Source organism: Pagrus pagrus (genome assembly GCF_965226575.1).
Source record: "Pagrus pagrus genome assembly, chromosome: 19".
Lineage (NCBI taxonomy): Eukaryota > Metazoa > Chordata > Actinopteri > Spariformes > Sparidae > Pagrus > Pagrus pagrus.
The window spans coordinates 1594401-1819400 of record NC_140203.1 but is presented as its reverse complement, the minus strand read 5'-3'; the positions used below and the strand labels follow the sequence as shown (position 1 = coordinate 1819400).

The following is a 225000-nucleotide window of genomic DNA, read 5'->3' as shown; positions in this document are numbered from 1 at the left end:
CCTGCAGGACGCATCATGTTTGTTTGTTTCATTCCAGTTTTGTGTGTTTTCATGCTGCATCACGTCATCTCTGACGTCACGTGTCTCTCTGCGACCGCTTCTTCTGCAGGCTGGAGCTTCAGCATGGGTTCAGCCTACCAGTTCCACAGCTGGAGGGTGTTCGTGGTGGTGTGCGCGCTGCCGTGCGTCTCTGCGGTGGTCGCTCTCACCTTTATGCCGGAGAGCCCTCGCTTCTTCCTGGAGGTAAGAGACGGACACGGTGCGCTGGGATACTGGAGGCATCGTTAACGATAACGACTCTTAGGGATATCAGAGAATATCAAAAACCTTTTGTGGAATAATGTTGAGTTGTTGCTGTGGCAGAAAAATTAATGTTCATGTGTCACAGAGGGCGTTTGTGTTAATGCAGAGGGAGGTGAGTGACAGTTGAAGGGGACAGGTGCACCAACAAAACAAGAGGAAGTCAATAAATGTAGCTCGGCTGCTGGTTTTGGCCTCAAATCAACAGCAGCTGGAGCTACAGCGGTGACCAGGACGCAGCTCATGGAGGCAATTAAGCTACTTAATGAGTTACCTGATGAAGATCAGCGCCTGGTTGCCACAATTTTGCATCAAAATTTTACATTTCTTCTTAGAGTCAAATTTGGACACACGTTGTTGGATTCAGTGTGATTTAAAGGAACAGTTCACATCATCATCTCCTCCCTCCATGCTGATGGAAAGTCAGGGGAAGTTTAGTAGTCCACAAAACATTTCTGGAGCTGAAGCAGCTGGGGACTCGTTTTAAAACGTAAAAAAAAATATCAAGTGGCTCCATACTGCTGTAATCCAAGTCTCCAGAAGCCCCGAGATCACAAACTGACAACTTTTGAGTACTTTTTATGACACTGAGGAGCAAAGAAACCAGAAAATATTCAAATTTCAGAAGCTGGAATCAAATAATTTTTACTTGTTTCTTAAAAAAACGATCGACAGATGATCAAACTATTCATTAATCAAATCTGTGAATGCTGTGAAACATAAAAGCAAACCAGAGTAACGAGTATAAAGAGAAGTTAAACCCAGGATGAAGCCGGTGTGGTTGCTGAGCTCCAGCTGTTTGAGGATGAATACTGAGATCCTGATCATGTGTATAATCCCCCTCGCTGCTCCGTCAGATGGGTAAACACGACGAGGCCTGGATGGTGCTCAAACACATCCACGACACCAACATGCGTGCCCGCGGAGAGCCCGAGAGAGTCTTCACTGTGAGTACACACCGACCTCTGCACCTGCATCCTTCCCGCTGCTGCAGTGCCGTCAGCAGGTGACAGATCAGTGTCTCCCCCTGCAGGTGAACAGGATCAAGATCCCCAAACAGCTGGACGAGCTGGTGGAGATGCAGAATGAGTCAGCCAACCCGGTGCTCAAGGTCCTCTTCAAGATCAAGGCCGAGCTCAGAGGAGTATGACTCTGGTTTTACTCTTTGTTTTGTTCGTTTTAAAGGTTGTTAAGATTCAAATGAAGTGAAATAAATCTTTTCTGTTTGTTTTAGATCTGGTTGACTTTTATGAAATGCTTCAACTACCCAGTGAGAGACAACACGATCAAGCTGGCTGCAGTCTGGTTCACGCTGTCTTTTGGGTAAGAGATTTCCTCACACCTCCTCCGGCTCCACGTCTGCGCTCCGCTGTGTTATTATTCTGCGCTTCTGTCACGTTAAATGATGCCGTCGGCGATACTTAACTGAGTCACCACTACTTTCCAGCTTAATAACAGTTTCAATGAAGCGCTCAGCACCGAGGCAGATGCTCCCTCACTTACGTCCTCTTGATGAATGCTGACAGGTAGGATTGGAAAGAGAGAACCTAATTTTAGACAAGGGGTGAGCTGGAGTTTTTCAGCGTCGGCAGCTTTAATGAATTACAGTACGTACGTGTTGGAAAGTTGCAGCCGTGAGGACAGTCTTTTCAAACAGAGACAGTTTGTCTTTTATTGGTTTCATATTTTGCCTGTTTGTGTTCGACTCTGTCAGGTCTGTTGGTCGCTCTCACTGCTACAGAGACAAGCCGTGAGTTTGTAGCGCTGCGAGAAAACCTACAACCTTTTCAAATTCAGTGAATGATTAAATTTGTATGAATGTGTTGCTCAAATCCAGCTCAGGCACAGAGATGCTGCAGCCAGCGAGGCAAATTCAGAGGAGGAAAAAAAAGCAGCAAACATCGCCGACTTCTGGACTTTTTCTAGACTTCGTGCACGACTGTATGTTGTGCCGATCTGGATACAAAAGCATATTTGGGAACATGCACCACTTCCATGAGTGTATGTTGAATATGAAGTGTCAAGGCGTAAAGTCGTCTCAATAAAACATCTGCTTCTTAAAGAGCTACAGTAGATGCTGGTGTTCATGTTCGTCCACCAGGCTGTGAAAAGACTTTGCTGATTGGTCCAACACATTTACTTCCCTCCTCAGAGGAGATGTGACGGGCTGCTCTCAAACTGAATCTGCCCCTGAGCAGTGAGGAGGTGTTTGATTTTGGTCCTTGATGACATTTACACGTATTACATTTGCTTTACAGTTTATTATTACTATATTTCTCATGCATGTAGATGTTTGTGTCAGGTGTTTATAAACACATGTAGTCACGGTAAGCCTCATATATTAGAATTTAAGGGATAAGGCGAATAGATGTTGACAAAATACAGACAGAAAACTGAGAAATCATCAAATGTACGTCCGGCACCAGACTCAGCCGACCGAGAGCAGCTTATAAATCAGAAGCTGTTGCTGTGTCCAGGTTCTACGGGCTCTCGGTGTGGTTCCCGGATGTCATCAAGCACCTTCAGGCCGACGAGTACGCCTCCAGAGTGAAGATCCACAACAGCGAACGCATCGAAGACTTCACCTTCAACTTCACCCTGGAGAACCAGATCCACAGAAACGGAGTCTTCCTCAACGACAGGTGAGAGAAAACCGTCTTCTGCTTGGATTTGAATATTTTCCGGTGAACCCAGCTCCCTCAGACAAAAGGGATTATTGATTAAGAGAGGATTAAACTCACCTGCAGTGTTACACAGTGTGATCCGAACCCGTGACGCCTCCTCAGCTCAGCGTTGTGGTTAACAGAGGAAGCCTCTCGTCCCGTGGCGGGACAGCAGCGCTGTTTGTCATTCCCACAAACAACACACGGCTGCCGCTAATATTAATCCTGCCGCCTTTATCTCCCACACCACCAGGAAATTAAAAGGCTTATCTCTCTCTCTTTCCCTCTCCCTCTGTGTCTCACACACACACACACACACACACACACACACACACACACACACACACACACACACACACACACACACACACACACACACTTCTTCTCTTGCTGGTTATGATTCTCAGTTACACAAAGGCGGCCGGAGAGAAGACGCATCGATACGCTGTTTTTGTTCTTTTCCATCCTCAGCGGAGACCAGATGTGTGATTACAGAGAGATTAAATCAAGACCAGTACTGTGATACTGTGATACTGTGATACTGTGTACAGCAGCTTATAGATCAATAACAGACCGCTGAGGCCTGTCATATCATTGTAGACATGCTAAAGGACGGATGGACGGACTGGTCTTTAGAGAGGCAGAAGAAATACTCTGCTTCTATTTGAGTAAAAGTAATGATCTCATCCTGTAAAGAAGCCTCAGACTATGTGGTTTTTTTTGTTTTTCTGTCATTTAAACTGGGGACGACAGGGACATGACGACACTCTTCAACACAAGTGACCTCATTGCACCGAATAAACACTTTTTACATGTGACTCACGCCACACGTCCATTTTCTCACGGCCAAAAACAAACTTATAACTGACAACGGCATGAAGAGAGGACACGGACAGACAGCAGCGTCTCTCTGTCTCCTCTGCAACACAGTGCAATGGCAGGAGCGACTTTGGTCGTCCATCGTTTTGAAACTTCCTCATGATTCCCAGTTAGAGGTTTTTAAGACAGTAAGACATAAAATCCACAGATATCCTGGTCAGGTTTGTTCTCCTGATTCAGGCTGTGATGTCTGGAGGTCGGCAGGTTACTGATCAACCAAACTTACTAATCATTGACCAGGATTATTATCTTCACGTGATTATTATGACTGTGACCTCTGCTGTGGGTGATGTCACAGAATAACTGCTCATAAAATGCACCGACTTCACTGAGTTTGATAACTCGCTGCTGTCAGTCAGCTGTTTTTAACCAGGAAAAGAAAAGTGACCAGAATCAGAGGAAGAGTTAGAGAAATATCAGCAAAGCCTGAGGAGCCAAGAAACATTTTACAACTAAAAACTTTGATGTTTTCAAATGTGGAGCAGGTTTTAACTGAGGCTTCGTTGTAAAAGAGGAAACACAGTTCAGATTCACAGAGCGGCTCCTCGTCCTGGAGCGAGTCAAAGGTTGATGACCACTCCCTCTTCTCTCTGATCGCTTATCTCGTGTCCTCAAATAAACTTCAGTCATCAGGAAGTGAAGCTCAGACAGTCGTCACTGAGAGGTGAAATGGCGCAGAGAGCAGTTCAGCTGGATCAAGAAATAATTTCTTGTCCGATCTGTTTGGATCTACTGAAGGATCCGGTGACTACTCCCTGTGGACACAGCTACTGCATGAACTGTATTAACGATCACTGGGACACAGAGGATGAGAGGAGGATCCACAGCTGCCCTCAGTGCAGGAAGAGCTTCACACCGAGGCCTGAGCTGCTGAAAAACACCATGTTAGCAGTTTTAGTGGAGGAGCTGAAGAAGACTGGACTCCAAGCTGCTCCTGCTGATCACTGCTATGCTGGACCTGAAGATGTGGCCTGTGATTTCTGCACTGGGAGGAAACTGAAAGCCCTCCAGTCCTGTTTGTTCTGTCTGATCTCTTTCTGTGAGAAACACCTCCAGCCTCATTATGAATCCTCTGCCTATGAAAAACACAAGCTGGTGGAGCCGTCCAAGAAGCTCCAGGAGAACATCTGCTCTCGTCATGATGAGGTGATGAAGATGTTCTGCCGTACTGATCAGCAGTGTATCTGTTATCTCTGCCCTGTGGAGGAACATAAAGGCCACGACACAGTGTCAGCTGCAGCAGAGAGGACTGAGAGGCAGAGAGAGCTGGAGGGGAGTCGACAAAACATCCAGCAGAGAATCCAGGACAGAGAGGAAGATGTGAAGGTGCTTCAACAGGAGGTGGAGGCCATCAATGGCTCTGCTGATGAAGCAGTGGAGCACAGTGAGAAGATCTTCACCCAGCTGATCCGTCTCATGGAGAAAAGACGCTCTGATGTGAAGCAGCAGGTCAGATCCCAGCAGGAAACTGAAGTGAGTCGAGTCAAAGAGCTTCAGGAGAAGCTGGAGCAGGAGATCACTGAGCTGAAGAGGAAAGACGCTGAGCTGAAGAAGCTCTCACACACAGAGGATCACAACCAGTTTCTACACAACTACCCCTCACTGTCAGCACTCAGTGAGTCTACACACTCATCCAGCATCAATATCCGTCCTCTGAAGTACTTTGAGGATGTGACAGCAGCTGTGTCAGAGGTCAGAGACAAACTACAGGACGTCCTGAGAGAGACATGGACAAACATCTCACTGACAGTGACTCAAGTGGATGTTTTACTGTCACAACCAGAGAACAAGACCAGAGCTGACTTCTTAAGATATTCATGTGACATCACACTGGATCCAAACACAGCATATAGACATCTGTTGTTATCTGAGGGGAACAGAAAAGCAAAAGACATGGATCAACAACAGTCTTATCCTGATCACCCAGACAGATTCACTGGGTGGTGTCAGGTCCTGAGTAGAGAGAGTCTGACTGGACGTTGTTACTGGGAGGTGGAGAGGAGAGGAGAAGGAGTAGTTGGTGTAGCAGTCGCATACAAGAACATCAGCAGAGCAGGGAGGTCACATGACTGTGGATTTGGATCCAGTGACAAATCTTGGATGTTAGATTGTTTCACAGGCAACTTTTATCACAACAAAGTCCAATCTCCCGTCTCAGGTCCTGTGTCCTCCAGAGTTGGAGTGTACCTGGATCACAGTGCAGGTATTCTGTCCTTCTACAGCGTCTCTGAAACCATCACTCTCCTCCACAGAGTCCAGACCACATTCACTCAGCCTCTCTATGCTGGACTTCGGTTTGGCTGTTTGTTTTCTGGACTTAAGTTTTTCTTGCCCTCTGGAGTCTCTGCTGAGTTTTGTGAACTGAAATAGACAGAAGTCATTTCAGGGTCAGTGGGTTAAATTCTGTGTTTCATTTCTTCACACTTGTTGTGTTTCCATCATTGTTGCTGAGAGCTGATTGTTGTGGCGTTTCTTCACTGCACACAGATCACCTGTCAATCAAACATGATGGGCGGTACTTTGACGTCTTCTTGTTGTTCTGTAAATGTTGGACTTTCTTCAGGCGGCGCTCCTTCCTGTGTCTGTTCAGCCACGGAGGCTCTCGCTGCTCATGATGACTTCAGTTTACATGATCATAATCAATAAGGAGATGCTTCATTATTTGCTTGTACATAGCTGAGATTCTGCTCCAACACACTGATTGTGTGGATCAAGTCAATCTGTTCATGAAATCATTGAACAAGAGTGGTTTAACAGACTTTACTGATGGACGTGTGAACAAACTGAAGCTTTAAATCATCAATAAACAAACATGAACAAAGTCTTTTCTTCTCGTCTTCATTCAGGGTTTCATACAGAGCTGACGGAGAACATGTCAAACTAATATGAGAGAATAACTGAAACACCACATAGAGGACATGTCTCCACCACTTTGCACCCAATCAACACGTTTCTCATGGTCTCTCGCTACACATCGATTTTCTCGAGGCCAAAAATAAACTTATAACTGAAAACGGCATGAAAACAGGACACAGACAGACAGCAGCGTCTCTCATCGGTCTCCTGATTCAGGCTGTGATGTCTGGAGGTCGGCAGGTTACTGATCAACCAAACTTACTAATCATTGACCAGGATTATTATCTTCACGTGATCATCTCGACTCTGAGCTCTGCTGTGGGTGATGTCACAGAATATCTGCTCGACTTCACTGATACTGAATCTCACTGCAAACTAAACAGAAAGATTAGCAGCTCTGATCTTAAAATACATTTTGACATAAAGAACAATATACTACCAGGCTCATGTGCACAACACAACACTTGACCAGTGTCACAACACCACTCTGGTCTCGTACCAACACAGCTGATCTTAACTCTGACAGTTCATCATCACGGCCTCTGGAGACGTTTCACCATTATTTATCTTCACGGCAGAAAAAAGTCCAAATATCACAACACACATCAAGTTACTTATTTTCTCTCGTCTTTATTCCAATATTTGGTATTAAAGTAATCCAAAAGTAAAGTTACATTACTTTATTACTGTGATTCTTGGATTAGGCTGCTGACTACATGATGTAACAGGTGATTAGTAACTGTATCAGATTACATTATTAAAGTTACCCTCCCGACCCTGTCTGTCACATGATTAGAAGACTGTTTCACTCGTAGTATAAAATGATCATGACGACATGTTATAAAAGATGAAAGTAAAAACATTCAGAGATCAATAATCTGGTCGGACTCGAGCTCCACCATCTTGGATGTTGACGACACCTCTGCTGCAAAGCTTCAGTCACTTTAAGCTGATGATGAAAATATAAAGTCTGAGTCGTGAAAAAACATCGACTGTGTAAAATATGGACGGAGCTTCAACCTGCATTCTGTCCAACAGCCAGCAGGGGGCGACTCCACACAAGAAGTCTGATTGCATGTAAGCTTATGAGAAAATGACACCACTTCTGTCTTGATTCATGAGCTCAGTAAACAGTTTCCTGATGAGTTCATGGTCTCGATCGTCTTCATCACAGCGTGATGTTCATTTAGTACATTTTGCTCCCATTTACAGTGAAACACACGATAAAGCAGAGCATGTTTAAGGGCGTGGCTACCTTGTGATTGACAAGTCGCTGCCACGGCAACTTGTCCTTGGGTTCGCAGTCAGAGCCAATCAGGAGATCCTCCCCAGCTCCACCCTCTCGTCCAAATATGGTCACTTCTGGTTCCAACAGAACAAGATGGCGACAACCGTGATGCCAAAAGGCTTCAAAGCGGTCGTCCAAAACCAACAGGTGATGTCACGGTCTGAAAAAACTGAAACTAATGATCAAATACAACAAACAAACCAAAGTGTGTCGATCCTGCAGATTCATTGATTCATATGGATCCACAGATGATCAGCAGAAGCAGCTGATCTGGTTCATTCTCGTCCGTCTGGATTCACAGTTCACTAATAACTTGTCTGATGAGTTTTGTTTCAACACGTCTGAAGCTTGAAATGCTGCTTTGACTCAGGATGAGATTCTGAAGCTCGACTGTTTTGTCACGAATGCTTCAAAGTAGATCATTAACTGTGTGAGACAACTATTATACAGCAGCTTGAATCTTTATGAGAGGTCAGTTTGATAACTCGCTGCTGTCAGTCAGCTGTTTTTAACCAGGAAAAGAAAAGTGACCAGAATCAGAGGAAGAGTTAGACAAATATCAGCAAAGCCTGAGGAGCCAAGAAACATTTTACAACTAAAAACTTTGATGTTTTCAAATGTGGAGCAGGTTTTAACTGAGGCTTCGTTGTAAAAGAGGAAACACAGTTCAGATTCACAGAGCGGCTCCTCGTCCTGGAGCGAGTCGCAGCTCCATCAGCCCTCCCTCTTCTTCCTCCTCTCACACAGCAGCTCCACTCTGTCAGGATGTTTCCTTGTTCCCTCCCCTTCAGATCTACAGGTTGTGGTTGGGTGTAACTGAGCTGACGGCCTCATTCACTGCACAAACACACCCTGTTCAGATCAGAGCTCAGACTAGTTTCAGTTATCAGGAAGTGAAGCTCAGACAGTCGTTGTCACTGAGAGGTGAAATGGCGCAGAGAGCAGTTCAGCTGGACCGAGAGACTTTCTCTTGTCCGATCTGTTTGGATCTACTGAAGGATCCGGTGGCTATTCCCTGTGGACACAGCTACTGCACCAACTGTGTTAAAGACCACTGGGATGAAGAGGAGAAGAAGAAAACCTACAGCTGCCCTGAGTGTAGGCAGAGCTTCACACAGAGGCCTGTCCTACTGAAAAACACCATGTTAGCAGCTGTAGTGGAGCAGCTGAAGAAGACTGGACTCCAAGCTGCTCCTGCTGATCGCTGCTATGCTGGACCTGAAGATGTGGCCTGTGATGTCTGCACTGGGAGGAAACTGAAAGCCCTCAAGTCCTGTTTGTTCTGTCTGATCTCTTTCTGTGAGAAACACCTCCAGCCTCACTTTGAATCTCCTGCCTATGAAAAACACAAGCTGGTGGAGCCGTCCAAGAAGCTCCAGGAGAACATCTGCTCTCGTCATGATGAGGTGATGAAGATGTTCTGCCGTACTGATCAGCAGTGTATCTGTTATCTCTGCTCCATGGAGGAACATAAAGGCCACGACACAGTGTCAGCTGCAGCAGAGAGGACGGAGAGGCAGAGAGAGCTGGAGGGGAGTCGACAAAACATCCAGCAGAGAATCCAGGACAGAGAGGAAGATGTGAAGGTGCTTCAACAGGAGGTGGAGGCCATCAATGGCTCTGCTGATGAAGCAGTGGAGCACAGTGAGAAGATCTTCACCGAGCTGATCCGTCTCATGGAGAAAAGACGCTCTGATGTGAAGCAGCAGGTCAGATCCCAGCAGGAAACTGAAGTGAGTCGAGTCAAAGAGCTTCAGGAGAAGCTGGAGCAGGAGATCACTGAGCTGAAGAGGAAAGACGCTGAGCTGAAGAAGCTCTCACACACAGAGGATCACAACCAGTTTCTACACAACTACCCCTCACTGTCAGCACTCAGTGAGTCTACACACTCATCCAGCATCGATATCCGTCCTCTGAAGTACTTTGAGGATGTGACAGCAGCTGTGTCAGAGGTCAGAGACAAACTACAGGACGTCCTGAGAGAGACATGGACAAACATCTCACTGACAGTGACTCAAGTGGATGTTTTACTGTCACAACCAGAGAACATGACCAGAGCTGACTTCTTAAGATATTCATGTGACATCACACTGGATCCAAACACAGCAAACACACATCTGTTATTATTTGAGGGGAATAGAAAAGCAACATTGAGTCAACAACAGTCTTATTCTGATCACCCAGACAGATTCACTAACTGGCATCAGGTCCTGAGTAGAGAGAGTCTGACTGGACGTTGTTACTGGGAGGTGGAGAGGAGAGGAGGAGTTTTGGGAAGAGTTGGTGTAGCAGTCGCATACAAGAACATCAGCAGAGCAGGGAGCTCAAATCAATGTGGATTTGGACACAATGACAAATCTTGGATGTTAGATTGTTTCACAGGCAACTTTTATCACAACAAAGTCCAAACTCCCGTCTCAGGTCCTGTGTCCTCCAGAGTTGGAGTGTACCTGGATCACAGTGCAGGTATTCTGTCCTTCTACAGCGTCTCTGAAACCATCACTCTCCTCCACAGAGTCCAGACCACATTCACTCAGCCTCTCTGTGCTGGACTTTGGTTTTACGGTTTGTTTTCTGGAGAATCTGCTGAGTTTTGTGAACTCAAATAGACAGAAGTCATTTCAGGGTCAGTGGGTTAAATTCTGTGTTTCATTTCTTCACACTTGTTGTGTTTCCATCATTGTTGCTGAGAGCTGATTGTTGTGGCGTTTCTTCACTGCACACAGATCACCTGTCAATCAAACATGATGGGCGGTACTTTGACGTCTTCTTGTTGTTCTGTAAATGTTGGACTTTCTTCAGGCGGCGCTCCTTCCTGTGTCTGTTCAGCCACGGAGGCTCTCGCTGCTCATGATGACTTCAGTTTACATGATCATGATCAATAAGGAGATGCTTCATTATTTGCTTGTACATAGCTGAGATTCTGCTCCGACACACTGATTGTGTGGATGAAGTCAATCTGTTCATGAAATCATTGAACAAGAGTGGTTTAACAGACTTCACTGATGGACGTGTGAACAAACTGAAGCTTTAAATCATCAATAAACAAACATGAACAAAGTCTTTTCTTCTCGTCTTCATTCAGGGTTTCATACAGAGCTGACGGAGAACATGTCAAACTAATATGAGAGAATAACTGAAACACCACATAGAGGACATGCCTCCACCACTTTGCACCCAATTCACACGTTTCTCATGGTCTCACGCTACACATCGATTTTCTCGAGGCCAAAAATAAACTTATGACTGAAAACGGCATGAAAACAGGACACAGACAGACAGCAGCGTCTCTCATCGGTCTCCTGATTCAGGCTGTGATGTCTGGAGGTCGGCAGGTTTCTGATCAACCAAACTTACTAATCATTGACCAGGATTATCATCTTCACGTGATCATCTCGACTCTGAGCTCTGCTGTGGGTGATGTCACAGAATATCTGCTCGACTTCACTGATACTGAATCTCGCTGTAAACTAAACAGAAAGATTAGCAGCTCTGATCTTAAAGTACATTTTGACATAAAGAACAATATACTACCAGGCTCATGTGCACAACACAACACTTGACCAGTGTCACAACACCACTCTGGTCTCGTACCAACACAGCTGATCTTAACTCTGACAGTTCATCATCACGGCCTCTGGAGACGTTTCACCATTATTTATCTTCACGGCAGAAAAAAGTCCAAATATCACAACACACATCAAGTTACTTCTTTTCTCTCGTCTTTATTCGAATATTTGGTATTAAAGTAATCCAAAAGTAAAGTTACATTACTTTATTACTGTGATACTTGGATTAGGCTGCTGACGACATCATGTAACAGGTGATTAGTAACTGTATCAGATTACATTATTAAAGTTACCCTCCCGACCCCGTCTGTCACATGATTAGAAGACTGTTTCACTCGTAGTATAAAATGATCATGACGACATGTTATAGAAGATGAAAGTAAAAACATTCAGAGATCAATAATCTGGTCGGACTCGAGCTCCACCATCTTGGATGTTGACGACACCTCTGCTGCGAAGCTTCAGTCACTTTAAGCTGATGATGAAAATATAAAGTCTGAGTCGTGAAAAAACATCGACTGTGTAAAATATGGACGGAGCTTCAACCTGCATTCTGTCAAACAGCCAGCAGGGGGCGACTCCACACAAGAAGTCTGATTGCATGTAAGCTTATGAGAAAATGACACCACGTCTGTCTTGATTCATGAGCTCAGTAAACAGTTTCCTGATGAGTTCATGGTCTCGATCGTCTTCGTCACAGCGTGATGTTCATTTAGTACATTTTGCTCCCATTTACAGTGAAACACACGATAAAGCAGGGCATGTTTAAGGGCGTGGCTACCTTGTGATTGACAAGTCGCTGCCACGGCAACTTGTCCTAGGGTTCGCAGTCAGAGCCAATCAGGAGATCCTCCCCAGCTCCACCCTCTCGTCCAAATATGGTCACTTCTGGTTCCAACAAAACAAGATGGCGACAACCGTGATGCCAAAAGGCTTCAAAACGGTCGTCCAAAACCAACAGGTGATGTCACGGTCTGAAAAAACTGAAACTAATAATCAAATACAACAAACAAACCAAAGTGTGTCGATCCTGCAGATTCATTGATTCATATGGATCCACAGATGATCAGCAGAAGCAGCTGATCTGGTTCATCGTCGTCCGTCTGGATTCACAGTTCACTAATAACTTGTCTGATGAGTTTTGTTTCAACACGTCTGAAGCTTGAAATGCTGCTTTGACTCAGGATGAGATTCTGAAGCTCGACTGTTTTGTCACGAATGCTTCAAAGTCGATCATTAACTGTGTGAGACAACTATTATACAGCAGCTTGAATCTTTATGAGAGTTCAGTTTGATAACTCGCTGCTGTCAGTCAGCTGTTTTTAACCAGGAAAAGAAAAGTGACCAGAATCAGAGGAAGAGTTAGAGAAATATCAGCAAAGCCTGAGGAGCCAAGAAACATTTTACAACTAAAAACGTTGATGTTTTCAAATGTGGAGCAGGTTTTAACTGAGGCTTCGTTGTAAAAGAGGAAACACAGTTCAGATCCACAGAGCGGCTCCTCGTCCTGGAGCGAGTCGCAGCTCGATCAGCCCTCCCTCTTCTTCCTCCTCTCACACAGCAGCTCCACTCTGTCAGGATGTTTCCTTGTTCCCTCCCCTTCAGATCTACAGTTTGTGGTTGGGTGTAACTGAGCTGACGGCCTCATTCACTGCACAAACACACCCTGTTCAGATCAGAGCTCAGACTAGTTTCAGTTATCAGGAAGTGAAACTCAGACAGTCGTTGTCACTGAGAGGTGAAATGGCGCAGAGAGCAGTTCAGCTGGACCAAGAAATGATTTCTTGTCCGATCTGTTTGGATCTACTGAAGGATCCGGTGACTACTCCCTGTGGACACAGCTACTGCAAGAACTGTATTAACGATCACTGGGACACAGAGGATGAGAGGAGGATCCACAGCTGCCCTCAGTGCAGGAAGAGCTTCACACCGAGGCCTGAGCTGCTGAAAAACACCATGTTAGCAGCTTTAGTGGAGGAGCTGAAGAAGACTGGACTCCAAGCTGCTCCTGCTGATCACTGCTATGCTGGACCTGAAGATGTGGCCTGTGATTTCTGCACTGGGAGGAAACTGAAAGCCCTCAAGTCCTGTCTGCAGTGTGTGGCCTCTTACTGTGAGAAACACCTCCAGCCTCATTATCAATCACCTACATTTAAAAAACACAAGCTGGTGGAGCCGTCCAAGAAGCTCCAGGAGAACGTCTGCTCTCGTCATGATGAGGTGATGAAGATGTTCTGCCGTACTGATCAGCAGTGTATCTGTTATCTCTGCTCTGTGGAGGAACATAAAGGCCACGACACAGTGTCAGCTGCAGCAGAGAGGACTGAGAGGCAGAGAGAGCTGGAGGGGAGTCGACAAAACATCCAGCAGAGAATCCAGGACAGAGAGGAAGATGTGAAGGTGCTTCAACAGGAGGTGGAGGCCATCAATGGCTCTGCTGATGAAGCAGTGGAGCACAGTGAGAAGATCTTCACCCAGCTGATCCGTCTCATGGAGAAAAGACGCTGTGATGTGAAGCAGCAGGTCAGATCCCAGCAGGAAACTGAAGTGAGTCGAGTCAAAGAGCTTCAGGAGAAGCTGGAGCAGGAGATCACTGAGCTGAAGAGGAAAGACGCTGAGCTGAAGAAGCTCTCACACACAGAGGATCACAACCAGTTTCTACACAACTACCCCTCACTGTCAGCACTCAGTGAGTCTACACACTCATCCAGCATCAATATCCGTCCTCTCAAGTACTTTGAGGATGTGACAGCAGCTGTGTCAGAGGTCAGAGACAAACTACAGGACGTCCTGAGAGAGACATGGACAAACATCTCACTGACAGTGACTCAAGTGGATGTTTTACTGTCAAACCCACAACCGGAGCCCAAGACCAGAGCTGACTTCTTAAGATATTCATGTGACATCACACTGGATCCAAACACAGCATACACATGGCTGTTATTATCTGAGGGGAACAGAAAAGCAACATTCATGAGTCAACAACAGTCTTATCCTGATCACCCAGACAGATTCACTGACTGGCAGCAGGTCCTGAGTAGAGAGAGTCTGACTGGACGTTGTTACTGGGAGGTGGAGTGGAGAGGAAGAGTTGGTGTAGCAGTCGCATACAAGAACATCAGCAGAGCAGGGAACTCACAAAAATGTGCATTTGGATTCAATGACAAATCTCGGATGTTTTATTGTTCCAAAGACAGTTCTGAGTTTTATTACAACAAAGTCCAAACTCCCGTCTCAGGTCCTGTGTCCTCCAGAGTTGGAGTGTACCTGGATCACAGTGCAGGTATTCTGTCCTTCTACAGCGTCTCTGAAACCATGACTCTCCTCCACAGAGTCCAGACCACATTCACTCAGCCTCTCTATGCTGGACTTCGGTTTTACTTGCCTTATGGAGACTCTGCTGAGTTTTGTGAACTCAAATAGACAGAAGTCATTTCAGGGTCAGTGGGTTAAATTCTCTGTTTCATTTCTTCACACTTGTTGTGTTTCCATCATTGTTGCTGAGAGCTGATTGTTGTGGCGTTTCTTCACTGCACACAGATCACCTGTCAATCAAACATGATGGGCGGTACTTTGACGTCTTCTTGTTGTTCTGTAAATGTTGGACTTTCTTCAGGCGGCGCTCCTTCCTGTGTCTGTTCAGCCACGGAGGCTCTCGCTGCTCATGATGACTTCAGCTTACATGATCATAATCAATAAGGAGATGCTTCATTATTTGCTTGTACATAGCTGAGATTCTGCTCCAACACACTGATTGTGTGGATGAAGTCAATCTGTTCATGAAATCATTGAACAAGAGCGGTTTAACAGACTTTACTGATGGACGTGTGAACAAACTGAAGCTTTAAATCATCAATAAACAAACACGAACAAAGTCTTTTCTTCTCGTCTTCATTCAGGGTTTCATACAGAGCTGACGGAGAACATGTCAAACTAATATGAGAGAATAACTGAAACACCACATAGAGGACATGTCTCCACCACTTTGCACCCAATCAACACGTTTCTCATGGTCTCTCGCTACACATCGATTTTCTCGAGGCCAAAAATAAACTTATGACTGAAAACGGCATGAAAACAGGACACAGACAGACAGCAGCGTCTCTCATCGGTCTCCTGATTCAGGCTGTGATGTCTGGAGGTCGGCAGGTTACTGATCAACCAAACTTACTAATCATTGACCAGGATTATTATCTTCACGTGATCATCTCGACTCTGAGCTCTGCTGTGGGTGATGTCACAGAATATCTGCTCGACTTCACTGATACTGAATCTCGCTGTAAACTAAACAGAAAGATTAGCAGCTCTGATCTTAAAGTACATTTTGACATAAAGAACAATATACTACCAGGCTCATGTGCACAACACAACACTTCACCAGTGTCACAACACCACTCTGGTCTCGTACCAACACAGCTGATCTTAACTCTGACAGTTCATCATCACGGCCTCTGGAGACGTTTCACCATTATTTATCTTCACGGCAGAAAAAAGTCCAAATATCACAACACACATCAAGTTACTTCTTTTCTCTCGTCTTTATTCCAATATTTGGTATTAAAGTAATCCAAAAGTAAAGTTACTTTATTACTGTGATACTTGGATTAGGCTGCTGACGACATCATGTAACAGGTGATTAGTAACTGTATCAGATTACATTATTAAAGTTACCCTCCCGACCCCGTCTGTCACATGATTAGAAGACTGTTTCACTCGTAGTATAAAATGATCATGACGACATGTTATAAAAGATGAAAGTAAAAACATTCAGAGATCAATAATCTGGTCGGACTCGAGCTCCACCATCTTGACTGTTGACGACACCTCTGCTGCAAAGCTTCAGTCACTTTAAGCTGATGATGAAAATATAAAGTCTGAGTCGTGAAAAAACAGCGACTGTGTAAAATATGGACGGAGCTTCAACCTGCATTCTGTCCAACAGCCAGCAGGGGGCGACTCCACACAAGAAGTCTGATTGTATGTAAGCTTATGAGAAAATGACACCACGTCTGTCTTGATTCATGAGCTCAGTAAACAGTTTCCTGATGAGTTCATGGTCTCGATCGTCTTCATCACAGCGTGATGTTCATTTAGTACATTTTGCTCCCATTTACAGTGAAACAGACGATAAAGCAGGGTATGTTTAAGGGCGTGGCTACCTTGTGATTGACAAGTCGCTGCCACGGCAACTTGTCCTTGGGTTCGCAGTCAGAGCCAATCAGGATATCCTCCCCAGCTCCACCCTCTCGTCCAAATATGGTCACTTCTGGTTCCAACAAAACAAGATGGCGACAACCGTGATGCCAAAAGGCTTCAAAACAGTCGTCCAAAACCAACAGGTGATGTCACGGTCTGAAAAAACTGAAACTAATAATCAAATACAACAAACAAACCAAAGTGTGTCGATCCTGCAGATTCGTTGATTCATATGAATCCACAGATGATCAGCAGAAGCAGCTGATCTGGTTCATTCTCGTCCGTCTGGATTCACAGTTCACTAATAACTTGTCTGATGAGTTTTGTTTCAACACGTCTGAAGCTTGAAATGCTGCTTTGACTCAGGATGAGATTCTGAAGCTCGACTGTTTTGTTACAAGTGCTTCAAAGTCGATCATTAACTGTGTGAGACAACTATTATACAGCAGCTTGAATCTTTATGAGAGTTCAGTTTGATAACTCGCTGCTGTCAGTCAGCTGTTTTTAACCAGGAAAAGAAAAGTGACCAGAATCAGAGGAAGAGTTAGAGAAATATCAGCAAAGCCTGAGGAGCCAAGAAACATTTTACAACTAAAAACTTTGATGTTTTCAAATGTGGAGCAGGTTTTAACTGAGGCTTCGTTGTAAAACAGGAAACACAGTTCAGATCCACAGAGCGGCTCCTCGTCCTGGAGGGAGTCGCAGCTCCATCAGCCCTCCCTCTTCTTCCTCCTCTCACACAGCAGCTCCACTCTGTCAGGATGTTTCCTTGTTCCCTCCCCTTCAGATCTACAGTTTGTGGTTGGGTGTAACTGAGCTGACGGCCTCATTCACTGCACAAACACACCCTGTTCAGATCAGAGCTCAGGCTAGTTTCAGTTATCAGAAAGTGAAACTCAGACAGTCGTTGTCACTGAGAGGTGAAATGGCGCAGAGAGCAGTTCAGCTGGACCGAGAGACTTTCTCTTGTCCGATCTGTTTGGATCTACTGAAGGATCCGGTGACTACTCCCTGTGGACACAGCTACTGCAAGAACTGTATTGAAGATCACTGGGACACAGAGGATGAGAGGAGGATCCACAGCTGCCCTCAGTGCAGGAAGAGCTTCACACCGAGGCCTGAGCTGCTGAAAAACACCATGTTAGCAGCTTTAGTGGAGGAGCTGAAGAAGACTGGACTCCAAGCTGCTCCTGCTGATCACTGCTATGCTGGACCTGAAGATGTGGCCTGTGATGTCTGCACTGGGAGGAAACTGAAAGCCCTCAAGTCCTGTCTGCAGTGTGTGGCCTCTTACTGTGAGAAACACCTCCAGCCTCATTATCAATCACCTACATTTAAAAAACACAAGCTGGTGGAGCCGTCCAAGAAGCTCCAGGAGAACATCTGCTCTCGTCATGATGAGGTGATGAAGATGTTCTGCCGTACTGATCAGCAGTGTATCTGTTATCTCTGCCCTGTGGACGAACATAAAGGCCACGACACAGTGTCAGCTGCAGCAGAGAGGACTGAGAGGCAGAGAGAGCTGGAGGGGAGTCGACAAAACATCCAGCAGAGAATCCAGGACAGAGAGGAAGATGTGAAGGTGCTTCAACAGGAGGTGGAGGCCATCAATGGCTCTGCTGATGAAGCAGTGGAGCACAGTGAGAAGATCTTCACCCAGCTGATCCGTCTCATGGAGAAAAGACGCTCTGATGTGAAGCAGCAGGTCAGATCCCAGCAGGAAACTGAAGTGAGTCGAGTCAAAGAGCTTCAGGAGAAGCTGGAGCAGGAGATCACTGAGCTGAAGAGGAAAGACGCTGAGCTGAAGAAGCTCTCACACACAGAGGATCACAACCAGTTTCTACACAACTACCCCTCACTGTCAGCACTCAGTGAGTCCACACACTCATCCAGCATCAATATCCGTCCTCTGAAGTACTTTGAGGATGTGACAGCAGCTGTGTCAGAGGTCAGAGACAAACTACAGGACGTCCTGAGAGAGACATGGACAAACATCTCACTGACAGTGACTCAAGTGGATGTTTTACTGTCAAACCCACAACCGGAGCCCAAGACCAGAGCTGACTTCTTAAGATATTCATGTGACATCACACTGGATCCAAACACAGCATATAGACATCTGTTGTTATCTGAGGGGAACAGAAAAGCAAAAGACATGGATCAACAACAGTCTTATTCTGATCACCCAGACAGATTCACTGGGTGGCATCAGGTCCTGAGTAGAGAGAGTCTGACTGGACGTTGTTACTGGGAGGTGGAGTGGAGAGGAAGAGTAGTTGGTGTAGCAGTCGCATACAAGAATATCAGCAGAGCAGGGAGCTCACAGGAATGTGGATTTGGATCCAATGACAAATCTTGGATGTTAGATTGTTCCACAAACAGTTATAACTTTTATCACAACAAAGTCCAAACTCCCGTCTCAGGTCCTGTGTCCTCCAGAGTTGGGGTGTACCTGGATCACAGTGCAGGTATTCTGTCCTTCTACAGCGTCTCTGAAACCATGACTCTCCTCCACAGAGTCCAGACCACATTCACTCAGCCTCTCTGTGCTGGACTTTGGTTTGACTTTTGGTCTTCTGGAGACTCTGCTGAGTTTTGTGAACTCAAATAGACAGAAGTCATTTCAGGGTCAGTGGGTTAAATTCTGTGTTTCATTTCTTCACACTTGTTGTGTTTCCATCATTGTTGCTGAGAGCTGATTGTTGTGGCGTTTCTTCACTGCACACAGATCAGCTGTCAATCAAACATGATGGGCGGTACTTTGACGTCTTCTTGTTGTTCTGTAAATGTTGGACTTTCTTCAGGCGGCGCTCCTTCCTGTGTCTGTTCAGCCACGGAGGCTCTCGCTGCTCATGATGACTTCAGTTTACATGATCATAATCAATAAGGAGATGCTTCATTATTTGCTTGTACATAGCTGAGATTCTGCTCCAACACACTGATTGTGTGGATGAAGTCAATCTGTTCATGAAATCATTGAACAAGAGTGGTTTAACAGACTTTACTGATGGACGTGTGAACAAACTGAAGCTTTAAATCATCAATAAACAAACATGAACAAAGTCTTTTCTTCTCGTCTTCATTCAGGGTTGAATTGCTTTGTGGGTAATGTAGGCACTAATTTTTCAGAAAATGTTAATCCCTGTCCGTTTCGATCCTTCTCATGTACATTCATTTCCTCCACCGTTTCTCTTCTCAGGTTCATCAGCATGAAGTTCAAGGCCGTCACGTTCATCGACTCGTCTTTCCTCAACTGCTATTTTGAAGACGTCTCCTCCGTCGGCTCCTTCTTCAAAAACTGCACCTTTGTCGACTCTTTCTTTTACAACACCGGTGAGTCTACACTGTTCCCCGCACTGAGGTATTTCCTTCCACCCCAAGAAAATCCCATTATACTGTCGCTGCCTTACACATAAGTCTCACTCAGTCTCCTTCTGACAGATCATTTTGGGTCTAACGTCCAAGCTCCTGGGGAAGAAGGAATGGGTTTAAGCATTTATGGCTTTTGCTTTATGCCACTAAATTACTGCTTAACCTCCGTGCCCCTGCACAGATTGCCTTTCTGAACTCAGACGACTTTAGTTAACAAAGAAACTGAGCCCGGCTGAGCTGCAGTGGACTGAAAATGATGATTTCTCACCTCAGACACAGTCCTGGAGGGATGAGTGAGGAACACAAACATGAAATATCTGAGCAGCTGAATTTTTAACTTTTAAAAGTGAGTTTTTTGTTTCTCTGGAGCCGAGGCGTCAACATCCACTCCTACCTTTCAGTAACTGCAGTCTGTTTTCTAAAAAATGCAATCCAATCATTCTGTGGCCGACAAAAACACGAGCAGGAAGAAAAGGAGAGGAAGGACAGGCATTTTAAAATGTGCAGGAGGAAGTGGAGCTGAATCAGACCTTGTGGGAGCGCAGGGTTGGAAAAGTAGCTCCCTGCAGCGCTCAGGAAAGCGCTGAACATGGAAACGGTAAGGGCACGTCAGGTCGCTGGTAATGCCCCGTGGGAAATGCGGTCTCTTTGCCCCCGGCAACGCGTCTCCAGGGAGCGGAGGATAAAGACGAACGAGGAGAGACAGAAGGAGGGAGGGAGGGAGGAGAGCAGAGGTGAGAGAGGGAGGGTTTCTCTCTGCTGCAGCTGCTGGAGTTTATTAATACACCGTTTATATTTAGAGAGCGAGCCGACGACGTTAAACTGTACACTAGTGTACATTTAGTATCAAGTGCACGTATTTCAGAAGGGTTATTTGTGTGAATCAAATAAAAAATGCAAATGTTTAATAACCTTTAATGAACCATTAATAAACTGAACTCTTGTGTCAAACATTTCCAGATATTGACGACGCCAAGCTGACGAATTCGAGGGTGATCAACAGCTCCTTCCACCACAACAAGACGGGCTGTCAGATGACGTTCGACGATGACTACAGCGCCTACTGGGTCTACTTTGTCAACTTCCTGGGGACGCTGGCCGTGCTGCCCGGAAACATCGTCTCTGCGCTCCTCATGGACAAAATAGGACGCCTGAGCATGTTGGGTACGACGTGACGATCTGACTTTCTCCTGCTGTTGGCCTGTGTCTCTGCAGAGGCTGAGTTGTGTCTGAGATGTGAAAGCTGTCTGATGTTGTGTCCTGCAGGAGGCTCCATGGTGCTGTCAGGCATCAGCTGCTTCTTCCTTTGGTTCGGCACCAGTGAGTCCATGATGATCTTCATGCTCTGCCTCTACAACGGCCTCAGCATCTCTGCCTGGAACTCCCTGGATGTGGTCACCACTGAGCTGTACCCGACAGACAGGAGGTGAGCGTCACCTCGTCACATCTGCATGAGTCTTTATTTTCTGTCGAGTCAAGTTGCAGAAGAAGAAAATGTTCGACATTTATAGACGTTAATCGAGCATCAAAACATGAGCAGTTCACCACATTTCTTCAGAAACACTTAATATCTCAGTAAGACGTTATCCAGAAATGACACACAGTACAAACATATGAGACTGTGTCCTCTGTGTCTTCCTCGTCCTCTTGTTTTCAGGGGCACAGGCTTCGGCTTCTGTAACGCCATGTGTAAGCTGGCAGCGGTGCTGGGCAACCTGATCTTTGGCTCTCTGGTTGGCATCACCAAGGCCATCCCCATCCTGCTGGCGTCGTCTGTGTTGGTTGGCGGCGGTCTGGTCGGGCTCCGACTGCCAGACACGCGCGCCAATGTCCTCATGTAAACCTCAACACAGAGCAGTATGTTGTTTACCAGGTATTTACTCAGCTCGCTGAATAACCATCGTTTACTGATTTGTTTAACACCGCTGGAACAAGTTGTTTGCCGTCATCCTTCTCCTTGTTTTATTTGATGGATAGTGTCGACTACATTCACAGGACCAGTGATTGTTATTCGAGTTGTTTCTGAGTTAAATACCTGGTGGATAAGACGGATAGTGAAATGCAGTTTTAACTTAGCGCTGAGCTGTGGATATAAAGAGTTTGAAAACTGCAATCAAATGTCAGAATTTAGTTCCTGCGGGAATTCAAGATAAAAAAAACAAAAGAAACAAGTGAGAATCATCAGTGGTGATAAAAACTCTGTATATCAGCAGCTCATCATCACACATGCAGCACACATGTGTCAACGCTGCAAAAGGCTTGGACTTCTGACAACCTTCCCCCCAAACCGTCCCAGTCCTGCTCAGTCCTGCTCAGTCCTGCTCAGTTATGCTCAGTTCTGCTCAGTCCTGCTCAGTTTAAAGGAACACTTTGACATCCTGGGAGATGAAGCTATCAGCAGCAGCCGGTTAGCTTAAAGACTGGAAGGAGAAGGAAACAGCAGCTTGGTGCCGTCGAAAAGTTGTCCCGTCTCATCCCAAATAGCCGTTTCAAAAGTGTCTCTCGTAAAAATGTTGATATGATACATATGAAACGTACGAATATGAACGTGTCCGTCGTTTGAAGAAATGTGAACTGCAAACATCTTATTCTTGCGTCCGCTCCGAAGCTCACTAATTAACACGTTACATGTTATTTGTCTAATCCTAAATAAAAAAAAGATGTATGAATGAAACAAAAACAACATAAAATCTGTTAATTATTGAACTTTAGAGGTGAGTGTAGGTGGATCTGGTTCCCTTTGGACTGAGCCAGGCTAGTTGTTTCCCTCTGCTTCCAGTCTTTATGCTAAGCTAAGCTAACCAGCTGCTGGAAGAGAAAGAACGACAGTCGAACTGTTCCTTTAAATACAAATAGTTAACAGTTGTGTGTGTGACTGTGCTTGTTTTCTGTAGATTTATCTGTTCATGTTATTTATAATTCACCTCTGTGCTTTTAACGTTTTCACATGATCAGTTTTCCTCGACTGGTCGATGACGTTCAAGCCTTTTGCCGCAAACTTGCAAGAATGACAAGGCCATAGAAAAAAATAAGAAATCAATAACGATGTAGTAGTTTAGTCAAAAACCGGCAACTTCAGCAGCTACATTTCTAAAGTGAAAAGAAGTTTACATTTTCTGCTTTTTACAGTCCGAGACTTTTGAGATTGGAAACCTTTTGTCTGAACGCTTCCTCTCTCCCTCTCTTGTGTCCGTGTCGTGTTCGTCTCGTGGCGTCGAGCTCACCATGACGGGCTTTTGCTCTCCGTTGCAATCTGATCCGTCAAGAAGAATTCACACTCGGCTCTCATGATCTGCTCCTCTCCTGGTTTTTTTCCTTCCCCTCTCTCTCTGACTCACCGTCTCGGTTCCCTCATGGTGTCTCGTCCTCTCGCTCTGTTCATCGTCCTCCTGCCTTGCTGCTGCTGCTCCCTCCAAAACTCAAAGGCCTTTCTCAGATGTCGTGCCTCTCTCTCCGTCGAGCCCGTCTCTCCTTCCAAACCTCGCTGGAAGCTTCGCTGCTCCGTCCTGCTTTTTTTTTTTTGGGTCTCTCATCTCTTGATACTGCAGTGTGCATGTGTGTGTATGTGTGTGTGTGAGTGTGTGCGTCCAGACAAACATGTGTAGAAAGTTAAGTTTGGGTTTTTTTTGCCTCTAACCAAGGAAATCTGAACCACAAGTGAAATTAAAAGCCATGCTTAAAGGATCAGTTCACCCAAATTTAAAAAAACAAACATATTAACGAGCCATGCAGATCGATTTAGAGACGAACAGACATGAGTTTGTTCTGCTTCAAAGTCACTAAGGCACAGCAGAGAGCTAAATGCTAATGAAAGGTATGCTAACATGCTGATGTTTCGCAGCTATGATATGTACCAAGTTCACCATCTTACTTCTTCTGTTTTAGCGTGCTAACATTTGCTATTTAGCACTAAATTATCACAAGTCGCTGCCAAACAAAAAACATAAATATCTTCGTAGTAAGCTGCAGCACGGTCGACCTGTGTGGTCGTTTTTCTGATGAGGAATCAGCTGTGAGTGACGTGATCCACGTGACTTGACGTCAACAGCGGAGATCTTTAGACGGGGCAAATAAATCTAAAACTATCTGCATGGACACCACATGAGCTAAATAAGAAGAGTGTGTTTTCTGTCATTTGGGTGAACAGACCCTTTAAAACCTCTAACGAACAAAACTCTTGCTGCTACAACGTCAGTGCTCTGAGGTCCAAATGCATCCGATAATTAGTCCGATAAAAAGCACGGACGTGTTTGTTCAGTCATACTAAAGAATAAGTCAACTGACAGAGAAGTGCAGCTGCAGAAGAGTATCAGAAAAAAACATGAGAGGAGGAAGTTTTTATTTTTCATGACGCGCTTCAAGAAAAAAGTGGAAATGTGGAGAATAAAGTCGACATTTCAAGATTAAAGTCAAGCAGCTCATACGACCGCCTCAACAAAATGCCTCGTGTGGATGAACTGGTGAAACTACTTCAGAATCGTCTTTAGTAACAAAGACATTATTCCTCTTTTAGCTCATAAACACAGTGTAGTTGTCAGCATGAGGACTCTGAAGAGATTGTTACACTCCAAGGATGAAGTAATGGCAGAGACCGGCGGCTCGGCAGCTCACAGAGCCGTCAGTCGCTCCTCTGAAAGGATTCGACGGACCAGAAGTCGACTTTATTCTCCACATTTGGACTTTTTCCTTGAAGTGCATAATGAAAAGAAAGAAAACGTCCTTCTCACCCCTGGGACCTGATACTCTTCCGTATCCAGCACTGTTTCATTCTGTTATCAGTTTTTCGATGATATTTAGTGTCAAAAATACGTATTTCTTACTCTGGAGAGCACATTTTGTGCCGTTCACGACCTCCAACATGCAGCCGTTTCCTCTAAAGATCCCATCCTTCTGTCTGAGGATCTGAATCTGGTCTCCTGATGAGTGTTTGATGCTTTTCTGTCCGTCCACCTGCTCGTCCTCCACCTGTGCTGAACAAGCTCTCTCTCTCCATCACTGTTTCCAAGAAGAAAGTCCTGCATGTTTGTTACTGAAGTCCTTCTGTTGTGTGTGCTCTCTCCATCTCGGTGTCTTCGCTGTTCCTCTTGCGGGGGGGGAAACAGTCACGTGATTCCCCGGGGTCAAAGGTGAATGTATCATTCTCGTGTGTCGTCGGATTCGTTGTGGACAGGTGTTCGTTATAATGGGTTGATTTCATTGTGAAAGGGCATGCCAGTGGTGAGATGACTGTATGTACTACAAGATGTACCAGCAGGGGGCGTCAAATCTGAATTACGGGAAGGTTTTCCAGCCGGATTCATCATCACGGTGGAGACGCTGAAGCAGGAGTAGAGTCGTTGGTGTCGTGCCGTTCAGATTTGAAATCCTCTGCTGTCAAACAAAACCTGGAGGTGTGTGTAAAAACAATTACCTGTCCTTGATATGATTTATTTTGATAAGAAAAGGCTCAAGTGGATGCAGAGTAAAGGTGTCGACATGGAATAAAGAGTTTCATTTGAACAGCTTTGTTTTTATTGTTATTGTGTCCAGACATGTCAGCGTCCACCTTCACCAGCAGATGGCAGCATTTAGACAAAATTAACCAAGACAGGTTTGATGAGTTATTACAGGATAATGGTAAATTATAAAGCACGGTGTGGAGAGGAGCACAAGCGGACCGGAACCAGCTCCAGCAACATGTTGAGCCGCAGGTGACACAATCCTTGAGCGGACCAACTGAAGGATCCACACTCACATGAAATCAGCACCAGAAGACGAATGAAGAATCACTCACCTCTTTTACTGACACATCGGTCAGTATGATCAGCTGATATTGGCCGATATTTATAATTCTTACATTTCCAGTAAAGATTTCTGTTTCACTTCACTGAAGTTATTTTAGTCAGAGTTTATTGTTAGGCTGTAGAACATCCTGCCTTTGTTACACGTCTTTGTTTCTTTTTATCTCTAATACACTCAGTTTAACACCAATAATCTCAGACCAGAAATAATATCAATGTATTTTTATTTAAATAAACTATAAACATACGCTGTAAGAAATCCTATCTTCGGAGGCGCTTAGAGTTTATAGAACCGCTCCAACAAAGATAAAGAAGAAACACATTTTAAACATTTCTGTCAAAGACGTTTAAGCTCTGAACCTGTTAAACACGCTTTATATTTGTTTCAAAGTCAGTGACTAGGTGTGATCACAGCTGTAAAAACTGCCCCTGCTGTCACCGTCCATCTTGTTTTAAAGTCAAACTGGAAGTTTTCACAGACTGAAATGTGCATGTTGTTGTTTTTTATGCAACTCTACAAAGTAAGTTCACTTTCTCGCAATATGCACGTTAGAGATGCATGTTGTTTTATTGTTTATAGGACAAACACTAACTCATATTTCGAAGAGATTGAGCAGAATCTCTGTGGGAGAGAACTGAGCTTTTTATTGCTTCTGAACAAAACTTTTAATTGGTAAGAAAGATTGTTTTATTTCATATAATCTCACTTCAAGTGTGAAACAAGGGCTCATTTTAGCAGAGAAGTGAAGTCAGACACATCATCTAAAGAATAAAGTATCAAAATAACAAAAGCATCGTCTGATTCTGAAATATAGCAAACACCACATCAGTATAACCAGCCACTGTAGATACACGACTCACACACCTTTCATTTCATTATAATCTTTATATTTTCTTAGCATACAAAATATATTCAGTACACAGAGCGCTTGTTCTCTGACACGACACACAGGACAAGTAAATGTACAGCCCAGTCTGCAGGAGACAATGTGAGCAGTTAATCTTGAAGGCACCACACTGGATATTTTTAAGGACACCTCAGTGACCAAAGCAGGTATTTTAAGCTAAACAATCATGTTTTTCTGACCCTCACCAAGTGATTTTTGTGCCTAAACCTAACCAGAGCATAAACACAGAGCTGTTGCAACATTAAGGTGACAGTTATTCTGGCAAATGTGTTGAAATGTGTTGACTGCATGACTTCAGGGTACAGCAGGGTCAGAAGAGATGTTCATATACAACTACAGTCCAGTGACAGACCAACACATTTAATACGTCAACATCAGCAATAAAATCACTCCAAGAAAATAAATCACATAGAAACAGAATGATGAGCTTCCACTTCCACTTATAAGCCCTAGTTTGATGTGCAAAAATGTGTAGAAACTTAAACGTAAATGTAAAATCAACACAAAGCGGGTCGACGAGATACTCAGTGGCTCTGTTGTTTTATATATTATTAATATTATTTTGTATTTGAGCAGCAACGACAAGCACGGCTAACTAGCTGCAGCCAGAAGTCCTGCACACGCTGCATCAGTTGCATTTTAATCAGCAGTAACGGTTCCTACATGAATCATCCTCGCTGATTAAACCAATAAAACAAAATGATGATGTCATCGCTCTGAGCTGCTCTGACCTGCCGCTCGCTCTCAGGTTCGGCCCGACACAGTCCGGACCGACTCGTGCCAGGAGACCTGCAGTTTGTCTTCAAGTCCAGACACAGTTAAAGTTACAGAAAGTGAAAACAGAAGTTCAATGCTAACATGCTAACAGAATATTAGCCTGAAGAGGATTCGGTGTCAACAACCGGCACATTTAGATTTTGAGTCACAGGCCGTTATTCGTTTCCAGACAGATAAAATCACACACAGATCATTTCTGGAAGCTATTACATCTTATTTTCCTGTTGTATATATAACTGTGGTGGTGTGACGATGTGTCATCCCACGCCGTGTCACAGGCTGGGCAGGAAATGCCAAAACACTGAGGAGGAGCAACTGCGGGGAGGTTAATGGTTAAATCACTTCCTAATGAGATCAAGCGATAAGATCAGCACAGCTCGAGATGTAACAGCTGAATGAAGACCTAAATATTCAGACAGCGAACATTTAGCTCGGCTGTAGGAAGACGGAAATCTGAGAGAACCCGCCGATCTGACACAACACAAAACATCACAGAAACACAAGGAGTTACGACTTCTCTGTTTGATTTACATCAATATGTGTCAGCTGTAATCGACAAGCTCTCCTCCAAACTCTAACGTGAAAATATTCATATCAGTGTGTAATCTGCTCCATACACAAAAATATATACATAGACTTAGTGACCACATCTGTCACACAGTCACACACAACGAAACTGTATCACTATATACAAATATTTACTCTTCATGCAGAGAAAACTTAAAGGTGCAGTGTGTGGGGTTTAAGGGGATCTGTTGGCCGAAATATAAAACTCATATTATGTTTTAATCACCTGAAACCAGGAGGGGCGACGCTCAGGGCAGGATCAGGGCCTAGTTCCCGCTATGGGAAGATGAGAAAGATCCCCCTAATTTGTAAAATGACCAAAATACATCCCCCTCTGTTAACCTGACGAGTCCCAGACGCTGTCCTTATCTGAACCTGTAACCGAGAATCTTTTTGATATTTTGGCCGAGGGTTTCTATTTGAACTCACTCGGAGACCAGCTGCTCTGTGAGTCACTTACATGATGCTCCTCCAATCAAATCCAGATCGTGATTTGAATCAGATACGCAGACAGATGAGAGTCAGTAGTCCGAGAAAATACCCAGCAACTTGGTATAATTCATATATCTGCACCTGCTGCTCAGGATCAGTGTGGCTCTAAACAGGGCCATCACTAGATGCTGCTAAATCCTACACACTGGACCTTTAATGCAACAAAATGTCCGTCCATTGCTTATTCATCATTAATACATTCAAGGTCCTTTCTCTTTGGATTCCAGCCACAGAGAAAATGTCCGTCTTCCTCAGCTGCAAAACCCGAAGCAGTTTTTGGAGACATGTCTTTTAAAAGGATATGCTGAGGGTTTTGCCTTTAAAGGGCCTGAAGTAAATCCTGGAGCCTGCAGACTTGGACATGAGGAGGAAGAGGAAGGGGTCCAGACAGGCATGGACGCAGCACAGACACACCGCCACTTTAAAGTGCACGTACAAGGTGTCCGTCCCGTCCACAAACAGCTGCACGTGATGGAGGAAGTGCAGGACTCCGGCCGGAGTAAAACACACCAGGAAGATGACAAACACCAGGGAGCTGGCCTTGATGTACATCGCCCAGTCCAGGTGCGATCGGTTGAGCTCGCAGACGATGCGGGCGTAGCACACGACCGTGAGCACCAGCGGCACCACCAGGCCGAAGACGGTTAGGAGCAGGTAGTAGTAGAGCAGGAAGATGTGGGAGTCGTTTTTCAGAGGCAGCACGTCATGGCAGGTGATGAGGTCCACCTGATGGAGCCGAAAGCTCTGCTGCACGAGGAGCTCGGGGACGACGGCGGCGCCAAACACCCCCCACACGGCCACGCTGACCCACGCCGTGCACGTCCTCTTGGGGAGAGTTTTGTACATGAACGGGTGCACCACGGCCAGGTAGCGCTTGATGCTGATGCAGGCCAGCGTCTGGGCCGAGCAGTACAGGTTGCCATAGAAACAGGCCGTGACCACTCGACAGGCAGTCTCCCCGAGCACCCAGTGGTTTCCATGGAGATGGTAGTGAGCCTTGAACAAGAGGGAGAGGAGGAGGACGAGGTCGGAGACAGCCAGGCTGCAGTAGAGGATGGCGGAGGACACCTTCCTGATTTTAGTGGCCAGCAGGCACAAGATGGCGACGTTGGCGGGGATCCCAACAACCACGGCCAACATATAAATGATGGGGATGACCCGAGTGCTCAGAGGGCCGCGGAGGAACCCCACTGTGCTGTTGCTTAGTGACTCCAGCGCTGGAGGGGACTGAGGTGAAACGGGAGCTTGTGTCCCATTAAGAACGGGAGATAAGTTGGTCTTAACGACCGGCTCCCCATTAAATGTTCTGGGCACAGGAACGTAGATCTCTGAGTGGTTCCTGGGAGGTTTTGTTTTCTTTTTTCCTGCAGCGAAAAACAAGAAAAATGTCAAAGTTAATGATCATTTTATTTATGAGATTCATTGTACTCAATATAATTATCTTTGTAGTTATCAACAGCTCGCAGAACTGATTTTGTTGGTGTCGTTCCTGAGTTTAGTCAACAAAAGTACTTTGTTAGGTTTAGTCAACAAAAGTACTTTGAGAGGTTTAATTATGTTCTTCTGGGAACAACACCAACACAGCTATGTCAGAATTTGCATACTAATGAGACATTAGTATGCAAATTGTATAATTCTGTTGATTATTAGAATAAGAAGCAGATTAATTGCCAAGTGCATCTTCACATACGAGGAAGTGTTTGGTGCATAACGATAAACCAGGTAGAACTAAAAACATTTAATATAATATTATAATTGCACTTTTTGTGTTGTACGTTGTTGGTCATTGTGGCTTTTTCTATGTGTTCCCCTTTGTTAGCTGCAGGTTTATATCTGTCTCTATTTCTTTCTCTTTGTTTAACAGCGCAACATGTCGAGGAACTTAAAACGAAATGTTGCTAATGAAGCTGGATCAAGTTATCAATTTGTGTCTAAAATGTCAGTAAATAGCAAAACAACTTCCTTAATTTCAAGCTGACGCCTTCAGATCACTTGTTTTGGTAACGCTTTACAATCACCACCGTTTAAAAAATGGTAATTTAAACTTAATAGTTAATTCAGAAACAGTGGCTCCCTTTTTAAATCAGTTATTAAGCAACATGAAAGTTACAAAGATATAACGGTCATCCAGTTAATGTTTAAATAAAGTTTAATGAACCACAGATTTACCACTTATCCATTCAGCGTATTGTAAAGTGTCACCACAACCCAAAGATGTTCGGTCACATGAGACGAAAGAGCTGCCGGTAATTTTTCTGCTGATTCATTAATAGATGAATGTTTCAGTCCTGATAACGAGCGTCGAACGTCTCATGTTGCAATAAATGTGTCACAGTGAATCAGTGATGGTCGTCCCCGTGCAGGTTGCTGCTTGTTTTTTCTGATCAATCTGATTTCACATTAACAGAATCGACTCAGCCGCAGATCACATGTTCACTGAGAGCTATCCAACACATGAAGGTGACGATAAGAAGATAATAATACAGAGAGAGTGTGAAGTGATCAAGACAGATAGATGCTTTAAGTTAATTATATCAAAAGACAAATAGTTTAATAAATATAAGTAAACTTTAAAGGCTTCTCTTACCTTTCTTCTGAAGCGTTCCACTCAGACAGAGAACAAAAATGAGGAAAAAGAAGAAAAGTTTCCCCATGTTGTTTTTCTTGTGGTTGAACAGCGCTCAGCTCTCACTTCTGTCTGTTTCTGTGTTCGTCTTCACATCTCAGCGTCGCTCGGCGTCGCCTCTGAGTGCTGCTGCTCCTCTGTGGGTGTTGCTCCAGTCACAGAAAAACCTCCCACCCAAAAAAAAACCCCCTGACATCGTCTCTGGTTCAGCAGGAATGCAGGCGGCCTTCTGTTTTTGTTTTAACATGCACAGTGAGAACAGTGTGAGGTAACTCCTTCACACATGATCGTTGTCGCCGTGTTGCACCATCCTGTGATGCTTTTTATCAGATCCAAAGGTGACATTTTATTTATGTTTGTGTCTCTGCCAGAGCCTGCTGGGTGCCTCCTTTTCATTTTCTCTAAAAGAAACATGTGAATCTACATGTTTTTCACTTCACTAAAAGTCTGCCCAACAGATGTTAACACATGTGGAAACTGTGGGATCTACGTGTCCCAGAGGTTTGACGCCAGCAGGGATGTGGAGTGAGGTAATAGTCGGAAAGGGGCCACTGGGCACGCAAGGAAATGTCTGTCTGAGGATGATAAGCCTGTCCGAACATGAGCGGTTTTGTTTAGTCTTCACTTCCCCTCTTTTTTTTAATGTTTGATTTAAGATGCCACGTTTTGGTTCATAAACAGTTTAGAAAGCTGCGTCACAATGCTCCAGTTATCAAAAACATCACATTTATAAACACTGACGGAGACAAAGTCATGTTAGGAACCAGTGGAAGAAGTATTGAGATCCTTGGACTGATGTCACGCTGTGAAAGTCCTGCGTTCAAAACGTTATCGGCAAAAACGTAAATTCTGACGACACAAACACAACAAAGCAAAAAGCTGATTTTATCTGTATGAATACTCGTCCCATTTCACAGCAGACGCCATTATCCCTCTACACTGGACATCCTGAGATGGCAGTCGTTTGATTGACAGCTCATTTGAGCAGATGTGAGATGATATGCCCGCCCTAGAGCCCACAACAGCCAATGAGTGATTGTGTAGGCAAGTGATCTTCTTCCTCCTCTCTCCTGAGCCACTTACACGCCAGCCTCTGGGTGATTGATGCATCATGTAGCCAATGAGATTTCAAACCCAGTAATATATAGTTTATATCAGTTTTTAAAAAGCCCTAAACTTGAAAATGATGCATGTTTGTTTAGTTTTATGCGTTTTGCTCTTTGAATAGGCTGTTTTCCCGCCTCAGCACTTGTTTCTGACTGTTGAATATGCACAAAGTTGCCCCGTTGTTCTCAGGCAGAAACGTTCATTCAACATTCAACAGCAGCACATCTGGATACAGGGTTTTCACCAGTGTTGTAGAAAGTGGCCAAAAGTATCTGATATTAAATGTACTTGAGTATCAGAAGTACAAATACTAGTAAATTATACATAATAACATGTTGTCTGTTCACATGATGAGTTGAACGATCATCAGATCCGGCGTTCAACATTTCATTATCGTAATCTTTTTATTGCTTATAAAAATATATTAATGCTCCACTCTGGCTCTGATGAAGCAAGTAATCTGCAAAGTATCTTGTAACTTATCAGTAAGTTATCAGATAAACGTAGTAAAGTAAAAAGTACAGTATTTGCCTCCAAAGTGGAGTGGAGTGGAAGTAGCAGAAAATGGACTAATTAAGTACTTGAGTACTTAATTACTTTCCACCACTGGTTTTCACTGGACAGGAAGGGCAGGAAGTGTTGAAGTAACTACTGTAGTAACTCAACACAAATGTAATGGAGTAAAAAGTACAATACTTGCTTCTGGGATGTAGTGGAGTGGAAGTATAAAGCCACAAAAAATAGAAATACCCAAGTGAAGTACGAGTATTGTATCGAATTTGAGTAAATATCCTTAGTTACATTCCATCGCTGCTGCTTCTGCAATACATCTCAGAGGGAAATACTGTACTTTTCACAGCTACAGTTACTAGTTACTTTACAAATGAAGGTTTTACAAGTGGCATCATGTTTTTTTTTTTTTACTCTATACTTCCCCGATAATATTTGCCTCTGAGATGTAATGGAATATACAGTTGAAAGTGAAGTACTTAAAATTTGTACTTAAGTACTTGAATAAAATCCTAACCTTCAGATCAGGACACAAACACACAAGTGTTTTTGTTTTCACATTCGAGCGAGCGTCGTATTGTCAGAGCTTCCTCTGAGCACCAGCATCCAGCTGATCACAGCTGTGACCTTTGTCCTGCTTTCATCTGTTTATCAGAAGAGCTGTTTTCAGTGCGAGCATCCGTTGGACGACAGACGGACCCCTCGCAGGGATGTGATGCTGACTTCCCTCCGCTGACGTCACGCGTGACTCAGACCGAGAAACAGATGAAAGCCTCGGCGCCGCGCTGCAGTCGAGTTCACCATCATCTCGAACCGAACATGAGCGTTTGGTTTCCAAGCAGCATCATGTCAGGGAGGCTGAGATCACTGAAAGATAGAAGTCAGTCTCGGTCACATGTTCGACAATGAGTTACCAGTTAAAAACTGTGATTTTGCCAATAAATAGATACATTTTTTAAGTTCAGGAACAAAAACACAGACAAAAGCGGTTTTCATTAACTGTGAAATACAGATCGCACGTTTATTTCAGGCCTTCCAGAGAGAGGAAGCGTGATGCTTCTCCTTCCTCTCCCATCTTCAAAGGGCTCTCGACACATCTGTTTCCGTCAGTGTTATACATAAATAATACAGGCCTGCAGTCACGTTACAGCCCACAGTACTGCTCTCTGTCTCTTGTTTTTCAAGGAAGCAATAAATCAAGTTGATTTGTTTCCAAACATATTTTCTGGGGGAGAAAAACTTGTAATCTGTAATGTAAGGAGGATTATATATGAGACGTATGAAAGATGTCCGACCAGCCTGATTCACACTCACACTGTGAAGCTGTGACACATCAGATCATCGAACAATCAGGAGGTCACACTGAAAGTGAGATCTGACCAGAATATTGACAATGAAATGTGTTAATGTATGAAAGGAAACTATTTAATTATACAGTCGTGTAGATAACAGCATGATAACATGAGAGAGAGAGAGAGAGAGAGAGAGAGAGAGAGAGAGCAAACTAACTTCTGACCAAAAGGTAAAAAGGCATAAATGTCCAAAAAATGTAAAAGGCCTTTAAAACTACACCAGCGTGTGTCGACGTGAGCCTCCTTCAGGGTGCAGTGATCCACTTCTTCTTCTATTTTCATAGAAATACAAGATATTCTGTAAAAATGTGTGTAAATATGTAGAAAAAACACATCTCCAGTGTAAAGACAACAGTGTAGATAAATAAATGCATTAAAAATGTTGCTGGCGAAGGTATGAAACAGAATAAAAATCCACTGTCAGTCTCAGACAAAGAGGATATTACTGTTATATAATAATGTTTGATACCTTCTGTACTAAATGACGGTTTCTATGAGACAAGACAAGAGTCACCAAGAAAAACCTGATGATGTGTCTGGCTGATGGTAAAACATGGAGAAGGAGCGTGAAGTTAATTTTAGCTCCTCAGGGTTTGTTTGTGTTTGTTGCTCATAGAAAACAAAGTAACATTTCCAAACACAAATATATGAGAACTCAACCAATACGGGATTTTTCGGGCCGATACCAATATTAGATACTGATATATCAGCTGATACACACACATTGTTGTAATGATCCCTCAAACACTTGTGACAGACGTGTAACAGAGGCTGCAGGATGTTTCAAATCAGCGAGCTTCTTCTTCTGCATCGTGTTCTTTAAAACCAGAAGGTTTCAAATCAGAAGACATAAAACACAGACACCGATATATCAGTGATCAGCTGATATCAGCTGATGATACTGACCATCAGTCGGGCTCTGGTGTATATGGAAATAAATATCTTTCAGGTTAGTACATGATTTTTTTTTTATGCTACAGGGAACTGTCAGTTTCTCCCACAAGAGGGCGACACTTCCCTCCACTTCAGGACTTCAGCAGCCACTTCATGTCTTTATCACTTCATGTCTTTATCACTTCATGTCTTTATCACTTCATGTCTTTATCAGTTTCCTCTTCTTCTGTCGGGCAAAGCTTCCAAGAACTGCCCACCATTTGTCACGGTGAGATTGCTAGATTTCCTCAGGAAAACCAAATATCTCCCCACGCCCTCAAACACGGAGCTCAGGCTCATTGCTGGCAGTTAACGAAGGCTCACATAATTGGACAATTTGGATGTTTCCTGTCCGTCCTCTGCTTTCTGCCACTGTTACATAAAGACCATTAAACCTGCTGTGAGCCTAAAAATACATTTCTTCTTTCCTGACATCAGAATCATCGATAAAGACTCTTAATCATGTTTTTAAACTCTTCTGTAGAGGAATAAAATAAAACCTTTCTACAATCCCACATAAAATAAGCTAGAAAGTAGCTTTAAAGCAGCTGTAATGTCTATTTCTTACATATTTTTACAGCAGTATATTAAATGACGATATGAAAACAATGTGAAATTATTTTTCTGATGAACCTCCAGAGAGTTATCAGCTCAGACTGCAGCTCCCTTTGGCTTCACAGAGCTTTGTGATGAGTTTCTGCCCGTTGTTAATCCGTCCGACCACAACTTTACTGTTTCAGTCCATTCTCAGCACACTGACAGCTTTGTTTTCAGATAAAACTCTGTAAAAACACAACTGTGGTGAACATAGTGGAGCGTTTAGCTGCTAGAGAGAGATGTTTCTCCTCAGGAGTCGGTGGAAACCAAAAAAAGGAGAGTAAGCTTGACGAGACACAAACACGACTGCACAGGAATGATCATCTGTCTCTGTAATAGGTCAGGTTTACAGATTATTTCCTTCGCCCCGATCTGTCTTGACTGTCTCCTCACTCACTAACCTTGGTTGTGTTTCCTCACTTTCTTTCTGCTCATTTCACGGCGCTTAATCTTTACCAAGTCAAGGAATAGTGGCAAACAGGTGCCGTGTAAATGTACCAACCCTCATGCTTTATTACTGCCTGGGAAGCTGAGTTCAGTGTGTAATTGTTTGGTCGCTCGTGAGAGGGAGAGAGGGGAAGGAAAGGGATCCATGTTGCAAACCACTCTGCGTTCACCGTGTTGTGTCACCTTCTGTGACTCGTTGTCTTGAGAGTGAGGAGTGACCCGGGAGTTTGAGCTCGAGAGTGAAAGGAAAGAAGAGGGTCACGTCCCAAAGTTCAAAATAATGAAGGGAAGTTTACGCTGAAGTCAGGAAGCTTTTGCTTTCACTCAGAATTCAGACTGTCCTGACGCAGCGCCACACTCACCAGGGATATTAATCATCTTCAGCACGACGTTAAAGCAGAACAGATGGCATGACTTTACAATGACTCGACAACACTCACACCCTGCCCCGATGCAAAGATTAGGTTCAGCGGTGAAGGTTTGGTCCGTGCGTGCTGTTGGAGGGGTTGTCTTCTCGCTGAGCTGCACAGTTAGTGTTGAGGAGACAGATGCTTCTTTATGTTTACTGATGAAGTTGCACTTAATTTTTGCAAACTATCTAACACCAGAGAACATCCTTCCTCTGTCTGCTGCACCACAATACACAAAGTTCCTCTTTCAGACACACATAATCACACACTGATGCACACACACATATAAATATGTATGTATATATATAAATATAGATATCTGACTGCTGCTTCTCGTCTTCACAGCTGTAGATCTGAAACATTCACCAGATTGTAAAATCTGAGACATTGTGTGGGAGGAAAGTCAGACGACGTCTCGTTCTCTCTGTTTATTTTCAAACACTAATTGAATTAAAAGAAAGAAGACATTTTGTGTTTGGCCTTTTTAAACCGTCTCCTCTGCGCCCGTCTCTTGTTCCTGTCCACAGTTTGACACCCTGTTGTTGAATTGTCGGCCCGTCCTGACTGGACGAAGCCCAGAGAGCGATAAAATGTGTAAAAAGTGGCCTCCGAGAACACAACAGGAATGAAACTTGTGAAACGCCGGCCTGGATCTGTGCCACTGCCTTCGCTCCGGACCCTAATCTCCCACAGTCTGTATCCTGCCTCCTCCCACACGAAGGAATGAGCTCCTATTAGTCTAAGTTACGCCCAGTCCAGCAGCTAAAGAGCAACATGACCTCTGAGGTGGACACCATGTTCAGCTGCAGCTTCCATAAATATTTATACATAATATTATGAGTGTTTCGGTTCAGTCTTCATGTTTTTAATCATGTCAGGCAGCAGAGAACCTCTGATAAACCCACAGCACCAAAACACCAGACAGGAAGAGCTGATGAGCATTTAGCTGCTGAAGAGCCAGAAGTTTCCCCCCGAGGAGTCAGTGGATCCCGAAACACAGCAGAAACAGTGAAGACTGGAATAACAAAGATTGATATCACTCTCATCTCTGGACACTGACTGTGTTGTTGCAGTGAGTAGCTGGTTAGCTTAGCATGAAAACAAGAAAGGTAACAAACTATGAATGCCAGGTTTTCTGCTGCTGTTGATTGATGGATGCTGCCCTCCTGATGTCCGGGACTGTCTTGGTCACTTACAGAGAAAAACATCAAGACAATGAATCTGAATTTTCATGTGTTTTACAATCAAAGTCTGTTGTTTTTCACAGGACATAACTCAGTTTTCCTGAGAGTTTGACGTTGAACTGGAACAATCATTAACATCCCATGAGGCTCTATTGTACGGAGCAGGACGAGGGCCGTCGTAACAGGAGATTTGAGTTCTGACTTCTCATAATTCTGACTTTAACCTTAATATCCATAATAACTCCTCTCTAGTTTCATATTAAACAGACATGAGAGTGGTATCAGTCTTCTCTGTCTGTAAGTGTATTCACCAAAATATCAAACTATTCCTCGCAGAAACAGCAGAAAATGTAGAACTTGAAGTCCTAACAGAGGGAGAAGGAGTGGGCGTCATTTTAAGGATTTTATTGTGGTAATTCAACTTTTTCTGTCTGAGAATTTAGAGAATTTACACATGTGGGAGGGTCTTTATAAACGTGAGAGGACCTTACATCTCAGATGAGGTTCAGTTGGCCACGTTACTGCCTTAAAAATAAGAAACAGATGATTGTGACGGATATTTTTGTGAGGAAACGAGTTCAGACTGTCTGTCTGTGAGCTCAGAGTCCCAGTGGATAGAGAGCTCAGGATGAATGAGTCAGACGGCTTCCACCCCGTCCTGCCCTCGTCCTCTCCCTCCGTCAGACTCTCTCTCTTCATCTCACAGAGGAAGTGACCAGCCTCACATTCTCCTTCTTCTAGCACTTCCCCTTGTTTTTATTTTCAGGTATTTTCCTCTCTCCTTGTTTCGGTGCTGCACCGTTAACAAACCTCCAGGTTTTCTCTGTGAATTCTGGCACCAAACTACTGTAATTAAGCTTTTGCAATGCATGATGGGTAATTATCTGGATTATTACAGTCAGCTGCTGTGAATTTTCAATTTAAGCGACCATAAAAACAACAGTGAAAATGGTGCATTACAAGGAAATACTGTAATTAGGGTTAAGCATCGTACAGTAGTTGAGCGATGAAATGTTGTAGTTTGACAACAAGGCAAACATGCTAACATGCTAAAAGGCTAACATGCTAACATACTAACAACACATTAACAGACCTACAGGCAGCATGGTTGGGTTAACATAAAAACGCAGTACATTTCTGTAATATTACCCTAAATATACTGTAAAATTGTAAATGTACAATAACTACAGGTGCTTATTACAGCACCATAATGTTATTTACATCAAAATAATGTATTTTCACTGTAGAATTGTAGGAACACAATATTTTACTGTGTTTTTCGTCTTTAACACTGTACACATTTACAGTACACTGATGTAAATTCACTGCTCTTATTAGCCAGAAGTGTTTGTTTGTACAGACTTCAGCCTGTTTATTTCTTATCTTCCAGAAGCAGTGGGAATTTTGTGGTCATGTGCAAAGACGTAAATAAATCTGGCGTGCTCTCCTGGGAGCTGTGGCCCGATTGCAGTCCGTACAGCTCGTTTACGTGAGAATGTAAATACAGCATTTAGCACAGAGGCTAAAAAAGGAAAAAGGCAGGACAGCTGGATGATGTCGAGTGCTGAGGACATCACGATTCACCTTCTAAGAAAAATGTAAATGAGAATATCTAATAATCTGACTGCCTCTCTGTAATTTACTGTCTATCTGTATGTGGCTGCTGTAAACACAGGAAGCTCCTCAGCTCTTCGGGGGATCTGCTGCTTCACGCAAAACAAATAATCGTTGTGTTTGTTTACAGGCTGCGGCCCCGAAGCTGCACTGAGGAGGTTTTTATCAAAGTCCAGAAAATAAGATCAGATTAGATCATCGGCCGTGTGCTCGTCACCAACAGCTGCACTTAGGACGTGAAGACCAGCATGGCTGTGTTCAGACTACAGAGATGAAGCACTGAGTGGATTACAGGGGTGCAAAGTAACTAAGTACATTTACTTTAAAGTGCTCTACTTAGGTACAACTTTTTTAATTAAATATTTCCATTTTCTGCTCATTCATACTTCCACTCAACTAAATATTGAACATTTTACTCCACTACATTTATTTAATGACTTTAGTAACTAGTTACTTTGCATCTGAGCCAATGTAACGCATTATTTACTCAAGCACTGTATGTAATTACATTTCAAAGTACTCATACTTCCATTTTTTGCTTCTTTGCATTGTTACTCCATCTTTTTCAGAGAGGAATATTGCTTTGTTTTGTTTTTTGCACTTTTAAAAGTTTACCAGTGATGGATTGTCACTAAATACATTTACTCAAGTACTGTACTGAAGTACAATTTTGAGGTACTTTACTTGAACATATTTACTTGATACAGTGTACTTAATTACAACTTTGAGGCACTTGTACTTCCACTTCATGCTACTTTGCACTTGTACTCCAACTTTTTTCAGAGGGGAATATTTCTGTTTTTTTTATATAACGAAGTACATTTAGTCAAGTACTGTACTTAAGTACAATTTTGATGTAGTTGTACTTTTGCCTCGGTATACTTCCACTCCACTACATTCTGGAGGCAAATGTTGTACTTTTTACTCCACTACATTTGTTTGATAACTCTAGTTACTCGTCACTTTGCAGATTACTGCTGCACCAGAGAGAGTGGAGTGTTTCTGAATCACTTTATTTCCAGAAATCAAATCAAAAAACACAAAACACTGATTGAGATTATCAGAAAAATGTTGAATATCAGATGTGATAATGGGTCAACACATCGTAAACAGTACATACAGTACATACAGTATGTACAGTATGTACAGTATATACAGCATATACATGTAAATATGTGTATAGTTTACTTGTATTTGTAAACTGTAAACATTCTTCATCACAATAAACAAATGAGCTCATGGTTGTCAGGAACTGGCCTGTTTTGGCTGTGGCTCATTGGGCGCCGTGTCTGATTGGATGAGGCCGCTGCTGTGTGACGGGAAGATGACATCACAGCTGAGGAATGCGTCTGAGCCTGCAGGCTGCAGCTGATTGGTGGACGGGGTGGTTTGGGACCCTCTGGACTGTGGGAGGAACCACAGCTCAGTTAAACTGTGAGTGAGTGAAGAAGAGCAGCAGAGAGGACAGAGCAGAGAGTCGAGTCTAACAGGAAAAGATATTCACGGATATTAAAACTGTTTATTTTCAGTCAGCAGGATGTTTTCTTCAGTTTGTCCCAAAACTCTGCTGCTGGTCCTGATGTGTGTGTGTGCTGCCTCTGTTGCTGCTGCAGCCAGAAACGGTAAGAAGACTTCAAATTACTTTCTGCATCACAGTGTGGATGCATCACACACACACACACACACACACACACACACACACACACACACAGATGCATCGTAATTATTATTAAATGATGTCAGAAGATGTTTGATATGATGTAATTCACTTCAGCCTGTGTGACATGATGATGACGATGAATCGAATCGATTCTATCAACAGAAACTTCAGCAGCTGTTTTAAGTATTTTATGTTTTAGTGAATAAATAGTTTCAGACATTTTTCAACTATAGTGAAACAATGTCAAACATTGTGTCGCTCCAGCGTCTTAAATGTGAGGATTTGTTGCTTTCATTCATGTTTTGAGTTTTTCTCAGACTAAGTAAGTTTAATCAATGATTTTAATAATAATACAGTATAATATGAATGTAACATAAGGCTCCAAATAATGATGATTTTCACTAACGACTCTGTTGTGGATTTCGATTTCGTTTAACTGTATAGTCTTCAAATGATTTTAGTTTGTTTGTCCAAAAACCTGAAAGTATTCAATGTTCACGACTCAAAACTAGTCAGAGATATTAGGATATATTATTGTTTCACTTGATTGACATATCTGACATACGAGACTTCACCTGACTTTATATCATCATGGAGAGAGGAGATGACGACTGAACTTTGATTTTTGGGTGGACTGTTCCTTTAATATAAATCACTAACGCCTGTTAATGCCTTGATTAAATGTGTCTTTGCTCTAACACGTGTCTTTTCTCCTTCAGACAGTAGAAGAGCATTTGGGAGGACCTATGTAGTTCGTTACGAAACAGTCACAGATGAACCCTTCGGCGATGAGGATGTTTATGGAGAGGAGGATCTCTTCAAACCGAATCGTTCTGCAGCTGGTCGGCAGCGTAACACAACCAGGCAACGTAACGTAACGCAGATCATCTCAGACGATGTGCTGCTGTCACTGATGGGCCCCTTGTCCTCCGTCCTCATCCCGTCCTTCTACACGCTGGTCTGCCTCATCAGCGTGCCGATCAACATCTGCGCCACGGTGGCCTTCGCCCGGAGGATCCGGCCCAAGAAGCCGGCAGCGATCTACATGCTGAACCTGGCCTGTGCTGACCTGATCTTTGGCATCCTGCTCCCCTTCAAGATCTCCTACCACTTCAGAGGCAACGACTGGGTATTTGGCCCGTTCATGTGCCGCGTGGTCACCGCAGCCTTCTACTGGAACATGTACTGCTCTGTCCTCCTCATAGCTTGCATCAGCGTGGACCGGCTCCTCGCCGTGGTCTACCCCATCGACTCCCTGGCCTGGAGGAGGCCACGCAACTCCATCATTGCCTGTGTGACCATGTGGATTCTGTCCTTCGCTGGTTCGGTGCCCCTGTTCCTCTCCGAACAGACTCATCACATCACTGCACTGAACATCACCACCTGCCACGATGTCCAGCTCCCAGACGAGCTGATCTGGAAGTACAGGATCTACTTCATCACCCTCTGCTGCGCCCTCTTCTTCCTGCCTCTGCTCGTCACGCTGGTGTCCTACGCTCGGGTGATCTGGTCCCTGAGCAGGGTCCCCATGGGGCTCCCAGGACGCTCCCGCAGGAGAACGAGAGCGGTGGTGATGGCTGCAACGGTTCTGGTGATATTTGTGCTGTGTTTCGCACCAACAAACTGTCTGCTGCTCGCCCACTACCTGCAGTTCAACGAGGGAATGGAGGAGCAGCAGGATCCCAACGGCTCCTACACAGCCTACCTGGTGTTCATGTGCCTGGGAAGTCTGAACTGCCTCCTGGATCCTCTGGTCTACTACTTTGGATCGTCCCAGTGTCAGAGACAACTGTCCAGCGTGCTGAGGTGTGAGAAGATCAGGGAGGGCAGGACCATCAGTCATTCAGCCACTGACTCATGCAGGTCCAGCGGCAGACCGATCCTGAAGTCCAGCCGCACAGAGAGCTCCAAAATGAGCACGTCGGACTCTTTTGAAAAGAGCCTCAACAGCCAGTACAAGAAACTGCTGGTCTGATGGATCAGCCGGTGGTCAGAGGGACTGAACTGACTCTTACAGCTGAGACTTTAAAGGAACACTTCACCCAAAAAGGAAAAAATCAGTCACTATGTACTCAAGTCACAAGTATTCACAAGCTAAAGTCTTAAAGTATGTTATTAAATATACTCAAAGGAGCAGCTCACCCAAAAATGATAATTCAGTCATCCTCTCCTCCCTCCATGCTGATGGTGAAGTTTAGGAGTCCACAAAACATTTCTGGAGCTTCACAGTGAAACAGAAATGGCTCCAGAACCAGTTTGTTTCATCCTCCACGCAACTTCATATCCCACCGGGGATATTTCTTCATTTCTATCGTTGATATTTGTGCTTCTACTCGCTGAGGAGGCTACGTAGTTAACTCGTTTCATCATTTGTCTGTTTTAAGTTGCAGCTGGTGGAAACACGAGCTTTGTCTAGAACGGCTGCGATCAGCTTCACCGAATGTATCGCAGCCATAAGGTGCCGCTTGGGTTGGGCCGATGCCCACTAACATCACGTCTCCATGTCCCGTTTATTATATTCTTGTTAGGAGAACCCGAGACACTCTCGGTTGTGACATTTTTATGCAGTTTTCTTAGCTTAGCTTCCTCAACAAGTCAATCAACATTGTTTTATACATACGAGGCTGAACAAAGCTCAGTGACGGACGTGGTGCAGAGACGAGGACGCTTCTTAACCTGGCACAGGGATGTGTGTCGGTGGTAACAGGATATATTTTCCTCTGCAGGGTGAGACAACTGTCTTACGAGGGGACACACTGCCTCAAACTCATAAACAACGATGTCGTCGTCCATCACGATGTTTCACTGTAGACGTCGTCATCGCCCACCCTCGTGTGGAGCTTTTTATTTTTCCTGGAAGGCCGCAGCCATCCCTTCAACCGTCACAGCTTTAAGTCCCTGATATTTGGGATCTTGGATTACGCTGCACAAACTGTGTGAAGCCATTTTGTTTTTTTAATGTTGGTGTTTCATGTTTTAAAAACAAGTCTCCAGCTACTTCAGTCGTTCAGGAGCTCCAGAAATGTTTTGTGGACCAGGAAACTTCGCCATCAGACTTTCCATCAGCAGATAATGACTGGATTTACATTTGTGTCTGAACCGTTCCTTTAATGTACAAACTTATGAAGTGCATGTAACAGAAACTAAAGAGCACAGCATGAAGGGTTCAGCTCAGAATAAAGGGAGTGACGCGTCTCTCTGAGCGATGAATGAAGTAAGAAACAATGAACGGAAGGAAGTGGCGATTAGACGAGGACGTGCCCTCGAGAGAAACTCAGCTGAACATTCGATACTATGAAGAGCTTTTGTTTTTGCACTGTGTTGTGTAAGTTTATACGTTTATAAGCTGCATTTCTTACATTTAACGGAAGGAAACATTTTTCTTTGTGTATAAATTTGCTGAAAGTCTTTTAAAGCACTTATGTTTCTCTTTTATAAGCTGCCAGTGAAGTCTTACTTTGTACTTTATATGAAAATATTCAACACTTTCTGGCACCGTTGCTCTGTGGATAAATATATCATGAGTGTTATAAATACAGAGTCCCACCTGCTCACAGTTGCTGGTTTCTTGCTGCTCTCTGCTGGTGGGAAATGTGAAGTACTTTATCTGCATCATGTCATTTTACTCCACTGTTCAAGTTGTTTTCCTCCAGCAGGTGGCGCTACTGTACTGTTAATAAAAGATTACCTGAGGGATAAACTACTGATGTGTATGGAGTTGTGTGTGGGTGTAAAGGAACTATTGACTGAATAAATACTTTTTAAAACTAAGATAACTGACTGACCTGTACTTTATTTGTGGTACATGTTCTACTACTTGAGTATTTCCTTTTTATGCATCTTTACACTAATCTACTCGACTACGTCTCAGATAATGAGACTCATATTGCTGATGTTGAATATTTGTGATAAACTGAAGGTTTTAAAGTATTCAAAGTTAAACTGAGCTCAACCTTCAACGTCTACAGCTGAGAAATGATACAAACACATTAACGCAGCAGTGAAGTTAATCCACATCAGATATAAAAACACCGACAGGGATCAGTTTACTGCAACATGAGTATTTAAGTAAGTAATGAATGCAGTTCTTTCACTGATAGTGGAGTATTTTCATAGTGTGGTCTTAGATACTTCTTGAACAGATGTCCTGTAGATATATTCAGTATCATCAGAGGTGGGAAGTAACAGAGTACAAATACTTTGTTACTGTATTTAAGAAGATTTTTCAGGTATCTGTACTTGTACAGAGTATTTATTCACCTGACAGCTTTTGACTTTCCCTCCCTACATTTCAACACAAATATCTGAACTTTCCACTCCTTATATTTTAAAAAAACAAAACATTTTTCATTAAAATTAATCATATTTGTATTATTTTAATAAAAATGTGAAATATTTCTTATGAATGTTTTTAATAAAAAATATCTCATATTAAAAACGTTTTGAATAAAAATTGACATATTTTTAAAAATAAAGTAAAAAAAAAATCATATATTCAATATATATATATAATATATATAATATAATAATAATATAATATATTCAATGAAAAATTGTCATTTTCTTTCAGTAGCTTCTGGGTCATGTGACCCACTGACTCAAGATCAACGCTTAATTGTCGTCCTGTGCTGGTTGAACTTCGTTTTATTGGATTTGTGTGCTTTTTTTTGGCAACTATATTTTATTCAAAACACGTTATATTATATTTATATACTTATTATTACAGATTCTTCCGTATGATATTTCGGCGCATAACTTTTCCCGCAGCTCTTCCGGCCCATACACTAAAAATACATCAAAGCAGAATCATCGGGACGGGAAAAAAAATTGCAAAAAAGGGAAAAATAATTTCCCATAAGAAATAATGGGACGTCATCGTGGTATGAGCTCAAACCCTTCCCCCTCTTTGGGGCCTTGTTGCTGCGCCATACCTGAACATAGAAAAGTGATTCAAAGTTTAAATGAGACAGCAGCGTTTGGACTTTACTGGCCTAAAGGCACATTTGGATAGCTTGAACGGTTTATCGCGGTTTATGTTTCGGGAAAGTTTCAGATTTTATCATGAGCATGTATCACAGAAGCTACAGTACTTTTCTCTACATGTTGATTAAGTAACTTAGTAACTTCTTCTCTCACTGAGGATGATTTATTATTATTATAATCATATTAGTCATTCGTCAATCAAATATTAATATTCCCAAACTGTAAATGAGTGTAATATCCATGGCTGCAACTCATTGAGCGAGCTTCTTGTCGGCCATGTTGTCCCTCTCTCTCCACAGATATCTCTGTTTACACTTCCTAAGCATGAAGCACACAGGAGACGCTAACATCAACACAGAAGCTCCTCAGAGCCTCTTTAAGTAACCGGCTGAGCTCCACTGCTGTGTGTTTCTGATGAAAACATTCAGCCATGAAGTTTCATCAACGAGGCCGACGTTCCTCTGGAGTCGATCACGATCATCATGAGAGCAGAACCACCACAGGTTGTTTACTGGCAGAACAATAAAGCAGATGATAAAATGAGGATTATAGTTTGACTACACTTCATTTCCCCTCACATCAACTTATGACTTTATGGAGAATGCAGAAGAGAAACTATGTCTCTCCTACATGTGGAAATATGTGGTGTGCTCTGCTTTACATCAGGTTGCAGAGGTTTACTCTGCTGCCGTGGTTCCACTAACAGACCCGGACCTCCATCACTGCTCCTGTTTATCTCAGCTGACGGAGGTCCAAACAGTCCAAGAGATCGTTTCACTCCGCTGTCGTGCTGGTGCTGCTTTAAAACCACAGTCGTCTTTTATATTTGGATCTATAAGAAGCTGCTTCCTCGTTGTTTCAGCCCACAGACCCAACAGCTGTGTGTGAAAATAATACAGAATAAAGTATCTGATGTTAAATGTACTTGAGTATCAGAACAAAAACACGCTGAACATTATTAGATCCGATATTCAGCATGTTTCAGATTATGTAAATGTATTTTTTTTATCAGAATGCTGATAAAATAAATACATTTTAAAATCCACTACTTCCTTTCTGATGCAGCAGTAATCTACAAAGTAACTAGTAACTAAAGTTATGAAATAAATGAAGAGGAACATGAAGTGCAATATTTACCTCCAAAATGTACTTAGTTACACTCCATCACTGGTAAAAATAAATAAATATATATATTTTGTCCCCTCTGACATGTAATGGAGTACAAGTGCAAAGTAGCATGAAATGGAACTAAGTAATTAACAGGTACCTCAAAATTGTAATCAAGTAAATTACTAATAAAAAGTAATATTTCTCTCTGCAGTAACGTTGAGTTAAATGGAAATACTCAAGTTTAGTACTACTGTAAATGTACTTAGTTACATCCCACTACTTTACCGGACATTATTGATCCTGCAGGTGTACTGATTACTGATTGACTCGTCTGTTCCGGGTTGTCCGTGACGTCAGGAGCCACCTGAGGTGTGTCGCTCCACGCGGTCACCTGACCGGGTGACATCACGCAGGTGTGAAAGCAGTCGCGAGCAGAGAGCAGATGGCAGTTAGACAGAGAGAAGAGAAGAGGAGGAGCAGCAGCCACACCCGCGGACATTACTGCAGCCTGTCGGTACCGAGCGAGTCCAGTCATGACTCCGAGCTGGACCCATGTGTTCCTCCTGCTGTGCTGCGCGCTCAGCTGCAGGGCGCAGCAGGACGGTAAGACCCCTCCTCCATATTCATGTATTAATTAATTAGTTTATTTATTAATTATTTATTATTTATTATTATTTATTTATTTATTTATCTGTGTTGTTTGTTTCGTCTCACGGACAAACCGTTCAGACGGAACCAGGACCCACACAGTGCTTTTTTACTGGACTACAAAGATCGTATATGAACGCTGCCTGTCTGTTTGCTGTGCTGGTTGTCAGAGGCGCTTTGATAATGCAGTTAGTGTGTGAAGTGAGTACATGTTGGTGCAGGTGTGTCGTGCTGACGGGCCTGGTTACGTGTAGGAACAGGTCACAGTGCTCACAGCTGACAGGAAGTCAGTCTGATGTTGGAGTTTCAGGTGAAGGCCACCTGTGTTCCTGCATGTAAATCTGCTTCACTTCTGCTTTCCATAAATATCATGAGCTGACGGCAGGGCTGAGGTTATCTTCAGTGTCCATCAGGGACGGGACGGTCAAAGATTTTATATCTGATCCTGATAAAACAGTCACTGTTTCCAAAATCATGATCAGAACGCCTTCAATGTCTTTGTAAGCTCAGCACACAAAGACAGTAAGAAGCAGCTCTGTTTGGTGCGACAACAAAATCACAGAATAAAGAATTAAAACGATAAATAACGTGAAAATATAAATATAAAACCTAAGTATAATAAGTGAGGAATCAGTGTTGCACATGGAGGTTGTATCAAATAATCAGGACTAACTTGTAAAAGCTGTCCAGCTGCTGATGTTTAGTCCTACAGGAGAGGTGAGGGCCTGAGATCTGAACACAAAACCAGGCTCAGTGGCTCCGACCCTCGTCCGTACAGTCCTTCATTCACGACCTTACAAGCAGCCTGCGGAGGCCCGGAGGTCCCAAATTGATACAAACATACATTATTTTCGACGAAAACCTTTATAAATCACTGCAGCTGCTAAACTAAGTGTTAACGTCTGAAGTGGGTGCACGAGGTCGACAGCGTGTTGAGGTTGTAAATAAAGTTTTTTCAAACTTTGCTCTCGGGGCGTCTGGAGACTTTCAGCAGACGAGCTGTGTGGAGACATTTATCTTCTTTTGGTTGTTTAGCTTTTTTACAGCAAGACATATTTTAGCCACCTTCAAACATATATATCTGTTCAAGTGTACGCTATATTCAAATGTTTCCAACCCAGAAAGCTGATGTAATGTGGGTTATTACAGTGCGCCGTAAAGTTACGCCTGTGTGCAGGAATATGGACTTTGTGCTGTTGGGGGAGTGTAGTCGTAAAAGGAAACGGCAATGTGAAGCGCCAAAAATGTTCAGTAGTGTTGTGTTCACAAGAGATGTGTTTTCCAAATCACTGTGGGGCTTCAGGAGACTCGGATCACAGCAGACGAGCTGTATGGAGACTCTGTTTTACTGTGAAGCTCCAGGAATGTTCTGTGGACTACGAGACTTCACCTGACTTTGTATCATCATGTGGGGGAGGAGATGATGACTGGGTTTATATGTTTTTTTAGTGAACCGCTCCTTTAAATGTGAGGATTTGCTGCTTGTCTTCATCATGTGTGACAGTAAATGAAGAGTCTTTGTGTTTTATACGTGAACGCATCGATTTACAGGCCAAACACTGATAACGGTCGACGTTAACCTTGTTGACTGCCGTCAACAAATATTTAAACATGGCAGTTTAAAGTCTGTTCGATCCAACAGACTCAGATTCTTCTTTTGTCCAACAAAGAGTCCAAAAGACAGAAACTCTTCATTTACTGTCAGAAATGCAAAAGAGCAGCAAATCTTCACATTCAAGAAGCTAGAATCAGTCCATGTTTGACATTTTTGCTTGAAAAATTAAAAAACAATTAGTTGGCAGTTCTTTTGATTGACTAATTGATGAATTGATCTATAGTTTCAGGTCTACCTGTCAAAGACACGAAAGGCTTCACTGGTACAGAGACCGATGAAGGGGTGTTGGTCAGCTCCGAGGGCACCAGAGTCCTGAAAAGTCGTCTCACCACCGTCTTCCTCCCGATCATCTACATCATCGTGTTTGTCGTGGGGCTCCCCACCAACGGCATGGCCATCTGGGTGTTCCTCTTCAGGACCAAGAAGAAGCACCCGTCGTCCATCTACATGGCCAACCTGGCGCTGGCCGACCTGCTCTTCGTCATCTGGGTGCCCTTAAAAATAGCGTACCACATCAACGGCAACGACTGGACCTACGGTGCGGGGCTGTGCAAGGTGCTGGTGGCGTTCTTCTACGGGAACATGTACTGCTCCATCGCCTTCATCGCCTGCATCAGTGTTCAGCGTTACTGGGCCGTGGTGAACCCGCTGGGCCATCGGCAGAGAAACAACTGTACGGCCGTCGGCGTCTCCGTGGCGGTCTGGGTGGTGGTCTGGCTCATCACGATCCCTCTCTACCTGTACGATCAGGAGGTCTACGCGAGGAACCTCGAAATCCACACCTGCCATGACGTCACCAATCCCAGTCAGAAGGAAATCGCAGCGGGTTACTTCCTCACGATGGGAATTCTGGGATTTGTTGTTCCCGCCGTCGTGTGCATCATATCCTACGTCCTCATGCTCAAGGCTCTCAGGAACAGCATGGCGGACCCAGACATCGCCAAGAAGCGTCGGAAGGCCGTGGTGCTGATCATCACCGTGCTGGTGATGTTCATAGTGTGCTTCACCCCCAGTAACATCATGCTGCTGGTGCACTACACCCACCTGCTGGGCGAGGCTGAAAACAGCCTGTATGGCTTCTACATCACCACCCTGTGCCTGGCCAGCCTCAACAGCTGCTTCGACCCCTTTATTTACTACTTCATCTCCGAGGACTTCAGGCAGCACGTGAAGAACACGTTCCTCTGCAGGAGCGAGAGGACGGTGGAGAGGATGCGGGTCTCCTTCAGCGCTCTCAAGTTCTCCAAGAAGAGCAACACGTACACGTCCGAGTCCGGGAACACCGGGAGCACCGAGTGCTAGCGCACCGCCGGGTTTTAAGCTAATACCTGAATCTCAGATTGATTTCTTTTTTAATTCTAGTGTGTGGAAATGTGGGAGAGTCTGTGTTGTCTGAGTTACTGCGTTTTTTATTTTTGTACAAGAATTATTATTTTTTATATGATAAAACAACTTTTATTTAAAGCACTTTGTTTGATTTCACCGGGATATGAATATTTAAAGGAACAGTTCACCCAAACATGAACATCCAGTCATCATCTCCTCCTGATGATACAAAGTCAGGTGAAGTCTCGTAGTCCACAAAACATCTCTGGAGCGTCACAGTGAAACAGAGTTGCAGGATTCTGCTAAACGGCTCCATACAGCTCGTCAGGTGTGATACAAGTCTCTTAAACTCCCACTTGAAATGTCGTCATTTACAACCTTATCTTCTTGTAGCTGCTGAGCTAATAGCGTTAGCGTGCACGAGCTCGACTGTTGAGGGTGTAAATAACGTCTCTTCGAATCAGTTTGTGATCTCGGGGCTTCTGGATTTCAGCGGACGAGAAGATATTCAATGTTTTTTGGTTATTTTTCCGTTTTAAATCAAGTCTCCAGCTGCTTCAGGTGTTCAGCAGAACGCTGCAACTCTGTTTTACTGTGAAGCTCCAGAAATGTTTTGAGGACTACGACGCTTCACCTGACTTTACATTAGTGTTAGGTTGAGTGAATTATCTTTTCTGGATGAACTTTTTTCTTTTACTGTGTCTGATCTTTTAGTCTACGCTGTGATTTTAATCGAGATGAATTCTTCGTCATGTGCCAAAAAGCTTTGAGACCAAAAAATGTGTGAAATGTAGCGTGTTGTACGATGCGTGATGCGCTCCACATATGTAAATATCTTGTGTTTTTACAGTCATGATTTTTATCTGTATAACTACATTTTAAAGTCTGTCAATAAAAGCAAAAGTCCAGCTGACTGTATCTTTCTCCCTTTAAAAGTCTTAGAAAGTGTGACAACGGAGCCTCAGGGCCATTTTCATTCCTTTCTTTTCAGTTACTTTTGTGCTCTGGCCTTTATGATTGTGAAATTTGCTCTATGTAGTTTAAGTGTAACCTGGTGAGCTGTGCAGAAACCTTTTTATTTGTTCACTGACATTTTCTCTGACTTTATGGTCGAGCAGGGAGTTCCTTATTTTCAAAATGCTTTTTGTTTCTACCTCTGAAGGACGTTTGTGGTCAAAGCTAACTGAAGCTCACGTCATATTAACATAATTCAAAGACTATTAAAGTTAAAGGTAGAGTCAGTAGGATTTGTCCCAGCTGTTCCTGAACGCACCACAAAGATAGTTGATTGTTGAGTCTCATTCCCAGGACGTCAAATAGCCACATGTTGGGTTGGTAAAGCGTCCCGAGCAGCAACAAAGAGAGAAAATAAGAAACTCTCTGCAGATACGAGACACTAACACGCCTTTTCTCCCCATTCAGCCTCCCTCTCTGTCTGTTCACGCCTTTTACGTCTTTGTTTCGTCTGTTTCATGATGTCCTGCTGCCAAACTCTCGGCTCCTCTGCAGGCGGTGGTATGCAGTTTTTAAAAACCACTTGCTGTGTGTGATATAAATCCTGCTGCAGGTGTTGAAGGGTTCCAGTTAAACAGCTGATTTCTGTGGTTTGGAGGAGGAAACATACGAACAGTCACGTTGAATGACGGTGCACTTTTAGCCTCCCTGTTACGGGCTCAAACTCAAATCTCTTCTATAATTCAGTCAGTTATTTTGTGTAAGTTTCACCGACACACTGCAAACAATGATTTATTTTAAATATCAGTAAATCTAAAGATTATTTTCTCAAGTAAAAAAGTGAAAATGTCCAGTTCCTCATCTTTAAATGTCTTTTTTTTTGTCGGTAACATAATTTTTTAAAAGTTTACTTTCATATAAGACAAAGATTGTGTTAATAAAGGAGTAAAGATCTGTATTCAGTTCATGTTTCTGTTGGAAGCTCAAAATTGTCTTTTTTTGCCTCGGAAAGAAAAAGTGTAAAATATTGATTTTCTGATATTGTTATGAACTTTCAAACTGGACCGTGTCGGGCTTTATATTCTGGTTCTGTTGTGTTTTAAGGCAGCTGTCGGACGTCTGCGGGTCTAATTATACACATAAGAATGAAGATGATTTTCAGTGTCGTCAAACTCAAGGTCCAAAATCTCTGTTACAAACAGACGGCCGCGTAAAAAAGTGTCGCATAAAAGAAACGAGTGACAAACTTTAAAGGAGCATTCTGTAGTTTTAGTGAAGAAATGTTAATGAGCAGAGAAAGATCTTCACTGACTTAAATAAACTGAAATACTGTTTAACTTTGTTTCTATGTGGCGGACCCTGCCACCTTTCTAGCTTCAAACAGTGTTCTGGGACCTTATTTTCCTCTGAGAGCAGTTTGTTTATTCACTGATGGAAAAAAAACAACATATTTCTGAGTTTGTGTTATACTTTGGGCGGCACAATATGGATTTTTATCAGCCAATACGATAACCGATAATCACCTGACTCTCGTGGCCGATACGATAAATAACCAATAATAGAAACTGACATTTTCGTGCTTTTTGAGTGTAAGACAGGCTCAGACGTAGAGACAATATGGATTATTAGATATTTCCCCTCGTGTTGCGTCCTTCCCGTAAAAAAACCCTCCACACCAGTGACGACACGTGTGGCTCTGGTCTCTACACAGCTGCAGCAGTTCGACGTCAGCGTGTTCGTCGTTCTTCTTCTCTGTTTTTACTGACTGCTTACAAAACAGCTGTAAAGGTGCAAACCACCACCTGCTGTGTGGAGACGCTGCGCTCGTCAAGTCAACAAAAGCAGTTTGGATTTGTTTTATCTGCCGATAACTGGTGATGTAAATCTTCCATGGTCAGTCTGATATATATCGTGCATCTCAAATTATAACCTTGTGAATATACTAAATATTAAGATTCTGATTTTGAATTTCTTCTCCAAAACTACATAATGCTCCTTTAAAATGAGCAGAAAACCACATGAAATCCCGCCTGTGAGGTATTTATACATTCAAACACTAAAACAATAAAATAAAAAACCTGAAGAACAGGTGATGTTGTATTTATTTACGTATGCAGTGTATTTTTCCTCCTCTGGTGGAAACCTCTGGTGGGGAAACTTCCACCCACCAGGTGGGCGGGTCTGAGATGACGTCAGGAGCGCACAACAAAAGGTAGCGTCGGGGTGTGTCCTCCGACTGTCGCGTCTGCTCTCGGACGGTGAAGAAGCGACTCTGAAGGAGTTTACAAGAGAAGTGAAGCAGAAGGTCAAAGACAGACAGACGGACAGAGATGGGCTGGTGTCGGGTGGTGTCGGTCCTGGTGCTTTTGTGCTGCTCCCCTGCCTCAGCCGCTGCAGGTAAGACCGGAAGTGAATGTGTTAATGGTGTCGAGGTAGACAGGGGGCTAATCTTTAATCTTGGGCTGTGGCCAGCTTCACCGCACACACAGACAAGGGCAGGACGATAAATCAACTGTTTAACGTGCTCATGTGGCGACAGGACGTGTGTGTGTTGTCTTCTCCTGGCTACAGTAAAGTGATGTCATCTTATGACTGGTCTACTTGTTCTAGTTCTTGTTTTCACACAATTACTCATTATATCACATTCATGATGATTATGGATTTAAAAAAAATATTATTGTGTTCATATTTTGTGCCAAAAGTCATCCTGACAGTATCGACTAAATATCGATATCGAGGAATTTTTAGTCAATTTTTGATTTTGTCACCCAGTGCTCTAAAATACAGAGATGCATATCATGTATTTTTGAAATGTAGGTGTAGAAGTACAGGCTCTGACATGTACTCAGAGTATCAGAGTAAAAAGTCTCCCTCTGAAGGACATTTGTGGTCAAAGCTAACTGAAGCTCACGTCATATTAATATAATTCAAAGACTATTAAAGTTAAAGGTAGAGTCAGTAGGATTTGTCCCAGCTGTTCCTGAACGCACCACAGAGACAGTTGATTGTTGAGTCTCATTCCCAGGACGTCAAATAGCCACATGTTGGGTTGGTAAAGCGTCCCGAGCAGTCCACGGGCATCTCCGGGGTTGGGAGGGGTTACTTTAAAAATGTATTCTGATACAGTTACAAATTACCTGTTAAAAAATGTAGTCAGCAACGTAACCCAAGTATCACAGTGTTAAAAGTAACTTGATTACTTTCTGTTACTTTTGGATAACCTCAACACCAAACACATGATTTACTCTTAATAACCAAAAGTTTACTTGAGTAAAATGTAAAGATATTGTGTTAAAATAGTACTTGGGTCAAAGTGTTAAAGTATCTGATAATTAATGTACTTGAGTATCAAAAGTACAAATAAAAGTACATTATATTCTGTATACGGCCGGTCAACTGATTATCAGAATCAGTGTTTTTTTATTATCCAATTTCTGATAAGATGAATTAATTTGGAAATGTGCCCCTCTGCTCTGATGCAGCATGTAATCTGTAAAGTAACTAGTAACTAAAGTAATTAAATAAATGCAGTGGAGTAAAAAAGTACAAAGTTTGCCTCCAAAATGTCGCAGGAAATGGAAATAATCAAGTGAAGTACAAGTACTTCAAATTCTACTTGAGTAAATGTACTCAGTTACTTTCAGTGTTATTAAAAGTACCCAGAAGTCGAACTTTCAGCTGGATTTGTGATACATTTTGTGATGATCTTCAGGTAAAGGACGAACGTTTATCGGCTGGGTGGATCCTGAAAACTCGGATCAAGCTGTCGTGGACCCGTCCACCGCGGACACGCTGAAGAGTCGTCTCACCACCGTCTTCATCCCGATCGTCTACATCATCGTGTTCCTGGTGGGACTTCCTGCCAACGGCATGGCCATCTGGGTGTTCCTCTTCAGGACCAAGAAGAAGAGCCCGTCCTCCATCTACATGGCCAACCTGGCGCTGGCCGACCTGCTCTTCGTCATCTGGACGCCCCTAAAGATTTCCTACCACTTCAACGGCAACGACTGGATCTACGGCGAGGGGCTGTGCAAAGTGCTGATGGGCTTCTTCTACGGGAACATGTACTGCTCCATCCTCTTCATCGCCTGCCTCAGCGTGCAGAGGTACTGGGTGGTGGCTCACCCTCTGTCCCAGCAGAGGAAGAACAACAAAGTGGCCATTGCCGTCTGCGTGGCCATCTGGGCGTTCATCTGGCTCACCACCACGCCGCTGTACCTCTACAACCACACCGTCAAGGTCAAAGACCCCAACATCACCACCTGCCACGACGTCATCGTCATCAAAGACCCGCTCAACCCGTTCCCTTCAGTCCAGCTACCGTACTACTACTTCATCTTCATGGGGATGGTGGTGTTCCTCGTCCCCTGCGTGGTGATCGTCGTGGCCTACGTCCTGCTGCTCAGAGCTCTGGGGAACAGCATGGAGGACAACAGCACGGCCTCAAAGAACCGCCAGAGAGCCGTGGTGCTGATCGTGACGGTCCTGGTGACGTTCCTCGTGTGCTTCATCCCCAGTAACATCATGCTGGTGGTGCATTACTCTCTCCTGAAGGACGGAGTGGTCAATAACGGTTACAGCTTCTACATCTCCACGCTGTGCCTGGCCAGCCTCAACAGCTGCCTCGACCCGTTCATCTACTACTTTGTGTCGGAGGACTTCAGGAACCACGTGAAGAACACTCTGCTGTGCCGGAGCAGCCGGACTGTGGAGAGGATGAGGGTCTCCTTCAGCTCCATGAAATACTCCAAGAAGAGCAAGTCGTTCGTGTCGGATAGCGGGAACACGCAGAGCAGCAGCTGTTAGTCGGATATAGGAGAGCAAAGACTGATGGGATTTCCCGCATCGTGCCTGTCGGTGCTTTTTCCTCCGGTGAAGTGAAAACACGGCAGCGTGCAGGCCTGCCGGCACTCGGACTGAACAAACACGTCTGCGACGACGTGGTGACCTCAACGCATCAGATAAGCAAAGATGAACTGTAAATGTGAAGATGACTGCGCTGAGTACATTTTAAGACGCCTATATTATGAACTGCTTTTTACTGTTAAAATGTGAATACGTGTTTTAGTTGTTTTATATAAAGTCCTGTAAAGACTGAGCTTTAGTCCTGTCGCTGCACAACATGTCTGTTTTACCCCAACATTTCGACTCAGGCTGCAGCTAACGATTACTGTCATCATCACACGAGCCTTGTTGTATTTATCTTTTATTAAAAATCTAAATTTTATAATCTCAATGTTGTGTCAATGTTTCCCTGTGGTATCGAACATGGTATGAAATATCCATATTGTTCAAGGTATAGCATCAAAGTCAGAACATCCAGTACGGTCAGAAAATGGTTAAAGATGTTTGTGTTGTTCGTTGTTTTGTCCACAACCCAAAGATCTTCAGTTTACTGTCACAGAGGAGGAGAGAAACCAGAAAATAATCACGTTTAACAAGCTGGAATCAGAGAATTTAGACTTTTTTCGATCGGTTGTCGCAGCTCTGACTCGCTCGCTGCACTGAAGTACATTTAAAGCGAATGAGATCTGTCGTAAAAGAACCAAATCAGCCTGATGTGTTCAGAGGGGTGGAACAAGAGAGTATTAATAAAGTTATGACTTGTATGTAGCTTTAGTCAAATCACTGACAGCAGAGGTGTATTTAATATTCAGTCCTGGCTCCTGCAGCCTGCAACAGGCTTCATCTGTTATTAACCATCTGTGCTGAAGTTTATGGGTACAAAGGTGATGTCGTCACACCGTCTCTCTAATAAATGATAAACAGGATGCAGTATCTGTGAAACTCCTGTCGTGTTGTGTAACCCGCTGGATTCCTGCGTGGACTGAGTCACCGGCCTGGACGCGACTCATCGTCACGGCTCGTTCTCTTGAGGAATTCATGGAATGTGATGAGCTGTTTGTTTGTATAAAGTATTCAGACAAGTTTTTTTTTTGAGATAAAGTCTTTCGGTGTTCACTAAGTCGTTGAGGCAGAGAGAAAGTGGGTCAGAGTGCAGGGAATGTTTCAGAGCATGAAGAGACACGTCAACCGGTCGACCCGAGCGGGTCTTCCTCCCACGAGTTTCACCTGTTTACCAAACACTCAGCCTGAAGCCACGGCGCCATCTTTGTTGTGGTTTTCCGTCATGAAAGCTCATTTTGCTCTACGTTGATTTTTGGCATTAAAATCTGCTTTAAACAACAGATTGTCCTCGAAAAGACACTCGACAAAGGGTTCCTGTGAACCAAACTGAATGCTCTGCTCATCTGTAGATAAGATGTAGTAAAGTGATAACCCCACCCAGAGAGTCACCCCCTCCCCCAGGTAAACACAGCCTGTGAGTGCTGATGACTTCCTGTTTTAAAGGCCAGTGGAGGCAGAGCTGCAGGCTGTCTGGGCCGATTGTTGCAGAGTGTCGTCTTACCTTTTGTCAGCACTCTTGAGTAAAATACCTCCTTTTCACATGTAGAGGACAGAGCCACTCCCTGTCACATTCACACAGCTGCTTTCAAACACGAGTCAGTTACACTGTGTGACCGCGGCGACAATAAATCACCTGTGTGACCGTTCATGAGCAGATTTAAAACAGGATCACTGTTGTTAAATTGCATTAACAGACAGTGAGGAGATCATTGATCAATACTAGCTGTTAAAGACCCTTTAAATACTTTTCGTCAGAGTCAGTGCTGCACACTGTTACACACACACACACACGTATGCAAGGTGGGTTTTGTTTCCACATATTTCCACATTGCAACACGTATGGTATGCTTCGAGCTTCTCGTAAGTTGCAACAGTCCTGTAACCACGAGAGAGCTGAGGTCACAGGACTTCAGGTGAAACTCGTGGGACCACATTTCCGAAAAACTTTGTATGTTTGCAGAACAAAGAGAGACAAATACATGTGTCGTGAATAACACATATGTTCGTCAGTTTAAAAGATCTTTTTCAAAGTCAATAAAGTCTCAGTTTGTTGTAATTAAAGTAAAATATCAGGTAGTTTTGTGTTAAACTGCTCAGTGACCTAATCGTCTCACTCAACACCAACATGGATCCAACTGGGCTCAGAAAAGGTCGTAAAAAAGATGAAAACCACAATAAATCTGCTCATATTGACAACTGCAGTTCTGTGAAAGGAGAGTTGGTTCTGGTTCAGTTCTGTGAGCTGCTGATATACAGGAGCAGCTCTACAATGTTTAAGTTAGGAGACGACGTCACTAACGACACTGTTTGCTGTGTCGTCTTCATAATGACGTATTTTCACAGTCTTGTAGTTTGGAAAATTATCTTTTAAATTGACAAACATGTGTGATTCATGACACCATCAAACAGGATCAATAAATGATTTGTCTCTCTCTGTTCACTACCATACTAAGGTTTCATGAAATAACGTCCCAGGGTGGTCCAAAAAAAAAAAAAAGCTTCTTGATGGCGGTTTAACAGACAACCTAATGAGGCTTTGCACCGATATCACATTGAGTTTAAAGAGTAAAGCTTGTTTACCAAATCACAGGAGATCAAACTTCAACAGACACGATCTTTATAAAATGAGTCTTTCAACAATAAATAGTCTGAGATCACTGTTTTAACCACCAGAGGTGATAAAGTCTGTTTATTTACTTCACACTTCAGATCCCAGCTCTGGAATAATTAGTATAATAAGCACACACAGTCAGAAACGCTCGAGGCGAAAACATGCAGTGTTTCTAAAATACACATGACCTGTTTCAACAGTCAGTTCCCATGTAAACCAGAAACACGTCAAACCGGTTCTGACTGCCAGTTGAATGACAACAAAGAGAGGAGAGTCTGAAGTGTGGTCGGGTCCCAGCCACAGCACCACAACACTGCACTTCCTGTGCTGTATCTTAAGACCTGCTGCTGCACAAAGTGAAGAGTGTGTATGTTTTGTTCTGCTGGATATTAATCACGGTAGAAGCTGCTGCCTTTGTTTGATTTGTGGTGTTTGTAGCTTTCTTACTGTGATTTGTGCCGGGAGGAAAAGTACGGAAGCGTATTGCTGCCACACCAGAAAACATAAAAACTGATCAGTATCACATTATAACGTGATGCTGATCATGAAATAACGTGAAACTTATCATGTCATAACATAATAAATAATGGTCTCGGATGGAGGTATAGTCCCCGCATGATCTACTCCGGTTGTGAACTGCCAGTCGGCCTTTCTCAATGAACTGGGATCACCATGGCCCAAAACACGGGTAATGTTACCCCACTTCTGAGATTTCTACGAAACCATCGTGTACCATCGTGCTCAATAACAGCAGAATCTCGCCGTGTCTCAGCCCAAGCATGAAGTAGAAATTTATCAAATTGTGTACCTGAGCCATATTCCTCAAGCCGTTCTCTGCGCTCTGTTTCATAGATGAGTTTCATGTTATTTCATGATCAGTATCACGTTATTTCATGATCAGTATCATGTTATTTCATGATCAGTATCACGTTATAACATGATACTGATCAGTTTTTATTTATTCTGGTGTGGCAGCAATACGCTTCCGTAGAAAAGTGACCTCTGCTGGCATGAAATGTAACTAAACCCTCAGCAGTACCTCATCAGAATTGGATTTTATTTACACATTATATGCAGAAATTATGAGAAATTCTAGTACTTTTTTACTTGTATACTCATGTTCTAACATTATATTAAAGCCTATAATAATATTCTAATACCTCACTTACTGTTACATTGTTTGGGAAAGCTTGTTTCCTGCTTATCTTCTTAAACGTTTTCACAGATTAATTTTCTCCAGGTTTTGTCGACCTCTCCACTTTTCCTGAAATGTAATAAACTGGTTATTTTTTACTTTAACATTCTTCAAATATCTACCTTTATTCATAAAGTGAGGCATGTGAGCACAGACAGAAGTTTTTAAGAAGTTCTTTGTTTGTAATTCTCAAGTTCATTTTCATTAAACTAGACAAATAAATAACCTTCACGTACCGACGTACCTCAATCTTCAGGACAGCACTCATTACAATACTCCAGTTAATGTGGAGTCTAGTTATAGGACATGAACTTGACTGATTCTTTGTCTTTGTCTACATGTAAAATGAGACTTGATAAGCTTTGATGTGAGAAGATTTTGAATTGAACAATATTGATTTTGTCTCTATTTAAAAAAAATAAAAAATAAATTACAGCTACATAACTTGTACAAATATATATAGTACATGTGATTATACACCGATCAGGTGTAACATTGTGACCACCTGCCTAATATTGTGAAGGTTCCTCTTGTGCAGCCAAAACAGCTCTGATCTGTAAAGACGTGGACTTCTGAGGGAGTCCTGTGGTGTCTGGCACCAGGGCGTTTTATAGTGGATCCTCTGGGTCCTGTATGTTGGGCGGTGGGCCCTCCATGGATCAGACCCGCTCCAGCACGTCTTACAGATGCTCGATCAGATTGGGATCTGGGGAATTTGGAGGCCCGGTAAACATACAGGTTTCCCAGCAGAACATCACATTGTGATGAGATGATCAACGTTATTCACGTCACTTGTCAGTGGTTTTAATGTTGTGGCTGATCGGTGTACATGTCCATAGCCATGGTATATCCAGAATCTAGAAACTAGAAACACATTTTCAACATGGCAGCAAATCATATATTGATGTCATTATGTCATTTAAATTTACAATCAAACAGACAACAATGCATTCTTAAATATCCTTGGTGCAGGTATAACATGGAATAAGAATATAACAACATTTAATTTAAAAAATAGTTTTGAAAAAGCATTCAATAGACAACAGCATCACTGTATAAATAGATGTTTTATAAAAATAAAAAAAATACAACCAGTTAAACCTAAAATCAGAAAAACGTGAATTCATATATAGATGCATTATGAAGAAAATAGTCCGTTCTTAAATGTCTTTGGCTGGTATAAAAAATACATAAATAAATAAAATACAACCATTTATACTGTGCATACTGGACTATATCTTCATCGAGGCAGCAGATGTTGCCCACCATTTTTGAGAGACAAGAGGAGACCAACATCTAAAAAAGAGAGTAAATGCTAACAATTAAACATTACTAAATCTCTGAATCATTTGCAAAATAGATTAATCTGTCTTCTTTTAAAAAATTAATTATTTAAAAATCTGATTAAAACAAAAGTGCTTCAACGGCGACACCTGCAGGCCAGAACAGGCAGCACAGGCAGGAGCGGGGAGGGCAGAGGAGGACGGGTACCTCTGAGGGCCAAAACACGTAAAGTGATGCTCCAGCAGAGGACGTTGTCCCTGACCAATCAGCAACCAGAACACAATACTGACATCGCCTTTATCCAATGATACTTTCCGAATGTCATCCTCGGTGGTGACGTAGAATATTACAAGCTCAATTATAAAATGGAGCCTAAATTAGGAGATAAAAACTCTTTTAACAGTTCAGGTTCACTTGTTTCAGACTCGGGTTTCCTTTTTTCACGGAGCAGCTAGCCAACACGACAGTTAGCTCAGTGAGCAGCCCCGCTAAGCTAACAGCGCAGCAGCAGGGCGCCGCCGGGGAGCGGACGGAGAGCTGGGCGCTCGGCACGGCGGGATTACGGAGGTGTACAGCGGCTTGTTCACCCGCGACTGGATCCAGATATGGGCTACAGGAGCTGCAAGTCATGGAGGATGTAAACTGTATGCGGTGGACATTTAAAAGTAACCCTGGAGGAAGCCGTCACCTTTTTGGAACATTATTTATTAGCTGTGATGATTTTGACATTTTCCCGGGTTTTAATTAGCCGTAATTGTTAGGAAGCAGTTGTTTGGGGACGATTAGCTAACGTTAGCAGTGGCTCATGATACAGACAGGACACAGACTGCTACAACAGATTTGTTTTCAAGCCTTAGTGAAGAGGCTGAATTATTATTTTTTTATCCAATTTCCTGGACTTTGACGTTGACATGAAAGACTGGGTGAATGATGCCTTCAAGGTGCGGAAGGATGCGGCGGGGAGCGAACAGACAGCCACACTGGACACGAAGCTGCACCTGTGACATTGAGGGTGAGTGACAATGAATGACAGTTTAAACAGCAGCAGAGGTGTCAAAGTCCACACATCGTTTCCTCAGGTGGAGGTTCAGATACTTGAACTTGTGTAACGTCTAAAAAAAAGGCTGGTAAAAGTAGAAGTACTAATTCAACTTCTTTACACCAGTAAAAGCAATAAAGTACAGAGTCTGAAGTGTACTCAGAGTATCAGAGTAAAAAGTCTCCTTCTGAAGGACATTTGTGGTCAAAGCTAACTGAAGCTCACGTCATATTAATATAAGACTATTAAAGTTAACGGTAGCGTCAGTAGGATTTGTCCCAGCTGTTCATAAACGCACCACAATGACAGTTTGATGCTGCATTCAGGCGCTCCTCGGATATGGTCCCACTTCCCGAGCTCGGAGCTCATATTTCCGATGTTCAAGTTTTTATGTGGGAGCAACATGGAGGATGTTTTGCATTTTCTCCCTCAGAGCGTTTAAACAACACGTTGACAACTGATTCCGTTTTTTGAGTGGCAAGGAAGAGCAAAGAAAACTGATCACTGAAATACCGTTAAGCCAATGTTAACTTTTTTCTGCCATGTTTCACTGTCATATGACGTCAGCTCGGCAACTGGCGTGCAAAAATGTTTTCCATCTTTCCGAGTTGTTGCTCCAATTTAAGGGTTCACGTGAATTTTCCCAATAGCAAAAATGTTGTTTGAATTATTCCGACACCACTCGAACGCACCATGAGTCTCATTCCCAGGACGTCAAATAGTCACATTTTGGATAAAGCGTCGTAAGAAAATAAGAAAATCCATAATAAATCAGATTATTTACCTCAAAATATGCCTGGTTTGAAAATGTAAGGAATAGAACGTGCAGATGTTTGTGCGAAGATGTAGGGAGTAAATGCAGAAAAGTTAACCTCAAGTGAATATACTATAGTATACTTAAGTACACTTACATGGTAAACTATACTTAAGTAAACTAACAAAGTACTAGTAATATCTACTTAAGGACAGTCACAAAGTGTGTGTATATCTAACGTGTATATATATATATTAAAAAAAAGCTGACTCTCACAGTAACCTCTGTTGGTCCTAACATAGTGAGATATTCAAAACAATAACCCTGCTGCTATAACCCAAAGACCTCCACAAAATATTAATTTTATTATTGTTACATTAAAAAAATTTCACAACAATATTATTGTCTTTCTTTTATGATTGTGTTTTAATCAATAACAGTAAACAGTAAGAGCGTTTTGTCTCTCAGAGAGGATGATAGATTAGTATTGCGGCCACGCATCATACTGGGATGCAGCTAAAAGGCACCTATTCATGCTGGAGAGTGAGGGTCAGAGCTGAGGAGGGAGAGAGAGTGAATGTACGTGCTAACGTGTGTGATCAGTCTGACAGATCACACCACCTACAATCAAAAATAATACTCAATGAGACCTAATCAGTGACACACAAGAAACAATTGGCAAGTGAGTGGTTTTATACTTTGCTTTTATTTGTCAAGGTAGCTCAAACATGTCGCACATGTATGGAAACTGACCTGAGAATGCCGCTGAGACAACATGACAGTACACTCACATTAAAAAAACATAGACAGCAGTTTAAGAAATGTTAGAGTGATAATCAAAACTCCTAGACTGTTAGCGAGCAGTGGAAGGTGATCAATATAATAATACCAAACAGACGGGAAGGAGAGAAAATGCAGAGAGGAGACAAAAAACAAGTGTGCTGGAATGAGAGCGAGTACAAAAGAGGCAGTTTGAGTAAAAGAGAGACGGAGTCAGTGAGAGATTAACTCAAGCTCTTCAGTCTTTTCTACATTTCGTCTTGTCTGGCTCTCCGGCTGCGGCGTGGCTGGAGGGAGTTGGCACAGTGTGCGTGCCCCCCAGCCAGTCCCAGTGAGAGAAGAATGGGGCAAAGTTAGTGCTGGGTCGCTGGTGGTGAGTGTCGTGCTTGGGCGCCCCACACCAGAGGCCAAAGGGCACCAGGTTATGGAGTGCCCACGGGAAGTCGTACCCGCAGTGCTGCTCGATGGAGACGTAGATGTTGAAGACCATGAAGCCCCACGCTGTGAGGCAGTGGCACTGCAGCAGTATCGGGTCTATCGTAGCCCAGAGTCCCAAGTTGAATAACTCCCAGCCGGACAGGTACTGGGTGACGAGGCTGAAAGTCTGGTTGTACTGGTGGTGCACAGCGTGGAAGGTGCGGTACAGCCAGGGCACCTGGTGGTGCAGGAGGTGCCACACATAGTACTGGAAGTCAAAGACCACCATGCAGCCCAGGATGCCCAGGATGAAGCTCCAGAAAGTGGGCGCCTCACGGGGCAGCGGGGTGGGCGGCCTCCACAGCCACTGGGCAACCGTAGAAGGAAAGATGTAGAGCAGGTGGTTGTAGATGGTGACACCCAGGGTGGTCCAGATGTTCTGCCAGGTGACGGGTCTGTCCGGATGGAGCCTGTAGCGGTTAATGCAGGGCCAGGTGGGCGCCAGCAGGTCCAGCACGGTGTAGATGCCAACCAAGAGGAAGTAGGTGGTCACGGAGAGGACCACGGGGAAGGGAGGGCTCCTTAGGAGGTCATGGTGGTTCTGGTGGAGGTAGTCCCAGAAAGGCTGCAGGACCGAGCCCTGGGGCTGGCCCCCAGTCACGTTGTCCTCACTCGACATCCAGGATAAAGCCTCAGTACTGAGTAACCAGCCTGTGCCCATCACTAACGCAGTGTTTCTCTTCCAATTGAAGGCCGATCCAAGAGGATTACTTTCTAACAAGCCCCAGGAGAGAATAAAGAGGCTCTAAATGAATGGAAAGGTCCAATCAGCTTCCTCGTATAGGTTAAGCAACAGCAAATTGGACTGGCGGGCCGTCTTAGCCTCTTATGTATGTTCAAGCCCCACCTCCACCCCCCCACCCCCTGTGTTTTTAAAAGAAGCCACTCTGTAAAGGCTCTTTTTCATGGGCACAAGGACGGCAGCCAGGACTCAGGAGCCGGGCCACAACAGCTCCAATCTTTGAACCAAATCCTGGAGAGAGAGCTTCCGCCTGCTGCTGAATTTGACTTTATCTTCCAAAACCAGGGGACGTGTCTTTAAACCTGTAACTTCAAATGAATCTAATGAAAATAAAAAAAGTTAAACACAGCGAGTCATATTCACACTGCATGCAAATAATCAGCCTATTAATGCTTCTGTTTCCCTCACTCCCAGATTATGAAACACACACACATACACACACAACATGAGCCCACTGAAGAGTAATTAATCATCGAAAAAGCTGTCAAATGGGACGTGAACTCAAAAGCACTTCCTCTCAGATGTCAGACTGTCGTTGGCTTTTTGCTCAGTTTGAGTTTGTTCTCAGAAATAAGATTTCATTGTTGGAAGCTGAGCTGCAGCAGCGACCTCCGCTCTCGTCTCTATGGTGTGACTCAGTCATTTTGATTTAATAAACATCATGTGATTCGGTGCACGTTACAGTCAGACATTCAATAATATAAACTGATATTTTCCTACTATTATCAGTTATTTTTCATAAGCTTCCATCAGAATCAGCAGCAGTGTGCAGGCTGTCAACTGACGAGTTGGTAGTGAGACTCAAATATCAGTATTTATTACAAATAGGTCCTTTTAAGGTCCGAGTTGTTTTTAAACTGTTTGAAAGAATAGGCTACATTACCTTATCTCTAGTTATGGTAATTGCTTGATTAGCATTTCAGATGTGTTTAGTTCCCTACCTATTTTCGTGTTCATGATCTACTTTCATCTCTCAGGGTTAGGGTTAGTGCAACAGCAACAGATGGAAACGTCCCCAAAATGAATTCACATGTCCGTGGTCTCCGTTACCTTAAATAAATGAATGTATTGGAAACCCTGCTGCTGTCGGTATGCACCTTTTTGCGACATGAGAACAGTTAATTTTGCAGTACATTTAGCAAAACAACAAAACACAAAAAAACGAATATCCAAATCCCAAAATTAAAAACTGAATACCTATCAAATACACGCATATCTGAATAGTCCAATATTCAGGTCCAGTCCTAAATAGTCCAACAGGTGAGAGAAAAAAATGTGTTTTTGCTTTTGGGGTTAAGTAGGAAATGTTCATCAGTAAACTGTATTATAGAAACAGGATATGAGACTATTGTGTGCAGTGTAAACAGTGTGGACCCACTGTGGGCAACACAAAATGCATGTATAAAGTATAAACAAACACTTACATCCTGTCTGCGGTGCACAAGATACTCACTGAGCAGACGACAGAACAGGTTAGATATCAACATCTGATGAGCAACAGGTTGATACCACTGAACAGCCAACAGAGGGCAGTAACAATCAAGAAAACACTGGACACAGAGGACAACAAAACAATGAATGAAGACAACTTAGGATAATCATTGCTGCTTTTTATTTACACTGACCCCTTAGAGTTATAGTGCAGTGTATATTTTACCTTTTTTATTGTTTTTAGCTTTTCCATAGTAATGATATTTCTCTGATTAATTCACAGCCACTACGTTATGAGTGTAGCCCATTCATTAAAAATGTGAAGAGACGTTGAATCAAAATGCAAAAGGCCTGTGAAATTCCAGACGTCAGTGGTTCATGACGACATTCAGTGAGACCGAGCGCTGCACGCTCTCTCTGCAGACTCTTATTGCATCGGCCTGAGGCTGGATGTTTCCTGTGGGGTTTTCATTTCAAGTCAAACCCAGAGGAAAAACTGTGAAGTCAAAAATAACTGTCAGCTCGAGGTAGACGACCTGGCCTCCGACTGACTCGTCACATCCAAAAGTATCGACCCCCTCCAAGAAATAGAGGGTGGCTGTCGGCACATTGTCAGATACGATAAGGACGAGTTGCTTCAGTGCCACAATGATCAACTGCTGCAGTGGATACGGACCATCACAAACCATTTTGGCTTTTGTGCCGCCACTTGCCAGACAAGTGTTGGTAAAAATAATGACAATCTCACTCACTGTTCACCACATCACTAACATGCAGCACTACATATAGGTGTCTGAGGAGACGATGACAAGGTGTGAGACTACTCTCCTCACTCCCGAGGGAGAGGACACGTCCACTGAGCTCTGCAGCCACTGCAGGTCTGAGACACAGTCCAGCTCCAGAGAGCTCTTTTTAATGCTCTCTGTTCTTCATTGATGAGGTTTAATGTGGTTTTTGTTACTCAACACAATAAGGGTGGATTTTTACTGCAGAACAGATCTGGCGTATCGCATATATGACCCAGCAATGAACTCCCGTCGACACACACAGTACAATGCTTTGTCTTGTGCACATCGAACACCTGACTATGAAGTGAGGAATCTCTGTCCATCTGTCCATCTGAACTTTTCATCCGATCAACTTCACACTTGGCAGGTTTGTTGTTGAGGACCTGAGGAAGTGCAGTGTTGAATTTGGTGCAATATAAATACATACACTGCTCACTTGTAACTTAAAATCATCGCTGTTCCTGTCCAGATGATGAGAAATCCTCCAGCAGCAGTTTACACTGATCCTGACAGGGTGACATCCACAGCTATGCTAACACGTTGGACCAGGCTCGTCCCCGAGCAAACGCTTCTCTTTAACTTACATTCATAACCACTAAAACCACCTGATAAACGGTTTATTTAACACTATGATGTCACTGTAAGCAGATATAAGGACATTCAAAGAATGTTTCATTTTATTTGTGTGTATAAAAAGTTAGTAAACAGTTGAATTATGAATGACTGATAGCTGAATATGATCAATCATAGGATATATGATGAAACATCAACAAATGTTAACTCTTTAAACTCACAAACATGTTGAGGTTGAAGGTTTATTCTTCAGACATGGTCTTAAAATAATATTTGGTATTTTCAGACTCTATTGTGATACACAATATCTAGATATTTTTAAATCTCTTCCAAAACATTTCATAAAAGCGAGGACTGGGCGCCAAAATCCAATATTAAACTTTTTTTGGCCAAATACCTCGATATTGAAATATGTTACTGTGATTAGCACAAGTAGGACAGACTGCTCAGTTCAGAAAATAACATCACTTTACTGTAATGCAACATGTAAAACCAGGTGAAGACAATACTTTGCACGATGGCTCGCTGTTGTTGCTGTGTAAGTTCGGATAAAAGTGCTTTATAAATGCATCCATTTATTACAGCCCAGTCATCAGAATAAACAGTTGGTATTGTACCTTTCTGCAAACCACGGATAGGCTTGGGTTTGATTTGATTTAATTTTGTAACATTTATTTAACATTTATTTATTTTAACATTTGTAAGGATGAAATCACTGGATATTTTTGGTGAGACATCAGGACATTTCCAGCTGTGTTTGTGGTGACAGAACCGGGTATTTCAAGCCAAAACATGATCTTTTCCAGACAATTATGAAGTGGTTTTTGTGCCTCAACCTAACCAGATCACTAGCACAACGTTGTGACAACATAAAATACAACATTTAACCTGAAGAAATGTAAAACTTCAACATATGACAAACTTTGAGATGTGAGCAGAGATGCAGAGTGAAAATAGACTCATCATGGTTTCATTTCCTCCTCTGTGTAAAAGCTACTTCAGGCTGCGTGACATCACAGCTGAAGGCATGAAAAAAATAGGAAGAGATTCATGTCAGGGCTCATCAACAGGTGCAATACATCCACCCAAACAAAGCCTCAAGTCAGCCTGGTGCAGAACAGAGAAGAGGACAAACCTGAGAATACAGAGTCAGAGTGAAACATCAGCAGGTTTGATTTCACACCTCAGTGAGACAAAAGGAAACAAGACTACGACAGTGATAGCAGCTCTGTGAGGCTCGCTACGACCCCTCGCTTTGTGCCTGCAGAGACTTGCCTCTCTTAAAGGAGACTGCAGTCAGACGGGTTTGAAAAGTCAAAGAATCACTCAATAATGTTTAGATGGGCTTTAGGTGAGTGTCCTGTGTCCTCAGCAGTAAAAGCTGTTGCACCTTGGTGTGTTGAATGCAAGGACGTGTGCAGAGAGCGAACAGTTGATAATGATGTCATAATTAATAATATGATCAACTCATAGTCCAGTAGTTGATTCATACTTTCATATTATAACTGTCTTTACATGTCATTGCAGCAAGACGTTTCAAAGCTTAGATTGAAGCCTCGTCTCCTCTTGTCTTTGTAGTGACCTTCAAGAGGCGGCAGAGGACCTGAGGGTACACGAGGAGACATTAAACCATACATCATCCGTCGTAAAGGTAGGAGGAAGGCTTTTCATTCCCTTAAAGAGCGTGAGCAGGGCTTTAAAATACACAATCTTTATTTTACTTCGAAAGACCGCTGAGGAAGTTTCCTCCTTTACAGTGATGTCGAGATGAAGAAGAATGATGGCAAACACAACAGCCAAGGATCAAAACAACAATGTATGATAGCTTAAAATAAAAAAAAATAGAATAAATGAATACAATGAAGTTTAATGTAGAATGAAACAAACAAATACAAGAGTGACACCTGCAGCCCCGTGTGAAACAGCTGTTGTGATTTTTTTGTTTTGTCTCAGAATATTTGAATTTATCTCTCAAACATGAATGTGAGGAGGGAAGTTTATTAAGTAGTTTTTAGTATTTGGCTTATTTAAACACTGCTTGGTATCTGTTCAGTGTTTCTGTGAACATCTGGACTCATCCGACAAGTCAAACTGACCTATGATCATATTTTTTTGATAAAAGAAACAAAGTAAAATCTGTTCTTAATATCACAATCATTTCCTATCGTTCTTATTGATGCATTTCCCGCAACTTCATACGATATGAGGGGTTCATCTAAAATCACTCAGCATGTTGTGGATGCAGCCGTATTATAATGACTTGAAATCATTCAGTGACATGATGTCACTTTGTGTTAAGGCTTTCACGGGTCACCGGCCTACACATCATTTACTATGAGCAGCCGTGAGGGGAAACAGTTTCATCACCTTAACAAATGGAAACTTCTCTTATCTTCTCCGTGGCCGAGGCTGCGAGTGGAAGAAAAGTTGCAGGCGCACCTGACAACTGACATCCCTCAGGTGTTGTCTTTGGGGGCTGAGGGCTGAATGGACTGTTATTCTCCGCTGTCAGTTATGACACAGTGACAGAGGAGGGACGATCATGTCCGGACACAGAAAGACAAAAGGTGAAAGCTGCCGTCGCTAAAAATAAACCCCGCAAAGAGAAAATGACGATTTGAAATCACAAGGTGAAAGTGAGAGACCGGTGAGCCGCCGGCAAAGAGGCACGTCTCTGCAAGTGTGACGTGTTTTTTATTGATACGAAGTCATGAGGCAGGAAGACATGTTCAGAAATACAATGTCACTTGATATTTCAAATATAAATAAGAAAGTAATAGAATAGAAAAGAAATAACTTTATTGTACAGCTGGAGCAGGAATATTGTCTTTGGTCTCACCTAGAAAAACATGTCCACAAGATCAAAAACACAAAACATCACAGTCATGAAACATAGATCAGTGCACTCATACTCATAAGTACCTTAAAATGGTTCATAAGTACAATATTTAGCACCATACAGCGGATTAGGAAAACATCAGTTAATATTTTCAATCTACCGACTACACAAAAATAAAAAAGCTGTAGTGTCCCCTGAGCAAAATACATGAAATATGTTTCAGTTAATCTGGACATTGCGGTGGTTGTCATTAACCAGCAGGATGTGGCTGCTGTAAATGTGTGAATCAGAATCGTCCAGATGGCTCTGATGAAGGCCACAAGCCGAAACATGTCTGTGTCACCCTCACGGGCTTCAGTCGTATGTTCAGAGACGCGTTCACTGTCATCACGCCAAGTCTGTGAGTGTGTGAGACTGCGTGGCAAATATAAGCCACTGACAGGCCTGAAGACTACAGTAACAAAATGCATTTTGATTACTTCTACAGTCAATACTTCTACATATTTCTGTATCGTGCTGTGGTCGAATATTATTTCTGGCCTTCACATTTCAAGTAACGTTATAATAAAGTAATCGTTTTACACATTCATGATAAGTTCTATGATGTCATGTACGTATTGCAATGAATTGTGGGTAATTGAATCAGTGAAGTCTGGTGTAGTCTAAAGCCCAAGCGGACTCCCAAGCGAAACCCCTACTGTGAATCAAAAGTCATAAAGGCAAGGACACATCACATTGCATATATATTAAAAACAATACTCCAATGTTTTAATGGGTCTTACATAAATAAATGCATTTAGAAATGTTTTTGAATCATTGAATCATTAAAACAACTGATAATTAAATAAAATATGCCTGTAACAACAGACTAAACCATCAGATTATCCACACTGATCTCCTGTTACGAGGTAAGAGCAGATTTCTCTGACAGGTCTGAACTCATCCTCCTCTGATGAAGCGTTACAGACTGCTGGATCACCTGTAAGTGATGCAGACACATGTGTGGAGGCCAGAGCATGGCTCAGGCTTTGATGAATACCCAGGGGGGCTCCAGGGTTACACTGGCACATGTTTTGTTTTTCACTTAACTGCCTTGATTAAAACCTGGAAAGAAATACAGTTACCATGGGAGTCTCACCTGTGGAACTAATTATCGGCACAAAGATAGCGGATCGCCCACTTGGCTCTTCCTCATTCCCTAATAAACAAGCTGAGCCGCAGCATCTCTTCTCACATCAGTACCGGACTCTAACCAGGTAACAACACCTCTCACGACGCCCGTTTCTCACTCTCATGTCAATAATTTTAGCTTTATTGTTTTTAAAATGTGTTAAATCTTTAAACACTTTCATTCTCAGGAAGCTGCAAGACGTCCTCATCCTCCCAGCAGAATGCCGAGCCAGCTCGAGGGTGCCATGGATGCACTGATAACAGTTTTCTACAACTACTCTGGAAACGATGGAGACAAATTCAAACTCAACAAGGGCGAGTTAAAGCAGCTGCTGAACAGCGAGCTCACCGACTTCCTCACGGTAAAGACGATATTTAGCACTACGATTATGTTGTTGTTCTTCTAGTTTATTCTGTATTTTAATTGAAATTGTCAAACATTCAGATGAACTGTTTGCTAAGACTTCTTTTACACTGAATAGAGAATGGTCTTCCCAAAAGTAAACGGGAACGCATTATATTAAGATCCTTGTGATAAGTGTTAGTTAATAGGTTACAAGCCCCTTACAGGTCATTATAAAATGCTTATTGTTAAAAAAATCTGTCTTAATAATAACAAAAAAAAAACAAATGCTGAGTAAAGGTATCACAATGACATTATAGGTAAGTTAGTTAAACTCAAATGTGTTTATAATGCTATTATAAACTCACAAGGACTCATTAACACTCTTAAAGGGTAAATCCACAAATTTTCAACATTGAAGTGTGTTCACAGGTCTTGGGGAGTACTGCTGCAATATGTACGAAAATGAAGTATTAGTATAAATTAGTATAAAGCCTTTTGTGGCTCCAGAGGAAGCTGCATGTAATCAGATAAACAACCTCCAGTGATGTCACTCGGTGACTAAGTTGCATTGTGGGTAATGTAGGCTCCTCATTTTATAAAGGAAGAAGTGGTGTGTCTGGTTCTGCTGGGTTGATTTTGATCATTTGTTTTTAAACTGTCCATAAAGAGTCCAACAGTGTTATAGGAGTGTAATGCTAGACCAGCGGACTGCTTTTCAAACCCTGCCGCTTACATTACCCACAATGCAACAGTCACCAAGTGACATCACTGGAGGTATTTTCCCAGATTACATGCAGCTTCCTCTGGAGCCACTAAAGACTTTATACTACTTTTTTTTTTTTTTTTTTACATAATGCAGCAGTACTCCCCAAGACCTGTAAACACACTTTCATGTGGAAAATTGGTGGAGTTACCCTTTAAGCATCTATAAACTGCTAGCAGGTTTCTAAGAAGTATAAATGTATTATAATCTAACACTAAACATGTTTGTTACACTATGATTCACACTTTTCTTAAACCTTTACAAAGCTTTTTGTTTCTCTATAATGATGCACTTATTAACAGTTAACTGTGCTTTTGCAGCTATAAAAAAATCTTGAAAAAAAATTGTTTCTAAGTGCATAATTTAAAATGTATGAACCTGAATAAGGCATCCTTCTCGCTTTAGATGCATAATAAATTTTGTTTAATGATAATAAACAAACAAAAATAGCTTTGTAGAGGTTTAACAAAGGTTTGTCTACATTATAAATAAACTAAAAAGACATTAATGTTCTAAACGTCTATCAACTGTAAACAAGTGCTTATAAATGTTTTATAATCTTTTTCTTTTTCTTCTTTTTTAGCATTTTGATAAAGCAACAAAAAAGCACAGTAAAAAATTAATAATAACATAATATGTAAGTCAACCTACCTATTATGTTATTATAAATAATTATTAGAAACTCACAAGGCTTTTATTAATGTTATTTAGTCTATAAACGGTTAACAAGTTTCATGTAAGAACAAAAAAAATGTCTTAACAGGTAATTAAGATTTTTCGAAGCTATAACAAGTTAAATTTAAAAAAAAGTTTCTAAGAGCATAATAAAGAATTTACTAACCTTAATAAGGCGTTGTTCTCACTTAGCATCCTGTAGCTGGTAAGTACATAGTTATCTGCCTATAAATGCACAATAAAATATGTATTAATCTCAATAAAGCAACAATTGTTATATTATAAATGAACAAACTTTTATTAATGTTATTAAGCAGTCTATAAACAGAACTTAAAAACACTTGTATAGACTTATTTATGTTAATATGTATCTTATAAGTACGTATTTAGGGCTGTATTACCTATTAACTAACACCTATTACAAGGATTTTTATGTAAAGTGTTACCAAGAGGAAACATATGACCGTCCTCCATATGAACAACCATTTTACAGTAGTTGATGAGATCACAGACACCGAGCTCCACTAGAACACATTTACTTTTAACAGAACGAAGCAAAGTGCTGACGGGACTCAGAACGTCTGAATATGTTTGTGCACCAAAGTGTGACCTTTACATCTGTGTTTCCTCAGTGGATCTATAACGACCAATAGCAATCAGGGAAACACGCTCATTAAGGATTTTAACCCTGTGGACGGCGCTTCGCTGTTGCCTCACTCGCCTAAAAGTTAAATTCGATAACCAGTTTTTCAGATGATTTAAGAGAGAGCTTCCTGACCTTGTTTGAGGGAATTGTTTTCTCATTGATTGCTTCCCTGCTGTCAGAGTGTAACCGCTGGTGGCTCTACTGTGGGAAATAAAGGCTGTGGAGGAGATAGATAAGGTCATTTCAGATAAGCCTGGGTCTGTGTGATAGCAGTTTGTACAAATGATTGAGACCGTCCACAAAACGGCCGAAGACTCGGAGTAAAACCTCTGATGCCTTCAGATATATTTTTTTATCTTCACTTCTTGTCCTCCCTCATGCGGACGGGAAGCCTCAGGTGCTCACGCATCATCATCAGTGGCCCATATCGCCTCCAAATATAGACTCTCCCATGATGTCATCACATCCCCCCGGGCTGTAGTCACCTCTGAGAATAGATGCAGCCGCAGCATAACATTCACCCTCAGTTTCCTCTGACAGGAAACTTTGACGCTCGAACACAGAGGCTTGATAGATTACTGTATATATATATATTGTTGAGTTATGGAGGGGAATATTAAAAAGATGCTTTCAGGACTGAGGAGGAGAAGGAAGCTGTAGAGGACAGTCACGTCTGGAGCACGTTGGTGTTTAGTCTTTCAGGTTAGCTTTTAATTGGCGCTCGGTTCAGGATGTGTAGGTTTACTTTAGATCGCCTTTTAGTTTATTTAAGAACTACTTGTTTATTTTATTGATTTAACTGTATTTAAGTCTAAAAAAAGGAAATGAAATTACTTTATTTTTCAAGGCATTGTGAAGTTTTACTGTCTATGAAAACTTAAGGTCTTCAAATTCAAGGTTCCTTTATGGTTTGAGAAAAGGCAAAATTCTCCGACTGTTAAAATTAAATAAGCTAGATTTAAAAAATATATATATATATATATAGCCCAGAGCCCAGAGACACTGCAGTTGCCGAAGTTTAGGTGTCGATGTGTTTACTGGTGGGGCAATGGTCCACAATCAACCTCAAGCACAACTCATTAACACCAGGCAGCCATGGAACATACTTTTAGGAAATATCACTCTTATTCTTGTCTCTTCTGTGGTGTTAAACAGTAAATTCAATGTGGCCCACGACGCCCTCCCACTCTCTGGGAGAAGGGAGGACAGCCTAGATCAGACCGATCTACCTCCCTCTTGTCCTGTGGACCACCAGGACCACGAAGATCTCTGTCAGCTTATCTGATGCGTTATTATTATTATTACTATTGTTAGCCTGTCAGCTTTACCTAACAAGCCCAGAGACACACCTCTTCAGGGGAGAGGCCGGAGGGAGAAAAGTATTGCGAGGGAACATGAAAGTAGTCCCAAAAAAAAAAACTCACCATGACCCTGAGGGGGCTCACTATATAGCAAGCAAATTAAAAGTAAATTAAAAATGTGTGTAGCTTTTGTTAGGAATTCCTGATACGATTTGTCTACTGGTAAAAAACCCAGCTTTGAGTCTCTTTGTCCATTAAAAACTGAAAATCAAATAAAACAACACGCAGTATGGTGGTAATAAGTAATGAGGTGAATGGATTTTAATTTCAACCTTATAAAATGTTGTCTTTAACGAATGCAGCAACGTAAAGATCAACGTCGCCTCGGAGGTCAGAGGGTGGAAAAGGAAAACCGTGTCTTGTTTCTCAAATGAGTAAAGCAATAAATGCCGTGAGTGTGATCAGCTGCAGCTCACGGGTCATTTAGCAGCAGCATCACTCGCTCTCCAGCCGACACGGATGGCTGCTTTTACCTCAAGTCGATATTAAGCTCCAATATCAATCAAGCAACCGCATGTTACTCATCCTGCATGCACGGACTGATATCACCACATTAACCTGGCGTGTGTTGAAGCTACTTTTTAATTGCTCAAACAAGGATCTGAAGCGTCGATACTATAAGCCCAAGTAACACAGGAGCTCATTAAGAGGCGAAAAGACTAAACGTTCTCTTCCTCTGTGTTTTGTTTTCAGTCTCAGAAGGATCCGATGCTGGTGGAGAAAATCATGAACGACCTGGACTCTAACAAAGACAACGAGGTGGATTTCAATGAGTTTGTTGTGTTGGTGGCCGCGCTCACCGTCGCCTGTAATGACTTCTTCCAAGAGCAGAAGAAGAAAAACATGTAGGAATCCAAATGTGAGCCAACTGTAAATCTTTAACGACAGTTTGAAAATGTTAAAAACAACACAGTTAATGTCCCTTCAGTTGAACTATTGTATTAGCATTTCCTGCTAAATAGGATTAGACGCTCTGTTCTGTTGTTGCACATCAAAAAAATCTAAGTTGTCTTTCAAATGTTCAGCCTGGAGCTGTTAAACAATAACTTGTTTGATCCAAATTAATGTCTTTTTTATATTAGAGTGATGTTTGTAACTAGAAAATACAAAGTGCCCTTTTCCTAAATCGTCTCAATTGTCCTAATTGTCCTTTTTATTGTGTTTGAAGTTGTTTTTTATTCCAAACTTGTTAGCATTAGAGAAAAAACTCTGATACCGAAAAATTAATTCAGTGGCATTAACCTTTAAAATTGCACCTTTGTCATGTAAGAATTTACATTTTTTGTGTCCTTTGTTGTCATTTCTTTGTTGTCCCAGTGACAGTCCCAGCTGAGGCCGTCCCTGCTGCATTTTAAATGTCAAAAGTTAAATATCTCCCAATTGTCTTTCGAGGCGTTGTCACATCCTGATGGTCCGTTTAGTAGGAAACATGTTGGTCCCTCGTCAGTCCTGCTGTCAGTCCGTGTTCCCCGAGGAGGACGACTTTTTCCCTTGTGTCGGCACAAAGCTGGAGTCATGGAAACATGCACAGGATCACAGTTATGATCTGTAGGGTTGTTCTGTCCTGTCTGTCACATTTAATCTGTCTGAATCTATTGTGAGTTGTACGAGAAAACATTTTAAAATTCTGACCATCAATCTGAAAATCTCAAAATAAAGTGTGACCTCATGTACAAACTAAATGAACCTGCAGTGAATAAACAGCTCTGTGTCATGTGGAAACTGGAGCACGTGACTTTTTTGTGTCGGATTATTTATTGTGTGCACGTACTGATGTTTGAGCACAAAATGTGTATTGATGTGTTTGCTTGGGCATGTGTGCATGTGCAGTGGTGGGAGTAGATCCTTTACTTGTGTACTAATAAAACGGTTCTGAAAAATAAGTATTATCAGCATACTATACTTGTAAATATCACAAGTAAAAGTACTCACTCAGCTGAAGTCGCATAAGTGTCATACGCACCATGTTGACGATCACGGCAAGCCAATGACCACAGTTCTAGACTATGTTTCAACATTTCTAACTATGGAACCGCTGGATATTTTTTCTATCACTCTCCCTCTTCACCTTCTTCACCTCCTCCATCAACGGGCGTCTTTCTCTTGTGCAGTGTAGAGTTTCCACAGTTATTCCAGTTGTTACCTGCGGATAGTGACCGGGGGAAACATTTGCTCTTTTCGTTGCACAGTGATAGATGAGCTTCTCTTTGACAGTGGTGGACTGACTGGCCAGTGGTCTCTTAATCAAAACAAATTAAAAGACATAAGCAGTGTGGGATCATGGGAGCATTTGTTGTTAAAGAACCGACATTGTTGATGAAAATCTACGAGGTAATGTTTTAAAGTTATATTCACATTTCAACCTAACCCTAACCAAAATTAAACGTCCCATTTCCGTGAGTAAATGTTTGAACATTGCTGGAAATATTTGGGATAATGTAAGTGCACAACTGAACAAAACTTATAACAAAGGTTTAGTCGTTTTTACACATTTTAATGCAGAAAAGTTACATACTGTATCTTTCAGTTCTGCTCACATGTACTTAATTACCTTCCAGCACGGTGCATGTGTGAGTGTGTGTGAGTGTGTGTGAGAGCTGTCACTCAGCCTTCACTTACTGGACATCCAACGAGGCGAGAGAGGCTGGGCTTTTGGGAAGTGACTGCGTACCGTGTCTCGATGACGCATGGCGATCCCAATACGCACAGACCACCTGGGTCCAGCAGCATCAGCCAATCACACGGACACGTCTTCCCCTCCAGCAGAATTGCTGATACTCTCACCTTGGGGAGGACAAAAGTGTCAACTCGAGCTGCATTTTGTCCTTTCTCAGGGTTTTCCTCTGTGCGTCCCTTTTCCCAGAATACCAAAACCAGACAGTTAATTTGCGATGACATTCTGAGCTGTGTCGAGGAGGAAAATTACTGAAACAAAATACAAGTGCGATGCTTTTATGCGCGCAGATGGTGCTCGCACAAACCCTCAGCATTACAATGCAATTTTTTGTGATTGGCTGTAATCGAGCAGGATAATCAGCCTCTCTCCTGGGAAGATGCCATGCAGTAATTATGTTCTTTGTTCAATTTCTCAAAGGTTGCAATCAATCGTAAGTGCCATTAGACAATCTTTAAATGTGGATATTTATATTCTCACTGTTATAAATACCCTCCACTTCGACACACACTCTTCAAAATGTTCAAATAATCGTCTCTTAAGTTCCTCTGACGAAATGAAGGGGCTTCCAGCAGCGTAACGTTTGAGTCATCTCTGATAGTTTCCTGTATCAGAACGATCGTGACGTCCTGTTAGTGTGGAGGAAAATTACTGGCAATTAAACAAACAGTTTGCCCAGAAATAAAAGTTCAGGACTTATTATTTGAGTAGGTTTAGGTAAGATTATATTTTGGGTTAGAATAACTACGATCAGTCTGGTAACTAAGTGACGTAAGTAAGACATTAGCTTACTTATGTGACATAACATAAAAACAAATCAAACTTTGTTTATAACGCTGTTATTTACACCCTTTTTAAATACAAAAACTGTAGCTCCTAAGCTAACAGCATTAGCAAAGCTAAAGTGGTGCCTTCTCCTAAACAACCGAAGCAGCTGGGGTTTGTTTTAAATTGTTAAAAAAAAACAGCAACTGAAAAAAGCATGAAATGGCTCCATACAGCTCCTCCGGCGAAATCAAAGTCTTGAATGATTTGATGTTATTTTCGTGGCTTCTGGAGACTTGGATGAGCTGTATGGAGCCATTTCATGCTTTTTTGGTTTTTGGCTGTTTTTCCGTTTTAAATCAAGTCTCCAGCTGCTTCAGGTGTTTAGCAGAATGCTGCAACTCTGTTTTGCTGTGAAGCTCCAGAAATGTTCTGTGGACTACGAGACTTCACCTGACTTTATATCAGCATGGGGTGAGAAGACTGAATGATTGGATTTTCATTTTTTGAGTGAACTGTTCCAAAATGTTTAAGAAAGAAATGCTTGCACGTGCAACTCTTCAGTTTCCAGCCAGCTGAAATGAAGGGACAGACAGTGTTGTAATATCTGTAAGTTTCAGTCCAGATTGAGAACAATTTGAAGGTAAATACAATAATTGGTTTGTTATTTTATTGACACGAGCCTCCTTTATGACTCTGGAATCACAAGGAGACCAGAAACTGAAAAAGAAACGTGACAAATAAGAAAAACGAGGTTCTGGTGTTTTTAACCCTGCAGAGAGAACGAGGACAGGATACTGAGAGGGATGATGGAGGTCTGGAGAGCAGAAAGCAGGGGACAGGACTGATGGAGGTCAGAGAAAGTATTATAAATGTGTGTCTGAAAGCACAAAGACAAAACACATTGCCTTAATGAACACATGCTGTTGTCGATGATAGAAAGAAATGTCCAATATGAAGAAGGACAGAAAAGAGTGATGGAAGAAAGGTGAAGAAAGCAGCTTCTGGAGATTTCCTTGTGTAATTAGCAAACATACACGTTGTGGACGTATATTATTATTCTGTCTGCTGGTTTTTTTTCATGTGTAGGACAGTTTCTCCTCAGTGTCACTCGTCCAAACGTGGCTGCTACCTGCGACGAATGTCTTTAATATACGCCTCCAGCTCTTATCTCCCACATGCTGTCCGTCCTCCTGTTACGTCACTTTGTGCGTCACAGTTTGTGTCATTACTCCTCGTTAGGAGTGACCTGCCTGTGTGTGTGTGTGTGTGTGTGTGTGTGTGCATGTGTGCGTGTGTGCGTGCGTGCGTGTAACGGTTTAATTATCTTAGCTTCAGCTGATGAAGAGGAAAGTGAAAATTTGTGAATCAAGCAAATGGCCCATGTGGACTAAAACATCTTACAGTGAATAGTTACACAGCTGCAAGTGTTAACGAGGCTCAGTATTTATAGTGTGTGTGTGTGTGTGTGTGTGTGTGTGTGTGTGTGCGTGTGTGTGTGTGTGTGTGTGTGTGCGTGCGTGCATCCAGCTGCACTGTGTGTGTGCTTTGTGTGTATGATGTGGTCGACATACTGCAGATCTTTATACTGTTTCATCTTTGGGAGGCGACACAAACAATATAACAATAATGAAGACAGACGAGTTAATCACACACAGCATATAAAATAAAAATGGATGAAAGTAGGAAAAAATCTGTAATAAAAAAGGCTGAACTTTAAGTAATTCAGTAAAATGTTTTTGATTATTCAACATTTTATCTTCAGTTTGAGTAAAATTAAAATCATTTTCATACAAAGTCTTCTGTTAAAAAAGACATTGAAATAACAATCGTCTGTTATTAAAACAGGAATACGAGGCTGTGATGTTTTGAGTATCGACTGTCTGAATCCTCTTTAAGCTCCCGCTGAGTGATTGACAAAGTATTGATAATTCTGCCTCTCAGAAAGGCCACGTTCAAATGTCACGCTTGATTTTCTCAGTCTGCAGAGTAACTGAGGAGTTCAGTCACGCTGTCGGTCCAAAACGCTCTTTATTTATGCAACATTTCTGTTGTGTGGTAACAGTGACAGGATGGCACTGGTGGACATGCTCATTTTCGTGTTTGCAATGCTATGATAGCATTGCATGAAAATGAATGCATTGAATTTCTGGTTTAAAGAGAGACTGAACTAAAATATATAAAAAGGTCTTTAGAGGATGAATCTGTCTGACTTTACCTCTTGTTCCAACAGCAGCTTTAATTTGTTCCGGTACTTTTGTTTACCATCAAATACCTGCAAAACAAATGTGACACACCAACACACTGACGCTAAACATGGACAACATTGTACCTGCTATACAGACACATGTTGTCATTTAGCTCAAAGCACCACAACACCAGAGTTATGTTTTTATGGGCTTCTCAGGCTTTTTAGATTCTAGTTGACATTGTCCCCGTCTGTTACACAGCAGGTGAAGCCATCAGTAAACTGGAATAATAGACGAATAAACATTCATATACCATTAAATGTTATTAGTAAATCTCAGCTGTTTCGTGTTGTTTATAAGTTATAATTGAGAACTTCCTTCACCTCTATCCAGGTTAATAAGCGTGAGGCCTTTCAGGTTCCCACCGGAGCATTTGCCACTTCATTATCTCTCCAGATGTGGGATGACATCAGTGTCTTTGATCGCTGTCTTGGCAATATAACGGCCCCTCGCTGTCACTACAGAGAGAGCAGCGACCATATCTCTGAGAATAATGGCTCGACTGGTAGGAAGCAATGGGGCGACCGCTGATTAAAGGCCTGCAGGTGTTTTTATCAATGACAGACACCTGCAGCCACAGCTGGTGATGAACGAGTGTGTGGTCGCAATCCACGTCAGAAATCAGTGTGAGAGTGTGTGTGTGTGTGTGTGTGTGTGTGTGTGTGTGTGTGTGTGTGTGTGTACATATTGTAGTAATAAGCACCTCTAGTGGTCTTTCACTAATTTGAATTTGAATATCAGAGAGAAGGAGGGGTGGGAGTGAAGCAGCTGTGCAGCCGTGTCCTGTCATGTCACGTGCTGCAGCATGATGGTGGTTTCCTATATGTTTTGAATTAAGTCTCATGAAAGGACCAAAACCAATAATGTGTTAGTCCTAAAATGACGAGAGGAACTTTGTCATCATGGTTACAATAATACCTTTATACGGTAAAATAAGCGTGTATGTGCAGGTTTGTTTAAGTGCGGGTAAATCTGGTATCAGTCCTTCCACATTGCCAGGAGACGATAATGCCTCTCCTGTCCTTGTTCTAGTGTGTCACGTTTTTACGTCACGAACACACAAGAAAATAGGGAACAGTAAAGAAACATAGACATCAGTGACGATGTTATGGTGTTTTAACAGCAGTTCATCCAAAAGTTGATGAGATATTTCAGTCTGGACGAGTCTGGTGATCCCACACTGATTTTGAGTCAATTGATCACATGACCTGGAAGCTATTGAGCTAACATGCTAATATTTACATATAAAAATAAAAAAATTATAATAAAAATTAATAAAAAATATTTAGAGACGTAAAACATAAAAACAAGAGGCGTATCTCATGCAGCCAGTGTAGTTACATGATCCCACACTGATTTTGAGTCAACTGATCACATGACCTGGAAGCTATTGAGCTAAAATGCTAATATTTGCTAAAAATGCTAATATTTGCTAATAAAAATTAATAAAAAATATATAGAGATGTAAAATGTAAAAACAAGAGGCGTATCTCATGCAGCCAGTGTAGTTACATGATCCCAACATGATATGGGGTCAGTTGATCACATGACCTGGAAGCTATTGAGCTAACATGCTAATATTTACATATAAAAATTAATAAAAATTAATAAAAAATATGAAAAGATGTAAAATGTAAAAACAAGAGGTGTATCTCATGCAGCCAGTGTAGTTACATGATCCCGGCATGATTTTGAGTGAATTGATTACATGACCTCGAAGCTATTGAGCTAACATGCTAATATTTACATATAAAAAATAATATATATAATATATTTCATCAAGATATGCAAGACTGTCTGTTTGACCACAATGTGAAGGAAATTGTTGTTTTATTTTTGGGGCATTGGGACATCTTTTAAGTTTTTGTCAGGAGGGTCCACAGATGCTGTGTGCAAAGTTTGGTGCAAATCGATGAAATTGCCTGGGAGGAGTTTGAAAAATGAGGTTTGCGACATTTGGCGAATTTGAAAAAAAAAAAACGGTAGGTGGAAATGGGCCTAAATCAGGAGATTCAGCACAATTCACTGAATGCTTGGATATGAGGTTTTTGAATGTGCGGCAAAGTATATGAGTTATTAGCCAAAATGCACTTTCCTTGATTCTGGCGCCACCTACTGGTGGAAATTCACAACGATGAGAGATTATAAAATTTTTCGCCAGGTGTGACGTATGTTCCAGGTTGGGTAACTTTTGGGGTATGTTGCGGCCACCAAAAATGCGATCTTGGGGATGGAACAATAATAATAATAATCCGAGCAAATCCAATAGGGCCTCGCACGAGATTCGTGCTCGGGCCCTAAAAATCGCTACAAAAACAATAGGGTCCTTGCAGGTTCCCTGCTCGGGCCCTAATAAATATAAATATACACACGTCAGACAAAGAATATCCACCTTCTGTTGGACTTCTGAAGGTTAGGTAAAGCATCAGTTTTCAAATCTTTCCCCAATAACCTCAGACAAGGTAATAAACCAAAGACAGTGACTGTTATAAAGATGGACAGAATGTGCCTTTAAAGTCTGTGTGAATGCTGCACAAACAGACCCAGTGCTGTCTGGAGAGGTGGAGCAGTAAACACCTCCCATATGTGTCCCTCCACTGAAACTAATGAATTGAAAGTAATTTAATGGAGCAGTGCACAGAACTGACGTAAGAAGAGTGAATATTCTCTATTTCAATATAAAACGTCTTCTGTCTTTTGGAATAATAACACTCGATCTTTACGTCTTTATTAAATAAACTTCAAGCTTTCCATTGAAGAGCGACACCTCCGCTTTACAGGTTGTTTAATTAGCGCTATTACATCAACAGGCATTAGCCCTTCTATCTCAACTTAAATTATTAACAAACTTTGCCCAACATAAATGTATATTTATCCACATATATATAACACGATCCTCCTTTTCTTCCTGTCTCATAATATATCAGACTGTGATCCTCTGCCTGCTCATCCCTGAGTCCAAGACCATTCATTTATTTAAAAACATCTCGGCTGTTTCATTGTTCTGTAGAGGTTATTTGGACATTTTGTTGAAAGTAATAAGTAATACATTACTTTAAAATGAAGGTAACCAGTAATATGTAATATATTGCATTTTGAAAGTAACTCGCTCAACACTGCTACTGGATACTTCAGCACAAACCTCCAGTTGTGCTCCTTTGACGTCAGCCAACCTCGACAAATGAAAGAAGAGCATCAATGAGGCAAACAAAATAAACCTTTAGTCCGTTGAGGAGTCTGAACTGAAGACGATCTTGAGGCAGTTTAAACCGTTAAATCAACCAACCTCCATTTAACTGTTCGTGGAATTGAATGCAGGAATCAGAATAAAACTAAATAAAACCTTCTGCGACGCTGAATCCAGACAAGCCGAAACGTTTACTGAACAAAGTCTGGAACATTTCACGGTACACTTCTTTGGACCCAGAGGCAAAGAGGGGAATCGGTTTTCAAACCTGATTCATTCGTCCTGAAAACGTGACGAGACGAGGAAATCTCAGCAGTCTCATGCCTACGACTGAATCTCGAGCGTGCTAATACTCGATACATCACTCCCTCGGGTCGGATGTTGCTTTAACATGGATTCTGTTTGTTCGTACAACACATTGTTTCATGTAGAAGGTCTTGAATGTGTTCGTAATTGTTAAGTGTTGCAGTATTAAAACACAACTGAAATAAAAAGCGAAACCACCGCCGGCTGCTTTGTCATGCGATGTAGTTTTATTACAAAAAGGTTTTATACAAATTTAACTGCATAATGGCAATGAACACTTTATTTATTATATCGAACACTTCACCTATCGCCCTCACCTGCGTCACCTGGTGCAGGAAATGAACTCGTTCAGCAACATAAACAGAAGGTAACATTCATTTTAGCACCGTCCCTTTGCAAGAATGTTGACCACGAACTCATACAGCGTAACAGAATAACAATATCGTCAATAAGTCTCGTCTTAATAAATACACAAAAATAAAAAGAATAGCAGTTCCACCAAACACAAAACTTCATTGAGTTTTATTCAGCGACAACCAGAACGAGTGAAAAAAGATGGAACGAAAGAACAAAAACAAAAAGCGTGTGATCATATTTCATCTTATTTTCTTTTTTTTTCTGTCTTCGGATTTAAGACATTGGATCTAATCAGAGGGAGCGACCAGGTGGATCTGTTGTTCTTCAGAAGATAATTTAAAAAATGTTTGCAGTCAAATGAAACATTTGTCACGTGAGGATCCTGTCGGGCTCAGTTATTGAAACAGAAATCCTCCACGTTGTTGAGTTTGATGGCCTGCAGCTCCTGGCTGTCCAGTAGCCTGTAGCTGAACGACACTCGGCTGACGAACTTCCCGCTGGACACCATCCTCACCACCGTGTTGTCACAGCCGATCTTCATGTGGGCTGCAGGAGGGAAACGAGAAGACATGTTAGGTTTTAGTTCGACCAGCAGGGTTTGATGACGTGGGAAGAAGCAGGTCAGCGTGTACTCACTGGGTCCAGTGAAGGAGATGCAGAGGTCCGTGATGGGCAGCAGCTTCGACGTGTCGATGCCGTTTCCTCCCAACAGCTGCACGAAATCTCCTGATTCTGCACAACCAGGCATGGACCTCTGTGGACGTCGACACACGGCTCGTGATTAGTCAATAAATTGATAAGCTGATCAGAAGAACATGGGTTGTGAACTATTTTGATAATCAGTTTATCGTTTCCGTCATTTTTAAAGTGAGGTCACTTGAAACTGTAGTGAGCACTTTTCACAACAACTTTATAGACTAAATAATTAATCGATTAATTGTGAAAATAAGACCTAGTCAGCAGGATTTAGTGGAGTGACATTTGCCAGCATCTATAATAACACTGGAAATAAAACATTATTGAAACAATGAAAGTCCAGTCAATAAAATGTCCTAGAGGCCACTGATTCTTGAAATGGCTTCAAGAATGGCTTCATATATGAGACTGTGGTGATGTGACAGCATGAGGCCACTGTTGGAGGCGGCATCTTAGCCTTTTGAAACGTTTTCAAACATTTGTGAAACCACTGGACATTTTTTAGGGAGATGTCGGGTCATTTTCCAGCCGTGTTTGTGGAGACAGAACCAGGTATTCTGATCCAAAACATGATCTATTTCTAACACAACCTAAGTGGTTTCTGTGACTAAACCTAACCAGAGCATAAGCACAGCGCTGTCACAACATAAAATTGAATATTGAACTTAAAGAAATGTAAAGTTTCAACATATTTTTGCACGTTTGCAGAAATGTGAATGGCCTACATTTATTCTGGCGACTGGGTCTGTCTCTTGTTTGGGCCGGTGGTGCACAGCTGGGTTTTAGAGCACTGATAAAACATCTGCCTGCATAACCACATCAGCTGAAAGACGCCAAAATCTGTCCTGGAGCTGAGTTGCCTGACTGCGACACGCTGCTGTCACATTACATGTAGCCACATTATAGATTGTGAATATAAATGCAGACATGCCAACATTTCTGTTTTCCTGCCACATGTTTCAAACACCCTCCTGTTTTGTTGTTTCTTCTGGGTGACTCATGTAATATGCACGGCCTCAAACACGTTGTTATTAATAATTCTCGTACACACATGTTTTTTATGTTTGTCTTCAGGCCTGATGTTGGCAGGTGTGTAAATATCACACAGATAAAGGTACTGGTTGCTGTTCACTTGCAAAGCATCAAAAAAGGAACTTGTGACTTAAACTAAATAAAAATCAGCAGGCAGGTGTAAGATTAAGGTGAATCGTATGATCTAAAAATATCCTGTTGAACAAAAATGGACCTTAAGACACACTTGAAGGAAAAGTTTAGTCATTATCTAATCAGTTGAATTTGTGATCTTGGGGCTTCTGGAGACTTGGCCTACAGCAGACGAGCTGCATGGAGACATCTGATGTTTAAATCATCTCCAGCTGCTTCAGGTGTTTAGCAGAACGCTGTAACTCTGTTTAACTGTGAAGCTCCACGGAGGGAGGAGCTGATGAGTGAATCCTGTTCCTTTAATATTAAGGTTTTAAAGGGTCATTTCACTCAAATCACCACAACTTTTTTAATGCAAAACTCAATTTTTACGACAAGTAGGTGATAGTGTGTAAGTGATATTTCTGATTTGTTCTCCTCATGTGATTTTTTAGCTGCTTTAAGCATCCTGAACAAATTTGTACTGATGTGGTGGATATTGTGCAGAAATCAGTATTTCATGCGCTTGTTCACCTTGGGGAAGTTGTTGAAGTGTCCGAGGCTGAACTCAGAGATGTCGATCTCCACCGGGTAAATGATGGAGAAGCTGCAGTTCCTGTGCTGCTGCGGGATCACCATCGTGTAACTGCCCTCTGGTGACTGGGAGATGACATTGCAGGCTGCAGGGAGACCAGAGATGGTGAGAGGAGGGAGGGATGTTACACCAGATTTCAAGGATGGATTGTCAAGGTGAAGCACGTCGAGCACGCTCACCAACAGCTTGTTAAAACGAGTCTCTAAGTTTGCTACAGAACGTAAAGGTGATTCAATAATGACAAAACTCATTCATTTTATTTCTGATTATTTGTCAGATGATGTGGCTGCAGAGGTGTAAAACTGACTGAAACAAGTGCTGCTGTTGACAAATTCAAATAAATGAAGTGATTTTAAAAACAGGAGGAAATTAAGAGGAATGAATCACAGGTTTAAAGGAGAAATCAACTAAATATGGGTTAAATTTAACCCTTAAATTAACCTTTTTTTCTCTTGTCCTCACATGTGATTGACATTAATGACTAAAACACCCTGCCAGGCTCGTATTATCACCACAGACGCACACATTAGAGTCAGATATTCATGAATGTGAGAATCGTACTTACGGAAAGGATTGATGTGTTTCCTGACGGTCAGCGTGAAGCTGCTGCCGGCGTTGTGAATCCGAAAGAAGACCATGGCGACGTTCTGAGAGGAGCGCACGCTTCTCCTCAGCGCTCCCGAGTCGCAGTAATCCACGTAACGCTCGTACAGAGGCAGCGGGTGATCCTGGGAGCTGGGGAACTTCTCTCCTTTCATCACCCAGCCGTCAAACACCTTCACAGGACACAGAAAATGATTTTCACGTTCTCGACACGTGGCTTTTTCACTTTGGGATCTTGAGGTTTCTGGAGACGTTGATTGCGCCGGACAAGTCTCCAGCTACTTCAGTCGTTCAGAAGAATAACACAACGCTGTTTTGTTTTCTGGACGAGGAAACTTCACCTGACTTTCCATCAGCATGCAGGTGAGTACATATTGACTGATTTAGCTTTTTTTGGTTGGACTGTTCCTTTAAGAGGGAGACGCTAAAAGTAGGATTTCAGATTCAGTCGAAGATGATTTGTTTAACGCTTAAATACTTTGGTTGATCTTGCTCTGTGGGACACACACTGAACTAAAGGTCTGGACCATCGTGGTGCTGAGCGTGTCGAGAGCATTAACGTGCGACCATGAAGGGGGAGATTTAAGGTCACCTGAAGTAAGCAGGTTATATACAGTTGCCTTGTGTTAAAGGAGCTTTTTGTCTAATCAGGAAGTGTTTCTAAGCTGAGTACAGCAAGTGACTGACCCCAGGTTGATGGCACGAAAACAAGCTCATGACTGTACGACAGATTCAAAACTACACCAGATTTCATGCGTACAGAAATATTTAAGTCACGTTTAAAGTCTTTAAATGAAGCAATCATTTTTAAGATGTTGGATATTTTAGCTCCACTCCACCATGGAGGAGAAAACAGTTTGTGTGAGAGGTTGTGAGTTCACCGTGATGAAGTCTCCTCCCCTGCAGTCGATGTCGACGTCGTCGTAGTCCACAGTGATCACCTCGTTGGGCTCGGCCATGAAGAAAGCGGCGCAGCTGAGCTGAGGACGTTCGGCCGTGAAGGTGAACTGACCCTCCACTGCAACCATGTCCAGACAGCCTGAAGACGGAGTACGAGTACAGTTACAACAGCAACAGTCACTGCCCATTATTTTTATCAACAGTACTTCAGATTATTTTACATGTATTATCTGTACTTTATTTTTTTTATCATCTATTCTGTATTTTATGTTTTTGTTATAATTTCTCTACACTGTGTGATTGTACTGTAACCTGACTCCCTCCTCAGGGATCAATACAGTATTTCTGATTCTGATCATCTTATCCACCATTTTGACGTCTCTGTTAATTAAAGGAGCATTATGTAGTTCTGGTCAAACTCTCCTTGTTTCCATGACTGAATAAACAAACTGACCTTAAAGGACAACACAATTTATCCTGTTTTACTTTGTTTATGTGGCGGACCCGGACCCTTTTATTTTTACTTACACTTATTTATTTTGTATTATTATCTATTCTGTATTTTATATGTTTCTGATCAGCTGATCCACTATTTTGCGTCTCCTACACGTTACGCCAATAAAACAGCCTAAAATCTAAAAAAACGAAACAAAGAGAAGTGTAAGAAATATCTAATATGTGTTGCTCAAAATGGACATTTTATAATTTTGTTCTAAAAGCATGTGAGAGATAAATAAATGCAAATTTCTCTTATTTTTCTTGCTCTCTCACACACGCAAGCTGTAAAACCTCCAAATTATGTATCTTTGACTTAAAACTTAAAATTCAGTAAAAAACAATGATAACAAAATGTTTCTTGCTCGTTATAAGAAAGAAAAATGCAAATGGCACAAGTTAAAATTGGTGTAATAAGATAGTTTTGATTAAATTAGACTAATATAGGTTTTGCATAATGCATCTATAGATATATATAATAATAAAACAGTTTACAAAGTGCTTTGAGGATCAAGCAAAAAGCAGGAACATGTAAAAACGCAAAAAGTCAACTTGAGTTTTTACAAGTAAAATGGGGGAAAAATGATTTAACAGGCAAAATCACAGAAAAGGAAGAGAAGAAGAAAAATACATGCAAAAATAATAATAAAGGATAATAAAACGACATCACATCAGAGAAATTAAGAATATAAGATAAAAAGATTCTGAGCAGTAAAATGAGTAAAATGACGATAAATGGATTAAACATAAGAAATAAAAGCAGTGAAGGAGAAAAAGAGGAAAAGGACTTCAGAAGAGAGGAATTAAAGCATCTGATGAAGGAGTAATGAGACTCACGTAAAGGTCGACGGTACATTAACTCCTCTGGTGTTTCTCTCTTCAGCTCCGAGTTGAAAAATGAATATAATTCATCTTTTGAGATCTCGTTGTTCTGCAGAGAAACAAAGTTTAACAGGAAGTTATCTGTGGATCCTGACAGAACAAAGTGGAGGTGTGCGCTGACGCTCACTCACCTCGATGTACCTGCAGTCTCCCTTCAGCACGGACAGACACAACAGCAGGAAGAACAGCTGCTCTCGGAACGTGCGCTCCATAACGCGCATCTCTGTCCGCACGGCGCACCTGAGCGGAGGAAGTGAGCGGCTCCGCGACCCGCGCTGCTTTTTATACAGTAACAGCAAGTTCTGGAGAGACCGACCAGCAGCCTCCCTCCTCCTCCTCCTCCTCCTCCTCCTTCATCCCACCGACTACGTGTTCGTGACGAGGGCAAGCGGAGAGGGGGGGGGAAGAGGTGAGGGGGGGTAGAAGAGCTGGTGCCAAAAGATGCTCATGAATCGTGACGTCATCATCTCAGGTGGCTGCAGTCCTTCATCCACGGAGCTGATCAATAAACAGCTGATCCATGATGGAAGAGGAGTTTAATGTTACTACACTCTCCTCTCAAGTCCATGAGGACACTGAGGTCATCTCCTCTGATATCTTAATATATAAATTTAATAACACTTTAAAAAAATATATATATGTAATAAAAAATGCAAATTTATAGTCAATTACACGTTAGTTAATAGTTATTTCACTGTTAAGAAGCAATGAAATGCTTTATAAACTATTTATTAGCAGCTGTTTATTGGAAAGTTGATGTTCATGATAATTTATAAATGGTTAATAATACTGTGTAGTTTAGTTATAAACAATATATTTGGTAACACTTTATAATCATGAAAATAAACAATTATATATGATACAAAAATGCACATTTATTGTTAATTACACATTAGTTAATAGTTATTTCACTGTTAACAAGCAATGAAATGCTTTATAACATTTTCAGGACAGACAACCCAGAATAAATGTTGCCATTCTACATTTCTGCCACTAATGTGTTAAAAATTGTACATTTCTGTACGTGTCAATCTTACATTTTAAAAAACAGTCCATCATCGTTTGGAAAAGATCACGTCTTGGATCAGAATACCCGGTTCTGTCACCACTGACACGCCTGGAAAATGTCCCGACATCTCATTTAAATTCCCTAAAAGACAGCTTGAACAGTGGTCGCTCATGTGGCAGCCATCTCACCAGGCGTCATAGCACCACCATCCACCATCTACCATCACCATCACCATCCACATCCACCATCCACATCCACCATTACCATCCACATCCACCATCCACCTCCACCATCCACCATCCACCATCCACCATCACCATCCACCACCCATCACCATCCACCATCCACCATCCACCATCACCATCCACCATCACCATCCATCACCACCATCCACATCCACCATCCACATCCACCATCCACCATCACCATCACCATCACCATCCACCATCCACCATCACCATCCACATCCACCATCCACCATCACCATCACCATCCACATCCACCATCCACCATCACCATCCACCACCCACCATCACCATCCACCATCCACCATCCACCATCCACCATCCACATCCACCATCCACCATCACCATCACCATCACCATCCACATCCACCATCCACCATCCACCATCACCATCACCATCCACATCCACCATCCACCATCACCATCACCATCCACATCCACCACCACCATCCACCATCCACATCCACCACCACCATCCACCATCCACCATCCACCATCTACCATCACCATCACCATCCACATCCACCATCCACATCCACCATTACCATCCACATCCACCATCCACCTCCACCATCCACCATCCACCATCACCATCCACCACCCACCATCACCATCCACCATCCACCATCCACCATCACCATCCACCACCCACCATCACCATCCACCATCCACCATCCACCATCACCATCCACCATCACCATCCATCACCACCATCCACATCCACCATCCACATCCACCATCCACCATCACCATCACCATCACCATCCACATCCACCATCCACCATCCACCATCACCATCCACATCCACCATCCACCATCACCATCACCATCACCATCACCATCCACATCCACCATCCACCATCCACCATCCACATCCACCACTACCACTCACCATACCCTCCATGTCCTGATGAGAAGTGTACTTTTTTTGTGATTGACTGATATCATTTGATATAAATAAAACAAGTAAAAGAATAACAAAATGAAAATGGAAAGAACAAAACCCTTCAGATTAAGAGATTCTCAAACTTAACACAGCGAACATGTTCAGAAAGGAGTAGGAAGAAGTGTACACGTCTCCGCTACCTTGTTAATTATGTCTTAATCTGTACAAAAATAAAAACTGGAATCCATCTGTTGTTCGCAGAAATGTAAAAAGCCAACATTTTACTCTGGCGACTGGGCTGGGACGGAACAAAACATGGAAATGTGATCAAAACATAAAATACACAGCATGGACAGGAATGCTTAAGAGAAGATGAGGATTTTCTGATTATTAGAAAAACAGTATTTCTACTACTCTGTGACAATCTCCATTAAAAGAATGAGCTGGAAAACAGGGGTCAAAGGTCAAGGTGGACTATTGTCATTCCCTTCATACATATACATGATAATCAGCATGCAGTGGAATGAATTAGCATTCCCTCGGGGCAACAGTGCGCACAAACAGTAAACATACAGGTTCAGCGTCCTAAACAAGGTAAAACACTGGATGTAAAGAAGTTCAGAAGGAGAAGCAGGAGGATTAAATCATGTGGAGAACATTACAGAAGGTTTTGATGGAGGAGTCAGAGTCCCTGGGGAGATTCCCTTCCACCTGTTCTACTGTCTGATAGTAAAACTGGATGATGGGACATTTATATTCACACAACAGCGACGTCTAACGCGCGTAACGACCTGCTGTGATTTATACAGCGTTCACTTCACACCCAGAGTACATTCACTAAGCTGCCTTCACGCCTGCCTGGTGTGACGTCGTCACAAACAAACCCCGGAGTCCTCCAGCGCTGCAGTCTGGCTCGTTTCAGGGAGGGTGAGAAGACTGCAGGGGAAACACAAAAACCACTGTCCTGTTCATAAAAATGTGTATCCAGGAACCCGTTACTGGACATTTGAAAAGAAGAGGAGACTGTTTTTGTCAGAGTTTGATGCTCTACTGAAAGGCCAAGAGGCTTTGTCAACACTTGTTTGTTCGTTGATTGGACCTCCCTGATGTTGTTTTATCTTGAAATGGTTTGCATGAATAGAATCAAAGGAACCAATTTTTTTGTTTATGGTATATATCGCACACAAACTGTTCCATAATACTAAACGAACCACAGGCCAAATTGCTCTTGAACAGCGCAGAGTGATTTCTTTAATCATGTAATATAATTATTGTGGTTATGTTTTCTGCAGCATCTGTGAAGCACACGCAGGTTTAAACAGGGAACTAGACTTTTTTAACTCTTTTTATAGCTCTTTTATTCTGCTGAGGCCTTAAAAGTCGAAAAAGTAATTTTAGGCATTTGAGAAATGACTAGTCGATGCTTTTTCTGAGTGTGTTGACATATTTAGAAATTTAAAGATTTTTGTGTATGTATATTTTTCTATTATGTTTCTTACTGTTTGTGATTTTTTTGACTAAACGTGCTTAATGTTTTGATTTTAGCCGCCTAATTACGTGACTACCAACCTGCTCTTACTGATCACCTGTCTTCATCGACCATGTGACTGTCTGCTAACCTGCTATAAATGTAAGAGCCCATAGGTAGCCATTTTGAATTGCCCTGATGAAGGCCTTAATGGCTGAAACACGTAGGCATGTTTTTACTGTCGTTGTGATTCAACAGACACGATTAATTAAAGGCTTTTTAACTCATTAACCTCTTGAGCACCTGCGACTTCCTCTCTGATTCTGAAAAAGAACGGGATCCCTAAACTGATGAGCAGCAGAGGGACACCATTTTCCACAACCGAGCAGCTCTCCTTGCATAATCTGCTTGTTTTAAAGTAGCTAACAATGAAATATGTGGTTGTGAAAAAGTTTTGAGGTACATTCAGAGACTTTGCTGAGACTCAAGGACACACAGTGCTCATCCTCCACCTGTCTGAGCTCAGTCCCTGAGGTCTGCAGGTGCCGCAGGCTGTTGGAAAAGGTCAACCCATTCAGATGCAGAAGAATCAGGCCTCGGTGTAATCCACACTGTCGGTGGTGAGTGGGACAAAAACACTGTGTTTGTGTCTCCAAGATAAGCAGATCTATATATAGAACTTGGAAAATCCATTAAGATATTTTTATACACCTGGAAGGGAGACGGACCTTCACACACAGGACTGGAACAAGATAAGTTTTGAGCTTGTGCAAAAAAGGTATAAACTTATCAGTCTCACAAAGTTTCACTGTTAAAATTGTCAGTGTCTTCCTGATATTCATGCTGAATAGATCAACGTTTTCTCCAGGTCTGATGTTTTGGTTCTCCATGTATCATACAAGCTTTGCTTTCATTGGCCTGATACACTGAGACATAGTTAAATAGATATCTGCTACTGTATGGAAATATTTGTGTTAGACATCATTTTAACCACGAGTGAAATTTTACACGTTGTGGTCGATGCATGAGTCATCAGCCGCGTTTGAAATTGTAATCCTGATAATAATCCACCAAGTCTTTTAATATATTTGTCAAACTGAAGAAAATTGTGTCATTATTTAAAAAACAAAAAAACTTTTTCAGGGAACGATCCCCATGACTCAGCTGAACCATTTCACACCAAAGACCTCACATCTTAAGTCTGTGTAATAAATCGTCTTTATTGACGAAGAGCACAAATTAAATGTTTTCTTGTAAAAAGACCAAAACTAATTTCTCTTTGACAAAGCTTTTTAGTGAAGAAAGCTGAAAGGACAGAGACTGACTGACAAACGCTCTTCTGCTCTGAACATGAACTCTGAACTTTGTGTTATTTCAGGAGGAAAACTGCCTCAGTTATTCTCTCATATTAGTTTGACATGTTCTCCGTCAGCTCTGTATGAAACCCTGAATGAAGACGAGAAGAAAAGACTTTGTTCATGTTTGTTTATTGATGATTTAAAGCTTCAGTTTGTTCACACATCCATCAGTAAAGTCTGTTAAACCACTCTTGTTCAATGATTTCATGAACAGATTGACTTGATCCACACAATCAGTGTGTTGGAGCAGAATCTCAGCTATGTACAAGCAAATAATGAAGCATCTCCTTATTGATTATGTAGTGATTCATGTAACATTAATAGGGAGTTTTGGGTTAAATTTGGCTGTCAATAATAAATAATGATTATCAGGGATAATTATTAATTATGATAAATAATAAGATCCTATTTACATTAGATCACCTCTGGACACCATCCTTGAAGAAGGGAAAATATAGCCAATTCACCAAATCAGTCTCATAAAAAGGTACTAAACTGTCAGTTGGTGACTGATTAATAATTAACTTAAAAACTACAACCAATATTAACAATTAACATAACATTTAGTAGTGGTCGAAGGATTTTAGAGTTCTTGACAGAGTAGATGTTATTATTTAACACAAAGATGAAAACACTAACTAACATGTACTATATACAGGTGTGTGTGTGTGTGTGTGTGTGTGTGTGTGTGTGACGTGATACCAGGTTACAGAAGATGGTTAGTTGCATGCAAAGACCCTGAGTCTGTGTGAAGCATAAGTCAATGTCAAATTAGCCGTCTAGGAAAGCAAACTACCCATAACCTGACCTGAGATCACATTAACACCCAAACAATGAACAAACACATGCTATGCTGTGTGCTATCTAGGCCCAGTTCAACGTTACCAGTCTTTGAAGGAAAGGTGCTGGTGGTTCCTTGGCTGATGAGCCAAGCAGGAGACGATTGTAATCCAAATGTTAAACAATGCTGTTCTTGCTGTGCAAGGTCTGATGAAAAACAGCAGGTGGAGGAAACTGGTCACTTCTTTCCTTTACAAGGATAGCAGCTCGGTGCTAACTTGCTTGGTGTTACTCAGATTGTGCAGTTAGCGGTTAAAGCTGATCTGAAATACTAGCAGGACCTCACGTCGCTGCAGTGAGGAGAAGTTCTTTGGGCCTGCTGGAAATGCAGCTGACAGCTCTCAGCAGCTGTTAGGCCCAGAAGAATCCAGGAGAACTTGTGGGCAGGAACCCCCTTGGGGAGGGAGGTGGAGTTTTGACTATCTGGTCAGAGGGGGGTCTGTCACCCTAGCTCAAAGCTGAATTTGCACCTAGGTGTGAAGACTGGAGAATTCTTGGAAATTGAGTTCAGTTCAGAGTCCATTTTGAAATCCACAGTGAACGACTTCATCTGTGGGTCCCAACAATTATGATCATGTAAACTGAAGTCATCATGAGCAGCGAGAGCCTCCGTGGCTGAACAGACACAGGAAGGAGCGCCGCCTGAAGAAAGTCCAACATTTACAGAACAACAAGAAGACGTCAAAGTACCGCCCATCATGTTTGATTGACAGGTGATCTGTGTGCAGTGAAGAAACGCCACAACAATCAGCTCTCAGCAACAATGATGGAAACACAACAAGTGTGAAGAAATGAAACACAGAATTTAACCCACTGACCCTGAAATGACTTCTGTCTATTTCAGTTCACAAAACTCAGCAGAGCCTCCAGAAACAAAAAGTCCAGCATAGAGAGGCTGAGTGAATGTGGTCTGGACTCTGTGGAGGAGAGTCATGGTTTCAGAGACGCTGTAGAAGGACAGAATACCTGCACTGTGATCCAGGTACACTCCAACTCTGGAGGACAGAGGACCTGAGACGGGAGTTTGGACTTTGTTGAACCAAAAGTTATAACTGTCTGTGTCACAATCTAACATCCAAGATTTGTCATTGTATCCAAATAAACATTCCTGTGAGCTCCCTGCTCTGCTGATGTTCTTGTATGCGACTGCTACACCAACTTCTCTTCCTCTCCTCTCCACCTCCCAGTAACAACGTCCAGTCAGACTCTCTCTACTCAGGATCTGACACCAGTCAGTGAATCTGTCTGGGTGACTAGAATAAGACTGTTGTTGACTCGTGTATGTTGCTTTTCTGTTCCCCTCAGATAATAACAGCCACATGTGTGCTGTGTTTGGATGCAGTGTGATGTCACATGAATATCTTAAGAAGTCAGCTCTGGTCATGTTCTCTGGTTGTGGCAGTAAAACATCCACTTCAGTCTCTGTCAGTGAGATGTTTGTCCATGTCTCTCTCAGGACGTCCTGTAGTATATCTCTGACCTCTGACACAGCTGCTGTCACATCCTCAAAGTACTTCAGAGGACGGATATCGATGCTGGATGAGTGTGTAGACTCACTGAGTGCTGACAGTGAGGGGTAGTTGTGTAGAAACTGGTTGTGATCCTCTGTGTGTGAGAGCTTCTTCAGCTCAGCGTCTTTCCTCTTCAGCTCAGTGATCTCCTGCTCCAGCTTCTCCTGAAGCTCTTTGACTCGACTCACTTCAGTTTCCTGCTGGGATCTGACCTGCTGCTTCACATCAGAGCGTCTTTTCTCCATGAGACGGATCAGCTGGGTGAAGATCTTCTCACTGTGCTCCACTGCTTTATCAGCAGAGCCATTGATGGCCTCCACCTCCTGTTGAAGCACCTTCACATCTTCCTCTCTGTCCTGGATTCTCTGCTGGATGTTTTGTCGACTCCCCTCCAGCTCTCTCTGCCTCTCAGTCCTCTCTGCTGCAGCTGACACTGTGTCGTGGCCTTTATGTTCCTCCACAGAGCAGAGATAACAGATACACTGCTGATCAGTACGGCAGAACATCTTCATCACCTCATCATGACGAGAGCAGATGTTCTCCTGGAGCTTCTTGGACGGCTCCACCAGCTTGTGTTTTCCATAGGCAGGGATTTCAAAGTGAGGCTGGAGGTGTTTCTCACAGTAAGAGGCCAGACAGAACAAACAGGACTTGAGGGCTTTCAGTTTCCTCCCAGTGCAGACATCACAGGCCACATCTTCAGGTCCAGCATAGCAGTGATCAGCAGGAGCAGCTTGGAGTCCAGTCTTCTTCAGCTCCTCCACTAAAGCTGCTAACATGGTGTTTTTCAGCAGCTCAGGCCTCGGTGTGAAGCTCTTCCTGCACTGAGGGCAGCTGTGGATCCTCCTCTCATCCTCTGTGTCCCAGTGATCGTTAATACAGTTCATGCAGTAGCTGTGTCCACAGGGAGTAGTCACCGGATCCTTCAGTAGATCCAAACAGATCGGACAAGAAATTATGTCTTGGTCCAGCTGAACTGCTCTCTGCGCCATTTCACCTCTCAGTGACAACGACTGTCTGAGTTTCACTTTCTGATAACTGAAACTAGTCTGAGCTCTGATCTGAACAGGGTGTGTTTGTGCAGTGAATGAGGCCGTCAGCTCAGTTACACCCAACCACAACCTGTAGATCTGAAGGGGAGGGAACAAGGAAACATCCTGACAGAGTGGAGCTGCTGTGTGAGAGGAGGAAGAAGAGGGAGGGCTGATCGAGCTGCGACTCCCTCCAGGACGAGGAGCCGCTCTGTGAATCTGAACTGTGTTTCCTCTTTTACAACGAAGCCTCAGTTAAAACCTGCTCCACATTTGAAAACATCAAAGTTTTCAGTTGTAAAATGTTTCTTGGCTCCTCAGGCTTTGCTGATATTTCTCTAACTCTTCCTCTGATTCTGGTCACTTTTCTTTTCCTGGTTAAAAACAGTCTTTCCACCTGAGAAGATGTTCACTCGGTTGGCACAGTTTTCTTTGGAAGATAGTTGGCTAGTACGAGATAAAGTTAGTTCCCATCCCTCAATTACAGCTAGTTGTGACTTGTAATAGATGATCATTGCAGCCGAGGGAAGTGATCAGAGTTTTGCAGACAGACGTTAAGGTCGGCATGAAAATCCTACACTTGACCTCTCTCTCTCTCTCTCTCTCTCTCTCTCTCTCTCAGTGTGCAGGTGTGGTTACAGGTTATACAGGATGTTTTTAAGCTGCTGGTGATGATGGATCCTTAAAGAGGCGGAGCAGTTTGTGAACCAGGTGACTGACGCTCAGTCTGAGCTTTTATTAACAGCGGAGCTGACACTGCTGTGTGACGTCAGCACAGTCTGATCTTTACTCGTGCTGCTTCCTCTGCATCGTGTGTGAAGATACAGCTGTTACCATGTTGGCAGCTTCCTGACATGTGTGGCTTCATCATCTGTGTTCTCTAAATTCATTTACATTGTGGATATAATCTTTTTATGTGGATTTAAGCCCTTTAAAGTGTTTGAGTGAAGCAGACAAAATTGAGCTGTTGTTAAAGAAAAGTGTCAGCAGTGTAGACGCTTGTGTGGAAGTGAGTGAATAGTGAGCGTCAGTTTCATAAACCATAAAAGCACAAATACCTGACATGAAAATCTTTAATAAACAATATTTACACTGATATAAATTAGGAGATTACTGAGCTACAGAGACTGATGAAGTGACATTAAAAGTAATCCCCACAAAGACTTGGAATATTTTTGTCAAACGGCAGAAAATCTTGTCATTATTTTTAAAGTAGTTTTTCAGGGGAAGGACCCACATGATGCTCGTACATTTGTGTGTTTATTGGCTGTTTTGCACTTTGACCTGACTGTGCAGATAAACCTTAGAATATATTACATCACCCTGTAGAGTAAACTGTGTCCAGCTTTATTTGGCTGCATTGTACAGTGTTAACACAGCAGGTTATCACAGTAAATTCTGACAGTCAACTCCTGTAATTATGTTTTTGCAATGCATTATGGGAAATTATTTGGAAAATCACAGTAGTCAGCATTCTGAAGCAACTATAAAAAAAATGTAAACGGTACATTGAGCCATAAAATATTGTAGTTTCACATGGTGCACATGCTAACACGCCAAAAGGATAAGAACAGGCTAACATGCTAACAACAGGCTAACAGTATTAACAGGCCTTCAGATGGTCCAACAAGGTAAATATGCTAACAGGCTAACAAGCCTCAGTCAGTCATCAGTAAAGTCTGTTAAACCGCTCTTGTTCAATGATTTCATGAACAGATTGACTTCATCCACACAATCAGTTTGTTGGAGCAGAATCTCAGCTATGTACAAGCAAATAATGAAGCATCTCCTTATTGATTATGATCAATGATGATGAGGAAGGAGCGCCGCCTGAAGAAAGTCCAACATTTACAGAACAACAAGAAGACGTCAAAGTACCGCCCATCATGTTTGATTGACAGCTGATCTGTGTGCAGTGAAGAAACGCCACAACAATCAGCTCTCAGCAACAATGATGGAAACACAACAAGTGTGAAGAAATGAAACACAGAATTTAACCCACTGACCCTGAAATGACTTCTGTCTATTTGACTTTACAAAACTCAGCAGATTCTCCAGGAAACCAACTGTAAAACCAAAGTCCAGCATAGAGAGGCTGAGTGAATGTGGTCTGGACTCTGTGGAGGAGAGTCATGGTTTCAGAGACGCTGTAGAAGGACAGAATACCTGCACTGTGATCCAGGTACACTCCAACTCTGGAGGACACAGGACCTGAGACGGAAGTTATGACTTTGTTGTACCAAAAGTTATAACTGTCTGTGAAACAATCTAACCTCCAAGATTTTTCATTGTCTCCAAATCCACATTCATGTGACTTCCCTGCTCTGCTGATGTTCTTGTATGCGACTGCTACACCAACTCCTCCTCCTCTCCACTCCACCTCCCAGTAACAACGTCCAGTCAGACTCTCTCTACTCAGGACCTGAGGCCACCCAGTGAATCTGTCTGGGTGATCAGAATAAGACTGTTGTTGTCTCACTCTTGTTGCTTTCCTGTTCCCATCAGATAATAACAGATGTGTGTTTGCTGTGTTTGGATCCAGTGTGATGTCACATGAATATCTTAAGAAGTCAGCTCTGGTCTTGTTCTCTGGTTGTGACAGTAAAACATCCACTTCAGTCTCTGTCAGTGAGATGTTTGTCCATGTCTCTCTCAGGACGTCCTGTAGTTTGTCTCTGACCTCTGACACAGCTGCTGTCACATCCTCAAAGTTCTTCAGAGGACGGATATTGATGCTGGATGAGTGTGTAGACTCACTGAGTGCTGACAGTGAGGGGTAGTTGTGTAGAAACTGGTTGTGATCCTCTGTGTGTGAGAGCTTCTTCAGCTCAGCGTCTTTCCTCTTCAGCTCAGTGATCTCCTGCTCCAGCTTCTCCTGAAGCTCTTTGACTCGACTCACTTCAGTTTCCTGCTGGGATCTGACCTGCTGCTTCACATCAGAGCGTCTTTTCTCCATGAGACGGATCAGCTGGGTGAAGATCTTCTCACTGTGCTCCACTGCTTTATCAGCAGAGCCATTGATGGCCTCCACCTCCTGTTGAAGCACCTTCACATCTTCCTCTCTGTCCTGGATTCTCTGCTGGATGTTTTGTCGACTCCCCTCCAGCTCTCTCTGCCTCTCAGTCCTCTCTGCTGCAGCTGACACTGTGTCGTGGCCTTTATGTTCCTCCACAGAGCAGAGATAACAGATACACTGCTGATCAGTACGGCAGAACATCTTCATCACCTCATCATGACGAGAGCAGATGTTCTTCTGGAGCTTCTTGGACGGCTCCACCAGCTTGTGTTTTTCATAGGCAGGGGATTCATAGTGAGGCTGGAGGTGTTTCTCACAGAAAGAAACCAGACAGAACAAACAGGACTTAACTGCTCTCAGTTTCCTCCCAGTGCAGACATCACAGGCCACATCTTCAGGTCCAGCATAGCAGTGATCAGCAGGAGCAGCTTGGAGTCCAGTCTTCTTCAGCTCCTCCACTAAAGCTGCTAACATGGTGTTTTTCAGCAGCTCAGGCCTCGGTGTGAAGCTCTTCCTGCACTGAGGGCAGCTGTGGATCCTCCTCTCATCCTCTGTGTCCCAGTGATCTTCAATACAGTTCTTGCAGTAGCTGTGTCCACAGGGAGTAGTCACCGGATCCTTCAGTAGATCCAAACAGATCGGACAAGAGAAAGTCTCTCGGTCCAGCTGAACTCCTTTCTGCGCCATTTCACCTCTCAGTGACAACGACTGTCTGAGCTTCACCTACCGATGACTGAAGTTAATTTGAGGAAACAAGATAAGCGATCAGAGAGAAGAGGGAGCGGTTATCAACCTTTGACTCCCTCCAGGATGAGGAGCCGCTCTGTGGATCTGAAGTGTTTCCTCTTTTACAACGAAGCCTCAGTTAAAACCTGCTCCACATTTGAAAACATCAAAGTTTTTAGTTGTGAAATGTTTCTTGGCTCCTCAGGCTTTGCTGATATTTCTCTAACTCTTCCTCTGATTCTGTTCACTTTTCTTTTCCTGGTTAAAAACAGCTGACTGACAGCAGCGAGTTATCAAACTGAACTCTCTAAAGATTCAAGCTGCTGTATAATAGTTGTCTCACACAGTTAATGATCTACTTTGAAGCATTCGTGACAAAACAGTCGAGCTTCAGAATCTCATCCTGAGTCAAAGCAGCATTTCAAGCTTCAGACGTGTTGAAACAAAACTCATCAGACAAGTTGTTATTTAACTGTGAATCCAGAAGGACGAGAATGAACCAGATCAGCTCCTTTGCTGATCATCTGTGGATCCATATGAATCAATGAATCTGCAGGATCGACACACTTTGGCTTGTTTGTTGTATTTGATTATTAGTTTCAGTTTTTAGTGTAAACTTCTGTTTTAAAGCCTCCAGTTTGGCATTCTGGCCGTCACCATCTTGTTTTGTTGGAACCAGAAGTGACCATATTTGGACTAGAGGGTGGAGCTGGGGAGGATCTCCTGATTGGCTCTGACTGCGAACCCAAGGACAAGTTGCCGTGGCAGCGACTTGTCAATCACAAGGTAGCCACGCCCTTAAACATACCCTGCTTTATCGTCTGTTTCAATGTAAATGGGAGCAAAATGTACTAAATGAACATCACGCTGTGATGAAGACGATCGAGACCATGAACTCATCAGGAAACTGTTTACTGAGCTCATGAATGAAGACAGAAGTGGTGTCATTTTCTCATAAGCTTACATACAATCAGACTTCTCTCTGAAACCAGTGGAGTCGCCCCCTGCTGGTGATTTAACAGAATGCAGATTTAAGACACTTCTACATTGGCTTCATTCTTCAGACCCTGAAGCTCCGTCAACATTTTATACTTCATATTTTTATCATCACATTAAAGTTACTAAAGCTTTACAGCAGAGGTGTCACCGATATTCAAGCTGGTGATTATAACATATAAATGACTGATATCTGATTTTTTTTAGATGTTTATTTTATTTTATATCTTATTATTCTTATTCTTTTATAATATGTGATCAGGATAATTTTATGTTATGATTAAAACATCATTCTAATTATATCAGGTCTGGAGAGTTACATTAATAATGTATTATGATATATATTGTAGTCAGCAACCTGATCAAAGTATCACAATGTTAAACGAATGTAACTTGATTACTTTCCGTTACTTTTGGACCACTTAGTACCAAATATTCAACTAAAGACAAGAGAAAAATAAAAACTTGCTGTGTACTATAATATTTTGAATTTATTTTCTGCTTTAAAGCCAAAATAATCGTGAAATTCACAACCAGTGAAAGTTTGACTGGTGTTGTGAGACTTGTATATTAGTCTTTATGTACTTAATGTATTTTTCTGTTTAGTTTACAGTGAGATTCAGTATCAGTGAAGTCGAGCAGTTATTCTGTGACATCACCCACAGCACAGGTCAAGGTCATAATAATCATGTGAAGATAATAATCCTGGTCAATGATTAGTAAGTTTGGTTGATCAGTAAACCTGCCGACCTCCAGACATCACAGCCTGAATCAGGAGAACAAACCTGACCCGGATATCTGTGGATTTTATTCATTCATGACTGTGCACAGGCATAATATCTTATCAAGAGAAAGTTTCAGAGCCACAGTGAGTGTCCCTGTCATTTGTTTTTGGCCATGACAAAATGGACGTGTGGCGTGAGAGCATGAGAAGTTACTTTGTGTTCAAAAGTTGTGAGGACATGTCCCCATTGTCCCCAGTTTAAATGACACCATGTGGTTAGCATTTAGCTACGGATGCAATGATAGCAGCCGCAAAGCGAGGAAACCACTGTTGGAGGTGGTACTTCAACATTTATAAATAATCAGCCACTGGACACAACGAGTCATCAGGACATTTTCCTGCTGTGTCTGTGGTCACAGAACCTGATGTTTTAAGATGCAGTGTCTGACCACATCTGAAGGCAAAAGTGTTTCGCAGCTGCCGTGAACAACCGCAAGAAAAAAAATGTCCCTTGTGGTCATCTGTGCAAGCAGCTTATTACGTCCCATATTCATGTTTATTGTCAGGCAGCGACCTCTAGTGGACGTAATAATGATGACGGGAGCAAAGGAGGAAGTCAGTTGTCGTATAAAGAGCTACAAAGTCGCTCAGGGCGGAGGTGGGGTGGTTGGTAAGCCAAAACAAACCCAGACTTTCACTCAGGAGACCGCTTTGTTCGTGTGAAACCAAAAGTCAGTGTTGACTTGAAGTTAGCGTATCTATTTCAACCCAAAGCAGGATCTTTTCCTAAATCCAACCGAGAAGCTTTACTGCCAAAATCTAACCAAACTCTGAAGGTTTCACAACATTAACCACAGTATGCCGCCTGTCGCTGGTACCCAATGATTCAATGTTTCTACATTGCCATCCATCCATCTATCCATCTTCGTCAGCTTATCTGTAGGGTCAGTAGGGTATTTCAGACATCCTTCTCCCCAGGAATGCTTTCCAACTCCTCCTGGAGGATCCCGAGGCGTCCCCAGGCCAGATGAGATATATAATCTCTCCAGCGAGGTCTGCATCTGCCCCAGGATCTCCTCTCAATTGGACGTGCCCATGAAACCTCCAAAGGGCGGCACCCAGGAGGCATCCTGATCCGAGATTTCCCGAATCATCTCAGCTGGCTCCTTTCGAGGCTCTATACCGAGCTCCCTCCAGATATCCGAGCTCCTCAGCCTGTCTCTAAGGCTGAACCCAGCCACCCTACGGAGGACTTAGTTCTGCTGCTTGTATCCACGATCTTGTTCTTTCGGTCACTACCCTCAGCTCATGACCATCTGTGAGGGTCAGAACATAGATGGACTCGTAAATCGAAAGCATTGCCAATATTAAACAATTGTCATAGGGGCTAAATTTAATTTTGACTTAAATGTTGTTCCAGAGTCTGGCTCTTAAAGACTTCCTCCCATTGACATTGTACAGGATGCAGTGTCATTAAACACATTAGTGTTGTACTCCATACTTAAAGTGAGAATTTATTCTATACGGGATTCTAAAATGCAAACAAACCACATCCGCTTCATCATTTTTACAAACATAGGCTGATATGCATCAATGTACCTCCTTTGCATTTGATTTTTAATGTTTGTATCCAGTGCAGGATGTAGACGCAGTCACCAGGTTTGATGTGTAAACCCAGCAGCTCCATACAGGCTTCAATAGTTTCTGTGAACATGCAGTTTGGTTATTTTTTATCCACTATATGTTCCTGTGTAACACGGTGAGATTGGCAGGAAGCTATTTGTTTACAAGGCCAAAGTGTTTTTCATCAACGCCGTTTCAGGACACGAGTTTCACATTATAGTCAGATATGAGCAACATATATTTTTTTAAATCGCAGACACACTTTTCATTAAGCTCGCTAATTTGTGCTGTTTTTGACATTTGCATACAGTTTTATTTGGCTCCTGAGTGATTCTGTACAGACGACGACCCACTTAAGGGAATCTGTAGCTTTTCATTTATCCCTGAGAGGTCTGGTTGAATAGCAGAAGCCATTAAGTGCTGGTGATGAAGCCTCATTAGGCTCCATCGAATCAGATGCTTCCCATTGTGTCCTTTCTGGAAGTTATGTACATTATCTTTGAGTGGAGCGGACTCTGACATAATTAATGTCCACTTTAGCAAATGATGTTTCTGAAATATGCTGGAGGAAGTATTCACATCTGCACCAGTTGTAGCTCTGTGGACCGAAATATCTCCGTATGAGTGCCGCTAATGTTCGGCTGTACTCTCAATTAGGCAGCTTCATATGATAGTACAGATCTATCCCTTTTATGTCCAAGTGTGTTTCCTCTCAGTGTCATTTCTCTGAAAATTTGAGGCAAATTTGCGTTAAAATGTTCTGTCTGAACAACCTTATACCTCTTTTCCACTGGTGTTGTGAGACATATTTGTCTTTATGTTCTGAATGTCCTTTTCTCTTTAGTTTAGAGTGAGATTCAGTATCAGTGAAGTCGTGTATTTTATGAGTTGTTCTGCTGTGACATCACCCACAGCAGAGGTCGGGGTCATAATAATCATGTGAAGACAATAATCCTGGTCAATGATTAGTAAGTTTGGTTGATCAGTAAACGTGCTGACATCACAGCCTGAATCAGGAGAACTTAAACCAGCTAAGATCAGGCTTTTGTGTGCAGTGGGAATGTGTAAACTCTGCATTTACACCCGGGTCAATCGACTCTTAGACACTTAAGACCCGGATGAACACACAAAATTTTGACTTATTTCCCGCCATGCGAAGTGATGACGTGTTATCATAATCTGGTGGTGGTGCATAAATAAGGAAGGAATATTGGTGTGGTCTATTATTATTTTCTCTTCTGTTACAACTGTTTCCAGCGCATTCGTGACGTGAAACGTGGCGTCAGTGACGTACAACGTAGCGCTTCAGATAAAACTCACTGTTGTTGTGTAGTTAGTTTCATGTCTTTGCATGCTAGCATTTTGTGAATCAGCACTAAATTAAAGGTACAGCTGGAAACTATTTGGACAAATCCTAATTTTGACCTCATGATGGCGCTAAAGGAAAATTTTAGGGATCGGCTTCATTGTTACAAGACGTACAAAGACAAGAGGAACAAAGGGAGAAACTATAACGCTGAGCTGCCACACAGACATACAGACACGCCAAGACAGACATTGATGAGACATTTCACTCGATAACGAGGGAGAAAAGGTAGAACATTACAGAATTCATTAAAGATTCGTCCTCTGGGAACAATGAATGTTTGAGCCATCTCGTCGATGTTGAGATATTTCAACAGATTAGTGGAAAAAGTCAGAAGCTCACCAACGACATTAGGATTCATGCTTTGGGGAACATGAATGTCTGTACAGAATTGAACTGCCATCCATCTACTTGTTGTTAAGATATTTCGGCCCAGACTAAAGTGGTGGACTGACCTGATCAGATAATATCGATTGATCATTTAAAGCGACTGGAAGTACGACTGTCAACTCTACATCTTAACCTCTGTGGGTCAGACAGAGAGCCTGGAGCGTTGTGTTACTGACATTTCACCGATGGTTTCTGTTTGACGCGTCCTCCGTCTGACGTTCGTTAAGACTGAAACCTGAGAGATTTATATGAACAACAACAAAAACCAGCATGTTACTTTTCATATGAGGATGCTTCACTATCAAATGTTGATTACAAATTGAAACAAATGAACACAGACAACAGATAATAGCATCACACATGCTGATATAAATTCAGAACGTGCTGCCTCGCAGGGCTGCGAGCCAAACACTGTGACTGAGAGGCTGTGACTCGACTGTGAGGTTTCCTTGTGTCTGCCCCCCCTGACACTGATAAACAGCCCTCACACGCTGCACAAATTACATGTTAATGAAAACCGAAATCTTTTGTAGAATTTCGATTCTTCAGACCAAGTTTCCATTTTTAGTATTAAGAAAATTACATTTCTTATCACACGACAAACTGTCAGGCCTTATGGATGGTCTGCTGTCGAGACATTTTGATGCTCAGACTAATATAAAAGGTGGGAGAGGTAAGAAGGCAGCAGACAGGTCCGGGTTTGATCATATCGCTTTGAGTTTTACCGGGTAAGCTGCGGCACCATCGCCTGCCATCGCTGCCGACGTGTTAGACGTGCAGATGCCTGCAAGAATGATCTTTGTCTCGACACGCAGCTGTTCCGGTGGATGAAAGGAGGTTATTGGGTCTTTGTCCTGGATGTGAAAAAACACAACAACGTTCATTTCAAACTTAAAGAGGCAATTTGTAGGATAAGACCAGAATGTGAAGAAACAACAGTGTTGAAATAACGTCAAAGACGTCAAGTTACTATGTTACAGAGATGTCTACTGTAGTTAGCATGCTAACAAGCTAGTCAGATAAGCCCATAGTTTCAGCTGGGAGATGTAAAAGCAGCCAGTTCACTACTAAGTCTAACAAGTCAACAAAGTAAACTCACAAAATGTGAAGAAAGGAAATATTTTGACACCTGTTTTCCTTCTCAACAAAAATACAACCGTCCACCATCTGAATTCAAGTTTCTCTCTGACTGAACTCAGACGAGCTTCATCGCCTCGTTAACTCATCGTCAAACACACTTCATTCAAACTGGACACAAACTGAGTCACAGTCACCAGAACAGTGTTGGTTTGTCTCCACAGTCACCTCTGGTTCGGTCCAAATCAATCCTCAGTTCACAGACTAACGTGAAAATATTCTAGCTCTTCATGCTGATGATGTCCGACTCTCTCTCTCCGTCCTCTCCTGTCCTCGCATGACGTGTCTTCCCGTCCCCCAGAGTCATAGTCCTGGTCAGAGCCTCTGTAAATCACCTCTGTACTGTGTCCTCTGTCTTCACACTGACCTCTCAGAGTTCAGTCCCAATCTGCGGTCCAGATGTCTTCACTGGGAGGCTGCTGAACCTTGTTGACCACACGGACTCCAGTTAGCTAACAAGGCCACTAGCTGTCTGAGCTAAGTAGCTGACGGCAGCCAGCTACAGCCACAGAGTAAAGTAAACAGTGGTACAAGTTACACCTTTTAAGGTTTAGCGTCACATAATTACCGAAAAATACCAAGTTAAATTAAATGTATTCAGATATCTTGATGCACAGTTTTTGTCAAAATGTTCCTGTCCATCTAAAAGTTGCTAACAAACCTCTTTTGTGCAAAAACAATGCTGTGATCAATGAGGTGTAAATTAAACAAAGTAGTGATGCGTGTGGTTTCACTCACATTATAAATAAAATATGAACATTCAGTTTATAAAAGAACGACGTCCGCTCCTCCATTTTGAGTTCCCTTGTTGTTATAGATTTGCTTTTTTTATCATAACAGACCATTAAAACTTTATTAACCTTGACAGTGTCAGAAAAGTCTAACAGGAAGTAAAAAATCTGTACATTTTTGTTGGATGATTGGATGAAAGTGATCAGAAGATAGAAAGTGATGGACAGTAAATAATGATTCACAAATGAGTCATATACGACATCAGACGTCATATACTGTATGTACACATGTACGTATGGACAAACACAGGCGCACATGGACAAGTGTGAAAGCCTCCTCCATGCATCAAAGTGTAACATAAGCAGTCTGTGCCGTGTGTGTGTGTGTGTGTGTGTGTAAGACGGATTCAGTTCAGCCGTGCATAATTCAGATTTAGGGAAACAAAGGCCTGCTTATGTCATAACAGGGTAAGCTACACATTCTTGCAAGTTGAGCAGAAGAGAGAGAAATCCATCCTGCTGGTAAACACTGTGACGCTCGGTCAGCATCTTCAGCCTCCATCCGTCCTCCACCAACAGGTTTCACACATTTATATACACAATGAACGCACAACAATCAATACAAAACATTCAGTTTATTACTTCATGAAGAATTAGATCACCTGTATCGAGGAGGATATTGCCTCGTGTCGTCTTTAGATGTTTAATTTATTATTGTTTTCCATTGTTGTCTGAAAACTGACCAGTCTGATCCTGTTTCTGTCTTTGTTGTGGCCTGGGTCTGACGCCTCGTTCTCAGATAAACTCATTTCTCATCGAGACAATCTTGTGACACTTTGTTTTCTTGTTTCCGTCACCACTCAGACGTCCTCTGCTCTGCACACAGCTCCTCACAGTCTCTGATCACAATACAGAAGAAGAAAAAGCTACTGACAGGTTGTAAATGAACCCACGGCCCTGAAGCACAGACTGTTTGGAGCTGGTCACATATTATCTACTGTACTTCTCACGCCCTCTGCTGGCCGGCTGAGGAGCCTGCACATGAATGAAATCTATTTAACAAACTGAGCAGTTCAGCTCAGCTCATAGATATTTTGTTGGTTTCCAGACGTGTCACACACTCATAGTGTTGAAGCTTCTGATTAAGCAAATCAAGTGAGGAGGGACGCTCCTGCCTGAGGAGCTGCTGATGCGTCTCTACTCTGCAGTGATCCAGTCTGTTCTCTGACCGTCCATCAGTGTTTGGGTTTAAACAGGACAGAAACTGATGACAGCAGACAGTCAGGATGGCAGAGAAAGTCACTGGTACCAACCTGCCCTCCATCCAGGAATTATACATGTCCAGAGTCTGGGAACATCCCTGCAGACTCATCACAAGCTGTTCCTACTTCTCTCCTGAGGGAGGCGCTACAGACACAAGAACAGCTTCTGTCCACAGGTGATCACTCTGAGCACCAGTTCACTTCCCTGCAGATTATTCATTATATGTACAGTTTAAAACACACTGTGCTTTAACATCTACAGATGGTATCATCCATCATTATATGTATACTGTAGATGCAGAGGAGTCAACAGTCCACACAGTCTGTCCTCCAGGAGAAGTTCAGATACTTGTGTAAAAACAGACTCTGGAAAAAGTAATAGAGTACAGGCTCTGACATGTACTCAGAGTATCAGAGTAAAAAGTCTCCCTCTGAAGGACATTTGTGGTCAAAGCTAACTGAAGTTCAGGTCATATTAATATAATTCAAAGACTATTAAAGGTAAAGGTAGAGTCAGCAGGATTTGTCCCAGCTGTTCCTGAACGCACCACAAAGATAGTTGATTGTTGAGTCTCATTCCCAGGACGTCAAATAGCCACATGTTGGGTTGGTAAAGCGTCCCGAGCAGCAACAAAGAGAGAAAATAAGAAACTCTCTGCAGATACGAGACACTAACACGCCTTTGCACCATAAAGCCGATTCTTAATGCATTTTACAGCCTAAACAGACAAATTAAAGTCGCTAGAAACTAATTTTTTTGTTGATTCTGGCGACCGCTGTGGACAAAAGCGGTATGAGCCGACCCGGCCTGAAGAATAACTATAATGACAGTAAAGAAACAGTGAATCTTCTCTCTGATGTTCTCGTTTAGGTCGTACAGAGGCGACAGTATTGAACTGAGACTGTCTCACAATCAGGTGAAAGTTCCTTGTAGTAAATTTAAATAAGTAAATATAATTAAATGATCCTTCGTCCAAACGAAGCAGTTTCTTCCACCGCTCTCACTCTCACATGCCACTCAAGTGTGTGTTAGTGATTTGAATTTACAGTACAAATAAAGGCACACAAGTACAAGTTAGTGGACCATGAGCTGAGATGTTTTGTCAACGACAGCTTTCAGGGTCAGCAGCAGACCGTCAGCGCTCCGAGGTGCAGAACATGACAGTCTCCGCTCTCGTGGATGATTGGTTCCTCCAACGTCCACATTTCTTCGAATCCTCCTTCCAGTGAAATGTGTGAGCAGGGCCACAATCAGGACGTAACGTAACCAAAGGTTAATCGTTTGGCTTTTCATATCTGCAGGATCTTCGTCATGCTCCGGATCAAACGTACTTTTCTGCATGCTGAAGAGCACTTCGATGACTATGTTTCATCTCTCACGTGAAGCTTAGAGAGGAACGTTTTCAGGAGAGTAGAGATTTCTAAACAACCTCCCCTCCGACCATCATCACCACAGCTTCATCCTCAGTTCTGAGAATACTCATGTTCCTCGAACACACTTCATGATTGGTTAACCTCAACGAGGCTCGACTAATGGATGCACTCAGTGGCCCATGATTGATTGATCTCTGCTGGTACAGACAGATCAGTTCATCTCTTCCATGAAGTGCAAAACCATCTGTTTCTCTTCACAGCCACGCCTGCAGCCCGGACCGGACCGTCAGAACTCTAGATGAGCAGATAAAACAGCACAAGTGGATGTGAATATATCGACATCGTTACATGTGTTTGTTATTTTCTCAAAATGGGAACTTAAAGCTGCTTCAGTCAGCGTTTCTGTAAACAGACAGAGTATCATCCCTCAGCTCTGCAGAGCGTTTTAGCCTCTTTCAGTTCAGTGTTTTGGTTTTCACAGCTGCATCTTTACTGTTGTAGCTCTGCACTGCTCTCATCAGTGTTGTTGCATGAAATGGAAATACTCGAGTAAAGATAAGTACATCAAGTACTATACTTGAGTAAATATTCTTAGTTGCACTCCACCTCTGTGAAGCTGTACCCTGACAGGATTTTGAAATTTCTTTCTCTAAAGACGTCGAAATGGAAACACTTTAATCTGCAACAGTAACGAGTAACTAAAGCTGTCAGACGTGTGGATGCAGTGGAGTAGAAGTACAAAGTTACATGTAGTGTAAATACTCCTAGTTACTTGGACTCCAGCCTGACTGCGGACACTAGGGCCACACGGACACCGAGCCTGCCGCTGCAGTCTGAGCCGAGGAGGTTGTGAAGTTCAGGGGCCGACTGAGAGTCAGTACCTGCGGGACACCTCGCAGCTCCACAGCTGATCAGACACTCTGTGGTTCACCAGGTCACTCAGTGGAGACACTTCACGGTGTATTCACGTTATTCCGACTCACACTGACGGAAAAAACATCGAGGAAGTAAGACATGAGTGGACCGTCCACAGAGGAGAGGGCTTCACTTCCAAATGGACCCAGAAAGGTAGGAAGTTCTGCTGCTCACACTGAAGTACTGTTACTACTCACACTGAAGTTCTGCTGATCACACTGAAGTTCTGTTACTACTCACACTGAAGTTCTGTTACTACTCACACTGAAGTACTGCTGCTCACACTGAAGTACTGTTACTACTCACACTGAAGTACTGTTACTACTCACACTGAAGTTCTGCTGCTCACACTGAAGTACTGTTACTATTCACACTGAAGTTCTGCTGCTCACACTGAAGTTCTGCTGCTCACACTGAAGTACTGTTACTACTCACACTGAAGTACTGTTACTACTCACACTGAAGTACTGTTACTACTCACACTGAAGTTCTGCTGATCACACTGAAGTACTGTCACTGCTCACACTGAAGTACTGTACTTGAGTAAATGTACTTAGTTACATTACATGAGCCGATTAATGTTCTGTATTTTAAACCTTGTAAAGTAACTAAAGCTGTAAAAAAAAAAAAGTACAATATTTCCCTCTGAAGTGTAGTGAAGAAGAAGCAGTGATGGAAGGTAACTAAGTACTCTACTAAAGTACAATTTTGAAGTACTCATACTTTACTTGAGTATTTCTGCTACTTTATACTTCCTCTCCACTACAGTTATTTGATAAATTTAGTTACTAGTTACTTTGCAGATTACAGATTACTTATTATGTTAAATGTTTTTATTTTATCAAATGATTCTGATGAGAAACGGATAAAGTTGATGTTTATAAACCTTCATAACAGCTTAATAGTTTAACAATTTACTAAAGTTTAATTAACTGAAATTCCCATTAATTATGTTTAATATAAAATTATTATATTTTCTTTTCTTTACACGATGAGCTCATTAGACTGACAAGTATTTAAAGAAAAGTGAAAACTTTCCTCTGTATGAACTCTTGAAGAAAGTGTCTGGAAGGTATTTATGAATGACATGAGGTATAATGTGTACAACTACCACATGGTTAATCAATAAATACATGAGGTGCAGCTGATGAGGAGGTGCGTGAGGCTGCCACCAGGGGGCGCACTGCAGGAGATCATCTGATACAAATAACCACAGAGACAACTGCTCAGACTTCAAGGCAGAGCTGAAAGAAGTATTTACATCCTTTACTCAAGTAAAAGTATTTATCATTCATACATACATTCATTTAACCCTTATTTTAATCTCAAGCCTCGTGGAGGGCACGCTCTCACTCAAAACACAACAAGTACACAAAATGATTCACAAGAAAACCACAAAACAACAAAACAAAGTTACATTCAAGAGTCGAGGACAGTTTGTAATCGTGGTTTCAGACTGAAGTAGGACGAGAGGTGAGATTCCTACGTTGATAAAGTTCCTTTATTAAAAGTACAGAAGTATTATTAGTAAAATGTACTTGATATATCAAAAGTTAAAGTATACATGTTTAATAAATCATATATTAATGTCTCTTACATCAGTATTTAGCATGAAAGGTCAAAGCTTGGGTCGACAGGGTAGAAAATGATGAACATGTGACGGTTTATTAGTGAAACACAACGATGTTCACCGACGTCATGATGAATTATTTATGTTAAAGTATAAACAAAGAGGGACACAAACACAAGACACAAAAAAGGTCGGCAGGTAGAACAAGAAGTGAGCTTCACTAACGCTGAGCAGAAATCCAAAATGCAAGAAACAAAAGGAATAAAATAAAAACAAACAAACAGGAAGCAGGCCGGCCAAAAGAGTATAAACCAACGAAGAGCTGAGGACAGGGCTGTCTTTGGTGTCTTTATATATATATATATATATTTATATCTGGTAACACTTTATAATATCTGTCATATCTTTAAAATAAACAATTATATATCATTAAAAGCTGCAAGTTTATAGTTAAACTTTATTTAACTGCACTGAAATGCTTCATAAACAATTTAGTAGCAATTATTTATTGAAAAGTTGCAGTTGATGTCCATAAGAAGAGACGACTAATTAACAAACAAACACAGCTGAAGAGAGAAAGTGGCGGGAACAGGACGAAGAGATGAACTCAAAAAAATTTCAAATCAGGAAGTAAGAAAACAAAAACACTCAAAAAATGAATCATCAGTGCAGAAGATGAAACCTGTTAACAGTGTGTAGAGACAGCGTGTGGCTGAGCAGCAGTTAGAGAGCAACATCAGCATCTGTTTTCTCTCACTTTTAGCTCTGTCTTTGGTCTCCACCACCTCCGGAGGGGACGTCTGTCTCTTTAGCTGCTAAATGCTGCGCTAAGATCACCGGCTGCTCTGAACTGTGTCTGTCTGCTGTTTGTTTGTTTGTGTTTGTTTGTTTACTCTGTTTACAGTCAGGTTTTACAGCTTTACAGTAAAGTGAAGCTCTTTCTCTTCTCATTAACATTTCTGGCCCAAAACTACAGAATGCTCCTTTAAAATAACACATATTTCACCAGATGCAGAGTACGTTCACTTGAATACTATTTACTTAAGGTACAAATGTCATTGTACTCAAGTTTTTTCCTATTTTTACTACTTGTAGCAGTACTTTTACTTCTCATACTTGAAGTACAAATTGCTGATAATACTTCATTTTTGTTGTATTGTAGTGGAGTATTTTTATAGTACTTTAGCGTCTGAATACATCTTTCATCACTGCAGGTTGAAAAGCGTCTGTTGTGTTTGTTTACAGTCGAATAAATCAGATCTGTGACTGACGGCAGAACATTTTGATTAAAGGAGCACTACGTAGTTTTGTAGAAGAAATTCAAACTCAGAATTTATTAATAATATTTACAATATTACAGCCTTGTTCAAATCTTTTCTACGATCGCAGGAGACACAGAGACTTGACCTCTTTTATTCCCTCTGTAGATGTTGTTATTGATTTTACTGTTTTTTATTTTATTATTCCACGATCCAACAATTTAACATCTTATATTTCCTACAGAGTCCTTTGTTCTACTGAACTCTGTTATTTCATTTTATTTTCCATTCTTGTTTCATTTATTACTGCTCCGTCTGTGTGTCTACATGTCGCTGGATGTTTTAGTATGTGTGCAAAGAAAGCTGTTCAATCAAATTGATCCTGGATCATAGAAGATGTATTGAGGTGTTGCAGATTGTTTGACAGGATCAACGTGATCTAAATATTTTTGCGACTGACGTTGACAGAAACAGATTTGTTAATGACACGAGAGAACAAACAGTTACTTTCATTATCCAACCATTTGACAGGTCATCCTTCACTAACTGATTAATTGTTTAATCTGTGGAAAATAGTAAAGATCCATTGATTGATCACCAACTTGATTATCGATTAATTGTTTAAGGAAAACATTTATGAAACTGTCTCAGTTTAATTTTATAAGCAAACGAGAGAACACTGACTATGTCTGTACCGTTATTATAGTCTCCTTCTCGCAATAATATATATTTTTGCACTATTACTTGTTGGACGACACTTGAAGGGCTGATTTATGAAACTGAGAGTAATGGAAGAGATCGGTCTGACTGTGTGAGGCCTGACAGCCGCCTCACATCGGAGGCAGGAGAAACACTGGACCAGGACTCAACAGAGACTGAGAGATCACCTCCAGTCTTCAGTCAGTGCAGGTTGATTTGCAGCTCACAAACAAAGTGAGCTGACCCAGGTGAAGCTACAGAGCACGTGTGAAATGACAACTGAGCCTTAAAGGGAGCAGAGGAAGGTTTTATTCTGCTGTGTGGACAATGTCAGTTAGAAACTCAGCTCATACTAGCCTTGAAAAACTTTAATATTTTTAATCCAATGTCATAAAATAAAAGCTATTTCTCATGTCGGAGTGCCGTAATAAAGTAAAATCTCAGGTAGTTTTGTGTTAAACTGCTCAGTGAGCTGCATCGTCTGTGAGCTGAAAAGGTCGTAAAAAAGATGAACATCACAATAAATCTGCTCATATTGACAACTGCCGTTCTGGTTCTGGTTCAGTTCTGTGAGCTGCTGATATATTTATATATATAACTGACAAACATCATCTGTGTGGATCATGAATTCAAACAGGATCAATGAATTGTTTGTCTCTTTTCATTCACTACCAGACAAAGGTTTAGCATTTAACCATGGCGGTTTGGGTTCTGGTGGTTCTCCTCTCTGTTATGATCCATATTCATGTTTGTCGTTAGGCAGCGACCTCTAGTGGACGTAGTGATTATTATAGCTGCAAAGGAGGAAGTGAGGGGACGTAGTCGGCTCATCAGGAGGAGGACGGGGTGGACAGTTGGGTCACAGGACTTTGATGCAGGAGACAGCGGGTCATGACATAACTTCACGTAGGTTTGTTTGTAACTGGAGTTTCAGTAATTGTGTAGTTATTTAACCATGAGCCACATTATTTCCCGAACCGAACCAAACTGCTAGCTGACGACGAAGGTCCGGTTCACCTTGCTGCAGGGATCATGTTGTTTTTTGAGTCGCTGACAATCGAACCTATTCGGTCGTTACTGATTTGCTTTCCACCCAAAGAAATGTTGATCACCAGCCGCCACTGCACCCGGGTCAGAGCCAACGTAACGCTTCAGACAAACATCACAGGCGGGCTGCCTTGTCTGCAGGAAGTGGGAATGGGGTCTTTAAAAAACCTGTGTAGACCCGCTGATTTTGGTGGAAACACAGCGTTAGTTGATGATCTTTGTGCTGATGTCCGCGGTCAGAGGTCAGCCTGAACCATCACAGCAGAGATGATCTCCGAGAGTCTTTATCATGAAATCTATAAATAGGAGCAGAAAGAGGAGGTGGGAGGTGGTTCTCCATCAAGCCTCCGACTCCTGACAGCATCGTGTCTCATTCAGGGGCAGAGAGGCTTTAAATGACCCCTGGAGTCAGGAGGAGGGCCCCGGGGAGACCCGAGGAGGGCCCAGGGGAGACCCGAGGGGTCATGATGGAGGGATGAGAGAGAGAGGGAGAGACACTGAGAGAGAGAGGGAGAGAGAGAGAGAGGGATGGACCGCAGCCAATCATCGACCAGCAGAATAAACTGGAGTGGAGACAGGAGATTTCATAAAGAGGAGCATGATGTCTCAGAGGAGGACAGAGGACAGAGAGGAGAGACGGATCCGGATGTGAAGCAGGAGGTGATGAGGAGCAGCCAGGTGGTTCAGTCCAGAGCTTCATCTCGTTCAGCGGGTGGTACAGGCCGTCAGGAAGCCGAACATCAGAGCCTCCGACAGCTTTCCGTGCTGGATATGATCTCAGCGTGAATCAAAGACACCTCCCCCCGTCCCTTCATGTGCTCAGACGGAGGTGTGCGGAGGAGAGCCCGCGGCCGATGCCCGGAGAGAACCGCCGGCTGTGTGCAGGCAGCTGTGGCCGACAGGAAGGTGGTACCCGAGCGATTCTCCTCTGCGCCCCGGCTCCGGCTCCGGCTCCGGCTCCGCTGAGGAATGGGCTGCGCTCCCAGTATCCACGTCTCTCAGAGCGGGGTGATCTACTGCCGAGACTCGGACGAGTCCAACTCGCCCCACCAGACCACCACCATCTCTCAGGGCACCGCGGCCACGCTGCACGGGCTCTTCATCAAGACCGACGCGGCGGAGACCATCCCCTCCGTCATCACCTACCAGAACCGACACTCCCGCAACAACTCGTGCCGGGATCGGAAGGAGAACAGCGGGGGACACGTCCGCATCGAGGCCGAGACGCAGACCAGCCACACCAGCGTCAAGGTAACAGTGTGTAGGGGCTTATCAGCACCATCCTCCTCCTCCTCCTCATCTTCATCAGCAGCAGAGGGTAGTGAGAGCACACCGCACGTGAGGAGGCCCATCTGTTTGTTTGTTTGTTTGTTTGTTTGTGTGTTTGTTTGTTTGTTTGTCAGCAGAGGAGGCCCGAGCCTCTTCCTCCTCCGTGTTCATGTGTTTACAGGTGATGTCTTTTATTAAAGGAGCAATGTGTCCTTTTAAAAAACTATAATATTAATGAGGTAATGACACAAACTGTCTCCATCAGAGAACAAACAAGCTGCTCTCAGAACACTGTGTGAAGCTAGAGAGGTGGCAGGGTCCGCCACATGTTAACAAAGTAAAGTGTGCTGTCCTTTGAGGTCAGTTGGTTTATTCAGTTTATTCAGTCATGAAAACAAAGAGAGTTTGTGAAGACTGCTGCAGTATTTCCAGAGTTGAAGTATTGAAGTACAATGACCTCTGAGATGTGTATGTCAGCAGTAATGGAGTAAATGTACTTGCATCCACGATATCATCTGATAAAATATGTCGTATTTAACATAAAGTCATTAAATCGATCTCTCAGCCACAACGTCACTAAAAAAGCTGCTTACATGCCAACATATCAGTCATAATGATTAAATATACAGTACTTTATATACTGTATAAAGTACTGACCTTCTGAATGAATGCACAGTGAGTACTATTACTTTTTATATATTAGTACATTTTGCTGATAAATGACTTTTACTGGTATTTAAATATTCATCGTGGTGTCGATACTTCAATAAATCATCCACCTCTGCTCTCAGGTTGTTGCTGTACTGTGTGGATAAAGTATTCAGATACTTTACTGAAGTAAAAGTACTAATACCACACGGTTCAAATACTCCACTACAAGTTAAAGTCCTGCATTTGATTTGATTATCAGCAAATTGTATTTAATGTATCTGAAGTATTGTGTCGTAAAAAGTTCTTTACAGTATCTGATATACTTTAGAAGTACTTTATTACTTCTCACCACGCTCTCTTAAACACTTTAAAGGGTAAGATAAGATATTAATTTATTATTAATAATTTATAAATAATTTAAAGTCGTTACAATGATCACCGACTTGACCTCCAACAACATTACAAAAGTTGTGTTCACGTCAGTTTATCAGTATTCATATACTAAGATGTGTAAAGTACTGACTTCCTGAGCGGGTGCACAGTAGTAGTGAGTACTTTTACTTCAGTAGGCTGATAAGTGACTTCTGTAACATTTTGGATGCAGAACTTTTACTCGTATTTAAGCAGTTTTCTGGTCGTGTTGTTGATGCTCGTCGTCTCCTGTGCTGAATGAAGACCTCAGGAAACGAGAAGCATCACAGTTGATCTTTATTTTGCATCATAAATTATAATTATTGTACATGAAACATTATAAAAGCAGAGCTGTCAGGGCCATAAACTGTGAGGCTCAAACCGCAGATGATCTTCTGACTGTTGACTCTTTGAGGCTCGCTGTCTTTGCCTCGTTACATAAGAACTAATCAATTAAATGCACTTTATATTTGCTCATATTGATCAGTGTTGTGTTTGTGAGTCTGTGAACAAGCTTCTGTTGTAGCTTTAGACCATACGGCCTCATGGAGGAGGTGAGGAGGTCAAAACGCTCGATGAGTTACAGTTGATCTTTATGTAAGTTCACTCTGTTGTATAAGCAGGAAAATTGTTTGTTACACACGATAATGTAGCTTAATCAGCGATTAATCGATTAGTTTATTAAATTAATCACCAGCTATTATAATAAATGATTAATCAGTTTTTAATTTTTAAGAATAAAGGTCAAAATACTGTGATTGCAGCTTCGAACATGTGAATGTTTTATATTTTCTTTCCTCTTCTGTGAATTTAAACTGAATATCTGAGTTTGAGGATGTTGTCTTGGGCTTTGGGAAACACGGATTTGGCATTTTTCAGCTTTTTCTGACGTTTAATCGAGAAAATAATCAACAGATTAATCAACAATGAAAAGAATCAATAGTTGCAGGCCTGATATTCAGTTTTGGAGGATTTAAAACAGAGAAAAGCAGAAAATCCTCCACTGAGGAAGCTAGCTGGTTGTCAAACATCAAATTAATCACACACTGTTTTGATTAATCGATCAGCTGGTTTGAGTCATTTTTCAAGAAAAGTCACAATTCTCTGACGTCAGCTTGTTAAATGTGAATATTTTGAGACAGTAAACTGAAGATCTTTGGGTTGTGGACGCAACAAGATATTTGAGAACAACATCTTGAGCTTTGGGAAACATTTATCAGCATTTTAAAGACCAAACAACTAAACAATTAATCAGAATAATCATCCACAGTGCCAATAATCGTTAGTTGCAGCCTTGATATTGCAGTTATTGCAAAAGTAATATGTGCTCAGGAGTTGTAAACTGACTGTTGAGCCCTCGTCCACTACCCTTCAATTACAGTTCACACATGGAGTTAGCTTTAGGCTACACACTGATCCATTTCTTTAGCCTGTATTTGTTTACATTTTGGTGAATTAGCGCCATTAAAGTATGCATTAGCACTTCCTGTTTGCAGTGTACTCACAGATGTACAGACAGATATCACTGGAAAACTTAAAAACATGAAGATTCTTATGCAAGTTCTGCAGCAATAATCTGTTTTCTAGTTTGTTTAGAGTATTTTTATTTTTTTTTTTAAGAAAAAGAAAGTCCAAGTTCTCTGATTCCAGCTTCTCAAATGTGAATATGTCCTGGTTTTTTTCCTCCTCTGTGACATTAAACTAAATATATTTGGGTTGTGGACAAAACAAAACATTTGAGGACGTCATTCTGAGCTTTTTTCACACTTTTCTGACATTTTATAGCCCAAACAACCGATCGTACATCGAGAAAATAATCGACAGATGAATCCACAGTGATAATAATTGTCAGTTGCAGCTTTAATTTAGATCCAGTCCCTTGAATGTGAATGTCATCATGATATGTCACTGCTGTCGGGTGAAGACGTCCATGTTTCATTCATGTTACATAAATGAAGTGCAGTGTACGGTATGTAAAGTGTTTTAGGACAAAGAGCCACATATGAGCTGGACGACAGAGCATTTTAACGTTACGTAACACGGTTGAAAAATGGCTTATCGTCATCCTCATCTTAATAAACCGATACGTATTAATAAGCGAATGTGAAAACTGAGAGCGGCTCGGACTGTCTGGGGGATCAGATCATCGGTCTAAAGATCATTGTGCAGTTGTGTACATGTCTTGTCATGAGGGAGCATGTGAACAGATACTTCTTCATATTTATGATCGACCCCCAGAGGATGTAGCTGTGTTTGGTTAAGAAGTGGTGCAGCAGATGATCCTGTCAGCAGACCTCAGAGCAGAGTAACTCTTTCAGGCCTGGATCAGATCTTACTAAATAAAACAGACCTTTATTACGTCAAGGAGGTTGTTGTTGTGAAACGCTCAGGATGTAATCAAACAGTAACGTTAGCCAGGAAGTGGTTGGATGCTAATGTAAGCTAACAGGTTATCAGATATGTAGTTTTACCTTGAACAGTTTCACTCTCCATCATCTCTTCAGTTGCTGGTTGATCAGGGGCTGAAATGTAAAAACATTTCTAAGTTTCTGTGAGTTTCAACTTAGAAAACAGCAGCTTGACATGGACCCGGCGTTCGAGCTTCCTACCTTGAGCTCAAAGTCAAAGGAAAATTGCAGCCGTGTGAATATGGCCCATTAACTGTCGGTGCTGATCCAGATAAAGGGACGGATCCAGGATAAAGGACTCGTCAAAAACTGACACTCTGGGATTGTAGGACGGGTCGGCCGCCATCCCAGAGCCTCAGTTTTTAATGAGTTGGGACTGAGACTCAAAAATCAACTTTTCTTTCTAACAAAAGTGCATGTCACTTAAAGCTTTGATGTTATTTACACCTTTTTAAACCATAATCTTCACTGTAGCTGCTCAGCTAACAGTGTTAGCGGGTACGTCTGTTCACATCAGTTTGGGATCTGGAGCTTGTTGTTGTTGTTATTGTTTTAAATCAAGTCTCCAGCTGCTTCAGGTGTTCAGCAGAACGCTGCAACTCTGTTTTACAGTGAAGCTCCAGTATGTTCTGTGGACTACGAGACTTCACCTGACTTTATATCATCAGGAGGAGATGATGACTGAGCCTGACTTTATATCATTTTTGCAGATTTAATTGTTATTTTTGGTTGAACTGCTCCTTTAATACCTTTAATAGACTTGTGTCATTAGCTCAGGGTTTCACAGTCGCTGTGTTCTCTGGTTTGTCAGCTGCTCTTCCCTCAGTTCCTCTTTTCTCTCCGAGGATCAATGATACCATTTATTATTAAAACCATCTGCCGTTCCCCTGCAGGATCTTCATAATCAGCCGCGGTATATATCACGCTGACGTGTGTGTGTGTGTGTGTGTGTGTGTGTGTGTGTGTGTGTGTTTGTATACACGAGTCATGTGTTCAGCCCTCTGGTCAGTGCAGCAGGAGTGTGGACGGTGGCATGTGAGGAGCTGATGCTGGTTCCTGTACAGAGATAGCTGCAGGGTGTAAGAACATACAGACGGAGCATGAAATAGAGCTTTCACAGCAAACGTGAACAAAACAGGTTCTGTGTTCTGGAAAGAAAATGTTCTGAAACTAATCGCAGTTCTCATCTGACAACAGTTTTGCAGAAACTGTCTTTCTTTCTTTGTTTGTCTTTTGCAAACAAACTGATGTTAATGAGAAAAGAAACATAATGATGAACAGCGACAAAATAAATCCCAGAGAGGAGAAGACAGAACGAAGCTGCAGGTCAGAAGAGCAGTGTGATGATACAGTCTGTGGCTGGAGAAGAACAAGTTTACAGATCTCAACAAGTAGTCAAAGGACAGAGACTGTAAACTAACAGAGACGGACTCCTGAAGAAAAACTGTCCACAGTGAAGACGTTTTGAAAGGAGAAGGAGCTCTGATCACACTTCTGGTTATAATCTGAGCTTTGTCAAGTGAATATGTTGCTCAGCTCTTTTTTTTATCCTGTTGTGCAAGTGCAAATACTTTGTTACTGTACTTAAGCTTTTGCAATGCATGATGGGTAGTTATCTGGAATATAACTGGCATTCTGAGGTGACTGTAAAAAATAGAAAAAATGGTGCATTAGAAGGAAATACTGTAATCAGAGTACAGCACCGTACAGTGATTGAGCAATAAAAAATATTGTAATGCTAAAATGCCAGAGGGCTAACAGCATGCTAGCATGCTAACAACAGGCCAGGCCAGGCCTAAAAAACAGTAAATTGCTCCAAAAGTACAGTAAATGTATATAATTTAGTAAATTTACAATAACTGCAGATGCTCTTTTTTGCAGTATCACAATGTCATTATACATCAAAATAATGTATTTTCACATACCGAACATATTAGTGTTTTTATCTATATTACTGTAAAATGATTACAGTGCACTACTGTGAATTTACTGCAACTGTTAGCCAGTAATGTTCTTAAAATGACTGACTCTACCTTTAACTTTAATAGTCTTTGAATTATATTAATATGACGTGAGCTTCAGTTAGCTTTGACCACAAATGTCCTTCAGAGGGAGACTTTTTACTCTGATACTCTGAGTACATGTCAAAGCCTGTACTCTATTACTTTTACTGGCGTAAAGAAGCTGAATCAGTACTTCTGCTTTTACCAGAGTCTGTTTTTACACAAGTATCTGAACTTCTCCTGGAGGACAGACTGTGTGGACGGCTGCCTCCTCGCTGTTTTTCACACTTAAGGAGTTAATTTAAAAAACACTCCAGTGTGAATAAATTAAAATCTGTTGTCATGTGAACAAAACAAAGAGCTTTTGTAATTGTAATTATGTGTGATGGTCATGTGATGGTGATGTGATGGTTTTAAAACCACCTCTCACTGCTCAGTAAGAGGCGGGTGGAGACACGACCTCAGCCTAACGGGGCACAGCTTCAAGGAAGATTATTCCCATCGTTTTAACGTTTGAGCGCCGACTCACATTGTGTTAAACTACATTTTCAGATGTAGCCTCCTCAGTGTGGACACAGTCTGAGCTCCATGTAAGAGGGTGTGTGTGTGTGTGTGTGTGTGTGTGTGTGTGTGTGAGAGCAGGAATGTCATCAGGCTGTGAAGTGGAAAATAGTTTGAATGTTGGACAGGGACAACTGTTTACATGCAAAGGAGTTCCTGTAGGTGTGTGTTTACATGCATGTTATCTCACTGGAGCATAGTCTGAATTTTCATCAGGCTCAGTCTTGTTACTCTGCTTTTCTTTGGGAGTTTTTAAAATGCAGCAACTACGAGTGAAAGAAATGTTAGTGAAGTACGTTTCTGCAAAAACACAGATATGTTGAATCTGAACGTTTCTGTTTGTTTAGGCTGAACTTTCTATTTCTCGGCTTATGCTCTGCTTAGGTTTAGGCACAGAACCCACTTGGTTAGTGTTCGAGAAAACATCACGGTTTGGATTAAAATACCTGTTCTGGTCGCCCCGATCATGGATGGAGACGTCTGCAGGTGTCCTGCAGATATCCACTGGTGTAACTCGGATTGCGGTCGTCCTTCTGACAGCCTTGTTGTCTGACCACTGGATGTTTTTATCTTGTGATATTTCTGTTATAGCTGCAGAACTTTCCTGAGAATCATCATGTTTTTAAGTTTTATTCAGTATCAAAGTGATCCAGTGACAGTACATCCATGTATTTAGCTTTATTTATTTAACCTTTATTCAGGTAATCCATGCTTTACTCCCTGACAAATTAATAGAAATGTAAAAAGAAAAGCTAAATCTTGCAATGTTAAAGAAAATCAGAAAAAAGTCCTGAAACTGTCCCTTTAATCTGGATCCATATCAAAAGTTAATGAGGTCTGTTCTGGAGCGAGACGAATCCTCCATCCGAGTTTAGTGTAAATCTGGTCACTAGTTTTTGTGAAATCCTGCCAACAAACCAACAAACTACCGAGCGGACGCAGTGCAAACAGAACCTCCTCGGCGGGATTAAATCGAGTCCTGATGCTGAGCACAATAACAGCCTGTACTTTGTGCTATTATTGGTCGAGTCGTATCAAATTTTAAGGTTGCAGCCAAGATGCTCACATGATAAAGTTAACCCACATCAGAGTATCAGTTGATCAGTGTGAGCTTATCGTGACTTAATGCTGTGGAAAGAAGTCTCGAGGAAGATAAGTGCAGCAGACGGAGGCTGACCTCAGGTCCATCCGGGCTCTCCAGAAGGCCGGCAGCGCTGCAGATAACCGGACTGTGATCCACGTAAACAACGAGGCCTGCTGTTAACACCGCTGAGTAATACGACGCGATGACAGCTCGGTATTTCTCTGAATACACATAATAAATAACATCTCGCTGCCTGTTCAGATAGAAAGAAAGTGACATAATGCATAAGATCAGAAGACTGGAGGCCACGGTGACGTCGTTCTGCTTCATTTCTGAGCTCTAAACAGTCAAAGATTTTCAAAGTAAGAGCAGTAAGAGTAACACTAGGTCAGGTCCAGATGAGAGGTGCACTCCCCTCTTTGTCACTCACCCAAAATGATTAGACGTTGGCCTGGAAGTGTAAACAAGCCTCTCTGTTCTCCGGCTGTAATGTAAACCGACTTGTCATCCTTCTAATCTACCGTCATGGTAAACAGTGAAAACACCTTCAAAAGAAGACGTTAAACACGCTGTAACTTTGTTAGCTTCATTGCATTCTGGAGAATAAACTGCCGGAGCAGCCCTCCACAATGAAAGCACTGTTTAATCTGTATCATAACACTGTGTATGCAGTATATATGCAATGACATGATGTACCTGAGCCCGAGTGAGTAATTAAGGGTTTATTTATACAGCACCTCTCAAAGCCATCGTTACAAAGTGCTTCACCAAAAACAGACTAAGAAAGACAAAGAGACGGCAGACTGAGCTGAAATGAGTCCAGGGTGACGGCAGCACACGCAGGAGAGGATTAAGATAGTTTGTCATCTACGTCAGAGGTTTTTATAAACTGTATGGCTGTAGGAGAGAAACTTTGAGGTGAAGGCGGCAGGTGCACACTGACGATCTGAAAATGACAACTTGGATATTGATGATTGGCTGCTTTACAAAGCAAATCTGATCACAGAGATGATGCACATAGTTTGAGGATATCGTTAAACACCCTTGAATCTCGGTAGAAATCAAAGACAAAGATGCTTCTTATAGCTGCAGAACCTGCCTAAGAGTTATCACGTTTTTAGGTTGTTCTCAGTGTCAAAGTGACCCAGTGATAGTTGTCTGTACATCCATGGGTTCATCGCAAACAGAAACTACTAATAGTGAATCCGGCAAACTTTTAATGGCACCAAATGTAAACAAATAGGCTAAAATCTACAAGGCTCAAGTCAGAGTTCACCGCTAACCCACTGACTTCATTGTAACCACAGTTAAGAGGGTTAAAATGTGTCCCTTAGTTACTAATTACTAGTTTAAAAATGTCAGTAACATAATCCAAGTATCACAATGATAAAGTAATGTAACTTGATTATCTCAATTTCAAACATATGCAAATACAGTGACCGTCATTTAATCTTAATGTGGTTATTCATTTGTTGTGTGAATTATTTCTGTAACTTTACTAGAATACAGTTACCATTTTATTGTATCCTAATTATTTAATCATGTTCATATATTGTATTACTCCCCGAGCATCCCCAGAACTTATGGGTACCGTCGATCCAGATCTTAGGCTATGATTACTCCCAACTAGAAGTGAGTCTTGATGGTACATTTTTAATTTAGTTAATATCTGATCCAATAATCAGCCGACCCATAGTATCCAGTATACACATACATGTAAATATATGTGTACTTTACTTGTACTTTTGATACTTAGGTGCATTAAATATCAGAAACTTTAAACCTTTAACTCAAGAACTGTTCATATGGGTGACTTTCACTCCCACCAAAGTTCACTTTACTATGACTTTTGTGTACTTTATACACAAACATGAAGTATTAGATTTAAGATATTTATGAGCATTAACATCAAACTTGCAGGACCGACGTACGGCATATTTATCACTGCAGAGAGTTTCTAGTTGAAGATTTCAGTTTATTATTTATCTTCTTCCTCCCTCTTGTTCCTGCAGTATGTTGTGTGACCGGCTGCTGTAACAGTGCAGATTTACAGCAGGATTAATAAAGTTTTTTCTTTTTTTAATGTAAATATGCAGGTTCAGATTACTGATAATAAAAGAAGATAACTTTCTGTCCTCTCTCAGCTCTTTCCTCACATGTTTCTTGGTTGTGGATCAACAAAGCTTCTTCTCACCCGTTCTTCTTCTTCACTCTCTCCGACTCTTGTCTGCGTACTCTTAAATCTTCCTCCGCCTGTTTCCTCTTCCTGTATTTCCATGAAGTCACCTGCTCTAAGACTCCATGTTGCTCTGTGACATCTTCGCCCAACACTTCCTCCATCATCTCCCAACTCCACGGGCTGATCTCCCTCCAGCTGTGATTACTGAGCTCTTCCTTCCTTCCTGTCCTGGTTCACATCTGGCTGCGACGTCCTCGAGTAGAAACAGAATTACTCATTTTCTCATGAAGCCAACCCTCAGCGCCTCCTGACATCTTTGGAGGTTGTGCTTCTTGTCATCACAGGAGCACTCGACAACTTTCCTTTTGTCTCACGAGTCTTCTGCCTTCGACACTGAACCACCAGATGCTCCTCAGCTCTCTGGCTAACTTGTTTGTGCACTTAGGTCGTCTCTTACCCGACCGACCTCGTGTCTTTGCCCCGTTAGACTTCAGCAAGATGGCTGACGACATGGAGCTGACACTCAGAGGTCCGAGAAACTCCTTGTGGTCCGAGACAAACAGCTGTGAGGATTACTTAGATTGACAGACTGTATCTTTGGCTTCTTCAGCACTCTCAGAGCAACCTAATAAACATAATTCCAGTTTAATGAGAACATACAGTACGAAGAGTCACCCTCCACACACACCTGTTTAAAGGATCATCAGATTATCAGCAGGACGTCATTTCAAAACTGTTAAAAATTCCTGAAATAAAAGTGTTTTCTGATCATAAACTTCTCTGGTTTATAGTTCGGTTGATTAAAGAACCAAAACTGCTTGAGTTCAAATATCAAATACTTGGTCTTGGTAAAGTAGCGGCCTCTCGCGTCAGAGTCCGAGGCTTCGCCCTCACTTTGCAGGCTTTGTTGCCTCTAAACCGATATCACGTCATATCATTTTTGATATCAGGGTTATCATGAATATTGCGACATCACCACACCCCTGGTATGTAGTAAGCAACAATAACAGTTAGTAAAGGTTTCACAATGGCATAAAATGTAAGTTAGATAAAGTCAATGAATGTGTTTGTACTGCTTTTAATAACAATTATCAGAAACGTCTTTAAACATGTTTCTTACACTATTACAAACACTTCAGTTATAAAGGCCTTAGTGCAAAGACCTGAATATAAAGTGTTGCCCACATTTATTTTATCCCATCTCTCGATCAGTTTCTTCATTCCTGTTAAACACAATCATTTCTTCAGGTGTAGCAATAAAACCTCTTGATGACGTTGGCGGTCAGTTGAGTGTCGTTGTGGCTTGTGGCGTGTCCACCTGTAAGTCTAATTATCGCCAACAAATATTATTGATGTTCGCTTGAGTCACCGGCTCTCGTCCACCTCACTGCTTTAGTCATGCAGCAGTTTGTGCGTGGCATGCAGTATGCGTGGCAAGTGAAATCCCCTCCTCCTCCCTCTTCCTTTATCTCCCCGCTCTGTTTTTGTGGACACCTCATGGATTATTCATCTTCAGCTGGATAGAGGCGTTAATCTGGAAACATCCCCCCTGTCGGTTATGAGTGTGTTTATGAACAAAAAAAAAAACCACATCGTTCGACGAGGAGAAGTGACTCAGAATTTGCTCAAAAATAACCAGATACCTGATGGTTAAAATCTCGGGTGTGACACACACAGAGTTAATGTGTGTGCAGCGCTGATTCACCGTGTGGTGTAAGCATGTGTGTGCGCGCATACGCTCAGAGGATGCACATGTAGCTGAGTTGCTTATTCACACCGGAGTGACGCATGGGGTTAAGAAGCCTGCACACACACACATAAACAGCACAGAGTGTGATGCTCCTGCAGCCAGATTATGCAAGTAAACCTGTGTGTTCAATCTGCGACTGGCTGCTAATACCCTCTAAAGATGTTTACAGCAGGCAGGTTCACTCTGTGCTGCTTAGACTGCATGTAAATATCTCTCTGCAGCGTAGGAGAGGGGGATCGCTGTTTGTCACTGAAGAAATTATTGTTCTCGGGACTTTTTTAAAGCTGAAAGAGAGGAGAGAGGAAAACCATTTAAGCTGCAACATAAACAGTTTGTGCAAGAAAAAAAAAGCAATATGCCAATATGCTTCTGGACATCAACGGTAAAATGGTAAGAAGTGTTCCCAGCTTGTTGTTTTGAGTGTTTTCTGTGCTCTGTTTGTGAAAGTGTCCTCTGTTGTTTGCAGGTTTCAGCTACAGAAGAATGTGTAGGACCCATGAGACTGACTCAAGAGCCCATTCAGGTAAGAGACAAACAAGCTCCTGCAGGCGTGAAGCTCGTTTGTGAGCAGCCGATTCCTCCTCTGTTTGTTTTCTGTGCAATAACTGAAGATTATGTTTGATAACTGCATTCGACCTGCTGAGTTTCCTCAACACCCGAATTTATATGATTAATTGATTCGTCACTCATAAAAGAAATTGCCGAATGCTCATCACAAGGTGGCATCACGAGAGACTGGAATCAGAGTATTCAGTGTTGTTTTAATGTTGAAAAATGACTGAAAAGATCGATTGATTATCACTAATAGTTGTTGATTGTTTTTCAGCTGATCGTACAGGGGTCAGCAACTTTTTGTTGAACTACTATGATATATAAGTAAGAAGATTCTTGTGCATATGAAAAACATGTGACGCAAAACTATATTAAAGCCACCAGTGTCAAAGAAAAGAAAAAGAAAAAGAAAGAGGGGGTGGATGAATAAATAGATAAATACATTTTTACAGTAGGCACAGACAGTAAACAAGATGTGTGTAAGTTACTGTACAATCTAACAAAGCGACACATCGTACCTGAGTGAGAACGTGTGGGTGGGAGAGGGAGCAGCTGAGGACATCCTGAGCTTCAGTGGATGCTGGTGCTTCATGGATTACAGCTAACCATTGTTTTATTGATGGAGGCTCGGGGGGGAGAACCGCGAGTTAAACCTGCTGAAACAATCTGTCTAAAAGCTCACCTGGTGCGGTCACTGAGCACGGAGTCGTCACTGAATATACATAAAGTGGGCTGGTCAAAAGAGGAGCATTCCCGGAAAACTCAAGATTATTTGGATGTTAAAGTTTTGCAAGAAATCTGTCTGCAGCAGCGAAACATATGGGAGTCTTATAACGACGGGAACACGGCCTGAAAAGTCTAAATGCCTTAACAGGCATAAATGAGCATTCATTCATGAGCTGGGCTGTTTATGCTTATTAGGTATTCACACTTTGCATTTCCATCACAATAACACGTGTTGGTGCATTTCTTAAACTACAGAACTCGTCTACAATAAAGAAAAGGTAAAGTAAGAAGTGTCCCTCTGAAGGTTTAAGCGCTGTATCATAGTCACGTGTTTCAGCTTCACGTCTCGTCCAAGAGGCTTCTTCAGTTCTAACTAACTGGAGAGAAGCTGCAGGGTTTTAAACTCTGTGTGGGAGTGTCCTTACAGAGTCGTTAAGGACACATGTGGGTCCCTCTAAAGTTAAAGGTAGAGTCAGTAGGATTTGTCCCAGCTGTTCCTGAACGCACCACAAAGATAGTTGATTGTTGAGTCTCATTCCCAGGACGTCAAATAGCCACATGTTGGGTTGGTAAAGCGTCCCGAGCAGCAACAAAGAGAGAAAATAAGAAACTCTCTGCAGATACGAGACACTAACACGCCTTTTCTCCCCATTCAGCCTCCCTCTCTGTCTGTTCACGTCTTTTACGTCTTTGTTTCGTCTCGCTGCGTCTGCCGTGCGTGATGTGCTCTGATAGGTCGACATCAGTCTGGTGATGTTGGGAAGGCGGCGTGCGATGACGCCAAATAACAATAATCCATAATTCACCTCAAATGCATCAAACTAAAGTAACGAGGCTGTTTTGAAGCTGTGAGGAGGAGAAAGTTCAGATGTTTGTGTTCAGATGTAGAGAGGGAAAGTCTCAGAGATACTCAGGTACAGTACAGATACCTGAAACATGTACTGGAGTACGGTAACTAAGTATTTGTACTTAGCTGCTTCAGACTCCTGTTTATAATGAAGTAGTGTCGAGCTGCAGAGACGTCTCTTTCTCCAGATGTGAGACGTGTGTTTGTTTGGTTCAGACCAACAAATGTCAACAAATCAGGATTGTGATTGTTTGTTTCAGTAAAAATCTAAATTGTGACACAAAAATGATCTCATGAGACGGTAAAATCTGTCAAATGGTTTCTGTAAATTTTGCCTGATATAATAGTTTTCAGACGTTGTCGTGTGTTGCTGGGTCTCTCGCTCTTCTTCTCAGTTCAACATCTGAATGAAAAACAGATTAAAACATTGTATTAACTGTCCTCAGGTGTTTATTCAGGACGTGTTTACTCTCAGCACACTTCACTTTTTAAACTCAGTCAGACTGTTTGTACTCTCGTGATGTGTTCGGGTCACGTCAGGATTTTCTGCTAACATGATCTCTCTACTGGGAAGAACCAGTCACATTCACTTCCTGGTGGTAACTTGACTTGAAGTATGCTGGGATGGTTTTCTTAATCTAAATATTTTCCATCTCTCCTCTTGTACTGCAGGAGACTGTTTACGTAAGCCAGTCAGACAATCTTAAAGGACTGTTTCACAATTATTCACGTCTGTCATGAAGCAATAGTCAGGTGACCACTGGCAGGTTTTAATTGTGCTGAGCATTGAGAGATCGCCTTCTTTACAAAAATGTATTTAAAAGTTTATCTGAAGCTAAATGAGACTTTAAAAAGAGCCAGCGGCTCAAAAATAGCTTTTGTTCTAAAATGTTAAATAACTTTTAAACCGCTGGTCCTACACATGTGCTTTAAGACTCATGTAAAGTGGAGTTTCTCAGCTCTTCAGTGGCGTCACACATGTCTTGTTTGGCCCTTCAGGGGCTCCGTAGTGAATGTGATTACGCCATCATGTTCTGCTGCATTGTATCATGAAGGAAACGCTTTCCAGCTCCTCCTGGGGCATCCCGACGCGTTCCCAGGCCAGATGAGATATATAATCTCTCCAGCGAGTTCTGGGTCTGCCCCGGGGTCTCCTCCCAGTTGGTCGTGCCCGGAAAAACCTCCAAAGGGAGGCACCCAGGAGGCGTCCTGATCAGAGGCCCGAACCACCTCAACCAAACAAAAACTCATATAGAAGTCTGAAACGTTCAAGGACGTCTTTTTAAATAAAAAATCAACTTCCTGAGTTCACTCAAAGAAAAAACACCACATTTTGGCACTTGTTTTAAAAATATCAGGTAAATTCATCCATTCTCAGACAAAACAAATGTAAAATTGGGACTTTAACTGAGCCGGACTGAAGCTTCAGGTTCTCAAACATAAAGACATATTTCACTGTAGGAGCGATTTGCTGATCTGATCTGTACATTCATTTCTTTAAAAGGATCATGTATTCATGTGAAACTGCGTGCAGACAGCTGTCTATACTCCTGCTGGGATCTCCTGCTGCCCGTTGAGAGCTTGGTGATATACAAGGTGAGGCGGAGTTGAGTCAGGGATTGTCTGTGCTCATCCTCTGCTCGGGGATTAGGACATGTGCTAGTCAGATTTATCCTTATGTAACAAAGAAACAAGGAGTTCCTGCAGGTTTATCAGCTGGTTGAGATGCAGGTACGACGTGCAGAGTGTTCCTGTGCTCGCCTCAGGAATCAGCTGCTTTGTTGCTTTGATTGAATTTGCTTCAGTGTGAGTGATCTCCAGAGGTTTCTGAGTTCAGTGATGTGAGAGGCCTGGCATGCCACTCATGTTCAGCTACAGTATCCCTCCTCCTCCTCCTCCTCCTCCTCCTTACTCACAATGCCAAATAACATCGCAACAGGAATCTGTGGCAGCGTGCGGGCAGGTGGAGGGACCAGGCTTTATTAAAAAAGCCTCCTAAGACCTCATCTCATGCCCCATAAAACCCTCAAACTGCTCTCCCAAAGCAGCCCTGCTAAAGTCGGACCTGCAGCCTGCTGCTGGATCCGTGACCTCTCCCGCTTCGCTCCTTCCAGAGGACCGGAGAGATGAAAAGAGGGAGATAAAACTCTCTGCAGGAGAGAGTTATATATAGTGAGTTTTTCCTTGACATTTAGTGTTACTGCCTCACAGTCCTGGAGAGTCTCAACCTCGTCAGGTCCCTCCTCCTTCAGCTTATCTCAGTGTTCATGTTTCACTCATTACACAAGTGAAGGTAAAGATACACACATGCTGCATGTTTTTGTATGTCATATATACACATATGTACTTTATTTATGAGGATGAAGGTGCAGACAGAATGTAAAACCTTCAGTACAAGCCAGTACTTAGAAAAGATAAGTTAAGATGTACCTTTATTGATCCCCTGTAGGAGAAATTCAATTTTAAACATGATTAAATAAAAATATGCTCAAATAAATACCATGAAATCAAATAATGCTGTATACAGGATCTGTGTGCATTCCTACGAAAACTGAATATTATTAGTTGATTAAACAAAACTTGATCTGAATACGTCAACTTAGACTCAATGTTTTCACATTTAACTGACCAGAAGAATATTTGACAAAATTATCAGCAGATTAATTAAGGAAAAAAAGTAATCAGATGCAGCCTTAAAGGGGCACTACGTAGGTTTGTAGAAGAAATTCAAGCTAAGAATTTTTAATATTTACAATATTAATGAGCTAATAATACAAACTTTGTTCCATAAGTGAATGAACAAGCTGCTGAAGTTAGAAAGGTGGGATTCGGTCGGATACTTTCCAAACGTAGCTTTTGCTGGTTTCTACAGTCTTAACAAACCGAGCTTTAAGAGCCAGAGGCGGCTGTTTTCAGAGGAATTGCAGTGTGAACGCTGGATGATGAAAAGCTGACGCTGAACTGCATCGCTGGCTTTAAAAGTTGAATAACAGCAACCATCTGTGAAAGCTGTGGAAAATATTACGGGTTGTATAAAAGAAGCTGGAAAAGTGGGAAGAGGTTAAAAGTTTATTCTTGACTTTTACCAAATAATCTTGATTTTGTGGGGAATTTAAAAGGCGCTGCAACCAATGATTATTATCATTATCGATTAATCTGGTGATTATCTTCTTAATGAATCATTTCTTTATCTGTAAACTATCACAAAGAGTGAAAACTAATCGTCATCATTCCTTAAAGTCCGAGTTCATATTCAAACTACTTGCTTGTAGGAAAAAAGGAGTTTTTCTTAAAAAATGACTGAAAAGATTAATGGATTATCAAACTGCTGCTGATGTCATTTGTTGAAATATATCGTCAGTTTATTAACAATCTTCTGATACTGACACCAGAGTCCGACTCTAAACAAACAAACTATACAACAAAAAAGAAAATACCATGTTATATATATTTAAAATTATATTATTATCATAAATTATTAGATTTGTGATTTTTTCAATCAGGTAAAATTCACCATTTAAAGTAACACCAGCAGCACCTCCTGTTAAAACAAATATTGATCTCATTCTTTATATTGAATTAATGTTTTATACAGTGTTACATAATGACTTAAATTTAAACTGTCTGACGGGCTCAGACTGTGTTACGCTCCCACACAGATAAAGTGCTCAGAGCTAGTTAGCCCGATGACACCTCTCTGTGTTTGGGATTCTCCCTCCGTCAGATGGCATCTGGCCTGGTTGTGCAAACACAGAGGATTAACCTCTGAACCCTGAAAATGTGAGTCAGCTCTCGGCTGCAGGCGAGGATCAAGCTGTGCCAACTGGAGGCGAACTGTACGCTGTTTTCATCCAGAGCATGAAGCCCGCCGGTGACGGAAAATTAAAAATGATGTACTCACTTTAAAGAGGCTGTAACCAGGTTACTGTGTAAACATGCATTAATTTGTGTAGCATTACCGGTGAGTTACGCTCAGAGAAGTGTGTCTCACAGACACATTTAAAATACACGGCTGCAGTCCGTCACATCAACATCATATCTGTTTGACTGTGTGTTCATCAGACCAGCGGCGCCTCCTACCAGGCTCATCGCTGGTGACATATTTGGGTGGCAGGTCAGAGATGTGTGCGGTCGGCGTCGTCTCAGGCTCGACTGGGTACCGTGTGTGTGGAATTTCACATGTTAGCACCATGGTTACACAAGCCAGCACGAGATCAAAGACTGTGGACCTTTCACAGGCACTCACCAATACCAGCTCATCGTCTCCCTCCTTCTTTTATTTACATCTTCTTCTGTCCTTCTCACCTGTGCTTTTCCAGATTTCTGTCCGTCCTGAGTAGAGATGAAGCCGTAAATCGATTTCACTATTAATGTCACGGTTTTATAGCCATAAAAGTTGAGCTACAACGACTGTTTCTGTTCTCGCCTTCGAAAAAATGACATTATGGTGAATTATTTTTCCATGAACAACAGTTGTACAGTGAGGAAAATTAAACAGATAGAGACAAAAACAAACCTGGTCAAACAAAGTCACACATGCTGTCACAAGAGTGACTTCTCTCTTTTGTTTCCACCCCCCAAAAAAACACCTTAAAGATATAATGTGTAAAAATTCAGCATTAAAATGTCTAAAAACAATTCGATCTTTGTTCTATATGTTGTTGAGTTGTGTCCTCACATTATCCCAAATGTTTCCAACAATCTTCAAACCAGAGAAACCCACAAGCTGAGGAAGGAAGTGGGAGAACGAGACTAAACACGACTTGAATAAAACTCTGAAACATGACCTCGCCTGTGAACTTTAGTGCCTGAGTCACATCAGACAGATTTTCATCAGTAAATGTGGTTGTTAAATGGTGAGTTCACCACGAGCAAAGCGAGTTTGATCGCTTGATCATTTGTGTTTATTCGCCCCAGACAGCCTGATTACTTAACTGTACATTAGCTGTAAGCTAGAGAGTGTAATTGTGTTTGAATTCAGGTGAACGTCTGACTGAACTCAGCACTCAGAGACTCTGGTTCTGGTTCTGGTTCTCTGTCTCCTCTCTGTAACGTTACGTTCATGAAGTAAAGTACATTTCCCCTCCAGCTCCAGTCAGCAGTCAACATTACAGAACAGAAACACCCGACGATGGAGGTCACCTCCGGATCACTGCTGCAGTCAGGCTGATAAACAGGAGTGAAGATAAATCCACTTTTTAATCCCACAAGTTACAAAGTAATCTCTGAGCTCTCCTCTCCAGTCAGTAAACGGCTCCGGATCAGAGCAGAACCTGATGAGACTCCTGGTGTTTATTCCTCCAGGAGGTCTGGATTGTGTTATGTTTTGATATAGAGACCCCTAGTGGCAGAAATAACATGTTGTGCATTGAAGTTGTCGTATGGGAGCATTTTGGATACACAAAGAATGGCCAGGCTGTTGTTCAAGAAAACAGATATCCTTTCTTCAAATCTTTCTGGGAAAAAATGGTTGCTGCTGCTGCAGGTCCAGCACCTGGGATTTACTTTATTTTGTACTGTATTATTTGGCAACTGTTAAAAACAAAACCAACAAAGAAATGTTGTTGGAACAAAATACAATAAAATGTCTGCTCGTTAAAAATGAGTGATGTTAAATAAATTAATGCACAATAATCATGAAACCAGGATGTTTCCTCTAACTACGATCACACCATCAAGATCTATAATCTCTAGTCCTGCCTCCAGGTGTGAACTGAACTAAACTATACATGAAGTATGGTGAGTCTTTTGTCTCCCTCTCTCTGCTGCACCTCCATGCTCTCCTTGTGTCACTCTATCCTTTGTTGTCCTTAGAGGGAGTCAGGAGGTGATGCTGCTGCGAGGCCGAGCTGAGTACTGTTGCCTCTGGCTGCAGACCAGCTGCCTTTGTGTGTGTGTGTGTGTGTGTGTGTGTGTGTGTGTGTCTACTGTATGCGTGCTGTATTTCCTCACCACTGTACCAAAGGTGGCTGGTGTGTTCGTGGTCAAAACTCAGTGTGGGATCAAAAACACGATTCTGCACTCTGCAGGCTTCACGTCTGTTGGTGTGAAACTGCTTTCATGAGTGATGCTGCTCAGTTTAATGCCGAAGGAATAATTTGCCGGGACATTTTTATTACTACAGCACCTTTCAAACGAATCAGATGGAAGACATTATATTTGAAAGTGATTTAGAAACTCAATCAACTTAACATACTTCTGTCTCCCTCCTCAACCCAGCTGACTCACCAGTAGGAAAAATCTGTTTCTCACAGCAACATACCCAAAATAACAATAAAAACATACGTGCCCCATTTCATTTATCCTCATAAGAAGGTGAAGGCAGTGTCCTTCAGAAATAATCACAAATATTACACAGCCAGTCGCTACATGGTGAAATCAGAAGAGACATAAACACAAACAAAAACACATTTTCTGGCAAGACTTCAGTGGATTTCTCATTGATTGTCAGAGCTTTATTGTGGAAGAATGTGGCATTTTGTTTTTTCAGAAACCAAAGAAAATATACAGTATTATAACGATACAGTAATGACCTAGTTACAAGTGAAATGCTTCATGTTATAGCATGTTGCGATGTTCTTCATGTCATATGAAAAACAAACTTGCATGAAAGGTTTCACATTATAACGATGCATTTTTTAAAAGTGATTTGTCACGTTACAATGTAAAATGTTATCACATTATCAAATGAAACATTTCACGTCACAACAAGATAAATAGTATGTTGTTGTAACAATAACAAGTTTTTTGTTAGAACAATATATAACATTTATTTTATATGATACATTTTCACGTTATATATAAATAAAAAGTATATTCTTATAAGAAGAAAGTTTGTTATAATAAAATGAAAAAATCTTGCGACCCCTCAGGAACAGCGCCAGGCTCTCGTAGTGGCCAAACTCTGTAATTACAACATCAAGGTTTTTATTTTTTTTTATTTTTTTTTTTTTTTACAAACTTTAAGGCAACAATGAATCACAGTTACACAATTTCCAGAGCGATTCGACACTTTTCAACACATAAAACATTAACGTAGAGACAGTAAAATATGGTATAAATCAAAATGACATCGTCACGTGATGAACTGCGGCCGAAAAGACATTTTCCCATAAGCTAACATTGTGAAAGAAGCGGCTGTAAAATGGTGGGTTCATTTGTTTTTAGCGTCACAACCTCCGCGAAATATCTCGTTCGGATATCATCGTTAGATCCATTCAGTCTGATAACATTTGGAAAGTGTAGAAGAGCCGCACGATTAAATTATTTTATCTCTGCCCAGGTTAGCCGAGCGCTAAACCGGAAGTTAGCCGGCTCGGGCGGCGGAAGTCTTTAGTGCGCATGCTCGGGGCCACAAGACGCGGAAGATCCGAGTCCTTTTATACCCGCGAAGACCTGACGAGCTTCTTTGGTTTCTACACGCCACAAAGCAGCTTTCATGGGACTGAACGGGCGCCATCTTCAACACTGTCTCCAGATTTTAGTTGTTATAAGCTTTATTCATGCTTCTGCTCTGTATAGCTGCATCCGCACCGCCGTAGCCCGAGAAATGTAAATACACGTCGCTCCGGATTCACCTCCGGTGCTGGCGGCGGATTGTGACCGCTAGTTTCCCCCGTAAACACACCAGCCTCACCCCCCGGAGCTTCTCCTGGCCAGAGAGAGCCGACATGCTGAATGTCCGAAGGGCGAGCTGCCCCTCCACGAGCAGCCCGGGGGCAAACGCTAGCTTGCCGAAACCCAGTCATTCCGCCTCGGCGTGTGTGGTGAGGCCTGGCCCAGAGGCGGGCGAAGGAGTAGGGGTGTTTAAAGGTGAAAGTTGCTCACTGCGCACCACAGATCCGTGATATCTGGTTGTAACGTGAACATATCTTGTTATAGCTTAAAGAAACCATTACAACAAAACGTTTCCTGTTTTAACGTGATACTTAAGCGATATGCTTCTGTAGTGAGGGCCTACACATCAACATCACATTTTGAGTTTTTTGTATTCATAACCATGAATTTGAACCTTTTATACATCCCAGCTCTTAATAGTATTTAATAGTATTCTACATAAATTATACAAAATGAAAATATTGCTACTTGCACAGACTGCTAGTACCATGTAAAGTCCTGGTATTATGCTTCATTGTTGTGAAAATACACATACAGTCCCTTGCAGAGTAACTCTCTCTCTTCAAAGCCGTCTGGCAGCTGAACAGTGTAACAAATCCTTTAAAACTTTGTGTCCAGTTTCATTGAAATGATACAAAATAGCCGACCCTGAACAGGAAGGCGGGTGTACATGGGTTAATATCTCTGAGAGGCCGTCACATCAAAGGGTTGTGGCAATGAGCTCATTGTAATCGCAAAATTGTGTTTACTAAATGATAGAGAAAGAGGTTACACCTGTGTACTGTATTATTCAGGCCCATAAATGTCAGTAACGGTGGTGTCTGAGGTGAACACAGCTGACATCTGGCTCTTGGATGTCTGCAGCTGCTCTGGAGAATGTCCTGTCTGAGTAGTAAATGTAGTGTAGACCTACTAACATAGATACTGTGTAATTATCACCGCCGTAGCAGCACTGTCTCACCCAGGCGTCCATTCCTCCCTGTCTCTTCAGGTCCTGCTGGTGTTCGCCAAGGAGGACAGCCAGAGCGATGCCTTCTGGTGGGCCTGCGACCGCGCCGGCTTCAGGTGTAACATCGCACGGACGCCCGAGTCTGCCGTCGAATGTTTCCTGGACAAGCACCATGAGATTATAGTCATTGATGGACGCCACTCGCGATACTTTGAGCCTGAAGCTGTGTGCAGGTGAGCCTCACCTGTGTGTCTGCTGTCACTACTTCTGTGGTGGTTTCTTATTTCATCTTTAGAGGACTGACCGACAATATTCATGGTTGCTGAAAGGAAAAGTTGGACATTCTGGGAAATATGGTCATTGGCTTTCTTTCTTAGAGTTACTTAGAAGATCGATACCACATTTGTCTTTGTGGTAAATAAAAAGCTGCAGCCAGCAGACTGTTATCTTAGGTTAGTACAGAGATTGGCAGCGGGGAAATGGCTAGCCTGACTCTGCCTAAAGGGACCAGAATCCACCTTTCAGCACCTCTAAAGCTCAATAATTAGCAGACATACCATGAACTTGTCATGTTTACTCTATGAATTAACAAAAATTCAGTTTGAGCTTTGGAGGTGGTGGAAGGAGGATTTTAAGACCTGTCTCCCTGTTTTCATTCTTCATGCTAAGCCAAGATAACCATCGCAACTCAATTGCCAAAATAAATATTGACAAACCATTTCTGCAAACCACAGATAGGTTGAAACTTTTCTTTAGGTTAAACTTTCAATTTTATGTTGTGACAACGCTGTGCTTATGGTCTGTCAGTTATTGATCGTTTCTTCTAATGCTCAGCAGGAAAGTGAATAAGTTTATTTCCCAAAATGTTGACCTAAGCTTATAAATGTCAAACTGTGCTGTGATTCCTCGTCTGGCTTCTTTTCTGGATGTCTGACATGTCAGAGAGGTCTTCATCAGCCAAAAGGGTCAAATAATTTCAATAACAGAGACCACATAAACCTTCTCTCCAATCAAAAAGCAGCCGTTCTATGATATTTATTTCAAAATCAGTAGTTTACAACAATTTCCAGAGTCCAGTCTGTCTAAATCACTTCAGCTTTGAGGCACGGTAGTGGAGGGCTTGTTGGTGCCCTCTGGTGTTCACTGAAGGCACCGCAGGTGTCTCCAACCTGAAGCTGCACACTGAGTTACTGTAGTCTGTTAGCTGGTGTTCTTCAAGGTTTCTCAATTCAGTGTTTTGCTCTAAAGAGAAGCAGCCGTTGATACTGGATGTCACAATTCATAAGAGGCTGTTGAAATAGAGACGCACTCGAGTGAGCCTGAACTACACATGGTGAGTTTGTTTGTTGACATGAAAGCTGGATACTGGCCCAGGGGAGCCAGGAGTACTGTAGTACACATGCAGGAGCTTTTTCCTTCTTGTCCATTGTCCAACAAAAACCCCTGGACACTTTTCACAAACCTCTTTAACTGTAGAATAATCTCATTCAATACTTGTCGTCGCCAGGTTTTTGTTGAGTTTATACTGGAAATACTGGTCTGTGCTAAGTTTGTCTCCTAGGACTTCCTGGCATGCACGGGCATTTCAAGATTTTTTTAGATGGTATTTTTAGTGCTATGTTTTACACAACACTGCTTCCCCCTCTTCCTGCTGCAACTCACTCTCACATGTTGACTGTACGTTTCTGCAAAACACGAATATGTTGAAACTTCTTTATGTTTGATTTTATGTTGTGACAACACTGTGTTTATGTTCTGCTACAGTTAGGTGCAAAAACCACTTGGTTAGGGTGAGGAAAAGATCATATTTTGGCTTAAAATACCCCAACGTCTCGGTAAAAATACCTGTTCTTCTCCTGCAAATGGTCCTGACGCCTCATCAAAAATATTCAGTTCTGTCGCCAGAAACATTTCTTTAAAAATGTACCACTTTCTTGCCACAAACACTGCTGAAACAATGTCCTGTCTCATTAAAAATACTGCGTTTTCATCAACAAATTGTCACGATATCTTGTCAAAAATATCTGGTTTTGTCGCCACAAATGTCCAAACGTTTCATTAAAAGTAAGCCGTATTCCCGCTGTCCCATTAAAACACCCAGCTGGAAAATGTCCCGACGTGATGTTAAAAATATCCAGTCGTTTCATGAGCAGTCGTCTCGAACAGTGCAGCTGCCATGCCAGCACCGTCTCAGCTAGCTCATATTATCTGATGTGATATGACACATAGAAATGTTGTTCTGATAAGTATGACACTGTGTTTTGCAGAAATGTAAAATAACTACATGTTATTGTGGCGACTGGGTCAGATTCCTTCTAATGCTGACGTTGAGCTCACTAACCAAAATTAATATCTTGTAATCGCATCAAAATTACAATCAATCTGCGATTATTGCAGATAACTAGTATGTTCTTTTTCTACTTTCTCACGTCAGTGAACAAAGGACCTGTGTTTAGAGCATTTAAACGGGGAATCCCAGGGATCAAAGAGTTCAGTGTGTGTGTGTCCCATGGTCGTCTTAATGCCTGTGTGAATACCTTCTAGGCATCACTTCTTTAAAGACCTTCTATTTGTGTTGAAGCTGGTGTCTCTCAGTCAAGACTGCTTGTACTTTCTGTCCGGATTTCTTCCGACTCTCTGGCTGTATGTAGTTATTGTTAGAAACGGCACCAGGCCATCCAGAGTTCTTGGTCACCCTAAAAGCCACCACCATATATTTTGCAGAGTGATTTATTATAAGAGCTTCATTATTTCCCCGAGTGCAGGAACAGATCCATTCGTCTCTGCTGTCTGCTGATCACCACAGTTTGGCAGCTGCTCCTTCGCTCCTCTCCTCGACACAGTTTTTTCTTTCCTGTTCCCCCGCTCCCGTCCGAATCCCCCATGAGGATCCATGCCATCATCTGTTCCCTCCGTTCCTCCTTTCATTTCATCCTCCATCGCTGTCTCCTTTCCCCCGTTCGTCCTGCCAGCGGTGTGGCTTGAAGCAGATGTGTTTGGTGTTTCTGTGAAATGTTCTGCTCTTCTCCTGTGGTAATGACATCACCCTCGAACCTGCCCACATGTTTGTCCTGTATGTACCTGAGTCCAAGCCACCGCTCATGAGCCCAAAGTGTGAATGGAATGAACTCCTGCTGACTTTTAATCTTTTTAATTTGTTTTATTCCCAGGTCGATCCGCGCCACAAAGCCCTCTGAAAACACAGTCATTCTCGCCATTGTGCCACAAAAGTAAGTTTAATTTTACCTTTTGTAGATCCCTAATATCCTCCGTGTTCAAACCAAATAAAAGTGAACAAACAAACAATTACCAAGTCAAAAAGCCTGTGTGTATATGTTAAAGCAGCCTTTAAACCTTCTCCATGTCTTGATAAATTCAATGTAATGTCTATTTCCAAAGCACTAATTCTATTAGTTCAGCAAGAATCATGTCAGGCTGTGCACTTTTAAATTAAACATGAATAAAACTCAACCTTTCCTCTACAAATTTCACATTCATTAGACATTAGATATCACACTAGAGCATCAGCATCTCAGTCCAAAACAAATGCTCGCCCAATAAAGTTTAAAGGAAAAAAAGAAAACAACATCTTAACACACACTGCTCAAGAAACTTAGGTCAAACTGTCAAACCAAACAGTGCTGATCAAGTATCAATCGAGATTCTGTTCCTGCACAGCCTTTTTCTGGCTTACAGTTGTTTTCAGAACCATATTTCAGTTTATTTTTTAGCTCGAAAAACAGAGTTTTTGATGAGTCAGCCACCATACTGTGTCGAGCTTTGAAACGGAGCCTCGTGTATCTTGGGTCAAACTGTAAAATTAGGCAGTGCTGATCAAATATGAATCAATACTCTGTTACTGCACAGCCTATTTTTCTCCTCAAATGTGTTCACAAACACATTTTGGCGTACTGTTCAGCTACGAGAAAGGTTTTTAATAGGCCGCCATGTTGAAAAGAGACGCAGGGAGGTCGGAAAGAGACTCAAATGCATTAACATGGATGCACGGCTTCACAAACAAACAACAGGGATGACTAACTAATATTTCAACATGGCAAAAGTTTGTTGCTGCTGTATTAATGCTCAAAATCTCATCTATTAACCTGTAACACCAATCAGGAGTATGACTGTTTCTGATTTAAATGTTTCTGAATCCTTATTGGTCCGTGGAAATACATGACATCACCACAAATACATATATCTGTTGTAACTTTGGCAGGAAATAAATGTTCATCTAGATTCCCGTCAAATGTGTTTACAAGGCCTTCAAACTACATTGTTTTCATATTGGTGTGAACAAGCATGTTTCTGAAAATGATTGTTTTGTCTTGGTACAGGCCGACTGACCAGGAGGAGCCGTCTGTTCTTCCTCTCCTCTGTGCTGGATTCAGCAGAGTACGTCCAACAGCATTTCTCCGCTTCTAACTGTGTGTTTGTAACAGACTGAGTGTGTTTCCTTGTTTCTGATCGATGCTTTTTTTCTTTATTGGCCTTTCTAAGAGACTCGAGACACTAAAATAGCAGCAGTTTAGAAAGAGCACTCATTGTCAGCGGTGTGTGATGGTGTGAAAATGACGTAGGAGGTTGGAAAACAAGTCGCTATTGAGTAAATCCTGACTCATTCAATTTTCCGCCCGTCTCTCTCCTTCTCCTTCAAACACCACTTAACCTTGTTTGGCCTCCAGAGGTTTGTGGAGAACAGCAGCGTGTCAGCCTGCTACAATGAGCTCATACAGATTGAACACGGAGAGGTGCGCTGCCAGTTCAAACTCAGGTACAGCAGAGGAAAAACACCATGTGACGCACATACCATGCAGTCATAACCATACATGCACAGGCACATGAAGGAGGGTGTCACTAATCCTGAGTCGGTGTGGCTTTATTAATCCGCAGGGCTTGTAACTCTGTCTTCACTGCTCTGGAGCTCTGTCAGGAGGCTGTGGAGATCACCAGTGAAGACCACATAATACAGGTAGGGATGATGCACACAGTCTGAATGAGCAAGATCTCAAACCTTTCCTTAAAAGGGTGAGGCAGGTGAAATTCTGTGTTCTTGTTTTTTAAATCCAAATTAGTTGGGATGCTGTGGAGAACAAATATAAAACAGAAAGTGATAATCTGCATATCCGTTTTGACATACTTTTTAAAAACACTTACAAAAAAATGACGCGTTTGCCTAAAAATCACATATGTTCATACACAATTAGTTTGTTTTTTTAACATGTGAATTCTACATTTTCACGTGCAGTTTGCTTTGTCTCATATGAACTAAAATTTTAACATATGAAAAGAAAATAATGTCCCATGTGAAGTGGACATTTTCACAAGAGAGTTGAATTTACTTGCGTGGAAACAAAACACGGCACATGAAATCACATATTTGCTTCTTCACATGTAAATTCCACATTTTCCACTATTTTCGCATGTGAACTAAAATTTAATAGTTAATATTTAATATAATAATCAGGTATTTTCACAGGCGGACTAAAAAATGTCCATTGTCTCATGTGAACAAAAATTTTAATGTGAAAATAAAATCACGTGTGAACTGGACATTTTCACAAGTGATGGTTCTTATATGAATGAAAATTTCCACATGTGAAATTTTAATTTTTCACATGTGAATTACATGCATTTACCTGCGTTTTGCTTTTTCTACATGTGGAATAAAACCTGGCACATGAAATAACGTGCTTCTTCCCATTTAAATTCCAGCTGTCGGCTATTTTCAAATGTGAACTAAAATTTCAACTTGGGACATTAATTTTGAAATTTACATTTTTGCATGTGAATTGCATAATTTCACACGGTACACAAGATCACATAAAATTTGCTTTCTCACTTTTAAATTCCACATTTTCACATGTGAAATAAAATTTTAACACGTAAATAGAAAATGTCACTTGTGAACTGAAAGTTTCCCGGCGATTGGCTTTTTTCACGGTGCATTTTCAAATGTGAACTACATACGTTCATCGACAATTTATTTTTATTTCAGATGTTAACTCCATATTTTCACATGTGAAAAACAATATATTTAATGTTTTACCTCATCGACTTCATTGATTTTTGTAAATCTATTGAATTATTCTGAATTTGAAGGCCAGCAACACAAAAATCAGGCAATACTCGTAAGCAGAACAGACTTTAACACCTTCGTCTTCCCGGTTTTGTCCCAGTACGTGAACCCAGCGTTTGAGCGGATGATGGGCTACCACAAGGGGGAGCTGATCGGGAAGGAGCTGACTGAACTCCCCAAGAGTGACAAGAACAGAGCTGACCTGCTGGACACCATCAACACCTGTATCAAGAAAGGAAAGGTCTGTCTCACGTCCATCCACGAACCCATCTGTGAAATGAGATGATACTCTGTCATTTCCTGACTGCTCTGTTCTCTCTGAAGGAATGGCAGGGTATCTACTATGCCAGAAAGAAGTCAGGCGACAGCATACAACAGCATGTGAAGATAACACCAGTCATCGGCCAGGGAGGGTGAGCGAAGACTCATCAAGCCACAGTGATAAATGTACATTTCCAAATAACTGAGATTACTGACAGACTCTTGTATCACTTCCAACAGGAAGATTCGTCATTTTGTATCCATCAAGAGACCTCACATAGACAACAATAATCAGGTGAGTGAAGTCATCATCTCCTGTGTCACACAGATGACGTCATTTCTTTCCAGTAATCTTTTAAGTAGGGAAGAGCGAGTACACCGTTATCTGTATCCACTAATCCTTATCTGGCTATACATTTCCAGCATTATAGTTCAGTGACTGTACACTTATATACATAGTATATTACCAGAAATGCCTCACCAGCTGTTTAGTTACACTGTAACCGAATGTGGAGACCTCCTGAGAGCAGGAGAAGTTCTTAGAAGAAGCCACACACGAGCTTCACGTGGCAAAATAAAGATATTGATCTTGGATGTTACCATCCTTTCATTGCCTTCACTGTACCAGCCCATATGAGTAGCATCTGCACATCAGCAACACTTTGAAATCTTAAAACACTTTCTCTCAAATATGCCCAATATGCTGATTTGTAGCTCAAAATGATAAATCCTTAGCTTACTAGCAGCTGCTTGGAGAAAATGCTGCTACAAAATTAAAGCCTCAGACTCAAACTCACTTTTGAAGATTACAGTGAGTCTTTCTGTCGTGGAGCTTGAACAGACGTCAGTCCTAATGCTACAGCACAGCTTGGCCCAATCAAGAGTGAATGATTGAGTCCAAACTGGACGTAAATTACAAACTCTGCTGGCAGTTAGTTTTACATAAATACTTCAAATGAGCTGCAGGCTAAAGTGTCAGATTTAAATACTTGAGCGGGGCATGCAGCCTCGCAGGCAGCGTGCACACTTACTCTGAAGCAGGTGTGTCGCTGCTCTCAGCTGGGTTCCAGGCCAATAACGTCATACTATGCTAAGCTACGGCTAAGCACCAGGATCCCCCTCTAAGGCCCCGGAGGGCTAGCAGCCAGGCGCCAGGGCTATTTATACCTCAGGAAAAGCTGCACAGAGACTAGCTTTAGCTCATTGCTCTCTTTCATCGTGTGTGCATAAGGTGAGTCAGCCGTTGGCATCTGCCTGCCAAAGCCACATGGCATTCATTCCTGCTTGTTGGGATCGGGAATCCTTAGACATGCCAGAGACTGATCCCATTCCCGAAACCATGGAAGTCATCCACACAACCTGAATTGTGCAGTGTCAAACTGAATGGTGTTATCAGGGTGGCCCCTTTTCTCGATGTATTTTCACCACGCTTTACAGAACAGAGCTGATGCAGAGTAGGAACAAAAGTTAAGTATTTGATGACATTTTAAACTAAATGGTGTCTTAAGTGCATCTTCACTGAGATAAAATTATCCAGCTGAAGACCGGAGAGGTCCCCTCAGGTTATCACTGATCTAATACTGCTCCCTTTCTTAGAACAGTTTCCTCTGAGCACTTGAAACCACACATTATTCCACATCTTTTCCCACCCAGTCGTTGGCTGTAGACCACGGTTTCCATTTCATTGTGTTGTTTAGTTAGCAGTATTTGTCTAAGCACTCCAGACTTACAGCAGGTTTAGGGTCAGCTTTGTTTGTCTTTCCCTCTCAATTAAGGGCCATCATAATCTCAACTATTTCCCAGCTTTATTCATGTTAATTCAAAAGATGTTTTTTTTAGATGTGTGTTTGTGCTTTGCAGCCCAAGAAGCCCATTACGACGAAGCCAGCTAAATCTGGCAGCCGTGTATGTCATTAGAAGTGTTTACACTGTCTTAATCCTATTTACTCAGTATGGGACGCACTGGAGACCTGAGAGCGAAGTGACTTAGACATTTAAAGAGAGGGGCTGTAAGAGGAGAAACTCGTGTGAGAGTGGAAGTAATTATCAAACATTACAGAGATTCATGTCTACGTATCAAAATACATTTTATTTTTTCTGATTTTGTACATGAACGTGAATAAAAACGACATGTTTGGATGTACACATTCATCATTACATAAATGTGCAGTGTGCACCGTCAGCACGATGTAAAGGTGCCGTGAGTCACTGGGTGAGGAAAATCTTCTGTAACTGGATTAGAGGCTCTTCATATCCAAATCTTCAATAACCTCAGTGTGACTAACAGGATGTTCTGTACAAATTGTCACCTGCATGAAAATATGTTATCATAAACATGAGAGAATGTGCAGTGAGGTTCAGTCGGGGGAGATGAAGCACAGAACAAACATTAACATCATTTTCACCTATTCACCACATTTGTTAATTATCATTCTTGTTCCATCTAATGAAGCCAGTTAATATCTTGAAAATCAGATGATGTTTCGGGTTTTGTTCAGAATTAGAGACAAAATCTCACAAATTGGTATTTGGCCTCCACTTGTGATCTTCTGTTTTGGGCTGAGCTCCACTCGCTTTGACATTTCTGGTGAGAAACGGCATCTAGGAGCAGTGATAGTGACGCAGACTACTCAAAGTATCTCTCCAGGTAGCAACAAATGACCTGTGAGAGTCCCAAAACATCAACAGGCAGCACAGGCTTAAAGCACAGAAGCCCCCTTCTCTCATGAAAATCCTGCTGGATGCCACTGGATATGTTAGAAGTGTTGAATTGAATCATATTTATTTAATCACTCACACTGGATCATGAAAAGAGAGTCTCCACAATTGTTTGTTTGTTTTTTTTTTCTATGAAACATGATCAGCTTAGCCAATAATGACGTCGCTCCAAAAACCAGTTCCTACTCGTGGCTCTTGGGCAGAGCTGTCTCCACTGTTTACCTGTGTTTTCTCTGTATTCATAAGCAGCTTTACCACTCACAGGTGGTAGCTTCAGAGAATCTTCTTAAGAAGTTGCTCTCTCACAGGTGACGTACAAACACAGTGAAGTGTTCAAATATCAAACGTTTCTGTGCTGCATTTTAATATCGGTTTGTTGAGGTGGGATGAAAAGATATTCTCAGTATGAAGCACATCAAATCGCTGGCTCACCTTAAGTCTTTAATCAACAGAAGTAATCCTGCCAGTGTGTTGGTTTCAAGGAACAGGAAATTAGGCTGGTTATGTTCCTGACAGCGAAGGCGAACCAACAGTGACTCTTGGTCGTCGTCCAGATCTCGACTTTAATCAGCTTCTGCTCTCTCGTCTCCGTCAGGTCCACAAGTTCAACAAGGAAGAGCGATGCAGCGGGGAGCATTCTCAGTCAGGTAAGTTAACACGACGTATTTATTAAACCTGAACTGGACAAGTATAGTTTTTAACTAAAACCTGACAGGTAAATTCAGAATAGCATGATTTAGATCAGCAGTCATTAGCAGGGAGTCCTGTAGATTACATGTAAATCACGGAGCTAAGCTATGTAGCCGCGAGACTGACATGACTGAAATTTAGTAAGAGGTAATTAGCAAAGTCAAAAATGGAACTGCATGCATCGGTTAAAGAGTTGGTTGATATTTAAAATGTGGATGTTTCTTGCTTCACCTCATGCTAAATATATTTTATACTTAAAGGATATTTCAACCTGTTTCTTAAACTTTGACTCCGATCCAAACAAAGGCAGTAGAAGTGACGGCTCTCCTCCTCATGAACCAAAACATCTCACTATTTATTATTATTCTCTATCAGTGTTGTAACAAGTAACCTCTTGTAGTAATATATTACTTTGAGCAGTAATATAACGTGTTTCTATTAATATTATCTGTAATATTATTATTTTATTAAAAAAAAAATATTATTCAAAGGAATCAAAAAGGGTTTTTAATCAAATTAATCACAGTTAAATATTTTGTCCTGTGAAGTTCATCGCTCACTGTCAAACAGAAACAGAACCTCTTGAGACAGGAGACACATTTTCTCTTCTTCCTGCCGGCTGTTGTTGTGCTTGTTTTCTTTATGTTGCTGCCTGCAACATGAACGTGTCCCCACCTTCATCTGTAGCCCAGACAACAACCTAGACAAGAACTTGCAATTTAGGAATCAGGTTAAAAATCTTCCTGATCAAGCAGAAGATGGATTATTTTTTCATCCAGCTGTTTTGAAAAGTCTTTGAGGGTTGTGGAAATACATTTGGAAAAGTATTAGATGTTCAGAAGAAGCACTTCTGAATCTTGCCCCAGTTTGTGCCTCTTGTGTATTATCAATAAGTTCAAGCTTTTGTAAGCGTCCCGTTTTTCAGAAACATAAATACCCATCTTTGAACATCCCAGAAGGTCAATTAAAATGAAGCAGCTCTGAGACTCGGCCGTATCGTCATAAATCTGTTGAAACATGCTGAACGTTTAACGTCCATTTCCTCTGTCTTCTCCGCAGAGTGTCATTCTCTACGTCACCGGGACAGGAGGAAAGATTCAATTGACGCCAGATCGCTCAGCTCTCGTGGTAGTGACGGTACGACCATTCAAAATGCATTATCTTCTATTTGAGGATCTTTTTTTTTTTTTTTTGTTAAATGAACCCAGCTCCAGTTTGTGCTGTTTTGAAGATGAGAGGCAGAGAGGACTAGATAACTGCTCTGAGAATAAAGCGAAGGCAGGGACACAAAGGAAGAATGGGCCGATGATGGGAGTGAGTCAGACTGTGTTATGGTCGGTACTTAAACTAAAGAGATCCTAAAGAGAGATGTCGTGGGCTGATGACATTACGTTCCTCCCTCCTCGACTTACTGCTGCTATTTTCAGGTGTCTCTGCTTTGTCTGCTTCTCTTCTCGAATCGAATGAAAACCACCGTGCAAACTTTGTCTTCTCGTCCTTCATTACGTTTGAGTTAACGTTTGTTCTACATTTACATTTCCTCTAATTCGTGGCCAACAATCGCAGGTCCTATGATTTACTATTTGCAGTTACAGTATTAATGATGTTAACTAATAGACTATACAGGCTGACGATCAGTGAGCCACACTGAAAATCATTGTTTTCTGAATTTCAGCTCCCAGTTTACAGAATCGAAGGTACTCCTCCGTCGCCAGGATTCACTCAATGACTATCGAGGCTCCCATCACCAAGGTACGCCGCTTTAACTTCCTTTGACACCGACAGTGATCAAAAATTTTAAAGTGAGAGTTCAAAATTTCTACAGTGCACTTTCAACAATTTCAAAAAGCACATTTGAACTTAAATAAAACCCTATTTTTAATTATGCACCTCTTTTATGGACAAGAGAAGTGTGTAAAACTTAAAGTGGAAACTTATTTTCCTCTGAGAGCAGCTTGTTTATTCACTTATGGAAAAAATAAGTATTATTGAGTTTGTATTATTACCTCATTAATATTGTAAATAATAAAATTCTGAGTTTGAATTTCTTCAAAACTACAAAGTGCCCCTTTAAACAGATGATTTCTTTGCAGTAAGTAAGTTGCAGTAAAATAAACGTCTTATTATTTCTTGTTTACAGCGCGGTTAGTTTCAGTTATGAAAGAGTCTCATGTCTAATTTCCACAACAGTGTTCACAGTCGAAGTTCACATGACGGGTTTTTCCCTGTATGTATTTGCAAACATCCCATTCTAGTGAACTTGTTCAGACGTGTGTTGGTGATCATGGTGTGAACTCTGGATTCTCCCTGAACCCGCTGTCATGACGTGAAGGTGCTCAGAGCAACAGGCTGCCGCTCATGTACAGTGTACAGTATGTCACATTGTCTCCCTCCACATCCCACCACAGGTCCTGTGATGTCCTTGTGTGGATGACAGCAGCTTTTTTTTTTAGCTGTTTTGCCCCAGATGAGACTTCTCCAGCATCACATGCACGTCTCCATGACACATGCACAAAGAAAGGAGCGCTCTGTTGCAGCATGTCTTGCAGATAGGCTCTTTGTGTGTGTGTTTGCATGCGATGTCTGTTTTGCTGCAGAATAAGGACTTTTCTTTTTCCTCTTCGCCCTCAGGTAATAAACATCATCAACGCAGCCCAGGAGAGCAGCCCGGTGACGGTAGCCGAGGCTCTAGATCGCGTGCTGGAGATCCTGAGAACCACCGAGCTCTACTCCCCGCAGCTCGCCTCCAAAGAAGATGACCCCCACACCAACGACCTGGTCGGGGGGCTCATGAGTGTAAGAGGCAGCGTAGATGCTTCATTCATAAGTTCACGCGTTTAAAGCTCTTTATAAGGAGAGGTCAGAAGTAGTTGTTCTTCCATCACGTTGTAAAAATGTTGCTACCTCATGCAAATGAAATCGAACATGCGTTCTTATTGAACCAAGAATGTTTTGGCCTCCAGAATCAGATCAGCGGTGCCAGCAGAGTCTTTGTTTATTTTTTATATTTTCATTTGTTGATTGAGTCAAACTATGAGGTGAGTCACTGCACGCACATGTTTGACTCTGAAAACAGAGTTGGCTGTAGGTTTTCAGATCATTCAGTCCAGCAAAGAAGACTTTTGGACAACAAATTATACATTTTGTAGCCATATTTTTTATTCTTGTATGAAAAAGTCCCATAAAAAAAGACTAAAAACCTGCTTTCATATCTAACACCTGATTTATCTTCTTCCTCTGTGTCCAAAAACTGCGTCTCGTCTGCTCATGCCCACCGTCATGATGTGAATGCGTAGAGACGTATGTTTCTCCACTTACTAAAGATGGCGGCTTCTAAGATGAAGAGAGAAAAAAACTGCAGCGCTTTTTTTACACAAACACTGAGAGAACGAAATAAATCCATCAACACTATCGACACACCGAACGGGGGCAGAGGAATGTGTGACGTAACATGACGGTAGCGAATGTCACACAGCTGCTGTGTCTAATTTAATTAATTGTTGCGCGTAAACACTAGGGATGCAACAATATTCAATATTTTATCAAACCGTTCAATACACAAAGGCAAACAGTACAATGCAATACTACAATAATGTTTGCTGTTTAACTTGATTGGATACTGCATATGTTTTTTATGGAAGGCAATTAAGATAAGTGTTAAATTTCTATAATCAGGTTTGTGGTTTGACTATATCTGCTTTTAATTTGCCTCTGCTAGTGTGAGTAGTTTCATATTAAGATATCGAAACTGTACCGTTACCGTGGCCCAAGAACTGTGATGCATACCGAACTGTGGGAAAACTCTACCGTTGCATCCCTAGTAAACACTGGCCCTGTTAATCCATCCCATGTAAACAGCTGACCCAAAATCTTCGTCGGAGCGAAGAAATATTGATCCAAATGTGGATTAATCCTCCGCTGAAAATAGTCCCCAACAAATTCTCCTTTTACTTCTGTTTAAGTGAATAAAGTTAAAGCTACATGTCCAGATGTTTTAGGAAACTACTGAGCTTTTTCTGAAAAAAAAAAAAAGTATGTATTTTTTAAATAAGATTTATGTCTTCAGAAGAAACGAATGGGGTTGAGTCTGAGAGCCACAGACAGGGTGCAGACCAACATGAGGTTTTTGACAATAAATTACATTTAAAAAAAAACATTTTGAATAAAGATTTGTTGAAAAAAATGTTAGAGAACGATAGAGCTAAAACTTTTTATGAAAACTGTGTTTTATAAGCTTTAGATGAACCAAAGGCCGCTCGCTGATCTTCTACAGTTAATTAAACTTCTCTTTTCTCTCCAGGACGGTCTGCGGAGGCTCTCTGGGAACGAATATGTCTTCTGCAAAAGTGAGTTTTAAGAACCAACTATATATAACAGTGAATGATACACACAATGAGTCCATTGAGAACATGTTTTGCTAATAAAATCAGAAGGTGCATTAGAGAAAGAGGGAAATGATCTCCTTAAAGTAGATTACATACACTGACAATGACACAGGTTCACACTCTTATATCCTCTCTACGGAAGCCCTGAGGGAAAGTGAAGAGTTTTTGGTGGTTTCCCCAGATATTTTTTTTTCCAGATGGAAAAAATAAAAAAGAAAGCTCATTTATCAGCATCTGTTTTTTCCAGGAAAAAAAAAAAATTCTCAATTTCTTTTTTTTTATTTTCCCACGTTTTCACATGTGAGCGAACATTAGAAAGATTTCCTGGCAAAACTGTTTTTCCTCACCGCTTCTCAAGTCATAAACACAGGAGAGAAAAACAATTAAGCTCAGACTTAGAAAATGGATCAGCGGATAAAAAAAATGTACTTACCCATCAGGACGTCTGTACCTCCCTCCTGATGATATGAAGTCAGGTGAAGTCTCGTCGTCCACAAAACATTTCTGGAGCTTCACAGTAAAACAGAGTTGCAGCATTTTCCTAAACAACTGAAGCAGCTGGAGACTTGATTTAAAATGGAAAAAACAGCCAAAAAAGTAAAATGTCTCCATACAGCTCGTCAAGTGAAATCCAAGTCTCCAGAAGCCCCGAGATCCTGAATTGATTTTGAACTAAAGCTAAGCTAAAAGTATTTACGGCCAGCGCATCTAAAGGTAAAAATAACATCTTCAGCATGAGGGGGAGGAGATAATGACTGCATTTTAATTTTTTGGTGAACTGTACCTTTTAAAGATGATATAAGAGAAGCCCAGATGTTAATGAGTAAAGAACATGTAGGAGGAGATTTAGCCTGCGGCCTTCATCATCACAAAGATTATGGATCGTGACTGAATCTCACGAGTTAATATAAAGTTTAAGGAGGTAACTGTCTTGATGAAAGCATTAAAATGTTCTTGTAGCTTTCTGGAGTGTGAAAACTTCCATTGAGTTTCTTATGTAATCCCCATTATAATGATTAAAGTCATAAGAACACTTAACCGATCTGAATCAAGAGTTCAATTTCCAAGAAACCAGTGTCTTTCTCTCCGAACTGCAGCTCCCTCTGCTCTCATGACTCTTTAAACAATCTTATCAAACAACATCTCTTTCAGTCTCGAATGACAAGAGTGCCAGTATGTTTGCTCATGTATGCCGATATTAGAGAGCCAAGATTGGCACAGCCATTTTTGATTTATCCGTGAAATCCCACACAGAGCTCCGTCTCTGTTTGCCCCTTTTATGGTCAACTCACCTTCAACGCTGCGTGCTTCTGTCTGTCCACTAGATATGAGTCAGAGCCAGCTGGCTATCCCGGTCACCCTGAATGACGTCCCCCCGTCCATCGCCGAGATGCTGAATGACGAGGAGTGCTGGGAGTTCAACATCCTGGAGCTGGAGGCAGCAACACACAAGAGGTACGAAGATGGTGGAGTCAAGGCAGCCAGAAGGAGGAGAAAGATCGGAGAGCTGCAACGATTAAACAAAGTCAAACTTCTCTGAATACTTTCTGGTTTCTTTCCTCCCCTGCAGACCGCTGACGTACCTCGGGCTGAAGATCTTCACCAGTTTCGGCGTGTGCGAGTTCCTGAACTGCTCGGAGGCCACGCTGCGCTCCTGGCTGCAGCTCATGGAGGCGAGCTACCACGCCTCCAACTCCTACCACAACTCCACGCACGCCGCAGACGTGCTGCACGCCACTGCCTACTTCCTGCGCAAAGAGAGAGTCAAGGTTAGAGGAAAAACACATCCAGAGTTACTGACACACTGTTATTTCTAACATGTGCTACTGTCTAAGTCCAGTGAAAGGCTCTGAGGTATTTTATATTTAACACTGTAAAACAAATATTGTGACCTTTCATTAGTCAAACAGTGAAATATAATAGCTCATTTTAATAATAGTAACTCACACCGAGGCACATGATATATGACGGCTGGGTCACAGCACAAAGAGGAGCGCTCCTCGTGTCGTTAAAGGTCATCGTATGTCCCAACTTACAACATCGGATAAAAACAAACAGCGCTTCAAAATGTCAAAGATGTGATGTGATCCACTACAAGGGTTACTGTCTGGTGACGCTGTGTTGAACTAACTTTATTGGCACTGTCATTCAGAACAAGCTAAACAAAACAGTCAAAATATCATTATGACAAAAGGTGCCGATGTGTGTTTATAATAGACATGAGCGTCATTAGTTCAGTAGTGGATGAAACGTTCCCACTCTCGCTAGTCAGCAGCAGAAATACTAGTCTGTTAAACTTAATTAATGTAAATTTTTAAGTTACATATTGACATAATTTGCAGTGTTTTTTACTTTTATATATTTTGTCGACAAGCCAAAATTAAAACTTCTGTTTAAACGTCAGAGAAATTAAAACAAACGTTCAGTCCAGTCCTGACGTCACTGTGTCTCTGCTGGTCTGTTCAGAGCAGTCTGGACCAGCTGGATGAGGTAGCAGCTCTGATCGCAGCCACAGTTCACGACGTGGACCACCCGGGCCGGACCAACTCCTTCCTGTGTAACGCCGGCAGCGAGCTGGCGATCCTGTACAACGACACGGCCGTGCTGGAGAGCCACCACGCTGCGCTCGCCTTCCAGCTCACCGTCCGAGACAGCAAGAGCAACATCTTCAAGAACACAGACAGGTCGGCAGCAGCAGCTCCTGGTGGTGTCGTGAATACGACGCAGTGTGTTTACAGTACATCCTGCGGTGTGTTAGACTGAGACTGATCCAGATCTTAACTTTATCTCCTTCACGTCTGACAGGAATCAGTTCCGGACGCTGCGACAGGCGATTATCGACATGGTGTTGGCCACAGAGATGACGAGACACTTCGAGCACGTCAGCAAGTTCGTCAACAGCATCAACAAGCCGATGGCGGCCATAGAAGAGACCAGCACAAGTGTGAGTGTGGCTGCACTTAGTTCGACTCATTTTACAATTAAACGTCTTCCAGAAAGGTCAGACAAGAAGATTACACTTATTTTTAAGAGATCTGTTATTTTCAAGTATGTACCGAGTCAGAAGCTTCATTCAGAACATCGACATCTGAATTTTAAATCAGCATTCGAAGCTGCGCAGCTTTTTGTTGTTTTGCATTTCTGTTTAAAGGTGAAGCTACACTGTAGATTTAGATTCCAGACCAACACTTTGGTGTTTTGAAAGCTTTATTTATCCAACGATGTGGGAGTGCAAAATAATTTTAAAGAATAAGAAAATACAGACAGAGGGTGACGGCTTCTAGTGGTTCAGAAGTGATGATTAACTGACTGAAAGTCCTGCACTGCATACCTTTCATGCCAAACTATAAGCACAATTGTAAGATACATTTTAGGAGATGTAAAATAAAGTGTTACTGGAGAGACGGACTGTGTCCCAGTAAATGTATTTTCTGGCAGAGCGTGCACGTGTTATTGTCTGTATGTGCAGATGCTCATGTGTGCGATGTCGTTCCTGCAGAGCGTGAACAGCGACTGTGACGGTCAGGCCAACATCAGGAACTCTCCGGAGAACCGGCTGCTGATAAAGAGGATGTTGATCAAGTGTGCAGATGTGGCGAACCCCTGCAGACCGCTGGAGCTCTGCATCGAGTGGGCAGGACGGATCTCTGAGGAGTACTTTGCACAGGTGAGGGGACAAACACTGATGCAGCTGAGAACAGAGCTGCTTCTGTACGATTCATCTCAGTTATGTTCTCTCACATCTCAGGCTGCACATGTAGTCTGTGTGTGTGTGTGTGTGTGTGTGTGTGTGTGTGTGTGTGTGTGTGTGTGTGTGTGTGTGTGTGTGTGTGTGTGTGTGTGTGTGTGTGTGTGTGTGTGTGTTTTAGCTTCGCTGTCGTCAGCTGATTGTGGTCTGTGTGTGTGTTTGACCTGCAGACGGATGAGGAGAAGAGACAGGGGCTGCCCGTGGTGATGCCGGTGTTCGACAGGAACACCTGCAGCGTGCCCAAATCTCAGATCTCCTTCATAGACTACTTTATCACCGACATGTTTGACGCCTGGGATGGTAAGAACATCACCTTCTCTTCTGTTTACCTTCATGGTTCGCCCTCTCTTTATCTGTGAGTGTGTTTAATAATTCTGTTTCCAAGTAGGCGAGTGTGTTCCTAAAATACAGTCCTGTACGTATTTACTGTAGAGTCTGATTCTGAGTCAGACGGGCTACTTAACAAACTTAGATGTTTACTTTCAAAGAACTTTAGCACTTGACAAATAATTGTCTCTGTGGAGCTTCCTCACCTGCTTTTACTCTCTCGTATGTTTGATGTCTCCACTTATAATCACATTACAGTCACAGCTCCTCCAAAATGAAGCCAAGAGGTTGAGCATGAAAACATAAAAGTTCCTTTTTTGGGAGAATTCAACCGCGTCTGAGTTCCCCTCAGATTGCTGACAGAGATGCAGTAAAAGGAGATATTCTGATATTCTCCGCAGACATATTTGCTTCCTTTAGTTTGGTTTTCCACGTCAGTTGTGACTTTGAACTCCTTTTTAACCGCCAGCAAACTTTATAGCAGTTGTTGCGATCAGCAGCAGGGAAGTCGCAGCGATACCACTGAAAATCGACGGCTGCCAGAAAGCCTTTCAGCAGCTTAAACCATTTCTAAACAGTTTGTTTGAGGAACTATGAGACTCCTCATTCATGTAACCTGACATTTATTAAGTAGAAGCTTTGACTTTTCAAATGAATCATATCAAAAGCAGAAAATAAGGGCTCACAGTCGTGCTAGCAGCTCTATAAGGGTGTACTTGGGCACAGAAATGCTTCAAGCTTAATGCTAACATCAGCATGCTAACACTCGCAGTGTTAACATACTAATGTTTAGCAGGACATGTTTAGTTCACCATCTTAGCAATGTTAGCATGCTTGTTAGCATGCTAAGTTCACCTGAGGTTGATGGAATTGTTAGTTTTGCAGGATTTTTGTGATGAACTTGTGATTTCGATTCGTTCCCTATAAACCAGACTTCCACTGTTGGGAAAATGGAGGCTGATAATACGACTTGGAACTGACAGGGGAGGAAAAGTTGTCTGACTGAGTCCAACACTTAAAATAGAAACAGAGGATCACCGAAGTTGAGACAGTTCATCCTGAAGGGGACATACATGTGTTGACAAAATTTTCATGGGAAACTTTTTTAATAGTTGCCGAGACATTTCGATATAAAAATATACAAAATATACAATACAACAATATCAGGCTGATGGTGGCACTGGGAGAAATGATTTAAATCAGTACGATTCATCCTCTGGGGATCATGAAAGTTTGCTCCAGATTTCAAGGCGAGATATCCAATAACTGTTGAGATAAATGAACTTTGGGGACTTTAACTGTTGCTGATCCACTGATGCGTTGGATAAAATCGTTCCCAGGGATTTAAGTGTTTCCAGTTAAGCAAAAACAAGATTAAACTGGTTCCAGTTCTCTGAATCACAACACACATTTCTGATTTGTTCAGCGATCAAAATAGAATGAATGAAACAAAACAGCGACACTGTCGGGATAAAACACAACCTCATACATTCACAGCTTCACTCAGAGGTTTCTCGGCTGATTGCAGAACAGGGAATTACAGGAAAGAGACGAGGAGGAGGAGTCAGGAGGAGAGCGAAGGGATAGTTTGGTGCGTATATCTTCACATTCCCACTGATTTTCCCTTTTACTTTAGTCTCCCCCAAGAGGGAAGTTGTTTACTGTCAACAGCGCTCTGATGTCACGGAAAGATTTCCAAACGCCGGTGGGACGGGGAGAGACTGCGAGGGCGTCAGGGGAGGAAGTTGGGAAAATAGAGGAGAGGATGGGGGTGTACGGCTTCACTTCTGAACACAAACACACGCATGCAGCCGCTCTCGAGCCAGCAGGGTCAGCGTCGGGGTCAGCGTTAGCTTCACAGATGCATCGTGGGTCATCAACAGACCGGAAACGAGGATGTAAACAAGACGAGGTCGTGCACTGAGAACACACACTCTGCAGACTGAAACACACGGAGACCTTTGACTCCTGTAATGTGGGAGAGTGTACAAACATAACATCAGCCACTGTACAGGAACCTTCAGTCCAGCAGCTCATGTGGACGGACAACAGGACGCGTCTGACAGCAGGTGTGTCCATCAGTTCACATTTCACTGCCGTTGTGTTTGTTCCTGGAAGGTCTTAAAGGAACAGTTCACCCAAAAAATGTAAATCAAGTCGTCATCTCCATATCGCAATTTATTTTTTATTTTTTTATTTTTGATTCTGGAATTTTTCTAAGTTCCTCGTGATGTTATTTTTTTCTTGCTGTTTCACACATGAAACAAAAATGTTTCACGCACAATTTATTTTTATTTATTTTTTCATAGTCCAAAAATAAATGTACCCCTAAACTTTTTTTTTTTTTTTTTTTTTTTTTTTTTTTTTTTACTGAAAAAAACATTCACCCAAAAATAAATTCTTGCTGTTTCACAAATGGAAATTTTTTTTTTGAATACTTTTTTCAGGTAAAAAAAAAATCACTCACAGTAAAAGCAAATTATTTCTCATGGGAATTTTTTTTATTTAATTTTCTTTTGTTTTTTCCTCCTAGAAGACATTTTGTCACTCTTTCACAGAGAAACGTGAATTTAAAAAAAAAAAATTCCTGAAATTAAATTTCACACATCAGAAAAAGTTTTTCCCTTGGGGTTTTTTTTTCACTGACATTTTGTTGCTCCTGAATTTATTTTTATTACTTGATTTCAAACATGGAAAATCTCCCTGAGAGTTATTTCTTTTTTCACTGAAATATTTTTCCTTAAAGAACATTTCACTCCGTTTGACACATGAAAAAAACATTTATCTTGAAATAAAAAAGCTCCTTGAAAACATTTTTTTCGATCAGTTTCAGATGGAAAAATATTTTTTACTCAGTTCACCCATGGAGTTTTCACCTCCTGATGGGGAAAAAATCTAATAATTTTGAAATGTTTTTAAAAATTAAATTAAAATTAGAAATGTTTTCGCTGAAAGAAGGTTTTGCCGGTTTCACGCTGGAATTTTTCTCCTCAAAACTAAAAAAAAAAGCATAGATTAAAAAAAAGCTCCTACAAATGTTTTTTCTTCATTCAGCTTCACACATGGAAAAAAATAAATAAATAAAAAGTTCCCCGTGTTCCCACAGATGGAAAGAGAAATTAAAGCACTTCGACAGATCATCATGCCAAACTACATTTCCACCAGTTCTGAAGTCACAAACGCAGCAAGCAATTTAGATCAGACTCAGAAAATGGATCACGGAGCCCCTCAGGGCTTCGATAACACCCCAAGACCTGTAAACACACTTTAATGTGTAAAACTGGTGAAATGACCCTTTAAGAAGCTGAACCTATCAAATTCAGTCTGGACATCAAATCATTTGTCTCCTCTCTAACCGACCTCCTCTCTGTCTCCTCTCAGCCTTCGCCAGCCTGCCGGGTCTCATGGAGCACCTGTCGGAGAACTACAAGTACTGGAAGGGCTTGGACGAGATGAAGTGTAAGAGTCTGCGTCCTCCTCCTCCTTCTTGACCGACTCCTCGTCGCCTCCATCGCTCCGAGCGGGGCGGGACAGATAATGTGGCCCCGCGCTGGAACAATTAAGTCTCTTCAGCTGTGATTCGACGGAGCGCTGTGCCCTCCCAGGCGACCCCGGACTCGGGCCAATGCCGGCAGAGCGGACATCACTGACTGACGGACGCTGAGACGTGTTTCCATCTCAAATCACAGCCTCTTTTCTCGTGTGGAGGTGGTGTTCGGTCGGAGGAGAACAGGTTGTCATTTGAGGGCCCCGTCGACTCTCTGTTGCCACTTTTTACGGCCCTGTTAAGTATTCCTAATAGCACCTGTGTGGACCTCACCTGACAATCCGTACCATACAGTGTGACACACCACAAACCTGCACTTTAGCTAATCGAGACATTTTCAGTTTGAGCTCCTTCTGCTGTTTTTGCTTTTCAGTTTGTATCTTTTTCATTCTGCGTCTATTTGTGTAGAAGAGAAGTGGTGGTTAAGACGGTGACCAAAGCCAGAAGCACCGGCTCCTCGTGCAGCGTGTGTGCAATCAAAACTCCCTCTTCAAACCAGCGACTTGTGAAGGTGCTCAGCTGGACTGATTCATTCTGAGGAGCTGTGATCTAACCGCTGTGTGAGCGACACTTTGACTTGTGTCCGGGACCAAATCCTGAGCAATCCCTGCCGCTGTCGGGCCCCCGAACAGAAAGAACTCGCTCCAGAGACGGTGAGCCAGGTACCGCGGTCCGATCAGGAGGGAGGACCGGCCATCTTTGGTGACGATTGCTGGATTTAAAGATTGTGTAGCTGGTGGTGAAATATCTCACCCAGAGATCTGCTGTTGGTCACATCCTCCACACCATCGTCCTGTGTGCACTGTGAAAGCAGTCAGTGGAGTCAGAACATTTTCTCCTCCCCATGCTGGTGGAAAGTCAGGTGAAGTTTAGTAGCTGGAGACCTGGATCACAGCAGACGAGCTGTATGGAGACATCTGATGTTTAAATCATCTCCAGCTGCTTCAGGTGTTCAGCAGAATGCTGCAACTCTGTTTCACTGTGAAGCTCCAGAAATGTTCTGTGGACTACGAGACTTCACCTGACTTTATATCAACATGGAGGGAGGAGATGATGACTGGATTTATAATTTTAGTGAACTGTTCCTTCATCCAATAATATAAAAACATCAGATTGCTTTGTGACACTAACTGTAGAAGTTTCCACCCAAATAAGAAGAAACAAATGTGACTGACGAGCATCTGAACAACATAAACGTTCGATCTGAATATGAAGGAGATCCGTGTTTGGATCCGGCTGCAGCGCCGTTCTGCTCTCACATTGTTTTAGTTCAATCTAATCTAATCTAAAAACCTGCAGCTCGCAGTTATTTGTCTCTTTTTGCTGCACGTGATTTTCAGATTATTTGGATTCAGAGAAACACAACAAAAGGTTGTGTGATGTGTCTGCCCTCTGGTGGCAGCAGGGGGGCGCTGCAGTAGTGGGACACAAACATAAATCAGTGATGGTTCATCATTTTCCAGATCAGATCAGGAAATGAGTTATTACTCACCTGTAGTCTGGAATAAAAAATCTAAGAATTTGTCAGCATTTACACAGAAAAACAATCAGCTGTAATATCTGAGAACTATTGATTACTTTCATGATTAAAAGTTTAGTCTGTAAAACGTCAAAAGATTGATGTGAACATCCTTGTCAGAGTCCCAAAGCGACGACTTTAAATTTCTTCTTTTGTCCAACCAGCGGTCCAAAACACAAAGATCCTTCACTTACGGTCACACATGACAAAGATAAGCAGCAGATCCTCACATTTAAGAAGCTGGAGTTTAACATTTTAGCTTGAAACGATGAATTTTCTTCCACTAATCAACGTGGAGCATTTTTCTTAAACTTTAACCCATGAAGGTGAGATGGTGTTGGAGAGCTGTTTCTAGCAGCACACTGATGTTATTTTATAAAGAAAAGCGTATTTAAAATGTTGATTAGAGGTCAAATCTGCAGATAAACTACCTGAGCTGCTTTGGTGACGTTGTGTAATCCCATCATGTTTTATGGTTCTGGTCTCATGTGAGTGAAGGAGGACGTGTTGCAGTGTGTGTTCAGTGTGTTCGTCCAGGAGACGCGCAGTTTCAGTGTTAACCAAAGGCACAGAGAGCTCTTTACAGGTGCCTTATTCTTTGGTCATCGTTACACAAACTAAAGTATTTTACTTCCTCCTGTCCGTGAGAGAAAAAAACAAGAGAAGCCATACATGTTTTAGATATTTTTAGAAAATATGACTTCAGGTTTGTTGCTTTGTGGTCCGTGTTTATAGTTCTGTCACGATGGTTTGGACCTTTGATTCTCCAACAACGAGGTTTTTAAAGACAAATCCCGAATCAGCTGAAGTTGGATGAGATGTGAGTTCTGTTAGTTTGTTGTTTTATTTCACTTTAAAGGGTAAAATTTGTAAGAGATGGCCGAGTTTTAGTTTAAAACATTCAATAATGAACTAATGTTATCATCACTGTGTCAAAGACATCTGTGTTGCAGAGATGTTGACTGGAATTAGCTTTTTGTTTTTGCTCGGTTAAACTTACTGATTTTTTTTTTTTCTCCTGAAAACTGTTTCACATACGGAAAAAATCAACTGAATTTTTTTTTTCACTTAAAAAAAAAAAAAAGACCAAAAAAAAAAAAAATCGCTCACTTTCACACTATTTTTTACTAAGTTCACTTGGTTTTTCTCACGCAAAAAAATCTCCTGAAATTTTTTCCACTAAATTTAGAATAAAAATGATCCTTTCCATGGTTTCATACACAAATATAAACTTTGTTTTCCCCTGAAGATTTCTTTGTGAGTTTCACACAATTTTTTTCCCTTAAATCTTTTTTTGTCTGCTTTGTTTAATTTTTTTTTTTTCCTCCTGAAATTTTTTTTTCACAGATGGAAAGATAAACTAAAGAACTTTCGACAGATTATCCTCGCCAAACTTTATTTAACCTCTGTCGTCTCATTAGCCACTTGTTAGCAACCACAGTTTTTAAGACACGTAAACATTTCTTTAAACTCAAACTTGAGGTATTTTTTGGTGTATTTCATGTCGTAACACAAAACATGAAAATCTCTCACGATGTGCAAAAATGCTAACTTAGCTTTTAGGACTCATTCCTGCAGCACTCTGTAGTTCCACTTAGCTATAAGAGTATAGTGAGCAGCAGTTAGCGGTAATGCTGCCCCCTATAGTTTTGGAGCTACCACTTGAATTCTGGCCATTTCTCACAAACTACATCTTTTAAGGAGACAAACTGGTCCCATCCATGTTTTCATGATGTGAAGTAATTTAACCGATGACCGAGGTCTTAACGAACGCCTTAATCCTGTCATGTCTCACTGTTTAGTTCTGCTACTGTTGCAATACACTGTAAACTACCTTACGTACCTGCTGTTCTGTAAATACTCAGATACCCAGATGATCGTTTTTAATGCTTATGTTGCTGATGTACCCTTTTTGTTTTGGCTGCTTTTTGTTGCAGGGATGATTTCTGATCAAAATCTGTAAAAGAAGATTTAAACTTTTTTACAGTGACCTGAAACGCGGCTCCACCTCTGATTGTTTCATGACCGCTCTCGCTGATCGTGAGAAAATATTTTTGCTAGTCGATAATGAGAGATTTCTATTCACAAAGACGATTTCCAGATTTGTGTGTGGGATAGAAAACATGCCTTTTCTGTGAGCTGCACTGACTGAATGTGATGATATCAATTAGATCAGATGGCAGCCGGTCGTTTGACGCCTCACTCGCTCCGAGTCGTCTGAGGCAGAACCAGATTGTGTAACTGCTTGTTATGTAACGATCAGCCTTCGACACTCACAGTGGTTTCTATTTCCTCTCCTTCATCTCGGACACCGACGGCTGCGACAACGTGCCAATCCTCTGCTGTTTTGTATCATTTCTAAACAGAACAATAATTAGAAAGTGATGTAATTTACAGTACAAATTATTTTTCAAAGAGAAATCATTACTGGCCGTGAGAACTGTAACGTGTGGTGAAGATTTTACTGCCTCATGCATAGAAGTAAAAAAATTTAAAAAAAGCTTCATCAGAGTCACTGAAGATGTTTGAGATGTTTAGTTTGCTCTCTGATTACGATGTCTTATTTTGATGTTCTGTCAAACACATGTATTGTGAGACCATTAAAGATTCTTTAAATATAACGGCTTTACCATTTCTGTTACATACAATTTGAGGTACTTGCACTTGAGTATTTTCATTTTCTGTTACTTCATACTTCCACTTCACTACATTTTGGGGTCAAATATATACTTACATTACATTTATTTGATTACTTGTTACCTTAGATTACAAGCTGCATCAAAGTAGAACATTTTAAATTTAGTTATTATTTTACTGGAAATCAAGTAGTTTAACATGGCATCTGTATTTTTACTCAAGTATGACTTCTGGGTAATTTTTACAACACCAAAAGTAACTAAATACATTTACTTTCCCTCTATCAAAAAGGTTTCTCAACTGTCTCATCTTGCTCTTCTCTCTGCAGACTGCATGCCACTGTGCATGATTGTTGAACCTTCTTTTTAAAGAATAAAATCCTCAAAAGACAACTGGTATTTCTTACAAGTTTATTTCAGATATCTCACAAAGTAAGATTTGATTTCCACAACACTCCTAAATGAGAAAAACAGTAGAAAAAAGGCTAAAGAAAAAGGCTTCTCCCTCCTACTAGGCTACCACGTTTTTTTTCTATTTACAAATTTACAAAGTATCAGGTTGTACTACAGAAGTTAATTAATAGTGTATATCACAAACAAAACGCTAGTCAAGCTAGACACTGGTCCAAGTTTGACATGGAAGACATGGAAGAGGAAGAGTGCAGTCAGCCAGCGGCTTAAAAAGGGCTCCTCTCCTCCCTCTGACCAATCCCGTGGCAGCAATCAGGCTGAGGCAGACAATCAGCAGGTCCAACCTGCTCTCAATCCAACACCCGCACTCAGGGAGAGAGTGATCACGCACACACCCACACTGAGGAGAGAGATCAGCAACAAATAAACACAATAATGAAAACACAGATTTTCCCCTTAACTTTTTTTTTTAATTTCCCCTGAACTTTTTTCAAATTTCTGATTTTTCCCCTTGACTTTTTCTAAAATTTTGACTTTTGTTTCAAACTTTTTCTTAAAATTCTGCTTTTTCCCCTTGACTTATTCAAACATTTCTGATTCTCCCCCTATCTTTTTCTGAAAATTACCTTTACTTTTTACCTTTACTAATTACCTTTACTTTTTCTCAGATTTTGGATTTTCCCCTTAACTTTTTCTGAAAATTTTGACCTTTTCCCTTTTTCTCAAAAATCTATTTTTTCCCCTTTCCTGTAACTTTTTCGCAAGGTCCAGACTTTTTCCCATAACTTTTTCTCAAAATTCTTGACTTTTTCAAAAATTTCTGATTTTACCCTCAACTTTTTCTGAAAAGTGACTTTTTTCCCTTAACTTCTTCTCAAAATTTTGACTTTCTTCCGTTTACTTTTTCTCAAATTTCAGAATTTTCCCTTAACTTTTTCTGAAAATTTTGACTTTTTCCCTTTTTCTCAAAATTAAATTTTTTTCCCCTTTCCTGTAACTTTTTCTCAACTTTTTCTCAAATATCTGATTTTTCCCGTAACTTGCTCCCTAAACTCATTCTCAAATTTCCCCTTAACTTTCGCTCAAAATTCAGTTTTTTCCCCTAAACTTTTTCTCAAACTTCTCATTTTTCCCTTAACTTTTTCTTGAATTTCTCTGAATTTTCTCAAATTTCTCATTTTTCCCTTAACCTATTAAGAAAATTCTGACTTTCCCTTAACTTTTTCAAATTTCCCTTAACTTGTTCTCAAAATTTCTGACTTTTCCCCTTAACTTTTTCTCAAATTTTAGGTTTTTTCCAACTTTTTCTCAAATTTCTGACTATTTTCCTTAACTTTGTCTCAAATTTCTGATTTTTCCCTTAACTTTTTCTGAAAATTCTGTTATTTCCCCTTAACTTTTTCTCAAATTTCAGATACTATTTTCATTTAATGAAAATTGAAAGGACTCATTGATCATCATTTCCTCTTGCCTCTTGTTTTACTCTGAGCCCCTCTAGAGGACTCCAATCATTGATTTTGGATTACTGGCTGGATATAGTCAACTTGGGGAAAAAGAGGAACATTTAAAATGTTGAAGGGCTTTTTTCAGAGTCAGTCAAACAGAAGTGATCATCCCACAGGAAGGAAAAGAAACATGAAGTGTGTTTCTTCAGTCTTCAAACAATCCAGAAGACTGAAATCTGGAATTCAGAAATAAGAGCCAACAACTGTCAGTGTATTTATTATTGAGCTGAATGAGTGTGTCCTCCTATCAGAGCTGAGTGTGTTTCTCATGTGACTGGCTGGATGATGAGTGAGAATTTTAAGAGTTATGGGAAAAAGTCAGTATTTTGAGGAAAAAATTTAGGGAAAAAGCCAGAATTTTGAGAATTTCTGACATTTTTTTTCTTTGTTAAGTGAAACTAAAGGAAAAATAAGAATTTCCGAACATTGTCAAATTTCCATAGACTTCCCAAGATTTCCGAAAATTCCCGAAGATTCCCGAAGATTCTTGAAGAATTTCCGAAAATCACCGAAAATTCCCGAAGATTCCGGAGAATCTATGAAAATTCTGAAGCATTTCCGAGGGGGGGGGGGAATTATGATGATTTTTTTTTTTTTTTTAATTCAGGCAATTTTTTTTGTTTTTTGTGAAGTGAAACTAAAGGAAAAAGACCTGACCTTCAAGCCTCACAAGGATTGAACCAGCTCCTCAGAACTTCTGATCAGCCTTTTCAGCCCAGCCCAGAGACTGTGGGTTGAGGTTCAAGGAAATTCTTCATTTAACTTTAGTTGGCTTGACAAAAAAAAGAATTGCCTGAATAAAAAAAAAAATCTTAATAATTTACATCCCTTTGAAATGCTTCAGAATTTTCAGAGATTTTTCGGAAATTTTTCGGAAATCTTCGGAAATTTTCGGACATGTTCGGGATTCTTCGGAAATCTTCGGAAATTCTCGGAACTTTTCGGGAACCTTCGGAAATCTTCGGACATGTTCGGGATTCTTCGGAAATTTTCGGGAATCTTCGGAAATTCTTTTTATTTTGGTTTCACTTCACAAAAATTACAACATTTGTCTGGATTTAAAAACAATAAAGCCTGATCAGAAGTTCTGAGAATGCTGGAGGAAGTTCTGCACAAGTGACTCAGCTTGTAAGAGTTTCAAAGATTGTGGGTTTGATTCTTATGAGGTTCAAGGAAATTCTTCATTTAACTTTAGTTAGCTTGACAAAAAAAAATTGCCTGAATTAAAAAAAAAAAAAATCTAAATAATTTACACCCCTTTGAAATGCTTCAGAATTTTCAGAGATTTTTCGGAAATTTTCGGAAATTTTCGGACATGTTCGGGATTCTTCGGAAATGTTCGGGAATCCTCGGAAATCTTCGGAAATTTTCGGGATTCTTCGGGAATCCTCGGAAATCCTCGGGAATCTTCGGAAATTTTCGGACATGTTCGGAATTCTTCGGAAATCTTCGGAAGTTTTCGGACATGTTCGGGATTTTTCGGAAATCTTCGGAAATTCTCGGACATGTTCGGGATTCTTCGGAAATTCTTTTTATTTTGGTTTCACTTCACAAAAATTAAAACATTTGTCTGGATTTAAAAACAATAAAGCCTGATGAGAAGTTCTGAGGATGCTGGACAAAGTTCTGGAGGAAGTTCTGCACAAGTGACTCAGCTTGTAAGAGTTTCAGAGATTGTGGGTTTGATTCTTATGAGGTTCAAGGAAATTCTTCATTTAACTTTAGTTAGCTTGACAAAAAAAAATTGCCTGAATAAAAAATTAAAATCTAGATAATTTACGCCCCTTTGAAATGCTTCAGAATTTTAAGAGATTTTTCGGAAATCCTCGGGAATCTTCGGAAATTTTCGGACATGTTCGGAAATCTTCGGAAATTCTCGGAACTTTTCGGGAACCTTCCGAAAATTTCCGAAGATTTCCGAGGATTTCCGAAGATTTCCGAAAATTTCCGAAGAATCCCGAACATGTCCGAAATTTTCCGAAGATTCCCGAAGAATCCCGAAGATTTCCGAGGATTCCCGAACATTTCCGAAGAATCCCGAACATGTCCGAAAATTTCCGAAGATTTCCGAAAATTTCCGAAGATTTCCGAAGATTTCCGAAAAATCTCTGAAAATTCTGAAGCATTTCAAAGGGACGTAAATTATTAAGATTTTTTTTTATTATTCAGGCAATTCTTTTTTGTGTCAAGCTAAAGTTAAATGAAGAATTTCCTTGAACCTCATAAGAATCAAACCCACAATCTCTGAAACTTACAAGCTGAGTCACTTGTGCAGAACTTCCTCCAGAACTTTGTCCAGCATCCTCAGAACTTCTCATCAGGCTTTATTGTTTTTAAATCCAGACAAATGTTTTAATTTTTGTGATGTGAAACCAAAATAAAAAGAATTTCCGAAGAATCCCGAAGATTTCCATAGATTCCCGAAGATTTCCGAAAATTTCCGAAGAATCCCGAACATGTCCGAAAATTTCCGAATATTTCCGAAGGTTCCCGAAAAGTTCCGAGAATTTCCGAAGATTTCCGAAGATTCCCGAAGATTTCCGAAAATTTCCGAAGAATCCCGAACATGTCCGAAAATTTCCGAAGGTTCCCGAAAAGTTCCGATAATTTCCGAAGATTTCCGAAGATTCCCGAGGATTTCCGAAAAAAAAAATCTAAATAATTTACCCCCCTTGGAAATGCTTCAGAATTTTCAGAGATTTTTCGGAAATCCTCGGGAATCTTCGGAAATGTTCGGACATGTTCGGAAATCTTCGGAGATCTTCGGGAAATCTTCGGGATTCTTCGGAAATCTTCGGAAATTCTTCTTTTTCCTTCGGTTTCACAAAAATAGAAACATTTGTCTGGATTGAAAAACAATTAAGGCTGATCAGAAGTTCTGAGGATGCTGGACAAAGTTCTGAAGGAAGTTCTGCACAAGTGACTCAGAAATTTTCGAAAATCTTCGGGATTCTTCAGAAATCTTCGAAAAATTTCCATGGACTCCCGAAGATTTCCAAAGGTTTTCGAACATGTCCGAAGAATCCCGAAATTTCTAAAAAATCTCTGAAAATTCCTAAGCATTTCCCAGGGCTGGAAATTATGAAGACTCTTTTTTTTGATTCAGGCAATTTTTTTTGTCAAGTGAAACTAAAGGAAAAAGAAGTCCAACTTCAAAAGTTCTTGAACCTCAAGAATCAGGCCCCGAACTTTGAAACTCTTACTAGCTGAGCCACTTGCACAAAACTTCCTCCAGAACTTCGTCCAGCATCCTCAGAATTTTCTGATCATTTTCTGAAATTGTTTTTTAATCCAGACAAATGTTTTTGTTTTTTGTGAAGTGAAACCAAAGGAAAAAGAAGAATTTCCGAAGATTACCAAAAATTTCCGAAGATTTCCGAGGATTCCCGAAGATTTGCGAAAATTTTCGAAGATTTCTGAAGAATCCCTAAGATTTCCGAAGAATCTCTGAAAATTCCTAAGCCTTTCCGAGTGGGGGAAATTGTGAAGATTTTTGTTTTTAATTCAGGCATTTTTTTTTTTTTTTTGTCAAGTGAAACTAAAGGTAAAAGAAGAATTTCCGACTTCAGAAGTCCTAGAACCTCATAAGAATCAAACCCACAATCTCTTGAAACTCCAAGTAATCCTCTTACAAGCTGACCCACCTGTTCATGTGATGTTCTGTTTCTCAGAGGTTTTCACTGTTTCATTCAGTAACCTGACCTTCAAGCCTCACAACGATTGAACCAACATCCTCAGAACTTCTGATCAGCCTGCTAAGACACTGAGCTATTTGATCTGACTATATTCCAGTGTAATTCAAAAGTTTGAGCGAGGATCCTAAAAATCTACAAGTAGAGCTTCAACATCCTGAGCTACTTCATAAAAGACTCCTCCAAATGTTTCTTCACATGTAATTTTCTTTTTCATGCATGAAATGGAGTAAAGGAAATGTCTGAATTTATTTTATTTTTTTAATTCCAGAGATTTTCTTTGTAGTTGTGTGACACCGAGCAGAAAAACAAAATATTTATTCAATCCTCTGTGAATTTTAAGACCCAACACCAAGAATAAAGAGTGAAAAGCTTTAAAAATGACAAGGTCTTTGTCTCTTTCTCATTGGCTCAAGGCATAAGAGGACTCTTCCCAGGGTTAAAAGGTTGAAGCTTCAATCCTCTGATATGTCACATTTTTAAACTTTCATTGTGGATAAGGATGCAGGGTCGGGGGGAAAAAATAAAATTTGAGAAAAAGTTAAGGGGAAATGTTGAGGGGGAAAAAGCAATAACTTTGAGAAAAGGTTAAGGGAAAAATCAGAAATTTGAAAAAAGTTGAGAAAATGTTTAGTAAAGTTAAGGGAAAAACTTTAATTTTGTGGGGAAAAATCTGAATTTTGAGAAGAAGTTGAGGGCAAAACTCAGACATTTGAGAAAAAGTTCAGAGAAAAACTCAGAAATTTGAGAAAAAGTTGAGAAAATGTTAAGGGAAAAACTCAGAATTCTGAGAAAAAAATGAGGAAAAAAGTCAGAACTTTGAGAAAAAATTTAGTAAAGTTAAGGTAAAAACTCAGAAAATTGAGAAAGAGTTCAGGGAAACAAATCATAATTTTGAGAAAAAGTTCAGGGAAAAACTCAAACTTGAGAAAAAGTTGAGGGCAAAAAAATCATTTGAGAAAAAGTTGAGAAAATCTTGAGAGGAAAAACTCACGAATTTTGAGAAAAAGTTGAGAAAATGTTTAGTAAAGTTAAGGGAAAAACTTTAATTTTGTGGGGAAAAATCAGAATTTTGAGAAAAAGTTGAGGGCAAAACTCAGAAATTTGAGAAAAAGTTGAGAAAAAGTTCAGGGGAAAAATCATAATTTTGAGAAAAAGTTGAGGCAAAACGCAGAAATTTGAGAAAAAGTTCAAGGAAAACAATCATAATTTTGAGAAAAAGTTCAGGGGAAAAAAATCATAATTTTGAGAAAAAGTTGAGAAAATGTTGAGGGAAAAACTCAGAATTTTGAGGAAAAAAATGAGGAAAAAGTCAGAACTTTGAGAAAAAATTTAGTAAAGTTAAGGCAAAAACTCAGAAAATTGAGAAAGAGTTCAGGGAAACAAATCATAATTTTGAGAAAAAGTTCAGGGAAAAACTCAAACTTGAGAAAAAGTTGAGGGCAAAAAAATCATTTGAGAAAAAGTTGAGAAAATCTTGAGAGGAAAAACTCACGAATTTTGAGAAAAAGTTGAGAAAATGTTTAGTAAAGTTAAGGGAAAAACTTTAATTTTGTGGGGAAAAATCAGAATTTTGAGAAAAAGTTGAGGGCAAAACTCAGAAATTTGAGAAAAAGTTGAGAAAAAGTTCAGGGGAAAAATCATAATTTTGAGAAAAAGTTGAGGCAAAACGCAGAAATTTGAGAAAAAGTTCAAGGAAAACAATCATAATTTTGAGAAAAAGTTCAGGGGAAAAAAATCATAATTTTGAGAAAAAGTTGAGAAAATGTTGAGGGAAAAACTCAGAATTTTGAGGAAAAAAATGAGGAAAAAGTCAGAACTTTGAGAAAAAATTTAGTAAAGTTAAGGCAAAAACTCAGAAAATTGAGAAAAAGTTCAGGGAAACAAATCATAATTTTGAGAAAAAGTTCAGGGAAAAACTCAGAAATTTGAGAAAAAGTTAAGGGGAAAAAAATCAATTTTGAGAAAAAGTTAAGGGCAAAAAAATCACTCGAGAAAAAGTTGAGAAAATCTTGAGAGGAAAAACTCAGAATTTTGAGAAAAAGTTGAGAAAATGTTTATTAAAATTAAGGGAAAAACTTTAATTTTGTGGGGAAAAATCAGAATTTTGAGAAAAAGTTTGAAATAAAACTCAGAATTATACTTCAGGTAGTTTCTGAGATGAGGTATTTTTATTTTATGAGTTTTTAAAACTTAATACTTTTTTATCAACGAAGAGACAAACAACCATCACAATATCATTCGATACAAACAACAGTCCTTACAGTAAATCATCAGTAACATCGACTAACATCACACCTCTGCTCGTTTTAAGGCAGCGATTCAGGGGTTCAGGGGTTAAAGGTCAGAGTCCTCCGTTCTCCTCCAGCTTTTGGAAAAGTGCCAGGCTGCGCAGGTGAGACTGCCTCTCTCCGTTCTTCCACAGGATCAACAGGTGATCTGCCGAACACGTGACCAAACCGTTCTCCCCGAAGCTCACAAACATCTGACACATGAGCAAAAGAGATCGTTAAAACACTGCTGTGATACCATGAAGTAGAAGAGCCTGTACGATCATGAAGTCTTACCTGAACTGCCCCTGAGTGTCCGATCAGATCACCCGTCAGCTCCAGCATCCTGATGTTCGGGACGTCCATGACCTTCTTTGACGGAGGACCAGTCTGTTTGTTTGACCGACTGAAAGTCCACATCCCGAAGAACCCTGGTGGACACAGACAAGAGACTCAGATAGGCTGCAGCTAATGGCCATTTTCATTCTCAATGACTTTCTCTGTTAATCCATCAGTTGTTTGATCCAGAAATATTGATCAGTGTTTCCCAGAGCTAAAGACGCCGTCCTCAGATGTCTCGTTGTCAACCCAAAGATACTCAGTTTACTATCGTAGTGGAAAGAAAACAGAAAATATTCACATTTAAAAAGCTGAAATCAGGGAATTAAAAACATTTTTTTTTATCATGTGTGTAAATGAAAAACTAAAAAATTCAGGAGAATTTAAAAAAAAAAAAAAGTGTAAAATCGAGCGAAAATAAAATTCTCCTTAAAACGAACTTTTAAGGTAAAACCGTGTGAAGAAAATTAGTTTTCTCCTGTAATCTTTTTTCACTTGGTTTCACACATGAAAAGTTATTCCTCAACATGGTTGAACAATGTTCTCCTAGTATTTTTTTTCACTCCTGAAAAAAAAGTTTTCCACTCGGTTTTATACGTGAATAAACAACCAAAAAATGATTCTCTCGGACTCATATGTTCGTCTTCCTCTCTACCATCATCCTTCAGAAACTAATAAATTAAATTCTCAGATTCATTCATGAACACCAGACAGGCTGTTCATCTTCATCTTCCTTTTTATAAAACGAAACACGGCCAGCACCTCTCAGATATCACGGAGTACCAATATGGAATTCTCTAGGACACGATGTTAAGAGAAATGAAACAAACAAATTAATAAATAATTGGTCTTTGGTGATGATCAGCAGGTGAGGGTACTCACAGCGAGAATCAAAGTCAGCTCGACACACGGACACACACTCTGTAGACCAGCTCTCTTAATCTGAGCCTCCCTGAGTGCTGCTGCAGCTCATCGTCCACATCTGGACTGCATTACTGCACCTCTACACCCTCACATCAACTACACACAACAGCTGAGTGCAGGTGATTCTCACAAAGCCTTTGAACTTCCTGATTCACACTTATGGATCTGATCTATCACTGGGAACGTAATCCAGTTTCCTTGATGTATGTAACTACGTCCCATCAGCAGAGTGACATTTAAGATCAGGCCTGAAACTGTGTGTGTGTGTCTCACCTGCAGAGGCGGGTTCAGCAGGTAGCGGCAGGTCCTGGATCTCCCACATCCTCACGCTGCCATCTTCAGAGCAGGACATGAGCTCACTAAAACACAGACAGGGTCACACAAAGAGACGCTGTAACGATCAGGAGACAGATATGGTCCTGGTGAAAATATGCAATGTTCCCAGCAGAGGGCCGAGTTAAATGAGGAGGTTTCGAGGAGCTTCACTCAAACATGCTGATGTGTTCTTGACATTTTTAGTCTTGAGTCTCTAGTAAAGAAGAAGAGCGGTGGCGCCCTCATGTGGATGACAAATGAAGTGCATGCTTGTTGCAATGATCAGCCTGGAACAGTGGTTCCCAACCTGAGGGGCATTACGATGGTTAACAGAAGAGAAAAACAGACGACAAACTAATTTAATGATTGTGTGAACCTAAGGTATATTTCAATAACAGGGAAACAATCTGTCTTTGGTTGAAGTGGTCACAGCTGGTCGAGGTGTGCAGCCAAAAGGGCAAAAGGCCCAAAAAATTGTGAATCACTGGTCTAAACTACCGTCATCATGTTTGGCCACAGATCGTTCAAAGAAGCAAACTGGGCAAACAAAACATTCATCCAAAGAGAAAACTAATTATCTGAAGTAAATCATTCCCAACCCTGATTTTCTGTCACACTTTGGAGAAGTTAGAGGCAGGAAGTGTCTGATATCTCACCTGTCAGACAACAGCATGGTGTGTAAGACATTCGAGTCATGAGCGACCTTCCTGTAGGCGACCACCATCTTGCTCAGAACGCTGTACACGTACAGACCGCTGCCCACCGCCGCGAGGATCAGCTTCAAAACACACAAACATTATGGATCAAACTCAAAACATCATACAAATAATTCTTCATGATACACACTCATCTGCTCCTCCTCACCTTCCCATTGGTGGTCAGATGCTGAATGGACATCTCGCTGGGTTTGGGAGCAGCCAATCGTATTTCTGCCTGAGCGCAGGCTTGTGACTCCTCCCACAGGATGTGCTCATAGGCCAGGATGTTCCAATCGACGGCGTCCCACAAGATCAGCTCGCCAGCATGGGAGCCGCTGGCGAAGATCCCGTCTGAGGAACACATGATGAAAATGAAACAAACGGTACAACGTGTGATTTCTCGGGCTTCATTTATGCCGAATTTCAGCAGCCACACAAAAACAATTACAAAAAGTCTTATGTCTCAGCAAGATTTGTCAAAACTATCTGGAACAAACTCCTTGAAAACTGCAGGTCCAATCCAACTCTCACCTCAGTCTTGTCTCTTTTAACCCTCTTCTATTTGAGCCTATTTTCCAAAATAAAATTAATATAGGTATTTTTTTGGCGATCATTATGCAGAAATAATTATTATAATAATAATTCATATAGTAAAACGGTCAGATTGATTTAAAGTTTCCCCATCATAAGCAGTTATGTCTCAGGCTTTTATTGTGAAAGGTACAAAAAAGGAAGGAGTCTGTCGCTGCAGTTGTAAGTGGAATAAAACAATAAAAGTCTGCCATCTTGGTTCAGACTACAAAACCTTGTATGTTCATTTTATTATCTTCCTCAAGTAAAGGCAGAACTGAAAACCCTCGGCTACAATATTTACTGTCAGTCGACAAACCATATTTGGACTTGGATGAACACGTTATGTTTCGGCTGCAGTGTTTTGCACAGGGAGCTGCTATGATTGGTGAAACTTGCAGAAAAGTAGTGGTGATTGGAAAAAAATTGCAGCCGTGCAGAACCCACAGGGATTGGGTGAAAATGTATTAATTGTTTGTCACTGCTTCCTGGAGGGACTGCTCGATATCTCAGAAACTGAATGCAGACACTCTGATTTTGTTTCCTGTCGGACTGACCGTTGACGTTGATGAGAGCTCGAATCTGGTCCTGGTGGTCGGACAGACAGCGGATCTCAGCCACAGACAGAGAGGAATCAGTAGAGACCGTCAGCCTGAAGATCACTGCGAAGAAGACAACATGTTTTCATCTATTCGCTCATGACATAAACTGATATCACCGAACATTAACGTCTCTTACCGATCTCTTTATCCATGGCAGCAGCGAGGCAGTTCTTGGGCAGCTCTATCAAAGCGGTTATTCCTGCAAAATGCCAACAAACACATCGACAACATTCATCAGTTTGTGTGCAAACAGCAGAGTCAGGGGGGAGCAGAGCTGCTGCAACAACCAGCACACGAGAGCTGCTTTATTGTGACAGCCTCCTCACCGGTGTCGCTGTGGTTCTGCTTGTGGCACTGCAGCTGGAAGTCTTTGTTCCACACACACAACTCCTCACCGCCGGAGAGCCACACACACAGACGCTCCAACACCAGCAAACACTGAGGAGACACACAGGTGGGTCAGCGTGTGAGGAACATGTGGTAGTTTTCATTTGGACACACACACACACACACACACACACACACACACACACACACGCACACACACACACACACACACACACACAGAGGAAATATCAGCGCAGAAAAGAAATCAAATATAATTAAACTACAGGTGATGCAATTAACCTGAAACTATGATCAAGAGGAGATAATTACCATTTTTATCTTCCATCATAACTGGCACAAAAACCTTCAGTGTCAACGTTTTAATCACTGTTTCATTTCTTGTCAACACAGTTAATTGAGTTTGAGCAGACGACTGCAATATCCAAGAAAATCCAACGTTAAGGACAAAGACAGACTCGACATTAGTATGTGATCACATTTTTTAAGTTTCTTTCTAAACTACTTTCAATTTTTGATCATTTAAAATTCTTAAAGGTTTAAAGACTTGATTGCACGACGCACTTCAGACGTGTTCTCGTCAGGAAATAGTGAAGATGAAGAGGGAGCAGAAGGACATGATGTCATTTTTTTTTACTTATCTACTTTATCAATGGCCAGTCTGGGCATGAGGAGGAAAAACACATCTGCATGAAATGACAGGAACATGTACGGAAGCCCTGAGGGACAAGTGAGGCATTCTGTTCTTCTGGTGATCGATTCTCTGATGTAAATAGTTTTCTCTCCTTAGTCTCCTAAGTACCTTCATTTTTTTTTTTTTTTTTTTTGTGGAAAAAATGCAGGGAAGGAAATTTTCAGGAGGTTTTTTTTTTCGTCTGTGAAACAGAGATGTTTTTTTCCAGATTTCTTTTCCTAAAAAAAAAAAAAAAGTTTTATGTGTTTGTTTATATTATTATACTCATTGTGAGAGTTTTAATTTCTCTGTGCACACTGAACACAACATATCCAACTGTGTGTGAACAGGCTATTTAACACTACAGTCACTTCTTTGTTTTGATGAGGAATGTTCCTTTTTTATCCATCTGTGAAAACATGTCGGGGAAAAAATCTGAAGAATTTTTTTTTCATCTGAGAAACCAAAATTCAGGAGAAAAAGGTTTGTTTTCATGTATGAAAATTTTCTCTGAAATGTTTTTCCCCCACTTGGTTTCACATTCATAAAAAAAACTAAAACCAAAGATTTTTTTTTCCATGTGTAGAAATGTTGTTTTGAAGGAGAACTAGTTCTTGTCTGTTTTTGTTTGGCCTCAGCGGTGATTTCAATTGATTTAAGTGGTAAAACTGTCAACTGAAGGACTGATTATGAATGAGCTTGTACTGTAATTGCAATATTCAATAAACAGCATCCAATTCTAGACCATGAATATGAATAATAACCATATTAACTTATACTGCCAAAATCAAGCTGTATCGAAGGTGCTGTTGTGTATAACCTGTTCTCTCAGCAGGCGTCCAAATCCAGCTCACAATACGTGAACATGCTGGTTCACAAATAGTCTCCTGAGCACGTGCACACATTCACCTAACTCACAGGTTTCCATCAACGCCGATTATGAGGAGCTCACCTGGAAATGGGGAGTGTTTGAATGAAAGATGCAGGGACACAAACTCTCCTCAGATCATGTTTAATATGACTGAGAGGATAAAGCGCCCCCTGCTGGAGCCTCCTGGTAACTACTACTGTTGGTGTTATAACAGCACTTTGGACATAAAACAAGAAAACACAAAAGGACTCTAACTGCTGCAACTGTAACCATTATAACCATAAACTGTGATGTAATATGAAAAGGCTCATACATCAGAATGAGGCCTATAAATGTTCCTGCTTGATCTGACTTGTTGATAATCCACAATATTCAACTCGTGACACTGACAACAGATCAGCACCAGTTCCTCCAAAAGGACAGTAATGGTTCATGACCTGTTGACACATAATGGATGGATCTTGTGTTTAGTGTTCACGGAGAAATTAAAACTCCTCTGGAAGAAAACGTGAATGCTTTAAGAGGCGGTGGTACACTTCAGCCTCTTGTGGTCAACGTGAGTATTACAAAAACAAACTGTGAGTTTAAAAAAGCAAAAAATGTTTCTCCTGCCAAAACTTTTTATCCGCTTTCCACAAGAAAAAAAAAATATCATCCTGAAAAAAATATCCTCAATGTCAGACATGAAGAGAAATCTATTTGTTCCTGCATGTTTTCACAGTGAGACTTTTTTTAAAGGAATTTCTAAAGATTATTCTGGCAAAACTTTTTTTCCCACCAGTTCTCAAATCATAAACACAGGAGAAGAAACCATTTATATCAGACTTCATCACCAGAGAAACAAAATATCTTCATCTGCACCTCAGGGCTTCAATAAACATGTTTATTCATCCATAAACATCATTTTTACAGAGCTGTGCTGCCCAGAGTGGGCTCTGATTTGGCCTGCCAGATATTTCTACTGAAATTTTTTTATTAAAAATGTAATTTAAAAAGAGTTTCAGGAGTTTGCACAGAAAGTTTGTCAATTAAAGGGACCTTTGAATCCCGGCACCATTTTGTGTGTAACAACACAATAAAGTAGGTGTTTATGGGTTTCGGCCCTGACATGAGAAGAACCTCCGCAAACACTCAAATTGTCTCATTCAGTATATATAAATATAATATAAGTACTCTTGACAGGCAGAAAAATACATGCATTTAACTCCCCTCCGTCCTCGCGCTGCGGCAGCCTTTACATTCATCTGACACGCAAACCTGCCGTTTATGTAACAGAGTACGTCTGAGAAAGGAGCTCATGAATTACCTTTACAGAGGACTGAAGGTCTGAAATGGTCTGAACTCTGTGTCCTGTATCAGGGTCCCACAGCTGACAAATGAAGTTAAAGGAAATCAAGTTTGAATTCAAAACACAGCGATCACATACGATTGATTTAGTGCCGGTGTCTAAATGTTTTCCTTTGATAAGAGGATACACTGAGACTTCGGTCTGAGGAGGCTGTGATGAGCGAGGTGTGCGATGTGAGTGCATTGTCACAGGTGAAGGTGGTCATGGCTGTTATCTGCTGAGAGTGGCCCCTCAGCTCCTGCAGCCTCTCCCCGGTCTGACAGTCAGGAAAATAAAAAGCAATTAGCTCCACTGTGTCGTCTGCAGTTTCACAAAGCTCTGAAATACTGAAGCTGAAATGTGTTACCTCGATATTCCACACCAGAACGAGGCCGTCGTCTCCTGCTGAGGCACATCTGGAAAACAAGATGAAAGCTATGAGTCGTTTCTTACATGTAGACTCGCACGCGACTAAGGTCCAGTTCAGGCCCGATATCATCCGTCCTGAGTGATCCGATCACAGGACAGGTGTGACTGCCAGCGAGGAGCATTGAGGACACATTTGAGATCCAATCACTCAGACAACATTCAGCGATGGCTTGAGCCGCATGTGACCACATTCTTCTAGCAGTGTCTACTCTAATGCGTCCTGAGCCACGAAGAAGAGGAAGACGAAAACGAAGACGAAGAAGAGGAAGAAGAAAGAGGAAGAAGAAGACGACAGCCACAACAACAGACAGAATGCTGTCTGATTTCCATGTCATGTAAATGACGTGTTTGGGCTCTCCTAACTTCCTCTTCTTCTTCTTCTTGTTTCACAGAGGACTCTGACTTGTGATCGGATCACTCAGGATGGATAATAAAACCCCGTCTGAACAGCCTCCGAGTTAATCATTATTTCCTGTAGCTCCATCTCCACCTGAGAGTTCTTTAGAAAAACACCTGTCCTGAGGTTTCCCACCTTCACTTGCCCTCTGACCCTCAACCATCTACAGCCCCTGTTCCCAAAATCAACAGACAGGATGAGCGGATAAAACAGAGAGATAAAAATGAGAAGAGAGGAACTGTCCAGGATACATTTTCGGACTTCAAAAGCAATCTGGAGAGAATTTTCTGGCCTTTGCCCCCGACTGTGGACCTGTGTGCGGAGAGGACGAGGCCCAGAGGAGGGGGTTATTACTGGAGGAGACCAGGCGTGAAGCGACCCCCACCTCCCGACACACACACACACATACACACACACTTAGTTGTGTTATAAATCCCAATCTGAGCACTTATGCAGACGCACTCTACCATGCCGGTGTGCAGCATGCTTCCACAACGCAGCGCAGAGAGGAGAGCAGGTGCAGCACCGCTCTGTGTGTGCGTGGACAGCATTAAAAGGCTTTAGCTGTACTGTACTGTGCACACACAATCACACAGCGGTGATGATTGGGCTCTTGTCATGCTCTGTAAGTTTTCCGTAGGTGAGGATCTCCTGTCAATCACAGAGGGATAGAGGCCAGCCAAGGGTAGAGAGGAGAGAGGTTAGAAAGAGAGAAGAGAGGGGGGGTCGTGGTCTGCTTACCTGAAGTCATCAATCTGCACCAGAAATCGAACAATGTCAAAATGTCCTTTCAGCACCTGCAGCTCAGTGAACCAGTTTTTGGGCTGTTCCTCTCCGATGCACAACACGGGGCTTTTCTGCAGACACACGAGGGAAAGTGGTGAGACAAACAGGCTGAGACAGTGTGAACTGTACCGAATGTGAGGGACTTGTCTTTTGTTTAAGTGTTTCCATTCCCCCGCTAACCTCGCACATGATTTCATTTTCCAGGCTCAAAGAGGCTGAATTATTATTATTATTGTTGTTATTTTTACTGTTGATTATTTTCTCCATTAATCGATTAGTAGTTTGGTCGAAAAAGAAAATGGCGATCAGTGTTTCGTCCTCAAATATCTTGTTGTGTCCTCAACACAAAGATATTCAGTTTTACGGTCACAGAGGAAAGAAACCAGGAAATATTCACATTTAACGAGCTGTAATCAGAGAAGTCTATTTTTTTATTAACTGAAATTGATTATCAAAATATTTAGGGATTAATTTAATAGTTGACAACGTAATCGATTTGTTTTTGCAGCTCTTCAGCTGTTACCTAGATCAGCTACAAATCCTAAGCAATTTCTTTAATAAGTTGTTGGCTTCCTAAAAAAAACTGATTATCTGATTAACATAATTATATATGAAATGTGGTGGATGTTTTTCAGAATGAAACTATTTTAACAGTTGACATGATCGATGTTCGATGTAAAATCAATCAGCTTTATTAGGAGTTAAAAGGACGGATACATTCATCATCAAGTTACTGAATAATAAACTAAATACGTTCTCTTGAAATCCCGTCTGTGGCTAAAAATCCTTCAGGAGTTCTGTCAGGAAAATGTTTATTCAGGATTTCCTCTGCTTTTGAAAATCTGTTTTTATTCTACTGGCTCCACAAAAATCCTTCAGGACTCCCGAACATTTCTAAAACTCTTTCGTTCCCTCCACTGTCAGATTATTTCATCTGAGAAGATCTGACTTTGTTTTTGTTTTTGTTTTTGAGATGTGTTGCTGTTTATGTTTGTTGTTGACATGGTTCGATACTTTAACTGATTTTATTTGTGAAGCACTTTGTGACTTTGCTCTGTGAAAAGGTGCAATATTAAATAAACTTTACTTACTCTACATAAATGCAGTGTTGGGGTAAAGTGTTAGTAAGGCGTTACAGTAATATATTTCTTTTAGTGGTAACAGAGTAATATAACACGTTACTAATAACATTTCAGTAATATCATCATCATTGAAAATTAGGGCTTCCCCTCAATGATTTTTTGAGATTTTACATAAAGGTTGAATGAATGAATCACATCATGAATTCCTTGTTCTGTGGACTAAAATAATAAAAGACATAGACACAGAGATTTTTGTCTTGTCGTGTCATTATAGGCTTCATTACAGAAGCTACAGGTCTGCTGTGTTTCATATGACTGAGCCAACAATTAAAAATATTTATTCCCATCTCACAATATATCAGACTGTGATCCTCTGTCTGCACTTCACTGAGTCCAAGGACAGTCATTTATTTAAACAGGTCTCGGCTGTTTCATTGTTCTTTAGAGGTTATTTGGGTATTTTGTTTAAAATATAGAGTAATACATTACTCTACGCAGACAGTAATACTGCAACGTTGAAATGAAAGTAACTTATCATATGTAATATGTTGCATTTAGAAAGTAACTAGTCCAACACTGCATCAATGTAAAGAGTAAAAACTACAATATTTCCCTCTGAAATGTGGTGAAAAATACTAGTAGTACAAGTACCTCAATACTGCACTACAGCACAGTACTTGAGTAAATATACTTAGTTACTTCCATCACTGCTCGCCAATCGTACAGATGTTTTCTTACAGACACATGAAGCTTGTGGAGGTCACAGGGAAACATTATACACCAGTTCAGACATCATCATCATCATCATCATCATCACACAGAGATAAAAAGAGTAAAAACACACATTAAACATGAAGCTGGTAAAGTAACGTGACAGCTGGTTCATGTTTCACGTCTTATTTCATGTGTTAAGTGTCTGTTCAGTCTGAAAGTGTTGAATTTGCACTCAGTTGCCTCACAGTTTGTGAGTTTTACTTTGGTTACAGCTAGCTAACACTAACTAACACTAGCTAACACTAACTAACACTAGCTAACACTAACTATTAGCTTTCCTGAAGTAACGTTAGCTGCGTTACATCTCACCTCGGCGGAGCCCTGAGCCTCTCGACCCCCGAGGATCCACCGGAGCATGACTCCTGTGTGAACGATGACTGAACGAGCAGCACGAAGTCAGCTTATCGATTAATCTGAAAACGAGCCGGAGTCATTGCTAGCCTAGCATGAGCGTTAGCATAACAAACAAGCTAACGTCGATTCGCTGCAGCGGCCGTTAACAGAAACAAGAGTCACTTCCGCTCGGTGAAATGTCGCTCTGAGTATCGGCTCTGTGACAAGATGACACGCTTCGTGATGATTTCACTACACGTCCCTGAGTGTGACGTTACAGCAGCAGTTTCTGAGCCAGCTGCGTGTTTAAAAGACGTGAATTTCACTGACGACCACAACAAACCGTTCATGTGACTCAGACTACGGAAGCTTTGGAGGGACGCGATTCATTCAGGCCGACAAAATAAAGAGAAGCGAGCAGAGCTGCTGTAAATGAGAGTTTGATCTGTTAAATCTGGATTTGTGTAAATGACATTATGCTGACAGAATGATTAGCTTTTACTGAAACATCAGGGACAATATTATCAATACTGAATCTATTAAAATCCTTTTGTTGTATGGTCTCAGTGACAGAATAGATGAAGAAATCCTTCTGGGGTCACAGATTAAACTATTTATACTGATATCCGTTAAACTCAGCAGGATAATGATGTCCTGGATGATATCTGCCTATGATTATAAATGAGACTTCTCTTATTGTATTAGTCAAAAGTTATAAGGTAAAGTCCTTTTTCCCCCAAAGTAAATAACAACATAAGGACCAGAGACAACATCACTTACCGAGATACAGAAGTGAAGAATTTTACAAAACAATGTATTTATTGTTTGGTTAATGTTTGGTTTGAATGGATTAAAGTTTCTGTCTTTGTGTGTCGAGTCAAACCTTTTCAGCTCAGAGTCGAGCTCAATCACACTAAAGGAGCGAAGACGCTGATTTATTGGAAGAAAGCAAAAGGTACAAAAGGTATCACAATTAAACGTCTGGTTTGAAGGTGAAAACACTTTTTTTTTTACATGTGCTGATCAGCTTTGAGATATTTTGCCTCCATAACGTTTCTTCTTCTTAACTAGTGAAAAGAAAATGTCATGTTTGTTTTAATTCATATTTCTCTGAACATTTATGGAAATGTGTGCATATTTAATGAGATGCTTGTAATACAAAAAATAATTGTCTTAATGTGATGTAATGATCAATGGGGGGAGTTTTAACGATGAGATCTGTTAGTTAACGTTTGTATCCTCTTCACCATTTTCTGTCTAAAATGTCTGAATTTTAAAATGAGTTTTTTCTCAGAAGTCTCCACTTCAGCAGCTCTTACAGACACCAAACTCTCACAGACTGATTTAAAGAAGATTTTATTGCTAAAAATATGGAAAATGATGAAACGAGACATCAAAAATTCCCTCACACTTGTGCAAAATAGTGCATTTTGTCTCATTTCCATACTTAAACTTGCATTTCATCATTCAAATGTATGTGATCAGCTGTGGGACGTTTCTATCGAACAGTGTTTCCCCTCAAAAGTCTGTTTTCGGTCCACATCACTCATTCATTGGACCACGTTTGCGTTCAAAACTCGTCGTGATGTCACAGAAATCACTGAACATCAGTCTGCACGGTGAAGCTCAAACATCCAAAGTGAACTAACATCGAGCAGCATGTTTTGAGTGGAGGGGAAATGTAGTGTTACAACACAGTCAGCTGCTCAGCATCCTGTTTAAATAGGCGTCGTCCTCCTTTACACAGCTAGATGGCAGTGTGTAACAATCCCATGAGATCAGAGGAAGCTTCGAGCCTCCATTAACCAGTGAAAACCAGGTCATTTTGCCAAGTGCTTCCTCTCGTATTGATCTAAATTATGAGCATAAATCTTGACGGACAAAAAATCTAATCATTTGTTTGATTGTTGTGTGATTTCACTTCTCTGTCAACCATTTCTCTGTATTTCTTCCCCTGGATTCATGTTGACCTGCTCTCTCTCCTCACATCTTCCTCCTCCATCCTCCACTCTCCTCCTCTGTGTGTCTCCCCTGTTAACACACACACACATCACACACACACACATCACACACACACACACACAGTCACACATCACACACACACACATCACATCACCCTAGCTGTGTCTACTCCTGCTCCCCCGATTGAGACGACACGCAGTGTAGGGCCTGTGACCTTCATGGTGGCTCAGATCTGCGGCTGGCACTGATTTCTGATTTAGTGTCGATCCGCCGCGCTTGTCAGGGGCTGCGAGGTGCTTTCCATGCGGTAATAGAAAAGCTCAAGGGCAGCTGCAGAGAGGAGGAGGGTTAGGGAGAGGGATTGGGTGAGGTGGAGTGAATGGGTTTTAGATTTGGGGACGGGCGATGCTCTGTTTGTTTAACTATGTGTCAGATGTCTGGATGAATAGGTCAAATATGTAGAGAAGTGTTGTGAGTCTGTGCGATTAATTCAGAGGATGTGAAGGAACGTGATCCAAGTGCAGAAGCTGCCGGACGACAGGCCGGACTCAGGCTCAGCGCTGCTGTCAGCTAAAGGCTAATGCCAGAATGCTAACGCGCTCATAATGAGACGTTTAGCGGGTTTAGTGTTTAACATGTTAACCATCTTAGCTCTCTGTGTTAGCATGCTAACATTTACTAATCAGCCAGTGATGGAATGTAACTAAGTACATCTGAATAGTGTACTTGAGTACTTCCATCCCACTACATCTTAGAGGCAGATATTGTACTTTTTTACTCCACTACATTACGTGAAAACTTTATTAAAAACGTATTTATTTTAATTAGTTACACGTATACATTTAGTTACTAGTTACTTTTCACGTCGCATGCTGCATCAGAGTGGAAGTACCACATTTTAAAATATTGTTTTTTCACAAATTCATTTAAACAAACACACACACACACACACACACACACACACACATTGATTCTGATCATTGGAAAAATACTGAATTGTCAACCAGAGTATAAACATTCATGTAAATATACGTATAATTTACTTTTACCTGCACTTTAGATGATTAAAGTACATTAATATCAGACATTTTAAGACTTTTACTTGATCACTATAAATATAAGTGACTTTCACATTTACCAAAGTAACATTTTATCACTTTTACGACACTGAATTTAGTTGATTAATAATTCATGTTGTAGTTCTGGTTGTATTTGGACATAAACTAAAGTATTGGACAAATTAAAGTTTTGATCTGATGATGGCACCAGATGAAAAGTAAGATCATCAGCACTAATCACACTTCATCCTTCGGGGAACATGAATATTCATGCTACAGTCTGAGAAAATCCATCCAATGACTGTTGAGGTATTTCTCTCAGAGACAAACATGTCAACCTCATGGTGGCGCTTGATGAAAACTCACCAGGATTCATCCTCTGGGCACAATGAGATATTTCAGTCAGGACCGAAGTGTTGGACCAACAAACCATCCCACTCAAAACCACAACATCAACCTCGAGGTGGCTCGAGAGGAAAAAGTCAGAGGATCAACAGCGTCCGGAGGATTCATCCTCTGGGGAACATGAATCCATTCGATGGATGTTGAGATGTTTCATAGAATAAGTGAAATCTTGACCCGTCGATGGCTCTAGATGGAAAACACAGCTGCTTTAAAAAAAATACACAGCAGGTGATTGGAGAAAACTTTCAGCGTCTATCACATGCTAACTTCAACCAATCGGATCAACAGTTGGAGAGCTGCTGGTGGGACCCAGACGAGCCAGTGGGAGTCCGTCGAGAGAAGACAGACAACATCAGTGTCGTTCTTTGTTCTTCTAAAGAAATAAACTCTCCAGGTCTGACAGACCTGATGCTATAGCAGCGACGCTAACCTCTCGAGGAGCTGCCCGTGTTGTTTTCAAACTAACAGTCACTTCTCTCGCTGGTCGTCACATCTTAACCCCGATGACATCATGTAATCACTTGATGTCACGTAGGTCAGGATTCATCCTGTGGACAACGGTAAATGTTTGAACCAGATTTCACGTTAATCCATCCAAAAGTTGTTGAAGTTTTTCAATCAAGCGATAACGATTGAATGCTGCCAGGAAATTAGCTGGGAAAGTGACAAAAAACTCCCATAACGGTAACGATGAGAGAAGAGGAAAAGAGAGGTTATAAAACGGGAAGTGAGGAGGAGATTCAGGAATAAAAGTGAAGTGTTTCCTGAGTGCAGCCGCCTCCGTCTGCTGGAGACGAGGTGTCAAACATGACCAATGGCAGGAATCAGCTAAGAGGTGAAGTCATGATGCGATGGCCACCAGAAACACTGGCAGCACTGAAGAGCAGAGTCAGAGTAAAGAAAAAAGTCTGCCCGCCGCCTCCTCCGGATCTCATCCCCCTCTCTCCTCCTAAGGAAAACAAATGGTTATGATGATGGAAGAGGAATTAAGCTGTGATTTAACAATGGGCCAGCAACAGTATTCAATAACGGACTGCCGGGCTCGCGGCTCAGAGGGGTCTTGTAGAAGAGAGAGTCTCATTCTTGACCAACACACTTCACTGTCCCTCTTCATCAGGCTTTCACTGTGTCCTGCTTTACCTACGAGGACGCTGCCTCACATGGATCTGCTGCAGACCTCCACACGCAGGGCGGCAGCTTCACAGTCCACAGCTGAGGATGTACAGGAAGTCCTGTTTCTTCTACACAAAACACTTTGTTAGAGTTTAGAAAAAAAAAACAGTGATGTTGAGACAAACTGTCCCAATATTTGATTAAAAATATCCTGTTTTTGTAGCACTAACACGACTGCAAAATGTGCTGATGGTCACTGAAGTTACCTGGTTAGACAGGTGGAAACTGCCATGACGTCTTGTTGAAAATACCCAGTTTAAGGGCACAATCATCTCATCAAAAACACCTGCTTTGGTGCTACTAACACGTCGGGGAATTGTAGTAGTTTTGGCTAAAAAATATCCAGTGGTTTCACGCTTACAAATGTTGAAACACCATCTCAAACAGTGGTCTCTGGCTTGGCAGCGACTCTCCTGGCTGTCGCTCCACCACCACACCCTGCTCCTCCGGACATCTGACCGTGATACGACGCGTAATGGTGAAATGTTTAAATGTAAAAACTGAACGTATTATTTAACGTATCTATGGTTTGCAGAAACGTACAATGTCAACATTTCAGACTGGACTGAACGTGAGGGTGGTGGTTGTTCTCTCTCTCTCTTTCTCAGCAGTTTTCATGTAGCCAGCAGCTCCAGTGACGCCTGTGAACCACATATTATTTTGTTTGTTTTCTTGACTGACCCTTTAAACTTTGATGGTGACACTCGGACCATATGACCTAATTAAAGTGTACGTGGGTGTGATTATAATACATGTGGCACGTAATCCAGACGATCGTGGTCTAAAGCTGACCAGGGACGATGCCTGAGCGTATTCGAGCTTGTCACTTTGATTTGTCACATGAGTTTGACTGTAATTGCTGTGTTTCAGTCATCAGAGGTTAATTATCAGCCCTGACCTCTCACACACACACACACACACACACAGACGCTCACACACTCTGAACATGAGGATGGAAGGATTGTTTATGTTCAGATCCATAAAGTTAGAAGACGTACAGCGCAGTTTAATCTGTATCATCTTCCTCTCTGTCTGACTGATCATCACTGTCTGTCTCACCCCTCCTCCTCCCCCGTCCCTCCTCCCTCCCTCAATTGGTGACCCACTAATGTCCTGTTCATTTTCTCTTATGAATAGATAATGGGCAAAAATCAAATCTCTTCATTTGCATGTAATACAATTAAGACCTTTTCAAACAATGACAAATGGAGGGAGCAGCGAGGTGTCAGTCAGCCTCGTCAGCCGCACAGCGAAGACGGCGTCGGAGAAACTCGCCGTTTTAACGAAAATTAATAAAACCTTCAAATGGAATTTTCTCGCCGCCATCTGGCATCACAATCACCAAGACACCGCTGGACTCTGCTGTCAAATAACATTAAACTTCTCATGAATTTGGATTCACAGTGTGGGTGTGAAGCCACCAACATACCTCCACCTCTGAAACTCACAGAGTCAAGATTTTATTCTGTTGATATAATGACGAGATGTTTGCTGTTACATCTGGCTTCAGTCACAACAACATCAGCTCCGAGGTTCAGATCATGTTGATGATGACAATATATATAAATATATATATACATATTGTGCAAATGTCCTGCCTGCATCCTGTGCAATTATATTCAATTATATTCATATACTCTTTTATATTTGTGTACAATTATGTGAACAATTGTTCGTCTGTATGTGTGAAAGATGTGTTAAGTGTATAGTCTACATTTTTATTTTGGGTTTTCCATTTTATTGTCTGTCTTTATCTTCTTTCATTTTAATCAATCACTCAATCTTTTCCACTCTGCTTTCGACTCTCGAGCTGCTGTAACAAGTGAATTTGCTCGGATCAATAAAGTTTTTTCTTATCTTCACATTTTAAAAAAAATCTTTACATCCCCGCTTGTACATTTAAACAGTTTTTTTGATCAGTCAACTGTAAAAGCAGCTCATTACAACCCATATTTATGTTTCTTGTTCGGTGGGGACCTCCAGTGGTTGTTAGAAGCTATTACGGCAGCAAAGGAGGAAGTCAGGTGGAGTCGCATAATAAGAAACAGATCCACAAACTCTTTGACAAAAGACTTTGACCCTGGAGACTGCTGTTCCTGTCCAGTGTGGAAACAAAAGACAACATGAGGTATTTTAACCTCCTAACGTATGTTATTTTTCTGCCTTTTCTGAGCCCGGTTGGCTCCATGTTGGTGTTGAATGAGACGATGTAGCTCACTGAGCGCTTTAACACAAAACTACATGAGATTTTACTTTGACTTCGACAAACTGAGACTTTATCGACTTGGAAAATTATCTTTTAAACTGACAAACATAATTTGTGTGATTCGTGACACAATTCAAACAGAGCCAGGCTAGCTGTTTCCCTCTGATTCCAGTCTTTAGGCTAAGCTAAGCTAACCACCAGCTGGCTATCGCTGTATTGTCAGCAGGAATGTGTTTCTACATCCACATGGGGGGAAGAAAAGCAAATCATGTATCAGTGAATGTGATTCTCATGTGAAAGTTTAAATGTCTTATGTGGATATTTTCATTCAAAGTTTAATTTACATGCAAAATTTTGATGTTCAAACGTGAAAAAAGGTAAATTATTCACGAGACATTTTCGTAACAGCGGAGGTGATCTTCTTATTTAACTCTCGTCAAAAATGTAAATCCACATATTAACCAAAATGTCAAACAATTTTTCTTATTTTGTCGAGATAATCACACAAACCTGGAGCTTTGGACGAACCTGTTATTATTATTATATATATTATATATTTCTGATACACTGATTTAAATTCACTTCGTTTCATCCACACATCCATTATTACACACAAATAAAACATGTGGACGCACAAACACACACATGCATGTACACCTATACATGCATACAAACACACACACACACTCTCTCCCCCTCTCTCTCTCTCTCACACACACACACACACACACACACACACACAGGAAAATTAATGAGCTCTCATTCATAATCCGGGTAGAGAGAGCCATATTCACCCTTGGATGGTTTATTGACTGATTTCATTTATTTGTGTGAAATAAATAGGAGGTAAACATTGGCTCGCTCTCACATTTTCCGCGACACACTCGCTGCACAGCATTCTGGGAGAAATGATCCCACCAGCAGCAGGGTCACTGATTGGCTACCTCGTCAGTGTGTGACAAATTACCCAATGAGAAATAGGTTACCCATTTCCACAAACTAATTAACCTGGGTGATAGTGAAACAAATTATTACATTTATGTAATATTATTTCACATCTGTCGCCAGACTGCAAAAAAATCTCTATCCCCGCCTCCCGATCGCTTCTTCTCAGTGATTGTAAACAGACATCATGGAGGCGCCGCACATACTGTGTGACTGTTGTATCACATAAACACTGTTTTATCTTAAAGGGTTTAACTTCAGCTCTTTGAATAAAATTAGTCTAAATGTATATAACATTGTTTTGGTCATTACAGCAGTGGTTTTCAACAAAAACAGCAAACAAATCATATTTCTGCTTCATAAATTATCTTTATATTTTCCAGCATTCTGCTGATCTTTGTTTTGTTTTGTTCTGATTTGATTGTGTTACAGTTTTAACCTCTAAGATCTTCTCAAATAATCCAACAAGGGAACAAGATTCTTTGGTTTAACTGTTTAAAACTCAAGAACTGTGCATGTTGAACCAGGTGTGAAGCAGAATTAGAAGAATTATTAATGTGTGGAAAGAGAAAGATAACGAGACAAAAGATGACAGCGTAAACACATCAGTCGAGAGTCACGGGAAACCTTTTTTTTTAAAGATATGGACGGTTTAAGGAAGGAAGGTCTAAAGCATTATTAACATGTACAAATATACAGTAATTTAAAGGACAATACCAGCTGCCTGATTTAGCACAGTGGTCCACAGGCGCTGAACCTGTTTAACATCGTCAGATACATGAAGTGTAAAAACTGATGCAGCAGAAACAGACGTATGCTCATTTTTTTTTCCTCGTTGAAACACAACGTTTCTTTATGTCGCAACTTTACATTTGTTCAGGTTGAATTTTCTATTTCAGTCTTGTCACAACGCCGTGTTTACGCTCTGGTTAGGTTTACGGACAAAAACCACTTGGTTAGGTTTTGGAGAACATCATGGTTTGGATTAAAATACCAGTTTTGGTCGCTGCAGACGTCCCTGCAGACTCAAACTGCAGTCACCATTGCGGTTTGTAATAACTAACTATGTGAGGTGACTTGAGGAAATTTAGCAGACAGAAGAAGTGAAGAAGTTCTCTCCTCAAATGTGTAAAAATCAGGTCTACTACTAAATATATTCTGCAGGTTAAACAGTCAAACAAACACGAAACACCTTTTGAATCTCCGCTCAGCTTTTGAGGGTGTAATGACAAATATTCTCCTTTTTTTCTTGACACCTGTTTGAGAGATTGACAGGTGAGTTTCTTCTATTTCCAGATGATGACAGAGTCTCAGTGGAGGAACGAGAGGAGCCGAGGTGGGCGGTGATAAAACTGATTAGCGAGACTTTGTACGTTTGTACGTTTGTAATGACTTTTTCAACATTGCTGTTTAATTTTGGTTCTTGACTGACAGACGATTAATTAAATCTACTTTTTCTTTCTTTATATAGTCGGATACAAATGAATTAATGTGAACTTCACACACGGGCAGAACTTTGTCTTTGGAGTATTCAAAGATTTTAAGAACTTAATTTCAGGTAAAGTTTTCTAGAGTAATCTTTGATTTGCAAAAACCAGGTGTGCCTCAACTCCTGGAGGTATTTCTGCAGCTGTCAGGCAGTTTGTGGAAAGATTGTGGATTAACTCTGCTAAACCAAAATATATACATACATACACATATTCTGATTTAATAAACACTCATATATGATTATAAATTCTGACGCTGATCTTAATTTATTTTCATAATAATCCACAAACTAGCAGCTACGAGATGACTGGGCTGTAACAAGCTAACTAACCAGAGTCAGCTGTGAAAGTGCTGCGATAGAGACCGCATGAAAGCAAGCTGAAGTATAAAGAAGTACAAAGGTTGAGACGTTCAGCTTCTGCCTGCATGGATAGAGATTAAACCTATATAATAAATCCAGGATCAATTTACTTTAAGAGCTGCTGAGAATAAAAACTAACCTTCTTTAACTTGTAAACCAGTGAACTGTTTACTAGTTGAACTCCTGGATGAACAAATAGTTAAAAATCAGACGTACATAAAGTTTTTCTTCCTAATCACCGGAGCCAGTGGAGCTTTCACAGTAATAACTGCATCTACACCAGGAGAGGATGTAAACCATGGTCACTGTCACCAGTCGGACTGTTGTTGTCTCCTTTTCTCATAATTATTTCCATGTTATTTGCACAAGTAGCTGAGCAGAGGTACTGAGAGGTTTAAAGGAACAGTTCACCCAAACATGAAAACTCAGTCATCGTCTCCTCCTGATGATATAAAGTCAGCTGAAGTCTCGTAGTCCACAGAACATTTCTGGAGCTTCACAGTAAAACAGAGTTGCAGCGTTCTGCTAAACAGCTGAGGCAGCTGGAGACTGAAAAGGTGGAAGACGGCGCTTTACTTTAGTAAAAGTAAAAGTACTCCATTACAAGTAAAAGTCTTGGACTCAACACTGAAAGTGAAAGAGCAGAAACATTATCAGCAAAGTGCTTTAAAAGTATCAAAAGTAAAAGTACTTGTCTAACAACTATTATTATTGTTGGGACCCACAGATGAAGTCATTCATTGTGGATTTCAAAATGGACTCTGAACTGAACTCAATGTCCCAGAATTCCCCTTTCTTCACACCTAGATGCAAAATTCAGCTTTGAGCTACTATTGGTCAGGGTGACAGACCCCCCTCTGATCAGAGAGTCAAAACTCCAGCGCCTTCCTTTGTTCTCTCTCTTCTCCACAAGCTCTCTTCTCCTCGCGCCTCTCTTCTCCTCCAACTTCTTATCCTCAAGGGCTCCTCTCCATCTCCCCCCCCACGGGGCTGCCTGCCCTCAAGATCTCTTCTTCTGGGCCTAACAGCTGCGGAGAGCTGCAAGCTTCATTTGCAGCAGGCCCAAAGAACTTCTCCTCACTGCAGCGACACGAGGTCCTGCCAGTATTCCTGATCAGTTAGCACCAGCAGCTGCGACGCAAAGCTTGCCAGCTAACTTCACAATCTGAGGAACATCAAGCAAGTTAGCACTGAGCTGCTATCCCTGCAAAGGAAAGGAGCGAACCGTTTCCTCCTCTGCCGACTTTCATCAGACCTTGCACAGCAAGAACAGCATTCAACATTGGAATCCCAACGTTCTCCTGCAACCACCAGCACCTTTTCTTCAAAGACTGGTAACGTTGAACTGGGCTTAGATAGCATAGCATAGCACGGCTAAGCACAGGACTTTAAACTCTGGTTGGTGTAATGCATATGTGTTCAATTTATGTGTGTCCACTGTTTGAGTGTTATTGTGATCTCAGGTCAGGTTATTGGTAGTTTGCTTTCCTAGACGGCTAATTTGACATTAGTCGAATGATGCTTCACACAGACTCAGGGTCTTTGCATGCAACTAACCATCTTCTATAACCTGGCATCACGTCACACATCACGTCACACACACACATACACACACACACACATTCCTTAAGCCTGGAGCATATCACACCCACATGTGATATCAGTGACCACCATTGTTTCTTTGTTCTGCCAGACACACACTCACACACACACACACACACACACACACACACACACACCTGTATATAGTACATGTTAGTTAGTGTGTTTTCATCTTTGTGTTGAATAAAATACTTTTTAACCCACATGTTGTCTATTTAATATTGTACAAGAGTGAATGTTGCCAACCTCTACTCTGTCAAGAGCTCCAAAATCCTTCAACCATTACTAGCTGTTATGGTAATATTGGTTGTAGTTATTAAATTAATTATTAATCAGAGTCACAAACAGTTTAGTACCTTTTTGAGACTGATTTGGTGAATTGGCTATCTTTTCCCTTCTTCAAGGGTGGTGCCCCAAGGTGATCTAATGTAAATTGGATCTTATTAGTAATCAGAATTAATAATTATCCCTGATAATCATTAATTATTATTGATAGCCAAATTTAACCCAAAACTCTTGCATGAAGCACTACATTATGGTGCCTCGTGTGATGTGAGCACAACATTATGAACTTCCTGAGGTCGTCTTCTTCAAATAATATCACCATCAGGTGCATTGTGGGTAATGTAGGCGTCAGGTTTTGAAAATCAGTTCACTGGTCTGCCATCGATGGACTCATTACAGTTGAAAACCAAATGAAGCAGAGACGTCACCGTTTTATTTACACAAATCTTCTTCCTTTTTAAAAAACAGCCGCCTACGTTACCCACAATGCAGCTCAGCCACTGGATGACCTCACTGGAGGCAGTTTATCAGATGACATGCAGCTTCGTCCGAAGGAGTGTGTTCGTCTTCCTCTTCCCCCGTTAACACTCTTTGTTTGCTGTCATGAGATCCTCACATTTAAGAAGCTGGAAGCAGGAAATGTTTGACAAAAATAACAGAAATAATTAATCAGTTGTTCAAATAGTTGATTTAATTTTAATCGACTAATCGTTGCAGCTTTTGTTCCATGTGCAACTTTATCATTTGAGCACCTGCTCCTCTAAAAGTGTCTGCACGGAGCTGAGTGTTATATTATTGAGCTCTTATTAGCATTTAGCATCATGGAGCATTTAGCATGTTAATGTTGTAGCTGGCTGAGGTGGATATTATAATATTGGGTTGTTCAGACTCTGACATCTTTTATGCATATTTTATAAACTACTCATGTTCTCGGTGTGAACTCTGCAGTACAGTAGCTGTGAGATAAATGTGATGCAGTAAAAAAATACAGTATTTCCATCTGAAATGTAGCGAAGAAGAAGGATAAAGTAGAATGAAATATAAAAAGAAAGTATAAATAGCACAAAATTGTACATTTCTGACTGAAGAGTTGCTAAAAAAACACATTTTTGCTGCTCAAATGTTTTTTTATTTGTTTATTTTTAACTGAAAATTTGATTTCCACCATCTTTGCTGCAGAAATCCTCTTCATGTCTGACTGTATGAGGTCACTCAGCGTCCTCGTGTGATGATGTCATTAAATTTGAAGGAGATTTAAGTTTTTGGTTTGAACTGGAATTTTTGTTCATTTAAGAAGCCGGAAGCAGAAAAATAACTGAAGTAATGAATTGATTGTTAAAGTAATCGATCCCTCTGCAGCTTTTGTTCCATGTGCATCTTCATCATTTTGAGCACCTGCTCCTCTAAAAGTGTCTGCACGGCCGGAGCTGAGTTATATTATTGAACTCTTAGCAGCATTTAGCATCGTTTAGCTGAGCTGGTTGTTAATTTTGACTACTTTATTTTATAATGTTGAGCTATTCAGACTCTTACAATGTATCTTTTGTGCAAAACTTCTAAACCACTCAAGTAAAAACAAATTACAGTATTTCCATCTAAAATGTAGTGAAGAAGAAAGTAGAATAAAATATAAAAATAAAGTATAAATAGCACAAAATTGTACATTTCTGACTGAAGAGTTGCTAAAAAACACAATGTTGCTGCTCAAATGTCTTTTTATTTATTTTATGAGTTTCCACCATCTTCATCTCTTCACATGAGGTCACTGAGAGTCCTCGTGTGATGATGTCATGACATGATGTCATAACATTTGAAGGGAATTCAAGTGTTTGGTTTGAACTGGATTTTTTTTTTTACGCGTTTTGGTCTAAAATCAACGCTGCATTTATTCTTTTAAATATTACATGTCGTCGCTGTCCGGAGGAAACCAGCATCCTCAAATCTGAAAGACAGAAACTGAAGGTTTTCCTTTATGTTCAGAGGTCGTTCTTGTACGTTTGAAGTCAAATAAACCAAAAACAAACATTATCACCTAGCGATGGTGTCACAGAGCTGTGTCACTGGAGATACATGGTTTCTACAGGACAGCGGTGCCACTGGTGCTTGAAGAAAAGGAGGTTTGATTCATGATGTGACGTAATTGAAAATGATTTTTATTGGATCATTTACATTGAATTGATATAAACATGTCCATGAAACAAAATGGCTCAAACATTTAAGAAAGTCATATTTGATAATAAGCACAGACAGAATTCTGGAAACAGAAGTTTTATCACAAACCGACCAAAATGGGAACAAGAGTGCTTCCTACACAAAACATCCTATATAACAGAGTATAGTTAAGTCAGTTTCCAGGTCTTAATTTATAATATTTCCCTTATTTTTCTTCTTTTTTTTTGCCTCAGACAGCACATGCAGTCAAGTCCTCCTCGGTGTCGTCCTGGTTCCTTCTCTGTGTCCTGTTAAACCTCCAGGTGTTTTTGTTTCTGTGCATCCCAGCAGGTAGGAAATGAATCTGTGTCAAAGAATCCACAGAATGTGTCTTCAGTCACCAGCATCAGTCAGCAGAGAGGGCTGCATGTGCCGAAGAAATAAATACAGAACGAACCAATAAGTTAATTTAAATAGACAAATAAATAGTCGTCATAGGCTACATGCGAAATCATAAGTTATAGCTTCAAACAGAACGAGTCGTGTGTTTGTTAACGGTCTGATGAGCCGCTTCAGTTTCCCTCCGGGTCGTGATTTGGGAGGAAAACGCGCCCGCTGCAGCTGAACGATATCCTGGTTGTATTTTCCCGGCTGGCATGTGTTGGATGAGTCAGAACTGAATGCAGAAGCTCTCAGTGTGACGGAAAGAAAAGCTCTCTAGGTGAAACTCATGGATACTGTGTGCTCCAGCGCTTTGCGGCGCAGCGACGCGATGCTTGTCCCTCTCCAGACATCACTGTCCGGGGAGCTACACAGCTGAGGCGAGCCGGTCACGTTGGTCGGGCCGGACAGGGACGCGGGTACCATCCCGGGGAAAGTGGGCTGGTAGAGGTGAGACTGCAGCCCGGAGCCGTTGGACGACATGTTGGATAGACCCATGGAGTTGTGTGGCTGCCCGGCGCCGAGGCTGCACTGAGACAGGGACTGCGCCATGGCCTGCTGGCGGCCCAGGGCCGGCGGGAGCTGCAGCTGAGACACGCCGGGCATCCCTGCCGTGGCCCAGCGGGTGTCGTTGGCGTGGAAGGAGCAGAGGCTGTCGTTCATCGCGGCCGCTGCCGCCGCGGCCGACGGGAACTGAGGCAGGCCGTGGTGCGTCGGCAGCAGAGTCCCCGGAGCCCGGAACACGTTGGTGGTCTTCTTGCGCTTCTTCCACTTGGCGCGTCGGTTCTGGAACCAGACCTGCAGGCAGAGACGTGACGAGTGAGGTGGAGCTGACAGGTCATAAAAAGGTTATGACATCAGAGTGTGATCACCATCATAATGCGAGCAGCCGACAATAAATCAGCTGCAGGAAAACAGATTTATGTGCCAACATTTACAGCGTGCGTAAAAGTGCCCAATTATTAAAATCAACAAATAACACGTGCGTAAATCCGGTTTATTTCAGTTGCTCTCTCTGTGCTCACACATGTTATAATAAACTCTTATTTTGTGAGTCAGATAGGAAAAAAATGTTCAAAATTTCAGGTGAATTGTGGGAATTTTGCCTGAATTAATCCATAAAAATATAACGCGTAATTATCTCAGCTTTCCAGACGAGCAGACATCATGTTTTTAATTTTAATCTTGCGCGTAAAAACACATTTTTAAAACCACCTTTCAGCCCCTAAATGATTCCTGCTGCTCTGCGCGGAGCCTTAATAAAGATAATGTTATCGCTGTGACAAACAGACTTTATTCCGGGAGTCCTTGAGCTCGTGCAGCTCCGCCTGCCGATGATTAATGTGAAGATTTGCTTGAGAAAGTGACGCGCGGTAATAAGAGCGGGACAATCTCACTCTCCTCCTCCTTCTTCCTCCTCTTCTCCCTCCGCGTAGCCAGCCGTGAAATCCGGCCTGAAATGCATTACACTTCAGAGGAAAGAAAACGCAATTCCTCATTCCGTTTAAAAAAGACGGAGTGCGCTCTGAGCGCGCCCGGCGGTGACAGGCCCATCGCTAAACTGATCCCGGACCTGCTCCCATTCCAGGAGATGAGCTTCATTTCACTAATTCTTATTTTATGGAAATAGTTGAGAGAAGCTGCGATAATAATAATGATTATTAGGGTGTTATTTCACATGTGAGCGAGCCGAGGGCGTCTGCCAGCAGCGCGACTTAATAAGTCCTGATGTGTTTGTGCAGACTGGAGGTCAGTGAAGACAGAAGCATTAAAGAGGATAAAACCAACAGAGTCCAGTGGAGCCGGAGCAGCTGATCCAGGTCCGTTAAAGGTTCTGAGTTTTTATCTGAGGCGATTAGAGGAGTGTAATAAAGCTGCGATCATCACCTGGTTCCCCGCGGGTTCATCAGAGGTGGAGACGAAATGTGCGACCATTTTAGAATCAGACACAATTCAGAGGAAACATTTTACCTCCAGATGTTTATTTTATTTATTATTATTTACTGTCAGTTAAATTTACTCCTCGTGTGGACAGTAAAGAAGATCCAACCTCAACTGTTTAAGATGAACAAAATAAAGTAAAACGTGTCCTCAGACATGAGATTTTACATCCTCATAAATCTGCTTTTTTTTGCTGAAAATATAAAATTATTGTTGTTGACGTTTGTCCGATAAAGGATGCATGGATGCGGGAACTAAAGCGAGACTGGAACATTTGCCGAATTTACGAATTTAAGATTAATTATGAATTTGTCAGAATCAGCTTCACAGAGTTTATGAATTTTCTCCTGAATCAACAACTCACAAAATCAGGTGATTTTTAAAGGGAGTCTGGTGAATTTGTCTCCTCGCTGTTGTTGACTGTATGTGGCTGCTGTCACCTGTTAAATTAAAGCTGCTGCATGTTTTCCGTCTGTTGAGGCGCAAAATGTCTCATGTTGTTGTAAATTATTGTTAATAACAACAAAAAGACTGAACAGATTTACACTAATCAAAATTAGTGAAGGATGTTTTAGTGTTTCACTTGATTATTTTGTGACATGTCTGAATTTTTATTTTGTGTTTTGCGGATATTTCTGATCACCAATAATTATGCGACACATTTAATTTGGCTTTTATTTTACTTTCACTTTTATATGTGAGTAGTGTAACTAAAGTAACGCGCTGATCTCATGTAGTGTGTGAACAGTGTGTATGAAGCACCACACACACACACACACACACACACACACACACACCGGAACTAACAGCTGTTATCACCTTTAATTTATTAGTTATTAAACACCAATAAAAAACAACAACATGACCTCATTATGAAGAAATAAAACACAGTTTCTTTCTGTTTTTTTTGTTTGTTTTCTTTTTGAAAAATAAAATAAAAACATGAAGTCAAACTGTTGGATAGTTACAGAAAACATGTGCTCGTGTCCCTCACGGATCTTTATTTAGAAGCTGAATCAAGACGATAAATAAACATTTTCCTCTTTTTTCTTTAACCTCATCAATTATATTCAGACGATATCAGCTTTCATTTTACTTTCTTTGTTATTTATTCCAGCTGTGATTTGTGTTTTTGAAGCCGATTCTGGTTCTGATTCTTTCAGCCTGCAAATAAAAACGAGCTTTTTTTTTTTAACACCGTTGGATAAAACTAGAACATTTAATTCTGCAGCCGTTAAAAATAAATACTAATTATAATAAAGCGTTTTACTCATTGATAATTATTGGAGCTGCATTTACATCGTTTCAAATAAGCAAAAAGAATAAAATTAATGTTAAACTGCAGAAATTTGATATCAGCTGAATTTTTAAGTAACAAAATAAAGATTAAAATTCTGCTGTTCGGATTATTTTATTTCTTTATGTGATTTTTAATTTCCTGTTTTTATCGCAGCATCACGCTCATGCTTTTATTTTGTAGTTTCAGAGTTTACTGTTGATTAAAGCGCGAGTTTATTTTGTGTTTGATGCTGTTTTATTTGACCACCCTGGCACGTGCCTGTGTGTGTGTGTGTGTGTGTGTGTGTGTGTGTGTGTGTGTGTGTGTGTGTGTGTCCTCGTGCTGACCGGAAGCGGCTCCTACCTGCACTCTGGACTCCGTCAGGCCGATCCGCAGCGCCAGCTCCTCCCGCATGAAGATGTCCGGGTAGTGCGTCTTGGCGAAGCTCCTCTCCAGCTCGTTGAGCTGCGCCGGGGTGAAGCGGGTCCGGTGCCGCTTCTGTTTCTGGCTCTGCTGCGCGGACTGGTTCTGGTTGTTGTTCTGCTGCTGCTGTTGCTTCTCCTGCTCTTTGCCGCCGACCTGCACCGGGTTGGATCCTCCGCCGCTGCTGATATCATCGCCCGGGAGCATCGTGGCCCCTTCCACGCCGTCCGGGCCCGGGCCGAGCTCCCCGGAGTGTCCCGGGTCGGGTCCTCCTCCGCCGAGCCGACACTTCAGAGCCTCCCTGTGGCCCAGGAGCTCCGCCGCGGCATCCTTCATCCCTGCACAGACAAGCACAGCTGGTGAGGTTCGGACAGAAAAGAGTTCGGCTACAGGAGGAGAGAAGGGACATGTTAGAAACATGCGGATACTTTACAGGCAGGAGAGAAGAAGTGCGAGCAGCCGAGGCATTATTTTAACTTTAAACACCAGCAGACATCAAACTGCAGCTCACACACACGCACACACACACACACGCGCACACACACAGCATGCACGTTACAATCTGCTCCTTAAATACTCTTAATTCAATCCGATCACAGCGATAACTTAGAAAACGCTTAAATCAAATTACGCAGTAATATAATAATAATAATTACTTTTCCAATGAATTAAGCGAGTTTAGCTCACTTCAGTCGCATTAAGATGAAATAAGAAGCAAATTGACAATTTTCTGAGCTTGATTTAAGATGAGAAGTGTCTCCAGCTTACAGTAGAGTTGAAGACCGGAGTTTGGTGATGATAACTCACCGAGGCGAGCATCCAGGAGGTCGGCATGAGAGAGCATTGCGCACCGCTCCAGGGCGAAGTGCTACTCCTAAAAAAAACCCAACCTCTATGACTTTAACCTATTTAAGAAATATATATAGCCTAAATGAAAGCAAATTCGGTTTGTGGTTAAAAGGGAGGTTCGTTGCATTATAATGTAGTTTAGAGAAATGGGGAGGCGCTTAACGGCGGAATGAACCCATGAGCTCCTCCAAACGAGGACCAATCAGAGCTGAAGCCTGAGGTATGTCAGCTCCACGGACCCCCGCACCTCCTCCTCCACCCTCCTCCATCCTCCATCCTCTCACATCCACAAGTTCATTCCTCCTCATTCCTGTAATTGGCTTTGATTTCTCCTCCAAATTACATCCAATAAAAATAAGCTGATTTAATATCTGTGTGAAAAAGCTTCGACCCGCTCAAGAAATGTCGGATCACCACAATATTTGTTTAATTGTGCACGCTGCTCTGCGCCGCTTATTAACACCTCATAACACCTTGAATATGAGCTGGAGTCCGCGATACAAAACTCCCTTTGATATTCTGCCATTTTTAGCCTCCGTGATGACACCGCCGACCTCCTCTAATATCCTTGATTTCCCAGTCAGCCAGACAACAAACTTTATTCTAACCGGGCTCATTTTCGAGGCCCATTAGGCTTTTATGTAATTAGTGGCGAATCTATGCGCCTTTTATAGCAAATATCAGAGTAAGATCAGTGTAAATTAGAGGGGTGATTTACTCGTGTTTAGGCCCCGACTGTCAAGAAGGAGGGACTTGGTTTAAATGATGTGTGTGAGCAGATTAATTCGGTGGAAAGTGGAGGGAGTTCAACATGAAGGGACACCTGAGCAGGTGGAGGCCTTGTGTTTTATTATCTGTTAAATGAAGGTTGTTTATTCTGAATGAGAAGAGAAACTTCTTTAAATAAAATCATCCCTGAATAAATTGGACTCATTCAGTAGGAGCTTTTTTTTTTTTTTGTCAGCAGTCTGTTAAATATTTAAAAGAGGGGGAAAAAAGCCTGAGACATGTGGACAGATGTCGGGACGTGTTGGAGGCAGCAGCTTTTATTTATTATGTGCTGGAAGAAAAAAAAAAAAAAAAAAAGAAGTGGCACAAAGGAGGCGTCCGAGCGTGAAGCGCGCGGCTCGTTTGGCTTCTTTTCTTCATCCATCCAGACTCCACCGGCCTCTGCTCATCTTTTATTTGTCTGCAATCTGGTGGCACGACGGACACACAGACAGACACACACAGAGACAGACAGACAGACAGACAGGGACGGATGGACGGACGGAGTGCGGGAGTCTCTTCGGACGCACGGTTGAGGAGGAGATTTTTTTTTTTCATGCGTCTTTCTTCAGGGAGGAAAAGAAGAAGACGCACTTGGAGATATTTCCTGTCCTCTCTCTTATGCAGCCTCTGTGTGTTGGACTTGAGGTAGACTTTTAGAGATTTAACACCGGAACTAAACGCTTCTTGTTCCAATTATTCTGTAATTTGTAGAATATAGCAGTTTAATTATTCTGCAGAATTATAAACACATTATTGAACATTTACGCAGCTGCTGTAATTCTGTGCAGAATGAAGAGTATTTCCTGTGGCAGCTCTCTCTCTCTGTGTGAGGATGATCCAGGCTCGTGATGGATTCATTTTACGACTTTTCAAACAGCTCAGTGCTTTTATAGCTGCACAAACATCCGACAACGAGCTCATATTTAACATTTAACCCAAACAACGCAGAGAGAGAGGAGGATGAGGAGGATGAGGAGGATGAGGGGGCGTTTAAAGGGCCTAAAAACTGACAAATAAATGTTAATTTATCTGATTTTTTAAAAGACATTTCCTTTATTTGTTACAAGCCGAATTAAAGGGAACATAGTTGTATTTTTAATAATGTTTTTTTTTTGGTGGTTGTTTTAAAAAGCTCTGGCTGTCTGTCATTTTATCTATTATTTAGCTGTTTTCGTTGGTGTAGATTGGATCTTGCCAGATTTCAGGCTTTATTTGGATAATAAAGTATAAAGTATAGACTCAGGGACACGTATTTATTATTATTATTTTTATTATCAGCTGAGATCAATCTGAGTTAAATTCCTCTCATTGGAGGCTCCTGATAGATTCAGTGTTTTTGTTCGACTAATTCAAAGGCATCTTTTCACTTAGCAGTGTCAATAGTGTGTGTGTGTGTGTGTGTGTGTGTGTGTGTGTGTGTGTGTGTGTGTGTGTGTAATTAGTGTAAACACAGCCACAGTGAGCTGCAGCCTCTCTCCCTCTCATCCATCTCCTCCATGATAGAAAATAAAAATAGACAAACAAATTCGCCCCCTGCGGGTTAATGCGGTGCATCTGAGTGGAAAGCAGACATTTTCACGCGTTGTGGAGATGAGGAGTGACTTTTAATAAAAACTGAAGAAAAAAAAAAACACACATTAAACTATGATACTGTAAACGGTGGGAAAGCTGGGATCCGTGTGTGTGTGATTGTTTTGGGGCAGAGCGGGACTCGAACCCGTGACCTCCCGGTTACAGTGCGGCCTCTCCAGACCAGCACAGGGGACATTTCTCCCTCCCTGTGATCCGCAGCCTGTTTTCACTCAATTAGAGATTTCTGAGGAGAAAAACAATCGATCTTCCATCTGCACGAGCTCCAGTTTAACAAATGAGATTCTTGTTTCATGCAGCTGATTTGGTGACAGTCTGCGGGGATTAGGGAGTAATAAGTTACTGTGCTGAGGAAGAGGAGGAGGAGGAGGAGGAGGAAGAGGGAGACTCAGCTGCAAACCACAGCGGGCTGCTCTGCGTCCTGCAGCCAAAGTTTCATCAACTTTAGATGCAGAGAAGAGCGGAAATCTGCGGAAAACTGTCACCTGTCACCGATCTCCATGCTGTTTTTAGTGATTTTTAATATAAATCAAATTTAAACGAGTAAATTCTCAACAAAATGAGTATTCGAAGAAACATTCAGATTCTTGGAGTTAAAGTGCATAAATCGGCTATCATCAGCACATGTAGTACTTAAGTATTAAAGTAGAAGTACTCACTGTGAAGGCAAAATGGCCTCCATCAGTGTGACTTTAAATGTGGATATTACTGACGCATCAACATGTAAACAGCATCTGAAGAGGTCGAAGCAGTTTGAGAAATAACGTAATACTTCAAATTAACGACAAAGAAGCCCCACTATGATGGTGAAAAGTAACTAAATACTCTATTACTGTATTCAAGTAGAATCTCTTCTATGTTATTTCATGAGACAATATAATATACATTTATCTGACACCAGACCCTTTCAGATTAAGAGCTTTAAAGCTGATTTAACATGTTTTTAATCTAAATAAACGTGAAAACAGTCAAAAGTACCATATTTCCCTCTGAATTGTCGTGAAGTAGAAGATAAAATAACACAAAATGAAAGTAGCCTACTTAAGTTTAAAAAGCTGTTTTAGGCTTTTTTTATATAAATAAACTTAGAATCAGTAAATTAACAACAAAATGAGTTTTTGGGGAAATATTCAGATTCTCGGAGTAAAAGTACAAATGCTCTATTTTTAGGATTATTTTTAATGCAGTCGTCAGCTGCAGAGCTCTTTTTACCCATTTTACTGTGTGCTGGTCTAATTTACTATATAAATACACATTACTCTATACGCTCATTATAAGTTATTAAGAACTTCTTCTGCAAAGGAGCTCAGCTGCCAATTAAATGTTGCTGCAGAGTAAAAAAGTACATTATTTCCCTCTAAACTGTCATGAAGTAGACGATAAAAGAACTTAAAATTAAGATACTTAAGTACAATTTGAGGTAAATGTACTCAGTTACCTTCCACAGGTCTCATGTGTAACGTCTTGTCATCGTTCCCTGACATTATTAGACAGATGGAGGGTAAATCTCGCTCTGAGGTTACATACAGGCCACTACGTTCATTTGAGGCTCAGTTAAGGAGAGCTGATGATTCACAGCAGGTCAATCAGCTGATGTTGGAGGTAAAGAGGTTGAAGCTGTTGGTTCTGAGAACACGTGGACATGAAAAATTAACATCTACAGTCAGAGATCAAACAAAAGGCTGGAGTCTCCTGTAACCTCCCTCATCTTCTGTCTGAGTCTATTCTTTAATTATTTATTAATGTAATTGTATAATTTAGTGTAGAAATGTGCAGTAACACCGTCTGTGAAGCGTTTAATGCATTATAACACATCATAAACATACTTATGTGTTATAATCTGCCTATTGCAGCGTATTATCATAGTTACCAGCACTTATGAATGTTCATAATTCTTAAAGCTTTACAAATATTCACAAGTGTTTAAAACTATTGTACAAAGAGCTACAGACGTATTATAATGCGTAATAAGTATGTTAATGATGTGTTGTAATGCAGTACAGACATGGACGATACTCTGAAGTAAATAATCATATAAAACATGATAAAACAGCAATAAAGTATTAAAAAGAGAGTAGAGTGTGAGTAATACTCCAAGTTAGTTACATAGACGACCCAGTATGATGGAGGAAAGTAACTAAATACTCAAGTACTTTGTTCGAGTAGAATTTTGAGTTTCGTGCACTTTTACTTTACTAGTATTAATATTTTGTGGTGTTTTACACTTCTAGTCCATCAAACACAAAGATGATATTGTACTTTATACTCCACTACATTTATCTGACACCTACAGTTACTACAGACCTTTTCAGATTAAAAGTTTTAAAGCAAAAACGTGATCAATTTATGAAATATGATAAAATTCAATAGAATAAAAAGCATCCGCCAAACTCACCAGCTATAAAAGCTGCTTCAGCCTTTATGCATTAGTAATAAAACCTGATTATATTGCAGCTATAATAACTTCCTGAAAGGAGCCATTCTGCTGCCGGGGTGCTTTTATTTTGACACTTAGCTGATAGTACTTCCACACTTCTCTTAAAGGAGCACGCCGTAGTTTTAGAGAAGAAATTCAAACTCAGCATTTTGATATTTACAATATTAATGAGGTAATAATACAAACTGTTTCCATCAGTGAATAAACGAGCTGCTCTCAGAGGAAAATAAGGTCCCAGAACACTGTCTGAAGCTAGAAAGGTGGCAGGGTCCGCCACATGTAAACAAAGTAAAACAGTAAGAAATTGTGTTGCAGCATTAAAAATACTTTAATAACAAAGATTATAAGAATTATAGAGTAGTATTAGTACTACAACTTCCTGAAGTTGGCCATTCTGATGCCTGATGAGTGCTTTTATTTTGATACTTTAGCCAACAGTACATTCACACTTTTACTTGAATATTTGAGTTTTAATATTTTAACACAGTTAAATAAGAGTAAACTATCTACAACCTCCACCAGCTGCTAAATTAAAAAGGGGGTTTTAACTTTTATGTATCAGTAACAAAAATCTAATTACAGAGTAAATACAATCACTTCCTGTAGGGGCTTTCTGCTGCTCTCATCGTGACACTAATAGAGTAAATTAAGTTGACAATATTTTTACTTGAGTAAAATGTTTGAATGTTGAGTTTTAAAGCAAAAATATGATTCAGTTCAACAGATCAGAATATCTACAACCTCCACCAGACACATCGTTAGACATGCTGCTTTAACTTTATGCATTAGTGACAAAAATCTAATGTTACTGTATTCAGTATATGACACCTACATGAAAGAGGGCATCCTGCTGTCTTATCAGTGCTTTTATTTTGATAGGCTACTTTAAGTAAGTTAGGATAATACTCATATTTCAACTGAAGTAAAATATCTGAATGCAGAAGTATTTTTAAGCGTTTAAACGCAAAAAAAAACGTGATCAGCTTATAAAATATTTTTAACATTATGATGCTGCTCTCATGTTTCTGCATCAGAAATAAAGAGGCCATTCTGCTGCCTCATCAGTGCTTTTATTTTGATAGGCTACTTTAATTAAGTTAGGATAATACGCATATTTTTACTGGAGTCAAATATTTGCCTACAGAGTATTTTATGAGGTAGTATTTTGTACTTGAATCCTCCTCCAGTGTCTCCACGCGGAGAGGAGTGAGCAGCGTGCCCGGGTCCTCCGGTCACATCCGCCCAGCTGCAGCGCCCCGCCGCCGCATCTCATGCCTCAATTAGCGCCGCTGCCCTCTGCACGGACTCGATTAGGCCGTGATTTATCCGAAAGAAATATAATTATACCTCCAAATAAAATAATCAGCATTGAAGAGCGATTTCCTTAACGAGATGGAGCGGGGTAGATGCCACGGAGTAGCAGCGCCTCATTAGGGCGCTAATGAGACTTCGGGGTGATCCCGATAATTATCGAAATCTGTAAAATAAGGATCAAGTCAAATGCAACCTTTAATTTGTCTGAGTTCATTTATTAGTCTGACTATTTAGGAAAGACCCGCTTAGTTTTAGGATAATAGATGTGGGAGCTGCAGGACAGACAGACAGACAGACAGAGAGACAGACTCACAGAGAGACAGACAGACAGAGGGACAGACAGACAGAGGGACAGACAGACAGGCAGACAGACAGACAGACAGACTCACAGACAGACAGAGGGACAGACAGACAGACAGACTCACAGACGGACAGACTCACAGAGGGACAGACAGACTCACAGAGAGACAGACAGACAGAGGGACAGACTCAGACAGAGGGACAGACAGACAGACAGAGGGACAGACAGCTTCACCTGTCAGCTGACTGACAGGTGTCACAGACAGCAGCTGTCTCTGTATCAGGATGATACAACAGTCACCAGCAGCAGGTCAGTTACAGCAGTTTGTGTTAATCCTGAAACCACCAGTTTATTAATCTGTTAGTTGATTGAAAGAAAATTATAAACGCTACAATTTATTTTTTATAATCGACAAGTTTTATGTCAAACTAGGGAGATAAGACTTTAAAAACATGTTGATAGTTTGAGATCTCCTCAAAACAAAATCAAATATCACAATATATATTTTTCACACGTACCTCGATATCGATATTGTGACAATAATGTAGACGACTGTTGGAGATTTTTGATAAATAATCATCAGTGAAGTTGATTTAATGACGACGCCTCGTCGTCATCATAGACGTATATACGTAGACGCCACACTGAATGTATATCTTCATATTGGATGCGGCAGGTCGGCCCTGTAAACTGAGGGTTTAAACGTTTACATTTAACTGGTTTTGATTCATCGTTTCTTTATTCAACGATTTATAATCATTTAAGTTATAATAATGACGATCATTAAACAACAAGTGAAGGGATTGTTTCCTCTTAAAAATGAAGAGTAGCAGTTTAATTCACACTAAACACAACAGACTGATTCAGCAATGCCACATCCAATATGGCGGCGACGACAACATATGATCCAGCGAGTCAACGTGGCGTCTACGTATACACGTCCACGGTTGTCACGCTGGTTTACGCCCCTAGTGTTCAACGACAGGAAGTGCACTTCTTTACGGATGGATATTTACGTCTCCATGAAAAAAAGAAAATTCAATTTTCTGTTTTATACGTACGAGTCGTTATCACTGTAAAATAATCTATAATTTCACATTATTTTCCTGTTTATATTTTACAGATGTTCCCTGTATTTTTTCAACACATGAAAATATCCATAAAATTACAAAAACAGACTGAATTTGCACGTGTAATGTAAAATAACATTAAAGTAGAATTACTGCATCGTGGTTTTATGCCTCCAGTCTAGTTCCTGTTGCAGAGCTGTGGCGCTGATTAATGTCCAGAACATATTTAGCAGAATAATATAGCGTCACAGTCAATTTAACCTCTGACCTTTTGGATGTCAAAGTCACAACTTCATCGTTTTATCCTATTAGACATTTATATTTGTAGTTCTTGAGTTATGGACAGATTTTTTATTTTTATTTTTTTTACCAAATTTGAAGAAATTCCCTCAATGTGTTCTTGAGATATCGCGTTCACAAGAATGGGATCGATGGGTTGGAGACATGAAAAAATCTGTAACTGTGAATAACTGCAACATTACCATTCTTCTTTTTTTGAACCTTTTAGGCGTTTTAAATCTTATTTTGGGGCAACGTCACCAAACAGTAGAAGCGTTTTTACTGTACTGTCGCCCTCATATTCAGGACAGGACATTCAGTTAGTCCGGGATAACTGCCCAGGGCATTGACAAGATGGCTGCCGTTTGAAGAGACTTCCTTATAAAGACTTTGGCGTACGATCTGTCCAAAAGACGCAGAAGTTGAAATTTTTCAACGTACCTGAGGAATATTATGGACCAGAAAACATAACTGGACTGCCGGTTGACTTACATGTACACAGAGCTACGTGGAAACTGTAGAAGAAATTATATAATTTTTTTGCTTTGAAACCAGGAAAAGGTCCATTTTTTTGAGAATTCCCAACTCGTCAAACACCGACACTTTGGAGTTTGAAGGTCGGTTTGGACACCGTCCCAAAACGTCAATATTTGAGGAGTTGAGAATGAGACTGAAAAATACATTTTCCTTCAATTTGGACTTTTAAGTCACATCACGATTAATAAAAAATATAAGACGATGTATAGTCTCACATCAGCGGCTCGGGTCCTGTACGACTGACGGCTTTCCTGTCTAAAAAAGGCTAAACTCCTAAAAAATAATCTTAAAAAAAAACAAAAAAAAACAATATCATATAATAATATTCCAAATGTTAGAATGTGCTGCGTTCCAGCCTTCTGACATCGTTTTAGTTTGGATGCATTTATGTTTCAGACACACAAAACAAGCTGAGGACACTGGTGGTGGTTATTTTTTACTTCTCTGTCACAACTTAACAATTAATCAAAAGAAAACTCAAACAGTGAAAATAATCATTAATTGCAGCTCTGGTCAGTGCTTAGAGGCATTAAAGGTCCAACTCAGATTCATAGAAAACGAATGCAAAACTAAAAGAGCAGAGCTTCTGTAGTTTCTCAATAAATCAAGTCATAATTGCAGAAAAGACAATAGACAAGTGTGTGTGTGTGTGTGTGTGTGGGTTTAATCATGTGTATTAAGTCGAGTGTTGAGTGTTTTAGTATGACGAATAAAATCTTAAGAAAAAAAACCCACTCCACTCCTAAAACGTGTTCAGGTGGGATTTCACACACAGGAGAGGCGTGAACAAACGTGGTGGCACGTTAACAGTAAACAGTAGAAATAATTACATCAACAGAGACTTTGAATGGATTCAGTTTGCCTCGGCGGCTGCCAACAGGGCCTGACGAAAAGGAATGGACATTTAAAGCGAGTGAATCTCACAGTGAGAACAGAAACAGATCAGAAATCATCCTTCAAGCTTCACTGAGTCCAATATGTTTCTGGCCCCTTTGTACTCCTCTGATTCAGCCAAATCCTCTTCTGCTTCCTGCAAAGACACAAACACACACACGAGGTTTGGTTTTATTGCACTCTGAGCAGAGTACTGCCATCTACTACACCAAAAATGATCAACTACAGCTACATACTTCAGAATAAATCCACAACTTTTATACATCACTGTGAGTTTAAAAATATCTGAACCAAGCTGTCTGTCATGATAAAACTTAATGCCCGAGGTCAAACTTCAGTCAGTATCACATTACCCTGATCCAAATTTAGCCGTTGGAGGTTGGAGCGGGCGATAACGTAGCTGTATGGTGTCCACGTCCTTTAATCAAGTGTGTGTGTGAGCTCCTGTGGTGGTCACCGCGGTGACAGCCCCGCTAATGAGCGGTGATGAGCGTGTGCATATGTGCATGTTTGTCTGAAGGCAGAAACAGGGGAGGACGAGTGATAGGGAAGAGGACATGTGGCTAATTCCAGGTTAGCTCCCTCTGCCTGCCGCTCAGCTCTCATGTGAGTGACTCACAGCAGCACACTGCTCTGCATTAATGAAGATGACCCAGAGACACGCATGCTTGTGTTTGCTTCTCACAGCAGCTCAAGTCCTGGAGGCACACTCTGGTTGTATGGACCTAAAAATGGCTAATTGGTGTAACATGTCATACTTCAGCATACATTTTTTGGAACCAGAAGTGACCATATTTGGACGAGAGGGTGGAGCTGGGGTCCTGATTGGACCTGAGCGAGAACCCGAGGACGCGTAGCAACTTTAAACAACAATAATATGTCACGACTCAGCGTCTGTCACCTTGTTTTAATACTTCTGATTATGAGTAAATACACTTCACAATTCAGTTCCTTTAAAGTTGATTATTTGTTGGAAGCCAGCGAGAGCAAGCTGCACCGCCTCACTACACCTGCTGCCCTGTGGCCCTCGCTGGCTAGCTGGAGGATGCGTTAGGGCCCGTGTCCACGTAGAGCTTCTTTCTGACCGCCAGCATCGTTTTTTCAATTGTTTCTAATGAAGAGCGAGCGTCTGCAGCAGCAGGCGGCCACCTCGCGTGCTGAGTGCTACGCCTTTTTTGTGCAGCCGCCCCAAGTTGAAAATGAACTTTTCAGAAAGGCGCTGGTGACGTCACCACCGCTTATCTGATAATAACCATGATCGGCTCAAGCGTTCACTGAAGACTCCGGTCGTACGCACTGAGTGAGCGGGCAGAGTGTATGCAGACAGACAGGTACGTAGGTAGACAAGACAGGTAACCTGTTTGATGATTTCATACAGGCTATGCGATTTCCTCTGAAGCACTTAATAAATGTTGACAAAAAAATGTCAAAATTTAATATCAAAATATTTTTGACCAGATACCTCGATAGATATTGTAGAGACGACTATTTGTACGAACTCAATGAGATTTTTTTTATATCAATAATCATCAGTAATGTGGATATAATGACTAAGTGGGTAAAGACGAGTACTAAAACAAGTACAGCAGTCAGAAAATGACATCACATTACTGTAATGCAGCCATTAAAACCAGCAAACGACAACATTGTGTCATATCTCCATAAATCCAACATCTAAGAAGGAATACACTACTCATAATGTGTTATTGGGATATGAGTGCATACAATCAAGTGAAAAACAAATAATTACTAATTGTGAGTATAGTCTCATATTATAAACTGTATAATATCTATACATGAGCAGCCCTATGAGCAGTGCTTACCCTCTCATACTAACACCGATGAGCACTGGGTTGAGCGTAGTTCAGCTTGGTTAATTTACTCTTAGATAAACAACAGGAACACAAAGGACCAATAGGTGCACATGTCGATGGTCTGGGAGAACCCTACTTTGTGTAAACACAAGCTGAGGTTTAGGTTCATTTAACGGCAAGTAGTTATTTTTGTCACCATGAGTCAGTGATATCCTACAAACACAAGTACACCCTGTAAGGCCATGAAATAGTCACAGTAACAAAATAAAATACACTTTTGTCCTGTTGTGACATGAAAAAGTTTTTTTTTTACACAAGTGTTACTCACTATTAACTGAAGCAGATCTGCGTGTGCGATGGCCAGACGGCGGCGGCAGTCGGGGATCATCATCTTGGACTCCTGCAACACCTCCAACTGAAACACAGACCACAGCAGTGCCGTCACCACCTTTAGTAAGTAACTTACCCCCATCACTGCTCCTGTGATCACTTTTCAACATGTTTTCCAAGTATAGAGCATTATTTCAAACAGCTAGAAACAGGCATATTCATTGGCTGCAGCCTTGCTCCTCACAGTAACAGTGCAGGGTGTCCCACATGCTCTGCTGTGGTTAACATCTCCCAACAAGCCGGCGCTATGAAAAATGTTATTGAGTTATCGATCGGGCAGGGAGTTGGGCAGCAGGGGACCACCTCGATCTGACTGCACACCTGGATAAATGAAGAAACCCTGAGCTGAGGGCACTGTGATCAGGCGTAAAGAGGTATTACTACGCCTGGAGTGAGACTGTGTTAAAGCCTGGGGAACTTTCACAGCCGCAGCTAATGTGGAATTCCCCCAGCTGGCACCCTAAAGAGCAGAGAAGAGTTGGCTAACGCTGTCAGACACACTCACTCATGACAGATGCTTCCTCACCTCGCCCTCTGTCGAGCTGGAAAGCCACAACATGGACGCAGCGACACACGTGTACATTTCACGGCTGTGCACACCAACAGGCACTCGCAGATGAACTCATACACAGGCAGGCAGGCTGGCAGACTAACTGACACGCCGAAAGACAACTAGTCGAGTTGGTTGCCGTCTAGATGTGACAAGGTGAGGCAGACTCTGTAGAAACAGAGAAAAGTCACGGTGCCCTCCCAGTGCAGTGGAATGATCCCATCAGCGCTGGATAAAGACGACACTTACAGCGTATTGATTCCATTAAAATAAAAACCTGTAATCCATCCTGCCTCAGACCTCTCATCTCCAACCATAATCCATCTGGCCTCCCAATCTCCACATTTAACACCAGCCAAGCCTGCTGCTCAGCCCGAGCCGCCGCTCTATGAATGAGCAAACAAAACAAAACACACTCTGAATTTTAATGTTACCAGTAAACATAATCAGGAGCGCTGCCCGCTCGGCCTGCAGCATGGGGAAGGGAAATTAAAATGAACTGGGACCAGTACTGCTGCTGGAGGAAGTGTGGAGCAGTTCTGGTGGACCAAGCCAGAATCAGGGCTGCAACTAATGTGACGGTTATTTTCACTATTCTTTCACCACATCTTTACAGAGACCTGTCTCCAGCAGAGGCTGATGGGAATGTCATTTTTTCACGTATTTGGTCAAAGCTTCAACTAAATGAATGTGAGTATTGAGACATTTCTCAAAACCAGGAATCCATCACTCAGGGTGAATAATCAGAGCGATGAGCCCGTCCAAATCCTCGTATTTCAGTTTCTCTCCACAAAGATAAAGTCAGTGTTTAAGATGGTATCAAGACAAGCTAGCAGCACGTGCGTCTGACCGATTTTCAGAGCCTATAGTGTCTCTAATACACAGGCAGAAGATGAAGGGCTGCAGGCACAGTGACTGAGAATGGAGAGGAGGTTAGGGACACTAAATTACCAGCATGTGTCAGTAATTATCAAACTCCTCTAAAGTAACATGATATAATTACATCTGCATCAAGCAAATTACAAAATCACTAATGATTCTCCTCTCAAAACCTAATTCTTCATTATCACTGTGGACTGACCTCATTACATGAATGAGGGGCCACTCAAATCATCAAGATAGCATTCACTTCCTGACTACGGGAGAGCAAAACCCCTTCACTCCGTGGCTGAGATGAAAGACTAACGCAGAGATTTTCACATTAAGATTACACATAATTGTTTAAGTATCAAAGAGGCAAAAACACGAGACACACATACCTGTTTCTTGATGACGTACTCATCTCCTGCCTCTGCTTTCAGGCGCTCGACCTTCTCCTCCTGCTGCTTTGCCTCGTTTTTGTACGCAATCTCCTCTTTGGCCAGCCTGCAAGACGCCGTGAACGGGAAGAGAGGACAAGACGGTTCACAGTTAAAGGCAGTGACACAGTGTTGTTCCATCAAACACGAAACATAAATGCACAGCCTCCCAGACGGATAATATAGGCCCGAGCATGAAAAGGCGAGCCGTGATGGTCACCTTTTACAGACGAGGCCATCTATCCTCATTCTGTCCAACGTTTGTCTGACTGAGGGGACGCACCGAGATCATCTCCCACAGGATGGAAAGACACACACCTCAATAACAAGCAGCCAACACATCAGTCCTGCTACACACAGCGCTGACATCCAACAGATCAGCCTTCGATTACACTTTAAATTTAACTTGTATAGAGAGCACACTTTGATCTAAAGACACTCAGGATGGGATGTAGCAGCATATTTAAAAATGTCGCTGGAAATCTGATTTTATAATGCTTATCTGACATAAAAAAAATATGTATGGAACAAACCTTAATCTTTACACTAAATATTAAAATTTAGTAGCTACTTTACACTTAATAATAATTATCCCATGAAATACAAATACGCAAAAGCATCTGCAGTTGTCAACAGATTAGTTGTCAATTATTACAATTATTTTGATAATCTATTCATCCGTTTGTTCTAAATGTGCATATTTTCTGGTTTCTTTCCTCCTCTATGACAGTAAACTGAATATCTTTTTTTAAGACATTTGAGGACAACACAGATTTTCACCACTTTCTGGTTCAAACAACTGATCGATTAATCAACAAAATGACCGACAGATTAATCGAGAATGAAAATAACACACTGATGAGCTTCAACCGAAAGTCTTCTTACATGTGTCCCAATTCTTTCTTGAAAGATTACGTCTCGATGCAGAAAAGTCAAAAATCTGAAATTTGAAAAAGCCTTTAACAACGTGGTGAGACCGAGCTGGATGTTTGTTATCGATGAACCAACTGGATGCTGAAACCGAACACGTGAACATGGGAAACATCATGTTTACGTGTTAAGCCAGGCTACTTCTTGAGTTTTGGTGAGCGTGGGCAAAGATAATGGAAGTACATTCACGTTTATTTAAACGATCGATACTTGCTAGGTTTAAGTGTCTCACTCCTCAGCAAGTCCCGATATCAGCTCCGGAAAAAACGATGCATCTAATATAGATTTTTATTGATTGAGACTTATTAAAACAACTTTAACGTCTGCTGGATGCAGTCTGAACAACAAACAGCACCTATTTTCAGTGGGTTTACCTGCATTTAAAAAATCTGCACATATGCGCTAATTTTGGTGTGAAAGTGGAAAACTTGGAGTTGAAAAGTGAGGTGCAAAGAGATTCTCGCCCCTAATTTTTTACCAATATCTTTTTAAATAAATGTGTGTCAGAATGAATTCATTTTCACATGTTTCTGTAACAAGTTGCAAATTAGACTTATACTGTAAGTCAGACGTATTCAACTTCTGTTTTAGGGCCAGAATTGAAAAGATTGAAGTGCCAAGGGGCTGGACTTTCATGTTCCCCATGTCTGACCTGTAAAGCTCCGAATTTAAATGTGTTTTTACTGCGTTGCCCTGCTTTCTTTATTAGTTTTCATAATATTAAAAGAAGCATTACATATAACAGTACAGACAATCTAAAAAAATGTATCTTTTGCGTTAAGTTGTCAGTTTGATTATCATAAATTCCCTCTCTCAACAGCCTGGGTTGAAACTTTGAAATGAAATAAGTACTTTGTGCTGAGCAACAGACAGAACTAATAAAATGATCGAAGGGCCAAAATCAGGGTGTTTAAAGGGCTGCATTTGGCCCACGGGCCGCCAGTTCAATAGGTCTGCTGTAAGTCAACCCTTTCCATGTTGAGTAACCATGCAGCAGGCACACATAAAAAAATGTATGTCTTCTAGCTAACATCTCATCACCATGCTTATCTAACTCCTTTATCCACACACACACACACACACACACACACACACACACACACAACCAGTCCTTTTTAGAGATTAATTGATCATCAATTTGGTCCCTAATTTGGACCAAGTCAGGTGGTAAATGGGCCTCTTTTCCTTGATTGTTAGTGAAAATGGGCTTCAGTACATTGATAAATTTTGATTATTTATCAATTACGGGCCAAATGGAACTAAATCTATTAAACAGATTCTGACCCTGATTGGCATAATGGAGTTTGAAAATATCGCTATTGATAATGATTCCCAACTAATAGTCTTTTTCCGGCTGCGGCTGCTTGTCGGAATGACAACACAAATTTAATTTTTCATAAAATCAGCTGTGTGTGCGTAAGTGAGTGATCCTTCATTAATCAGTCACATTACCGGAGACCCTTCCCTCCGTGTTGCACTGCTCCTTGCTTAGCCAAGGAAGCCGACGGCACTCTGTCATATTTTACGTCAATTACCACTCGTTCTAATACGCCTCCATCAAGAAGCTTTTAAACAGGCACCATATGCAATCGCAGCTCCTGCCTTCCACTCTCGCGCTTGATGCAGAGTGAGTGATGTCACCTGTTTAGAGTCAAAGAAGGTGGCGAGGAGAGGGGAAAGATGGAGGAAGGAGGGCTGGAATAATTTGAATAAAACTGAAGGACAGTCTAATAACAAAATGTCCATTCCTCCCCTTCCAGTCCTGATGTTAATTTCTTATTTCTCCCAGACTTGGAGCGCTGTGAATGAGGGGTGGGGTCGTGGCTGGTTTTAAATAGACCTGCCACCTCAGGCTTAATGGAAAAGGCAGCTCTGTGGAAAATAGAAAAAAAGGGAATTAGAGCCAGCCGACACACACATTCGGCCGCCTCCTCCAGCACTGTATTTTTGAGCCGCGATGTAGTCTGTGCTGGGACCGGAATGACAAAGGCAAATTACTGTTGTCATTTTATTAAGGGCATCCGCCTCGCTAGGGCAGAAAAGGCACTGACTGGAATGTGCAAAAGCCACTGGAAATAGGCCCGGCTAAAAGAGCAGGCAGGTTTCCTCTAAACTCCAATATATAAAAAGAGAGGAGGGGGAGAGCGAGGCAAGAGGGGAGGACAAGGAGAGACGGAGGGGGAGGGACACGAGATTATGAAGAGACACAAAGCAATGACATCCTGTACATTTAAACCTAACGGCTTGATTAAGGCTCCATGACAACGTGGTACTTTAGGCCCGGAGAGGATACTCAACCTCAGAAGCATCAGTACAGCTATAACCCTTTCAACACCCACAAACATCTGACTTCAGTGGGAAAGGGTCATTTAAAGACACGCCTTTATTATGAAACTCCCCTGGCACGTCTGTGTCACCATGTCTGTCCAAACCCACCTCCGTCCTACACAGTGCTAGTTTCGGCAGGTGAGAGCAAGAACAGGACGATGAGGACGTTCCCGCTCAGGAATAATTCAGCATTGTGGATATATTTTGGATTATAGAAAAAAAAAACGGGTCAGCAGACAAACAGAGCATCTCACAGAGCAAAATTAATAAAAAATATGAAAAGATGTAAAATGAGAAAACAAGAGGCGTATCTCATGCAGCCAGTGTAGTTACATGATCCCACACTGATTTTGAGTCAATTGGTCATATGACCTGGAAGCTATTGAGCTAACATGCTAATATTTACATATAAAAATGAATAAAAAATACTTAGAGATGTAAAATGTAAAAACAAGAGGTGTATCTCATGCGGCCAGTGAAGTTACATGATCCCAACATGACTTCGAGTCAATTGGTCACATGACCTGGAAGCTATTGAGCTAACATGCTAATATTTACATGTAAAAATTAATAATAAAAATTAAAAAAAAATATTTAGAGATATAAAACGTAAAAAGCAAGTCTTGCAAATTAGCATGGCCTACATCAGGAGATTCAACAGAATTCAGGGAGCGCGTGGATATATGGTTTTTGAATGTGCGACAAAGTATATGGGAGTTATAAGCCAAAACACACTTTCCTTGATTATAGCGCCACCTAGAGATGGACGTTCAGGACGAGCATAGATTATAAAATTTTTGGCCAGGCCTAATGTGTTTGTCAAATAAAATGGCGTTTTCATCCATGTTCAGGCAGTGAAAAATGCGATCATTTCGGACAAAGAAAAATGCTGCTCACTACAGAAACAATAGGGACATCGCAGGTTACCTGCTGGGGCCCTAATGAAACTGGCACCAGAGCGCCACCTAGTGACGGATCGGTAAAACCTTCAACAGATGTCCTCAGGAGGGCACTGGCAATGAGTGTAGCAAGTTTTGTGTTAATCCGACCAACCGATGTGGAGATATAAAATACTTCAATTTAAAGAGCGCCACCTGGTGGTCATCGGGCAAGCTTTTGTACAGAGCCTTAGGGGCTCATGGGGAAGTAGTATCCTGGGTTTCATGTCATTCGGACAAACCAATGTGGAGATATGCAACACTTCCTGTTTTGAACGAAATGTGCAGGAAGTTGTTATTTAATAAGTTGAGTATTCTTTGGAATATGAAAATTCCAAAGAAGCCAAAACAACCCTAGATGACAGTATTAGGAAATTAAAAATAAAATCAGGAAACCAACACAGGACTGTACATCAGAGGGCAAGGCAGCATTTTCAAGTCAAAATTCCCCACAATCAATTTCGTCCATGACACATTAAAAAAAATAATAGGAGGGATAGGAGTCGATTACCTACAGTTCACTTTCGTTAAAAAAAAAAAAAAAACCTGCATAAAGGCACTTATTTTGGTGTAAAATGATATGAAGGACAGTACTCGGTGATGAAGTACATCTATTGTACCATGTGTACTCTGTGACATTATCCAGCCGCCATCATTACCACCTCAGGGAGCCTGTTTGTAATCTGACCCTCATCAAAACACAATCGATAGCACATTACATTATCTCCATTGACAGGAGGGAATTAGAGGTCTGCCTCTCAGTCCATCACACAGACTACTACACTGAGCCCATTATCCCACCACACATCATCATATTACAGTATTTTCTATTCCAGCATGCTAAATCTGGCCTTTGTACCAAGTTTAGTAATGGAGCTCTATTAATAGCCCATCTTAAACTGGATCAGCAGCTTGAGAGGTTCTACATCAACAATCCTTTGTGTTGTCCCAAATCAAATCTGTCCAGATGTCACGCACAAAACAAAAGGTTTGGACTCTATTCATTATTACTTGGTGCTATAGGAGGCCATTTTCCCATTTTATTAAATACCTCAGCTACATCCATCACCAGCTGGAGAACTACACCAGTGAAGAGGCAGAGGGAACACAGCGGGACATAAAACTGTCAGTAGTTGTAATCTTTGGTTTTAGTAGTTCACAAACATCTATCAGAAACAATCTGTTCATTAACCACAACTATGAATTATTCCAGGAATATTTTTTTCATTATAACCTGAAAAAAAGAGAAAAAGAAAGACATGTATCGGCAAATATAAGTTAACATGAACATAGACATGATTTATCTGCGTAGGTCAATTATATCTCTATTATATCTCTATTATATCTGGCAACCAATATATTGGTCGGGCTCTACTAAAGTGCCATAAATCCACTGGTATAAATATATAGATTTAATCAAAAAATTAAAATACATGTTAGTTGCAGTCCTGATCACATCATAGCTAATTTAATGTCAGGTAACTTTGTAGTTAAATCTGCAAAGCATTCAATGTGTTGTGCTGAGTTTACTGGCAAAAAAATGTTTTAGCACACAACTATTGCGACACGTATTAAAAGGTGTAAAAATGAACGTTGTTTCTGTGTGTAACTTGATGACCGGCTGCTGTCAGGTTTGCTGGTGTTTATACTCAGTTTGTAGTCCAAACATGTACAACAGAGTGATACATCTCTTTAACCGATGGCTTCATGTCAGTTTCAGGATATTAATGATTTCAGAAGATCAAATTTATAGATTTGAACCAGGACCTTCAGTGTTTGGATAAAGAAGCTTGTGAAAAATAAGGTGGGCCAAATTTAGTAGCTACATCTGTTATTTCAAAGTGTCAGACACACACTTAATCATCAGCTGTTACATGGTAATGAAAGATATCCAATATTAAAGAAGTTGGTTTGGGATAAAGGAAATGTCCAGTTACTGCCCTCATTTACTTATTAATGTTGTAAAGCAGGCCAATAAAAGTAACATGTTAATAATAAGTTTGTGGTACTACTTTGAGTTGTTGGCGACACCGTGTGAGTGAGTTTTTGTTTTAAAATATAGCATTTACTGGAAGACTACTGCGTTGCATTACATCACCTAATAGATGTTTTTATCTGGTCATTCAGCACTCAAAGTTTACCAATGGCCCCAACTGTAGTCCTTTATCATTTAAAAAGAGACAACTCCCAACTAAATCCCCATACAATTAAACAAACTGCATGACTGCATAACTAGTCTGTCTCCAGGAAGGTAATAATGAGGGAATAATGTAATTATAACACATTAAAACAAATCTGAAAATAGTGCAGACATGTTTCCTCCTCAACAGATCGACCACAAGTACCATGACGTGATCCTGTACTTCTCTGGTTATAAATACACATTATATAGATATTTGTAATAAAAAAACACGATATAAAATATGTGTCTAATGAAGTCATGCACATAATTTTAAACTTAGTAACTACAAATCAATTAAGGATTAAAATGACATCTTTAAGTGTGGTAAATGTCACACTGTACATGTTCTCATGTTGTGCTCAGTGACAGTAAACTGGTAGAGCTGCTGTCTTTGTGCTGCCTGGGCCTTGTTAACAGTAGCAGTACACGATGGAGACTTTCCCATTGTGGTAACATGACTGCGCAGTTATTTTCTACATCACCACAAATGTCCTCCATCACTTCAGAGCAGACGGGGAAGCTTGTCACATGGAGATAGAAACAGCTGAGCAGGGCTGTGCTCAATACAGAAGGGAAACGTTAGTTTGTAACATTTGCCAAGATAATAACGACAGTTTTCAGTGTTAGCGTCTCTGGAGCTAATTATGCGTCATCTCCCACATTTATGACAACTGAAGTGAGTAAAACAATATGATGAAACTGTTCTTGGCACCGAGGTTTCAGTGAACCTCTTCCAGCAGCACACATGAGAGACGATGCAGCAGCCGTTACCTCAGAGACGAGCCAGAAAGGCATCATGTTCTGAGCTAACAGCTAACTAGCTAACAGCTAGCATCAGCTGACCACCGTTAGCTCCCGCTTCAAGTTACACAAAACACATTTTTACAGTATAATACAATCTTTTCGAGCACAGCGAGCTCGTGTCACAGCCGAAGTGTTAGCCAGTGTAGTCACTGCAAACAGAAGAAAAGGAAACGTAGCATTCAACTGACTGACTACAGGCCGCGGCGAAACACCGGAGTAAAGTCGAAAACCCCTCCGACAAACCCTGTTCCGTGAGCGGTGCGGAGCTAGCCTGTCCGCCTGGCTAAGCTAGTTAGCTCGCCTCCCTTAGCTTCACGTAGCTATTATAGGTAGCTTCCTTGGCATGCTTATACATCTTTCACAAAAAGTCTACCTTACCTCTTCACGATGCCAGTTTTAATCTTGATCTGCCGTATTCTTGGATCTGCCATGGCTGCTGGTAGTGTGTATTACTCAGTTTTAGCGTGCTGTGGCTAACAGGCTAACCGTGTGAGCGCAGTGCAGAGAGAGGAAGTCAGTGCTGACAAGCTGCTCGCAGATAAATCGATCGGGTGGAGTGGATGATTATCGAGTGTTTGGATCACAGTGACAGCTGCAGGAGGGG

The 225000-nt window shown here is 41.4% G+C and overlaps 16 protein-coding genes across 21 annotated transcripts in view; 9 read left to right on the top strand and 7 right to left on the bottom strand.

Moving 5' to 3' along the window:
- The window catches only part of LOC311274551 (synaptic vesicle glycoprotein 2C-like), a 54106-nt gene extending 28484 nt beyond the window's left edge, over positions 1-25622 (top strand). Inside the window, exons 5-13 of the mRNA XM_084382313.1 lie at positions 110-243; positions 1158-1247; positions 1334-1444; positions 1535-1623; positions 2778-2942; positions 19951-20084; positions 21084-21287; positions 21390-21549; positions 21781-25622. Of these exons, the coding sequence (XP_084238439.1) occupies positions 110-243; positions 1158-1247; positions 1334-1444; positions 1535-1623; positions 2778-2942; positions 19951-20084; positions 21084-21287; positions 21390-21549; positions 21781-21964 (1271 nt within the window). The 3' untranslated portion in view covers positions 21965-25622. The remainder of the gene's footprint in view (positions 1-109; positions 244-1157; positions 1248-1333; positions 1445-1534; positions 1624-2777; positions 2943-19950; positions 20085-21083; positions 21288-21389; positions 21550-21780) is intronic.
- On the top strand, positions 4512-6656 carry LOC311274552 (tripartite motif-containing protein 16-like; the record flags this gene model as incomplete). Its single annotated transcript, XM_084382314.1, has 1 exon — positions 4512-6656. The coding sequence occupies one exon, from the start codon at positions 4512-4514 to the stop codon at positions 6210-6212; it is 1701 nt and encodes a 566-aa protein (XP_084238440.1). The 3' UTR covers positions 6213-6656.
- LOC311274554 (tripartite motif-containing protein 16-like) lies at positions 8790-10773 on the top strand. The gene has a single exon (XM_084382317.1). The coding sequence runs from the start codon at positions 8916-8918 to the stop codon at positions 10593-10595; it is 1680 nt and encodes a 559-aa protein (XP_084238443.1). The 5' UTR covers positions 8790-8915; the 3' UTR covers positions 10596-10773.
- LOC311274820 (uncharacterized protein) lies at positions 13220-19816 on the top strand. Its single transcript, XM_084382816.1, has 2 exons — positions 13220-14975; positions 17539-19816. The coding sequence occupies exons 1-2, from the start codon at positions 13299-13301 to the stop codon at positions 19360-19362; spliced, it is 3501 nt and encodes a 1166-aa protein (XP_084238942.1). The 5' UTR covers positions 13220-13298; the 3' UTR covers positions 19363-19816.
- Positions 25623-25948: 326 nt separating the features above from the next.
- LOC311274581 (proteinase-activated receptor 3) lies at positions 25949-31394 on the bottom strand. Its single transcript, XM_084382385.1, has 2 exons — positions 31235-31394; positions 25949-30011 (listed from the first exon to the last, which is right to left on the bottom strand). Exons 1-2 carry the CDS (start codon positions 31299-31301, stop codon positions 28939-28941), a joined length of 1140 nt encoding a protein of 379 aa, XP_084238511.1. The 5' UTR covers positions 31302-31394; the 3' UTR covers positions 25949-28938.
- Positions 31395-40882: 9488 nt separating this feature from the next.
- Positions 40883-44857, top strand: LOC311274657 (proteinase-activated receptor 1-like). Its single transcript, XM_084382504.1, has 2 exons — positions 40883-41049; positions 41807-44857. Exons 1-2 carry the CDS (start codon positions 40965-40967, stop codon positions 43060-43062), a joined length of 1341 nt encoding a protein of 446 aa, XP_084238630.1. The 5' UTR covers positions 40883-40964; the 3' UTR covers positions 43063-44857.
- Positions 44858-47589: 2732 nt separating this feature from the next.
- On the top strand, positions 47590-51677 carry LOC311275234 (proteinase-activated receptor 2-like). Its single transcript, XM_084383590.1, has 2 exons — positions 47590-47783; positions 49667-51677. Exons 1-2 carry the CDS (start codon positions 47714-47716, stop codon positions 50743-50745), a joined length of 1149 nt encoding a protein of 382 aa, XP_084239716.1. The 5' UTR covers positions 47590-47713; the 3' UTR covers positions 50746-51677.
- Positions 51678-53935: 2258 nt separating this feature from the next.
- f2rl1.2 (coagulation factor II (thrombin) receptor-like 1, tandem duplicate 2) lies at positions 53936-56959 on the top strand. The gene is made up of 2 exons (XM_084383589.1): positions 53936-54120; positions 55436-56959. Exons 1-2 carry the CDS (start codon positions 54054-54056, stop codon positions 56527-56529), a joined length of 1161 nt encoding a protein of 386 aa, XP_084239715.1. The 5' UTR covers positions 53936-54053; the 3' UTR covers positions 56530-56959.
- A 7242-nt stretch (positions 56960-64201) lies between these two features.
- Positions 64202-65455, bottom strand: ch25hl2 (cholesterol 25-hydroxylase like 2). Its single transcript, XM_084382727.1, has one exon. The coding sequence runs from the start codon at positions 65430-65432 to the stop codon at positions 64533-64535; it is 900 nt and encodes a 299-aa protein (XP_084238853.1). The 5' UTR covers positions 65433-65455; the 3' UTR covers positions 64202-64532.
- A 4428-nt stretch (positions 65456-69883) lies between these two features.
- pde8b (phosphodiesterase 8B) lies at positions 69884-167042 on the top strand. Of its 5 annotated transcripts, XM_084382723.1 has the most exons (23): positions 69884-69956; positions 80323-80397; positions 130923-130979; positions 141190-141380; positions 144318-144377; positions 145485-145542; positions 145833-145921; positions 146041-146119; positions 147327-147467; positions 147551-147639; positions 147728-147782; positions 150801-150852; positions 151955-152032; positions 152571-152647; positions 153527-153691; positions 155196-155241; positions 156606-156735; positions 156851-157049; positions 157747-157964; positions 158086-158224; positions 158780-158947; positions 159199-159328; positions 162737-167042. In XM_084382723.1, the coding sequence occupies exons 2-23, from the start codon at positions 80392-80394 to the stop codon at positions 162844-162846; spliced, it is 2337 nt and encodes a 778-aa protein (XP_084238849.1). In that variant the 5' UTR covers positions 69884-69956; positions 80323-80391; the 3' UTR covers positions 162847-167042. The 5 variants fall into 5 exon arrangements, with proteins under 5 accessions (XP_084238849.1, XP_084238850.1, XP_084238851.1 ...); XM_084382724.1 differs by lacking the exon at positions 80323-80397 and having other exon boundaries at positions 69893-69956; XM_084382725.1 differs by lacking the exons at positions 69884-69956; positions 80323-80397 and adding an exon at positions 80412-80418.
- s100z (S100 calcium binding protein Z) lies at positions 69888-77821 on the top strand. The gene is made up of 4 exons (XM_084382728.1): positions 69888-69956; positions 72309-72400; positions 72503-72676; positions 76799-77821. The coding sequence occupies exons 3-4, from the start codon at positions 72536-72538 to the stop codon at positions 76952-76954; spliced, it is 297 nt and encodes a 98-aa protein (XP_084238854.1). The 5' UTR covers positions 69888-69956; positions 72309-72400; positions 72503-72535; the 3' UTR covers positions 76955-77821.
- Positions 85492-91244, bottom strand: crhbp (corticotropin releasing hormone binding protein). Its single transcript, XM_084382726.1, has 7 exons — positions 91089-91244; positions 90913-91006; positions 89562-89719; positions 88643-88853; positions 88017-88162; positions 86280-86397; positions 85492-86189 (listed from the first exon to the last, which is right to left on the bottom strand). The coding sequence occupies exons 1-7, from the start codon at positions 91176-91178 to the stop codon at positions 86035-86037; spliced, it is 972 nt and encodes a 323-aa protein (XP_084238852.1). The 5' UTR covers positions 91179-91244; the 3' UTR covers positions 85492-86034.
- Positions 97416-103008, bottom strand: LOC311274604 (uncharacterized protein; the record flags this gene model as incomplete). Its single annotated transcript, XM_084382414.1, has 2 exons — positions 97416-99404; positions 101338-103008. The coding sequence occupies 2 exons, from the start codon at positions 103006-103008 to the stop codon at positions 97599-97601; spliced, it is 3477 nt and encodes a 1158-aa protein (XP_084238540.1). The 3' UTR covers positions 97416-97598.
- Positions 167043-174814: 7772 nt separating the features above from the next.
- On the bottom strand, positions 174815-185777 carry wdr41 (WD repeat domain 41). Its single transcript, XM_084383690.1, has 13 exons — positions 185377-185777; positions 183167-183282; positions 181967-182015; positions 181748-181876; positions 181579-181641; positions 178710-178821; positions 178520-178582; positions 178339-178443; positions 177378-177562; positions 177170-177291; positions 176472-176557; positions 175233-175366; positions 174815-175150 (listed from the first exon to the last, which is right to left on the bottom strand). The coding sequence occupies exons 1-13, from the start codon at positions 185422-185424 to the stop codon at positions 175010-175012; spliced, it is 1353 nt and encodes a 450-aa protein (XP_084239816.1). The 5' UTR covers positions 185425-185777; the 3' UTR covers positions 174815-175009.
- A 13249-nt stretch (positions 185778-199026) lies between these two features.
- otpa (orthopedia homeobox a) lies at positions 199027-204056 on the bottom strand. Of its 2 annotated transcripts, none has more exons than XM_084383121.1 (3): positions 203889-204056; positions 203061-203458; positions 199027-200275 (listed from the first exon to the last, which is right to left on the bottom strand). In XM_084383121.1, the coding sequence occupies exons 1-3, from the start codon at positions 203962-203964 to the stop codon at positions 199754-199756; spliced, it is 996 nt and encodes a 331-aa protein (XP_084239247.1). In that variant the 5' UTR covers positions 203965-204056; the 3' UTR covers positions 199027-199753. The 2 variants fall into 2 exon arrangements, with proteins under 2 accessions (XP_084239247.1, XP_084239248.1); XM_084383122.1 differs by having other exon boundaries at positions 203928-204056.
- Positions 204057-212691: 8635 nt separating this feature from the next.
- tbca (tubulin cofactor a) lies at positions 212692-224954 on the bottom strand. The gene is made up of 4 exons (XM_084383687.1): positions 224775-224954; positions 217176-217281; positions 215305-215391; positions 212692-213298 (listed from the first exon to the last, which is right to left on the bottom strand). The coding sequence occupies exons 1-4, from the start codon at positions 224825-224827 to the stop codon at positions 213218-213220; spliced, it is 327 nt and encodes a 108-aa protein (XP_084239813.1). The 5' UTR covers positions 224828-224954; the 3' UTR covers positions 212692-213217.
- Positions 224955-225000: the final 46 nt, after the last annotated feature.

Coding starts and splice junctions, on each gene's coding strand:
- s100z (XM_084382728.1), top strand. CDS start 72,536: ATGCCGAGCCAGCTCGAGGGTGCCATGGATGCACTGATAACAGTTTTC. Junction 72,677..76,798: donor AGCTCACCGACTTCCTCACG/GTAAAGACGATA, acceptor TTTTGTTTTCAG/TCTCAGAAGGATCCGATGCT.
- wdr41 (XM_084383690.1), bottom strand. CDS start 185,424: ATGCTCCGGTGGATCCTCGGGGGTCGAGAGGCTCAGGGCTCCGCCGAG. Junction 183,283..185,376: donor AGGCTCAGGGCTCCGCCGAG/GTGAGATGTAAC, acceptor GTGTGTCTGCAG/AAAAGCCCCGTGTTGTGCAT. Junction 175,151..175,232: donor GACACTCAGGGGCAGTTCAG/GTAAGACTTCAT, acceptor CTCATGTGTCAG/ATGTTTGTGAGCTTCGGGGA.
- pde8b (XM_084382721.1), top strand. CDS start 119,110: ATGGGCTGCGCTCCCAGTATCCACGTCTCTCAGAGCGGGGTGATCTAC. Junction 153,692..155,195: donor TGGTCGGGGGGCTCATGAGT/GTAAGAGGCAGC, acceptor TTTTCTCTCCAG/GACGGTCTGCGGAGGCTCTC. Junction 157,050..157,746: donor TGCGCAAAGAGAGAGTCAAG/GTTAGAGGAAAA, acceptor TGGTCTGTTCAG/AGCAGTCTGGACCAGCTGGA.
- tbca (XM_084383687.1), bottom strand. CDS start 224,827: ATGGCAGATCCAAGAATACGGCAGATCAAGATTAAAACTGGCATCGTG. Junction 217,282..224,774: donor AAAACTGGCATCGTGAAGAG/GTAAGGTAGACT, acceptor GGCGTCTTGCAG/GCTGGCCAAAGAGGAGATTG. Junction 213,299..215,304: donor CAGATCTGCTTCAGTTAATA/GTGAGTAACACT, acceptor GTGTCTTTGCAG/GAAGCAGAAGAGGATTTGGC.
- f2rl1.2 (XM_084383589.1), top strand. CDS start 54,054: ATGGGCTGGTGTCGGGTGGTGTCGGTCCTGGTGCTTTTGTGCTGCTCC. Junction 54,121..55,435: donor CCCTGCCTCAGCCGCTGCAG/GTAAGACCGGAA, acceptor GATGATCTTCAG/GTAAAGGACGAACGTTTATC.
- LOC311274657 (XM_084382504.1), top strand. CDS start 40,965: ATGTTTTCTTCAGTTTGTCCCAAAACTCTGCTGCTGGTCCTGATGTGT. Junction 41,050..41,806: donor TGCTGCTGCAGCCAGAAACG/GTAAGAAGACTT, acceptor TTTCTCCTTCAG/ACAGTAGAAGAGCATTTGGG.
- LOC311275234 (XM_084383590.1), top strand. CDS start 47,714: ATGACTCCGAGCTGGACCCATGTGTTCCTCCTGCTGTGCTGCGCGCTC. Junction 47,784..49,666: donor CTGCAGGGCGCAGCAGGACG/GTAAGACCCCTC, acceptor ATTGATCTATAG/TTTCAGGTCTACCTGTCAAA.
- crhbp (XM_084382726.1), bottom strand. CDS start 91,178: ATGCGCGTTATGGAGCGCACGTTCCGAGAGCAGCTGTTCTTCCTGCTG. Junction 91,007..91,088: donor GAGACTGCAGGTACATCGAG/GTGAGTGAGCGT, acceptor GTTTCTCTGCAG/AACAACGAGATCTCAAAAGA. Junction 89,720..90,912: donor AATGTACCGTCGACCTTTAC/GTGAGTCTCATT, acceptor CTCCGTCTTCAG/GCTGTCTGGACATGGTTGCA.
- LOC311274820 (XM_084382816.1), top strand. CDS start 13,299: ATGGCGCAGAGAGCAGTTCAGCTGGACCAAGAAATGATTTCTTGTCCG. Junction 14,976..17,538: donor CTGAGTTTTGTGAACTCAAA/TAGACAGAAGTC, acceptor CCTCCCCTTCAG/ATCTACAGTTTGTGGTTGGG.
- otpa (XM_084383121.1), bottom strand. CDS start 203,964: ATGCTCTCTCATGCCGACCTCCTGGATGCTCGCCTCGGTGAGTTATCA. Junction 203,459..203,888: donor CTCCGGTCTTCAACTCTACT/GTAAGCTGGAGA, acceptor TTGTCTGTGCAG/GGATGAAGGATGCCGCGGCG. Junction 200,276..203,060: donor TGACGGAGTCCAGAGTGCAG/GTAGGAGCCGCT, acceptor CTCTGCCTGCAG/GTCTGGTTCCAGAACCGACG.
- LOC311274581 (XM_084382385.1), bottom strand. CDS start 31,301: ATGGGGAAACTTTTCTTCTTTTTCCTCATTTTTGTTCTCTGTCTGAGT. Junction 30,012..31,234: donor TGGAACGCTTCAGAAGAAAG/GTAAGAGAAGCC, acceptor TTTTCGCTGCAG/GAAAAAAGAAAACAAAACCT.
- LOC311274554 (XM_084382317.1), top strand. CDS start 8,916: ATGGCGCAGAGAGCAGTTCAGCTGGACCGAGAGACTTTCTCTTGTCCG.
- ch25hl2 (XM_084382727.1), bottom strand. CDS start 65,432: ATGGGCACAGGCTGGTTACTCAGTACTGAGGCTTTATCCTGGATGTCG.